General features: G+C 42.3%; 5 protein-coding genes across 15 annotated transcripts; 4 read left to right on the forward strand and 1 right to left on the reverse strand.

Annotated features, from left to right (window-relative positions):
- Positions 1-514: 514 nt before the first annotated feature.
- Positions 515-30,629, forward strand: vps37d (VPS37D subunit of ESCRT-I). Its single transcript, XM_078422092.1, has 4 exons — positions 515-613; positions 8,421-8,592; positions 18,819-18,901; positions 30,126-30,629. Exons 1-4 carry the CDS (start codon positions 515-517, stop codon positions 30,627-30,629), a joined length of 858 nt encoding a protein of 285 aa, XP_078278218.1.
- Positions 30,630-58,385: 27,756 nt separating this feature from the next.
- LOC144606208 (uncharacterized) lies at positions 58,386-60,289 on the reverse strand. The gene has a single exon (XM_078422091.1). The coding sequence runs from the start codon at positions 60,191-60,193 to the stop codon at positions 58,817-58,819; it is 1,377 nt and encodes a 458-aa protein (XP_078278217.1). The 5' UTR covers positions 60,194-60,289; the 3' UTR covers positions 58,386-58,816.
- A 2,273-nt stretch (positions 60,290-62,562) lies between these two features.
- On the forward strand, positions 62,563-78,021 carry LOC144606210 (B-cell CLL/lymphoma 7 protein family member B-like). Of its 3 annotated transcripts, none has more exons than XM_078422093.1 (7): positions 62,563-62,742; positions 68,190-68,265; positions 69,102-69,131; positions 70,354-70,468; positions 72,486-72,656; positions 73,757-73,836; positions 74,191-78,021. In XM_078422093.1, exons 1-7 carry the CDS (start codon positions 62,651-62,653, stop codon positions 74,287-74,289), a joined length of 663 nt encoding a protein of 220 aa, XP_078278219.1. In that variant the 5' UTR covers positions 62,563-62,650; the 3' UTR covers positions 74,290-78,021. The 3 variants fall into 3 exon arrangements, with proteins under 3 accessions (XP_078278219.1, XP_078278220.1, XP_078278221.1); XM_078422094.1 differs by having other exon boundaries at positions 73,778-73,836; XM_078422095.1 differs by having other exon boundaries at positions 73,781-73,836.
- A 3,173-nt stretch (positions 78,022-81,194) lies between these two features.
- On the forward strand, positions 81,195-112,113 carry mks1 (MKS transition zone complex subunit 1). Of its 5 annotated transcripts, none has more exons than XM_078422327.1 (19): positions 81,318-81,391; positions 82,603-83,427; positions 85,085-85,212; positions 85,854-85,918; positions 86,494-86,649; positions 87,465-87,562; positions 89,319-89,447; positions 89,533-89,637; positions 91,704-91,812; positions 92,934-92,990; positions 96,079-96,121; positions 99,383-99,445; positions 102,108-102,178; positions 103,315-103,384; positions 103,625-103,729; positions 107,185-107,318; positions 108,603-108,685; positions 110,073-110,170; positions 110,762-112,113. In XM_078422327.1, the coding sequence occupies exons 3-19, from the start codon at positions 85,173-85,175 to the stop codon at positions 110,863-110,865; spliced, it is 1,530 nt and encodes a 509-aa protein (XP_078278453.1). In that variant the 5' UTR covers positions 81,318-81,391; positions 82,603-83,427; positions 85,085-85,172; the 3' UTR covers positions 110,866-112,113. The 5 variants fall into 5 exon arrangements, with proteins under 5 accessions (XP_078278451.1, XP_078278453.1, XP_078278452.1 ...); XM_078422326.1 differs by lacking the exon at positions 81,318-81,391 and adding an exon at positions 81,862-82,112; XM_078422325.1 differs by lacking the exon at positions 82,603-83,427 and having other exon boundaries at positions 81,195-81,391.
- Positions 112,114-124,087: 11,974 nt separating this feature from the next.
- Positions 124,088-184,755, forward strand: baz1b (bromodomain adjacent to zinc finger domain, 1B). Of its 5 annotated transcripts, XM_078421959.1 has the most exons (19): positions 124,088-124,468; positions 130,159-130,275; positions 134,994-135,138; positions 135,742-135,943; positions 137,153-137,274; positions 142,037-142,234; positions 152,027-153,963; positions 154,490-154,614; positions 157,741-157,858; positions 158,405-158,503; positions 159,736-159,913; positions 161,352-161,528; positions 165,591-165,719; positions 168,527-168,674; positions 169,911-170,058; positions 171,448-171,575; positions 174,825-174,979; positions 180,863-180,969; positions 182,718-184,755. In XM_078421959.1, exons 1-19 carry the CDS (start codon positions 124,353-124,355, stop codon positions 183,127-183,129), a joined length of 4,761 nt encoding a protein of 1,586 aa, XP_078278085.1. In that variant the 5' UTR covers positions 124,088-124,352; the 3' UTR covers positions 183,130-184,755. The 5 variants fall into 5 exon arrangements, with proteins under 5 accessions (XP_078278085.1, XP_078278086.1, XP_078278087.1 ...); XM_078421960.1 differs by lacking the exon at positions 165,591-165,719 and having other exon boundaries at positions 124,093-124,468; XM_078421962.1 differs by lacking the exons at positions 124,088-124,468; positions 130,159-130,275; positions 134,994-135,138; ... (1 more) ...; positions 137,153-137,274; positions 142,037-142,234 and adding exons at positions 147,877-147,990; positions 148,861-148,971.
- The last annotated feature ends 37,095 nt before the right edge of the window (positions 184,756-221,850 follow it).

Below are 221,850 nucleotides of genomic sequence, written 5' to 3' on the forward strand. Positions count from 1 at the left end.
CAACATCGGGAACAATCTTCCTGCAATCTAGCCTGTCCAACAACCCCTTAAGAATTTTGTAAGTTTCTATAAGATCCCCCCTTCAATCTTCTAAATTCCAGCGAGTACAAGCCAGTCTTTCTTCATATGAAAGTCCTGCCATCCCAGGAATCAAAATCTGGTGAACCTTCTCTGTACTCCCTCTATGGCAAGGATGTCTTTTCTCAGATGAGGAGACCAAAACTGTAACTGTCCAGGTGTGGTCTCACCCGCCTGGCCATCTGCTTGATGGGTTTGTAGCTGTTGCAACTTGTAACTGAGCAACATGTTGGCCTGCTTGGCGTCTCTCTCCCTCCCTCCCTCCCTCCAGCCGACGCCTCGCAGCCCCGCCTCGCCTCGCCTCGCCCCGCCGCACACTCTCCGCCCCGCATCGCTGCCCTGTGTAACATCGCCTGCTGCCTTCTGCATCATGGCCCGGCTCCGCTGTTAACTCGGTGGCGCTCGCCTCTCCCCCCGTGGCAAACCCGGCTGCAGCATGTCCCGGGACCGCTTCGGCATCTTCAGCACCCGGCACCTGAAGGATGTGCTGGAGGACGAGGTGAAACTGGCGTCAATGGTTCAACTGAGCCCGCAGGTAGGGCGCACACACACACACACACACAGAGACAGACAGACACACACACACACACACACACACACACACACACACACACACACACACACACACAGAGACAGACACACACACACACACACACACACACACACACACACAGACACACACACACACACACACACACACACACACACACACAGACACACACACACACACACACACAGAGACAGACACCAGGCGCTTTGTAAAGAACCCAGGCTTTGAACCTTCCTCAGTTTGTCATGCACTCTCCCCAACGCAACGGCAGGCAGTGTGGGACCATGTGTAATTAACAGATACTTACAGATCAAAGCCACGGATTGTCAAACGTGAGATGCTTGAAAACCTCTTATGTGGACAGGGAGAGAGGGGATGGTGATGGGACGAGAAATGGAGAAGGGGTTGGTAGCCAGAACAATGCAGCGAGGCTGGGCATCAGAGCATGTGAACTCTGGTACGAGTTTGGAACAAAGAGCGGAGATGACTGCACTGTCTGGTGACATCTACTCTGTTGCTCGCGTTAACTCAACAACGAAGATAAAGATCCCCTACTGAAAGCAAGGGCTGGGTCCCGCGTGTGCTGATAGGGGGACCCTCTTGGCCCCGTGGACCTCTGCTAACAAGCACTGTTGTACATAGGTGCCCCCAATAAGAACGGCCTCCGGAACATTGTCACTGGAGCCAGATTTGAGCTATTCTTTTCCATGTTCTCCAGAAATGCCAATTGACCCGCCGAGTTACCCCAGCGCGTTGTGTCTTTTTGTTTTATAAACTAACATCTGCAGTTACTTGTGTCTCCAACAGTTTTCCTTGTTTGAGTAGGTGTTAAATGAACAGGTTGTTGCTGAATACAGGCTGATTATATAGAAGTCAGCCGGCTTCACGTTTCAATATGATCATGGCAGTTCTTCCACCACAATACCATTTCCATGCCCTATCCTCATACCCCTTTATTCTGCTGATGTCCAGAACCATTTCTTGTACAACCAACAACAGCGATCCATAAAACAACATTCAAAATCGTTTTGTCAACTTTCTATTATAAATTCCTAGCTTGCCTCTATAAACTGGTGATGCCTAATTGTAAACTCCTCTTGGTTGAAATAGCTTGGAAAAGGTGCCCAATGCATGCCAAGTTAACCTTGATCTTTCCTAATCAGAGTCAAAATGTTCCTTTATCATACATGAACCAGAACAATTAAATTCTTACTTACTGCAGCAATATTAGGCACCACAGCAAAAACTTCATTATTTATTACATTGTCAGTTATTTAAAGTAAACTAGACAAAGACATTTGATCCTGACTACAGGAGCTGCCTGAACAGAGTTTGCACGTTCTCCTCGTCACCATGTGGGTGTTATCCGTCTGCTCCAGTCTCCTTCCAGACTCCAAAGATATACAGGTTTGTAGATTAATTGGCTTTGGTAGAATTGTAAATTGTCCCTATTGTGTGGGATAGTGCTAGTGTATGTGAATTGCTGGTCGGCATGAACTCGGTGGGCCGAAGGGCCTGTATCTCCAAACTAAACTAAAAGTAGAGGCATCAATGAGCTTTCTCTGTGGTTGTATCAATGTGCTGGGCCCAGGACAGATTATCAGAGTTATGTAGTATAAGAAAATAACTGCAGATGCTGGTACAAATCGAAGGTATTTATTCACAAAATGCTGGAGTAACTCAGCAGGTCAGGCAGCATCTCGGGAGAGAAGGAATGGGAAGAAGAAACGTCGCCCATTCCGTCTCTCCCGAGATGCTGCCTGACCTGCTGAGTTACATAGAAACATAGAAAATAGGTGCAGGAGTACGCCATTCGGCCCTTTGAGCCTGCACCGCCATTCAATATGATCATGGCTGATCATTCAGCTCAGTAGCCTGTACCTGCCTTCTCTCCATACCCCCTGATCCCTTTAGCAAAAAGGGCCACATCTAACTCCCTCTTAAATATAGCCAATGAACTGGCCTCAACTTCCTTCTGTGGCAGAGAATTCCACAGACTCACCACTCTCTGTGTGAAGAAATGTTTTCTCATCTCGGTCCTAAAAGACTTCCCCCTTATCCTTAAGCTGTGACCCCTGGTTCTGGACTCCCCCAACATCGGGAACAATCTTCCCGCATCTAGCCTCTCCAACCCCTTAAGAATTTTATATATTTCTTTCAGATCCCCCCTCAGTCTTCTAAATTCCAGCGAGTACAAGCCCAGTCTATCCAGTCTTTCCTCATATGTAAGTCCCGCCATCCCAGGGATCAATCTGGTGAACCTTCTCTGTACTCCCTCTAAGGCAAGAACGTCTTTCCTCAGGTTAGGAGACCAAAACTGCACACAATACTCCAGGTGCCGTCTCACCAAGGCCCTGTACAACTGCAGCAGAACCTCCCTGCTCCTAAACTCAAATCCTCTTGCTATGAATGCCAACATACCATTCGCTTTCTTCACTGCCTGCTGCACCTGCATGCTTGCTTTCAATGACTGGTGCACCATGACACCCAGGTCACGTTGCATCTCCCCTTCTCCCAATCGGTCACCATTCAGGTAATACTCTGCTTTCCTGTTCTTGCCGCCAAAGTGGATAACCTCACATTTATCCACATTATATTGCATCTGCCATGCATTTGCCCACTCTGCTAATCTATCCAAGGCACTCTGCAGCCTCCTAGCATCCTCCTCGCAGCTAACACTGCCACCCAGCTTCGTGTCATCCGCAAACTTAGAGATGTTGCATTCAATTCCCTCGTCCAAATCATTAATATACACTGTAAATAACTGGGGTCCCAGCACTGAGCCTTGCGGTACCCCACTAGTCACTGCCTGCCATTCCGAAAAGGACCCGTTTATTCCTACTCTTTGCTTCCTGTCCGCCAACCAATTTTCTATCCACCTCAACACTGAACCCTCAATACCGTGTGCTTTAAGTTTGTACACCAATCTCCTATGTGGGACCTTGTCGAAGGCCTCCAGCATTTTGTGAATAAATACCTTCGATCAGAGTTATGTATGCCCGGGAACTTCACTGCCGTCTTATCAATGAAAACAATTAAAAATGTGAGTGGGATAATTTATCTTTTTTTTCAAAAAAAAGGACAGAAACTGTATCTGTAAAAGTTCCCCAGTGGAGATAAGTAATTAATAGTCAGGCAGTGCTGGAGAGGCTGGGTTGTTCACATTGCAACACAGAAGGTTGAGGAGAGATTTTAGGTTTGGATTCAAGAGAAGTGAAGAGGAACTTTGTTTACATCACGCTGCCTACGAGGTGTTAGAGAGGAAACAATCACTGAGTCAGAATTTACAGTCCTTTGGCCCCTGCAACAGGAAATATCACTAAAAGATTGTCCAGCTGAGGAAGGGCGAAAAATGTGTGAATCCTATTGAGACTGCTGGAAAATTATATACCTAATACCTATAAATGTAAGCAAAACATAATTTCCATATTGTCAGAACAGGAAAAGTACTATTAGAATAATTAAGGACCATAAGTGGACTAAATTAAGCAACTGGATAAAGAGAAACAACGGGGAAGTGTAAATATTAACTAAAATATATATTTCAATAAATATCAAAAAGGACGAGAAAAGAGTATAGAAAATGCAATACTAAAGCATTCCATTTATGTTGACACAAGAAACTGCAGATTCTCAAATCTTGAGCAAAGCATAAAGTGCTGGAGGAACACAGCGGGTCAGGCAGCATCTAGGGATGGGAATGTACAAGTGACGTTTCAGGTTGGGACCCTTCTGCAGACTTTCATTGATGTAGCACCTTCACAAAATCTTAATACAATACTTCACAGTTATAGGAAGTCAAGAAGATGCAGCAGTCGTTCTTACTGGTTGGAATATACTAGTTAATGGTCTGTATTTTGGTGACTTTTGATGGAATATAACACAAAGGCTCAAAGACACCATCCTGCTCCTCAATGTCTAATCAAACAGACTGAGGCACACAGCTGGACACCTCAATTTAAAGGCCAGTATACCTTCCAGTATAGCCTGAGTTCAATCTTACAAGCAACAAGCAACTGAGCCAGATGATAGGGAACAGCATGGAGAGAGGATGTAACAACTCTAAAATTGCAAGAAATAAAGTAGTTTAAATTATGAAGTAAATATTTTCCAGCAGCCTTCATCACAGCAAGTGCTAATTTGTTATCCAATTTCAGTTGTGTATCTGGATCCAAGAATTATACAGGCACTGCGGCAGATTTGGTTGAAGTGCTTAAGACCAATGGATCTCCTGGATGGGGTCACCAGATGGACACAGCTGGAGGACGTGTGAATCAGGCCTGTTGGGTGTGTGGGTTGGAAGGGTCATGCTGAGCTAAACCCCTATTATGAAGAGTGATGAAATTCTGCTTAAATTTAATTCCTGTACGAGCTTTCCATTTAATTTCATGCTGTGCATCTGCGGCCTCGGTTAGTTTTGATTCGATTATGCTGTCTACTTTGATCTGATTTGCTCTCATAAAAAACACATTTAAGTAAATCTCTCAGGATTGCAATGGATGAGGAAGACCATTCTACTCATTATATAATTCATCCACTCTTAACAATTGTACTTTCTCTTGCGTTACTGCATCTTCTTGCTCGTTAAATGGTCAGACCGTTTACACCTCCAAGCTGTATCTGAAACAGAAGGTTTAATGTGGAGAGCGAAACAAGTCAATATCTTTCATTGGAACGAAGAAAAGAAGGAAGACTTGGCCTGCTTTAAGTTGCAGAGAGGTGGGAGAGTGCAAATAGAACCTCCATGATAGGGAGAGACCAAAAGAGACTGAATGATACAAATGAAAGTGCTGAAGACTGGCTGGTGGCATTTGATCTGTCAGGAGGAGATGTAGATAGACAACGTTGAGTGAGGATAGGGGAGCGCAAGATGCCACCTGACTCGTTGAGTATTTGCAGCATCTCCTATATCAGATATCCAGCATCTCCAGTTTTTCATCCATCATGTTCTTATCCAGCTCTGACCTGGTGTCCTTTCCTACTGAAAATTGCACTCTGTCTGTCTGGCTGCTCAAAGTATCTTTGTGCCAACAATTATCTTTTACCGATAACCCATATTAGATAGTTACTTTAATCACTTCTAGAACCTAAAAGGAACACCAAATTTCTGTCCTAAATTGTGTTTTTACTTGAACCAATGGCCATTTGTCTATTTTCACGTTTGAAACTGTTTCCTTTGCCATTCTTTTAATATCTTCCATTGCTTTGTAAAATTCTGGCCTGGTACCCCTCCCCCATTTTATCTCATGACTCAGATCCCAGCTCTGGAGATTACTCCCCATTGCCTCTGTAGCCTGAATACTTCCATTATTTGTCAATGAGTACAACTGATCACGATGCTCAAGTATGGTTTGCTCGGAGCATTATTCTGTTTGACCGTCTGGCCGTCAACGTGCAGGCAGTAAAATCAATGAGCTATTTAATTCTAAATGCTCTAAACTGGTTTAGGATAATTTACACTTAAATTCTACGAAGACTGCTTTCTCTATCACATCTAATTTACATTGCCGTTTTTCTGCCTGTTTAATAATAACCCCCATGCCAAACAGGTGTGTTGTAACCGATGTCCCAAACTGGTTTCGGTATGTCGATATGTTTTGTGAACTTAGCCAGCCAGAGAGCTCTCTCTTCATTGGGGTGAGAAGGGTGGACGTATAGTGATGGCGCTATGTTCAAATATACTGTCGATGCTCCTTATCTTTGATCAATTGGTTTGAAAATGAATACACCCAAACAAAGGTAAGCATTCTTCTTCACAACTGAAGCTCAGCTGGAGCAGCCACTATGGTCAAAAGAGCAGGTCAGAGGCTGGGTATCCTGTGATGAAAGGTGCTCCTTCCGACACTCAAAGCTTTTTCACCATCAACAAGGACCAACATGGTCAAGAGCATGATCAAAGATACTAGAGGAACAAGATAGACCACTCGGCCCTAAAAACCCTAGAATGTCATGGCGCCATTTTAGTAGGCAGAAACTTGCCAAAAGTGTACAGATAAATGAAATATTGCTGCTCAAAATCAGGTTAGATAATGGCAGGAATTGTTGCATTCAGGCCTTCACCTGAATTTTCCTTCTCCTTGTCTAATGGGGTGCGTGGTGGTTGCAGGATTCCTTCTCAAGGGAGAAGAGAAGAGAAACAGGCAGCAGGAGATGGAAATTCCACCCTCAAGAAAAAAATGGCCTCCCTCCCTCCGTGTTTGCCATCGCGTGATGTTCATGCTTCAGTGATACAACGTTAGCCTCCTCTCTCTGCCTGTTTGTCAGTAATGAGCGGTGAGAAATGATCCATGCAGATTGACAATTAAGAGATTGATATTTTTTTCTCTGGCGGACAATTTCATTAATAATTAACCAGACAATTAATTGCAATTAACTCGCAGCAGAAGGTAAAGGAAGCCGGCGATATTATAAATGATTTTAGTAACTGCAGAGGACAGTGACCTAAGTGAACCCGTCCCTTCAAAAGATCAGTAACACTCATCTATCATCTGACCGAAGCATCAATCCCATCTCTACCAGAAACGCTTCTCTTTACCTTTAGTCTGACTAAGCTCTCTGCCTCGAACCATTTCCAGTTTAAGTTGCTTCGTATTTACGGAATCTTTTGCATCTGACCTTCCTTATTTTTAACTTGGCCGATTTTAGCAAATATTCCTTGGAAATTAGGGTATATTTGCTAATATTTCCTTGGAAATATTAGCAAATATACCCTTCACTGCAATCAAGAATGTATTAATATCAGTTTTATCAGTCTCGCTCTTGATAACATAACAAGCTTGTCACGGTTATCCAGCTGTTAATCCATGCAAAAAAACCTGCAACTGCAGGAAATCTGAAATAAAGATGAAAATGTTCCACAGGTCAGGCAGTATCGACCCTTCTTCAGGCTTGGTCTCGAAGTCAGGAAGTCAGTCACATTCTAAATGTGTATTTGTTCAAAAACTGAAGTATTTTCAGTTTTATTTGAATATATTTGAATCACGTGATCACTGACATCGATCGTTGTATTGTGAAATAATTTAGTAAACATGTCGAAAGCCTCAACTGTTGACAGTGACCATTTGAACCCTTTAACAACACAACCAATAGTCACCAACATTCATGAACGTTTTTTGTACGTGCTGATCCATCCTCCTGCATGTTGGTGTTTGATCATCTACCCTGAATGCCTCCTTGCCTTGTCGATATTTAGTTCCCATTGCTTTAGCTCAGCAGCCGAGATTGGTATTTGAACAATGTACCAAAGGTCTTTCTGTGGAATTCTTAAGCTGTGCGAATCTAGGAGACACGAAGAAACTACAGTGTTCATTTCGCTTTAGTGATTCCTCATGCTTAGCTTTGTTTTTGGCCTCTTTCTTTCTTGGAGACCGGTGAAGTTATTGCTAATAGAGCTTTGCATTCAGTAAAAACACTCAGAACCAATGAACCAGGCATGATTCCTGAAAAATACAGTCAATGGATGGTTAATAGCATTATCGCTCTTTCTGTGCTGACTGGTTAGCACGCAGCAAAAGCTTTTCACTGTACCTCGATACACGTGACAATAAACTAAACTCAAAGTCAAACTCAAAGCCAATACAGCGATGCAGTAGTGTTGAACAAAGCAATGACCTTTGAACGCAACAAATGACATTTTAAAATCCAAGATGTAGCTAAGTGTGTCACCCAAAGCATCAACGCTATAGATAACACACAGTGTCAAATGGCACAGAAAAACCATTGCTGGAAAACTACGTTCTCTGAATGACCTGTTAGTGGGTCTCTTGGGCTAATGTGTGCGTTTCTGATTCAGTTGCAGGCGCTCCAGAAGGAGGGGGAGATAATCCTGGCCAATAACCGGAGGATCGCAGAGGCTAACCTCAGCATGAAGCCCCGGCTGGACAACAGCAAGCTGCGCTTAGCTGGGAAGTACCAGGAGTTGCAAGAGATTACTGCAGTTTATGGGGAGAAGCAGAAGAAAGTGGGTAAGCACCTCTCCTTCTGTAAAATCTGGGCACAATCATTTGAGCTGCATGGTGGCGCAGCGGTAGAGTTGCTGCCTTACAGTGCCGGAGACTCGTGTTCGATCCCGGTGCTTGTCTGTACGGAGTTTGTACGTTCTCCCCATGACCTGCGTGGGTTTTCTCTGGGATCTCCGGTTTCCTCCCACACTCCAAAGACGTACAGGTTTGTAGGTTAATTGGCTTGGTATAATTGTGAATTGTCCCTACTGTGTGCAGGATAGTGTAAGTGTGCGGGGAACGCTGGTCTGCGCAGACCCAGTGGGCCGAAGGGCCTATAATGATATCTCGTGAAGAATTAAAAGTTCAGACAAGTTGATCTGTACCCCAGTCTACATGTTGGTATCTTTGTAAACCTTTTTGCTGATGTTGGCCCTTTTACAATGTGAGCTGCCAAGTGAGATGTTGAAACCAAAGTTTCAAGAGTTAGATACGGTAGTGGTGCAGCTGTTAAATTATCAGACCAGTAACCCAGAAACCTAAATTCAAAATCCACCACGCACCATTGGAAGTTAAATCAATAATCTGGAAACAAAACGACTGTTCAAAAAAAGTTCAAATTCTGAACATCTGAAACAGAAACAGAAGGAACTGGAAACACTCAGCAGGTGATCCAGCATATGTGGAGACAGAAGAAGAATAAATGTTTCAGCTCAAAGGTCCTTCGTCAGATTTGTGAAGGAGTGAAAACAAGTTAGGTTTCAGTCGTATGGAAGATGGGGGGAGGGATTCATAGAACAAATGGAATATTTCTGATGGGATGAGACCAGATAACTAAAAGTGGCGGCTAAGTAACAGTTAAATCAGATGAAGCTTCTTTGTCCATGTCATGTGTTGTCAATGGTAAATCTGTGAGGTATGCCCAGCGGGGAAAGAAAAACCCAGACAAAATAATGATAGGCAGAAATGGCCAGTTTTGATATAGACAGAAAGAAAGAGTGAATCACCAAAAGTTAGTGTGTTTAATATTAAATCCTGAAGGCTGCAATCAATCTTAACAACTGATCCCAGTAATGATAACTGCAAAGACTGTCAGATTACATTCACTCGTGTACTTTGAGGGAGAAAACCTTCATCCTCGCCTGTCTAGTCTGTGGGTGATTTCAGACTCAACCAATGTAGTTGGCTGTTAAATGTCACAGCAAACCAATCAGGAACAGTATTAGCAGTCACACGGGCAAGTGTGAAGTGATTAGAGGAAAAGTTGTCATGGATTTATTAAAGGTCGGTTGATAGAGGTTTTCATGAGGTGATGGAGAGGATTAATGAGGGAAATGCTGTGGATGTGGGAAACATATATTACCATAAAACATTTAATAAAGTGCTGAATTTTTGGTTTTCTGTTGATTGAAAGCTATGGAATGAAAGTGCAATAGCAGCATGGATTTGGAATGTTAGACAGGAGACAGAATAACCAAGGGGCATTTCTCAGACTGGAGACAGGACTCACACAGTGCTTCCCGGCTTATCCAGGTGAGCATAGGAACGATGGAGCAGGTGGATGATGACGTCCTCGATCGCCATCTTTGTTTGATAAGTGAACTGCAGGGGGTCCAGGTAGGGTTTAACCTGCTAGGGTTTAACCAGGGGTCACAGGTGAGTGAGCACCAGCCTCTCCAGAAACTCCATGATGTGTGATGTCAGTGCCACCGACCGGTCTGTAGTCAGTGGGGGAGCTGGGGCGGGTCCTCTTCGTTACAGGAACCCGGCAGGATGACTTCCACATCACAGGAACCCTCTCCAGGCTCAGGCTCAGGTTAAAGATAAGTTGGAGTAGTCCGCACAATGGTCTGGCCCACACCTCGCGTACCCTAGGGCTGACACCATCGGAACCCGTGGCTTTGCCCTGGGGAAATTCTTTCCTTGCAGTAGACTGTTAGAATAGTTGCTAATAATTAAAGTAACCGTTGGAAACTGCATAAACACCATTGCAGGCATGAATATTTAAACCGTACACACACAGCCACACTGCGACCTCCGCCTGGCTCTGCCCTGGGCTGCTATGTGGGAGGTTGATCAAAATCACAACCATGTATCATAACAAGACCTAGTGAAGGTCAGACGCTTACCACCAGTAGAGTCTCCTGTGGGACGGAGGTAATAGCCGTACTGGTAAAGCTATGCAGTAGCACCGTTCCTGCTTGACCTGATTCATTACTGCGATGCATTTGTTTAGCACCTGTATTGCACATCATCGGAGAATTTTGAAACAAAATGTCACACTACGACACATGAACATTTTGTCATGTTTTCAACTGTGTCTCAAAGAAGGAAATAGAAGGGAGAGAGGTTTAGGGAGGATGGGCAGTTTCAGAGCTTGAGACCTCAGCTTCTCAAATTCATAACCGCTAATGGCTGGAGAAATTAAAATAAGAAAGTGCAAGAGTTCAGATTTCGACCAGTGCAAGTATATTACAATATCCTGAATAGCGGCAATGAATCAATCAGTCATAGAGTGTGGAAACAGGCCCTTCGGCCCAACTTGCCCACACTGACCAACTATCTACATTAGTCCCACCTCCCTGCGTTTGCTCCATATCCCTCTAAACCTGTCCTATCCATGTACCTGTCTAAATGTTTCTTAAATGCTGCAATAGCACCAGCCTCAACTACCTCCTCCTCCGGAAGCTCGTTCCATAGACCCTCCGCCATTTGTGTGAAAACGTTACCTCTCAGTTTCCTATCAAATCTTTCCCCTCTCATCCTAAACCTTGGTCCTCTGGTTCTCGGTTCCCCTACCCTGGACAAGAGACTCTGTCTGACTACCTTATCTATTCCTTTTAAAACTATCCTTTAAACCTGCTCTGCTGTTGTGGGGACCTGGCGACTTACTCTTCTACTTCCCGCATCATTTCCAAATCCTGTTTCGTGTAGGATCCAAACTCTTTGGCTCTGTCCTTGGTATGGTTAATGGCTGAATATTCACAGCCCTCCGTGCATGAAAATTGCAATGGTTCACAAAAGGCACAAAGTGCTGGAGTAACTCAGCGGGTCAGGCAGCATCCCTGAAGAACATGGATGGGTGATGTTTCGGGTCGACACCCTGCACACAACTCTTCTTGTGTGAAGACATTTCTTCATCACGTCTCCCTTGTTCTGAAACTATAAATCCTGGTTCTAGATTCCCCATCTAGGGAAAACATTTTCCCAGCATTTATACGCCTCGACATCCGACAACTTTTACGTTAATTCGGTCACCTCTCACTCATTGTAGTCCAACATGTTCATTTTCACCTGAACAGGATAATTTCCTTATAAGTGGCACCCCTTCAGGAACATTAGCTGCTCATGTCTGCCCTGCTATTCTACAAGATCAAGGTTAATCTATTACCTCAGTGTCATTTTCCAGCAGTAATTCCATATCCCTAGATGCCCTTAATATCCAAAATCCTATCCTTCTCGTACTTGTTCATCCAGCTTTCTTTGGTAGAAAATTCTAAACATTCATTGCCTCTAAGTGAAGAGATTTCTTCTCATTTTAGTCCTGAATGGGTGCCCTTTATTTTGAGCCAGTGACCTCTGATTCTGGAGAAACATCACCCCTCTATCTATTCTGTCAAGCCCCCCAATATTTTTTTGTTTTAATGAGTTCACTTATCACTTTCCCATACCTGAAAGACGTAGGTCCTTTCTGCCTAGTATCTCCTCCTAGGACCATCGTCAGTACCAAATATCAATCTGAGAACCTTCATTGCAATCCCCTTTCATTAGTCATTCTTTCCTTTGATAGAGAGAGCAGACCTGTAATTTTTATTCCAGGCATGGTCTCGCCAGGGCACTATCGAGCCCCTGGATCTTGTTCCACTGTTCAAAAAGATAGTTCAAAATCTGATTTTGGCTTCTGCCCTACTTTCCTGCCAGTTCACCATATACTTTGACTCTTCTCTGGATTAAAAACTTCTCCATCATCTAGAAAATCAGTCTCATGAACTTTGATTAAATTACCACTGAGGCAAATGTCCCCTTCCATAGATAATGGGACCAAAATGATAGTTATTGCTTTATGTACGATCTCACTAAGGCCTCTTCTATTCCAATTCATTTTCACTAAACATTTGCCTACCTACATTTGCCAACTTGCCCAACATATCTACTGAATTTACTTTGTTAAGTCCATTTTCAGATTATTCCCAAGATCAATCTAAAATTCTATCATATTTTCATTTGCACTTCCCCAGAGGTCCTTTCACCACTATTATCAATTAATCAGATCTCATTCTACCATACGAGATATTAATGAGACTGATCCTTAGCTCATTCTCCACATACTTGAGAAAAAAAAAACACACTGAAGTATTCTGCCAACTTGTCCTCCACATTATCACTGCAGATCTGAAATGGAACAGAAACTCTGGAGGTACACACGTCACGCAGCTTCTGAGGGGGGAGGAATATGGATAATATTTCGGGTCACTGATCTTTCATTGGTACATATAATTTTACCTTCCTCTCTTTCTCCCTTCCTCTCTCCCTTCCTCTCTTTCTCCCACTCTTTCTCCCTTCCTCTCTTACTCCCTCTCTTTCTCCTTTCCTCTCTCCCTCCCTCTCTCACCCTTCCTCTTTTACCGCTCTTTCACCCTCTCTTCCTCCCTTCCTCTCTTCCTCCCTTCCTCCCTCCTTTCCTCCCTTCCTTCCTTCCCTTCCTCTCTTCCTCTCCCCCCACCCCTCTCTCCCCCCACCCCTCTCTCCCCCCACCCCTCTCTCACCCCTCTCTCCCCCCTCTCTCCCCCCCTCTCTCCCCCCCTCTCTCCCCCCCTCTCTCCCCCCTCTCTCACCCCCCTCTCTCACTCCCCCCTCTAACCCGTCTCCCTCACCCCCCTCTCCCCTCTCCCTCCCTCCCTCTCTCTCTCCCCCTCTCTACCTCTCTCTCTCCCTCTCTCTCTCCCTCCCTGCAAACCACACTGACTGCAACCTCCACACGGACAGTTCGATCATGGGAACAGTGAGGCAGCGACTCTGCTATCTACGCCATTATACCTTCCAATGGGTGTTAATATTATATCTTTGTGGATCCTCTGTGTTCTGTACAAGTGAAGCCGTTGACCATCCAACAATTAATTAAATGGGCTGGCGTAAAACCAAGAGCAACTCTCTGAACAAGGGCGAGGACTGACTAACTCCATATGGTTACGCTGGAGTCAAGGGGGAAATGCTGGCACCAAGCCCGTGCTGATTTGATTGCTTGGTGCTGTGAGACGATGCAAGCTCGTTGGCACAAGAACAGGCGGCGATCGAGGTTACGTGGGGTTTACCGAGGGTGCTGTGCAGCAGATGGGTGAGGCCGGAGAAGCAGACGGCAATCCTGGTGGAGCTGATTTCGCGGTCACTTGGTGGGATTTCCCCTGTGCATTGCAGACCAAGTGCACAAGCACATCCTCATTATCTCCCTATTACTGACTCCTGCTCCCATCGTTCCTCCCATCTGCTCTGCTCCCAGCTGCAGTCATGCGACACATCCAAATACAGTGCATCAGGCTCGCAGCCTGTGCACACAGACTGCAGTCTGAAGATAAACCAACATATTATTCTGCAATTTCTTTCCTCCGTTTTGGAATGGCTGTATTTCCGATGGGTTTAAACATTTCTTGAAACTAAATTATATTCTTTGCCGGTTGCTCTATGATAACATGTAGTAACTAAAAGGTTGCGTGTCTGCTTATTGTGGAGTGCAGGGAGCAGAGAACAAGAATAACATGATAATCACGTTTCAAGGACACGTCACGAGTAGTTATCCGACCAGAGGAGTGAAAGGAGTAGACAGTGTGAGTGTGGTGGAATAGTTGAAGAGGATTTAATATCAGACGATTGAATGGCACAGCAGCCATGTTAATTCTATTACGTGTTAAACCTTTGGGTGAATGTGTTCCTGTCCTCTGCCTCAGACTTCCTTTGTGTGAGCCTGTCTATTGGGATCTGGCCATTTGTCATTATGAATAATTTGCATAGATCAGGTTTTCAAAATCTCAAATAACAGCCGAGAAGGTTGTTGGCTGCAGCCTTCCCCCATTGACGAACTGTACACTGCAAGGGCCAGGAAGCGAGTGGGTAAGGTCATCTCTGACCTCTCTCACCCTGGCCACAAATGCTTCGAACCACTTCCCTCTGGGAAGGCGACTCCGGACTGTCAAAGCAGCCACAGCCAGACATAAAAACAGCTTTTTTTCAACGAGCTCTACTCAATAACCAAAAGTCTGTAGCCTCCTTTTGCTCTGGTATTTTTTTTCATTCTTCACATTTTTAAACTATAATGTTTTATTCTTAATGTTTTAATGTTTTATTCTTAATTGTTTACTGTATGTCGTGTTGTTACTTGCGAGCAAAGCACCAAGGCAAATTCCTTGTATGTATACATACTTGGCTAATAAAATTTATTCAATTCAATTCAATTCAATTCAGTTCAATAATCTGTTTCATATTGAGGTCTTTTCCGAAGAAAACAAACTCTGTTTCCTTCATCCCCTTGAAGCTTATTCGTGCTTTCTGAATTAATTATAATCCTTGTCAAATAACAATGACCTTCCCAGGATTGAGCACCCAGATTGTATACTCCTGCAAATAGGTTCTAACCACTGTCGAAGAACCAAAGCAGTCTTTAGACTTTAGAAATACATCGTGGAAACAGGCCCTTCGGCCCATCGAGTACACGCCGACCAGTGATCACCCCATTCACTAGCACCTACAAACTAGGGATAATTTACAATTTATAGATGCCAATTAACCTTCAAACCTCCAAGTCTTTGGAGTGTGAGAGGGCCTGTTTCCACGCTGTATAACTCTCTGACTCAATGAAACTGGAGCGTCCAGAGAAGACCCACACAGTCACAGGGAGAATGTATAAACACTGTACAGGCAGCACCCGTTGTCAGGATCGAACCCAGGTCTCTCGTGTTGTAAAGCAGCAACTCTATCGCTGCGCGCCCAACGAGCCTCTACGGACCTAGCCTCCGTTTCCCTTCATGTAACCTGCTCCCATAGAATTTGTATAATAATTAGTACGTGGGACTTTGTTTGCCCTTTGACTAAACTTTGCATATGTAATAGCTGAAGTGTCCAACAATTCAATGATTTTGTGGACTTTTTTTGTACATTTCCGGGTGTGACGAAGTGCAGTTTGGTCAGCTTCTGGTTTTCAATAGTTATCAAGAGTTTTATTAGTTAAATAATTTTCAGTGCTGTTTAATTGTTCTGATCTCTTCCTCTGTGTTAAACAATTGCCTGCTTCAATTGGTACATTGTTAATCTGCACCATCATGGAGATGAGGACAGGATGATTGAAGACAGAATGATGGGCAGTTTATTGTCCCCCCAACTGGGTTCACTGCTCTGACCTTGGCGATGACCTGATGGTTTAGTAGTTCATTTACACACAAAAGCTGGCACTAAAATGCTATCGCACATCGGACTTGTCAGTTTATTCAAACATACACCTCGTGAAAAGGCTCAAGTGTTTTAAGAGCTGCCGATTCGCAGCCATTTACTTGTTTGGAAATCTAAAAAAACTGCACACACTGGAAATCTAAACTAAAACCAGAAAATTGCAGAAAGGCTCCGCAGGCCAGTCAACATTTGTGGAGAAACAGTATTTTAAGCCACGACCCCCCTCATCAGACTGAGAAAGAGAAAAACAACACAAAATGCTGGAGTTTCTCAGTGAGTCAGACAGCATAAGGTCAGAAGAAACTTTTTCACCCAGAGAGTTGTGAATTTGTGTAATTCTCTGCCACAGAAGGCAGTGGAAGCCAATTCACTGGATGAATTTAAAAGAGAGTTAGATAGAGCTCTAGGGGCTAGTGGAATCAAGGAATATGGGGAGAAGGCAGGCACAGGTTACTGACTGTAGATGATCAGCCATGATCACAATAAATGGCGGTGCTGGCTCGAAGGCGCAAATGGCCTCCTCCTGCACCTATTTTCTATGTTTCTATGTCATAAGTGATAGGAGTAGAATTAGGCCATTCGGCCCATCGTCTACTCCGCCATTCAATCATGGCTGATCTCTCTCTCCCTCCTAACCCCATTCTCCTGCCTTCTTCCCATAACCTCTGACACCTGTACCAATCAACAATCTATCTCTGCCTTAAAAATATCCAGCGTCTATGGAGAGCATGAATAGGTGATGTTTCGGGTTGGGACCTTTCTTCAGAATGTTCTCCGGCGATGTTGCTTGACTTGCTGAGTTAGTCCAGCAATGTGTCCTTTTGTGTAAACCAGCATCTGCAGTTCCTTTTTTCTACAAAGAGAGAAACACGTTAGTTGAGTTAGCAGAGAAAGTGGGGGATGGCAATGGGTGGGAAAAAGGGGATTGCTCTGAAAAGGTGAAATAATAGTCATCAAAGGGTCGTTTACTCCCTTGTGTAATGTGTTGCTTGTTAGAAAGTCTGTGTATAAATGAAAGAGAATGGAAACTGGATGACATGAAAAATGGTCAGTCCCGATACAAACAGTCAAAAAGTGTGAGTTTTCTAAAGTTAGAAAATTTAACATTGAGTATTACAGGCTGCAAGTTGCCCAGGCAAAATATGAGGACTTTAGTTTAGTTTAGAGATACAGCGTGGAAACAGGCCCTTTGGCCCATTGTGTCTTCGCAGACCAGCGATCTCCACACATTTGCACAATCCTACACACACGAGGGACAATTTACAATTATACCAAGCCAATTAGCCTACAAACTAGTGCATCTTTGAAGTGTGGGAGGAAACCAGAGCACCCGGAGAAAACCCATGCAGGTCACGTGGAGAACGTACAGCTCTGTACCGAGCGGCACCCGTAATAAGGATCGAACCTGGCCCTCAGGAGCCGTAAAGCAGCAACTCTACCGCTGCCACCATTCCTCAAGCTTGTGTTGGGCCTCTTTATGACAGTGGCAAAGGACAGAGATAGATATGTCAGAGTGAGAGTAGGGCGGTACATTAAAGTGGCAAGCAACTAGAAGCTCAAAAACTGTCCTTTCGCCTCTGAAGAAGGGTCCTGACCCAAAACGCCACATGTCCATATTCTCCAGAGATGCTGCACGACCTGCTGAGGTACTCCAGCACTTTGTGATTTTCACCTCTTCCCGACCCAGAGACTAAACAGGTAAGGCAATAATTCACTTGCACTTCCAATCTAGTTTATGGCATAAGATGTTCACAGTGTGGTGTCTCTCCCTTGGAGAAATCAAATGCAGATTGAGGGGTCGTTTTGTGGATCACCTGCACTCAGTCTGCAGGGTGACCCTGAGCTTCCAGTTGCAGCTCTCATTCACCATCCTGCCTCCACTCTGACCTCTCTGTCTGAAGCCACCTGCTCTGTTGTGGATTGTTACCCATCTCCACTCAATGTCCCTTCGCTGAATCACACCAGCCTCAGTTTTTCCCAACAATTCCCAACAATTCCCAACAATTGTTTAATGAAAACGAATGATTAGGGGATTGGACACATTAGAGGCAGGAAACATGTTCCCAATGTTGGGGGAGTCCAGAACAAGGGGCCACAGTTTAAGAATAAGGGGTAGGCCATTTAGAACGGAGATGAGGAAGAACCTTTTCAGTCAGAGAGTGGTGAAGGTGTGGAATTCTCTGCCTCAGAAGGCAGTGGAGGCCAGTTCGTTGGATGCTTTCAAGAGAGAGCTGGATAGAGCTCTTAAGGATAGCGGAGTGAGGGGGTATGGGGAGAAGGCAGGAACGGGGTACTGATTGAGAGTGATCAGCCATGATCGCATTGAATGGCGGTGCTGGCTCGAAGGGCCGAATGGCCTACTCCTGCACCTATTGTCTATTGTCTATTGAATAAGTTTGGGGATTTTCAAATGAACATTTTTTCTTCGTCATTTTTCACATGTGATGACTCCTGGGCTTTCAAAGTGGAATAAACACCACTGTGTTAAGCTGTAATAGGAAAGTGCTGGGGTCAGGCACTCAGCGGATCAGGCAGCATCTCTGGAGAACAAAACATCCGAAACATCCCCTATCTACGTTCTCCAGAGATTCTGCCTGACCCGCTGAGTTACTCCAGCACTTTGTGTCTTTTTATGTAAACTAGCACCCGCAGTTCCTTGTGCCTACATGTTAAAATGTAATATTGTTCCCAATTCAGTAAGGCAATGGTGGTCTGGAGGATATTGCCTGGGGGTGAGTAAGTGATGCCTCTTTACATGAGCACTGTAATCCCCAGCTACGAGCCACTGATCCACCTGGTTTCTGTCTCCACAGCTGCTTACCTGGAGAGACACAGCCCCAAGTCTGCACTCAAGCTCCTAGAGAAAGACATGGTCAAAAAGGAAGAGAAATCTGAGGTGAGCTCTTAACAAAACTAAAGCCCTCACGACCCCTTTTCTGATAGACTTGTCCCCTACAACACAACCTGCAACCATAAAAATCAGAGGAGTTTTTTTTTTGTGTAGGAAAAAAAACTGCAGATGCTAGTTTAAATCGAAGGTAAACCCAAAATGCTGGAGTAACTCAGCGGGACAGGCAGCATCTCAGGAGAGAAGGAATGGGTGACGTTTCGGGTCGAGACCCTTCTTCTGTCTGAAGAAGGTTCTCGACCTGAAACGTCGCCCATTCCTTCTCTCCTGAGATGCTGCCTGACCCGCTGAGTTACTCCAGCATTTCGTGTCTCCTTGAGGAGTTTTTTTGCTGTACCGTATCATAAATATTGAAACAATCATCTTTGTCTATGCTTTGTCATTTTAATTATGATGATGCCTAAAAATTTTAAAACCCAAATATGTGCAGAAAATCTCAAATCTGACCCAACCATAATGTTAGAAAGATGTTGAAAGAGAGGGAACCAAGGTTATTATGTAGGTTATTACTATGTAAACAGACACCCTCAGATAATTGCTGGTTTAAATTACATTCTGTTTATGGTTCAATGGTTTCTAAAGTACAGTGAAATACTCTTTTTCACATTCAGCTCAGAAAGACTATCATCGTACATAAGCACAATCCCCCGGTAAGTACAGAATGTACAGGGCAGCCCACTGTCTTAACTGCAAGTGGCACCATTTTGCGGCCATTTTACAGTCCCGGCAGCAGCTGACCACAAAGGCCCATTGCAGCCGTCGCCTCCATTCCAGTCGCCCCGCGAACCATCGTCCCTCTTCTTGCACAGCCCCCTTCAGCCCTTGTTGCCCAGGGGGCACCTCCTGCAGCCGACCTTGAGGGTGCATAAGGTAAGACCCCCCATCCCGTACCACCCTTAGAGCTCTTCATCCAGCATTCACTGCCGTCTCCCTCCATCCTCCTGTTCGGGCGAGCCAAGCCTGTGGTTGGAATACAGCCCCGGCTCACCGCATTATATCAGGCCAACTGATTGTGAGCTGTCAAAAGAGCAAATCAAGCACATCGGAGATGAAAGTCCTCAGCCTGGGAATGTTTTTAATTTATTTTCATATTGCTCAACCAAATAGATTAGCATTTTGTGTCATTTTGATTTTTCTGAGACTTTGTTACTTCCTCTCTTGCGTCTGAGACAAAAGGTTGTGAGTTCAAGTTCCACCTCGGATCTGAGCACATAATTTGTGCTGCTACTTCAGTTTGCAAAGCTGCATAAGGTTTTAAACTGAGGCCCAGTTGCCTTTTCATTTATACATTAACCAGTTTTATAGCCATTCACAGCAGGATTATTTTCTGGTATCCTGGCCACTTGAGATCAATAACTAGTGACCTATCTTGTTCTCATCAGAGAAATGCTGCTTTTACCCCTGTGACAAAAGGGACTGTATTTCAAGGCTGTTATTGTCCTTGTGCTTTGATGTTCATTCATGAGGAGTAAAAAGTAGGAGGATTATCGGGTCACGTCTGTAAGGTGAGTTTGGCGATTGCAATGAATCTCCACTTCTCTAAACTTGAATACATTTAATAATTTCTGAATTTAATCACCCTCTTTGGTGCCACAAAATGCTGGAGTAAATCAGCAGGTCAGGCAGCATCTTGGAGAGAGGGAATGGGTGACGTTTCGGGTTGAGACCCTTCTTCAACCATTGAACCATAAACAGAATGCCTGACCTGATGAGTTACTCCAGCATTTTGTGATACCTTCGATTTGTACCAGCATCTGCAGTTATTTTCCTACCCTCTTTGATGCCTTAAGGGTCACAAGGGACTCTCCTCTACCATTTGATAATATCACGGTTGATCTCTTTGTAATCTAAACATATTCCCTTCTACCTGCATAACTTTTCACCTTGTTTATCAAGAACCTGCCTTCAAATGCTCAAAGTGGAAGTGACTTATGACAGCTCATGAATCTCCGGAAATAAAAATCTACCTCATCTTAAATGGGTGACCCCTTATTTTGTTAGTGATTTCCAGTTCTAGTTATTCTTGTGAGGAAGCATTCCCTGCATGTTCTCCGTGTCAAAACCTCGAACGTCTTGTATGTTTCAATCTTATCAGCCCTCACTGTTTTAACTCTGCTGGATTGAAGCCTTCATAGTCTGACCTTTCCTCATTGTCCAGTAAACCTTCTCTCAATTACTAGAGTGAAACGGTGGCGCAGCGGTAGAGTTGCTGCCTTACAACACCAGAGACCCGGGTTCGATCCTGACTACGGGTGCTGTCTGTACGGAGTTTGTGCGTTCTCCCCGTGACCTGCATGGGTATGCTCCGGGAGCTCCAGTTTCCTCCCACACTCCAAAGACGTACAGGTTTGTAGGCTAATTGGCTTGGTGTCATTGTAAATTGTCCCTAGTGTGTGTAGGATTGTGTTTGTGTGTGGGGATCGCTGGTCGGCGTGAATCTTGTGGGCCGAAGAGTCTTTTTCCGTGCTATATCTCTAAACTAAATTACTTCTTATATATTAACATCCTTCCTTAAATACAACCAATATTGTACACGTTACTCCAAATGTGGTCTCACCAATGCTCCATATAATCTCTGCCTTTGTATTCAAAAATCCCAATGCTTCATCAGTTTTTCTAATACTCACTGCACCTGCACGCTAACCTTTTGAGATCCGACTCCTTCTCGAACCTCTGCAATCGTTCATCATTTTGATAAGATTCCTTTATCAAATTTCCCCCTAGACTGGATAACTTAATGTTTTCACACATAATACTCCATTTACCAGATTCATTCATGTCTCTTTACTGCCTCTTTATGTTGTCCTCACAACTTACTTTCCCATCTATCCTTGTGTCATCTGTGAATTTGGCAACCAAATCTTTGGCGTTTTGTATAAATTGTTCAATGTTAAGACCCCAGCCCTGATCCCTGTGGCACACCACTCATTGCATCTTCCATCAAAAATAATTTATGCCTGCTGTCTGTTTCCTGTTAGCCAGCAACACTCTATCCATGCTAATACGTTACCCCCAGCACCAGGAGCTTTTGTTTTGCACCATAATCTTTGATGTGACACGTTATTAAATGCCCTCTGGAAATTCGAATATAAAAATTCTACTAGGTTCCCTTTTTTTTTCATAGCATAACTTACTTGTTCAAAGAGCATCAATAAACTGGTCAAACAGAATCTCCTCCGCCAAAACCATTTTTGGCTTTGCTTGATTACCTTGGATTGATATAATACATTTAATACTAGCTTCCAACACTTTCCCATTGACAGATGTTCAGCAAACTGTCCTTCTCTACCTCTCCCTCCTTTCTTAAATATAGGAGTAGGCAGGATGTGAATTAATGTCATGGTGAATAAGACTCGAGATTACTTGCTGTTAATATGTGGGTATTGGGAAACTAATCATGATTTGTACCTTTTAAAAGCACAAATACTCGCACTAATGGCACCAACTAGCAGCACATAAACACACACAGTGCGTTTTTGAGCATGTTTTTATCGGCAATTAAATTTCAACCCATTTATATTTTAATACATCCCTTGATCGTCAGATTATAATGGATCATTATTTCATTTATTTTTTGATGGATCATTTGTTTCTTTATTTATCGATGGATCGTATCTGCCCAGTTTGGATTCTTTTTATAAAGATTTGAATGCGCGATGTCTCCATTCATTGTTAGTTTTAACTCCACCAGCAATGGTCATCTCCTAACTCTGAGAGTATAAAAAGTTGAATAAAAGTTCTGTGCATCCATATCTACTACAGAACTCTAGATTGGGTGCCACGTTTTATACATGATTCCCTTCTGACAATAAACAGCAGAGTTGGTATCGCAACTCTGGGCAGCACGGTGGCGCAGTGGTAGAGTTGCTGCCTTACAGCGAATGCAGCGCCGGAGACTCAGGTTCGATACTGACTACGGGCGCCATCTGTATGGAGTTTGTACGTTCTCCCCGTGACCTGCGTGGGTTTTCTCCGAGATCTTCGGTTTCCTCCCACACTCCAAAGACGTACAGGTATGTTGGTTAATTGACTGGGTAAATGTAAAAATCGTCCCTAGTGTGTGTAGGATAGTGTTAATGTGCAGGGATCGCTGGGCGGCGCGGACTCGGTGGGCCGAAGGGCCTGTTTCCGCGCTGTATCTCTAAATCTAAAAAAATCTAAATGTTTCACCCTCGGCTTCCTTCATTGGCTGCTGGTAATTGTAAACTTCCATTTGGAGCCCTGTTATACAACAACCCTTGTAGGTTACATTGTGCAGGACCCCCCACAAGATTATAAGGCTGGTCTTATTGTTGATTCTTCACAACACAGCTGGAGGAGAAATCCTTATCAAAAAGAGATCAAAAATCTGGAAACCCGAACATTCCTTCTTCTGAGTGCATTAAAATTTAAAATAGAGGCAATCTGCTCAAAAGGAATATCAAAACCAGGGAGAGGTTCTCTCAGAATCCCAGGAGGGGGATTCAGAACAGCTGGTATGTGTGCTTGCAACAATTCTCACCTGCTCTGGCTGAGAGAGCATACTGAATATTTATATACAAAGTGGTACAAAGGGAATGACATCCAAATCCACCAGAAAATAATTAAATGAGTTGAAAGGATATTGGAGAGCACAATGCTGTGGTTGAAGAGGCAGGACTAACAACAACTGCTTCTGCTTCACTCAACTGATAAGGGCATAAACCGAAGCTTCACTGGGCTGAATTTGCACTGTGGAGCATCCTGTTATAGCGTGGTGCTCCGTCTATGTCACCCCCGATATATGCAAATGCAGGAGTTGTTTTCACAAACAAACAGTCCAAAAAAGTCAGTTAATTTTGTGTCATTGGTGTTGGTTGAGGTAGAAATATTGTCTAGTACTTGGGAGCAAATCTCCTTCAGACTGTGCTCTGGAATCTAGCACCTGCTTAATTTGAAGTAATAGCACTATTTTTGAACCCGACTCATTGTATTTTTGCTGCTAAGTAGGAAGGCTGTAAGTGCTGTCCTGGACTTGTGTATTAGCTAGGCTGGTACTTCCACATGATGTGGAGGGAGTTTTGTACAGTATTTTACCACCATGGATACCAAATACACTTGTATCAATTAGAGGAGCTGACTAGGGTAGGGTAGGGCATAGGTTTAAAAAAGACAATAACTGAGCATCCCATCCACTAGTCCTTGGTTCAGAGGCAGATCTATTCTATCGAGGTGACACAGCTGCTGCCTCACAGCTCCAGGTTTGATCCTGACTCCTGGTCCTATGTGTGTGTGTGTGGAGTCTGCACGTTCTGCATGGGTTTTCTCCAGGAACTTTGGTTTCCTTTCACATCCCAAAAACATGTGGGCAATAAGTTAATTGGTCACTTTAAAAAGACAAAAATGTGAGCAGCACTCCATTTTGGCCTCACAACATCTTGTACATTTAAAAAAATACTTAGACTAAAGGAACTGCAGATGCTGGATTTTTTTAAAAGACACAAAGTGCTGAATAACCCAGTGGAACAGGCAACATCACTGGAGAACATGGATAGACAATGTTTTGGGCTGGGAGCCTCCCTCAGACCCCCTCCCTCAGACCCCCTTCCTCAGACCCTCTTTCCTATTTCTTAATTCCAACCATCTTGCAAAAAGAGGTCAAAATGCCATTTGCTTTGCTAACTTCTTACTGCAACTGTCTGCTAATTTCTTGCAATTCATGCACTAGAACGCCCAGATCTCTGTATTCCACTTCATTAAGGTAACAGCTTGCCTTTAAATTTTTCCTTCCCTAAGTGCATGACCACGTATTTCCCCACATTCAACTGTAATTTCCAGGTTTTCAGCAGTTATTCAACCTATCGAAATCCTGCTGCAGAATCCAAGGATATGGCTCCAAAACTCACAATCAGTTGCAAAGAGTCACACCTCCTGAGAAGTTGAGGTAATTACGGGTTCTTTCTTTTATTACAGTCGCCTCCTTAAATCACTGTCGGTCCACCCTAAAGTCAAATATCACTCAAATAAGTCGTTTTCTTGTCACAATCCTCACTCCAAGTAGAACACCTCTCCCGTTCCGAACCCTCCAAGACCTATGTGTTGTCAGACTGGCTGACTACCCTATAATTGGTTGACCATAAATTCCACTAGCCTGTAACCCTTACAAAAAAAAACGTCAAGTCCCAAGACCCCAATACTTTAAATGTAAATGAAGCTACTTATAATTTTCTAAATCCCTTTATGGCCTTGATGCAACTGTCTCTGTTACCTACTCCAAACCTACAATCTAATCCCCTTCCTCAGTTCTCCATTCTTTGGGTATCCTACATATCTCCCCTCTTCAGTCTTCTGTTCATTATTCCACCAGGTCCCATAACCTGTGGCTCCCCTCATCAATCCGTGCAGTTCTCTAATTCTTTCTTACTTTGAGATTGTCATTCCCAGGGATTTCTCACCATTCTTTGGTTTAATGTCCCTTACCCCTCAGGAGAGCACTTGAGGTATTTTACATATCCAAGCACAAAGTAGAATGTAATATTGCTGCCAATCGCTCACACGGTGATAGAACTGTCCTCCTTTTGGAACTGCCCAGGGTTTCTCATCTCTAATCTGCTCCCAGCCATGGTCACAGGGAGGTGGTGATATCTGCATTGGTCTCTTAAATTAGGCAAGCAGAGGGTTCATTTAGAGTCCAATGGGCTGAATAATTATTTATGTATTGTGAGCGTTCAATAAGCAAACGTGAAGCTTTCTTCAAATTTGTAAGGCTCATAAATGTTTGAAAAAATTTTAAATGGCAAAAGGAGTTTTTTAAAACTCTGCAAACTCATTGGGTTGTAATATATCTTTAAGCCAGGCCTTTCTGACCTCTGTGCTTTTACACTGATCTATAATAGATAAGAGAGTTGTGTGGTGTGCCTGCTTCACGTAGTAATATCATTAGCATTCAGCGTGCCAGCCTAAAGTCTCAACATCTAAATAGATTAAGCCTGCCGCCTCACAAATAAACCATTGCCTTTTTCACGAATTTGTGCCTTAAGGAAAACGTTGCGCAGTTAAAGTCTGAGGAACCATGGCATGCAAATGTGACATTCTACTTTAGTATTTGCCTTATCAATACAGTGCATCCCAGTGTTTACAGTGTTCACAAAATAAACCTAGTCTGGCTTGCTCATTGATGACTGCCCTGTGTAGATTAACAGAAGCTTATGCTTCCTTCAGAGAGGCCTGGCTAGATGCAAGAATGCATTGCACATGGCAGCCATGTCTCATAAGGCAATCGCCCCCTGACACATACGGAAGCTTCGAAAACATTGTCTGGATCCCTATCAGCAGCAGCGAGTGGAAATTAAAGTAGATGAAGCTCAATGCTGAAGATAAAAATTGAAGTGCAATGAAGGCCAAGTACATTTCCACGGCATGTGTATTAAACAGGCTTGCTGAGCGTTCCCAATAATAAATGTTTACTAAAAGAAAACTAGTGATATTTCACTTTCATCTCAGAAACACAAGCATCTAACACCGCGAGGAGGATCAAGATAGGCAGAAAGTGCTTCATTATTTCAGGAAGCTGTGGTCCACACAAACCACTCTGTACCTGAGTAATGTTCTGCACCAGATGCCACGTTGGCTGCCTGACTGCAGAGCAGTTCTGAACAAAGGCATTTCTTGCGTCAAATTTAACACAGGAAATGTATATTCCCTCCCCCAACTAGCTTGACTGAACCATCAGTTATTGTATCAAAAGAAGTAAAAACTGAACAATTGGGTCTGCAATCCGAATTGCAATCTGCAGTGGTTTGGCACGCCATTCAACTGGACCGTACAGTCACGTGACTCACGTACAACGCATGACTTAAACTGGGCTGACCACCAATTCATGACCGACTGGCAATGACCTGCATTGGATATGAACAGCATAAAGATACAGTGTGTACGAAGGAACTGCAGATGCTGGTTTAAACCGAAGATAGACACAAAATGCTTGAATAACTCAGCGAGACAGGCAGCATCTCTGGAGAGAAGGAATGGGTGACGTTTCGGGTTGAGACCCTTCTACAAACAGCTCTGAGGAAGGGTCTCAACCCAAAACGTCACCCATTCCTTGTCTCCAGAATGCTGCCTGTCCCGCTGAGTTACTCCAGCATTTTGTGTCAATCTTCAGGATAAAGATACACCCATCGTCAACCATGCCATGTGTTCCTCATGAATGGCCAGGGGTATGTGTGTAAAGTGTGAAAACTATCTCACGTATTGTGGTAGGTTTCATGCGGAAGTACAAAGTGGTACATTGTGGCAGGAAGAATGAGAGGACGCTGTGTTGAACTAGGTGGTAAAATGTTAAAACAAAGGTGCAGGAATTGACAGACGTGTACCTGCTTAATTCATCGAATGTGTCAGAGCAGTTTCAGACAACATGTGGTTTCCTGGGCTTCACAAGCCAGGGCAGAGTGTGCAAAACAGACAGGTTTGGTTGAACCTCTATAAACATTGACTGAAGTATTGCATTGTATTGTCTGTACTTTAGCCGCATCATGTAGGCCTTAGAGAGGCTTTAGAAAAGCTTTTCCAGAATGAGGGACTTTGATTATCTGCAGATGTGGGAAATCTTGGATCATCTCCCCTGGAGCAGTGAAGATGAGAGGACATTTGATGTACAAAATCTTGACTGATTTACATGGGATAAATGGAGAAAATATATTCCCATTGGTGGAGGGATCAAGGACCAAAAGACATGGATTTAAAAGTTCCAAGACATGAGGAATATGTTTCTTTAACATAACAAGAAATTAATTGAAAACGCAGATTCATTTGTGGCTTTCAAAAGGCAATGGACAAACACTTGAAGTAAAATAAATTGCCAGGTTATGTGGAGGATAAAGGGGATTGGGTCTGTTTTAATTGCTCTTAAAAAAACCCCAGCACAGACTCAATGGGCTAAATAACCTCCCAGATTGTAATGATTAACCAAGCACAGCCTGCCACTGGCTACCCCACACGATCATACCTTTCTGCCTTCTGCCTGTGTGACGGACTTGTTTAACACAATCTTTGAGAATGTTCTGTCCCACAAGCAGAACAGACAAGCAGTAGTGTTGATCCGACAGCCACAATGAGGGGGATCTGGGAGCCTCCAGCATTAACTGACGTTTCATGGCATGTTCAGTGCAGTCAAGTAAACCTCCTGCAGGTAACCGTCTTAACATCTCCCACCTTGCTATCCTGATCAATCCGTTGAACATCACTTGGCAGCAAAGCCACATGGTAAACTTAGAGTTGGGAACTTAAGTTTCCATTGCTGGACATAGGTCAGTGGATTCACCACGAGCTAAAATATAAAAATGTTGGAAACACTGGCAGCACCTGTGGAAGAAGGAACGATTAACATCTTGAATTCCTTCTCTCCAGAGATGCCACCTGACCCGCTGAGTTACTCCAGCATTTTGTGATACCTTCGATTTGTACCAGCATCTGCAGTTATTTTCTTACACAACATCTTGAATTCAGGTCCTTTCATCAGAACTGGGAGAGAAAGAAATACAAGTTTGCTTTTTCTCACTCTATTTGAAAAATAAAGTGTACTAGACCAAGTGGACCCGTTGGGCCCAAACCTCTCCTGCATTGGTGCAGCACACTCTCCTCCCCCCCACCTCCCCCTCTCCACCCACCCTCCCTCCCTCCTCCCCCTTCCCCTCATCCTCCCTCCCTCTTCCCTCCTTCCCTTCCCCTCCCCTCCCCCACTCCATCCCCCTCAACCCCCCTTATCCTCCCTCCCTCCCCCCTTCCTCCCTATGAGATAGATTTGAACTTTAAAATGTGTAACTTTAAAAATATAACACCCATTTCAATGAAACCTTCCATTAGCACCAAAAGGACGACGGTGAGTAAGGTGGGCCTAAAATTGTCGCGCTATCGTGTACCATTTTGACTGTAGTTCAGGAACGAACAAACAAACAAACGAGAGTTTTAGTATATAGATTTTTCTCTTTTCACGGGTGTTCAACCTGAAATGTTTCCAATATTTTCAATTTTTGTCTGATTGTTTATGGATTAGCACTTTGCCTGCGCCTGGCTGATAATTAGGGTAGACCTATAATTTTTGAGCTGGGGAGGAGAAAGACAGAATCTAGATTTGCATCCATATTTCTGTCCATGCTCCATGGTTTAGATTTGAGCTTCCAGATGAGGGCTTAGTAGGAAAATCAACATGACAATCTATACATTTGCCATCAGCATTCACTGATTCACAATAACTACCTGTAGCTAGGGAACTAACACAATGTGAGTCTTGAGAAAACATGCGTTGAGAGAAAAAGTCAGTTCACAAATGTGGTTAATAGTTCCAACAACAATAATTTATAGGTCTTGGATATCACCGTGTTTATTAACATATTTGAATGATACAGACAAAGAGATACTGAGGGAAATCACTGTGTTCCTGGACGAGCAGTGCAGAGTCCCAGATTAATGAGTTGCCTAAATCTCACTATGGCAGTTGCAGAACTCAATCTCGATTAATAAATTAAAGTTGGAATAAAAAAGCTGGTAAAAAAGCATCAATAATGGTAACCTAACAGCTCATGTCATAAAACCCCATTTTGTTCACTCAGGTCTTTCAGGGAAGGACATCTGGCAATCTTGTCCATCTCAGACTACACGTGACTCCAGACCCACTAATGTCATCTGAGTTTTAGCTGTCACATGGTTCCGGGGACCAGGGATACGTGGGCTCGTTAGTGATGTGCAAATCGATTGAAGCAAAACGTATATTCACCAGGGGGTAAAACAATTGGCGGCTTTGGTCTGTTTCTAAATTCTTCCCAGCCATATGCAGCAAGGCTGCATCCTAGCTATACCCTAACAGCAGTGTGTGGAAAGCAACTTTGCTGCCAGAAACCATAACCAGTGCACTTACTGTAACTCAGGTGCCATATTTTGACCTGGAAATGGCCCATAAATTGAATTTATTAGCTTCACACTGATGATCCTGAGCTTTTATTGGCATGTGTTTAGAGGAGGCTTGCTGAGAGATCTGCCGGCTTGTATCAAGTCCAGTTATACTCGGTAGTGCTGTAAAACCCTGGTACTGTATCAGGACATGACCTCTCTCTGGGCCTCACATCTTCCACAGACTTGGGGCAGAGCTCATGGAGAACAGTTCTGCAGAGCACAGTGTGTGTGTGTGTGAGTTTGGGGCCCTCTCTTGTTCAGCTACAGGATTGAAGTGTATAACAAAGGTTGTTTTTCTTCCTAGGAAATCACTGACACATTTTTGGCTGGTCAGGTGTCACTGGAGAGCTTCCTGCAGAAGTACCACAGGACGCGAAAGCTTTGCCATGTGAGAAAAACACAAGTGGAAAAGCTGCAAGAGGTGATAAGAAAGGACAAGCAGAGTCAGCGGCAGGGGTTGCCACAGAGGCCGGAGCAGCGAGTGGCCTTGCACCATGCCCCTGCCAACCTGAGAAATGGACCAGTGCGTCACATGCTGCACCAGCGTCAGGGCCTCAGGCCCGCCATCGTCGTAACCCCGGACACCAGCAGTCCCTTCCTTGCACCATCACCATTTCCTCAGAGCAAGAACCTGCCTCCGCTTGGCCTGCGTGAGCACCAAGCTGCGTCCTCGCAGCCTAACACTCCATTTGCACCCCAGGCACTTCGCTCCGGCCTGCGCTTGCTCAGCCAGCTTCCAATATGGACTCCTCGGCCATTTAAGATTCAGCGGGAGTACCCGGTGCAGAAGCAGCCACCCTACCGATAGGAGCAGGCACGGGCCTTCCAAATCCAGCTCTGTGCAAACCACTGCAGGCGGGGAACAATAGAATGACGCGTTGTGGACAAAACCGCATCCAAAATATCTCGTCGGGAAAGGAAGGAGAGAAGAGAGTGAATGAAGGTAGACACGACCCGAAATGTCACCCATTCCTTCTTCCAGAGATGTTGCCCGTCCCGCTGAGTTACTCCAGCATTTTGTGTCTACCTTCGATTTAAACCAGCATCTGCAGTTCTTTCCAACACAAGAGAGTGAGTGATTTATGTGGCTTTCTTTGAAGGAGGGTCAATGGGGGAGAAATCGACTTTCAAGGCGGGATCTCGGATAGCACCTGAGCATGTTTGTAAAACAAGAGGTGGAAATCCTGTGCGATGCTTAGCAAGAGGTATCAAAAGGACTGGCACTGTCTGATTAAATGGTCGTCTCTTCATAACTAGTTAATTCGAGGGTTTGCCATGAAGAAATATTTCAAACTCCCGTTTTACAACAATGGATTTTCTACTTTTATTTCCAGAGGATCATTCTCTACAAATGTATCGGCTTTCCATGAGAACCACACTAACTGGCCTGGAATGTACGTCATGAACGCGTGTGCGAGACTTGATGAATGTTTCTATTATATATTTCCTGATGCAGCCAGTGAAACGAGTAGCTCTAAAATGAAGGTCTGTCTGACTTTAACCTACTTTGCTCAGAGGTATGAGTCTTTAAAGATGACGACACCTTAGAAATTGGGCTCCCTCCCTTGGATCCAATTGGATCAATATTGTTTTGTTGCAGCTCTGTTCTGAATGGGACTGGAACTGCTCTAGGTTACAGCTGGTGAGTTTGTGTAGACTCTCAAATGTTATCCTAAATGAAACAACACAGATATCTGCCTGTCAGAAAAAAAATCAAGCCCAACTTTTTCATGCAATCTCTGGCAATCGATTAGATGATGGGGAATTCCCCTGAGTGCACGACAATGGGTGGTTTCTTATCTTTGAACTAACCAACCTAATGCGAGGGGGTGGCCCTCTGTGTTTGGGAGTAAGTGGCTATCAGTAAATGTTAATTTTGTACCTGGCGCTGCGAAGGTAAATAGGTGACGAAAATGCCTCCGATGTACATTCTGCATTTACACTCATATCATGTACAAACACAACAAAATCCACCTGACCTTGCACGATTTGCCATAAATCTTCTTAAAGACCCTGCTCTTCCATCTGTTTTGGCAATTTCTGGTTCATTGTCAATCTTAGAAACAGAAAAGTTGAATACCTGCAACTTTTAAGAAACAATCAAAACTGAGAACACTGTTTCCTGATCTACAATGATCCATAATCGAATCGTTGAAGTATTCACCAAATGTAAATGGCACTCTTGGTTTCAAAACCTTCTATAAAAAATAGAAATCAAGTCACTGACATGAAATTTGGAAGCATTTACAATTCCCCTTGTGAATGACTTCAACAAATTATAAGAAGCAACCCTGACCTGTTTTGCATATTTACAACAGGCTTCACACACCAAATTGTTTTGAAAAATGCCACACAAGATCTGCTAGTTCATGCAAATCTAAATAAAATTAAGCCGCTCATTAAGTTTGCAGCCAGTTTCAGACCTGTTTTGCTTCTGTATGGAATTAATAACTTGAGCAATTACATTTATGTGGCTACTCTGCAGCTCTGTACCAGCCAGTGTCGGTTTAAAGTGTATGGACATCATGGTTCCTCCTGGTTTGGTCATGTACTCCCAAGTTATTCTCACTGGTTGTAGCAGTAAGATATCTGTCTCTGACCTCTGAGCCAATGGATTGTGTAAAGTGGTACTTCCGCAATGGCAGACACGATGTTTACATTTCATAGACAAGGTGATATCTTACTCTTTAGTAAAGGGCTGCAGGGTCCCAGGAAACAGGATTCCAATATATTAAATAACCTCATCCTTGAGTACGAAAGAGCACAGAGGCTTCTTAGAACTATGTGAATTTAGAACTACTAGGTCGTGATCCATTAATCCTCTGGAATTCTTTGAGGAAGGAATTTTCGAACTGAACTGACATGGAAATATAATAGATTTAGAATTTTAGTTGTTTGGTGGAGTGAGACTGTTCGTTGTAGATAGGCAGCATGGAACAAATAGGATATGAGCTTTGGAATAAAATGGTAAGAAATGGAAGATGCTGAGGTTTTTGAATGGAGAAGCTGCTCTGGAAATAGTAATATATACACGATGGCGTACTATGGATGCCATTTGATTGCAGTATTCTTCCTATAGGTTTCTGGCACTTGCAACTGACATCACGTTACAATTATCAGGGAGATAAATAGCCTTCAGAAAGATTGGGAGCACTTCAAACAGAGGGAACAATTGTTTTCAGTCGTCTGGGTAGTTTGCTATTTAATTCTTTTGTCTCCCATTTTTCAACATCTCCAGTTACCAAATCTTACACCAAGACTATTATATTCATTGGATGGCGCATTATTCTTGCAATCTTTATTCATTACTTCTCAGACTCTCTGTGTGTGAACTGGTTCTTACTGCCCTCAAATCCTATTTCTTTGTTTGGCGGGTGGATTTTAATACAGATTTACCACTGACTGACTACCTGTGGACCAATACTGAAAAAAAGCTAAGCAATAAAAAGCTAAGATCAGACTAACATGTGTTATACTGCCACAAAGCTGGACTTCAGATTACATTTGTGGGAATCCACAAAGGAATGTTAGTATAAAAAAAATACAGACGCAAGAGACTGCAGTTGCTGGAATCTTGAGTAAAAAGCAAATTGCTGGAGTAACTCATAAGTCCAGCAGCATCAATGGAGGGAAAGGGGCAGACTACATTTTGGAATTAAACAAAATGTTGTCTGTCCATTTACCTCCACAGATGCTGCATGACCCACTGAGTTCCTCCAGCAGTTTGCTTTTGACTTTTGGAAAAAAGCACACTTTTCCCTTAAAACGTGGATGCAATGCTTTTCTTTGTGCAATCATCTCTCTTTGAAACCCTCATATGCTCAAAAGAAAAAAGTCCCATCTTATCCAACTTCTCCCTATAAATCAACCATGCAAGTTAGGTAACATCCTGGTGAATCTCTTCTGCACCCTTTCCAACTTGATGACATCCTTTCTCCTTCCTGCATCATTTTGTTCCAACTTTTGTACTTGATACCCTTCCCTACGAAGGCTAGCATGCCAAAGGGCTTCTTCACCACACTATCCACTTGACTCCCCACTCTCAGGGAACCCAAATGATTGATATTGTGTTGTAAACTTAGATATCTTTCTTCATTGTCCAATGTACCTCCAATTTTGGTGTCAGCAAATTTACGAACAATGTTAACTACATTTGACATCCAAATCGTTAATGTCAATAACAAACAACAGTATATCCAGCACCGACCCCCCTGCAGCACTTCACTGGTTACATGCCTCCAGTCAGAAAAACAACCTTTCACAACAAGCCTTTGACTTCTTCCTCTAAGCCAATTTTGAATCCAATTGGCTAGCTCACCTTGGATCTTCTGCGATCTAACTGTCCAGACTGGCCTACCATGTGGGGTCTTCTCAAAATTGTCCATACAGCCAACGTCCACAGCCCTGCCCTCATTGATCCTCTTGGTGACCTTTATGTTGTCCCACTTTTTAAGAAAGGACGGAGACGGAAAACGGGAAATTATAGACCAGTTAGTCTGACATCAGTGGTGGGGAAGATGCTGGAGTCAATTATAAAAGACAAAATTGCGGAGAATTTGGATAGTAGTAACAGGATTGTTCCGAGTCAGCATGGATTTACGAAGGGGAAATCATGCTTGACTAATCTTCTGGAATTCTTTGAGGATGTAACCAGGAAAATTGACTGGGGAGAGCCGGTGGATGTCGTGTACCTTGACTTTCAGAAAGCCTTTGACAAGGTTCCACATAGGAGATTAGTGGGCAAAATTAAGCACATGGTATTGGAGGTAGGGTACTGACATGGATAGAAAATTGGTTGACAGACAGAAAGCAAAGAGTGGGGATAAATGGGTCCCTTTTAGAATGGCAGGCAGTAACTAGTGGGGTACCGCAAGGTTCGGTGCTGGGACCGCAGCTATTTACAATATACATTAATGACTTGGATGAAGGGATCTTATCTGACATATGCCTGCTTTTTCCCAACCAGAGCCTCAACATCTCTCATTAACCAGGATTTCCTCAACTTGACAGCCTTGTCCTTCAACCCTAACAGGAACATGTTGACCCTGTATTCTTCCTATCTCACTTCTGAAAGCCTCCCGCTTGCCAGCTTTCTCCTTACCTGTGAACTGATCTTCTAATCGATCTCTTCAAATTCCAGTCTAATGCTTCCAAATTCGGCCTTGCCCCAATTTTGGTTCCTAACTTCTCCATAAATACTTTAAAACTAATGGAATTATGATCACTGGTGCCAAAGTGCTCCCCGGTGACAATTCCGTCATTTGCCTTACCTCATTCCCTCAGAGGATATCCAGACTTCTTCCTTCTCTCGTAGGGCCCACTATATATTGACTAAGGAAGCTTTCTTGGACATATTAAACAAATTCCGCTCTTTACACTATGGAGACCGAGTCAGTATGAAGGAATGTGAAATCTTGCCACTCATAAACTGGCAGGAAATTGAAACCATCTCAGAGCCTAATGAAGACAAAGTGGGTGACTTTTATCAATGCTTTTCCCCAGTTGTAGTTGCTTCTACAACTGCAATGTGTATTTGGTAAAAACTCAATTTATGTGCAAAAACCTTTGCAGTAAGAAAAGCCCTGAGGAAATTCATGAAGCATCTATTTCCTGGAATCCCTCAGTGCCAATTGGAAAATGTTGATTTAATTAACTGCAGGGTCCCAAATGATATTGTCTTGATTTATAAATTGGTAGAAATCAGTTGTGATGGAAGTTTGGACAACCTGGGGTTATTTGTAACAGAGAGAGCGAAGGAGGAATTTTAATTGGTATCTAAAATGACATGGGCCTTGGACAAAGAAAGACAAAAGAGAGGAATAAATTTGAAGTGTTAGAAATTTTAAAAAATGGTTCCACGCTTAGGTTGGTGGACTTCTAGAAATCAACATCTGGTGGGGAGGATTTGCAGAGCTCTCATTACATGTGGAGCATTTTTGTGAAGCAGCTTCTTGAGATTGGGGACGGCTTGTTTTCTTGCTCTGCAAGTTGTGATGAGGCTCAAGTGAGATCCGGAGGTTGTGCCACAGTGGGGGCAGGAGGTGCTTGATGAAGTCAATGGGTTGATATTTTGGGACATCGAGCGCTCTGCCCATCATTTTTGCTGAGGTTCTATGTGCTTGCGATGGAGGAAATTCAAAGGTTGTCGGTGGGAGCCCAGGCGCTCCTTCGCCATTTCAGGTGGTCATTGGTCAAGGATTTCTATGAGATGGCGGAGATGCTACATTTGTTCAAGGAAGCTTTGAGAACAGCCTTCAAGTATTTTTCCCTGTCCTTCCAGCAATCTCTTGCTGTAATAGACCTTTGATGGGCTATTTAAGAAAGCTGCTGATATCGCCCCATATTCAGAGCTGGCTGAGCATTTTTGGAAGAAGCTGGAGATGTTGGCCTGGACGAGGATATTGACATTATTTATTCCGCCAATGGATTTGAATGATTTTTGCAGAAAGACATTGATAGTATCTCCCCAGTGCTTTAAGATATCGTAGGTAAACCATGTTTGTGAAGCATACCAGAGAGTGGGAATCACCAAATTTGAGGTCTGGACATTGGTGACATTGGTTGAATGGTTTCCCATTCATTCACTTCAGCAAGAAACTTGCAAAAGGGGAGGTGCAATATGTAACCATACTCTTCCATGCCCACGTTGCGTGGTTCATTTTTACTTCAACCTCTGTGTGCCATCTTGTGCAGGGGTCTAAGTGGGAATATTGCAGGGTCACTGGCAGTGGGTGCCGTCACAGCAGAAACACCAGTATTGGGGTGATTTTGTTTTCTACGAATGATGATTAAGAACATCATGTACATCACGCCATTTTGTACATCATGATTTCAATAAAAAATCTTTTTGCTAACAAAAATTCAGCCGCCATGTTTTAATTGTTAGGAATCTGAATGCCTTTTCTCACTGCATTAAAATGGTAATTTTTTGCCTGAAGGTTAGAATCTTTATTTGTCTAAAAAGGTTAGATTTCTAAAGACGGCATATCAGTTATTGATTCTATTCATAACAACCCTTGATATAACTGAATTATTACATCACCCACAATTTTAGTTAAGACCCCTGTTAAAAATGTTCAATAAATAGGGTTAATCCTTTGTGAAAAGAGCAAAGGATTGATACAGGAATGTGTGTTATGTTCAGTCAAAATGTGCTAAAGCATCAATTGGCTCTGCTTGTTCCACTAATTAGTAAGAATAAGAGGTTCCAAGAAATTCTCAATCTCATCCACTCTGGAGCCTATTCTATAATTGTAAAAGACGAGGCTGAAAGTTTGCAGCCACAAGGGCTGCAGACTTCGTCTACGTCAGTCTCCTGCTGAAGTCTCCACCATTACAATTCTGTACCAATTTAGAAGCACTGATTACAGCAAAGGCCAAGGCTCCCAACGACATTGCTGATGTAGTGCTGATGACTTGTTCCGCAAGTGGCTCTACCCCAATGGCAGATCATGTTGGGATATGAATGTCAGCTCGTCAAGGAGAGCTGGAAAACTGCTCATGTATCTGCAGCAATACCTGTCCCAAAGGTGTTTCAGTCTACCAACGATTTCTATCATGTTTCAGATTTTAAAACAAATTAGTGCTATAACCATAAGATAGTTTATCCACCTTCCAAATCAGGTAAGTGCTCATAGGTGAAGATTGTACATTCTTACTGTCAATGCTTGAACTGGTTTGTATGGGATATATGTTTAAGGAGCTAAATATTGTACAAGTGTTGCAATCTACATCAGATGGGTGTGTTGATGACACTGGCTGCTGGGAGTTCTTGACTGCTGAGCAGTTGACTTCCTGAGACTCGCCTCTTCAGGGCAGCACAATGGCGCAGCAGTAGAGTTGCTGGCTTACAGCGCCAGAGACCTGGGTTTGATCCTGACTGCAGGTGCTGTCTGTACGGTGTTTGTACATTGTCCCTGCGACCGTGTGGGTTTCCTCCGGTTTCCTCCCACATCCCAAAGACGTGCAGGTTTGTAGGTTAATTGGCTCCAGTAAAATTGTATATTGTCCTAGTGTGTAGGATAGTGTTAGTTGATCGCTGGTCAACATGGACTCAGTGGGCTGAAGGGTTTGTTTCCGCGGTGTATCTCTAAACTAACCTATATGAGCAGATTCAAATATATATTAATGTTCATGGATCTGAAACTGGAGCAACCATAGATTTAAGCCAAATTACTTAAAAATATTGAGATATATTAGCGATGTTTCCACTAGTGGGAAAATCTAGGACCAAAGGCAATTGCCTCAGAATAAAATGACGTGCTTTTTGAAAGGAAATGAGGAGGAATTTCTATAGTCAGAGGCTGGTGAATCTGTGGAATTCATTGCCATAGATGACTGTGCAGGCCAAGTCATTGGGTAGTTTTAAAGCAGAGATTGACAGATTCTTAATTAGTAAGCGTGTCAAAGGTTATGGAGAGAAGGCAGAATGGGGTTGAGAGGGACAAATAGATCAGCCATGATGGCAGAGTAGATTCGATGGGCCAAATGGCCTAATTCTGCTCCTATGATATATGCACATGAACTGATGAAATTATTCACTATCGTAAGGCAAGAGAAGACAATGGTTTATATATCGCCTCTGCTGTAATAATGCAATTTTTAAATTGATGCTTATAGAAAAATAACCGAGGGGAATGTGGTAGGAATGCCACCTGTCACTTTGAGTCTGTAGTGAAGGGAATATGATGTAGCTGGTGCTGAGTTCAATATGGGGGTATAATTGAATGACCACATGTTTATTCAGTTTATTGAAAAGTCAAGTAATACTGAACGCTGAATTATAAAGGTTACAACAGGGTCAGAACTCGCACAGTTCATAAACCTCCCACTGGATCACCCACAATGACTGACCGCCAAGCGTCCCATCTTGCTCTGCAGTTTCAGCCTCTTTGCTGCTGCCTGCATTCTCTTTACCTTTCCTAATGTTCCCAGGTGTAGGGTTGCTCCCATCATCTCTTCACTCAACACCTAAAGTTCTAGTTCTGGTTTTGGCAGAGCTCTGTACTGAACAGAGAAGCGGAGTATTTAAAATTTCATGATGATATATTGCTGAATAAATAGTAATGACTTGTAGAGTGTGAGTGTGTGAGATGGGAAGGTAATTTGTAACGAGAGAACTCGAGGTACTTGTATTGTAACTAAACATTCCAGATTAAGTTTCAGGTTTGAAAGGAGTGGCCTTATCATTTGGGTTCCTCTTAAAAACAACATGTTTCTTTAAAATATTACTAAATAAAAGCACTGATTTATGTGTCATTGACACACTGATTCGGATGATCCAGAGCGTGCTGAGTATTGTGGGAGTTGGATGTTACAGATGATCTCAGTAGTATTGGATGGTGATGGAGATGTGACTTTATGATCATTCCAGACCATTCATCAGCCTTTTCCTTGCTACCCATCGAATTCCATTCAATATCAAGAGACACAATATCAGAGGCATGCTGGCACAGTGGTAGAGTTGCTGCCTCACAACGCCTTGCTGTGCCAGAGACCCAGGTTCGATCCCGACTATGGATGCTGTCTTTACGGAGTTTGTATGTTCTCCCCGTGACCTACGTGGGTTTTCTCCGAGATCTTCGGCTTCCTCCCACACTCCAAGGATGTATAGGTTTGTACGTTAATTGCTTGGTATAAATGTAAATTGTCCCTAGAGTGTGTAGGATCGTGTTAATGTGCAGACTCGGTGGGCCGAAGAGCCTGTTTCCGCGCTGTATCTCTGAACTAAACTAAACTACTATCCAGAGACTCAAGATTGCTATTGAGAGATCAGATCACAATTCAGAGATTATAGATCATTATCAGGAAGTGGGACTCAAGATCACTATCCAGAGATAGTGAATCATGAAAATCAAGAAAACTACAGACACAATAAATCTGAAATAAAAACAGAAGATGCTGGAAGACTACGCACATCAGGCAACATTCAGCGGAAAGAGAAACGGTTAATATTTCAGATTGAAAACCATTTACTAGAACTGCAAATAAGAGAAAACGAGTTAGTTTCGGCAGCATTGGATGTGGGGGACAGAGGGTAGAACAAAGAGAATTTTGGTGATTGGGTGAAATGATAAAGCTATTAAGGAGTAGATAAGCTCCTTTGCCGATGCAATGTTTTGCTAATGTTATGAAGTCGAGGTAATGTTGTCTCATCGATCTTGGTGGCTCAAGATCACAGTATAGTCGGTTTTCGTGATTCAAGATGACTATCCAGATCCAGCAGATCTGAAGGCACATCAATACCTAGCAACACCAGGAACTGCAGATATCTGTTCCGGTGCACCAGTTCATTATCCAGAGGCCCATGATTACTGTACAGAAACACTAGATCATTACTCACATTGCTCTCCAAGTGCATCAGTTTGCAGAATTTGAGAGCTCCTCAGATCATTGACCAAAGACAGGGGTTCATGATCTAGCCTCTCCCGTTCACTAATCCGCATTCCTGATACTGACCAAGGACGCTGGACCAGTTTCTAATCAGTACCTGGAGTTTCCAAATTACGATTTAGGAAAGCTATTAGGAACTCCTGAGATAGAATTTGTTAAAAAGGCCAGAAAAAAACACAAAAGCAGAATCAGTGGGTTATTTTCAAATCACAGAATGTTGCTTATGGATTTCCACATAGAGTAGCTTTGAGCCTTCAGTTTTTCACAATCCATGCATTTTATTTTAGATTGAGGATACCTTGGATGGTAGGCAATTATCTGACGATACACAAGAGAGGAAAGTGAGTTGTGAGGAAGACAAACTCCTCCTTACAGGTTAAGGTAGTGGAGAGGGTGAAGTATAATGTGGGGAAACGTGGGAAACCTCATTTCCTCCTCCACTAATTAGTTCAGGCCTCAACCTCTTGATATCATGGAGACCTAACCTTCCAATCCTGTTTGACATCCTAACCAAACTCCTTGCCCTGATCCTGAAAAGCAACCCCTCCCCTCCAAGGCTCAACCTTCATTGCCAACCCTCTCCCCCTGATCCTCATTGCTGATGACCAGCTCCGGCTGGCGACCCTGCCTCACACCGAACCCTATTAATTTGGTCCGGGATGGTAAATTTTCTTTAGTGCTCCAGAAAATGCAGGAAGAAATACAGCAGTGGTTCAATACTAAATGTTAACATTAGCAGTGCAAGGCTCATGATTAGATTTTTTGTTGGCATGCCTAGGCCAGTAGAGTACAATTTCTAGGCTATGAGTTTCTAAGATGATGCTGGGTGTCTATTTCTTCTAGCTGGAGAGCCTTGCAGTGGAAGCAGAGGTGGGCTTGAACTAGGCTGGAGAAGAAAGATCATTCATCAGGGCTTTGTACTTCTCCAGAGATCTCTACTCTGGAGAGCTGCAATTGCCCAGACATTGTATGTTCAGCAATTGAGGGTGATACATTTTGGATCCAGGGGATCTGAGGATTCAGTTTTAAATCGTTTAGGCTGAGATCTAATTGACTGGTTGAAAGGCTCAAGGCATTTATGGATTACATCTGCTTCTATTATTAATCTTTGCATTCTCATCCCAAAAATTCCAAATTTTCATCTCAGGACTCCTGGTTGCTGCACAGTGATCTGATTAAAATCAGGGGACTGGTAAGCATCATTGAGCAACTCCAGTTCATTATTCTATGATCTGTGATCAGAATCCAGGGAGTTTTGCTGGAAGGTATATTGATGACTACAAGTAAGGTCTGGGTGGGATTTTATTTTAGTGACCCCCACATCTGTATTAGTTTGCTGACAGCAACTAGGCTACTCTTGGTTTATGCACAAAGGATGGCAAGAGATACAAATTAGTGCCTGCATTTCTTGCCTAGCAAGAGGGAAGCACTGAATTAATTGGAAAGGAAGGAGAAACATTCTGCAGTTGATGTTAACTTGGGAAGAATGAACTAATGGGGAATGTTCATAATGCAGAAAGAGGGCAATGTTAATTTTACTGTGACTGTCTGCCCTGGCAGTGAAACATTAAGGCAGTGGAGTGCCTGTGCTGCAATAGTGAGGGAATTACTAACTGCCTGCTCCATGTGCAGTTTCATATCCATGTGATATTCTGAACTCTTGTTTTGAGGTGTGGCTGGAACAGATTTCGTCAGGCAAGCTCTTGAGGTTTTGCAAGGCACAGTTTCTGTCAATGCCAGAAAGGTTGCTCCACTTGATAAAATACCAGAGAAACTGAAACTTGACACATTCAAGGATTTCCTTTTCAAAAATATCTCGAGCAGGACATGATTCACCAAACTTACAAGCACTAAGATAAACTTACATTGATGTGAAACTGAATTCATGTTTCACGCAACTTCATCACCTTCAAATAATCTGCATCTATCCGATAGTTGGACAGAGATCAGAGAATGAAGTTCATAGAAACTGATTCACTGCAGTGGCATTGAAGGGAAATACACCTCTCATTAATACACGGGCCTGTACATCTCCCTCATAGAATTACGTGGTTTAGACTTCCGGTGGCGTTATGGACTGAACAAGTCGCACGTCAACTAGCTCCGTGAACATTCCGATTTAGGAAGAGAGGAACGGGTCGGGCCCGTTGCAACTTACCGGCAATTTTCAACGAAGGGTGGGTGACATCATCAGATCGCGACTTTTAAAAGTAAATTTCGACAAGTCGCACCCCCCCGTTAAAAATCGTTAAAAAAGGAACGGTCAGAACAAGACCCGTGGAAGAAGAAGAACCAAGCCAGATGGAAGCCTCTGCTACAGCCCAAACCTCAGCATCGGGTCAGGAAGAAACTGCCAGACGAGCAACCCGGAATCCACAGCCTAAAAAAATTGGATTGGAAGAATTTCGCAGCGTTGTGGGTGAGGAGCTTTCAGATATGAAGTCTAAAGTGGTAAATATGACAGTTGAATTACAAGAGATGAAAGCTGAATTAGTTTCCCTTAAAGGAATGAAGGGGGATATACTATCCACTATTAAGGAGCAGTTGGATAAATCAAAGGCTGAAATGAATGAACACATGGAGGAAGTAACCTCCAAGTTACAAAAGTTGGACTCTGATTTTTCTGGTAAGCTGAATCACATTACCGCGTCAATAGAGCAACATGATGAGGCTATAGGTGACTTGGAAAGTTTAGCCGAGACAAGTGCTGAAACTACAAAAGTAGTATTGTCGGAGACTCAGCGTCTTTCTGATTTAGTGATGAGATTAACCGAAAAATGTACTGACTTAGAGGGTCATTCAAAACGACAAAATTTAAGAATCCTTGGTGTTAAAGAAGGCAAAGAAAAAGATAAAAACGTTCGTGATTTTACTGCTGAGTTATTACAGGAAGTTTTGAAAATGGATTCAAAGCCCTTGCTGGATCGAGCCCATAGAGCACTGAGAGCACGGCCAGGTGCTAATGCGCCTCCAAGACATTTGATTCTGAGGGTGCATAATGCTCACGTTTTAGAAGATATGCTGACAAGAATTGCTAGTAACAGAGCTTTATCATTCCGAGGCGATGAGATTCGCATCTTCAGAGATTACCCCTTTGAGGTGGTTAAGAAAAGAGCACTGTTTAATGAGACAAGATCTATTCTTAAGAAGATCCCAGCGCTCAGATTTGGTATGTTGTATCCAGCAAAACTCCGAGTGACCTACAATCAAAAAGAATCCTTTTTTACTGACTATAATAAAGCACTGGAATTTGCTCGGGAGATCGAAAGGTCGCTGAAGGCTTGATTATGATTTCATGGCTATCTTAATTGGCAGACATTTAATTGGACTTTAAAAATATGAAAATTCAAAGATTTAAGTTTAGTGTATATACTATACGTATATTAACCGTAATTAATAATTATTAATTAAAAAAACATGTATATTTTTATTAATCATCACTAATAAGAAGTATAAGTAATATTTGATTTATGTAAACCTTACTTTGAATACTTAATTAATACACTTTAGATAGAAAAATCGATTTAATATAGACTAATTAGTTTCGGGCCTGCCCCGTTTATCTCTCTTTTTAAAAAACAAAAAAAAACAAATAATAATTGTGTTAACAAACGGAGCTAGTATTAATTTTTTTTTACATCTTACGGAAGTCCTTAGATTTTTTGCCACCTTAGGGTGGCTAACACTAACTGCACTAATTGTAGTTGTAGCTTTAGTTGTCTCTTCTTTTTTCCTGCACTCTTTTAACCTTTTAGATATTGATTTTTTTTTTAGATTTAACTTTTATTATCATGTCTTTTTTCAGAAATTATATACTTTTGGGAGATATTTCCGGGAGGCACTCTACGCTGTACAAAAAATCATCCACCCCTCATTCAAGAAAAATGTTGTAGTCCGGGTGCCAGACCATTTGCTTTATTATAGACCATTCATTGGTTAAGATGCAAGATTCTATTAGGAAAACAGGGGTTAAAGGTATTACATTTTGTAGTTGGAATGTCAAGGGTGTTAATGAACCAATTAAAAGAGGTAAAGTACTTTCACATTTAAAATCTATTGATGCAGACATAATGTTCCTTCAGGAAACTCATCTAAAAAATGTAGCACATAATAGACTGAAAGGCAAATGGATTGATAAAGTATTTCACTCATCGTTTCCCTTTAAATCAAGAGGTGTTGCTATTTTAATTCGTAAGGGTATACCATTTATAAATACTTCCTCTATAGTCGACACTGAAGGTAGATATGTTATATTAGTGGGAGAACTATATTCTACAAAATTGATATTGGTGAATGTCTACGCACCAAATTTTGATAATCCGTTATTTTTAAAAAAAATATTTAATACCATTCCAGAATTTGGACAATATAATTTGATAATTGGAGGAGATTTAAATTGTACATTAGATCCTTATTTGGATAGATCTTCAACTCAAAGGAAAACAAAATCCAAGTCGTGTGAATTATTAAACTCTTATATAAATAATGCAAATATAAAAGATGTTTGGAGGATTGATAATCCTTCAGGCCGAGAGTATTCATTTTATTCACCTGTGCATAAAACTTATTCAAGAATTGATTATTTCTTGGTGGACTCCAAACTTATTCCTTATACGTATAATTCAAAATATCATAATATTATTATATCCGATCATGCCCCTTTAACATTTAGGGTAAAACTCCAAGGAGCAACGGGGAAACAGACTAATTGGAGATTTAACCCGCAAATCTTAAATGAAAAAGCATGTTATGACTATCTTAAATCGCAATTTGAGATTTTTTTTAACGCAAATGACCTTCCTGAAACACCTGCGTCCCTGCTTTGGGAAACATTTAAAGCGTTTGTGAGAGGATGTATTATTGCTTTTCAAGCGTCTCAAAACAAGAAGAACCGAGCTGAACAGAATGACCTGGAAAGTCAGATAAGACAGTTAGACATAACAAATGCCATCGCTCCCTCTATTGAAATACATAATAAAATTGCAGTTCTCAAATATAAGTTAAATTATATCCTTTCAGCTCATATTTTAAGGCTTTTTCAATATACTAAACAAAAACATTTTGAATTTGGAGATAAACCACAGAAATTGCTAGCACGTCAACTCCGTAAATTAGAAGATGATTCTACAATTCATAAAATTAGATCAGAAAATGGAGATTTGCTTAAACTACCTAAGGATATTAATCAGAGATTTTTGCAATTTTATCAGTCATTATATTCATCAAAAATAACAGATACTTCTGCGCAGATGCAAAAGTTTCTGCAGGAATGTAACCTTCCTGGGTTGAATGTGAGTGATAGAAATTTACTGGGCGCAGAAATAACTATGAAAGACGTTGAAGAGACTATTAAATCCATGAAAAATGGGAAGACTCCTGGCCCTGATGGCTTAAATAATGAATTTTATAAAAAATTCAGTGGTTTGATCTCTCCACGTTTGCAAACTGTATATAGTCACGCTTTTAAACAACAGAGATTGCCACAAACTCTGACTGAATCAACAATAATCCTCATTCCTAAAAAAGATAAGGATTCTGAAGACCCTGGTTCGTATAGGGCGATAGCTCTTTTAAATACTGATCAGAAGATATTAGCGAAAATCTTAGCTCAGAGATTAAGTCTAGTTATAGACAATTTGATACACCCCGATCAATCAGGCTTTATAGCCAAACGATATTCATTTTTCAATTTGAGACGCTTGTTTAATATAATTTATTCAAATAGACTATTAAATGAAGATTTAGCAATCATCTCGCTAGATGCTGAAAAAGCATTTGATCAAGTAGAATGGCCCTATCTTTTCTCAGTGATGGAAAAATTTCAACTAGGTGAAAATTTTTGTGCATGGGTGAAACTTTTATATACATCCCCAACAGCTAGAATATTAACTAATCAAATGCTGTCATCTAAATTTCATTTAGCTAGGGGTTGTAGACAAGGATGTCCACTATCACCACTTTTATTTGCCCTAATTATAGAACCACTTGCTGAGAGTATTAGATCAAATTCACATATTTATGGCTACAACACTAAACATACAACCAATAAAATTTCTTTATATGCGGATGATGTATTAATATATATTACAAAGCCAGAAATTAGCATTCCGAATTTATTAAATCTCATAACTCAATTTGGTTCATTTTCAGGTTATAGAATTAACTGGTATAAAAGTGAAATTATGCCAATAATGGAGCATAATCCGGCCATACTTCAACAATTTCCTTTCAAAATTGCCTATGAAAAGTTTAAATATCTTGGAATTTACGTGACTAGGAAATATACTTCTTTATTTAAATCAAATTTTCCTCCTTTACTTGCTAAATTACACAGAAATATCCAATTTTGGAAAACACTTCCTATATCATTAGTTGGTCGTAGTAATGCTATAAAGATGATCTTTCTGCCACAGCTACTATACTTATTTCAAGCAATTCCGATCTACCTTCCAAAAAAGTTTTTTAAAAAAATTGATTCAATTGTTACTAATTTTATTTGGGACTACAAGACTCATAGAATAAATAAAAGACACTTATGTAAGTCTAAAATTAATGGAGGAATTGCTTTACTTAACTTTTTATTTTATTATTGGGCGGTTAATATTAAAAATATAACCTGCTGGTTGGATGATTCTGATCAACAACCGGATTGGTTAAAGATGGAGAAAGAGGATTGTTTACCATTCGATATTGGTGCGATCCTCTTAGCTCCAATAAATTTAAATAAAAAAACATATGGAGGTAATCCCATTATACATAGTGTTATCCGTACCTGGAAACAATTAAAGCTTACGTTAAAATTGAGTAAATTATCTGTTTTCCTTCCTATTGCGAATAATCCTCCTTTTAAACCGTCTGTCTTAGATAGAGGCTTTGCTCAATGGAAAAGTTATGGAATCAAAAGGGTGGGAGATCTTTACTATAAGGGAACTTTTCTTTCGTTTCAGGAGTTACAGCAGAAGTATGGATTACATGTTAATAATTATTTTAGATATTTACAACTTAGAGATTATGTAAAATCACACATGCAAGAATATAAGTTTAGAGGTCCAGAAACACTTGATGTATGCCTGAATCGACATTATAACTCAAATAAATTAATATCTTTTATTTACAATATTCTCCTTGACATTGACATTCCGTCATCAGAATCTTATAGACGAGCATGGGAGGACGAATTGAATCAATTTATAATGCAAGATATATGGGATGAAAGTTTACAACATATACATCAATGTTCATTGAATACTAGACATTCCTTAATACAATTTAAAATAATACATAGATTACATTATTCGAAGACGAAATTAAATAGGATTTTTCCTAGTATCTCTCCTATGTGTGATAAATGTCAATTTCAAGAAGCTAATTTAACTCATATTTTCGTAACTTGTATAAAAATGCAAAACTTCTGGTTGGAGATTTTTTAAATAGTTTCTAAAGTTATTAATAAAAAATTAGATATGGACCCAAAATTAATTATATTAGGATTATCAGAACATACTACAAATTTTACAGTAAGTCAGGTACATTTTCTTGATTACAGTCTAATAACTGCGAAAAAACTAATACTTAAATTTTGGAAAAAACCAATAACCCCCACAATTAAAATGTGGACTATGGAAATGACAGAGACCCTGCATTTGGAAAAAATAAGGTTTGCCTTAATCGACAAACCTGAGTTATTTTTAAAAATATGGTCTCCATTTATTGAATTTTTAGAAAAGTAAATGGGTTTGGCACAGGACTAAAATAAAAATAAAAATTTTAATAAAAAGTTGAAACTTGAGTTGGGGGTTGGATGTACAGCTGTGGTTTTTGTCTCCCGGATCTACTCCCGTTAATTTTTATTGTTAGATCCTTTTTTCTTTTTTTTTTAACCCTCTTACTCTCTCTCCCCAAGTTTATAGTTTTATGTTTTTATTTTTACTTTCTCTCTTTAAAAATTTAAAAATTGAAGCTATGTAAGAACGTTGTAACAAATGTGTTTTTTCTTATTTCGATTTGTACATATGCTTTTCAAAAATAAAAAAAAATAAAAAAAAAAGAATTACGTGGTTTACTGAGTGAGAACAGGGAAGCTATCATTAATTGGTAGAGGTTGTGATACTAAAGCATAAAGGAGCAGTTGTTTATGCGGAAGGCTTTTACTAATTCAGGGAGTGAGATGGCATTATTTCAGCGATGAAGGGGAAGGGGTCAATAATGAGGGGAGAACTGCATCAACCACTGACAGAGGAGAATTTGTCCCTCATTGATGGATGGGAGATGCATCATTTTCTGCTAACAGTATTAACTGACTGGCATTTCTTCAATGTGCACCGGACAGTGATCATGTTGGGCACTCAGGTTGGGCACTCCCTGATGAGGAGCCTTCCTGACTGGGCTCTGCCTCGTGCCTCTCTTTGGAACAAGGAGCAGGAATCAATGGAAGTAAAGAACAAATTCATCAGGACCAATTCCACATTTTATTCAATGAAATTAACCACCAGATTGAAGCCTAACCACTCTTCACCAGGGGGTTTGTATCAATTGTATTTGTAACTACGTTGGGATACAGACAATATTGTCGACATTTGTCCTCTCTCCAACAACTAACAACCTCCAGTGGTGGTCTAACAACCTCCAGTTATTGTTGAGTTTTAGCTTGCACCGTAACTGCGTAAATTTAGTATAGTGCAGCTAAAGATATGATCATTGGCATTAGAAGTGAAATGTAAAATTTATCTTTACGACGGTGTATTTGGTGTGAAGTGGAATTCCACACAGACAGGAAGGTGACCTTTACAAAGCGTGGAGGGCAAGGAGAAAATGATAAGCTGACTGACTTGATTATGCTTATCGTCGAGATGTCGTTAAGTGAAACTCTCCAGGTATATGTACAGGTCACTGAGTCCATCTCAACAGAGAGACAGAGTTTAATGACTGTATTTGTACTAGCGTGTGACCACGCTAGGGAGTGTGGCCTTTGTTAAGCAGAGCAGGGTAAACTATTTTAGCAATGCATATCATAGCCACATACTCTTTTGATCTGAGGGTTTGTAATAATGTGGTTCACTTTAGTCTTCATAGATAGGATAGAACTACCAGAAAAAATACTTTTGTGTATATTGAATGAGAATTTTAAAACATTTCTGGATAAGGTCAATAATTTTAACACCGACTCGATAACATTGATTTCCCTGTTTCTGTTACGATTCCTCCCTCCCTTCCTGAAGGAATTAAACCCTTTCTCATATTCAGCTCCACAGCTATTGACCTCCTTCCAGAGGCCAACAGTATTTTCTGATATATACTCAGTCTGTGAGGGTACATCGATTTCTCAATTACTCACCCCATCAGAAAGATTTGCATTTATCTGGGATATTTTATTAAAGAGATCCCAGTAACATTTTTTATGTTATTTTTAAATATAGGGAATACTGCTGTTAATTTTTGGAAAATGTTTAACAAAGAACACGAAAATGAACAGATAATTAGTTGATGATTTAAGCATAACAGACAGGCAGCAGCTAGGGTAAAAAGAGCTTTTCAAAACACGAACATCCTCTCAGGAGGGGAGATGGGAGCATATATTAAAGTCTCATTCAATATATCTGGCATGAAGGCGCAGACATTCCTAAGAGGGATTATTGGATAGTGATCATCAGCAGAAATGCTGGCTGCATTATTATCCTTAATTCACCGGCACTAAGGCCAATCGCAACAAAAAGCACATAATAAAATATTAGTCAATGGTGTAGACAAAGTAGTACAGCAGTGATGATAAAATGGGTCAAACATAATCTGATGGGGTGGTACAAAGTGAGGGAAAGCTACAGTGAAACATGCTGCCCACTTTTGTTCTCCGTTTATAGACTGTTTGAATTAGGATTCGGGGATTGCAAAGTGAGTATTTGAAGATCACATTCAGGTAAACAACTTTGTCAACAGTGAGGTGAATATAAGTAGACTGGTTGGTCTTTTGATATGCAAAGATAGATGAAAATGTTTATTTAACAGGGTATACATATTAAAATAAATAAAACAGAACAGCATTAACTACTTAATGGGAAGATGTTAAAGACATCTTAAAGACAGATCGAAGGTATTTATTCACAAAATGCTGGAGTAACTCAGCAGGTCAGGCAGCATCTCAGGAGAGAAGGAATGGGCGACGTTTCAGGTCGAGACCCTTCTTCAGACTGAAGAAGGGTCTGAAGAAGGGTCTCGACCCGAAACGTCGCCCATTCCTTCTCTCCTGAGATGCTGCCTGACCTGCTGAGTTACTCCAGCATTTTGTGAATAAATACCTTCGATTTGTACCAGCATCTGCAGTTATTTTCTTATACTTCTTAAAGACAGATGAACTGTGAATCCACATGGTTTGTAAATTATTGTAGTTATGAGTGCCCTTGTTCAGAGAAAATGATAGGATATTTCAACCAGATAATCCAGGATGACACTGAAAGGAAGAAATTACAATCAGACAGAGAATTGTGAAATAATGAGATTGTTTTCACTAGAGTAGAAAAGACAGTTTGTGATTATTCAGAACCCTTTTTCTTAAGTTATATGGTTTAGATAATGGGAACAGATGCTGGAAAGGAAAATAATATTTCTTTTGTCATTCAGTCGGTTGGTGATGAAAACCTAAATGGGAGAGGAGCTGATGCTGGTGAAGGGTATCTTTCACCACAGGGAGAGATCATTACACATGTTAGATTTCCAGGGGAGATGTATATCATTGATAGAGTTATAATGTGAAAAGAATTTGGACACTGGGTTCTGGGGATGGGGGTGTGAGCGGGATGGGGAGCAGGGGGGGGATACATTCTGTTATAATCATGTCACTACATGTTCATAAATGAATGTTTACATTTTGTCTCATTGCAATATTTTTATTAATGTGTTTGTGTCTACATTTATTAATTTAATTCCAAACTGATGTAACAAAGGGCATTCAAAGCTTAATATTCAAGGCTGTTGAGTCCTTTCCTAGACTTGAAGAGATATCCGGCTCCCTGGCTTTTGTCTGAGGCAGACGAATAATTCGCAGGATGTCTGTACGTGCATGAGGAAAAGACACCGACTGTGCATGTCACCACAATTAGCTCAACCAGTTGCCTGCTGTCCTCTTTGTTGCCAAAGGCTGCAAAACATGCTGTTTTTAGGCAAGTAAATTGGTTGCAATTTCCTTTTCTTTACTTTGGGATATTGGCACTGGTTTATTATTGCTGGGTGTTTGTTGGGTATTGTGATATTTGTTTCTAGGTGAGAGCTCACCATTACTTCTCCTTGATGAAAGTGAAATGACAGAAGCAGCTGAAGTGGGGAACGGAAGGGGGGGGGGGGGTGGTGGTCCCACTTGATGCTAATCCCTCTAATCAGATGGACAAGTGGGCTCGTTGTGAAAGTACTGGGTGAGTGGAAATATGGGGGATGATTTGGCTTTGGAAAGACGATATCTGGCAGGGATAGCCTTAGTTACAGCCCCATTTCTCCAACGTTGGGAGTGACTCTTCAAGCTGCCATGTATCTTCACTGTAAGTAAAATTTGGCAGAACAAATCCCAGCCTGGCGTTAAAAAGCTCAAATAAAGTGAAACGGAAGCACTGAGACGCCTGTAAAACCAAAAGAAAATGAAAGGGAGGGACATTTTATCTAATGCCCTCAGTGAAATGGGGACGGCAAATTGGTGCACAAGGTTTTGAGGAGTGTCAAGGTTAGTTTCTTGGTTTTTTTTCCATCATGTTTCTATTCTTACTTATGTGAAGTTAGGGCAATGGCAGCAATAGGGGTTTGTACGATGTGAGCATGCATGGTCAAAGGTTAGGAGTATGACATGGTTGCAGCTGTGTAGCACAATGAGCCCAACCTGCACTGACGGGCATCCGCTCCTGCTGAATGAGGGGAGCTGAAGGAAAGAGGTAGGACCCGGTCTTCCAGCACTGGACGGGGATAATGGGGAAGGTATCACAAAATGCTGGAGTAACTCAGCGGGTCAGGCAGCATCACAGGGGAGAAGGAATGGGTGACATTTCCGGTCGAGACCCTTCTTCAGATTGATATCAGGGGAGCGGGCGGGACAAAGATAGGATGTAGTTGGAGCCAGGAAGACAATGGGAGAACTGGGAAGGGGGAGGGGAAAAAGAAATAATGGGGAAAGTCAGCTATGCTTGGCAAACTATAGTATAAAATAGACAGGGATTAAGAAATACATTATGTTATATTAATACATCGTAATGACAGGTAGCTAATAAGATGGAATAGGAGGATTGCAAGGAAACTGCATTTTAGACACTTCAGCATTTAGTCTCATCAACTCAAGTCAGTGCTGGTCAAATTATTGAGCCCAAAATGAAAACAGAAATGCTGGAAAGCAGGTAAGGTAGCATCTTTCAAAAGTGAAATGTTTCAGATCTAGGATCTTTCATTCAAATCCTTTCAGATTTCAGAATCTGCATTATTTTTATGTCTGTTTAGCTTAACGTAGTTAACTCACTTTTAAATTTGTTAATGGCCCTGGCAACATCTCACCATCCTTTTTACTCTGCAGCATGACATGGGGAGTCCCCATCTGGACTTCCTGGGTTCAAAAATTTTTAAGAAACTGAGTGGTTTCTCACTACTTTTACAGTTCAATAACTCCAGCTGAAATTTGCACAGTTATGGATGGCAAGAGAGAGCAATTGGCTTTGGAAATGATGCCCGATGTGGGTCACATGGCACCCTTTTTACTCTCAAAGGAAGAATGAGCATATCATCGAGGTTATGGATGAATGTCAACATTTAGGAAATGTTTGAGATAGAGGGAGTACCTTCATCAATCATCGCTATTAACCATGAAGAAGGCTCCAGCCACAAAACCAGGCTGTCCAACCCCCCCCCCCACACCACCAGATGCTACCTGACTTGCTGAGTTCCTCCAGCATTTTGTTCACAATTCCAGCATCTGCATTTTCTTGTGACTTTGCCATAAACCATGTTGAGGTGCCACCTGCTGGCTATTAATGAAACAACAGATACAAAGAGTATATAGAAGTGATCTCTGTTTTTTTGCTCATGCTTCCAACATCTGCAATTCCGTGCGTCTACTGAAGGATCTGAGTGGGCTGGAGGATCTGAGTGGGCTGAAGTGCCCAATGCTGAATGCCCAAGGACATTGTGATCATAAAATTGCAGTGCCAAACTGGTGCATTTACTTTAATCCTTGGAATTCCCAACAAAATAATAGCATGCCACCCCTCACCCCCCTATCCTCTGACTTGTCATCAACTGATTCTATAACCACCCCTGGCAATCCCGCCAACAATCTCTAGAAACAAGTCACTGCAGATGCTGGAGTAACTCAATGGGCCAGGCAGCATCCTTAGAGATCGATTAGAACATGCTTCCACTCTTATATCTCCTTCTGGCTTTACATTTCTCTTCTCTTCATTCCTTATCTGTTGAGTATTGAGAATATTCTGTGTTTACAAACCTGTTGTGCTGCCGCAAGAATTTCATTGTTTCGTTCCGAATTAAACACGTGACAATCTCGACACCCTTTTGTCTCCTTAAAATCTCTAACGTTTATCACATACTCCACACATCTGTCAATCACCTCCCTTCTCTATCCATCTATCACTTGACGAGGTTTGTCTCACCCCCAACCACTCTTTTCCCTACTCCATTCAGAAGAAGGATCCCGACCCGAAATGTTGTCCGTCCATTGCCTCCACAGATGCTGCCTGACCTACTGAGTTTCTCCAGCGATTTGTATTTTGGTCAATGAAGGGTGTCCTGAGTTTGTGGATTTGCAATTTATAGAATGGCTATCAATAATGAATATAGGACAAGAATATACAAAAGGGCAAATCTGGGACTGCAGAGATCTTGGAGAATTGTATGACCAGGGAAGAACATAGTAATACAGGGAAGATCAGAGATAACTTGAAACAAAGCATTGAGGGTTTTAAAATTGAGCTGGTTTTGAAACCAAATCGGGTCCACTGACAGAGGGTTTGCTTGACACTATCATCTTTCAGCAGCAAGATGAGCCTTATGGCATCATATCCCTGTAGTATGATCAACTTCATGGCATTATAACCGAACTGCATGACCAGCCACATGGTATCATGTTCCAGCAATGTGACATGCCTCTTATATCCTGCCCCCAACATGTTCATCCTCCTAGCTTCATATCCCAGAAATGTGATGAGCTTCATGCCATTATGTCATAGCAGTGTGACTGATCTCACAGTATTGCAGCTTACCAGTGTGTCCAACCACATGAATAGGAAAGGTTTTGAGGGATATATGCCAAATGTGTGTAAATGGGACTAATTTAGATGCGGCATCCTGATCGGCATGGATGAGTTAGTCCGAAGGGCATGTCCATTTTGGACTCTGTTCCAAGCTCATGCTATGAAAACCCGGTAGTGAGAACAGTCTAATGACATTGTAACCTTATACCCCAGAGACCCACCACATAAATTTGAACGGTAGAGCATGTTAAACAAATAAAATTTATTTTAGATTTTGATAACTTCAAGTAATCCTAATCAGGAATGTACAGGTGCACATAAAATAAATTAAAAATAATAACCAAGGCATTTAAACTCATATTCTTGCAAAAATTCAATAGTGCAACATCCTGTATAATTTATTATAATGTACATAGTTAAGGTCCAATTAATGCAATTGCATGAATAATATTCTGGAACAGAAATTCAGTTCTGTTCCTTTTTTCAGCTCTGTATCATAGGTGATATACTGTCACCAAGCATATCTTAATGCCTGCACATTTGGATGCTCACTTGTTTATATGACAGAACGGTTATAAAAGCCGAGAGGTAATTTTCTGAGAACTATAATTTACAGCAATGAAACTAAGTAATGCCTCTCACATAACAGATTATGTTTGTCATAAAATTTATTATAAACTATTTCTCACTGGAAAATAATGCAATTTTAGTACATATAATTTGGTGCAAAGAGATGTAAATTCTACATTCTTCTGTGGATTACGCCATCCATTTCCAACATGTGCGTTGTAAGAAAAGTTGCCAGCAATCCCCATAAGAATGCCCTTCACCTTGGATCTTACACAGCTGTGCAAATTACCTACACTTCTGGGGAAAGAATATATATATTTTCTATTAATATCTGAAGACATAAAAATGTAAACCAAAAAGATGAAAAAATAGAGATAAAGATTATACAGAAAGGGTAAATCCATGCTTCTGTTATTCTGACAGGAATCCTGACTCTGATTTAGGATTTATCCACTAATCAGGTAACCTCAGGAAATTGAAATTTTGACGAACCAGTGGCCTCCAAAATAAAAGCACATAAACCAGCAAAAAATATACAACTTATACTTCTCCAAGGCAACTGTATGTAGCAAATGACTCCCATGGTACTTAACAAGAACCCTTTTGAACAAAATATGACATTCAGTCATAAGGAATTGTTAAGACAGATGACCATAGGATTGCTCAGTTGTTTAGTGCATTAAAAGAGAAAAGATATAGAAACAGTTTAAAGGGTGAATTCTTGGCTTTAAGGATTAGTAGGTGAAGATGCAGCCACCAACTGTAGACAAATTAGAGAGTGATCCAGTGCCTGTAATTAGGAGCATGCAAGTATTTTAAAGTGGAACAGATTACAATGGCTGGGAGGGGTTAGCAATTTGAAAAGGATAAAAAATGTAAAACGTACCTTAGAACCAATGACACTAAGGTGAAAAGTGAAAAGTTTTCAACCATGTATCTTTCTTGTGTCAAACTTGATTGCTTTATGGTCTGTCTGCAAGATTTTGTAATGTTACCCTACATGTATCGAAAATTGGAACGGAAAGTGAACAAATTATGCTTCACTCAAAAGGAACCCCTCTAGAAAACTGCATTTGCTTTTGGCCCATGAAGTATGTTAGTTTTGCATACCATAAATTGGATAAAATCTGATTGATGAATCTGGGAACACTATTTGCATTACATGGGCCAAATTAAATGTAAGGTGATTTAGGTATGTTTTAAACTGTTAAAATTAATTTGCCAATTGACAAGCAGAAAAAATAGCTGTCTTGCAATAAAATCAGGCAAGGGAAAATAAATTTGTTTCAATATAACATCCCCACTGTAATTAGACACTATCGTCTCTTAATGCAATCTTAGTTTCACCATGGATGCTCATAGAAATTGACAAGCAAAGCTTCTATTGACAGCTTGTTCAATGATACCCCATTAAACAATGTGACCATGTAGCTTTTAGTGTTTTTTAACTTGAAGTAACAAAAATAAACAAAGCTATTAAAAAGACCTTTTTTTTGTAAATCCTGCAGGGAAAAACATTGTTATTGCGAGTAGAAAGTTCTCTAGCACCTAACCCCCTTTTCCCCCATTGACACAACTGTTTTACTAACGTGACTTTCTATAACACGAGATTTCTTAAACACACAATTATTGCGTTATAGCAGTACCTGTTGAAAGAAATATAAATCATGGAAAATGTTTACTTTGTTTGTACTTGGGATTCTTTTACGAGAAATTATTTCATTAAAATAGTGGGAGTACGATTTAAGCTATGCTTCAAAGAGCACAAAAATTTGATAAATAAGATACCGAGAAACTGTTTCTTCAGGTGCTGAGTTCAGAAAAGAGGGTACTACTTTAAAAATGAAACTTGGCCACTTAGGAATATTAGGAAAGCAGATGGGATGGTTAACTCTTGTTCCCTGTAAGATTGGGCTAACTGAGACAACTGAAATTCTCCAAAATTAAGATTTGCATTGTCAAGGTAATAAATTATACAGAACAAATGCAGGCAATTAGATCTCCGGCACAAAGCAGTCACGATTTACTGAATGTTAGAACATCATCAAAATACTAAATGGCTCATCCGATTGAAGGTTCAATCAGTGCGTCACATCATTAACTATGCTTATTTATCTGTTTTTATTCCTTCAGTGATGTCCATCTCCTAACATTGAAGTTTCAAATGTGACTGCACCAAGAAATATATACTTGCAACCCACCAATTAATGTTTAATAGACAACCTGCACATCAATAATATCTTTAATGTAGGAAAAGTTCCCAAGGTATCAAATAAAATTTGATATCAAATAACACTTTTGGCAGGCAACTAAAAGGTTTGTCAGTGAGGTATGTTTTAAAGATCAAAAGAGGTAGAGGAGATTTGAGGGAATCTGAGCTTAGAGCGTAGAGAACCTAAAGGCAACGGTACCAAAGTGGGGCTGCACATGGCTAGGTAAAGTGAAGTGTAGAAAATTGAGTGTAGTCAGGCATAAGTGCAAGACTGAGTTTTTAATAAAATAATGAAATATTTTCATCCATGGGATTTGAAAGGTAAAAGCTCACTGAAACGGCAACTACCTCTGTAAGGTTGTTGGACGTGATTTGACTCCTGAGACAAGTGAAAAGAGAGTAGTATAGAAGTGATAAAAGAAGGAATAGCAATACATTGACATTGTAGTTACTGTATAAAATACATGCTAAGCCTTTCCCTTTAAGCAACCAGCTGATGAAAAATAACTGTGTATGAAGGAACTGCAGATGCTGGTTTACACTGAAAATAGACACAATGCTGGAGTAACTCAGCGGGTCAGGCAGCATCTCTGGAGAAAAGGAATAGGTGCCATTTCGGGTCATATCATATCATATCATATATATACAGCCGGAAACAGGCCTTTTCGGCCCTCCAAGTCCGTGCCGCCCAGCGATCCCCGTACATTAACACTATCCTACACCCACTAGGGACAATTTTTTTATTTTATTTTTACATTTACCCAGCCAATTAACCTACATACCTGTACGTCTTTGGAGTGTGGGAGGAAACCGAAGATCTCGGAGAAAACCCACGCAGGTCACGGGGAGAACGTACAAACTCCTTACAGTGCAGCACCCGTAGTCAGGATCGAACCTGAGTCTCCGGCGCTACATTCGCTGTAAAGCAGCAACTCTACCGCTGCGCTACCGTGCCGCCCATATTCAGACTGAGAGTCAGGGGAGAAGGAAACTAGAGAGATGAAGAGATATGAAATACGAACCTCTTCATATCTCTAGTTTACCTCTCCCCTAACTCGGTCTGAAGAAGGGTCTCAACCCAAAATGTCACCTATTCCTTTTCTAGCATCCAGAGATGCTGCCTGACCCGCTGAGTTACTCCAGCATTTTGTGTCTATCTTCGATGTAAAATAACGGTTGCTTTAAAAGTCTTTTGGGATCCCATGTGATTTTCTGCTACATCACAGGCATGGTTATTTTTTTATATATGAAATGAAATATGAACATAAAAAACTAGCAATATTAAAAGAAACAAGGAAAAATGTTTATAAAGCAAAAGTCATTAGTAATACACAGGTCAGCCTGAGTCCGCAAAGAATAAAAGCTAAATTTCAGAACAATTCCTTGCTGCTTTACAAATATTACCTGACCTGCTCTATATGCCAGTTTCTTTCCAGCATTTGCGTTGTTTTACCCCCCAAAAGTTCACATGATTGCAGAAGTAAAATACCTTGCAGTATTATAAGAATTCAGTAACTACTGCAACCATGGGTGGATTTATGAGTTGCGGCTAATATGACAGCACCAGCACCTGAACAGAAACTTTACGTTCATTTATTTGCTTCTAGAACTGAACAAGATAACAAATCCTGCAATAGCCATAAGAGTCACTGTCAACTCCATTAGCTTTTGAAGATTCCATCTTCTTTCCAAGTTTTCCCTATTTTTGCGCTGCTGCTTCCTTCTCAAGCGAAGTAACTGCTCCATCTCCAGTTGTTTTCCATAATGAGCCTTGTAGAACTCATCAAAATTGAACTTTGATTTCCCATCATTTAAAGTATCTTCTGAACTTTCAGCCTGTGGTTGTTTTACTGTTGAGACTCGGGGTTTGTCTGAAAGTTTTTTATCAACATGCAAATCTGCAGGAGTCAGAATTCCTTGATCGTACTTTTTCTTTAGGCTCACAGAGCCCAACACTGAATATGCTTCGTTGATTTGAGTAAACCTCAATGCTGCCACCTCACTGCCTGCATTTCTATCTGGATGGTAAATGAATGATTGCTTGTAGTAAGCAGACTTGATCTGACTATGTGTAGCATTTGGAGACACTTTCAAAATATCATAGTATATTGTGTTGTTCCCTCGTGGAAGTGGGACAGCATTGTTTTCACCAAAATAACTCTTACCATTCTTATAATAGCCATACATTCTGCATTGCTGTAATGATTTGATGCCAGAATAGCGATATTGGCTACCGTCCAGTAGAAACGCACAAGTGTTTGAGCTGATCAACTGTTGAAACATGTGGATCGAAAGACCACTATGGCATTTGTCATTCACCCTCTGAAAAGTCAAAGCATGACAGGACCAGGGGAAACTGAGGGTATCAAGCAAAGGTCCGCAGTCAGCAGTCATGAGAAATTCCGTTCTTCCACCCATTTCACTGGGCTTCAATGAAGGGCATTCTTTGCTTCGTGTCCTAGCTGGGCAAACCGTCACAGAGTTTAACCGTGTTGGGTAGAAGGGCAACACAGCGAGGATTGGGGAGAGGAATTCCACTGCACGGCCCCCAGCTTTTGCCGGTCCCCACCTGGCACTGTCTCTGACAGGTAACAGTGGCAGCCACAGTGGCTCCAACTTTGCGGCTGTCGCCCTTCTCTGGACACACTGCCCCAGAGCAGGAGGGCAAGATGAAGGCGCGCCCCCCACACTGCGCGCACCCGGCGGTGCTCGCCGGCCGTTGGTCCCCGAACGGCCAGATGACCTTTGCCGAACATGAGCTGCCGTGGATCCCGGGTTATTCCCCGGACCCCGTCCGCACCTCAGGACGCTGCTGCCAACGATGGCTTTCTTTGTCCAGTCCCCCATGTCCCGGCCACGGTGCATCATCACACTCTGACCGGCACACACCAGCGCCATCTTGCCCGGCCCACAACAGCGGGGCGGAACCTCATCCCGACTGACACCCGCCCGCCTGAATCTACCGCCCATCCAAGACTCAGCGATACATGAACACGCAGGTACAGTACCAACAAATGCGCGTGGAAATCTTCACTCAGTTCCGCCCACATTATTCCGATTGACAGCTCATCCGACCAAAAAAACAATTGTCAAACTGCGGTAAGGCACCAAAATGTTGGAGTAACTCAGCGGGTCAGGCAGCATCCCTGGAGAAAAGGAATAGGTGACGTTTCGTGTCGAGACCTTTCTTCAGACTGAGTTCTCCGACTAGTTTACTGTCTTTCTGATTAATTTTACTGGTTGTATGCCTCCTTGTCACCTTCCCTCAGTTAACAATGAACCATTCTACATTTCCTTAACAGCGTCTGCTTTGATCTGCCGTTTTCACACCTTGCCCATTCCATCTCTCTATTTTCCCTTTCTTCTGACTCTCAGTCTGAAGAAGGGTCTCGACCTGACACGTCACTTATTCCTTCTCTCTAGAGATGCTGCCTGTCCCACTGTTACTTCAGCATTTTGTGTCTATCTTTGGTGTACACCAGCATCTGCAGTTCCTTCCCAAACAATTGTCAAACTGCAGATTGACGCAATCTGCTGGAGTAACTCAACGGGTCAGGCAGCATCTCTGGAGAAAAAGAATAGGCAATGTTTGGGGTCAAGACCCTTCTTCAGACTGAGAGGCAGGGGAAAAGGAAATGAGAGATATACAACCAATGAATGAAAGATGGGCAAAAAAGTAACGATGATCAAGGAAACAGTCCATTGTTGGCTGTGGGCTATGTGTTAACTGGCAATCTCTGCCAGTTTCCAGGGAAATAATCCCAACACCCAATTCCTCCTTATTTAGACAATATGCAATAGACAATAGGTGCAGGAGGAGGCCATTCGGCCCTTCGAGCCAGCACCGCCATTCAATGTGATCATGGCTGATCATTCTCAATCAGTACCCCGTTCCTGCCTTCTCCCCATACCCCCTGACTCCGCTATCCTTAAGAGCTCTATCCACTCTCTCTTGAATGCATTCAGAGAATTGGCCTCCACTGCCTTCTGAGGCAGAGAATTCCAGATTCACAACTCTCTGACTGAAAAAGTTTTTCCTCATCTCAGTTCTAAATGTCCTACCCGTTATTCTTAAACTGTGGCCCCTGGTTCTGGACTCCCCCAACATTGGGAACATGTTTCCTGCCTCTAACGTGTCCAACCCCTTAAGAATCTTATACGTTTCGATAAGATCTCCTCTCATCCTTCTAAATTCCAGTGTATACAAGCCTAGTCGCTCCAGTCTTTCAACATATGATAGTCCCGCCATTCCGGGAATTAACCTAGTAAACCTACGCTGCACGCCCTCAATAGCAAGAATATTGTGAATAGCAATAGCAAGAATATCTCTGCAAAATATTACTTCTTACACGGCCATCAGCTCTCCTTTATTTGTTTCTGGCATTGACATACACCAAGGGATAATTTACAGTTGCCAATTAATCTAGTACATCTTTGGGATGTCATGCCAACTCCACATAAATACACCCAAGATCAGCAGCAAACTTGGATTGCTGGAACTGTTAAGCTGCAGACCTATCTGCTGTACCACCTGTCCCATCAAGGATATTCTTAAAGTCCCACATCGACCTCACCAGTCAGAACCCAGAGTCTGGATTGAAAGCAAGTCATCTTCGATCCCGAGGGTAGACACAAAAAGCTGGAGTAACTCAGCGGGACAGGCAGCATCTCTGGAGAGAATGAATAGGTCTGAAGAAGGGTCTCGACCCGAAACATCACCCATTCCTTCTCTCCAGAGATGCTGCCTGTCCCGCTGAGTTACTCCATTTTTGTGTGTCTATCTTCAGTTTAAACCAGCATCTGCAGTTGCTTCTTACACATTCGATCCCGGAGGGAATCACATGTGAAGACTTTCTAAAACTTATTTGGCAAACTTTTCAGGTTATAAAGATGGAAAATATACATGCTGATCAATCATCTGATGATTGATTTTGAAGCATCAGTATTCCTTTGTTTTGCATTCGTAAATATTTTGTAATATGTATGTTTACGTCCCGTATTAAAACATGCAAAATAAAACCTTATTTCAGGCGGTATCAATCATGATAAACATGTTAAAATATTTGGCCAATTGTCTTGTTTATATTAACAATATTAGCATGATGCTAAGAATTGCAAGAAGTTTCCAAACAACTTTTCCTAATCTCTCCACTATCTGGTTCCCACCTATTTCCATGATTGTATAAGCCATGTATTAGCAAGCAGTTGTTGCATAAGTATAAACTCGGTGCAAATCAATCAGACATTTCTTGTACTATATAAATAACCTTGCGGGAAGGTCGTGATGACGTGGACAGCCACGTGCCAGCCCCGCGTCAGGGTGACGCCGAGCGCATGCGCAGAGCGAAGCCGGGAGCGGGACTGGACCGCGCTCGTCGGGAAAGCGAATAAAAAGTTTTTTTCGCCGAGAAGATCGCGCATGAAAAGATGTCGGGCCGGTCGGTTAGAGCGGAGACTCGAAGCCGGGCCAAAGATGACATCAAAAAGGTTATGGCCGCGATAGAGAAAGTCCGAAAATGGTGAGGAGGTTTCCGATAAATACTTTCTTCTTATTGAAGAAAAAGATGAGGTCGGGCGGGAGCGACCCGATGTGACAGCGGAAGTGACGGTAGGGCGCGGGTGATTGACGTTTCACTCTGCCAATTGTAAGGGGTGACGGGTCTCGGTTCCTCTGGCAACCGCGTCACAGCGCCGACAGGTCAGTGAGGGGGTGGGACTTCTTGTCACTCTGCAAAGGGGGGGGTGGGGGACCCTACCGTCAGCTCAGTCCGCCCGGGCCTAAGCGATCTCCCGTTTGCTAAACACTTTAACTGCCCCTCCCTTTCCCATACTTGCCTTTTCTGTCCTGGGTCTCCTCCATTGTCAGGCTGAGGCCCAACGTAAATTGGAGGAACAACACCTCATATTTCGCTTGGGCAGCTTACAACCCAGCAGTATGAATATTGATTTATCTAACTTCAAGTAACCCTTGCTTTTCCTCTCCCATCCTAGTTCTCCGACTAGATTCATTGTCCCCTGATTACATTTTTACTGATTGTATGCCTCGTTTGCATCATCCCTCAGCTAACAATGAACCATTCTACATTTCCTTGAACAGTGTCTGCTTTGCTTGGTCGTTTTCACACCTTACCCATCCATATCTCGAGTCTCCCTCTCCTCTGACTGTCCGAAGAATGATCTTGATCCGAAAAGTCACCTGTTCCTTCTCTCCAGAGATGCTGCCTGTCCCACTGAGTTACGCCAACATTTTGTGTGTATGTATGGTTTAATTGATCTGGCAAGAGACCCCCCCCCACACACACACACACACACACACACACACACACACACAGACACAGGTAGAGTTCTGATGCTTGTTTCAAGTGGAGACGGACGCACAATCGTCTCAGTTGTGGTCAGGGTGGAGCTGTCCCTGCACTCCCGCTCGAAATGCTGATCAGTCTCTTTCATACTGTTGGCATCTATGTAACAGTTGTATTCTGTACATCCATCATCCTACAGGAATGTGCTTCCTGACCATTGCATAAGAATGAGAGCGTGGTTTAGCTTCTCAAGCCTGTCCCACCCATATATAATATTTGAGTGTAAATACTGGAAATTGAAAAGTAAAGCAGTAAATAATGAAAACTCTCAACAGGTAAACCAGTGCTTCTAGAATTTCCTGTTTTTACCATTTTTCCCACATTTAGAAACATAGAAAATAGGTGCAGGAGGAGGCCATTTGGCCCTTGGAGCCAGCACTGCCATTCATTGTGATCATGGCTGATCACCCACAATCAGTAACCTGTGCCCAACGCCTCCTCATTTCCTTTGATTCCACTAGCCCCCAGAGCTCTATCTAACTTTCTCTTAAATTCATCCAGTGATTTGGTCTCCACTGCCCTCCGTGGCAGAGAATTCCACAAATTCACGATTCTGGGTGAGAAAGTTCCTTCTCACCTCAGTTTTAAATGGCCTCCCCTTTATTCAAAGACTGTGGCCCCTGGTTCTGGACTCCCCCAACATTGGGAACATTTTTCCTGCATCTTGCTTGTCCAGTCCTTTTATAATTTTATATGTCTCTATAAGATCCCCTCTCATCCTTCTAAACTCCAGTGAATACATGCCTAGTCTCAATCTTTCCTCGTATGACAGCCCCGCCATCCCAGGGATCAATCTCGTGAACCTCGTGTGAAATTTGTGTGAAACCTATGTTTTTCAGAATCTATTCAGTCTCCGAATTAAAATTAAAAATAATCATTTGCTTTTTGCAAAAGATAATTTAAAACTTGACTTGCCCTCTTCATTTCTTCCAAATACATTCTTGAATGGTCAGCATTAATTGGTAGACTGTTTTAGGATTTAACCTCTTCAACCAGGTGTAAATTTTCTCTGTTGATCAATGCTATCAATTTCCTTTAATGTCTTAAACTTAAATCAAAACATTTCCTAACTTTCTTTCCAGGGAAAACAATCCTAGTTTTTGCAATATCTTGGTATGATTTAATGGTGTCCATGCAATTTACCAAACCAAAAGAAATGGGTTCTGATTTGACAGTAATTTGGAAAGTTGCAGTTAGTATCTGCATTGTTCTTGCCTTTCCCTTGAAGATCTGTGATGATAACATCTGTTTCTGTGATCTCAATAGCTATTATTTTATTTGCTTTAATCTTGGTAAATTGCTGTCCTTTTTATCTTTATCAGGTTGATCAATACTTTTTATCTATGCTAAATATTGAAGCCAAGTTAATATTCAACTTGACTGATCAATTTTTTTTGTCATTTATAATTTCACTGTTGTCTATTTTAGATTAATCTATTGTACTCCAGGGCACCCTTTTTCACCTAAAACAGTGAAAATGCATTTTCATCATCTCCATTTAGCTTTACTATTATTTGTCGTTAGCATATCAACACTGTTCATTATGGGCTGTTACCCAAGAGTAAATCATAGTACCAATGACCCTGATTCAAGGCACAGATATTTAGTTTCTCGCTTTTTTTTCCTGAACCCTCTCCTCCAACAGCCCCCATTTCACTATGAAACTTTCATACTGCAGCATAGCCACACAAAGTGTTCTGGAATAACAATAACATTTATATATTTTTGGTCTGGAAGAGAGCCCCACAGCACACTTTTGCAACTGAGGCAATTGAAATACTCAAGGAGATGTGTGGGCATGTTGCATATCTGGTGTATGATGCTGAGTTGTTGAGGTAGATTCTGTTTCTGTTTTCTGCTGCACAACTGCCAACAGCTGGGCTATCTCATGCACGTTTCGCTCGTGTGGGTACCGGTTGCAAAAAAAGGTCATTTAGATTTTTATGTGGGCAAGTTTGGTGAGATTATTACAAGGCGAGAGATCGCAGCGCCCCCTCGAAACTTCCCTCCTCGCCGCCGCCGCTCAACCTGGGGAGAGCGAGAGAGGTGGGGGGGGGGAGAGAGTCAGGGTAGAGGGAGCAGCGGGTGAGAGCGGGAGCACGGGGAGGGGGAGGGTGTCAGCAGGTGCTGCTCCCTCTCTCTCCCAGAGCCAGAGAGATCTGCACCGCTCCTCCACTCCTGTCCCCGGTCCCGACTCCCTCGAACGCAGCAAAATATGAACAAACACAAGTGAAACTTCCCTCCTCGACGTCGCCGCTCAACCTGGGAATGCGGGGCTTCTGAACGACAACCACACTTGTGTTTGGTCTTATTTCGCTGCGTTAGAGGGAGACGGGGCCGGGAAGAGAGAGTGGAGCAGCGGCGCAGATCTCGTTGGCTCTTGGAGAGAGGGAGAGGGGAAAGTGAGAGAGAGTGCAACCCCCGCAAGTGGCGGAGCTCCTTCACCGGACCCTCTGACACCCTCCCCCTCCCTGCACTCCCGCTCTCACCCGCTGCTCCCTCTACCCCGACTCCCTCCCCCCCCACTCTTTCTCCCCCCCCCCCCCCCCCCCCATCCCCTCTCTCTCTCTCTCTCTCTCTCTCTCTCTCTCCCAGGGGTGGTCACTGTATTTTTTCTGTTTTATAAATAATTGTATACCTACAATATATATATATATATATTCCAACATTTCAAGCTGTTTTTAAAAATTGAACATTATTTATTTGTTGCCATATAAACCTAATGTAAACTAACCTAATCTAACCTAACCTAGTTTAGCCTTTCCTAATCTAATCGAACGTAACCTAGTCTAAACTTTTTTGAGTTCATTAAATTTATAAAACTCGCACTTCTTTATTTTTTCCTACGGCCCGCAAAAATGTGCCAAATATATAATGTGGCCCTCATGCTGAAAAGTTTGGAGGCCCCTGTTATAGATCATACAACAGGGAAACAGGCCCTTTAGCCCACCAAGTCCATGCTAAGCATAAAGCACCTGTTTACCATAAATCCTACACCAATCCCAGTTTTGTTCTCCCCACATTTTTTTTATTTCCGAAACTAAACTTTAGTCAGAATAAGAAATATATACAAAACTAGAACTGTGTAAAAATTCTTCCGACATTCTCAGTCTCTACATGCGTTCATTTGCATTGTGTTTGGTAGTGTTCATAGAACTATCATTACACTAGACACCCTTGCTACTCGTGGCCTCATGGGGTGATATCCCTTCCCACGTTTGAGGGGTGTTTCCACCACACCCTGCCCTCCAACGTGCAGTAGTGGAAGGATCCCGGACTGTGGTCTTCCCCCTCAGAGCTGTGGCGTTGCCTGCACCAAGGTTTAGTGCATCCCTCAGCATATACACCTGCAGTCTAGGAATGGGCCAGTTGGCAACATGCCCTGTCGGACATCTCACTACTGGGAGATCATCAAGTTTTGGGCAGACCAAAGAGCATCTTTCTCCGTTGATGACCTTCCAGCAGCACTTGATGTCCATCTCTGAAGGTGTCCCTGGGAACAGTCCCTAATTTGGACAGTCCTCTGCTGCGGAGCTTTTTTGAATAAACCATGACAAGGACCCTTGCATTATCCTCCAGATTCTCTTTACAAATCCACACTCTGCGGAGAGGTGGGCAACCGTCTCCTCTCCGTAGCAGCCATCCCAAGGGCAGCGTGCGATGGTAGTAAGATTCCGACAGCGCAAGAAGGATCTGACTTGGAAGGCCCCATTCACCGCCTGCCAAGCGAGGTCTTGGTGCTTGTTGGTGAGTTCTGGTGATGAGTTATTTCACCAGACAGGCTGGGCAGTCTGCTCTGGGAACTATGCCACAGGATCCATCAAGTCCTTTTCCTGCAGTGCCTGCAGGATGTTCTGTGTTGACCACTGCCTGGTAGACCGTTTTCAACCATTTCATTCAGGGTCTATCATCAACATGCTCGGAAAAGTTTGCAGTGGTCAATTAATCTACCAATCTGCATGTCCTTTGGGACGTGGAAGGAAACTGGAGCACCTGAGGGATATTCAAATATGTTTCTTCAAATCTTGTAGTGATTTTGAATTTTGGGTGGATTATTTTGGATGGTAATTGACTTGCAGTGCACGTGGGATTGACTGAGCTTGGGTACAAATATATTTTTTTCTTTGTGTCAGTTTGATCATGTTTGAGTTTGCAAATAGTAAGTTGGTATAACAGCTTTTTCAATTGTTTGTGTTTGGCCCTTTGGTAAAGCAACAGTGTCTTACTACTGTGAATAAGTAATGAACTGAGGTTTACAGGAGCCAGAAATTTACAAGCATTGCTGATTGCTGATCTTCCTTCGGTCATTCTGATTGATATCAGTATCAGATGGCTGAGGATTTAAAAATAAAACCATTTTACATAGCTATTTAATGTTTTTCATTACATGTGGCAAATTCTATCATTTTGTTTTGGAAATTTATATGGAGAATTTTGATTTCTTGATGTTATTTTGTATTTATTGTTGCCTAGGTTGGCTTGTTACAGCTGCTGAATGCTATTTTGATTTTTTTTCTTTGTGGATTGGACCCTCGTTTAAACTTATTGAAATCCAGCATGTGTATAAATTGATCACATTTACTATAAACTCTGAACTTCCACAGGGAGAAGAAGTGGGTGACAGTCGGTGACACATCACTGCGGATATTTAAATGGGTTCCAGTGACTAACCCCAAAGAGGTAGGTGGAGATGAAAAGTCTTCTATTTATATCTCAGTCATTCATTTAATTGTTGTAAAAATTGAAATATCAAGATTGTTTAATTGTCATACGTCCAGAAACAGAATAATGAAATTCTTACGTGCAGCAGCACAACATAGTATTCTGTAAACACCATAATAAACGGCAAAAAAGTTCAGCATGTAAAAACACAAACAATAATAGTGCAAAGATAAGAATAACGTCTCCAAGTCTATGTGGTTAGGAGCTTAGTTGGAGGTTTAGTGTTTAATGGCCTGATGGATGTTGGGAAGAATCCGCCCCTGAACCCGGACTTACAGTTTTCTAGCCCCTATACTTTCTTCCCAATGGCCAGAGTGAAATGAGAGTGTGGCCAGGGTAGTGTGGGTCTCTGATGATGAGACTTCTGTCTTTTTGAGACAGCGACTCCTGTTCCTATGATGGTCTGAGCAGTGTTCACTAATTTTTGCAATTCTTCGTTCCTGGGTGTTTTGAGTTATTGAACCAGACCGTGATCCAACCAGTCAATATGTTCTTTGTATTAAGGCCATGTAATAAACTGGTTTGGACGTATCAATTCATTTCCTGCTGGGTTAGTTCTACAACACTATTCCTCATATTTTGCTAAAAGTGCCTGGGGGCATCTTTCAGTAAAATCATCTGGAAACTTGGCATGAGAGTATCTCTGCTCTCTGACATGGCCTTTAATTTTTATTGCATTTCCTCGTGCTCTTGGCCTTAGTAATTGATCAAAGTTTGATATATTTGCTCTACAGGAATTGAGAAACATTTATCACTATCCTTGACTCCTATTTTTCCATTTCTCTTTTCTAAAGGATGTCCGAGCTCCCCGAATGACTCAGTTGGTAAGTGCACTGGTTAATGTTCGTCAGTGTTATAAATTTGTCTGTATTATTTGAATTGATATCAGCTTAGATTGCTTAATACAGTATCTTTGTTAGTATCAATAGAAGCAATCACTTGTTAATTCGAATGGGCACCTGCAGTTAAAGTAGCAGCTGTGTTCTTGAGGAACAGTGGTGTCTGATTACTGTACGGAGGCTACATAGAATAGCTTTTTTTCCAAGACCGCTTTTTTCCATTTCAATTTCCAAAGTAACTTTTAAGTAGATCTCTATTTCCTGCGATATAACCAATAAGCCCAAGTAATACAAATTGTGTTCCCTAATTCATTGAATCAAATTGCGCTTTGTGGAAATGGGCTGTTTTCAATTGATTTTTAGATTATTTCGTTTATCTGCTTCAAGTTAATTAGTCCAAGTTACCACCAGATTTTAAAAAAATACTGATAACAACACTGCATCAGCGACTACCCCTTTGTCAGCTCTGCATCCTTCCAATCTCTTCAATACTTGTCTTCCACTGCAAGTTCTACTTGTTTCATTCGGCCACTGGTGATTGTGTCTTCCACCATCCATATCTTGAGATCCTGGAATTCCTTCTCGGGTTCTTGTCTTTTGCAAAGTTTTTTCAACCATATTTTAGAAACATGTCCTGGTTTTATATCTCTGTTGAACTTGAAACAATTATTGCTAACTACGTTTTTGTCGTGTGTTTTGGGAGCTTTTTTCATATGAATGCAAACTAGAGGAGAAAGTGGTTGTAATTGCTTGAATTTCTTACAAGCTTTTATCGGGAAGGAATTCTAAAATTCTAAAAACTGTTCCTTTTGTTGAGTTAGTCCAGACACCCTTTTTTTGTGCAACTTTCTCTGCCTGTATTGCATTTCATCTGAAACAGAAATTGTATTCTCACCTCAAAATTCATTCATATGTGAAGTTAGTAGAGAGCACATTAGCAAACAATTCTGGGAACTGATGGTATGTAAAAAATTGGTGAGGTGGGTGAGGAAGTATTTGAGTTGGAATCATTTTTATCAATGTTCAAAACACCTTCTTTCCACTGAATGCAGTTTAAAAAGACCAAAATTCATTTGTTGCTAACCTTCGTGGTGAAATGATTGTGATGGGTGTCAATGGAAGGAAAAGATGAGAGGAACAATAAAGTGCTTTGCAATGCTATCCTTAGGTTTCTTTTTCCTTGTTGCATCATTTCTGCTTTATTCAGGAGAAATCAAAATCAAAGAGCAATCTTGAATCAAAAGGGACAAAGGGAGATAAAGGCTTCCAATTGCTGCCTGTATCTGACAACAGTTCCTCTCCTATTCTTCTGGAGCTAAATGGTGAGTGCATTTCAAACTTTTTTTATGGTGTTCTCAGGATTATATGGAGGTAATTTGCTCTACTTGAGGAATGCTAATATTTGAGAAATTGGACTTGTTGTCAGTTGAAGTAAAAAGATTTTTTTAAATAATAATTTGTGCAAAAACATTTTTGACAGCTTTATGTTGACTTGTGTAGTGTTAAGACCTTGTATAGATATTGGGTATCTTCACCTGAAAGAAACTATTACACCAGTTAAGAATTTTCATGCTAGTTCCCCCCACCATATAGTAGCTCAAAAATGTATATTATTAGATGTCCTTTCTTGTCATATGAGATTTGAGCTTTTAATCAGTCTTCAGATGTTATATAACTAATGCCAAATGGTGAAGAATTGTGAAACCGTGTAACCTTTGAAGCTAGATACAAAATGCTGGAGTAACTCAGCGGGTTACGCAGCATCACTGGAGGGAAGGAATGGGTGACGTTTCGGGTCGAGATCCCTCTTCAGACTGATGTCAGGGGAGGGGGCGGGATCAAGATGGGACGTAGTCAGAGACAGGAAGACTAGTGGGAGAACTGGGAAGGGGGAGGGGATAGAGAGGGAAAGCAGGGACTATCTGAAGTTAGAGAAGTCAATGTTCATATTGCTGGGGTGTAAACTACCCAAGTGAAATATGAGGTGCTGTTCCTCCAATTTGCACTGGGCCTCACTATTATTATCTGCTAATGTATTAACCTCACTAATATTAATTAATATAACACTATTATTAATACTATTTTATGTGCTTGCTACATTGGGACATTCCCGTGTTGTTCTTCCCACATATATAGTAGCTGCAAAATGCCGGAGTAACTCAGTGGGACAGGCAGCATCTCTGGGGAGAAGGGATGGGTGATGTTTTGGGTTGAGACCCTTCTTCAGCCTGGTCCGCTGAGTCACTCCAGCATTTTGTGTCTACCTTCAATTTAAACTAGCATCAGCAGTTCCTTCCTACACATATATAGTAGCTGCAGTGTTACAGGCCTTGTTAAATATGGCGGAGTACAATACGCAGGATGCTCTGGTCTCAGTTATTTGAACTTCTTGAGAGTCCATCCTCTTGGAAAGCAAGGCCATGCCATTGCAGTGAAAGATCGAAGCATGAATAACTCTTGGATTGGTAGCATGTTTGCTGCCTGTTTATGGATCAATGTGATAGAAAAGCTTGGAATTAATAGACGATTTGAATAAATAACCGGAAATGTAGGATATCTCTGAACCGGCAAGTGCAATGACCTTTTATTAATTTCTAATTAAATACTCTGTTTTGTTGCAACATTTTGGGACTCAATAAATCAGCGGAATGACATTGACCTTGGATTGAACCAAAAGGGTTTTTTGTGCCTAACAAGATAGTATAAGTGATGTCAAGGCAAACTGCTGTATTTGGTCATGTAGAAGAAACTTTGAGTGCTACAACAGACCAGATTCATCTGCACCATCCTCATTTTCATGACCAACCCCCTCCCAATTAGGAAAAAAATAACTTTGAGTATCAAATAATGTTGTCTACGTCGCATTAACTTCAGGGCTGCTTACACAGACGATCCATGTTTACGAATGCATCTCTAAATTTTAGTCCCTATAGTGGAGTACCTTCTCCCATGGTACGATTTGATAGAACAGAATTCAACAGGGCAAGGCAGGTGCTATGGGTTTTCCCAGTGTCCTGAGATTTCTGTTTTCAGGCTATGGAATGACATATAGTTTGATTGAAAGGAAATAGAATTTGTACACCCTCTTAATCCCTACAAAGTTAAATTGTTTGTATTTGCTCTCGAAATCTGTGCTGAATGGTCATTGAGATCAGTAGAGCAGCTTGGACCCATATCCAAGCAAATGTTAGTGCTCCATGGAGCAGGATGAGAAACTGGGGAATGATATCGAAGTATTTGTTGTTGATGCTAATCGGGAAACATTGTACCGTTGGATTGTTTTACTGCCTATGATCATTTCCATTTGATTTTAAATGTCTATCCTTCCTAATTTTTCAGATGAGACTAGTAATCAGAGTTCCCTGTCGGATGCTTACCAGGTAAAAGTGGACAGCAGTACAAACTCGAGCCCCAGCCCAGAGCAAAGTGAGCCTGTCAGCCCAACACTTCTGTCTGATTTTAAAGCAGATGACTCTCAGCCTCCCATGCTTGGGCAGGAAATTATGGAAGGTATGAAGAGCATTAGGAAATATTGTTCTTGTTAATTATAATAAGGATGAACTATCAAACTATTAAATGGGCATTTAGAATGACGAGACAAATTAGAACAGTTATTTGAGAGTGCCGAATTGTAAAGTACATATATTTGGATAATCCTCTGTTCTAGTACACTTGAATGTAAATAGAACATAAAGTTCTCCTGGTGTTCTGATCAATATTGTTCTCTCAGCTGACAAAGGAGTAAATGGGATGTTACTGTTCTTCATGGCATCTTGCTGTGTGAAAAGAGACTGCCACAGTTGCCTGATGACAATATTGCCTAATCAATTGTGTGATGTAGTTTAAACACTGCAACCACAAGCTGTCGATCTTGTTGTGGAAGGACTGGGTTAGATACTAATAAGATGTATGAACAAGAATGGGGCTCACTGCAGGTTTAAAAGTACCTTGCCAGAAACAAATGTGTGGATCACTTATCTCCAGGGTGACCATTTAATCCTGAAAACCATGCAGCTCAGATGAGTTTATGTTATCTTTATAAAATGGCTGGATCAATGATTGCCTCAAAAATAAAATGAATCCTATTGAAGGTAACACTAGGAATTGTACATCACTACCCAGTGTATGAACAAAGAAATACAACATTGTGGAGCTCAGTCTTGATTATTCTCAGCAGACATCACAAAGGAAGCAATGAATTGGTCTGACCAAATACACAAGCTTATGACATGCCCTTGATTCCTCTGCACAGAGCTGAGATGCACATGGTTTTGGATTGTGCATTCTGCAGACAGATTTTGAGCAAATTGTGGAATGTGCATTTTGCATGCAAAAGTAGAACTCATTGGAATTGATATCCTCTGTCAAAACATGGATACAGTAATTCTCCAGGCAAGCTTAGTTTTTATTTATTAAAATGTTTTCAATTTATTAATGAAATATTTGTTTAAAAAAAGCTACTTTGAAGGCAATTTGTAGTCCTAATTTTGTTATTTTTGCTCAAGTTGCACTGTTCCCTTGCTCCTGTTAATGGCTCTACTATTTTATTTTTCTGCAGCAAGTGGACAGTGTGGTTAAAGCAGTTATAATTTCTTAATTCTCTCTCACAGAACCTTCCCTTCCTTCCTCAGAAGTAGGAGATGATCCCCCAATGCTCACAAAAGAAGAACTGGTTCCATTGCAGCCTCAGGTAAGCTAGGAATACACTGTGTGCATGGGTACACGTGTAGGGAAGATTCAGCTTGATGCAATTAAAGTGAATATTCATTTGCATTGAGTATCTTTAATTTTGCAGAAAGGCTAAATAATAATTATGTTAATAATACAAAGTTGCTAATATCATATAGCTGAAGATGAGGTTCATCTTCAGGAACTTCCGGATTATGGGGAGGCAGTATACCCGAGGCTGTTCATGGATAAAGTGTTATTTCCATTTGTGTTTTGATATGAATTATGATTTTTATGTCATAATATTGTAATGTAAGTAAAGGATTTCCAAACCCTTTCAGATTTTTTTTTCATCAACTTCTATTTTTGGCAATAGGTTGCGGAAGAGGAGGATGATGAATATTCAGGTGCACCACCACTGAAGAGAGTTTGCACAGGACAGAATGCTGTGACTCAGCCGGTAACTGAGAGCTAACCCAGAATCAAAACAGGCGTTCCCATGGTACCCTCTGAATTACCATCACTGACTGACTTAAAAGAATGTGATATTTATTTTCTACTTTTAATGAATTGTGATGCATCTGATTTGGGTGTTTGAATTTAAAATGTTTCTGTATTGCAGGATGATGTCCCTTTTGTTATGCAACAGGAATGGCTGTGGTCTGTGGCTCCATTGGGCCTTCCTGGTTGAAGACACTTTTATATTGATAGTGTCAAAAGTAGCACTGATCTAAAGGAAGTGTCCTGTTCACCTCTTAACTGGGTCTAGCACCGGCCTTTTTCTGGGACAAGAGTACCCATTGGAAGAAATAATGGACCTCTGTATTGACCCTCAACAGGGACTCACTGCAAAGTGGTACAGTACAAAAAGATGGATTGAAGATCCCAGTCTCTGCTCTTCTGGAGTCTCAGCATCAATATGAAAGTGCCTTGACACTGAAGTGCCTCTATATCTTCACCCAATGTTTAAGTGAGCTGACTGAAGAATGATTTGTGTGCTGTCAATTCTTGATTATACATAAGTATGCTGACTTCATCCTCATTTTATCCATGATATAAAGTTAGATTCTCATCTGTATTCAATGAAGTAAAATTGAGTGCAGTTTCTAAAACAAAAGGCTATTGAAATTGTGAAAATTTATATTTCTCATGATTTTACTGAATTTGCTTATGATGCAAAAAGCATTAGGAAATCTTCAAGCAGCTATGGGTACATTTTGATGTATTAGTTTCCATGATATTGAATCAATTTTAAGTACCCATTAACCCGGACTTGCATTTTTCTTTGGGGAGAGGCTGCAGATGATTTAGAAATTTATTTTCTTGAAAAGAGAAATTGATCTATATGATCGGGTCAGTTTATGTCGCTACATATGCCATGGTGCATGAAATAATGTATGGCATACCAACGAGAGTTATAACTTTTGCATATGGATCGCTCATGTGAATTAGTATGGCAATTCAATCCCTGCATATTTGACCAGCCGTTAGTACTGATTTGCCTACGCTTGCACACCCAAGTTTAACTCAGTAAGGAGTTGCTACATTAAAGAAGGATTAGAATCTTTAACCACCCGCCAAACTTTCCTATCAATACTGATCACATCCTTCAAACCAATTTGTCAGCTCCCATTTGCAGGTGATTTTTAAACAAACTGGTTCCTGATGGAAACAAAATTAGATTGAATCCTTGTTAGGTTTTATAGCAGGCAATATTGCTACATTAACCAGTTTAGTAAAAAACATGAACAAACTAGCGGATGTGTGGAGACTTCAGAGACATAGCCATGATTCCAGTGTATTATACTGGTAAGCATATCACAGCATTTAGTATTTTTATTTTGAAGATGTCACCGTTTACCATCAGTCATTAGTTGGGTTGTTGCCAATACACAAGTATTTTGCAGAAGCACATTAGGCTCACAATGTAGATTGATAACTTCTGAAGAATATTTGCATCCATGATCTATCATTGACCCCTCAAGAGTCAGTGTCTGGAATTGAGAAAGTTGGCAAAATAAAACTTCAGACTTTATTCAATCCTATTATTTGCTTTTTTCTATATGGTTTTTCTATACAGCTTATTGATTCTTTTAACACCAGAATGCAAGAAATTTATTTCCATTAAAACAAAAATGGTTAACAATATTCAATAGGTCGGGCACCGTCTGTAGAGAAAGATACTGTTAACATTTTGGATTAATGTCCATCCTGATAAATGCCAATTTTATACCATTATCATGATTCATAGCTCATTACCTTCCTAATGGAGGCTGCTTCTTTGCATGGTGCTCTTGCCAAAACTTTACTCTTTTCTGTCCTTGGCAAATTACATAAAAATAAATGTCCTCAAGGGAATTTCCTTGGTAAACTTGTGCACCAAAACTTGTATGTGGTACATGCCGTTCACCCAGTTAGCAGTGTTTGGTTGTTTGTTTTTATTCTGGAATGCTGTTGTACTCATTTTTAATTATTTGTTTTGCATCAACTTTCAGTCAACTCATTTGCAAACATCCTCACATCATCCCAACTTGGATATGATTTATCATTTTGAGAAAAGTGAATTATTTCCATTTCTGCTGCTAAATTAAGAAAAATTGAGTGAGATTATAACTTTATTTTTGATTAGTCATTGAAAGTTTAAGTAACTCCCTAAGTATCTAGACGTCCATCTATTTTATCTTTTGTATTGGTTTAGTATCTGCTCTATTTTACTTCACAGTTGCTTTGCTTTGGTGATAAAGTTTCACCTGCCTTTGCATCTTGTTCCTAACTTCCCTATTTAAAAAAAACACTTTATGTCCTCTATTTGTAGTGTGCTTGATTGGTTCCTTTTACATTCTTATCTTTTTTTATAACGTATTAAATATTTTGTGTGAAATGAAAAATATGGATCTTTTAATGTTTTTTTTCCCCCTGATTGTCCCATTGGAATTTCAATATTACTTGCTGCTCTAAGTAGCATATATATTTAACCAATAGGTCATCTTTCAGAATCTATGAAGATGAAAGATTTCCTAATTACAATAGAGACACTCATTTTTCATGGAAATGAAGCCAGGACAATGTGATAAATGTTCATATTTTGTATTTGCTGATAAATGCATAGATATATTTTTGAATACAATGATAAAATAGACAAATCAATTTGTATGTTGAGTATTTTTCTTTAGTTTGCTTCAGAATGCATGGAAAGTTGCGCAAAGGGGCAGAAACCCGACAGTGTTCCAGAGCATTCAGATTTTGTTCATAAAAATGTTTGAAGGGCAACAATTGATAATGTGTAGAACATAATGGGTCATTCCTTGTTTGGTGACGCAAACCTCACAATTTGTAACTCAACAATATATTTTGAGTAATCTCAGATACCACATTAAAATAAATGAGGAATTCTAAATGTGTGTATGAATAGCCATGATCATTATTCAAGCAGATGAACATGTCTTTACATGTGCATAGCCATTAATTAATTCAGACTCTTCAGATTCTTCAATTGTTTAAATAGTCTTCAAACAAAAAAAGCATAACATTCTTCAATAGCTTTTCTGCAAATTGTATTTCTGATGTTTTGTACCTCCTAGGTTTCACCACACAATGAAGACTCATTTTAATAAGTTATCACACTTTTAGGTTTGTAACATTCCAAAGAAATATGATTTGAATGACATGTATTAACTCTTGGGTGGATCATGGTACCTAGACTACACTAGTACCATGGAACACATTGCACGTGTGAGACACATTTGATTCTATTGCACAGCCCAAAATCTAAACAATAGATTTGCACTTGTTTGGTTTAAGGTAATATTTTTCATTGTTTTTTAATTCCTTAAAATTTTTGAAAAGGGTGGCACCAATCTTGGCAATCAATACAGGCACATGCAGATGTAAAAAAGTATTATCGTATTGAAGCCATTTGCATTGTTCGGGAAAGCACGCATGAAAGTTCAATTCTAATATTTACATGGGCACTCCAGAATGAGTTCTGCTCTTACTGCCTTTATTGTGTAAATGATTGTAAAATAAGCCTTCTGTTCATGAATATTGGCAGAAGCAAATAACATAAATCACTGGTATGTGCTTCAGTGATGAAACGTCATTTGAAAATGCAAACTGTAATGTCAAAAAGTACTTCATACCTCAGAGGTTATGTGTTGCCTTTCAAATTGTAAAACTCAAATTATTATTTAGGGGATTGTTATTCAAAATGCTTGTGAAAATAAAGTGTTGAAATGAATTTAAAAACACATTTTATGTTGGCTTTTTTCATATTATGGAAGATCATAACTGATTTTTATTTTTTTAATTTAAATTACAACAGTGATTTTTTTTTTGTTATTTAAATTATTTAATCTAATGATTATGGTAATGTTGTGAAACTGGTTACAGCTGATTACAAAACAAAAAAATAGAGAATTTGCAGGTATTTAGACTGACAAAAAGGGAATTTATGTTCTATGGGGATAGATAATCTATTTTAATGGTTTGGTCAAGTGATAGGAGCAGAATTAGGCCATTTGGCTCATCAAGTCTACTCTGTCATTCAATCATGGCTGATCTATTTCTCCTTCCTAACCCCATTCTCCTGCCTTTTCCCCATAACCCTTGACAACCATACTAATCAAGAATCTATCTGCCTTAAAAATATCCATTAATGGCCTCCATAACCTTCTGTGGCAAAGAATTCTACAGATTCACCACTAAAAAAAATCTTCCTTATCTCCTTCCTAAAGGAATGTCCTTTAATTCTGAGGCGATGACCTCTGGTCCTACACTCTCCCACTAGTGGAAACATTCTTTCCACATCCACTCTATCCAAGCCTGCACAAAATTGGAGTAAAGTTCATAATTAATACCAAAGATTGAGGCAGTGTTCTCATTTTTCTGGGCATCACTAGTAAGGCCTGTTGAATTGTCCTTGAGAAGTGGTGGAAAAATAAGTTTTTGATCCACAACACCTTCTGGTATTGAGGATATGTGGAGTGGATTGAATAGGCAGAAGATTGCCATTTGTGATGGTGAGCATCTCAGTACGTGAAGCCAAGATGGATCAACCATTCAATTTGTGGGTTGGTATTTTTGTCAAACAATTTATCTTTATCACTCATTTGCTGCCTCCAACCAACTGTTTAGGATAGTGATGTTCATGGAGCCTTTTTTAGTTTTGGCTGTTTAATTGTCCATCAGTATTTGGCAATAAATGTTTCAGAAATGCAGAGTTTTGATCTGCATTGTTTGTGGGATCACCTAAATGTTAAGTGCTTTTAAGCATGCAATGGATATGCCCAAATTGGTCTCCAGGCTTAATTGTGTTATTGGATAAGGGGTTCAACTTATACGTGGACTTACAATTAGTGTTAGATTACAATTCTGTTCCTAATGATCCGCGTTGCCTCTATTCTGAGCTGCTGGATCTATTCTGTGTCAATAGTCAATAGTCGTTTATTTGTCACATACACATAAATGTGTAGTGAAATGAAACATTACCCGTAGTTAAACAATAAGACCAATAAGAATAATCAATAAAAATGCAATAACACATACAATCACAACTAACACCAAACAAAAGAAACATCCATCACAGTGAGTCTCCTCCAGTCCCTTCTCACTGTGATGGAAGGCCAAAAATGTATTTTTCTCTTCCCTGCCGTCTTCTCCTGCGGTCAGGCTGTTGGAGTTGCCACGTCGGGGCGGTCGGGGCTCCCGATATTGAAGCCCCCGATGGACGGTGAAAGGTCCACGGCCTATTTCAGGCCGCGCCGGACGGTGAAAGGTCCGCGGCGGGCCGACCCAAGCCCCGCGATTCGGGGCGGGCGAACACGCTGCCTCTGCCGCTGCCGGAGCTCCCGATGTCGCCCCCCTCTCCCCCCTCTCTCCCTCCCTCCCCCTCCCCCTCCCCCAATCCCAATCCCCTCCCCCAATCCCCCAATCCCCTCCCCCAACCCCCCAACCCCCTCCCCCAACCCCCCAACATAACATACAAACACTACACCATATTAAAACTACAATTCATACAAAAACAACAAAAAACACAAAAGACAGACGGACTGCAGGCAAGCCGCAGCTGCAACGGCAGCGCTGGCTCCTCCCAGAGTCTGGCCTTAAGGCAGTGTCTGGCCTTATTTAGCAAGACAGGGCATCCTTGGTGAGAAGGACTTTGTGCCATGTGGCATTCAATAGTGGGTACTTGTACTCGTGCTAACATGAACAGTTACATTGGTCATGTGCCCGTTGAGGATTCTCCCTTGTGTTTATTCACTTGTCATCTACCTAGAACCAATCTGTGATCTGTAGTCATGCCAGTGAGCCATTCTTGGTGATGAGCTTTAAAGTCACCCATCTCAAACTCTGTGCCCTTTATGATTCTGAGTATTTCATCCAATGCTGCTTAACCTGGATGAGCACCAACTCATCAACTAGTTGAAGATAGAAAGTGGTGTTCTTGCTTATGTTTGGTTTGATATAAGGCTCCATAGTGCTGGGTTTCAATTTTGAATCAACCACATTGCTCTATGTACAGTCACAATATAAATCATGCAAGGAACAATGTGGTAACTTTCTTGCTACTGATCATCATGGTAACATTTGTCTCCACTTCAAGCATTCCTGTAATGAAAAAATCAGTTGTAGATTGTGCATGTTTTATTGATTTTATCAGTCATGTCAAAACCATGTGCGGAAGCAAATTTTCCTTGTTCCGTGGAACTTCCAAGGATTGGAGAACTAATACTTAGTCTATTAGTGTAAGGCATTCCACAAATGAAGACCAGTGTTTGATATGGAATCTACTTAGTTTCATTTTTTTAAATGGTTTCGGTGTTCATGTTTGGTGATCCCCTTTTGATGAAATATTTTTAGTGTTGATGACACTAAGACAACCCAGTGCCTCCTTCAGTTTTTCAAAATATATTTTCGAAATTTTGATCAATAATGTAATGCAGAACATTCAAGTCATTATTTCCCATCAAAAGTCATATTATTCTGTTTAGTTTAGCAGCCACCTGTTGTGAGTCATTCACAATCTCAAAGCAAAAAGGTTGATTTCGTTCCAACACCGATTTCAACTGATTTTGTGCAAGAGCAAGAGGGCCCTAAACTAGCCAAAAAAATTATTGTAGCTGTTGGAAATGTAAAATTGCAAATATTTCCAGCATTTTTGTACCCATTCCGAGAGTGTGCCCCTCCTCAGACCCCCTGAAACGGCGAATTACCGAGCAAGTGCTGGAAAGGGACTGCAATTCCAATTCGTTTATCTCGGGACGGATCAGGATCAAACCTCCACAAACACTGGGCCGTTTTGTGTAACGCTGAGGAGAGGGACATCGGCCAGTGCCTGAAGCTTCCCGGACACCAGCTGCCCACGGTCCCGGGCCGGGCTGGGCAACGGGCGGAGTCGGGCCCGGTCCGTTGCCGGGGGAACCGCTGCACGGCGCCGGACCGGGCAACTGGGCCCCGCCTTCCGTTACCCCGGCAACGGAGCAGCGGGCGGAGCGACGGTCGATGGCGGCCGAATGTCGGAGCGAGGGAGGAGCAGCGATCTATCGCACTCAGGATCCCGTACAAAACCTCCGCATCCGGTAAGAGTACGAGAGGTGCGGTTAAATACTGCGATTGCGTGAGAGAAAGGAAATGGGATTAGTGCAGTGGTTGGGAGTGGAGCGGGATTAGTGCAGGGAGTGGGATTAACGCCGGCCGTGAGGAGTTAACGCAAAGGATGGGATGGGAGTGGTATTAATGCCGGGAGTGAGGAGTTAAAGCAGGGCATATGATTAATGCAAGCTGTGGGACGGAATGGTATCAACGCCGGGAGTGGGATTAATGCAAGGGGTGGGAAGGAGTGGGATTAATGCGGGAAGGGGGATTAACGAGAGGGGGATGGTCTAATGCAAGGAGGGGGATTAATGCAGGGAGAGGGATTAATGCAAGGAGGGGGATTAATGCAAGGAGGGGGATTAATGCAAGAAGAGGGATTAACACAAGGGGTGAGATTAATGCATGGAGAAGATTTAACACGGGGGGTGGGACTGGTGGGATTGATGCAAAGGGATTATCGCAGAGGATGGGACAGAGTGGGATTACACGGGTTCAGGGATGAATGCATGGGTTGGAGTGAGGTGGGATTAACCTGGCATTTAGGAATTAAAATACTTGGGGTGAGGGAGTTGGCTCAACTTCCATTGGGTTGGAGGGGTATTAGTGTCGAGAGTATGATTAATGCAGGGCTGGAGCAAAATCAAACTAATGAAGAATTGAGATTGTTCTAAACATCTTTGATAATCACAGACGTTTACAAAAACGGTGGGATTTATTTAAATAACTAGTAAACCACTTGTTTAAGTAATGTAAAATTAGATGAACGTTTTTTATTGAATCATGCCACTTCATTCAAAGAATAACACTGAAGATAAGGTGCCTTGTGTAATGTCTGTCTGACCCCCCCCCCCCCCCCCCCCCAGCTCAGTAAATTATATAATGTTCCTGCGCTCACAGGGCAAGTAGGATAGGTTCAAATGTGTCCACATCTGATTTCTTCAAAATTGCAGTGCATAGGAGTGGAAGCCTGGAACCTGCTGAAATTGCACGCTGCAGCTTGTGGGCCATCCATCCTCTGTTGGGACTGCTGAGTATCATCTACCAGTGTGATCCAGTCCATTTCATCAGGGTGACACTGACATGAAGCAATGGCATTTTCCTAAAATGTTGATTCTGTTCTCTGATTATCTCCACAGATTCTGCCTGATATCTGTCATGCCTTTTCTGCAATTTAATGTTTTATTTCTGTTTCTAGAATCCACAATATTTGTTTTTATATTGGAGAACAAAATTAATACAGTGTGACAGGGGTTGAAATCGATTACCTGGGGTGGGGGATTAATAATTGATGCAGTATCTGAGGGAGGAGCAATTTACAATAAATTTAGCTCCCATTTTACTGGAAAATGTCAGAGTTCCTTGGCAAACTGCTGGATCGTGCCCATTTGTGAATGGTGACTGATTCCAGCGTGTAAGCCTCCCAGTATGCTCCGGTGCTTTTCGAGAACATGAAATGGATGATCTGGCAGCACTGATGCTCTCTAGAGTTTGGACTGAAGAATCTGCAATCCAGCTGTAAAAGGGCATCAATAATACCGGTGCCCAAGAGTAGTAACATGACTTGCCTCAATGACTACCGACTGGTGGCACTAACATCCTTGATGATGAAGTGCCTTGAGACGTTAGTTATGGCACATATCAACTCCTGCCTCAACAAGAACCTGGACCCACTACAATTGGCCTACCGCAACAGCAGGTCAACGAAGGATGTGATCTCACTGGTTCTTCTCCATTCTGCACTGGACCACTTGGACTATAAAAACACATATATCAGGCTGTTGTTCATAGACTACAGCTTGGCGTTCAACACCATCATCCCCTCCAAATTGGTTACCAAACTCACGGACCAGATCTCTGCGCGTCCCTCTGCAACTGGATCCTCGACTTCCTCATCAACAGAACACAATCAGTATGAATTGGCAGCAACACTTCCTCCTCGATCACCATCAGCATCGGAGCATCTCAAGGCAGTGTGCTCAACTGATTGTTGATCCACAAAGCTGTCTTCATCAACGGGAAGGTGGTGGCGAGAGTGAAAAACATCAAATGTTTGGTTCTTTGTATCCTTATTTTGTCCCTACTTTGGTTGCAAAAGCCTTGGTGGGCGAGGGGAGGTATGGGATGCAGAAGTGGTGTGGTGAGTAATGTTTGAAAATGCTTTCCTTAGGATTGCAGTATCTTCTGTAATAACACCATAAATTACAAAGACCAGATCTGCAGTTTGTGACTTTGATGGGAAGGTGGGATTTCTAAAATAATGGGAACAAATATCCAAAAGACATAGAAACATAGAAAATAGGTCCAGGAGTAGGCCATTCGGCCCTTCGAGCCTGCACCGCCATTCAATATGATCATGGCTGATCATCCAACTCAGTATCCCGTACCTGCCTTCTCTCCAAACCCCCTGATCCCTTTAGCCACAAGGGCCACATCTAACTCCCTCTTAAATATAGCCAATGAACTGGCCTCAACTACCTTCTATGGCAGAGAATTCCACAGATTCACCACTCTCTGTGTGAAAAAAAACGTTCTCATCTCGGTCCTAAAAGACTTCCCCCTTATCCTTAAACTGTGACCCCTTGTTCTGGACGTCCCCAACATCGGGAACAATCTTCCTGCATCTAGCTTGTCCAACCCCTTAAGAATTTTGTAAGTTTCTATAAGATCCCCCTCAATCTTCTAAATTCCAGCGAGTACAAGCCGAGTCTATCCAGTCTTTCTTCATATGAAAGTCCTGCCATCCCAGGAATCAATCTGGTGAACCTTCTCTGTACTCCCTCTATGGCAAGAATGTCTTTCCTCAGATTAGGAGACCAAAACTGTACGCAATACTCCAGGTGTGGTCTCACCAATGCCCTGTACAACTGCAGCAGAACCTCCCTGCTCCTATACTTAAATCCCCTCGCTATGAATGTCAACATACCGTTCGCTTTCTTCACTGCCTGCTGCACCTGCATGCCTACTTTCAATGACTGGTGTACCCAGGTCTCGTTGCATCTCCCCTTCTCCTAATCGGCCACCATTCAGATAATAGTCTGCTTTCCTGTTCTTGCCACCAAAGTGGATAACCTCACATTTATCCACATTATACTGCATCTGCCATGCATTTGCCCACTCACCTAACCTATCCAAGTCACGTTGCAGCCTCCTGGCATCCTCCTCACAGCTAACACTGCCCCCCAGCTTCGTGTCATCCGCAAACTTGGAGATGTTGCATTCAATTCCCTCGTCCAAATCATTAATATATATTGTAAATAGCTGGGGTCCCAGCACTGAGCCTTGCGGTACCCCAGTAGTCACTGCCTGCCATTCTGAAAAGGACCCATTTATTCCTACTCTTTGCTTCCTGTCTGCCAGCCAGTTCTCTATCCACATCAATACTGAACCCACAATACCGTGTGCTTTAAGTTTGCATACTAATCTCTTATGTGGGACCTTGTCGAAAGCCTTCTGGAAGTCCAGATATAACACATCCACTGGTTCTCCCTTATCCACTCTAAAGACTTTCCTTCTGCCTCCATGCCTTTTCCATTTTGGTTCTCTGATGCCACCTTAGGATATGATGTTACGAGATGTATGAATGCATTTAACTTTTGTTATCAATTTGGATTATTTTGAAGATTAACTGTTTCATGCATGGAGGTTTTTAAGTGTATTTATTTTCTTCTCTTAAAAAGTGTATGGCTTCAGCGGGTCACCCCAACAGCACTCTTCACCCAACATGTTTTGCAACCTATTTCTTTCTCCAAGCAAAATGCCATCGAAATGTCTACCTTCGACTCCATGGCTGCACAAAACATCGCCGGTAAGTTTTATCCTTACAACTTCTGCCCTAAAATGAGTTTCAACATGAGATTATCAATAGGCTACGCCATCCAACATGAAATAAAAACAAAGACAAAAAATGTTGGAAAATGCTGGTTATACAGAAACTGTACAGAGAAAAAATAGAGAAAGATAATCAGATCATGAAAATGGTGTAGATGCAGATAAAGGATAAGTTTGCAGGTGGTTGGCAAGAGGGATTAAACAAAGAAAGGGCTAGTAAGAAGACAACTAAAGATATAAAAGATAGTTTAATGGACATGTAAATCGGAGTAGCAGAAGAAACTGAAATCCGTAAAGGTGTAAATTTCCAATCCAAATATTAAATTGCATTCTTTGAATCTATGTTGCTTTTTGTTGGGATGTTGAGGTCAAAATGACAGTAGGATAGAGAATTCAAATTATGGAAACTCTTGCTGAGGGTTGTGAAAAGAAGGCAGCAGAGCTGTATTTTTCTCAGTGAAAACTGCAAGTACAATAGATTTTTTAAATTCTGCTGTCACCAGAAAAGTATACATGGGATCCTTCATTCTATACATGCAAATGCTGAAAGTATTTTGGAAATATCTTCGTGTCTTAAGCAACTGTATCTTAAATTGTAGTTTCTTGTCAATTCTGCAGATGGTTATCGGACAGACGACCAAGAAGAGGTTGAAATAGGCTGGCAAGAGAAGCTATACAGCCAGGTAACCTCTGCTAAACTACCATGAGCCAGAGTGACTAATTTCTGAAGTATCTTCTTAAGGAGGAAGAATAATTAAATGCAAAATACCTTTGCTGTACAATCTAATTTTCAAAAACAAATGACCACAACTCTTTTATGGGGAGCAACCAATTCAAATCTTCAGATCACAAAAATTAGGTGACATAAACCAAATGAACTTAATAATAGTGAGGTAATTTGTTTGGATGAATTGTGTAGTCATGGGACTGCAATTTAGATTTTCCTGTCATTGGTGCCGGTGAAAAGATACTTTATCATTTGCAGAATATTTAGATTTTTGGAGGTAATTATCATGGACTTTTCTGTCCAAAACTGCTTTGTAATCTCCTTACAATGAACTATGAAAATAGAAATGGATTTGTGTCAGAACCTTTGCATTCTTAATGGCTAAAATTTGCTTCAACCCCTTTCACCACCAGCACTTTCCCGCCCCTCCCCCTAAATTTCATCATGTGGTCAGAAAGTAGGATGTCCATAGGTGTGGAATGTTGAAGATCGGAAGAAAACCTAAACTAACTACTGTACTTTTCATTGTAGTTTGAAATTGACCTGTACCAGAATGAACATTTGTGCCAAAGTCCACTGGACTATCAATACCGTAATGAGATCCTGCGCCTGGAGGAAGCTGAAGAGAAGAAGAATCGCAGAATCTTTACCTACACTGATTTTGACCGCTATACCAGCACTGAAGAGGTACTGAATCTGATTGCTCACTTTCATTTAAAAAAAAACTAAATGCTGCTCTTTTAAATGTAGTATTAAGTTAACTGGAAAAAAAAAACAGAATTGGGCTATATCAAATGTCCAAAACAAGATATCGTTTTGTACTTGCATCAGCTCTGTGCTTTTACAGGAATCTCCTCATACTAGACAATATGATCAATATAATCCAGCATTTTGTGTCTCTGTCTCTGACTACATTCTATCTCTGTCCTGCCCACTCCCCTGACATCAGTCTGAAGAAGGGTCTCAACCTGAAACGTCCCCCGTTCCTTCTCTCCAGAGATGCTGCCTGTCCCGCTGAGTTACTCCAGCATTTTGTGTCCTGTCTCTGACTACATTCTATCTCTGTCCTGCCCACTCCCCTGACATCAGTCTGAAGAAGGGTCTCGACCCAAAACGTCACCCATTCCTTCTGTCCATAGATGCTGCCTGTCCCGCTGAATTACTCCAGCATTTTATGTCTACAATATGATCAATATGCTTATTTTAGCTTTAGGGGGAGACTTTAAGTGGAGTTTTGAACTTCTTCCACTTAGCAGTCTACGATTGAATACCCACAGACATGGAGATCTTTAGAGTGAGCTATTTATCTTGTTCAATGATCTTCCTGATGACCTTGCTGCCACGTTCATTACTGGAACATGCTGTTTATTTGTCCTTGAGATTAGATCGTCCTTTCCATAAGGCTTCCATTATGGATCTGGCTAAAAACCAACTTCTCTGAATCGAAGAATAAAACTTGACAAAATACCATTACCAAATAGGTAAATGTATCCTTTTTGCAGCACTCCAAGGTAGTAACCACATCATCAATGGAGATTCCATCCTACCTGACAGAAAGAATGTCACATGTTCGACGCAGGAGGCAGGAACACAGAATGATGTAAGTGGGGTGAGAAGGGAATAAACATGTCAACAGGTGGAATCATTTGAAAATTCCACCAAAAGTGGAGTGACTTGTCTTGATTTATATTTGCACAACACGTTTCGTAAATTGTTTTGAATCTTTACTTGTGTGCTGCTTTATGTTACTGCTGAGAATGACAGCTATAGGTGTCCTTTCCATCTCGTTAGAGAAATGGGATCCCCTAGGCTGAGGCAGCACCTAGTTCTGTATAGTCAGAACTTCACCCCAAATTTAATGACTTTAAGTTAAATAAAAGTGCTTCTTAGATCTAGCTACAAAAAACATAGTAAAGTCCAGATCTAGCTAATCAATGATTAGGCTTTTCCTAGCCTGAATCAATATGCTGCTATTACTTCTGGGTGAGTACCAGAAGGAACAGCAAGAGGTGTCTTTTTTGTGATATTGAGATCCCCAATTTTGAAGAATGAGTTCTCATTCTCAGCACATAAAAGTTGAAAGGGACTCGACAGAGTAGATGTGGAGTTGATTTTTTTCCCCTGAAGGACTTGACTAGAACTGGTGATCGCAATCTCAAAACAAGGGGTCCGTATTTAGGACAATGATAGGAAAAAAATGTCTTCATGTAGAGGGCAGTGAATTTTTGAAATTGGTAGGTTTTTCGAGATTAAGAAAATTATAGGAAAGAGCCATTGGGGTAAATGATCAGGATGATCTCGTCGAATGGCAGAGTTTGCAAGAGGGTTGAATGGCCTGTTCCTGCTTCCATTCCTTGTATTATGTTCTTCCTTTACTAATGTTGGTGATTACTAATGTTGGTGATTTTGTCTTTTGTATTTACCTTTTTCTCGAGTGCTCTGGTACTCACCCACACATAATAGCAGCATATTGATTCCAGCTAGGAACAAGAACGACACCGCTGAATAGCCAGATCTGGATTTTACTATGCTTTTTATAGCAGACAAGTCCATTTTCAAGAAGCACTTTATTTAACTTAAAGTCATCAGATTTTGGGTGAAACACCTTCACTGTATGCAAACACACACTCTCAGCCCCAATCTAAGGGATATAATTTATTTAATTAACCCCCCCTCCCCACTCACCCTCAACCTATTTCATCCATATACTACAGTTCATATCCTGTAATATGAAAATGAACTTTTAAATTAGTGGCCCATATTGCACGAAAGGCTAAAGTGGAAAGCCTTCATTTAATTTCCTCCAGCATTCAGTTCAAACCTTGACCCTCCATTTTGAACTATGTCCTGCAGCTAAAGAGTCAATTGTCATTTGATTGCATTCCCTGGTTTCTTGGAGAGTGTGCCATCTATTTGGACCTCATACCCAAGGGCGGCCCAGGGGAGCAGCGGTGGAGTAGCTACCTCACAGCCTCAGAGACCCGGGTTCGATCCTAACTACGAGTGCTGTCTGTACGGAGTTTGCAAGTTCTTGCTGTGACCGCTTGGGTTTTTTCCAGGTGCTTCGGTTTCCTCCCACACTCTAAAGATGTACAGCTTTGTAGGTGGATTGGCTTCGGTAAACATTGTACATTGTCCATAGTGTGCAGGATAGTGCTAGTGTACGGGGTGATCACTGGTCGGCGCAGACTCGGTGGGCTGAACGGCCTGTTTCTGCGCTGTGATTCTAAAGTCTAAAGACCTTAAATCCTAACATAATCCTTCTCTCGTTTCCACCATTGAGATCATGTACCTCTGTGTAGGCCAGGAATTGAACTCGCATTGGATCCAAATCCATCTTCATATTAAATTTGTAGGGAAGGGAAGATTCCAAGATCACGCGTCATCACCTGGGAGCCGACTGAAGAGTTTGTGAGGAACAACCATGTCCTGAATACTCCAGTGCAAACCATGTACATCATGGGAGATCTGGGGCCCTATGGAAAGTAAGTGTGTCCACTCAGAGCTCTGTTTAAAATTGCAGTTGGTAAAATTGCTATTTCAATGATTAATTATGTTCTTTATGTTCAGGCTTGGTCACCGTGAGGATGAGTATATATTGTGTACCATTAAGATGGACAGCAATGGAGTTCTCTCTGTTAAACCAGACTTCAACGATTGTAAAGCAGTCTACAGGCAAGTACCAGATTCAGATCAATGTGTTATATCTCCGATCATCAATGTTGATTTTTTTTACTATTTGGTTTACAACCATAACTGTGATCTATTTTCAACACAATCTGTAGGCAATTTCTAGGTTCAGGCCATTTTTGTTCTGTATTTCTCTACCACAGGAAATTCAACTGTATCTATCTAGTTGAATCCTGTCAATTTATAATAGTTTTAAATCTGGTCTTTCTAAACTCATGGGTATACAAGCCATATGAAATTTGTCCTCCTAATTTACCCCTTGGTCTTGTTTCACTTATAAGGCTGATTGATTGTGATGCCTAAAACTAATACTGGAACACTGGATTGGTTCCTACAAGATTCTAAGCAGCTGAAGTATAATTCTTTCCCTTTGGCATACCAGCCCAATATATATGTTGGCCAACATTTCTTTCCTCTATTGTACTGTATTTTGTGCTTGTTCATTCACTTTAATGACTTGTTTTCTTGGGCACTGAACTCACTTCCCTCCTCCACAATCCAACATCTCTTAATAAAATATATTATCTTCTGTGATGGAATGGTATTGATCTTCGGTAAAGATCTTAACTTCAAACTATACAATGGTAATATGAAGATCATTCAGCAACTAAAAGAACTAAACTAAAGTTTGGTTAGATATCTTTCATTTCTTCGGAGGAATGTTCTTTGCACAGGACTGATTAGAAAGAAAGGCAGTGGAGATGGAAGCCAACTGTGTTAATGACTTCTCCAGACATTAGAACTATTTAACAAACAGCTTCACATATTGGAATAGTGGTGAGGTATAGAATTCTGTACAGGGACCTGTCCGTTCAATTGCTGTTGAATGTGTCATTTCGGATTACCTAAATGATTTCTCAGTGATATTTCCAACATATAATCTGTATCAGACTGTCTCCATAAGGTGTTGTTAATAATCTCTTCGTGTTTTAAAAATTAAAAGCACGAATACACCAACATATTGCTATAGCGATTTTGTTGAGGATATTTCCTTCATACTTTTTGGGAGAAGTGAGCAGATAAGAGATTAAAGAAATACAACTGTGGCAGGCTTGTTCCTTGTCCTACAGGACAATGTTGTATTTTGCAGTCAACAAACCCTATTGTTTAGCTCTTGGTAATTTCATTTTATTGATAGTCATACAACCCAGAAACGAGCCCTTTGGCCCAGCTTGCCCATGCCGACCAAGGTGCCCCATGCACGCTAATCCCACCCGCTCGCGTATGCCCCATATGCCTCTAACCTTTCATGTCCATGTACCTGTCCAAATGTCTTTCAAATGCTATAGTTTATGCCTCAAGTTCCTCCTCTGGCAGCTCATTCCATATACCCACCACCCTCTGTGAAAAAAAAGTTTCTCCTCAGATTCCTGTTCATTTTTTCCCTCTCAATGGGCCCAGCATTGAACCTTGAGGCACACCGCAAGTCACAGGACTCCAGTCCAAACTTTCCATCATCACTCTGCTTCCTTCCCTGAAGCCAATTTTCGATCCAATCGCTAACCTTGCAAAGCAGCCTACCATGCAGAACCTTGTCAAATGCAATGATCTTTGCATTTATCTGGTTACTCCTCTGTAATAGATTGCTTTTTACACTCCATAGTACATTTGTCTTAATTGATTACTAAATCCTAAATTAGCCCATCAACTGCCACAATCTGTTAGAGAGCCAGGATATACTCAACAACGGCAGGAATCAAAGTTTATATAGGGTGCACACCAATGAGTCTTGAACATAGCAGCACGATTTAATCTTTTTAATGCTAATTACTATACTATCCATTTTATGTTTTTATATCATGTTCTTGCATTCCTCTTCTCTTATTTTTTATTTCTCTCTCTGCCCATGCTCGCTCTCCTCCGTCTCCATCTTCTCTCTCTCTTCCTGTCTCTCTCTCTCTTTGTTCTCTTTCTCCCTTTCCCCCCCTAGGTTCATCACATAGACTGCATTATTTGAAAAGCCCTTTTGATGATGTTGCTCAGTTATACTGAGGATGTACTTTGTACTGCCATGAACTACCTTCTTTTGCTTTTCTACCTCCCGTGAGTAGGATTGAGACCGAGGGAGAAAAACGGGATTTATGGTTGTACACCGTTCAAAATATATCTCTTGACGTCAAGCCAGAAGAACAGAGCAGGGAGACAAATCTCTTTAAAGATGTAAGAAAAATGTAATTTTATTACTGCTGATTGTGTTTTCTTCGAACATCTCCCAGACTTTGGATTGGGATGATTTTGGATTGGGATGCTGGGGTAGAGTTGAGGGTGTTCCCAGTCAGTACAAAAATCAGCTGACCAGGTCAGCTGGAAAGCATTTTGTGAACCATAGCTTTGGCTACACCTATTCACGTTACTCCACCAACCACTTGTGTGCCTAACCTAAAGCAATGGCAGCTGTTTAGTGACAAAAAGTCAGGTATAGCCCTGACCCAGAAAATCATTCTAACAACACGTACACCGTTAACTGTTAAATATAAAGTTGAGAGACCCAAGGAACTGCAGCTGCTGATCTTGAGTAAAATACATAGTGCTGGAGTTACTCAGTGGGCCAGGTGGCATCTCTGGAGGACATGGATAGGCGACGTTTCGGGTCGTACCCTTCTTCAGATTGGTGATAATAAGGGGGAGAAAGCTGGAAGGTAGGTGGGCGGGACAATATATTTGGGGGCATCTCTGAAATGTGACCAAATGCAATGTCAAGGAAAATTATTTAAACGATCCAGTCATTCATCTTCCTTTAATCCCTTGTTAATCCAAAACACAAATATCACCAGAATACATTAGATATATGATAATGTTAAAAAGTTCATATTGTACTAGGAGCAGAATTAGGCCATTTAGCCCATCAAGTCCACTCGGCATTTAATCATGGCAGATCTATCTTTCCCTCTGAACCCCATTCTCCTACCTTCTCATAACCCCTGACATCCTTACTAATCAAGAATCTATCAATCTCAAGACATCTGTCAATGTTGTACTAATAATCACCAGCTGCGTTGAACTATTGTAGCGTTGCACAACTTAAACAGCAAGTCAGATCCCTTGACAGTGAGACAGATTCTGAGTTACTCCAACACATTGTATTCCACGCACGATTCCAGCATCTGCAGCTTCTTGTCTCGACACAATAGATGGTATCCTGATTTAACGTTTATGTACAGTGCTCTAATTCATGTCGTATTGGTCACGCAATGAGAACATGCCTATGTTATGTAGGCATTACCTTTTATTTCAATCTGTATAACTCTTGATCATATATTTCATTATCTTTTTGATGATAGCTCTACAACAGGCACAAAGAGTATCTCACTACTTTGGTTGGAGATGAATTTGCAACTGTAAGTATATATTTTTTCCCTTCCAGATCTCATTGAGAAGGGCCAATGTTATACAATGTCAAACATATGTTCAAATTGCCTTAATCCAACCAATTGGTTTTGTAAAGGATGCCCATTTTTTGCATGTAGCATAAAGTTGACCATTGGACTCGGCTGTGATATCATCATTTGATGTTGGAGTTAACTTGCATTTCCTGTGAGCATTGTCAGGTTCTTTGCTGCTGTTTCCCTCAACAGTTGAAGTCATTTTTCTTCGTAATTTATGTTTCTAGTCCTTCACGGTGGCATTTGCAAATCAGCACAAATTCTTCCAAGCTGATTCTCCCAAGACCCCTGTATTGTTTCACTTTAATAAAAACAGAAAAGACTGGAATATCAGAAAGCTCATGTGACAATTGATCTTTATTTAAAATATGTTTTTAAAAAAACCTATTCAAATGAACTTTGTTCTAGGGGGTCACAGCATGGCAATCATGGCTTGGAGCCATTTTGAGTTTAGTCTCCCTTTAGTCTCCCGAGCTGACTTTATAACTGCTGCTCCAGTTAAGATTGGCCAAATTAGCACATCTTAGTATCTATGGTTATGGGACTTCCTGGTGTCAATTAATCAGTTTCACAATGGTCACTAATTTCCCCAATGGATCCAGGAGAACTGAGCAGCTGTGGCATGATAATTAAATCATGGCAGATGGAAAAGAAGAGTACCCCTGCCTGCGGTAGAATATTTTAAATCTGGAAATTGAAGTTCCCTTTACTTTCTGAAATAATTTATTTAGTACACCAGTCATCTAAAAACATAAATTTCCATTTAATCTACTTCAAGATAAATTATTAATGATGTTCAGAAAGATGCCATTGACCCTCTGGGGGATTTATCCAATCAGAACCATCCCCCTGCTCTTTCCCTATTTTCTTCCAATTTCCCCCTTTCAAATACTTCTCCATTTCTCACTTAACAGTTATTATTAAATCTGTTTCATGTCCATAACTGGATTTTTTTCAACCTGCAACCTTTTCAATACTTGTATCCTCGAGTTACACACATAGAATCATACGGCATGTAAACAGGCCCTTCGACCTGACTTGCCCAGGCTGATCAAGATGCACTAGTCCCACCTGCCCGCGTTTGGCCCATATCCCTCTAAACCTTTCCTATACATGTACCTGCCCAAATGTATTTTAAATGTTATTTATCTGCCATTGAAAAGTTATTTATTTTACTTCGGTCTTTTTAAATACCTTTTATCGATCTTCCTTGTCCTTTTTAGCTCTTAATAGGAGCGTTGTCAATTTTTCTACTTTCTTCATATCAATTCACTTTCATCCATTGATCTTGATGTGACTTCCTTGCTTTTGTAAGTCCCTATGCAAAGCAAAGCATCTTGAATACTTTTTAAAGGTCTCCTCAACTTGTTCTGCCACATATAAAGGAGGACCTGTGTATGAAGTTGAAAGCAGGAACAGGGTACTGATTCTGGATGATCAGCCATGATCACATTGAATGGCGGTGCTGAAGTGCCGAATGGCCTACTCCTGCACCTATTTTCTATGTTTCTGTTGTTGCAACCCTTTTAACATGCAGTTTTTAATTTTTGTATCAGCTGGTAACTTATAAATGTCTTATACATAATCACAAATACAAAACACAACACTGGTCGCAAAACCACCTCATAAAGGACATTTATAAAGAACATGATTGAAGTACTGGTCACTTTATTCCTGTAAATTATCTGTACCCCGCTGCTGTCTACCTTCTTGCGCATCACCATTTCACGGGCTTCAATTTTGTCAATATTTCGAGGAAACATTCTTATTGAACAAAAGTATAAATGTCAAATTAGTGTTCCTTAGGCTTTTATTTTGTGGCATTTCCTGTGACAAAGTACATTATACCATAGCAAAGCCAAATTGAATGGGGGTTTCTGTATCGTTTCCTTGGATACTGCTGACCACACAGAAACGATGTAACTTAGCAACAAGGAGCAGAATATACTAACCAACACAGGCTCTACACAATGGACACTTTTGTTTTGTTCACCTGTGCGCGTGATGATATGCTTTGTACTGACCAGACTAGGTTTCTGCTGATATAAGGGGGTAAGTGCGGATTTAAAATGCTGCCTACAGAGCCACCATGTGGTGAACAACAATTTATGCGATCTGTGCCTCAAACAAAGAAGATTCCACTCTCACTTGAGAACAGACACTGGCCATTTATTTCCTCACTGAAATAGAAGTGTTGTTTCCGTGCCCCATCTGACAGTGAACTTCAGTAGGATGCATCTTGGCTCTCATCAGTACAGAGTGGAACTGCGAAAGGAGAAATAAAGTTTTCGAGAGGATTATGGAATGTATTGCAGAAAGAAATAGAATAACAGTTATTATTGAATCTTTATCATGCTCATAACTGGGTTTTTTTCACCCAATTTTATTTTAACTAATTTCACAGCAATTGCAACGAAACAGTGCACAATTGTTCACCTTCTATTAAGTGCTCCGGTACAACACAATTGCCTCCCAAAGAACAAAATACGTTATTCTTTTGTTGGTCCTGATTGGCTAGGAGTATCCTCTTGAATCCTCTCCACCATTATTTAGCTGTGGTTGATTTGTATAATACTTTCACCAACTTGTCAACAATCCACATGTTTTACATTCGTAACCAACACATATGTAACTCATTTGTAAAAGGTCCAATTGTCCCTGAGTTTCAGATACAGATTGTATTACCCATTGTGAGAAGCGATTTCGCAACTGAATGAATAATATTTCTTGGCTTGTTGAATTGCGAGCATTTTAAACAAAGACAGACCATCCCTCAATTTTCATTACAAGTTGCCAGTTTTGGGACTTGCACTAACTACCTCTATTCTTATGAACAACTATCTGAATTTAGGAAGCACCTTCCCATCATCTGCCTTCCCATCATCTGCCCTCTCTGGTCAATGTGGAGATCACTGACACCACACATTTTATGTTTTTGATCAAATCGACAATTGTTAATAACCATTGATGTTGGGTGACGTGATAAATGTATTTATATTGCAAGGAACAATTTTTTTTAATGCATTTCATCCTTATTTTGCAGCCTCCTCTGGGTTTTCTTCAGCTTTTTGTGAACGGTGAAGTAGGTAAGTCAGATCTGTATCAGATTTGTTTTCTATTTGGTGTTCTCTCTAGCAATAGTTTGATTCTTGAAATGGTCATCCTTGCAATGATGATTCTGGCTAGATGTATCAGCTAATTTAATGAAAATAAGCGTATTATCTGAAATTGGAGAATTCAATGTTCATGCCATTGGCTCGTAGGCTACCCACACGGAATATGAGGTTTTCATACGCCATCACTCTTGCATTGGCAGTGACCAAGGATAGAAATTCTCTAATTTCAAGGAACACTCCCCTACCCACCATACTCCCCCCCCCCCCCCCCCCCCCATGTCAGCAGTGACATGATCTATTGGAAAAGACAGAATAATTAGAGACATACAGCACACAAACAAGCCCTTCTGCCCAACTTTCCCATGCCGATCAAGATGTCTCATCTATACGAGTCCCACTTGCCTGCGATTGGCCCATATCAAACTAAACCTTTCCTATCCATGTATCTGTAGAAATGTCTTAAATGTTGTTATAGGTCCTGCCTCAACTACCTCCTCTGCAGTTTGTTTACAATGTATTAAATTAGAGAAAAGCATATCTGAAAATACCGTGGAGTTGAAAAGAATAGTTTGACTGTTATTTTGGTGACATTATTCTTCTCAGCGTGCTGTGGCCTCCTCCTGATGTGGAGCTGGACTAATTATTTTTGATATCTGAGTGAATCTGTAACATGCTGCACAACACAACAACGTGCTCCATCAGCCGCCTGGCCTTGGGGAAAGTGAAGCTTGAGCTATTACTGCTCTTGCACGAGGAGATAACTGAACCCCTATCTCTTTGAACCCGACTAATTGAGATAGTCTATTTCTGAACACAAACTAGACCTTCAGCATTTTAAAAAAAAACTAGTTTCTGACTCTTCACTTTTTCAGGTTTCACTTTTTTCTGAATTAACACACTATAAAATTATACTTTAGAAATTATTCCTGGGTTCCCCATCTGGACTGTTTCCAATGCTTCTATTTAATCTTCCTAGTAAGGTGACTGAAGGAAGACACTGTAAAGCCTACTTAACAGTTACCGAAGAACATTCTGGTGTGTTTTGTTTTACACTGATTCATCGTAACCACACAACCCCGAATTCTAATTGTTCTGGATATTATTTCAGATATTGGACATGAATGCAAAGGGAATTCTGCAAAATGATGCTGAGATCACTTTCCACAAACTTGTTTTTTAAGTCCTAAGTATATTGCATTCCATATCTTACCTTTTATCAAAAGTAACTTGGATTGTCTCTGCTACTCCCCCTTCTCAATCCCAGACACCAATGTCTAAGGAGCATCTTTATTGCACCTACCATTTTTGTGCCATCTGCAAACTTGCAATATATTCCCTGACACTTGTGTCCAGGAATTCAATGGTCTTGACCAAAGCTTTATCAGACATTGTATATTGTTTGTCTACCAAGCGATTGGTCACAGTAGGAAAACAGTTTTTTGATGAATAACACCAATTAATTAGTCTGTAAAATGCACTTCGTGCATGAAGAAAGGTTGTTGTTAATTCCAATATGATGTTATGAATTGTTGTCCAGGAGATCGAGTCAAAGGATTAGAGGACTATTAAAATGTCTGTGTATGCAACATGATTCTCAAAATAGGCTGAATGCCTTGACTATGGCTACATTTTATAAGTCAAATCAAAACAAGAGGGCAATTCTTTCCTTGCCCTGCTTTGTGGTCAGAAGAACTTGCTATCATCGTTAAGATACAAATGACAATTAATATATACCTCTTTGTTTCATGGATTTAGCACGGTACCCCAAAACAGGTTACTAAACAACATGTCAGACCGCTGATCAACATTAATAATCTAAATCTTAGTTTTACGATTTAGGAAGGTGCTCTCATGTACATATTCCACAAGTTTGACTGTTTAGAAAATTCGTCAAATTGTAATTTGTTGTAGAATGCACTTCTTCACCTCGTAAGACCCTCTGCCTCCTGTCCTGAGAGGATGGATAATTACAAGCCAGGCTATCCAGCCTACTTTTATAATCCCTATAATTAATGCATTTCTTAAAAGGTTCTTGTGTACATATCTACAAACAAACCAGATAACCACCCCGAACTGGTCTACCTACACTTTGCCATGGGTGAAGTGCAACTCTATACTTATTTTACAAACAATCACGCTGTTCCATTTGAGATGAGTATGTTGAAGTCTGACTACGATGTATGAAGCTGGAAGTAGTCACTCATTGCACTTCTAATACCAGGCAATTAGAGTTATATAACACGGAAAAAGGTTCTTGGTCCAGCTTGCTTATGCTGACCAAGAAGTCCCATATACACTAGTGCCACCTGCCTGTGTTTAGCCCATATCCCTTTAAACCTTTCCTATTCATGTACCTGTCCAAATATGTTTTAAATGTCATTATAGTTTCTGCCTCAACTATCTCTTCTGGAGGCTCATTCCATATACCCATCACACTCTATGTGAAAGAGTTGCCCTTCACATTCCCATTAAATCTTCCCCCCCTCACCTTAAACCTATGTCCACTGGTTCTTGATTCCCCTACTCGGGGCAAAAGACTCTGTGCATTTACCCTATCTATTCCTCTCATGAACTCCTATAAGATCACTCTTCATCCTCCTGTGCTCCAAGGAATAAAGTCCCAGCCTGCTCAATCTCTCCTTATACCTCAGGCCCTCGAATCCTGGCAACATCCTGGTAAATCTTCCCTGCACTCTCCAGCATAACAACATCTTTGCTATAGCAGGGTGTCCAAAATTGAACACAAAACTCCAACTGTGGCCTTGCCATCGCCTCGTGCCACTGTAACATAACATCCCAGCTTCTTTACTCAGTACCCTGACTCATGAAGGCCAATGTGCTAAAGCCGCCTTGACCACATAATCTACCTGCTTTCAAGGAAATGTCTACCTGCATTCCTGGATCCAAGTTTTTTCAGACAGAGAGTGGTTCGTGCCTGGTACACACTGCTGGAGGTGGTGGTGGAGGCAAATGCGATAATAGCACTTAAGAAACCTTTGGATAGGCACGTAAATATGCAGGGAATGGAGGGATATAGATTGTGTACGGGCAGATAAGCGTTGGTCGTGTCATCATTTTTGGCACAGACAGTGTGTGCTGTACGGTTCTATGTACTGATGAACTTTGCCCTGCATGTGCTTGGTCTATTTGAATACAGTCCATAATCTAGTTGGTCTGTTTCCAGAGATTTGCCCAATGTGTTTGACCTGATTTAACTTTTTGATTTTTCAGTGTCAGCTCATGGGTTTGAGTATGACAACCTGTATGTACATTTTCTCCTTGAACTTCCAAACAGTGAGTATGCCACTGATTGTTGATTGTGAATGTGTTAATGTAGATATTTCTAATTTTGACTCAATTATATGCACGTCTTACTGCACCTTGCTGTTTATCCTTTTTATAACTCACACCCTTTCTTCATCTCAGGTAGCATTCGTTAAAACAATGGTTCTTAAGCAGCAGCATGAGTGGAAATTGTCACGGGTCACTAATTTCATGTTGATCCATTAGCATGAGTAAAGGAAGATTCTTGTCAACTCCCCTTCTCGTGCTGGTGTACCAACAGACTTAAAGGATAGCTTTTACAGGCCTCCTTGATTCTATGGTATGTTGGCATTCATAGCAAGAGGATTTGAGTTTAGGAGCAGGGAGGTTCTGCTGCAGTTGTACAGGGCCTTGGTGAGACCGCACCTGGAGTATTGTGTGCAGTTTTGGTCTCCTAACCTGAGGAAAGACGTTCTTGCCTTAGAGGGAGTACAGAGAAGGTTCACCAGATTGATCCCTGGGATGGCGGGACTTACATATGAGGAAAGACTAGATAGACTGGGCTTGTACTCGCTGGAATTTAGAAGACTGAGGGGGGATCTTATAGAAACATATAAAATTCTTAAGGGGTTGGAGAGGCTAGATGCGGGAAGATTGTTCCCGATGTTGGGGGAGTCCAGAACCAGGGGTCACAGCTTAAGGATAAGGGGGAAGTCTTTTAGGACCGAGATGAGAAAACATTTCTTCACACAGAGAGTGGTGAGTCTGTGGAATTCTCTGCCACAGAAGGTAGTTGAGGCCAGTTCATTGGCTATATTTAAGAGGGAGTTAGATGTGGCCCTTTTTGCTAAAGGGATCAGGGGGTATGGAGAGAAGGCAGGTACAGGCTACTGAGCTGAATGATCAGCCATGATCATATTGAATGGCGGTGCAGGCTCGAAGGGCCGAATGGCCTACTCCTGCACCTATTTTCTATGTTTCTACTGCAGAAATGGGAGAGCAGTTCAGAAACTGGCAATCTAATGGTCTGAAGAAGGGTCTCAACCCGAAATGTCACCCATTCCTTCTCTCCAGAGATGCTGCCTGTTCCACTGAGTTACTCCAGCTTTTTGTGTCTATCTTCGGTTTAAACCAGCATCTGCAGTTCCTTCACACAAGCTTTATTTCAAGCCCTTTTTTTTGCTGCCTGCATTAGCCTTTTAAATTTCCATCATACTCTTAAAATTTTGCATTATCCTTTCTTAACTTTTCTTCAGAATTGTTATTCTGACACATTGTTTCACTTTACAGAATTCTGACACTATGATTGTACCAGTGCGCCATCTTGATTTATTTCTCTGCTGTCTTGTTTGATCTGTTTTTATTAGCAGATTTCCCCTGACCTTGTCCATTAAGGAGTGAGATAAGTACCAAAGTAATCTGTATTTGCTGGTCAGAACACCTTAACTGACAACTGGCACTTTGTAATAATACAGGAAGCCCTTCAGCAATGCACTGAACTTGGCCTTACATCCTGGAATGGAACAAATTTGTGATCTTTTGGCTGAGTTCCACCACTGAACTAGGGCTGATTGTTTAGAAGTGGGTTGCTAGGGTGTTTCAGCTGTTTGTAAATGTTTGACTTCTCTCCAAGATTAAAAATAAACCAAAAGAAGGTTACATTTTAAAAATGTATAACAACATATTTCGATCGAATGGAGAATTTATTTCAAAGCATGAAACAGTCTCCCATTAGTGTTAAGTATAACATCTACTTGAGGCTAGATAAACAGTTTGCATGGAAACAGGAAGCAAATGTAAGGAATGGTAAGGTTTACAAATAATGGAGTGTTGAAATTTAGGAGTAGGATGAGAAGGCATACAAAAGACGAGTGAACTTCATATCTGAGAATAATATAAGAAGTAATCAATCGGAACAGTAATCAATCGGAGCAATGATCAATCTATTGCACCCCTGTGAAGATGGTTTCCAGCAATGCTTTCTAGCAATGATTTCTCAACGCAAAGATGGGACTGATGTCTTGGTTGTTTAAAGTTTTGCGTGCTCATAACATACAGCCTGTGTTTTAAACAACAAACTGTTCCTCGCTATTTGCTGGGGAAGTCTTGGGATGGCAAGGAAGTACATGGTGGCTAAAGTGCATATTTTATTTTATCTGCATCATATATTGTACCTCCCTATAGATAGAGCATAATACAGCACAGGAACAGGCCCTTCAGTCCCCTTTGTCCATGCCGAACATTATATCAATTTAAACTAATCTCAACCTACAAGTGATCCATATCCCTTCGTTCCCTGCATAACCACATGAAATGTTTAAATTATTTGATCTGACATGTACAATATATTGCACTACCATATTGCATTTTTTGATATAAAAAAGCAAAATGCTGAAATAAATTATTAAGTTTCCTACTTGAAATGTCTATGGTGTTTCGGATTGTTTGCCACTTTGTCTGCGCCCTTTGTGTGGCGACACTTTGCATACCTTGGGTATTGCAAAACAAAGAATCTCACTGGGACATGTCACATGTGATAATAATAATAATAAAGTTTTCATTCATTCATTCGTTCGCCACCTTTTGTGGCATGTCATTTTGGGCTAATGTCGATTGAGTGATGTGCATCATCACCACACAGATGCATGCGGCTCGCAGAGTCTAAATAACATCTTCATTTGTTAATGCCTAGATTGGACTTGTCCTCCAAGCCAGCAGTTGTCTGGAGTTACACAGACGTGCGCTACCAAGGTCAATGACCAGGTAAGGAGACTTTGATAAAGAAAAAACGAAAAAGCTAGAAATACTCAGCAGGTCTTGCTGCATCTGTGGGGAGAGGAACTGAGTTAACAAGTTGTTGAGGTCTAATGGGCGAAACATTCAGTGGTATTGAAAATCTACCAAAGTTCTTAGGGTGCCAGATTATTCGATATTGTTTTTCCTGCACTGTTAAAATAAACAATGAAGATACTTGTATATATTTTATCATATATTGAAGGCAACAACTAATGTTATGCTTAATTAGATTGCACGAACAGCAATATTACTGTACAATCTAGTTTAATATAATTAAGCTCGATATATGCAGAACCTTCCTGTACTTTCAAAAGGTATTTACCATACAGCATAGTTTAATATCTCATTCAAAAGATGTTACTGGACTATCATGCAAGATTCTGAACTCGTGTCTCGAGAAGTTTTTGAATTCACAAGCCCTAGGTTTTAGAGTGGTATAATTGGTCAAAGTCAACAACTTAAATGCAGGCACAAGGAACTGCAGATTGTGGTTTACAAAAAAAGATACAAAGTGCTGGAGTAACTCAGCCGGTGAGGCAGCATCTCTGGAGAACATGAATACCCCGAAGAAGGGTAATGAACCGAAATGGTCCCTATTCATGTCCTCCAGCACTTTGTGCATGTTTTCTTATAACTTAAATACCTGGGGGGAAAAAAAGCAACTATCCCTCTACCCCGTCAGTCTGAAGGGTCCTGACCCAAAACATCATCTGTCCATTTCCCTTCCCAGATGCTGCCTGACCTGCTGAGTTCAGCCTGCAGTTAGTGTTTTGCTGAACCTCTAACATTTGCAGCTCTTGTGTTTGCAACTTAAATGTCTGGTCTGGAAAATGATTTAATGAAACAAATCAATGCCATCCTTGAAAATTAGAAAATAAGCAAAGTTTCAGATTCCTTTATACTTCATTGGTTACACTGGTACCTTGCTGAGATTGCATTCCCAGGAACAGGAATGCTAAACAGGGCCTGTTTCCACGCTGTATGACTGAGTCGTAGAAATGCTGCCTGAAACACTGCGTTAATCTACCACTTGGTATCTTTTTTTTAAAGTATGAGTCTTAGTGTTTTTGCCCAGTTGTAATTGCTGTTATTATTTTAAATAGGAGGATGTAGCCTATTTTTCTTATCCATTCAACTTTGAAATGTCTATAAGAAGTGAAGATCAGCCTGAGGGTGAGTATCCCTTTGGAAGCAACAGCACTATCTGCATTATCTGCATATTCATAAAATAAGCATATTTTTCTTGTTGCATTTTTACTTTGTGTATCTCATTGGTCACAATCTCTGGGGCAATTACCTTCTGCATTTCTGTGCTCTTCAGTCCCTTGTGAAAAGACTTTCTTTTTCTCATTGATATTATGCCAGTGACAATGAGCGTTATTCAAGCCTTGTTCTTTGCTTTGGATTTTGTAGGTTTTCTGCAATGGCCTATGCTTTATTTTGGGGTGTACTCTTGTGATTTCTGGCAGAGATATCGTATTGAGGGCTATGGTTACATCGACATTCCTGACCGTCCAGGTAAGGAAATGTATTTATCTTCCAAAATTAAAATCTATGCTGGTAAAAGATTAATCCAGAAGTAATAACTGCTAACTATAAGGATGTTAATCGTCCCCAACATTTTCTGCTTTGTTTTATTAGAAACATTTACTGTTTTTATTTACCTGCGAGTCATCCCTTCTCGAATAAACTGCTGCCAGAGTACTCCAATTCCATGAATACCCAAAGTGCTATTTTATTATAAGGCCTCACAGACATTTGTAATGTGAGTCTGAACAGTGACTTCTATGGGGCTACTTGAGGGTTTGATGAGTGTTATTGCCAAGTTGGTTTGGACTTCACATCATCCACATGCAAAGTGTGTTAAGGCCTTTTTTCTTGTTCCAATTAGGATTGCCACATTACAAATTAAATCTTGACTTGATTGAAAAATACAGCATAGAAACAGGTCCCTCAGCCCACCGAGTCCATACTGACCTGTCCACTCAAGTTTGATGTTATTATTCCCTGCACACTAGGTGCAAATTACAGAGGTCACTTAATCGACAAACCTGCACACCTTTGGGATATGGAGGAAACTGGAGCACCCGGAGGAAATCCACACAGTCATAGAGAGAATGTGCAAACTTCACACAGACAGTAGCCGAGGTCAGGATCAAACCCAGCTCTCCGGTGCTGTGATGCAGCAGCTGTGCCACTGTGCCGCTCAAATGACTTCTTCTGGTTAAAATGACTGAGTCGGCACTGGGCATGGATTTTATACCTTTGCTCTCCTCATTACATTGCACTTTCCTATTATTATCCCCACCTAGAAGATTATATTTCTGATGTCTGCCAGAAATATTTGTGGAGTTATTTCATAGGCAGGGCCCAAGGAAATCTCAAGTTTCTAAATTTCAACAATTCCATGCAGTCACTGGGTCCACATTTTGTGATTCCCACTGTTGAATACATGATCTTGGAAAGCTACAAGGTACAGTTACAAAATAATAAAGAACAAGAAACCAAGTGCTGGAGCAACTAAACGGGTCAGACAGTATCTGTGGAGGGAATGGACAAATGACGCTTTGGGTTGGGACCCTTCTTCAGACTAATGGATTAGGAGGGGGGGAGCTGGAAAGGAGGAGAAGTTGGACCACATACTGGCAAATGATAGATGGATGCAAAGCCGGGGGAAGAGGATAGGGGGGAGGAAAAGAAAGGGGATTGGAGAGGAGAAACGAGCTAGGTGACTGGGATGGTGGGAGAAATGTGGTCACACTATGTGGGGTGGGGGGGCTGGTGTAAGGGAAAAGTTGCTGGAGGGGTTATGATAGTATGATATTTCTCTTTTCATTCCCCCTTCTTTCTCCCCCTTCTTTCTCCCCCTCCTTTCTCCCCCTCCTTTCTCCCCACCCCCCCCCCAACCCTATGCCTCCCTCCGGATTTCCATTTTGCTCCTTTTATTTGACTACCATTTTGTCTCACTTACATCTCCTGCCTTTGTAATTTACTCCATGCAACTACCCATTACCCCTCCCTTACCTTCATTAACCTATCACTTGCCAGACTTTCCCACACCGCCATCTACCCCCTACCTCATCAGTTTGAAGACCCAAAACATCATGTGCCATTCCATTCACAAAATGCCCTGCCTGACCTGAGTTCCTCCAGACATTTGCTCCAGATTCCAGCATCTGCAGTTGTTGGTCTCCAATCTAATAATATACCCAATTAACCAACCTGCTTTCCCTCAAGTACCATGCAATTGAGACGTATAATTTTTCAGGCAAAACAAACCGTTGCAACTAACCCTCACACAACATTTTATAAATGTATTTGATGGCAACTTCAGTTTGTGAACACTGCCATAATTCTGGTGCGGCAATCTTGTCATTTCGAGTCATAGAGTGATACAGTGTGGAAACAGCCCCCTCGGCCCAACTCGCCCACACTGGCCAACAATGTCCCACTTTCTTGCGCTTGGTCCATATCCCTCCAAACCTGTCCTATCCATGTACCTGTCTAATTGTTTCTTGAATGATGGGATAGTCCCAGCCTCAACTACCTCCTCTGGTAGTTTGTTCTATACACCCACCACCCTTTGTGTGAAAAAGTTACCTCTCGGATTCCTATTAAATCTTTTCCCCATCACCTTGAACCTATGTCCTCTGGTCCTCGATTCCCCTACTCTGGGCAAAAGACTCTGTGCATCTACCCGATCTATTCCTCTCATGATTTTGTATACCTCTATAAGATCTCCCCTCATCCTCCTGCGCTCCATGGAATAGAGACCCAGCCTACTCAACCTCTCCCTATACTTCACACCCTCTAGTCCTGGCAACATCCTCGTAAAACTTTTCTGAACCCTTTCAAGCTTGACATATCTTTCCTATAACGATGGCCAGAACTGAACACAGTATTCTAAATATGGTCTCACCAACGTCTCATACAACTGCAACATGACCTCCCAACTTCTATACAATACTCTGACTGATGAAGGCCAAAGTGCCAAAAGCCTTTTTGACCACCTTATCTACCTGCGACTCGACCTTCAAGGAACCATGCACCTGTACTCCTGGATCTCTCTGCTCTACAACACTACCCAGAGAAAATATGCAACATTATAATGTTATTTTGTCCAACAATGCTTGTATTGGAGAAAGTTTTATTTTACTTTTTGTACCTCCATTCAGCAATCCATGTATGAATCCTGCACAGCTAGATAAAGAATTCAGTTGAACAATATGACTTATTCCCAGCACGGTAGCGCAGCGGTAGAGTTGCTGCTTTACAGCGAATGCAGCGCCGGAGACACAGGTTCGATCCTGACTACGGGTGCTGCACTGTAAGGAGTTTGTACGTTCTCCCCGTGACCTGCGTGGGTTTTCTCCGAGATCTTCGGTTTCCTCCCACACTCCAAAGACGTACAGGTATGTAGGTTAATTGGCTGGGTAAATGTAAAAATTGTCCCTAGTGGGTGTAGGATAGTGTTAATGTACGGGGATCACTGGGCGGCACGGACTTGGAGGGCCGAAAAGGCCTGTTTCCGGCTGTAGATATATGATATGATGATAATGAGAGCATGCCTTTCTGGGTTCATGTGATTCTTTTCATTTTCATTTCAACCTTTGTTGTCTTTTAATGTGAGTAAACAAGAAAAGACTTTAAGTGGATACTGCTGAGCTTTGAGTTGACATCGACTAAATATTGGATTAAAACTATCCAAAACCATTTTACACCACTGGTTTGTTAGTATCTGAAAACAAATATTGTTGCTTTGTATTTAAACCCAAGATGGACGTCGTAGTACTTTTCCAGTATTTTTGTTTTGGACTTTCAGTCTCTTGAGTCACTTGATGTTGGGTCCTCTCATTCCATTTTGCTGTGTTACAATTGAATGTAGATTCTAGGTTAGTCACCAACCTTCTTCCTTCCTGTCCATGCTGCTTTTGTCTAATATACATTTGAAGGTGCAATATTTTCATTGACAGGCAGCTATACGAAAACATGCCAAACATGGAGACCAATCCTGCCTGGAACATTAGCAGAAATGCGACGATTCTTTGTTGGTGGTGCACTTGAGCTTGAAGATACGACTTACGTCCGGATCCCAAGCACATTCAAGGTAGATGTGTAAATGACCGCAGGGAATGTGAATTTTTACAAGGCATTAAGATACTGGAAGTAGATCTGATTCCTAATTCAACAGTTCACCGATTTTCATATTGGTCTTCTATTCCCCAATGTCTAGCTGATGATTCTCAGTCTCTCGGCTCCACACTCTCATTACTTTCTTTCAAGCTGCTTTGCAGTTCACATCTGAGCTCAGTGTGAACTATCCTCGTTTCAGTTTCTGTTTTATTTTGCTTCCAAAAAGAAAATAGTCTGCACAACACTTTGATTGAAAAGAGTCAACAGAACAATGGGAAGGGAGCAGAATCTTGATGTAATGGCAAAGTTGAGAATCTTAGTGAATACAGTGTGGGAGCAGACCCTTCAGACTCCAAATCCATGCCATTGAGAGATCGCAGAGGTGATGGATTTAGATTGAGAGAAATTGTTCCAATTTGTGAAGGGGTCAAGGACCAGAGAAGACATTTAAAGTGACCTGTGGTCCCAAGGTGTTGCAGGAAGAATTGTATTATGTTTTATAATCTGGAATGTGGTGCCAGAAAGTGTTTGGTGAAAATTTAATTGTGGCATCCACATGGAATTGGGATAGTGAAGGTTTCAAAACAGAACTTAGCAGAGAAATAGGAAGTGGATCCCTCTACAAAGAGTGAGCACCAACTCAATAGCCAAATGGCTGTAACATTTCTGTGTAACCTTTCGTCCAGTGAGATCCACACCTAACACCATTTGGGATTTGTTTTAAAATTTCCTCTTATCAAATTCTTCTATCAATTAGTGTAACTCTGTGCTCTCTGGTTTCTGACCAGCTCTGCTCAGAAGTATGTACTTATTTTTTTCTGATCTGCAAGTATTAATTAGTACTTCATCCCATTCCTGAATGTTGTGAAATTCTTTCTGGACGAGGGCATGGAATGCCTCGATAATGACTGGGAGCTTGGCCTAAACAAATGTTGCCTGTGTGCTGCAGGATCTTACAGTGATGTTGATTCTGGACTAGAGATAATGGGGTTGGACAATATCCTTAATATGCTAACTAGCGTCACAATTTTTGGCATACCCTTATTTTGTTGTTTGATACATTTGAAGTGTCGTTCTCTTGCACTAAAATAACTATATTAAAAAAAAATAGCTTAAGAGGGGAAGGGGAGGAAATGGATTTTAAGCTATTGATGTATTGAGAGGATACAGAATGTGAAGGATTGATCTGATTATGGGGTAGATTGAGATTAGGACCAAAGGATGGGTGAAGTAATTCAATTATTCTCCTTGCAATCAGGGAGAGAGGCTGAGTCGCTTCGGTTTCAGAACGGAAACCATAGGAACTGTGACCTTCAGGTTTCATTGCATGCAGCAATGCAGGTGCGTAAACCCATTGTTTGACTATCAAATAAGGACAATTAAACAAGGTAAGTGGTGTTTATTGCAAGAGGAGGTAGTCACCAGATCAGAAATTACCTGCAAAGTTGCTGACCCAAGTGTAGTACACATGAGCTTGGGCAACTGAATAACCAAGGGGTCATTCAGCAGAGCATGATTCATGAGGTGAGTGGATTGGAGGCAATGGTTATTTGGTGAATGTGGTTGGGAGTGAAGTGGTTCTCCCGTGTCTAAATAAATGAACTATGCAAACTTGATAGCAAGGTGTAACCAAAACATTCACCTCAACAAAAGATTCCTTTTAAAGTTTTCTGAACATTTCAGTTACGTCAGGCACTGAACCTTGCTCATAAGTCAATACAGTGGTACAACTAGAAAAGCTGATGCCAGAAACCAAGATTCAAACCTAATCTTGGGTGCTGTCTATGTAGAGTTTGCACGCTCTCGGTGTTGACATGTAAGTTTTCTTGAGGTGCTCCGGTTTCCCCCCCATCACAAAGATGTGTGGTTTTGATTGGTTAATTGGTGACTGTAAATTGCCCTATTGTGTAGTGAATGATAGAATCTGAATAGAGTTGATGAGAATGTGGGATTAACATAGGATTGGTATAAATAGATGGTTGAAGGTCGGTGTGCTGAAGGGCCCGTTTCTGTGCTGTATACTCTGTATGTGGGGTAATCTCTGTGCTGTATACTCTCCTCGGGGGTAATCTCTGTACTGAGCTATCTCAATTCAGCTGTTACATACTTTGGGCTTCAGCATGTTTGGGTTGATAAAGGTGGAAGTGATCAACTGATGCTTGATATTGAACTGTGCAGAGGAAATCTGTAATTTAAAAAAACGCAGATGCTGGAAATCTGAAAAACCTCAACATTGGTAGAAAGAACAGTATTAATGTTTCAGATTGAAGACCTTCCCCACCCCACAAATATCTTTGACTTGCAACATTACCTCTGTTCCTCTATTGACAGATGCTGCTTACCTTGCTGAGGGTTTCCAAAACCTTTTGCAATCATCCCAGAAATCGATGTATTTTTTAAGCAATTCAAACTGGTGTGATTTAAAATAAAACAACTCTCCCACATCAGTGCAGGAGAGCTCGGCGTGACAAATGTGAAAGGGTGCATGCATATGCTAATCTTTCATTCTATTCCTGGGTTATTATCAATCGTACTTGCCTCCATAGTTTAATGCATTTTGGTAATCAGGAGGGGATAAAAAAGTAATGCAACAAAGGAATAAAGATCTGGAGATGCATGTGTATTTTATGTCTACTTGTGTAACCATTATTGAAACTAGTCTGAGGCAGCAGATAGTAAACATGAAACTTGGTTTTTACTTGCCATTTGTGCTGTGGTGTTTCTGTAGGACCTTTCTGGATTCAAGCATGGCAAAAAAGAAATCACAGAATGTTCTGGACCGTATGGGAGGACTTACTCACCAGGCTACCTTCCACTCTGTGCTGGGTAGGTAATAAATCAATTGTAATGACACTAAAAGACTGCTCATTGGCTCGGCTAGAATTGATGGTATTGTTTTATCAGTTTTACTGCCTTATACATTGCCAACAGGAGTTACTAAATTTTCCATTATCTTTGCATAGTGAGCGCATTCACTGCTTAAAATGTGGAACTTCTGCATGTTACTTATTTTCTTACAGTACGGTACATCAAATATTCCGGGGGTCAAGACATGGCAATGTGTTGGGAACTGCCTATCCTCTCCTATGTTTTATATTTAAATCCTGGCTCGATTTGATTGAAATTCCTTTCTGTCTATGGACTGTAAGGGTATCTAGGTGAACAGAGTTTGGCTATCCCAAACTCTTATCTGATAATTAATCACCCGAATGATATACTGCATTAAACTGACAATCTTACTGCAAGACTTAAGTCTTGACACTATGTCTTGACTTGGTGTGAGAAATATACTTCCTTGAGGTGGACACGTGTGGCAGTTTCCTTCCATTGAACATATGGGTGCATTATTGTTGCTCCTCAGATGAATGAAAGCCTTCTGCAGCTTTTCAGGGTATGTTTTGTCTTTTCTCTATTCAGCAGCGTTTGGGCACGCTCAACACCGCATGCATGAAGCACGAGAGAACCTACCAAAGGATCTGCTGCACACATCTGCGGTTCTGGAGTCTGTGTCAAGAACGTAGTAACCAATCAACCCTGGCTGCACTGGCTTGAGGCATCATAACCCAGAAATTCAAGTGGAGGAACTTGCTTTGGATATAATTTGAGGCTGGAACACTGTTTTGTTTGCTCCCAGTTAAGTCTGGTGGGTATATACATATGCGTTTCAGGCAATGCTAAAGTCATTGAGACAGTTTTAGAATCATGACATTGAAAGTTCTCGACTGGCCAACATCTTTACCATGAAGGGTCATACCGACAAGCTATAGCAAGTAAAGATAAACAGGCCCAGGCTTGATCTTCATTAATCCATGTAACACTGAAATATATTTTGAAGAAAATTATTTGTATGGGGCTTAGTAGTGCAGACTTGTCCTATAACAGGCATACCTGAAGATATTGGGTTGGATTCCCAAACAACGCTGGACGAACTGATGACATGAGCAGCATTAATGGCACGACTTGTTATAAAGCAAGTGGGAGAGAAATGAAGTTTGAATGGTTTTCAGCCTCTGCCTCTTGCTTCCTGATTGCAGACCCAAGAGCGCTGTATAAAGATGATCACACGTTTAAATGTTGGATAAGCACAAGATTGGTTTTGCTTTCTGCCAGTGACAACCATCACAGTTCACTCCTGAAGAACGGAAATATGAGACAGATGATGATTGGCAGCTGACACGAGAATAATTCGCAATGTCTTTTCCATGCTTCCATTCTTTCCGAAGGGCCTGTCTGTATGGAGTTTGTACGTTCTCTCCGTGACCTGCGTGGGTTTTCTCCGAGATCTTCGGTTTCCTCCCACACTCCAAAGACGTACAGGTTTGTAGGTTAATTGGCTGGGCAAATGTAAAAATTGTCCCTAGTGGGTGTTAGTGTGCGGGGATCGCTGGGCGGCACGGACCCGGTGGGCCGAAGGGCCTGTTTCTGTGCTGTATCTCTAAATCTAAAAATAAAACATTAAGATTCATTTCTTGCATTATCCTCATTTAGATTGCGGAGAGTTAGAATGGTGGTACAGAATCTTTTTCACATATATGAACTGCAAAAATATGATTGACTATGTAATTAGCAACTGACAGATATAAACAGCACAATGAAAAGTGAAATATTCAGCATAAGCTCGCATATTCTATAACCTGTACAGCGCTCAAGCACTTAATTTGCCAAATGAATCTTTGGACTTTCTGACTCTCCATAGAATAACTGAATTATAGTTTTCAGGAGAAAATAGATTGAATCAGAAATTGTAATCTGTAAAGCATCAGCATAAGTCACCCTCTTTTAAATAAAATAGAGTTTGATTTATTCACACTACATTTTAATGATCCTACTTTTTAACCTGATTGCTTTATGGATTTTCATTCAGTTTAGGTCTGGAGACAGCACTTTGAACTATATAAAAATAAGATGAAGCCACATTGATTACTTTTCCATCTAACTTTGCAGATGGAAAAGACTATACTCAAGGTACTAAAGACGGGCACTATTATTTTAGGAAGGGTACATCGGAGAAATAGGCTACTAAAATAGTTTATTTTGAGTTGTTGGTGACACAAGACATTGCAGATGATGAAATCTTGAGCAAAAAACAAAGTGCTGGAGAAACTCATTTGGTACGGTAGAATCTGTGGAGGATATGGACCTTTCAGATTGATGCAAAAAGGGGAAGAAAGCTGGAGAGAGCTGGGAGTGTGGCAACGCCTATTAAGTGATTAGGAGAAAGGTGAAGGGATGGTACGTAGATAATTGCTTGATGGGTGGATTAAGTGACAACGACTAGAGATGAAAAAGAGACAAAAAGGTATCTGATAAGCAGTGGAGTGAGGCATAAAAGGCGGAGAGATATGGATGGAAGGGGACAGAGGGAGAGAAAAGGTGGGTATAAAAGAGAAATACCATAGTCTAAAGAAGGATCCCGACCTAAAATGTTGTCTGTCTATTTCCTCTGCAATTGCTGCCTGACCCACTTCTCCCAGCACTTTGATTTTTGCCTATTTTGAGTTGTCATAACTTTTGAAAAGCAGTCACTTGTCCAGAAATGTGTAAAACTGCTATAATTAGTGATTATGCTTTTTATCCACTCTTCATCTGAAAACGTATCCATATGGTGGTGGTATTGGATGGTGAAATGATTTCTTCACTATGTTGATAATGAAGTACTCTTGAAAGCCACTTGCAGGTCCAAAATGGTAATTCGAATTTCACTGTACCTTAATTGGTACATGTGACAATAAACTGACCCTGAAACCTTGAAAAGATGATGTGTTTATAGAAAGTCAATTGAGAACTGAGAAACAAAAGCAAGTTACAGTGGAATCTAGAAATAAATGGCAGGTCAGGCACCATTAGTGAAGAGTAAACCAAAATCAAAATGTTAGTTTTAATGAAAGATAATTGATATAAAAACATCTGTTTCTCTCACCACAGAAATTGCCTGACTTGCTAAGAATTTCCAGGAATTTATCATTTTCTTCAAATTTTCAGCAACCACAATGTTTTACCCTTGTATTTCCTTTATGCAGAATTACAGATGTCATCTCTACAAAGCCTTTCAAAATGTATCTCATACTGCAACCCCCTCCAACACCATGTGCACCAATATTTAATTACTTTTTACAATTTTTGTTTTTATGCCATTTCTTATTTTATTTGACATTATTTTGTGTGATGCCTTATCAAACAACTTTTGAAAATGCAAATATCTTACACGACAGGTTCAGTTTTATCTACACTGAGTTATGTCCTCACCAAATACCACAAAACATTATTTTCCTTTCATTGACCACTTCACCTAATAGTATTTTGATTTTCTAAGTGTCCTGTTAGCATAATGGATCCCTTGTTCTCACCTTCTGTCCCATCAGCCATGTCTATTGGCTCATTTTCTATTTGGCATCATTAATGTGACATTGCACTATTCTCTTCTCAAATTTAAATGTTCTGAAGATACTGCTCCCTCTCTTCAGTTACCAGAAAATCCTTCCTACTGAACGTCACTTTACTGTGAGATATCACCTGGCCTTTATTTCTCCATTTTTCTATCTTTGTACGAAATCACATTTTCTTGCTAACAGTAAAATACTTCAATTTGTATAGTATATATTTTCCACAATTCTGTTTCTTCTAAGTTAGGATTGAACAGGAATGTAAGTAAGTGTTTTGCCGAACGTCTCCAAGAGACCTGGAGCTTCTGGTTGCCTGTGCTATAAATCTCTATTCCGCAGTGATCTCTTATCCTCGCCCTTTGACAGTGTTTCAAAGAAGGACAATTTAGAGTTGGTCAATTTACAGTTTTGACTAAGCATATTACTACTTTTCCAAAATCCAAGTTCTATGATTTCAGATTATTTTGTAGTTATTACAATTCCTGTAGACCCATTTTTCTTTACTTGTTCCATTACCAGTCTCTGGCATTGTATATCATTCCCTTTATTGCTCACTTTCCCCTTTGTTCTGTTGTTTGAATTATGCAGCTGAATAGCATGAACTCAACCACCATCCAACTGATGCTGATTGCAACTTTAAAAAATTGTTGATGTCCTCTGATGGAACAGACTGGTTGAAAATTACCAATATAAATATGAGAGGAATCTATCAGTTATGAGCCCTGGTTACTCAAAAAACATTTGTTACTGTTCTTCATCTCAGACTACCTGGATATTTAACCTGGATATTTAAACTCTGATTCAAAATCTGGAACAGCAGTGTTAAATGGAATAATCTTTTATCAATGTTGTATAAAAGCAATTTATTAGCAGCCAAAAATGCCAACGAAAGCCAAAATGCGAAAAGCCTTTTTGATCACCTTATCTACCTGAGACTCGACCTTCAAGGAACCATGCACCTGCACTCCTAGATTCCTCTGCTCTACCACGTTCCTCAGAGCCCTACCATTTGCAGTGTAGGTCCTGCCCATGTTAGACTTCCCAAAATGCAACACCTCACATTTCTCTGAATTAAATTCCATCAACCATACCTCAACCCACCAGGCCAATCGATCAAGATCGTGCTGCAATTTTTCACAACCATCTTCACTATCTGCAAAACCACCCACTTTTCTATCATCAGCAAACTTGCTAATCTTGCCATGTATGGTCTCATCCAAATCATTGATGTAGATGACAAACAGTAATGGGCCCAGCACCGAACCCTGAGTCACACCATTAATCATAGGCCCCCAGTCGGAGAAGCAACCTTCCACCATCACTCTCTGCTTCCTTTCATGAAGCCAATTTTCAATCCATTCAGCTCTCCTTGGATCCCGTTCAATCTAACCTTCCAGAGCAGCCTACCATGTGGAACCTTGTCGAATGCCTTACTGAAATCCATGTATACAACATCTACACAGGGTTCGTACACTTGGAACAGCAAAAAATTCAAGGACTTTCAAGGTCCAAAATCCCATTTTCCAGGACAAAAATCCAGCAAACGTTGATGTTTTTTTCCAGTTTTTCTCTGTATAGGTAAGAAAATACTGTTTTCAAAACTGTTAATTTGGTGTATATATGGTTAATTAGTAAAAACTACGATGATTTTGTAGGTTTTTTTGCTTTATGTGGCAAGTTCCCCTCAACATTCCCCGACTCTTTAACGTCCCAGAGCCGTGGAACCGCTGCGGGGACTGGAGGCAGAAGCTGCCGGCGAAGGTTCACCGGAGAACAGATCGCCACCGACCCAGAGCCGGGACAAGGCGAGAGATCGCAGCGACCCCTCGCAAACAACTCAAGGAAACTTCCCTCCTCGCCGCTCACCCCAGGGCTTCTGAACAACTACATTTGTGTTTGTTCTTATTTCGCTGCGCTAGAGGGAGACGGGGCCGGGGAAGATAGTGGAGGAGCGTCGCAGATCTCGCCATGCTGGGAGAGGGGGGAGAGAGGGGGGTAGAGAGAGAGAGAGGGGGGGGGAGTGAGTCTGGGTAGAGGGAGCAGCGGGTGAGAGCGGGGGGAGGGTGTCAGAGGGTCTGGTGAAGGAGTGCCGCTTGTGGAGGCTGCTCCCTTTCTCTCTCCCTGGCTCACTCTCCCAGCGCCAGCGGCATCTGCGCCGCTCCTCCACTCTCTTCCCCGGCCCCGTCTCCCTCTAGCGCAGCAAAATAAGAACAAACACAAGTGTTGTAATTGTTGTTCAGAAGCCCCGGGGAACGGTGAGGGCGAGGAGGGAAGTTTCCTTGAGTTTGTTGTTTGCGAGAGGGCGCTGCGATCTCTCACCTTGTCCCGGCTCTGGGTCATAAATGAATACCAGACAAGACACACATTCCTGCTTCTTCAATGTCTTTATTCTCAACGACAAAGCCGGTTAGAGAATATGTAAATAGGCGACAAAGACAAACATGTCAAACAATGTTTCCCGACTTTTAATAAAAATACGCATTATAAACGATGAAAAAACGCCACATTACTCTGCATGAATTTTATCATAAAAAGTGAATTTTCAAGGACTTATGATAAATCCAAGGACTTTCAAAGCCTTTAAAAATAGTTTCAAATTCCAGGACTTTCAAGGACCGTGCGAGCCCTGTCTACAGCTGCCCTCATCAACCTTTTTGGTCACGTCTTCAAAAAACAATCAGATTTGTGAGAGACGACCTCCCACGTACAAAACCATGCTGACTATCCCTAAATCAGCCTTGTCCATCCAAATGCCTGTATATCCCATCTCTCAGAATACTATCCAGTAACTTTCCGACTACAGATGTTCTCATTGGCCTATAGTTCCCAGCATTTTCCCTGCAGGCCGCCTTCTTGAATAGAGGCACATTTTCCACCCTCCAGTCTTCCGGCACCTCTCCTATATTTAAAGATGACTCGTAAATTTCAACCAGGGCTCCAGCAATTTCCTCTCTGTTTTCCCACAATGTCCTTGGAAATATCTGATCAGGCCCTGGAGATTTGTCTACCTTCATACATGATAATACCTTCAGCACTTCTTTGACAGTAAAACTGACTGCTCTCAAGACACTTCCATTGATTGCCCTAAGTTCCTCCGTCCCCTCCTGTCTTTCTCCTCAGTAAATACAGATTAGAAATAATAGGTGAGGATGGTTTAGGTCATCATATCCAGAAAGGATATATTTGTCATTCAGTAAAAAAATTCTCGATTGATTTGGGGTCTGACGGAATTATCCTATGGAGCTAGGATAATAAGACTAGCCTACACTCAATGGAATTTAAAAGAATGAGAAGCAATCACTGATACATGCATGATTTGAGAGAGGTTAATAAGGTAGATGCTGAGAAATAGTTTTCTATAGCTGGATAGTCCCATTATGATTACCCCTCCATAATGAAGATCATCCTGATGGCCCATCTTTAAAATGGCCTTCAATTAAATATATTTTCTTAAATAGGACTAAAATTGACGTGGAAATGCACTGCTGTCTTAATATGCGTCAGTAAGATGTCTCTATTTTTATACTCCAACTCCGTTCCCTCTTCAAATAAGAGCCAGTATTAGCATCCCCTATTATGTGTGCACTTTTGTGCTGGCTCTGTGTTTCAAGCCCCCTCCCCAAATCCTGTCATGCGGCAGAACTCTAAAAAAAATTATCCGTTTAAATAATGCTCTTCACTTCTGTTCTTCTTCCAAAACAAACAACTTAAAGGAGTAGTAGAGGTTGAGAGAAAGCTGCCTGAAGGTGTTAAGGGAAAATCTCTAATCACATTTTTAAAAGTAACTTATATGAGCACTTGAAGTAACTTACATGGCAATTTTGGGAAAGATTGATGAATTGAGTGCATTGGCACAGAAGTGGAATTATGACCTGAGACAGATCAGTCAAGATGATTTCGGTCTGGCTGAACTGCCTACTCCTGCTCCTATTTTCTTAAGATTTTATGTCAGCCTACAGCAGAGCTTTCCAAACTTTTCATGTTGGTGACACACTTTTTAGACATACATCATTTTGTGACACAGTAATTCAGTTTTACTAGCAAACCGGAGGTTAAACCAACCCCTTATAAGAGATACGAACACATAAATAAATTTTAATAACGAAATGTATGGCGACATAAAATATCACATGAAAACCTTTCATTTATATATTTTTAAATATATGATTTGTAAGATAATAAGATACATTAACAAGATTAATGTGATTGTTATCATTTATGAGTAGGGCTCGGAAAAAAACGCGGCAAAACAAAACGGCAAAAATTCGGCAATTTTCAAAATTACTAATCAATGAATTAAAATGCAAGAACAGACATTTTTGAAGGTTTTCTTGTGATAAACTTTTCCTATCATCAGCAAGTAAATCTTTATATACTGAAAAACTTCTCACAACACCTGCTGAAACCAATGGCACAAAAGCAAAGATTCATTCATTTTTACTACATTTTAAAATGTTAAATTTTCTAAAATAATTTAAATTTGGATTTCTGGGTAAAATTCTTAAATTTTATACTATAACCATTATTTGGAAGAATTTGACTTTCCACAGTTTCAAGAATCTTTATTTGTTCTACAGTTGAGAAATTATTATTTTCTAATCTTGAAATTGCATCAACTACCCAACGATGTGCATAGATATCGTCCAGCTTTGTATTTAATCATCTTTTTCTATTGTTTTTCATTTAAAAAAATTCTTTTGAACTTTGTTTCATAATTTTTTTTAATAATTTTTTTTTTTCAACTTTCATTTGTAAGTTTCGAAGGGTTTAATATTTTTTTTAACTTTATTTTTATGGAGTTTTTACAGCTATTTGAAAAAAAATACGGCAGCAGTATTTTTTCTGAGCCCTATTTATGAGTAACAATATGTAAATATGTGCAAGAATTAAAAAAATTGAATAACCCCAATAACTTACCATTTCACTGAGATATATGAGCTTGATGGGATGAACACACCTTTTGAATATTTGGTGGAATATTAGATAAAGACACTTGCATTTCGTCATTAAGAATTTTTAAGCTTCCACGTTTCAGTGACTTTAAGTTTGTCATTGTTGAAAAGGATACTTCACAAATGTATGTAGTAGAAAACTGCAGAAGAATGTTTAACGCTTTTTTAGCTATGTTTGGATGCATTCTTGAAACGCGAATCCAAAAGCTGTCTAAGTCATCCTCTTCATACATCATTAACAGACTCCGAAGGTATTTATTCACAAAATGCTGGAGTAACTCAGCAGGTCAGGCAGCATCTCAGGAGAGAAGGAATGGGCGACGTTTCGGGTCGAGACCCTTCTTCAAACTGATGTCAGGGGGGCGGGACAAAGGTGGAGACAGGAAGACAATGGGAGATCTGGGAAGGGGAAGAGAGGGACAGAGGAACTATCTAAAGTTGGAGAAGTCGATGTTCATACCACTGGGCTGCAAGCTGCCCAGGCGAAATATGAGGTGCTGTTCCTCCAATTTCCGGTGGGACTCTGGCACTGGAGACCCATGACAGAAAGGTCAGACTGGGAATGGGAGGGGGATTTGAAGTGCTCAGCCACCGGGAGATCTGAATGGTTAATGCGGACTGAGCGCTGGTGTTGAGCGAAGCGATCGCCGAGCCTGCGTTTGGTTTCGCCGATGTAAATAAGTTGACATCTGGAGCAGCAGATGCAATAGATGAGGTTGGAGGTGGTGCAGGTGAACCTCTGTCTCACCTGGAAAGACTGTTTGGGTCCTTGGATGGAGTTGAGGGGGGAGGTAAAGGGACAGGTGTTGCATCTCGTGCGGTTGCAGGGAAAGAAGGGACGAGTGGACCAGGGAGTTACGGAGGGAACGGTCTCTGCGGAACGCAGAAAGGGGAGGGGATGGGAAGATATGGCCAGTGGTGGCGTCCCGTTGAAGGTGACGGAAATGTTGGCGGATGATTTGTTGGATCCGCTGGCTGGTGGGGTGGAAGGTGAGAACGAGGGGGATTCTGTCCTTGTTACGAGTGGGGGGAGTGGGAGCAAGAGCGGAGCTGCGGGATGTAAAAGAGACCCTAGTGAGAGCCTCATCTATAATGGAAGCGGGGAAGCCCCGTTTCCTGAAGAATGAGGACATCTCTGATGCCCAAGTGTGAAACACCTCATCCCGGGCGCAGATGCAGCGTAGACGGAGGAATTGGGAGGAGGGGATAGACTTTTTGCAGGGAACCGGGTGGGAAGAAGTGTAGTCCAGATAGCTGTGCGAGTCAGTGGGTTTATAGTAGATGTCAGGCACTAGTCTGTCTCCTGTGATGGAGATGGTGAGGTCCAGAAACGGGAGGGAGATGTCGGAGATAGTCCAGGTATATTTAAGGGCAGGATGGAAATTGGAAGTGAAATGTATGAAGTCAGTGAGTTCTGCATGGGTACAAGAGGTAGCACCAATGCAGTCGACAATGTAGCGGAGGTAGAGTTCGGGGATGGGGACAGACTCCGATCATTTTCTATTTCAGCTAATTCTTCTTCAATAAGTGAAAAGTTAATTGTTGCAGTTGAAAGAAATGGATTTCTGATCCAATCATAGTCTTTGATTTCAACATTTGGGAAGTAATTATGAACTTTCTCTTCGAGCAATGTTAAATGGTCAACAATTAGCGAGCTGATATCACATTTTAGCTCGCACTCAGCAGTTTTGGAAAACATTTCAAAATTTCCTTTTTTCGCTTTCCTTTCCCAAATTGCTACCTTATCTCTCATCGCACAAATTTTATCTACCGCTGTTAAGATATTTTCTCCTTCTCCTTGCATACTGGTGTTTATTTTATTCAAATGTTCAAATATGTCAGCAAGATATGCCAATTTTGTGCACCAAAGTTTATTTTGAATTAGATCGCAGAATTCATTTTGCTGATTTTCCTCAAAAAGTTGAAGCATCATTTCCCTTAATTCGTATACACGACAAAGCAGTCGACTTCTTGAGAGCCACCGAACCTCTGTGTGTAGTATAAGATTTTCAAACTTTGCCCCCATTTCTTCACAAATAAGAGCAAATAATCTTGATTTAAGAGGTCTACTTTTAATGTAATTGACCATTTGAACCACTTTGTCCATAACTTTTCTTAATTCATTTCCAATGGTTTGCGCGACTAGTGCTTCGCAATGTAAAAAGCAATGAGTAGTTATATTTTCATTCTCTTTGCTAAAGCTGTAAGACCTTTTGTTGATCCAACCATTGAGGGTGCGCCATCTGTGCATATTCCTACACAATTTATCCATGGCAAATTATTTTCCTTCATGAAGCAATCTAAAGTTTTAAATATGTCTTCACCTATAGTTCTCATTGGAAGTTCTTGACAACACAAGAATTGCTCAATAATTCTGTCATTATGAATGAAACGTATAAAAAACAGTAATTGTGCTAACCCACTTACATCTGTTGATTCGTCTAATTGCAATGTAAACATCATATTATCGTCTTGAAAAATATCCTTCATTTGCAGCTTAATGTCATCAGACATGTCTTTAATACGTCTTCCAATCGTGTTATATGCCAAAGGGATTTTATTAACTTCTATCTCAAATTCGGGTCCAAACATTGTTCGAACAATAGCACAGCAAGATTCCTTTATAGTGGTTTCGGCAATAGTGTGTGGCTCCCTGTTTTGGCAATTATTTGAGCAACCAAGTAACTTGCCTCTTGAGCTTTCTCTGATGTCTTCATTCTCTTGGTGAATGTTGCAGACTGCTTCATTATAGATTTTGAAAGCTCAAAAAAGAATTCTACTGATTTTTCTGACAAATGACTGTGTTTTGAGGTAAAATTACGCTTTAATTTGTTTAGTACCATACTTTCATTTGTAAGTATATCCCCACAAACTAAACACTGGGGACAAGGATTGTTTTCATTACCAGAAAATGTGAACCCCAGTTTCATATAATCTTTATTGTATAAACGAGGCTTGGAAATTTTTCCTGTACACTTCTTACCCACTAATGCAGACCGTTCAACAGTTGATTCTTGAGTAGTTTCCTCTATAGCCGCTATATTTTGTTCATTGTCAACGTCATCTTCACCAGCTTTTCTTTTCTTAATTAGAAACTTATCCATTTTACAGGTAATTCAAATGCAATTAATGAATAAAACTGTGCAAATTTATTACGAAGTTTTAAGAGTAACTAAACATGAAATTAACAGCACCAGCACTCAAATCCCCTCGCTGTGAATGCCAACATACCATTCGCTTTCTTCACTGCCTGCTGCACCTGCATGCCTACTTTCAATGACTGGTGTACCACAACACTCAGGTCTCGTTGCATCTCCCCTTCTCCTAATCGGCCACCATTCAGGTAATATTCTGCTTTCCTGTTCTTGCCACCAAAGTGGATAACCTCACATTTATCCACATTATACTGCATCTGCCATCCCTTTGCCCACTCACCTAATGTATCCAAGTCACGTTGCAGCCTCCTAGCATCCTCCTCACAGCTAACACTGCCCCCCAACTTCGTGTCGTCCGCAAACTTGGAGATGTTGCATTCAATTCCCTCGTCCAAATCATTAATATATATTGTAAATAGCTGGGGTCCCAGCACTGAGCTTTGCGGTAGCCCACTAGTCACTGCCTGCCATTCTGAAAAGGACCCGTTTATTCCTGCTCTTTGCTTCCTGTCTGCCAGCCAGTTCTCTATCCACATCAATACTGAACCCACAATAACGTGTGCTTTAAGTTTGCATACTAATCTCTTATGTGGGACCTTGTCGAAAGCCTTCTGGAAGTCCAGATATAATACATCCACTGGTTCTCCCTTATCCACTCTACTAGTTACATCCTCGAAAAATTCTATAAGATTCGTCAGACATGATTTACCTTTCATAAATCCATGCTGACTTTGTCCAATGATTTCACCACTTTCCAAATGTGCTGCTATCCCATCTTTAATAACTGACTCTAGCATTTTCCCCACTACCGATGTTAGACTAACTGGTCTGTAATTCCCCGTTTTCTCTCTCCCTCCCTTTTTGGAAAGTGGGGTTACATCAGCTACCCTCCAATCCTCAGGAACTACTCCAGAATCCAAAGAGTTTTGAAAAATTATCACTAATGCATCCACTATTTCTGGGGCTACCTCCTTAAGCACTCTGGGATGCAGCCTATCTGGTCCTGGGGATTTATCGGCCTTTAATCCATTCTATTTACCTAACACCACTTCCCGATTAACCTGGATTTCACTCAGTTCCTCCCTCTCATTTGACCCCCGGTCCCCTGCTATTTCCGGCAGATTATTTATGTCCTCCTTAGTGAAGACAGAACCAAAGTAGTTATTCAATTGGTCTGCCATGTCCTTGTTCCCCATGATCAATTCACCTGTTTCTGACTGCAAGGGACCTACATTTGTTTTAACTAATCTTTTTCTCTTCACATATCTATAAAAGCGTTTGCAGTCAGTTTTTATGTTCCCTGCCAGTTTTCTTTCATAATCTATTTTCCCTTTCCTAATTAAGCGCTTTGTCCTTCTCTGCTGGACTCTGAATTTCTCCCAGTCCTCTGGTAGGCTGCTTTTTCTTGCTAATTTGTACACGACCCAGAAGATAAAAGGTTGGGTCCCGTTCCGAAGAGACAATTTTCCAGTTAACACCCCCCCCCCCCCACAGTACACAACCACAAAAAACACTACATTCTGAAGAAGGGTCTCAACCCGAAAACGTCACCCATTCCTTCTCTTCTGAGATGCTGCCTGACCTGCTGAGTTACTCCAGCATTTTGTGAATAAAAACCTTCGATTTGTACCAGCATCTGCAGTTATTTTCTTATACTACATTACATCTAAACACTTCAATGAAGACAAAAAAAACACAAAAGACAAACGGACTGCGACTTCACATAGTTTCCCCTTACGTTCGCGACACACCCACTCACTACAGGCAACACACTAATGTGTCGCGACACACAGTTTGGAAAGCTCGCCGCTAGACGTTGGCCGCTGGCTTCCGAGATCAAAGGAAATACAAGAATGGACCATCAAGCCCAGTTCTGGGCACTGACTGACAGACAGACGGCGGAACCAAACAGACCGCAGACTGCGGCCATGACGCTGCCGTCCAATCCATCCGCCCGTCCTTCGGAATCTCGGACGCTTCACTCTGTGCGTACATAAACAATCTTTCTTCTTAATTTAAAAAAATTAAAAATTGGCGTCCGCAGAAGCTACGACATATAATATGCAATATGATGTGATGGTCGATGCAAATCTAAATTGTTTTCTTCCTGTACGTCGCCGCTTTATCGACGGCCTTAACCTTTGACCTTTATCGGCAACCCGCGCTCGAGCCGCAGCTGAAGGTTTGATGGGCAGCGGCTCCACCCAATGAGAGGGCGGAGCGCGGTCATGGTGGGTGACGCGGGTGTGCGGGCGGCCTATGGGAGCGCGGGTGGTCGTGTACTTCCGGCGGCGGGACGGGCTGCGCGGCGGCGGGAGGCGAGCGGCTGCCGGTGTGGAGCGCGGCTGCCGTGGAATCCCGCCATTTTTGAACTCTCCAGTTGAAGCGAGCGACCAGTCTGCGCCCCCCTGGGCTGATTTCATCACCGCAGTCGGGACGGCTGTGATCGGATAGGCTCTTGATCGCCCGGCCCCGTCTTCCCCGTAGCCGGCCAGCCGGCCGGCGCCCACAGAGAACCATGGCGCCGCTGCTGGGCAGGAAGCCATTCCCGCTGGCGAAGCCGCTTACCGACATAACGTCAGAGGAGACCATCTACGTGATCGAGTACAGCGGCGAAGGGTTCAGGAGTAACGAGTATCCTTAAATCTGTTCCCGGCAACACAGGGTGTCGGCGTCGGGGGAAAGATGGCATCCACCTCCCCAGGGACTGTGTGGGCTTGGGGCAAGAACTGGCGTTGGTGTTTGTCTGCGCCGGGCAGGAGTTCCCGCAGCTGTGGCGAAGCAGCAGTGATTGAGCGTCCTGTCACACCTCCTGTCAGTGATGGTGCACCAGCCCCGATACATTCTCTGGTCCCGTTCGGTGACTCCAGGACTCTTGTGTTTTTAACTTTGCAATTTCATCATTGTATGAGAGGCTCGGTCGGGCCAAGCTGGGCCTACTCGCCGATAGCTTTCCACGGAGATCCTAGAGGAGACAGTGTGTCAGGCTTCAATCATGTCGCAAAATTAGTGTGTGGGTGGCATGGAGTTCACTATTGAACTGGTTTTAGCGCCGTTCCATGACTGGTTTTCTTGCCGTTTGCGAATGTTATCCTTGTTTTTTCTGCTAAGCCAATGATCTTGATCTTTGCAACTTTCCTGCTGCGATATTAAAGATCATTTTGAATTTGTGCTGAAGTAATATCATTAGCTCTATGCAACACGTAAAATTGCGATTCTGGAAATAAAGAAAATCAAAGCCAATTGCAAGTCATTCAAATCTGAAAACTTGAGGCTTATAATAGGTAATAAGAACAAATGTCTAGAAATATACCGATAAGGGGGTTACTATTTACGTCCCCATTGAATGCAGAGGAGAGGATTCCTGCTGAGAATTCCTAACATTGTTCTTATTTCATCTTCCCAGGATCTATTTATGACAAGGGATCCTGCCTGGAATGTTAACTGGTGTACTTTTAGGAAGTCTGTGGCCTTGTGAAGCGATTTATCTGCAGTATTTTCATATTGACAACCTTTTCATATATTAAGAGAGTTTCAAAGTAAATGTTCAAGAATGTTATTAAGCATTTCTGCAGTTTTTAACTTTGGCCGACTTTTCCTATTCTATGTGGTTGAACCCTTTGTTGTGAATTTGGTAATTTATTTAAATGTCTGCTGGATATACCAATCCCATTAGTTTCTGATGTCTTAAACTGTAGGAACATCTCTATTGTGATTGATCTGCTGGATGTTCAGTCAGCTTCTGAATCAGTTAGTGAAGGTCCTTTTTGATTGTGGACACAGGATTTTGGAAGAGTAAATAGAATAGAACTGAAATTAGTTTTTATCTTGTTACCTTACTTAATTTAGACTTTTCTTATTCTTTGTAGTTGAACCCTTTATTGTGAATTTGGTCATTAATTAATTTAAAAATTAATTTAGATGCTATTTTAGCTGGTTACTATGATTATGCCCAGTTTTGTCTTCTAAGGACCATTATAGGCTCCGTGCAATGTGCCCCAGAGAACACATTGTGATTACATAAGTTCAACCGTTTAACTTGGTGAAACAAAATCACGGTGACATCTGTTTATATAGGCTGTTGTTAAAGATTTTTTTAAGTATTTTTTTAAATTTGAATACAATTGTGCCTTCTTGAGATTAACTTAATTGTGCCTTCTTGAGATTGCTATCTATCCTTGTGTGGCACAGTGGATGGTGCAGGAGGTCTCAGGACAGGAGTGAGGAAACTTAGTTTTTTTTTTAGAAGAACAGGTTACATTGATCAATGAAGGCCCATTCTTGTATTCGTCCGAATTTGAAACTACTAAATATGCAGTTTATTTGCTTCTGGAAATGTGCACAGATAGAATGGGACCTAGTGGGCTGGATTTATATTGAATCTGTTCTGTCACCTGCACTACCTGTTCTGAATAGCCAAACTGTGCTTCTGTGCACAGGCTTCCTGCTAGAAGGAGTGACTCCATACTTTTAACAGCTTTTGTCATTGGATTCTGAATGCCTGCCCCTCATTAATGCCCTTATGGCTTTTGACACAGTCAGCCTTTAAAGTTGGTTTTAATTATCTTTTGATGTCAAAGCCACTTAGAAACATCAAATAAATTTAAATAGAGTTAATTCTGCTAATTTATTTTAAAGCTTCATAAAGTAACACGTTTTAAAACATTAAATAAAGCTAACCAGTTATTCGCATTTCCCATGTCTTCATCGCGGCTAACAGCCCCATTTAAATAAATAAGGTCCTGTCAATAGACAATAGGTGCAGGAGTAGGCGATTCGGCCCTTTGAGCCAGCACCGCCATTCAATGTGATCATGGCTGATCATTCACAATCAGTACCCCGTTCCTGCCTTCTCCCCATACCCCCTGACTCCGCTATCTTTAAGAGCTCTATCTAGCTCTCTCTTGAAAGCATCTAGAGAATTGGCCTCCACTGCCTTCTGAGGCAGAGAATTCCCCAGATTTACAACTCTCTGACTGAAAAAGTTTTTCCTCATCTCCGATTGCCATCACTGACAATACTGAAAGGCCAGTTTCAACATGGTAATGTTCCACCACCTTGCGTCCAGCAGCAAAATGGGAAGTAATTTGTGCTGGTATTTAACCTCCAGCTTATCACGGACTTGTGTTTCTGTGAAAGTCTGAGTCAAGCTGAACAGCAATCAAAAGATAGCTGGCACTTCCCTCCAGAACTAGCATGAAGAATTAAGTATACACGGACACCTTATTTTCAAAAATGAAATAAACTTGGAAATGTCCAGGCCTAAAGAATTAGTCCAAACTTTGACAACATAACATTATCTTTCAATGGTATTTGAAATAACGCCCGTGAATTTTGGAGAAAGTGACTTTGAATGTATTGCTTAATTTATTGTGTCTGGTTCTCCTTCTTGCCACCATTGGTAATGGATAGTTCTTGCAGCTTACATGTTTTTTCCCAAAATATCAAAGTGGAATCTGTAGATTCATGTGTTCAGAATTCTAAAATCAGAATAATTCAATGAAGGAAATGTTTATACCCATCTAAAAAATAGGGCATTGTAAGCTTTTTGAAGTATTAGTTGTACTTTTTTATGTTTCTGTAGTTGATGTCAATGCATCCCTTGCTTCATTGTTGAACTTTACAAAGGTTGATGAAAGTTACAGTGGCAATATCACAGAGCATATTTGGTATATTAGCGAGTTATATGCTAGTTTATTTTAAGAAAAACTATATCTAAAATCACAGCTTTCAAACTTGCATAATTGTTTCAGCATGTCAATTGTTTTGAATAGATTTTGCCCTCTTTTTATGACACTCCTAAAATTCAGTAAAAATGACCTAGATTTGCGAGTTTAAGGACTACAGTCAAATTGGGTGGTTTTCATTTGGGTGGGTTGTGCTGCCCAGGTTCAATCTCCCTTTCTTCACACCCAGGCAGATGTTGCCATCTGATGACTGCATACCTGCAGTTGCTAGGGTTCGTAATGAGCCATAGGAGGTAACAAGCTAAACTAGGGACATTATTTTTATACTTTTTTTTGAAAACAAATAACATTGTGTCATTTCAATGTTGAAGTCAATATTTAAACTTAGTTTAAAAATAAAGTTAACTATAAACTCTCAAACTCTTTGGAGCAAATAAATAAACAAAACAGAAGATAAAGTAAAGTCTTTGCTGTCACTCCCTGTGGTGTATATTTCGGGAGGAGTTCTTGTTCCCCAGCATAATGCTGGAAATCCTAGCAAGGCTGCCGGGCAATGGGCATAAGAACTTAGCAGAGCAAACTCAGATTCAGCCTCCTAAATTTTTCTGTAAGTCCAAAGTTTCCACATTTGATGTGTTATTATGTAAGTTCATGGATCACTTAGTTTGAATAGTTTGAAAGCACACAATTTGGGAAACCACCAGCCACATCATTCATTTATTGTTGACTTAAACATAATTTGTCATTTCTGTGTACTTTATTGTTGCATTTTACTAAATCTCTGATAGCCCTTCAGATTGTCAGACCATTTCCTGATTTCTAATGTGATTAAGTGGGCGTTGATAGTATTAACCTGCTTTTGTGTATCCTCTGTAAAAAAATATTGACTCGCTGCTGGTTTTAACTGGCTATTCTTGAATCAAAAAGGTTGCTGATGATGCTTATTATATTTAAGCATGTATAATGCCAACCTTGTGACGATAATGCTACAGCCAACTGTTAAAAAATGTTTTAATGGATGGTGGGGAGCATTTCAAACAACTTCTAGATGTGTGATTTCAGCACATCACAAGTTTGAGTTTGTCACCAGTTCCAGCGAATCCCCTGAAACCAGAAGGGCTTTGCTATTTTGCAAACTTCCACATTCTAGGTTTAACTTCAAATTTGGATTTGACCAGTTCCAGTTGTTGTCAGTATAATGGGTGCTACTCCTCTGGATACACTTTAATTCTTGTTACAGCACCATCCCACTTGTACTTTCATCTTTTTTGTCATTCCTGCACTGTCGCAGACTTGCTTAAAAACTGCTGCATCTTTATTTTTCCGGTTCTGATAAAAATGTTTATTACTCACTCCCAGATAGTCCAGGATATGAATATTTAATTTCAGATTTTCAACATTTACTGTATTTAACTTTTGAGCTTGTCTTGTTTCTAACTTTGTGGCTCCATATAAACTGGAACACTTTTTTTATTTAATGAGAAGTGAAAGTAACTGGTTAACCTCTAATCCCAAGAGAAGTTTGGATCTTTCATATCCTGTACAATCTTGCCAAGTGATTTGATATCTTAGCAGGAAGTAGGAGCAAGGTTAGTTGAGCTATTGGTGATTGCACAGATTAGACAAATGTGATGAAAGTGGGATATTTTGCCTTGCCAGTACAATTACTGTTTAAATTCTGCATTTTGGTGATGGTGAAATCTTTACCTGTAGGTCAATTTGCGATTGTCTCGGTAATCTGGTTTATCCAGCAAGGAAACTGCTATTTTATATGCCTAGCGGCTGTGAAATAATTTTATTAATTATATTAATAATATAAAAATTGTACATCTGAATATTTTAATTACAGCAAATTTAAGATATATTTCTTTAAATGTGGTCCTCAAAGTTCTTTGATGCATATTTTGGGAAGCCACAACCAAAAAGCTTGAATGTTCATGGCTAAGAACCTTTAAAATTATAGTAAGAAACTGGTGAGATTTGTGGTGTACAACTATCTCAGAATCCACCTACATTTGTTAATAGTTCAAATGACTGTGCAATGAGCTGTGTTGGAGGCAATGAATTCGCAGAATAATATGGTGATCGAGGTTCTTAGTTCGGCCCTGAAATCACATCGGTAGAGAACAACTTTATGTGGGATATTGCTGCAGTGTAAATAAATATGAACAGGAATTTATATAGGGGGTCATTTCTAGTTTTGACACATACAAAATGTTTACCAAATTTAATCTTTGTTTTCCCTCTGTCTCTCATTTTTGGATATTTTTAATACCCACCTTGTTGCCAAACCAAAATAAATTATAATTGTTGAAAATTATGTATTGCGTGGTGGGAAAAAATTGGTTTACACAACTGTACATCAGCATAATTAAATAGTCTGAAGATACCTATGCCCTGATCATACACAGGGTTCGTTGAGGTTCAAATATGTTTGAAGTGGTTGTTTCCTGACTGGAGTCTGTATATTCAAAAGTGTAGAAATAATTGGGAAGATCAAAAGGGGAAAAAAAAGCATGTTGAAGTGAATGAAATGGTTTGGCGATGTTACGTAAGGTACAGATTTTCAGACTGAGAAAGTGCTAACTGTTTGTCAAACCAAAATTTACCACTTAATTTTCCTGAGCTCTTAATCAGAGAATATGAAAGTCGACTGTCTAGATACGCTGAGCGAATCTGGACGTGTAAAAGCACGGGCAGCAATCAGCTCACTCACAAGGAGGCCTGGGAGGAGGAGCAAGAAGTAACTGAATTGTAAGTATATGGGAGATGCATTTACACAAAATACTATTCACATGTTGACAGAAATTTGACTCCACCTGTTGCAGCAGTGAGATCTGTTAATCATGGTTACATTAAATAGTGGTTTATCTAGTAACATCCTTCCAAGAATTGTATGTGTTCCATAGAAATAATGATAAATGGTTAGCAGGAGTCTATTTTAAATTGGATCAGTGGTCTAAATTGTCTCATGGTTTCCTACATTACCACCATGACTGCACAGGTAAAACTGTAGTTTCTAGATGTGAAGTGACTGCATATCCTGAGGTCATGAAACCCATGTAAAAGCATTCATGTCAAACCATTCATGTCAATTATGTGCACCTTTAATTCATCTTTCAGAAGCATTATGGCTAATGTGACAGAGATTCTATAAAATCAACAAAATTTGGCAATTAGGAGACATAAAATTATTGATGATTGAGCATAGGTTTTGACAGCTATTTGAACACAGTGTTGTATGGCACAACTTTTAACATCCTGTCTCCAATGCCAGGAAGGATAGATGGTTGAAAAACAGAAATTTACCTGAACATTCGACTATCATGTCACCTTTGTCATTGAAGGGTGAAAGGAAACTGTTTCTGCAGTACAGTATTACAAAGTTTACCTGGAAAAGGCACTAATTTACAATCCCCTTCACTTAACTTTAGAGTGGTGTCTAATTTTAAGCAGTTTACCCTCTGAAAAGAAGAGATATGAACTCATTCTCTACCTTGGTAATCCCAAATTTTCCAATTCTTTACTTTGTTTTACCTGCACTTTTCATGAGTTTTTTAAAACTCAAGTTTGGTGTCAGTAATTTTCAGTTCACCTTACTCCATCTGTTAATTGGTTAGAACCAACTGAATACAAATCATAACATCGTAATGTGGCGACTCCTGAGAGTTAGGCCACTCATTGGCCGAACCCTTGGCACTGAGATTAACAGGGTCTGGGACTGCCAGTCCACGGGGTTTCCCAGCAGGGGTTTTGTGGAGAGAGAGAGGAGAGTGAACATGTGCGCTGGCAGCTTGCAGTGTTAATAAAGCATCCCGACTGGACTAACCTGGCGTCTAACCTTATTTCTGGCTGAACCAATCGCTCCCGCTACATTGGTGACCCTACTGTGATGCACACCAAAGCCGGCGATCCAATGGGCACCGAGGGCTCGGGCACACGTCGCAGCAGAAGTGTCAGCCAGCGGAACAGCCGCGTGAATCGATCCACCACAGTGAGGAGGTGAGTGACGCCCCGGGATGGGGGAAGCGGGCCCACGATATCCACGGGGATGTGGTGGAAGTGACGGCGAGGCACAGCGAAATCCTGTATGGGTCGCCCGGATGTGGCGCCGAATCTTTGGCGTCTGGCACGGAATGTACGCCCGGGCCCAGTTACCGACCTGTTTGCACAACCCGTGTCACATGAACCGGGCAGCTACCAAGGTAGTTGTTGCCCGGATGGAAGGAAGAGCCAACCCATGGATGGCGTCGAACACCTGGCCGCGCCAGGCGGCGGGGACGATGGATCGCGGCTGACCAGTGAACACGTCGCACAGGATCGTGGCACCCGCAGGACCAAACAGCACGTCCTCCAGCACCAGACCAGAAATCGCAATGCGATAGGCGAGCATCCCGCTGTCCTTCGGCTGTGCTGCCGCCAAAACGGAATAGTCAATACACGGCGCCACTTCCAGGACGGCACCGATGGCGGGGCGGGCTAACATATCGGCGGCCCGGTTATTATTGCCCTCGCTGTGGCAAATGGAGGTCGTAAACACCGAGACGAGCGCCAACTGGCGCTGCTGCCGAGCGGACCGTGGGTCGGACACCTTCGCGAAGGCAAACGTGAGGGGCTTGTGGTCGGTGAAGGCGGTAAAGCGCCGTCCCTCCTGAAAGTAGCGAAAGTGTCACACCACCAGGTATAAGGTGAGGAGCTCCCGGTCGGAAGCACTGTAATTCCTCTCTGCTGAGGTGAGTTGCCGGCTGAAAAAGGCCAGAGGCCGCCAGCACCCATCGAGCAACTGCTCGAGCACGCCACACACGGCAGAGCTCGAGGCGTCCACCGTCAGGGCTGTCGGAACATCCCCTCGCGGATGGACCAGCATCGTTGCGCATGCAAGCGCCTCCTTGGCGCCATCGAAAGCGGCCAGGAGCCGAAACAACGGGCGCATGATCCGAACCGGTGGTAAAAGGACACCATCCCCACAAATTCCTGGAGTCCTCGCACCGAGGCCCGGCCGTCTCGTTCGTTCGCCGGTTCGTTTCGTGCCTCTGGTTCGGGGGGGGTGGGGGGTGTCCTGTGGCGACTCCTGAGAGTTAGGCCACTCTTTGGCCGAACCCTCAGCAGTGAGATTGACAGGGTCTGGGACTGCCAGTCCACAGGGTTTCCCAGCAGGGGTTTTGTGGAGAGGGAGAAGAGTGACCATGTGCGCTGGCAGCTTTTAGTGTTAATAAAGCATCCCGACTAGACTAACCTGGCATCTAGCCTTATTTTGGGCTGAACCGATCGCTCCCGCTACAGTAACAACATAGAAGATGACTATCAGACCACTTGAGCTGAAACCCATAGCTGCAAGAGCTTTGCTTCAAGCCCTCTCCCCTATCCTATTCCTGTAAACCTACAATTATTTTCCTCTTAGGTATTAATCCAATTCCATTTGGAGGCCACGATTGACTCTGCATCCACTGCCCAGCCTAGCAATTAATGTTATTATCCATGCTCCAATTTCTAAAATAGAATGCTATCTGCCTCCTCAAAATAGCCCCAAGCCAGTCTGTGGGAATGTTGTTATGTTGCTAGATTAACTGCAATATGAGTCTATCCTTTAATGTATTTTTTATACTAAGATGGAATTGACTTAATGAAGATTCTTACCACGGGCTGATGTTTGACTGAAAGTTCAAAGTTCAAAATAATACAATTACTTTTATGAGGAGAAGAAAATCTGGCTGAGGTACTGGTGCTGTGTCCACAGATTACAAACTTGAAAGCAGTGAGGGAGGAGTTAGCAACGGATAATGTCAGAGTTCCTGGAAGGAAGTAGTTAATTCAGAGAAGTTACTGCATTTTTAATCACCAGACACTCTTGCAGTTCAGAAAAGTATGAATTCTTGCGATCATAGAGAGTAACAAGTTAAGGTGAATAACAATTAATTTAGATAGGAGAACAATTGACCAAGTTGTTATTGTCAGTTTAGGAAAGAATGACGACTGCTTTGGAGAAATCGGATGCATGTTTTTACAGATCTTTTTTAAAAAAATAGGATGCAATGCAATAAACAAAATAGAAAATTGCATCTGCTACTTTGTCCTAGTAGTGTATAGAGTTTGTACTTTGGGAGCTGTTACCAAAGAAGCTTTGGTGAACTTCTGTGATACATTTTATATATATATTTTTTTGTCTAGGCCATAGTGAGCTGCATAGGGAAAGAGAAGTTATTTAAGATGGTTTGACATTGAAGCTAACTAGCCAGGAGTTGCAGATGTTTAGGCAAGGTGAGGCTATTCTATCATACCGGCATGCTGGAAAGGCTTGGTATGTGAGTCATTTGGTGCAGTATTCCCAGCTTCTGATCTAATTTTGTGGCTGCAATATTTGTGTGGCTCGTCCATTTCAAATTCTTGTTAAGTAAACTACCTCGTCCATGCTCTCAAACTCAGCATATTAAAAGTGGAAAATTCGATAAAGGTAATGTCTGAGTTTTAAGGGTTGGGAAATTATTAGAATCTCTTGTTAAAGATGGTCAATGCTTGGCAATTGTGTGCTAATAATGGTACTTACAATTTAATGAACAACGCCTTTAAAAATAAGCTTTGAAGTGATGTTAATTATATTATTGAATAAGTCTCACTTGAGAATGCCTTTAACGTGTTCCATCAATTTGCTGATTGAGAGTAAGCTCGTGGTAATAGGATGGAGAAGATTTATATTTACCTTGATGACATCACCGAACAGTTTTCAATTTTTGTGGGAGAGGTGTTACAGAACCTTGGAGCAGCTTAACAAATAACATTCTGGATTTCAGCAATACCTGAAATATTAACTCTCTGTTCCTCTCTGCACAGATGCTGCCCAATCTGCTGAGTGATTTTTCAGTTTTTTAAAATTTCATGATCAATCCTCTCCTTTACCCCTTTAGATGAGCGTGTTTGCAAGCACTTCGGTTGTACAGTTTGCATTGACATTGTTTGCCATTATTTGACAATTATTTCTTGCACATGTTGAACTCTGGAATTAATCCACTCCCCACTCTGCTCAAATTTCTCAAATGTATTACCTTTCTTCACAGTCAAAACTTCACAATTCTTTTACCAATGGTCTTTTAACTCTTAGTTTCATTTAGAGATATAGCGCGGAAACAGGCCCTTCGGCCCACCGAGTCCTCACCAACCAGTGATCCCCGCACATTAACATTATCCTACACACATGAGGGACAATTTACGCATACACCAAGCCAATTAACCTAACTACCTGTACGTCTTTGGAGTGTGGGAGGAAACCAAAGATCTCTGAGAAAATCCACGCGGTCATGGGGAGAACGTACAAACTGTATAGACAGCATCTGTAGTCGGGATTGAACCCAAGTCTCCAGCGCTGCAAGTGCTGTAAGGCAGCAACTCTACCGCTGCGCCACCATGGCCGCCTTAATTTGCTCTTGCCTATTATGTTTAATAGTGGCTTTTTGCCGTGTTCTGCTTTATTACTCTAGGCTAAAGGAGGAGTATCCAGTATGGTTTGAAAAACCTGTGTTGGAACTGGTTCATCATAGCACGCTGTCCTTGGACAAACTAGTTGACAAAACCTGGACAGAAATTATGACAAAATATGCTATGGGGGAGCAGTGTGAATTTCAGGTTAGTTTTGGAAAAACATTTTAGAAATGTGAAAAGTGTTCCATGAATGACTTAACGTGTTGAATTTGGATAGTTTAGATTCAATAATCCTAGCGCTTGATATTTGTGCTTTGCTCCTTTAGCTAGAAGTGAAAAATTGAAGTAGCTAGCATTCTAATTGGTTTCTGTGCACAACTGATGGGGCATTGGGTGTAATGGAGATACTTCTATATGGGAACTCATGTAGAATAGCTTGGATGTAAAGCTGTATGTTGCTAGAAATCTTTATTTTGCAGTAATAGATTTCACAAATCACTATTCAAAATTTTGAGATACGGAATAAGATTTGCTCCCATGGAATTTATGGGCCAGTGGGGAGTAAATAAATACAAAATGTTTATTTTCAACTTGCATTTATTGATGCAAACAGCAAATGCAGATAACATGGCACAGTGTTGCAGAATATTGCAATTCACATCATTCTCTAGGAATGTTAAATATCCCTCCCCCCAGTGGAATGCAGGAGTCACCTGTGGCACTCTTTTCCTTTATGCATAGATGGTATTAATGCAGTTTAAAATTGAAAAGTTTCCAAAGCTAAATTACTGACCTCTTGTCCGGTAGGTTGGGGAAAGCAAAATCCTTCCAGTGGTGGTGGTAAAGATACATCCTCTGGAGTTGAAACAAGAGTTGTCTTCTGAGAAGAAAACTGAAGGATCCTGCAATTCACCTTCCAGTGACAAAGAGAACTCCAGTCAAGTGGCACAAGATAACCTTCGTACAGAAGTTTGCGTCAAAGTTGGGAGCAAGAGGGACAACAATATCAGTATGTGCTGCATAATTCTATGGTGAATGGAAGTGGACAGGCACACAGAATTGATATGAATAATCAGTCCAGCTTTCTGTATTGATGTGGGAATTCCTAGGACATGATTCTGCCTTTCCTGCTGTTTCTTAAATGAACACTAAACATGCTGTCATTTTACGAATGATTTCATTTCTACATACGTTCAAGTTGTAAAATTTACTCACAACCTCTAATTTTTCTAATGACAGCTTAATCTTTGTACCTTATCCTTTCCCCATGCAATAAATATTCTGTTTCAGTCTTTCAAAGCCACAATTTCTCTATCTTCTTTGCAGACAAGCATATGCTGTCATAATGTAATACAAAACTGAAGGTGCTGGTGGAATTCAATGGGTCAGCATATGTGGGAGAGAACGGACATAGGACATTTCGGGTTGGCACCCTTCAATCAGTCTGAAGAAGGATCCCAACTTGAAACGTCATCTGTCCATTCCCTCCACAGCTGCTACCTGACCCATTTAGTTTGTCCAGCGCTTAGTGTTTTGCTTAAGATTCTAGCATCAACTGTCACCTTAACTGTCAACTTAATATTTGGTCATAACATCCTTTATTGTTCTAATCCCAAATCAAACTATGACATATTTTCAATTAGATGCTGGGAAACCTCTCGCGTCAGGCCATTCAATTACTGAATAGGAGCATTGCAGATCTTGAAAATAGGAAATATGTAAAGTATCTACTATCATGGTCTCTCCATTTTAATAAATAGGAGTATGAGAACTGGTGCTGAATTGCTACAAGTTGTTAATTGATCGATCGTTAGATTAAATGTCCAATTTTGGTAACTTGTGGGAATTATGTCATGAAGAGGACAGAAGATATTACTGCATCTACACAAGAGATGTTTAGTTTAGAATGCTCTGGCAGGACACATGGGGGGGGAGGGGTAAAATATATTTAAGAAAGTATGTGGATAAATATTTGTAATAGGATTAGATCAAAGTGAAACTAGAATGGTAGAGAATTATTAATATATGAAAAAATAATTGTAATTATTATTATTCCATGGTAGAATTTTACAGATAAGACTGAAACGTCTTTAATGCTTTTGGAGTGGATTTTCTCATTCTGTGTGAATTGGCTTATTGCATATAGTAATTGAAGTGTCAGTCTCCATGTTTGCATTAAGATGGCAGAATTCTAAAATAAATGTGTTTTGCTCATCAGGTGACAGAGCTCGCCGATCACCACGGAAATTACCTACAAGCCTCAAGAAGGAAGAGAGGAAATGGGTTCATCCAAAATTTCTGCCGTATAAATATGATGTAAAACTGCTGGAAGAGGACAAAGTAAGAAATAAAACAAATATTTTAATGGGATTTGTTAGTCTGATCATTCTGTTTAAAAAAAATTATATGTAGTTATGTAGATGGTCTCAGGAGATAAAATAGAACTGAACAAGTAAGTAATCACTAAGCGCAATGCATAAGGCATCTTAGAAATGTGGGGTAAGCTTGCCAATATCTGGATAATTTATATTAGTGAATGGAATGAGTTCCATTCTGACTCCTTGTAGCAACATTGAGCATCTCCTTATCAACTGCAGCAGTTTAAAAATAGCCAAATTACGTGTCTCAAAATTGGATTCTTCGCCTACATATAAAGGCTGCATTTTTTTGTCTCAGCAAATGGTACGCTATTCAGGAACTTTTCAATAAGAAATACAAGTGAACTGTTAATTTATGCCTAAACTTTATTTGAAACTGAATTCATTTTTATCTCATTGTTTTGGATTATTTTTTTAAAATTATGATTTTAAGGTTTACTAATGTCAAAATATGATTAAGACTGCATAATTGAAGGGGAGGGCATAACTGTTTCAAGAAGATATAGATGGCATATGTTGTTGCCAACAGGGACATGAGCATCAATCTGAATAATTTCTGAAAGAGACATCAATAGTTCAATAGTCCTTCAGTGTCACGTGTACCCTGAGGTACAGTGAAATTTGATTTTACCATACAGTCATCCCAAAAAAAAAAGCAACAAGATACAAAATTACATAAAAATTAAACATAAACAGCCACCACAGTGGCATGTGAGAATCCCTAGGCACACAGCAAAAGCGGAGGCCTACAGCTGTCAGTCCAATGTCCGGGCCACATTGCACATACGCTCTTCACTGTGATGTGACCAGAATTGCACCGACCTCGTGTCGCGCTCTCCCTGTTCGCCCGAACAATTGGAAAGCCGTCTGCGCTCGCACCAGACTCCAGAACGCTCCCTTGGCACGAGGTCCCCGCAACACCGAGACTACCGCACTCACGCCAAGCCCTCCAAGTCGCCACCAGCGCATGCAGTGTCCATCTTGCTTTTGGTGACCTCGCACTCCTCACTGTGATGGAAGGCGAAGAAATTTTACCTTCTTCCTCCTTTTCTCTCGCGGTCGGGGCGATCGAAACATCCGCAGTCGGGATGATCGAGGCTCCCGCGATCGGGGTGGTCGGAGCTCCTGCAGCTAGAGCTCCCGAGGCCGATCCGTAACAAAGGGACCACCAGCACCACCATGTTAGGCCACAGTGCGGACGGAGATACAACACGGAAAACATTGCATCTCCGTCGACCAAAGAGATTTTAAAACATTCCCCTCCCCCCCTCCCCACACACACATAATACAAAAACTAAAGATCAACTAAAACATACAAATAAAACAGACTAAAAACAGCAAAGAAGGAAGGGACAAGACAGGTTGTTTGCGAGGCTGCCACTTACGGCGCCACCCGGTGGTGAGACATCTTAATTAACTGAAGTTTGGTTTGGAAATTGTACTCCATCAGGATGATCCACATGATCCAATGTTAAGCTGCTCCTGGATCCAGAATGCACCATAAGCTATCATACTATTATTGGGATAGATACAATGCTGGAGTAACTCAGCGAGACAGACAGCATCTCTAGAGAGAAGGAATGAGTGACGTTGGGAAACATCACCCATTCGTTCTTTCCGGAGATGTTGTCTGTCCCGATGAGTTACTCCAGCATTTTGTGTCTATCTTCCGTTTAAACCAGCATCTACAGTTCTTTCCTACACATACTATTATTGGGTCCTACTTGGATCTTTCATTTGAACTCGGTGATATTTGGTTTATAGCCTCTGCAACTTGCGTGTTATAGCCTCTGCAACTTGCGTGTAATTTGTGAAGTTCTGTCATTATTAGTGGCCCTATTCGTATATGCTTGGTGGTTGACGGTTCATCTCATTTCGACCACAGATATTTCAGGAGTGTTTTTTTCAGCAGTGCATTTGCTTACCATTCCTAATTTCCCTTGCGCAATAGTAGTGAGCCGCTGCCTTGACGGCTGCAGTTCTAATGAAGATATTCCGCAGTGCAAATGAGGAGGTTACGGTGAAGCACTGGTGGTCTTGTGCGCCTAAGGGAGAAACCTGTAGAATGTGATGTTACTGTGTACCTGCTGCCCTTTACTCATTGATGTTAGTGATTACAGACTAGGGAAGTCCTGTCAGTTTAGCCTAGGTAAATGACAAGCTAGATATGAAATAAAAAATGTCTATTTGAGTGTTCATTAGGTGTCTTTTCTATTTTTTAATTAAATTAAATATGCCATTTTTACTCATGGATTATCTTGGATAAAAGCCAGTGGTTTGTTGCATTTCCCAGTTGACCATTATTGAGATGAGAGTTGGACACTGAGCATAGACGTTGCCATGCTAGGGACTCAATCGCTTTTTAAATTTCAGAGTTGGTGGATTGCTTTCATGAGTAAGATATTGGCCAGCTGTTATCTTCTCCAGCATATCCCAAGACCTTGAGATTCTGTATCCCACGTGTTGTTTTGACTGTGATCATGTTTGCTCAGACCCAAGACTCAAAATCCCTCATCTATATAATCTGACTGGGGTTAGTTTTCATCCCCAAATAATTTGAATTTGTCTGTCAATTCTAGCAAAGATCTACTCACTCTACTCATCTTTCTGGTGCTAACAATTTGGAAATAGCAATGTTTAAAATAATGTCCATGTATATTTCTAGCTTGTTGTGTGTCTCTAGTATTTATTTACTTGGCGTTCAGGTTTTGGGCCCCAAACACTAGAAATCCTTCTCCAACCCGCTTACATTTCCGCCACACATCTAAATTTCCCTTAAAAGATTTTGCCAAACATGTGGTTATCTATGCTAATGCTTCCTTTATGCGTGATGTTAAACTTTATTTGATGTTTTTATGAAGTGCCTTGGGATATCATTACATTAATGATGCCATATAAATGCAAAACAATGCTGTATTAAATAGTGCAATTTAATGCTTAAAATAAACGGTTGAATCTAATACTGCTGAAATGCTTTGGTAACTGAAAAAAGCCACATTCTTTATGCTTTACGAATGTGGGAGGAAAAATTGGTCATTGCCAATGGAACTAAATTTTTCTTGGAATGAATAGAGACAGTGTGCTTGCCCAGGGCTTGATGGTCTGCATCCCAGGGTACTTAAGGAGGTGGCTCTAGAAATTGTGGATGCATTGGTAATCATTTTCCAATGTTCTATAGATTCAGGATCAGTTCCTGTGGATTGGAGGGTAGCTAATGTTATCCCACTTTTTAAGAAAGGAGGGAGAGAGAAAACAGGAAATTATAGACCAGTTAGTCTGACATCAGTGGTGGGGAAGATGCTGGAGTCAATTATAAAAGACGAAATTGCGGAGCATTTGGATAGTAGTAAAAGGATTGTTCCGAGTCAGCATGGATTTACGAAGGGGAAATCATGCTTGACTAATCTTCTGGAATTCTTTGAGGATGTAACTAGGAAAACTGACAGGGGAGAGCCGGTGGATGTGGTGTACCTTGACTTTCAGAAAGCCTTTGACAAGGTTCCACATAGGAGATTAGTGGGCAAAATTAGAGCACATGGTATTGGAGGTAGGGTACTGACATGGATAGAAAATTGGTTGACAGACAGAAAGCAAAGAGTGGGAATAAATGGGTCCCTTTCAAAATGGCAGGCAGTAACTAGTGGGGTACCGCAGCTATTTACAATATACATTAATGACTTGGATGAAGGGATTAAAAGTACCATTAGCACATTTGCAGATGATACAAAGCTGGGTGGTAGTGTGAACTGTGAGGAAGATGCTATGAGGTTACAGGGTGACTTGGACAGGTTGCGTGAGTGGGCGGATGCATGGCAGATGCAGTTTAATGTGGATAAGTGTAAGGTTATCCACTTTGGTGGTAAGAATAGGAAGGTAGATTATTATCTGAATGGTGTCAAGTTAGGAAAAGGGGACGTACAACGTGATCTGGGTGTCCTAGTGCATCAGTCACTGAAAGGAAGCATGCAGGTACAGCAGGCAGTGAAGAAAGCCAATGGAATGTTGGCCTTCATAACAAGAGGAGTTGAGTATAGGAGCAAAGAGGTCCTTCTGCAGTTGTACAGGGCCCTAGTGAGACCACACCTGGAGTACTGTGTGAAGTTTTAGTCTCCAAATTTGAGGAAGTATATTCTTGCTATTGAGGGCATGCAGCGTAGGTTTACTTGGTTAATTCCCTGAATGGCGGGACTGTCATATGTTGAAAGACTGGAGCGACTAGGCTTGTATACACTGGAATTTAGAAGATGAGAGGGGATCTTATCGAAACATATAAGACTATTAAGGGGTTGGACACGTTAGAGGCAGGAAACATGTTCCCAATTTTGGGTGAGTCCAGAACCAGGGGCCACAGTTTAAGAATAAGGGGTAGGCCATTTAGAACAGAGATGATGAAAAACCTTTTCAGTCAGAGAGTTGTAAATCTGTGGCATTCTCTGCCTCAGAAGGCAGTGGAGGCCAATGCTCTGAATGCATTCAAGAGAGAGCTAGATAGAGCTCTTAAGGATAGCGGAGTCAGGGGGTATGGGAAGAAGGGAGGAACAGGGTATTGATTGAGAATGATCAGCCATGATCACATTGAATGGCGGTGCTGGCTTAAAGGGCCGAATGGCCTACTCCTGCACCTATAGTCTATGGTGACCAACAGGTGCAAATCTGCACTTTGCATTCTATAAACCCTCTTGTGTAGACTTTAATAAATCAAATGTTCTTTTTTGGCACTCTAGATAATAAGTAATGTTCCAACTGAAAGTCTCATCCGCTCGGAGCGGCCACCAAACAAGGAAATCTTGCGATATTTCATCAGGCATAACTCGATGCGAATGGGGATGGGTGAAAATGCACCCTGGGTGGTAGAAGACAAGCTTGTGGAGCAATATTCTCTGCCCAGTAAATTCAGTGACTTCCTGCTCTCTCCACACAAGGTAAGAACCTTTTATTTCTCAGAAACTTAAATGGGTGAATTTTTGCTTGGAATGCTCGTGTCTATTGTTGTGCAAAATGTTTTTTTTTGTTCGTTCCCAATTCAGACGTGCAGCAGGCAGATCGATCCAGAGTATGGCTCCTTGTTCTTTCGCAACAAAATACTTGAGCACAGCATATTTCATATCTAATCTTAATTGAAATTTAATGTCCATTTTGTGTCTGAATTGTTTTAAGACCTTTCTCCCATCAAAGAAATCAGATGTCAGAAAGTTAGCATGCAGGAAGTGTAAATGAGGGGAGTATATATGACTACTAAAATCTTGCTACAAATTTGGTATGTTCATATGGGCTCCTTGTTCTTTAACATGCATTGTTTCCCCCCCCTTGCTGTCAAAGAAGGATCTCTCATCCGTGTGCCCTCTCTGTCTTGTAGTTCTGCTATCAGCATCTGCAGTTCCTTGTAACCAGCAAAGGTTGAATACCTGGGATAAGGCTTTTGCGAAGCATTGAGCAGAATTGGTGGATTTTAGAAAAATGAAGTGATTTTGCAAGAACACTGGAAAATAGAAGCAAAATAGGTCCTTTAAACCTGCCCTGCCATTCAATATGATCTATGCTTGCCTCAAATTCTCTCGTGCCAGCTCCCCAAAACACTCATTTCCTTAAAACCTTGAAATATTGATGCATCTCCATCCTAAACGTAAGAAAATGATCCACCAACTCTGGGCAGAGAGTTCACAACCTTCTGACTGATGAAATTTCAAAGCGCCTCAGTTTAAAACGTGTATTTTAAAAATATTTAACTTGAAATGTGAGTCTTGGGAGCTTAAACGGTATATACTGGAAGAATGTTATTTCTAAAGGCCAAATCTAGAACCAAAGATCAGAATTTCGGCCTCAATTAAGACTGAAATCAGGAAGAGTTTACTTTGATGGAGGTGTGAATCTTTGGAATTCTGTATCTGAGAGAACTATAGTTGCAAATTTTTTTCTAAGTTGTCACAGCTAAGGTAGGTCATTTTTTGAAAATACAGTGCCCTCCATAATGTTTGGGACAAAGACCCATCATTTATTTATTTGCCTCCGTACTCCACAATTTAAGATTTGTAATAGAAAATATCACATCTGGTTAAAGTGCACATTGTCAGATTTTAATAAAGGCCATTTCTATACATTTTGGTTTCACCATGTAGAAATTGAACCGGCACAGATCTACTTGCACTTTATTCTGTTTAAAAACTGTTCCAATTTGTTTCATTGGGTTGTTTAAATTAATACTGACTAGCTAATTAACCATATAACCATATAACAATTACAGCACGGAAACAGGCCTGTTCGGCCCTACCAGTCCACGCCGACCACTTTCTCTGACCTAGTCTCGTCTACCTGCTCTCAGACCATAATCCTCCAATCCCCTCCCATCCATATACCTATCCAATTTACTCTTTAAATAATAAAATCGAACCTGCCTCCACCACTTCCATCGGAAGCTCATTCCACACAGCCACCACCCTCTGAGTAAAGAAGTTACCCCTCATGTTACCCCTAAACTTTTGTCCCTTAATTCTGAAGTTATGTCCCCTTGTTGGAATCTTCCCCACTCTCAAAGGGAAACGCCTACCCACGTCAACTCTGTCCGTCCCTCTTAATTAATTTATTGCATCGTATGGGAAGCGCATTCCCAATCTCGTTGTATCCCTGTACAATGACAATAAAGATATATTGTATTGTATTGTATTACAGCAGTGTTTATACATAGTCCCCCCCATTTCAGGGCACCATAATGTTTGGGACACAGCAATGTCATGTAAATGAAAGTAGTCATGTTTAGTATTTTGTTGCATATCCTTTGCATGCAATGACTGCTTGAAGTCTGCGATTCATGGACATCACCAGTTGCTGGGTGTCTTCTCTGGTGATGCTTTGCCAGGCCTGTATTGCAGCCACCTTTAGCTTATGCTTGTTTTGGGGACTAGTCCCCTTCAGTTTTTTTCTGCAGCACGTAAAAGGCATGCTCAATTGGGTTCAGATCGGTGATTGACTTGGCCACTCAAGAATTGACCATTTTTTAGCTTTGAAAAACTCCTTTGTTGCTTTAGCAGTATGTTTGGGATCATTGTCTTGCTGTAGAATGAACCGCCGGCCAATGTGTTTTGAGGCATTTGTTTGAACTTGAGCAGATAGGATGTGTCTATACACTTTAGAATTCATTATGCTACCACCATCAGCAGTTTTATCATCAATGAATATAAGTGAGCCAGTACCTTCAGCAGCCATACATGCCCAGGCCATAACACCTCCACCACTGTGTTTCACAGATGAGGTGGTATGCTTTGGATCTTGGGCAGTTCCTTCTCTCTTCCATACTTTGCTCTTGCCATCACCCTGATATGTTAATCTTCGTTTCATCTATCCACAAGACCTTTTTCCAGAACTGTGGTTGCTCTTTTAAGGAGCTCTTGGCAAACTGTAACCTGGCCATCTTATTTTTGCGGCGAACCAGTGATTTGCATCTTGCAGTGTGGCCTCTGTATTTCTGTTCATGAAGTCTTCTGCGGACAGTGGTCATTGAAAAATCCACACCTGACTCCTGAAGATTGTTTCTGATCTGTCGGGCAGGTGTTTGGGGATTTTTCTTTATTATGGAGAGAATTCTTCTGTCATCAGCTGTGGAGGTCTTCCTTGACCCTTTGCGATTCGTAAGCTCACCAGTGCTCTCTTTCTTCTTAATGATGTTCCAAACAGTTGATTTTGGTAAGCCTAAGGTTTGGCTGATGTCTCTTAACAGTTTTATTCTTGTATCTTAGTCTCATAATGGCTTCTTTAACTTTCATTGGCACAACTTTGGCCCTCATGTTGATAAACAGCAATAAATGTTTCCAAAGGTGATGGAAAGACTGGAGGAAAGACTAGGTGCTGAGAACTCTCTTTTACCTGCAGTAAGGAGGCAATTAAACACACCTGGACAATTACAAATGCCTGTGAAGTCATGTGTCCCAAACATCATGGTGCCCTGCAATGGGGGGACTATGTATAAACACAGCTGTAATTTCTACATGGTGAAACCAAAATGTATAAAAATAACCTTTAATAAAATCTGACAATGTGCACTCTAACCACATGTGATTTTTTTTTCTATTATAAATCTCAAATTGTGGAGTACAGAGGCAAATAAATAAATGATGGGTCTTTGTCCCAAACATGATGGAGGCCACTGTATTAAAGATTTTACAGGAAGGTGGGTCCAAAACACAATTTAATCTTGATGAATGCTGGAATCACCAAGATCTATTTTTTAGGTTCTCAACCATGAGGGTTCTTAATTTAAGTAGAGGACATTTACAGTCATCAGAGAGAAGTGATTTTCATCTACCTGGTCTTGTTGGCTTTCAATCCAGTTCCTGCTATTTATCAAAACCTGTATCTCTCCATTGTTGTACCTACTGCTTTGACAAATGGAAATATATTAGTTCTCTAAATTTGATCACTGCATTTTTTGAACCCTTCACATGTGCAAGATAAGTGGTTTGGTTATTACTTTATGATTGGTGCACTGATATCAGCAGGAAAGCCATGACTTGTCCAATTCCTGTATTGGGAAGTAACATTTTGAGTGTTGTCAATTGATGCTTTTTCTGATCTTGCATTATGAGAACAGAATTCTGTATGGTTAGCTAAGTGGAGAAGGGGGCTATGGCTTGCAAATGTATTCTCTTGATAAATTACTATGTAAATTCCACCCCACATAGAAACTAGATTATTTTTGGAGCAAGACTGTTAAATTATCCCTTGTGTTTGTTAGCGTATTTTCACCTGTGCTGTTAGTCAGAGATATGTGTGAAGCAAATTATGCAAAGATCTTGGTAGTCATATTAAATGTCCTAGGTCTGATGTGTCTCATTCAGCATACACTCTAATTTGTTTAGAGTATGCTAACACTCTTGTTTAATTCTCCAACATGTTTTCTACTAAAGCTTACTAAATACTGTCTACTGACAATAGAGTACTTGCCACTGCTATTTCTAACTGTATGCCTTTTTATAATTTGTCTGTAAGCAGTAGGCCAGACTTTGTTTCCTTCACCTGACCCCTACCCACATAATCATCGACCCACCCATATAATTGCACCTGGAATCCCTACATGGCCACATTGGTCTTTTGGATGAGATTAATCCTGCTAACCTCCTGAGTGGTGACACGGGGTCTGAGTAATGGCAGAGCAAGCCACTGGTAGTACATGTGGGACTCCCTTTGACAGCCAATAAAGCTAGAGAAAGAGTCTTCTGGTGGTAATGGATATTAAAATGGTTTAAAATATTTTAAAACTAAAATTTAAATAATTTAAATCCAGTTATCTTAAAGTGTGCACTTATCCAAACAATAATTAACAACCTGCTTTCCTATCATCCTTTTCGTGTCCTTTAATTCTCCTCTTGGATTTAAAAAAAAAAATGGATCTTGGACTCTTAAATACTAATTCAGTTCTAAATGGAGTGGGTAAGATGTTAAATCAGCCAGATCTCTCTGGACTATGGTGCTATTAATGATGCCAATTTGCTAATCACCGCTAACAAAATAAAGAGATATTGTGTGGTGATAAAACTTAAATTCTTTCATTATCGAAACAGTTTTTGTGGTAATTTGACTATAATCTCAGGTGAGATGATGGTGTGACAATGACAGTTAGTTAAATGGTTTGGGAATAGAGTAGTGATTGATTAATGAAACTTCCAGTTCGTATTCGCTGGCGCTGGAAAATATTGCAAGCTGTGAAGAGAAACAATATGTGTCAAATAGTAAAACAAATAGACAATAGGTGCAGGAGTAGGCCATTCGGCCCTTCGAGCCAGCACCGCCATTCAATGTGATCATGGCTGTGTCTTTTAAAATATTGCTACCGTTTTGTTGTTTGTTTTGTGAGGGAAGACCAGAGAAAAACAGTCCAGGATTTATGTTGCAAAATTAAATTAGTATGCCAGGTTAATATTTGCATAACAAAGCCCAAATGTTTGAATTTTGTGTTTAAAAACGTTAGGCTGGGAATACCTGTGGCCTCCATTGGCTTAGCTGCTTAAAGTTGTTTGCCACTGAATCATACTATGAGTTATCTTCAGTTGGATTGGCAGGAGGGCTGTTGCTATTGGAAATTTCCCCACTTGTTAAGGAGAACAAACTTGTCATGCTGAAACTTCTGCATGTTGAAATAACATGTTGAAGCAACATGCATATCAATAATACTTTTCAGCTGATCTCTACTTTCCTGATGGGTGCTCACTCAGGCGGTGGAAGAAATTTAAATAAAGAAATGAAAATTGTGGAGAAAATTAAAATTATAGATTAAATTAAAATGGATCTCAAGCATAATGCGAATTGTGTACATTTATTTAAAAAAAAGATTAAGTAGCATCCATGCTCCTTTTGCCTTAAACAATTCTGAGTAGAAGTAATAATGTTATCAGTATATATGATGGCGTCATCTTCATCTTATGTCGCTAGTTCCGCAATTCACTCCCACACACGTACTTCAGTTGCTGACCTGACAATAAAATATGCGTTTATTGATGCAATCGTGGAGTCTTTTTTTCTCCTCTCTAAGCCAGTTCCTCAGTGCCATTAAGAGAAGAGAGGTTTTGATTTTATGCTGGTGATTCAAGAGCAGGGTTGCAAAATTATAGGAAATTGAAATGCATGGTTTTAGTTAAGAGCACTTGGGAGTTAATTAAAACTCCAAGTTCCTCTGCTGAAGAGAATGTTTGTGAGTATGTCTTTCTATTCTTGAAAATATTTTGAGTTTGTAGTAGTAATAAAATCCCACATCTTTCTTCTGCTGAAAAACTGCTTTGAAATGCTATGTGTGTCTGGCTGTTTTTTTAATGTGCTTCTTCTTACTTGATTTTTCAATCTCTGCTGACATTTTACCTTCCAGAATGAGCTTAATGAGAACGCTTCTGCGTTCCTGTGTGCGTCAAGTGTTCTGTGTGGGAGGGCTATATTTATCTCCTAACCCAGTCATCTTTATCCCAGCAGTGCTTCTGCTTCATCATTAGTATGGGAGAAAAGGCATTGGAATAGATGGACAGCAAATTTTGAAAGTTAAGGATATGGCATATTTTTTAGAGTTTCTGCATACGGAGACCAAGATGGGTGTTGCAAAGGTTGAAGTAGCCTCTGCTAAATACAATACAGAGTTTGAATGGCTTGAATTTGGGGTAAAAATATTGCAAGATTCTCTATGATCAGGAATAATCTTTATGAGTGGCTTGAGTCAGTTGGTGGAAAAAATGTGGGGGGATTTCATTCCTGAATTTAAATAAAATGCTGTCATTGCTTTGGAAAAATGTGGAAATGATGGGAAATACCGTAAAAGATTAGATGCCAGAAGATGCACGACAAGGTGTTAACAAAAAAAAAATTCAGGCCAAGTATTATGGTGACAAATGGAGGAAGTGCGTGGTATTTACAAATAATTTGTAATTGTCTGTAATTTGTAGTGGAATTATACATGAGTCAGGGAATATGTTGTTGTCATGTTTATCTTGCTCTTTTAAAGTTTGAAATAAAGCAGAAAATGCTGACTTGAGCACTACCAGTATTTTCTGTCTTATTTCTCTTTTTCTCTTCTCAGCTTCATAGGCTGCTTTTACATTTTGTGAAAGGTGGAGAGCAAGGCACAAATTATAGGAAATGAAGGCCCGAATAGCTTCAGACCATCTTTGTGGTATGGATTCTAAGAAAGGTAGCCCTTAGCTCTCCTGTCTTCCCTACCTGTTATCTTTTTGCCTTACATCTGTCTACATTGCTCTTTGCCTTAGTTGTGCTGTCACCCTTAAGGAAAGATGCCAAAATCACTTGGCATAGATTCTGTTTACTATTTATTTATTGTCTAGCCTCTGTTTAATTTCCAGCCATAGAAAGCTAAGTCTAAGAAAATGTCAGATCGTTTAAAGCTACCATTCTTCTGTGGGGAAATGAGCCTATTTTTATTGGTAGATGTTGTTTTATTTTGTTCTGAGTTAATTGACCAGACACGATCCATAACAATAAAGTGATGCATGTTGTCAGTGAATATCAGAAATGTATTACTGGTTATAAGTCTCCAAGTGCATGTTGTGCACTGGAAGGCCCTTCATGACATTGTTAATCTACAAATGTAAATTTCATTTAGATGTATCAGCTTATTTTTGAACTCTCAAACTTCTGATTCGCATTTGGAAGTTAAGTTAGCCGATTGTATTTGATCAGTGGGGCTAATGATACTTTCATATCAGCTGCTAATTCCCGTGCACAGGACAATTTATTATTCCCTAACTATAAGCATTTTGTTGGATTGCAAAGACATTTCTGAAGTAGATTACATTTGGTATTACTCAATCTTGCAGAAGCAGAACATTCATGATCTTTTTAAATAGGTTCTCAAGTTCAGGAGGGCCTGACAAAATCATTGAATATTTAGTTAAGGAAGACATGACCAAATCATGGAACATTTAGAATTGAGAAGCATTCAAAAGCTATTGAAAAACTAATCAAGGAAATAAATTGACAAGATATTGAAAGCTTATTTATTTTTCACTTTTCGACTTCAAAGCGTGTAGGCTGATTTGATTTGATCTCTTTTTATAGAATAACCAGCTCATCCTGAAATCGAAATGCATCTTTCTTTTTGTTTGGAGACCAAAACAATGGTCTTTGGGGAAAATGTGGGCCAAATTTGGTAAGATGAACCCAAAAGCCACAACTGCTTGGATGGACTTAATGTGGCAAATTCTCAGCAGAACATGCAGCACTTGTGAAGAGGGAAATCATTAATGTTTTGAAGTCGATGAACTTCCATTAGAACATTTTCTGTAGTTTTTCTTAAAGTCCAAGAGGTTGTCTTGTTGAAAGCAAGGGTGGAGGGGCAGAAGAATGGGATTGAAAGAGCATGTTTAAAAAATCCTGGTTTAATGGATGGTTTTAGAGGTACTAGAGATGCCTTGTGACATAATGTGGTCCAGCCAAATCTGATGGTATTCATGCTCAACTCAGCAATTAAATGTAGAACAGTACAGCACAAGAACAAGCCCATTGACCCACAATGTAGGTGCCAATCATGATGCTGTATATAGAGGTAAAGGCTGTATATAGAGGTAAAGGCTGTATCAACAAAAATAGGATACAATGTATATTTTCTGTGATCAGCAAAATGAGAGATATCCAGGTTTTAAAAAATACAATGTTTTGGGAAAGATGACTCATTTTTTCATAATTTTTAATTGGTAGTGAGTACTAAACTGATTTGTGTACTGAACCCAGGTTCATCGGAAAATTATGCTTGACTGGTAGTGGGGATGGTACTCTTGCTTTTCAAATACTCTCACCTTTGATATCTTAAGATAAGTAAGTTTAGAGATATAGCATAGAAACAGGCCCTTTGGTCCACCAAAGCAACATCGATCACCCATTCCCACTTTCTCATCCAATCCTGACACATGAGGAGCAATTTAGATGCCCACTAATCAAATATCCTGCATTTCTTTCGGGATATGGGAGGAAATTGGAGCACCCGGAGGAGACCAACGTGGTCAAGGGGAATCATGCAAACTCCATGCAGACAGCACCTGAGGTCAGGCTTGATCCCGGTTCACTGGCACTGTGAGGCAGCAAATCTACCAGCTGTGCCACTCTACTGCCCTTGATAGAAAATTGGTGGTGTAGTAGACACTGAAAAAAGTTGTATAAGGATCTAAATTAACTGGGAAAATGGACAAACAAATGTCCGATGGAATTTAAGTCCAAGTACAAAGTGATGTATTTTGAGATATTAAATCAGGATGTACACAGTAATCTAGGGGTACAAATACACAGTTCCCTGAAAATGGTGATACAGATAGAGAGGGTTGTGAAGAAATCAAATGTCATGCTCGTCTTCATTGGTCGGCATTGAATACAAATGTTGGGATATCGTGTTACAGTTGTACAAGGCAGTAGTGAGACCACACTTCAATGTATTGTAGGAAGCTCACAATGATTAGCTAGAAAAGGTGTTGCTAGGACTGGAGGACTTGAATTATAAGTAGTGATTGGATAGGCTGAGATTGTCTTCCCATGATAAGCTGAAGGGTGACCTTAAAGATTTCGTAAGGCTTAGTTAAGGTAGATGGTCAATCTTTTCCGCAGGGTATGCAGGTTAGACTGGATAGCATAGATTTAAGTGAGAGAAGAAAGATTTAATATGGACCTGGCAGACAGGTTTCTGACGCACAGGATGGTGGGTGTATGAAATAATTTACCAGAAGTGGTAGAGACATCTAAAATTCCAACATTTTTAAAAAAGGGACAATCGCAGGCAAATGGGTGTAGCTCAGGTAAGCACCGTGGCTGGCCTTGTCAAGTTGGGCCGAAGGGCTTGTTTCTGTGCTATATGACTCTCTCAGGAAATGAAGGAATTTGTGGGATGGTGAGATTATCATGTGAAGAGAATATGCTGTCTTGTGGTGAGAAATCATGAGATATGTTCTTATTGAATGTGATGTTTTCCTTGGCTCTCAAAATTAAGAGCTAGCCATGAAGTACATTGATAAGAAGAAACCCTTTGGCAGTGAATTTTGGATCTCATGATCATATTGAATAGTGGAGGATGCACAAAGGGAAGAATGGCTGGCTGTTATTTTAACATTGCACAATTTTTCAGCAATATATAATTCCACCAATATTTAAATAGCTCACCACACTGAAGTATTTATGACATTTTGTGTACTATTTCCAGTTTTGCATCCTTGCTGAATACTAATGTACTCTTATATCTGTTTCAGTACATGATTCATAACCCTGTTGTGAATTTGGGGAAAAGAAAAAATTCTGGTTCAAATGAGGGAAAACCACCGAAAAAGGCCAGAGGAAATGGGGACCCAAACAAAGAGACAAACAAAAAACGGAAAATTAAAAATAAAGATAAGATTCCCTTAAGTCCACCTTTGAGCCCAACATTATGGGGACATGTACATGTGAAAAAGGCTATGAATGGTACTGAAATGGCATATAGTCCCAAAAGATCTCCAGAACAAGAACTGGAAGAAGTCATGAAGATAGTAACTCCAACCAAGCTGAACACCAATTTCCACATTCCCAAAAAAGGCTCCAACGCTGCCCGAAATTTTAAAAAGCTGCAAACCAAGGATAAAATTAACAAAAAGGAGAGGTCAAAAAATAAGAATAAGTTGCTTAATGGGCAGAAAACCCCAGGGAATAACAAATCTCCAAAAAAGGGTCTGAAAACACCAAAAACAAAAATGAAGCAAATGACACTTTTTGAAATGGCAAAATCAAGTACTTCCAAGTCAGGAAAGATGCAGAAAGGTGTTGGAGGGGCATCAAGATCTGTGACTAAACCTCAGAAATACTTGCCACCCTTGGCTTTACAATTCCTTCGATATTTCAAAGAAAACAAAGGAAAGGAAGAGAGAAAGGGTGCAGTATCTGCATTTATTACTCGAGTGGCTAAAGTGCTCTCTGCTGAAGATCGTGCACGTTTACCGGACGAAGTCCGAGACCTTGTGCAGAAAAGATATGAGATGTTGGAACATAAGAGAAAATGGGCATTGATGTCTCTGGAAGAGCGAGAAGATTATCACAAGAAAAAACGTGAAGAACTGAAGGTAAAGATGAAGGAAAAGGCCAAAGAACGGAGAGCAAAGGAAATGAAATTAAAATTGGAGAAACAGAAGAGATTTGAAGATCAGACTCTTACAGGGAAGGGTTTACCTGCGTTAAAGCTAGTTGATACTCCAGAAGGGCTCCCCAACACACTTTTTGGTGATGTTGCTATGGTAGTTGAGTTTCTCAGTTGTTATGCTGGTCTGCTAATGCCTGATGACCAATATCCAATCACAGCAGTTTCCTTGATGGAAGCATTGGCATCTGAAAAGGGAGGATTCCTCTATTTGAACAGAGTACTATTGATCCTCCTTCAAACTTTGCTACAGGATGAAATTGCAGAAGACTACCGAGAACTAGGGATGAAGCTGTCTGAGATCCCCCTCACTTTGCACTCTGCTTCAGAGCTTGTCCGGCTCTGCATGCGAAAGTCTGATGTACAAAATGAAAGTGAGATGTCAGAAACTAATGATGAATGTAAAGACTCTCTAGGGTTTGAAGACAATGAAGTTGCAGATGAATTTCTAGATAAGCTGGAAACTGCCGAGTTTTTCGAACTGACCCCAGAAGAGAAAGTGAAGATTTTAACAGCACTCTGCCATCGAATTTTGATGACCTATTCGGTTCAGGATCACATGGAGGATTCACAGCATAAATCTGCAGAGCTTTGGAAAGAGAGGCTAGCCATGCAAAAAGAAGAGAACGACCGGAAAAAGGCTGAAAAGTTGAAGAAAAAGGAAATGGAGGCAAAAAAGAGAGAGCCAGAAAATGTAAAAATGAGTGACAAGAAAAAAGAGAAGAGGGAATTTGATAAAAAGCTAGAGGCAGACAAAGGTGTAAATGACTTATTGGTGGATGTCAATGGCAGTGAAGACCTCATTAGTGCCATTAAAAGCAGACGGCAAATGGCTATGCAAGCAAAAAAGGAGAAAGAGGAACGGGAAAAGCAGGAGAAAGAGAGGATGGAAAAAGAGGTCGAGGGAGAGAAGATTCGCAAACAAAAAGCAGCAGCTGAAAAGGCTTTCCAGGAAGGAATTGCAAAGTCCAAACTTGTCCTACATAGATCACCAATGGGCACAGACCGCAACCATAATAGGTATGTAGTTTCATTACTGGTCAATCGTGAACAGAAATCCACACTCCAGTGCTATTTCATTGATATGGAAATATTATTATGTTGATGCAATGTGAGATTTTTCAGCTCAGCAAAATGTTAAATTGTCCATTGGTTGGATGGTCAGTCGCTAAGATATGCAACCACCTGACACATTGTATGAGGACCAATTCAACTTCTCTGGATTGCAATTTTTTTTGGACGGAAGTCAGTACTGGTGTCCTAAAAATGTTGTTCAAAAAATGATTATTTCGCAGTTAATTTGAACTTGGTGAATTAGATTGGTTTTCCTCATCGTGGACAGATACAGTTTTTCGATCAACTGGGGAAATCTCTTTTGGTTTCTTCTGTGTGTAAAACTGTGCAGGACTTTCTGGTGTAATAGTGCTTAATTGTATGTTCAGCTGTAATAAGTTAAGGACAATTACTTAAAGTTCAATTTTTGCCATAGTGCAAATGATTGGATGTGATCATGCAGTAACAAACCCTGACATTCCTTTTTCTACAGGTTTTGGCTATTTTCTGACCTTGTACCTGGACTGTATGTAGAGAAGGGCTGGGTGCATGACAGTATTGATTACAGCTTTAACCTTCCAGAAGAGTTTACACATGAAGAAGACCCAGACTCTAAAAGTAAGTCTTCAATCCATACCATTACTTAAGAATCCCACTTAGGCTTAAATACCTATTGCTTATTCAGCAGGCAAAACAATAATTGATAACATGGCAGAATACTTCATATGGGCAATTCCTGCACTATGGGAGGGTTAGGCTCCTAGATTTCCACATCCAGATTTTCTGTGAACCCACAATTTCTCTTTTGAATCCCATGTCATAAGCAGGGATTTGTTCCTGTAGATATGTTATATCTCTCATTAAGCCATTTATGACAATGACTATGTGACCCACTGCCATTATATAACAGTTGACACCAACAGTAGCCTGGGATGGACAAGGCTTATGAATTAAGAAAGGGTTTAGGAAGTACCGATATCAGAGAAAGGAATGACATTCGATGATGGGATTTCAAGGTAGAAAGATTGTAAAGGGTGGTGACCTGTGAAAGTGGATTAAAGTCTAATGGATTGGTTTAAGACCCAGTGTAAGTGTTGCCTGCCGCTGCAGTTTTCCTGCAATGCAGCTATCAGAGAATGCCTCGCACATGAAGAGCATGGCAGTACTGCCTCTGATGTGTCCATTCACGTGCTCTCGTGATGGAGAGGGTGTGACAAGGAAAGGATTCAGCTGTGACTGCAAACCCAATTGGCATGATTGGTGGTTTCATAGGCAGAGGAGGAAAGAATATTACAAAACTAGTCATTTGAAATAATAGCATTGGTGGTGTGAACCTCTGGGTGGATTTGGAGTAATGGTGCAGCCGAGCAACAGTGAAACTACAGATTTTATATAAACATAGCACAAAAAGTAAGGAAATTTGTGTTTGGTAGATTATTTCTTTGTTGTAACAATGCTTCTTGGCAATAAATCTTATACCATTGGAAAGCCTGTTTATTTCCCTTTTAAATGGTGCCACATTTGTAAGGAACATGCATTTGTGGGATGAGCAGCAGAGCTGAGTATATGGGTTGCGCCCATGAAAAATTTGCCAAATCTTCTCTGCCAATGCCAAACAGCTTATTCTGCTGTTGCTATTGACTCTTGTTTTGAGCTTCTGGTACCCCCAGGTGCTGACAATCAGGTGCCTGATTGGCACCTGATTGGCAGCATCTGTGAGCATGGGCCCTGCTACAGTGGTCAGTAGGTGTCTGCTCCAAGAATCGGCATGCCACGTTTGACTGATCTGGATAGGGCCCGTGCGACAGGGCAACTTCAAGCTGGTGTTCCACAAAACCAAGTTGCGGCATTATTTGGAGTGAGCCCTAGTACCATCTCCAAAGTGAAGGCCAAGTTCCATATAACGGGGGATGTCAGAGACAGGCCGCGAAGTGGGCGTCCCAAGAAGACGACACCCGAAGAAGACCGTTTCCTCACCCTGTCAGCACTTAGGAACCGTAGGCTGTCTTCTACAGATTTGCAGTCAAGGTTTGCAGAACGATATGGCCGACGGCTCTCTGCCCAGACAATTCGGAACAGACTGCACGCAGCCGATCTCCGGTCTCATAGGGCTGCCAGGAGGCCTGCCATGACTGCCCTTCACCGTCAGGCCCGTTTGCGCTGGTGTCGGCAACACGTGCACTGGAACCTGAACATGTGGAGGAACGTTATGTTCAGCGATGAGTCCAGATTCTGCCTACGGCAGTTGGATCATAGGGTAAAAGTGTGGAGAAGACCCGGAGAACGCTATGCTGATTGCTGCACCGATAGAGTAACATCTTTTGGTGGAGGCAGTGTGATGGTGTGGGGCGGCATCTCCCTCACTGGAAAAACGAGGTTTGTCATCATTGGAGGCAATCTCAATGCAGAGAGATATCGAGATGAGATTCTGCAACCAGTGGCAATCCCATATCTCCACAGTCTGGGACCGAACTCTATCCTCCAAGATGACAATGCTCGCCCCCACAGAGCAGGGTTTCTCAGAGACTACCTCCAGAATTTGGGAGTGGAGAGGATGGAATGGCCTGCCAGCAGTCCTGACCTCAACCCCATTGAACACTTGTGGGATCAGCTTGGGCATGCTGTTCGTGCCAGAGTGACCAACACAACCACGTTGGCTGACTTGCGACAAATGCTGGTTGAAGAATGGGATGCCATCCCACAACAGTGTGTGACCAGGCTGGTGACCAGCATGAGGAGGAGGTGCCAGGCTGTTGTGGCTGTGTATGGTTCTTCCACACGCTACTGAGGCTCCTGTTTATTAAATGAATAAATTGTTAAATTGCCTATATGTCTTGTTTCTTCAGACTTCAATCATCCAATCCACCAAACAACACCGAACAAGAGTCAATGGCAGAATAAGCTGTTTGGCATTGGCAGAGAAGATTTGACAGATTTTTCATGGGCGCAACCTACATACTCGGCTCTGCTGCTCATCCCACAAATGCATGTTCCTTACAAATGTGGCACCATTTAAAAGGGAAATAAACAGGCTTTCCAACGGTATAAGATTTATTGCCAAGAAGCATTGTTACAACAAAGAAATAATCTACCAAACACAAATTTCCTTACTTTTTGTGCTATGTTTAGAAGGTAGCAACACCTTCAGCATGTCAATATTCCTGTTGTGTTTGTCTTGTCTGACTTTATCAGCCCTGTTTATCTGCTTTAAATATTTGTGAAGATTGCTGCGATGAATAGATGGACATTTCCGGTCAAGAGACACAATATATGGCACATTTTTAAAATTGTACCTTTTTTGAATTCTCTAAATCTATATTTATAGTATTTATTTTTCAGTCTGTTCTCTTATTTCATGGAATGGAGATCAAAGTATGATCCTTGTTCTTTGCTTTGGGGGAAGAGGATGAGAGGGAATTGGGTCAAAATGGTGTGTGTGTGTGTGTGTAATGGTAATCTAATTTCGGAAGGTCATGGGATAGACAAAGAAAGAAAAGAAAAACATCACACTGTTGTGGGGGTGCTAAGACCTTTGTTTTGCATGTTCCCATGCTGAAGTACCTGACATTGAATTTGCTTATGGACAGTGGCTTCTATGATTTGTAATAATCAGGGTTTTAATTATGGATAAACGGGAAATATTTTAGGATGATGCATCTTGTAAAGAGTTAATAGTATTAATGTTCTAAAATTAAGGTAGATAACGTCACTCATCTGAAGCGCTGGAATATGTTTACCTTTCAGGCAATGATGACGACAGCATCGCTGAGAGCAGCTATAATGATGGTGGCCACCAGGGGTCCTCATACACAGCAGAAATTTGCTTTGAAACCACTGTGCCGAAACAAGGACAAAATCTATGGTACATTCAGGTTTTACATTTATTTAGGATTAACAGTAAACAGTTCCAGGAAATTGTTAAAAATCTGGTTGTTTTAATCTTAAATTCTGTGTTTTCAATTTAAATGAAATGATCACTTTGATCATTTTGAATAAACTTTCCTCTTGTACTCTCCTACACGGATTTATAATTTCTCCGTTGCTGTTTAGTTACATCTCATCAGCTGTGCATTGTTTACTTGCTTAATACATTTTAATTAGCAAACTTTAATTGTATTTTGGCATTCAGTTGCCCCTTTATTTTTCCATCACCTTCTTAAGCCACCCTATCACCTTTCATGAGGTAGGCCTGCATGTGTCAGGCTCTATGACTGATTGAGGTGTTTTAAAAAGAATATTTGTTGCAGCTTTTTGAGTGCTTTTTTGTTTGATTTTTACAATCTTGTCAGCTTTCTTCTAGGGAGTATTCGTCCATTTATTTTAAAGTATTTTTGCACTATTCTGATGTGTATATGTTTACTTTCCTCCTTTGGAAATAACAGTTAATGGGACTTTGATATATCCATAGGTTTGTGTGTGACACCCAGAAGGAGCTTGACGAACTTATGAACTGCCTTTATATGCAAGGTGCCAGAGAAAGTGCACTAAAAGAACGACTTGAGAAAAGGTAAGCTGTAGGCACATGGAGATGCTGGTTTACAAAGAAACTGTTGGAGTAACTCAGTGGGTCAGAGTCTGGCAGGATCCCGACGGGAAATGTCGCTTTTCCATGTTCTTCAGAGATGCTGCCTGACCTGCTGAGTTACTCCAACATATTGTCTTTTTTGGGGGAAATATAAGACTTCTTTAAAGTTTTCAGAAAATGATTTTGTGTTTTTGAAAGAAAGACTTAGTTTCAGCTTAATGATAGAATCAACCTATGTATTTTATATATTTTGCCAGTAAATTGGAAGGTTATTAATTTCCATAAGATGATGGTAATACAATTTTTAATATGATTAGAAGCGAAGTCATGAAATGCTACAAGTTAAAATGCAGGTGCATTTTAACTTGTAGCATTTTAAGTAACTAAAAAGTTACTTAATATGTTATCCTATTAGAAGTTGTGAACATTAAAGATGTGGCTGGACAACTGAGCAAATTATTTGGTCTCTGCCTTAAGGAAGTGGTTGCCTTGGAGGAGATGTATTATAGACTTACTAGATTGATTCCCAGAACAAGGGAGTTTGAGGAGAATAAGATTGGCTTTTATAATTGATTTGGACACAATTCCAAAAAGGATTGATGGGGTATATACGAAGAAGCTTTCCTGGCTGGTAAACATAGAGCCAGCCTAGCTTCAGACAGATACATTTCTTTACTCGGAAATCTTTGCAATTCTTTACAGTCAAGGTTATCGCCTTGGTTTTGCTGCTACGGAATTCTGAGGGAATGGGAGCCATACAAGATAGTCTAAAATTAACTAGGAATTCTGAATGGCAGAAGAGACTCGACTGGCTAGGTCTTCGGTATTCCTCATCATCTGGCAGGTCATTCTGAAACTATCTGAACGATAGCATTTCAGTTAGTTTAGTAACTCCATAGTATGGTAATGGTGTGTGAGCTTGGACTTTTGTGATCAAGCCTCTGAAAATGCATTTGTGACAGACCAGAAGGCAACAAGTGCAGGGCACAAACGGTGAGGAACTATGCCTCAGATCTGTCGCATTCTTCAAATATGACCTATTAGGTTTTATTGCTTTAATTAAAAATACACGTATATTCTGAAAGATTCTCTGGGATTTCTATGCTCCTGCTGACATCCAGACATCATATGGAGACTGTTGTGTGCTTGAAAGACATGTTATGGTTTGATGTTGTAATTGACTTATTGCAATTTTTTATTATTTTAATTTATAGATATCAGGATATTCTTCATTCACTTCACTTTGCACGGAAACCTAACCTAGGCCTAAAGTCCTGTGATGGCCATCAGGAGCTCCTCAACTATCTCCGAACAGACCTGATTGAGGTGGCAACCCGATTGCAAAAGGGAGGGCTGGGGTACATGGACAAATGTGATGAATTTGAGGAGGGGGTGAGTAACCACATAGACATACTTGTGTACTTTCATAGCGATGTTTGTAACACCAGCAGCTATTGTATATGGATGTTAGCACACTGTTAAAAATCAATCATTCAACGTCATTTGAAATGTTTCCTAGCAAATTATAACTAATAGAATTGCTGGATCCTCTCCAGTTAAATGTTGAAATAAATGTTTTCTTTGCTCTACCAAAAAGAAAGAATAAAAATGACTAGTCTCAACCCATGAATATTCAGGCCTTGAAAACCACAACTGTGTATTTTTACACGTTGTTAAAAATATTTAATCAGATTTTAAAGTAACTTATTTTTTATCTTTAAATTCAGATTAATAAACACATCAACCTTGTCAAAGTTATTTTTCTTCTCCAAGAATTGTATCTGGAAGAAGTTTCAGCTATTATTCAGGAAGATTGTTGGAATCAAAAGCAGAAAGTTGAATAATTGTTAAGACAAAGAAATCCTACAAGAAAAGAAGGGCTAGCAAAATTTAAATGACCCTAGAACAGATAAAAGTTAATCAATTGACTGGGGAAGGATAGTAGCCTCAAACACAGACAGGGGAATCAACATGAAGCCAGAAGAGTGGCCAAACAATCAATGGGGTATTTTATCGTACTGAGGATAAGGATGGGATTAACAGAAAATGTTGAAATTCTCAGCAGTTCAGGCAGCTTCTTTAAAGACCGAAACAAGTTAATGTTTCTTGTTAAAGGCATTTGGAAAGTCACAGTCCTGAACCACTAACTCTCTTTTTCTTTTTGCAGATGCTGCCTGACTTGAGTAGTTCAGCATTTGAATTTTTATTTTCCGTTTCCAGCATTTGGATTATTTTGCATTTGTTGGATAAAATGGAGCTTGGATCAAATAACCCCATATTGGAGTACTCTATAGTGGTTCCCATGAAAATGGTCAAAGGAGGTATAGGCAATGGTTAGTCAACTGCCTGTACATCTTATGATCATTTTCATAAATAGTTTTCTTTGAATGATGCTTTTTGGGTGGGTGGGCAGGGGTGAAGGTGAAGAAAGAAAATAATTGTCTTTATAATGCTTCTAATAGTAAGGAAGAGCACAGTTAATGTTTACATTTATGTCCCCATTATTTCAAAGAACAGTGCCATGTGGATCTATTTCTGAAGCCAGGCAATTGGTAATATTCCTTTGTGGTGGCATCATTTCAGGACCAATTTGTTAATCAGAACTCTTTCTGTTTAAAAAAAATCTTTATGCCAAGCTGTATGGGCAATAATTTCAAATTTGGCTTTGTTGATCTTTTTACACCTCAGTGGAGAACTACATCGCATAATGTTTGATATGATGAGGATTTGAAGTTTGTGCCATTTAAGCAATACTGCTGTTGAGCTAAATTGAGGTGGCAAAAATAATTTGCATGTTCCGATTGGTTGCTAATCTTGTATGGTTTGCTAGGTGCGCGCGATGGACGATCTGAAGGATTTGGGCGAGTGTGTGATCACACTTCAGGAGTGTGTAATAAAGAAATTTCTGCAAGGGTTTATGGCCCCCAAACAGAAGAAGAGGAAGGCAGGCGAGGAAACAAAAGTGGAAGAAGTAGATGAGGAAAAGAAAATAGCTGAAGAAGCAAAGGTAAGTTATCAAGCTCAATGATTCAATGGTCCTTTATTGTCACATGTACCATTTAAGGTAAAATGAAATTTGATTTACCATAGTCATACCAGAAAACAGCAACAAGACACACAACTACATAAAAGTTAACATAAATATGCAACACAGCAGCTCCCCCACACTCCTCACTGTGATGGAAGGCAATAAAGTCTTGTCTTCTTTCCTCCGTTTCTCCTGCGGACGGAGCAGTTGAACCATCCGCCGTCGAGGTGATTGAAGCTCCCACAATCTGGGCGGTCAACGCTCTTGCGGCTTGGAGCTCCCAAAGTCGGTCCCTAACCAAGGGACCACGAGCTCCACGATGTTAAGTCTGCAGGCTCCTGCGGTTGGAGCTCCGAGGTCGATCCCCAGCAAGAGGCCACCAGCTCTTCGATGTTCGGCCGCAGCACTGACGGAGATACAATACGGATAAAAATTGCATCTCTGTTGAGGAAAGAGATTTTTTAAAGTTTCCCCCCACCCCACACATAATACAAAACTAAAGATACACTAAAACATACATTTAACAACATACTAAAAAGAACAAAGAAAGAAAAGGACGAGACATATACGGTGCCACCGTACAAGAAAAGGTAGTTGATAGTGTTCCAGTCACGCATGCTGCTTTGTCGTGGTGGGGTTGAACTTTCTGAGAGTTGTTAGAGTTGCATTTATAGAGGTAAGCGGAGAGTATTAGATCACACTCCTGACTTCTGCCTATGTAAATGATAGAAAGGCCTTGGGACTGGGAGTTATACCATTCACCGTAGTATGTCCAGCCGATCACCTGTTCTTATAGCTGAATATTAATTTGGCTGGTCTAGTTGAGTCTGTAATACAGTAAGCCAGTCCCAATCTTGAATTGGCAGAATGAGAGGTGTGTTCAATGGAGTATTCTCATCAAACTTCTTGTATTTCTCATTTAAACTGCATCAAGAGCAATGTGCTTGATCTATCTTATCTCACATTATTTCCACTACCACTATTTTATCTTAATTTCAAAATGTTTTCACCACTTTAAGATAGTCATTGGTGAGTTGTTCAAATAAACAGTTGAAAATATCATATTCTCCACTAAATCACCAACATTCTAATGAAGCAGAGAGCAGAATGAATAGCACAAACCCATCTTGACAATTCAGCAACCTCTATTTACTGCAGTTGCACTGCAGCATACTGAAATGGCCAGCAGGGGTCAATATTTGTTTAACAAAGATAGCTATGCATATCGTGTCAGGCAGTCCTTTAGAAACACAGAAAAATAGGTGCAGGAGTAGGCCATTCGACCCTTCGAGCCAGCACTGCCATTCAATAAGATCATGGCTGATCATCTAAAATCAGTACCCCTGTTCCTGCTTTTTCCCCATGTCCCTTGATTCCTTTAGCCCCAAGAGCTAAATCTAACTCTCTTTTGAAAACATCCAGTGAATTGGCCTCCATTGCCTTCTGTGGTAGAGAATTCCACAGATTCACAATTCTGGGTGAAAAAATGTTTCCTCATCTCAGTCCTAAATGGCCTACCCCTTATTCTTAAACTGTGACCCCCCCCCCCCCCCTGGTTCTGGACTCCCCCAACATCGGGAACATTTTTCGAGCATCTAGCCTGTCCAATTCTTTAAGAATTTTATATGTTTCTATGAGATCCCCTCTCATCTTTCTAAATTCCGTTGAATACAGGCCCATTTGACCCATTCTTTCATCATGTGGATGATCCCATTCTTTAGGATCAAGTATGACTTGTTTCCACTCTAACCTCAGAATCCACAAAACCAACCTGGGAGCCACAGACACTTCCAAAGATGGGGCCTGATGTAGTGAGCGGTTATGCAGGACCTCGTCGTGCACTCTGTATGTGGACTGTAGATCGATCTCAAGATCATCCTAAAGGATACTTTTCCATTTTCAGCAGTCATAGGCCAGGTATTGCCAAGATTTTTTTTTTAGTCTTTTGCACATCCTTGAATCTCTCTTTTCCTGACACTGCTTGGTGCCTTTTCTGGGAGTCTAGTGTCAGGCATGCACGAGACATTGGCTGCTGTTTGTAGCCAACTTGGTTAATGAGGGTATCAGTACTAGGGGCAATACCCTTCTATTACATTTGGAGGATTTGGCAAATAGTACGTTGGTGGTATTTGTCCTGTGCTTGAAATGCCTGGTATAACTAAACCAAGCCTCAGGAAGTACCACTTCTCACTGACGTGTACCAGGAAGTTTCTTCCTAAATATCATTGCTAGACAGGGCTACCTTCTCCAATATAAAAATCTAATGCAAGAAAATGTACTTGTGGCAAGAGCATTGTGAACAGAGAGTAATCAATGGCTAATGTGAACAGTGATATTACGCCACTAGTTTTCAATATATCTTCCACAAATATATAGTGCAAATTACACCATTCACTGACCTGCTAATGCTGCTGCCTTGTGCATTGCATTCACACTACATGAGTGGGCTAAGCAGGTGAATTTTGAGTCAGTCAGTGTGCAAAGCACCATCTCCATTTTCAGGAGTCATGAATAATTGACAGGCAATTGCTAATTGCTTCACAATGTATTTGAGTAAGTTAGTCTGGCCTTTTCAGCTGGAAAGAACCGTTGAATTTGAGTTTCTGGTGGACAATGGTGCCTCAGACCTATTTCTCTGGTGACAATTTCATTAGCAGTTCAGTACAACAGGGAGAATGAGAAGGAGGCTTGCTGAGCGGTCAACCTGACAAATTAGAACGAGGTGCTATTCAGGAAGAATATTAGGTGAAACCTGAGAATGTAGTCATGCCACTTTTGTTTTATGCCAGTATGTAGTTTTTAAGCCATCAAGCCAAACCCAGTTTTGTGACAGGAAGACAGCTAATCTATGTGCAAGTATCCGCTAAACTCAAGCATGAGCAAATGAGTGCACAGCAAGAGCCATGTTGTGTTCTGCAATACCATTAAGCAAATTATTGGCATATTAACACTTCAGCTGCCTTGATTATTCAGATGGTAGAGGCATTTTTGGGATTGGGTGCCTGTGGCTAGAGGTGTTCCACAGGGATTGGTGCAGAGATCTTCTCTGTTTCTATTATATGTGAATGGTTTGGATGTGGACGTCGGAGGCATGATCAGCAGGTTTGCGGATGACACAAAGATTAGCGACAGCGTGGATGGTAAACTTAGGTTGCTGTGATGTTGATCACAGGCTGATGGGCTGAGAAATGGCAGGTAGAGTTTAATCCTGATAAATGTAAACTGATGCATTTTGGGAGTACTAATGCGGCTAGGACATACACCATAAATGGTAAGATCCTGGAGAATATTGAGGACAGAGACCACACCTGAAGTATTGCGTACAGTTTTGGTCTCCTAATCTGAGGAAAGACATTCTTGCCATAGAGGGAGTGCAGAGAAGGTTCACCAGATTGATTCCGGGGATGGCAGAACTTTCATATGAAGAAAGACTGGATAGACTCGGCTTGTACACGCTGGAATTTAGAAGATTGAGGGGGGGACTTATAGAAACTTACAAAATTCTTAAGGGGTTGGACAGGCTAGATGCAGGAAGATTGTTCCCAATGTTGGGGAAGTCCAGAACAAGGGGTCACAGTTTAAGGATAAGGGGGAAGTCTTTTAGGACCGAGATGAGAACGTTTTTTTTCACACAGAGTGGTGAATCTGTGGAATTCTCTGCCACAGAGGGTAGTTGAGGCCAGTTCATTGGCTATATTTAAGAGGGAGTTAGATGTGGCCCTTGTGGCTAAAGGGATCAGGGGGTATGGAGAGAAGGCAGGTATGGGATACTGAGTTGGATGATCAGCCATGATCATTTTGAATGGCGGTGCAGGCTCGAAGGGCCGAATGGCCTACTCCTGCACCTATTTTCTATGTTTCTATGACAGAGGGAACTTGGCCTTCAAGACCGCAGTATCAGTGATACTGTGCAGGAGGTAATGTGGTTAAGACGGTATACAGATGCTGGTCTTTGTTAGTTGGGCTATTGAATACAAGAGCAGAAAAGTTGTACTCCAACTTTGTAAAATCTTGGAATATCACAATTTTTGGTTGCCACAGTACAAGAAAGAAATGAAAGGATGCAAAGGAAATTCACCAAGATATTGCCATGGAAGGAACGTTTCAGTTATGAGGAGACTGGATTATTTTCCCTGGAATGGAAGAGGTTATGAGGAGGTCATGATTGAGGTATATAAAATTATCAGGTGGAGACAGAGTAAACTAAAGGAAGGGCCTGTTTCCACGTGTATCTCTAAACTAAAATAAACTGAACAGAGTAGGAGATTAAGAAGGGGTCCAAAGGGAACCTTTCTCACCCAGAAAGTGACAAGTACTTGGAATGTATTGCCAGAGAGAACGATCATAGCAGAGGTGCTGACCATTTAGGAAATGTCCAGGTGAGCACTTGAATTACTGAGGCATAGAAGGCTGTCAAAAGGGATGTAAAACTGGTTTTCTTAGATCAGGCACTTTCAACAATTTCCATTTGGCTCTTGAAGTTCCATCCATGGATTAAAATAGCTTGTTCTCTTTATCGCACGCTTTTTCTCATTTCAACTTTGATCTTTTGTCCAACCATTTGCCAATCAAACCCGTGTCTCTCCCCCCCCCCCCCTTTACCTGCATCTACCTATCACATGCCAGGCTTTGTCCTGCCCCCACCTCTCTTCCAGCTTTCGTCCCCAATTACAATCAGTTAGAAGAAGAGGCTCGACAAAATGTTACCTGTCCATGCTCTCCAGTGATGCTTCCTGACTCGCTGAGTCACTCCAGCACTTTGTGTCTTTTTTTATAAAGCAGCAGTTGCAGTTCCTTGTGTCCACTTGTTAAAGTGACTATTCTCAATGAGTGAATCTGATCACTGAAAGCAGCCTGGTTGCAAAATAATTCCCAGTAGACATGATCCTTGTCATATTCCTGGAGTCGCATAAATAATCTACACATTCTTTTTTTCATCCTACACCTTCCCAAAGCCAGGGATGTTAAAGTGATTTGTAATTACCAACTGTTATCGTTACTGAGATCAGTTAATACAAAAGAGATTCAAATTGTCCCTGGGAACTTGCAGTCTGGTGTACTTCAGTGGCTATCATTTGAATCCTTTGATGTTACCAACCTCCAATCAGTCTCCACTATGTTTTGTTTTAATGTATACCAGGCATTTCTGGATAATTATTTTATTTATGGGTAAAATGAGAAGTGATTAATCCACTTGTGTCCAGGTCATTGCACTTCAAAAAGCAAATAAAACCTGAGCGTAAAATTGATACTGTTTGCCATTACAAAGCTGTAATCTAATTCGAAGATTCTTTAAATCAGACAAATTTCAATACCTTCTGGACCCTTCAATTATTTCTCAGCCTTGTAATCACTTCCATGTCTGCAATTTTTTTTTCATGCAATCAAAGCAAAATGTGTTACCTTTACACCTAGTTGAGGTAGTGTGTGGGTGCAGTGCTGAGTAGAGTGGGTGCAGCTGTTCAGCTGCTGTTGAATGACAAAATGCCTGTTGAATGGCAGTTTGGTGTGACTGCTCACTGTAATATGAGGAAAAATAGGCTCTTAAAATGAGTTGTTGCTTTGTTCAAAATTGGCAATAACAATTTTAATTTTGCAAAGGATTACCGTAAGCCAGAGAGTGAAGATATTCCTCAGCAATTAACTTAAATTAGATTGCTATTGAATCTTTTGTCTGTTCAGGTTTTGCTTTTATGGTTAATGAGCATAGAAAACATTTGGTTCCTTAGTAACCACATGCACTGAAGTGTGCACGTTTCTGTCTGTATTTGTTAAAACCAAGAGTCTTTGCTTCCACTCTAATTCATGTTTTCATAGGCTGTCAAAACTTTGAAACTTCTGTCTTATTTGACGAGCGATAAAAAGGATTTTTAAATCATCTTCAACATCTCTTAATTAACTGATGATTATTATTTTCGCCTTTGTTCTTTTTAATCAAACTTAATTGTTTCTAATCATCTTAGATTGTCAGTCAAGGAAAATTAAGGTTCCTTAATGTTATCATGTAATTAATAATCAACTGTTCTATTGACTAACATATTGAATTATATATTTCAGTTAGTAAACTGGAATTAACTGAACATTACAGAGCAGAAGTGAGATTCAATTCTGCTAACTGACCATTTGGCCTATAGAGGCACTAAAATTGAACAGTAATTGTTTAGAATATTAGGCTCCATTGAAAGAAGAACAATCCAAACAAGATTATCTGGATTCCAGTTGACTATTGGCTAATTGAGTTTTGTAGAAACGGCTAAGAAGTGAGAGATGCTGCTTTGTAAGAGTGTGTTGGCTCTTTTCCAATTCTTTGTTTGGCTTTGTTAAAAGTGAAATAATTCCCAGAATGGATAAGTTTCAACATTGAATATGTCTTCTCTATAGTTTGTAAAAAAATATATATTTTTAGGCCCAGCACGTTATTAGCAATTCTAGAAACAAACTGATTTAGCAACAATTTTGTATAAAATGATTGCCTTTTGCTGTGCCTAAATGCTTCATTTTCTTTCAAAGTGAACAAAAAGTAATGATAAGATGATGGCAGGTGTAAACCATTTACGCTGCTTAGTTTCACTATGGGTGAACATACATAGTAACAGTTAGTACTTCATGCATTTTAACAGAGCATCCAATCTCTGTATAATGCAAAATAATGAGTGTGAAATGTTTCTTTTCATTTTAGCAAAAACTTATCTTTCAATATTTTAAATATGTTCTTGAGTGAAAGGCAAGTCAGGTGGGCGTAAGGAAGCTTGGATGACGAGTGAAAGGCTGTGGTCAAGAATAAGGAGGCATAGGGCGGGTATAGGCAGCTGGGATCAAGTGTATCCCTGAGGAGTTTCGGGAACCGAGGGGCACACTAAAAAGGGGGACAGGAGATAGCTTTGACTAATAATAAGGATGATCCCAAGAGATTTTAAGTACATTAAGGGAAAAAGGGTAAGCAAAATTGTAATCGCCATTCATTAATTTACCTACAGGTTGCTTCTGCACTGGAGCTATGGAAAAGTGCTATCAGAGAGGCTCAGACCTTCTCTCGCATGCATGTGTTACTGGGAATGCTGGATGCCTGTATTAAATGGGACATGTCAACTGAAAATGCCAGATGTAAAGTGTGCCGCAAGAAGGGTAAGCACTACAGTCATCAGCTGTCTCATTGTGGAGAAATCTTCAAGTAATGAATAGTTGTACAAAGCTAGTTTGAAGAAGGAAACTTAGCTTCATGATGCAGTTCAAGACGGCCTGCAATTTTTAGAATTTTGACTTTTACCTGTTCCTCTCAGGTGTTAATGCTGATATATAGTTTACCATCAGAATTTTATATACATGTTGCTAAGCCCCACTGTTCATGCACAGTTCAGGACTGTGATTATATTGACTCTCCCCATCCCTTCCTACAAAATATGCTTTGGTATTAAATTCTACTGCTGCTTGTTTGATCATTTTGTTGGACTATCTATATATGTCCTAATGCACAAGATTTACATTATTCTCGCGTGTCTGCCAGATCTTCAAGTTTGGTATCATGGGAATTTGACTCCTGGGAAATGGCATTACTGTTTACCATTTTCCATTCAGCATAACTTGCTGCTTTCTGTTTTTAAGCTGACACGTTTGTACCCTAGCTGACCCGAGCTCCTATTCCATGAGCCTTAATTTTGATAAATAGACATTTATTGCCACTTTAACAAAGACTTCCTTAAACAAACTTCTGATGTCTGAATTTTATCTCATTTACTCTGTCCTGGATGTACCTATTTGGTTTTTCCCTACCCGTAACTTTTATCAGTATCCCAACCCATAACCACACACATACCTTGTCCAGTCTATAACAAACTTTTACTGCTCACTGTCCCATCAGCCCCACACCACCCATCCCATACAAGCACTTGTTCACAAATGTGCTTTTCTCCATAGCTTTAAAGTTGGTCAGTTTGAAGGATGGTTATTGTGAAGTTTTAACTCTTTCCTTCTATTCATAAATGCTGTCAGCTGCTGAGTGTTTACTACCTTTTTGTATTTTTGTCTTAGATGTATAGCATCTGCAGTAGTCTGCATTTGGGAACTGGGCCATTTCTCTGCACAAAATTGACAATCTTTACTTCGTCTACTGTATTTATGTATCCCTGGCAAATATATTCTCATTGGAATTCCCAAAATTATGAAAAGTTTTGAAATAATGTTATTGAAAATCTTCCATAGTTTTGGGGGATTCCAAGGAGAGTTTATTTAATTATTCTAATGCAACCTAACAGGTTTCAGAAACCTAATTCTATTTGGTCTTTTAATTTCAAAATCAAATCTTGTTCAGATTGATCCATATCCATGACTTGCAAACATATATTTGTCATTTTATCTCCCTAGGTGAAGATGACAAGCTGATCCTGTGTGATGAATGTAATAAGGCTTTCCACTTGTTCTGTTTGAGGCCAGCCCTGTATGTAATACCAGATGGAGAGTGGCTCTGTCCGGCTTGCCAACCAGCCACAGCTAGGCGTGGAACACGAGACAGGTAAATTCTACAGCCTGCTTACTGTTGCAGTTGTCTCATGGAGTCGTGCAGCACGGAAATGGGCCCTTCGGCCCAACTCATTCATGTTGTTCCCAATGCTGCATCTAAGCTAGCCCCATTTGGCCCCTCTCCCTCTGACCTTTTCGATGCATGTACCTATCCACGTGTCTCGTATCCACCTGTAGTTTTTTTTTCATATGAAACCATACGTGAAATGGATTCTAGCAGACATAATAGTAGGCTCAGTGAACTTAATTGGCCTACTCTTTTCATTGTCTTGAATTATGTTTTTCAATAATTAGTAGTCGCGGGATGTTTTCCTAACAACGTATCACTTTCATCTAGATCTACTCAAAAGTTGTTCAGCTACAAAAAAATGATCTGATGTTCATTGTCTTTGCTCTTCCGCTCGTGCCATTTTCCTTTGTTCTGCCCACATTATAGAGCTACAAAATTGAGTTCCACAGACCCACATTCAACACAAAGTTTGGATCTTAGGCCATTTTGAAAACACAGATGCAATTGTGCCCAGAATCTATGCTTATCAGTCAACCTGAAAAATAATGGCATTGACACTGAGTGGAACTTGTGCCTTTGTCAAAGCGTTTTAAAGTTATTTTATTTTATGCCTTTTGACTGTACCTCCACACAGAGTTTAACAATTTCAGATGATATTTTTCAATATATTTTACTTTGTATTTTCAGCATTAACTGCAATTTTTCTGTATATTCAAGGAGTGATTCTATTTCTCCCATTGACACCACATACTAAATATAGTTTTCCTTTCTGAATTACACCCTAACAGGGTACCTCCTTCCCTCTATCCTCTCCACTTTATCTATATACTAAAATTCTCGTTTGTTTGTTTGTTCCTGAACTGCAGCCAAAATGGTACACGATAGCGTGACAATTTTAGGCCCACTTTACTCACCGTCGTCCCTTTGGTGCTAATGGAAGAAGTTTCATTGAAATTGATTTCATATTTTTAAAGTTATTCACATTTTAAAGTATAAATCTATCTCCTAGGGAAGGAGGGGGATGGGGGGGGGGGGAAGGGAGGATAAGGGGGGTTGAGGGGGAAGGAGTGGGGGGGGGGGGGGGAGGAGAGGGTGTTGCACCAATGCAGGAGAGGTTTGGGCCCAACGGGTCCACTTGGTCTAGTAATCTATATAATTCCAACCTTTCTTACTCCTAACGGCATGTATGGACATGAAACTTCTAATTTGTTTTACCTCCACGGATGTTGTTTGATTTGCTGAATGTTTCCAATGTTCTCCATTTTTATTCACCATTTATGAAAGTCACTATAATTTGCTTTTGCAATAAAGATTGTAAGTCAAAAATCATCCTTGCATGTGAATAAAAATCTCTGCATTACGTTCTTTTAGAAATTATGCTGAGGAGGAAGATGAAGCCAATGAGGAAGAAGAGGAGGAAGTAGAAGAGGAGGAGGAAGAGGAAGAAGAGGAGGAAGAGGATGATGACTATGAGGAGCGAGAAGGGCCTAGACTTAGATGTAAGATGTGTTTCTAGCCAATAATTTTCAACATAAACTATCTTGTATTATTTTTGATTTATAATTGTCATGTATACAATGAAAAGCATTGGGTATGCTATCCAGTCAAAGGTACTAGGCAAACTCTTGGGTCTAAAGGCTGATAGGTTTTCTGGACTGATAGCCTACATCTTAGGCTCTTCTGGGGAGAAAAGAGTGGCTGTTGATTTGGTGCAATTTAACAATGAAGCTTGATTACCACTTTGATTGGATAGAAAATACGATTGGCAGAGTTTTATGAAAGGTTACAGTTTTTGAAAAAAAATTGTGGGACTGGGGATGTAATGAGGGGACTCAATAAAGGTGATGCATTTGGATTTCCAAAAACTATTCAATAGGATGTTGCATTCAATGTCGATGCACTAACTAAGAACATACATGGTTATACATTAGCATCAATGGAGGATTGGCTAGCTAACAGAAAGCTGTGGTAAATGGATGATATTCTAACTGGCACACTGTAGCTAGTCAGGTGACATGGGGAAGTCAATAATTATAGTTCATATTAATTTGGGGCTGTGTGCACAGTAACCACATCAGCTAATCGTACAAAGCTAGATCGGTTATGAGAACAATCTGGGAAATAATGTTGATTAAGCAAGTGGATTACATTTGGTCGATTGCATGAGTATAATGTGAAGAAATGTGAGGTTATCCACTTTGGTTGGGAAAGTAGAAAAGCAGAATATTGTTTAAATAGAGAGAGAATACAGAGCAATCTGGTTATCATTAAAGCTAACCATCAAGTAATTAGGAAAGCAAATGCGATGTTCACTTTGTTACGAAAGGAATGAGCATTTCTTGCAACTTCTGAAACTTTTGTGCTTTTTATATATTATTTCTGAGCTTTATTTTTAGAAACATAGAAACATAAAAATTAGGTGCAGGAGTAGGCCATTCGGCCCTTCAAGCCAGCACCGCCATTCAATATGATCATGGCTGATGATTTAAAATCAGTACCCCATTCCTGCTTTTTCCCTTGATTCCTTTAGCCCTAAGAGTTAAATCTAACTCTCTTGAAAACATCCAGTGAATTTGCCTCCACTGCCTTCTGTGGCAGATTATTCCACAGATTCACAACTCTGAGTAAAAAAGTTTTTCCTCATCTCAGTCCTCAATGGCCTACCCCTTATTTTTAAACTGTGACCCTTGGTTCTGGACTCCCCCAACGTCGGGAACATTTTTCCTGCATCTAGCCTGTCCAATCTTTTAAGATTTTTTTTTGTTTCTATAAGATCCCCTCTTATCCGTCTAAATTCCAGTGAATACAAGCACATTCGACCCATTCTTTCATCATATGTCACTCCCGCCATCCCAGGAATTAACCTGGTGAACCTATGCTGCACTCCCTCAATAGCAATAATGTCCATCGGCAAATTAGGAGACCAAAACTGCAAACATACTCCAGGTGCGGTCTCACCAGGGCCATGTACAACTGCAGTAGGACTTCCTTGCTCCTGAACTCATCTTCTCACAATGAAGGCCAACGTGCCATTAGCTTTCTTCACTGCCTGCTGTACCTGCATGCTTACTTTCGGTGACAGATGTACAAGCACACCCAGGTTTTGTTGTACCTCCTCTTTTCCTAATCTGACACCATTCAGATAATAATCTGCCTTCCTGTTCTTGGCACCAAAGTGGATAATCTCACATTTATCCACATTATGTTGCATCTGCCAGCATCTGCCCACTCACCCAATCTATCCAAGTCGCCCTGCAGCCTCATAGCATCCTCATCGCAGTTCACACCGCCACCCAGCTTTGTGTCATCCGCAAACTTGGAGATGTCACATTTAATTCCCAAATCGTTAATGTATGTATATTTTAAATAACTGGGGTCCCAGCACTGAGCCTTGCGGCACCCCACTAGTCACTGCCTGCCATTCTGAAAAGGACCCGTTAATTCCTACTCTTTGTTTCCTGTCTGCCAACCAGTTCTCTATCCATGTCAATACCTTACCCCCAATACCATGTGCTCTAATTTTGCACACTAATCTCGTGTGGGACCTTGTCAAAGGCTTTTTGAAAGTCCAGATACACCACATCCACTGGCTCTCCCTTATCCATTCTATTTGTTACATCCCCAAAAATTCCAGAAGATTAGTCAAGCATGATTTCCCCTTCATAAATCCATGCTGTCACTGCTTTCCAAATGCGCTGCTATAACATCTTTAACAATCGACTCAAGCATCTTCCCCACTACCGATGTAAGGCTAACTGATCTATAATTCCCCGTTCTCGGTCTCCCTCCTTTCTTAAAAAGTGAAGTTACATTGGCTCCCCTCCAGTCCACAGGAACCGATCCAGTCGACAGAACATTGGAGAATGATCACCAATGCATCCATGATTTCTAGGGCCACCTCCTTGAGAACTCTGGGATGCAGACCATCAGGCCCTGAGGATTTATCTGCCTTCAGTGCCAACAGTTTACCTAACACCATTTCCTGATAAATGAGGATTCCCTTCAGTTCCTTCCTCCCACTAGATCCTCAGTCCCCTAATAGTTTTGGGAGATTGTTTGTATCTTTCTTGGTGAAGACAGAACTAAAGTACTTGTTTAACTGCTCCGCCATTTCCTTGTTTCCCATGTGCTCTATGTAAGGTGATCAGAACAGCTGGCGTGACTTCTGTTCAGAAATGTGGTAGGGGGACTTGAGTTGCACGCCATTCTGTGGGTGCCGTTGGAGCTAATCTTAAACTGTACCAAGTTTAATTTTAAATTGTTATTTTACATATCGGCAACAATGATAAATGGAATTGAATAAGAATCATGGAATTAATCAGGAAAGGTTTAAAGATAAAATTAACATTGTGGTATTGAGCTCTTCCAGAATCTTCTGGGTTTAGACTCTGTTGCACAGCTTCATTCTGAGGCTTTGGTAACTCGTGCACCAAGGAAGGGAAAGATCGATCATACTCCCATGACCTAATTATCTTGTGATCTAAGTGTCGGATTTTGTTCTGTGGAAAGTACTGATGGCTGTAGGATTTTGTAGAAGTATTAACATGAGATCTTGTCATCAAGCTGAAGGACTAATGTGGAGGGGGTGTCCTTATAAATTGAAACTTGAGGACAGAGCATAATGGGTGAGAGATGGTGGAATGCAGCTTCAAATCAAACTAAAGCTTTGCTGGAATCCACTTGAATGGTGAGCAGGAAAGGATATGTGTGCCACCAGAGTGATCACGCGTGAATCTTACTCTTTACAGCGAGACCCAAGAAAGCTGTCAAAAAAAAACCAGGCGTTCGGGGCCGCCCTCGGAAAGATGCCAAACAGCTGAGGAAGAAACGGTCCCCGCACGGTCAAGGCAGAAAGACTCGATGCAAGACATCGCCTGTCAACGGAGTGGACATTGATGAGCTGGTGAGTGCCAAGCTACCAATTTCAGAATTTCATGCCGGGCAACAAGATAGTTATAAAATGAACAGGTGTTTGTCTGAAAATGCTTTAATGTTGTATCCTGAAATCCAAACTTGAGATAACAGATATTGCATGGAGGCATACCATCGTGTTTCTAGCTTTCAAGGCAATGCATTGTAAAAAATAAAAATGTGTGAATTTCTTGCCATTTATTTTTCATGCTTTCTGCTTGCATAAAATCATGATATATGTAAATGATGCTTGTATAAATGCTACACTTAATGATGGTTTGTGTTGGTTTTGGAACAACATGACAACAAATGGGGAATGGGGAAGTCATTTGTCACGATGACTGACAAATTGTGCAAGCCCCAAACATGCCTCCATAAATTAACACTTCATGTGGTAGTAGTGATTGCCTATTATTATTCCTGGTCATGGATGTAACATTTTTAAAACCTAATGTAGGTTTTAGGGTTAGAGATGACAATGCTAAATGCAGTACCGATTTTTTTTAAAGCAATTCTTCTTTCCCGTAGCTAAGTTGTACAAGCCAGCAAAGACTCCAGCTGATTTTTACTGGGAAATGGTAGAGTTGGTCTCGGTTGGCCTGGATTTGGTAGGGATCCCATATTCAGTGTGCAGTTCTCTTTCGGAAGTCTTATGTAAACATAATGTGAGGACAGATGAGGCAGCTGTGGTGACGCTCCTAATCGGATCATGTCCAGTGTAATACAAGCTACATGTTAGCCCGAGAGACTTGCAGTGTCATCTGGGCATGGGAGTATCCTTTCTGAATACAAATTAAATGGTAAATAGCCTGATTTGAGATCAGTAATTTTTTCACGGTCATATAAACCATATTGTCTGTTAGCAGTGATGGCATTTCATATTTAAAGTTTTTAAACATAAAAATTGTTGTTGGTAATTCAATCAGAGACAACTCTGCCTTTGATGCCAAGACTTTGATGCAATGTTTATTTCTCAAGCATCAATTGCATTACTTTCTTGAGGTGCTTAAAACCAGTGAACATCAGGAAGACTGCCAAAGATCGAAGGTTCCATCAATTTACTATGAAGAGGCCAAGTAATGTGCATGAAGATCTAATGTCCTAATTTATTTGTTTGCTAACTAATGCAAAATCTGGTTGGGAGTGAAATTTTCAAGTAACATTACTGCACATCATTTACTATCCCATCAAAGTGGTAATCAAGCTTCATTATTAAATTGCAGCTTTTTATTCAATTGCCTTGACTGCCTGATGATACAGAAAATTGACTTCCTATATTTCGTAGTATTAAAAAAAAAAAATGTCAGAATCTGACCTTTTGATTGATAAGAACACTTTAATTCCTGCCATTTAAAATTCTAAATGCCAGTTTAAATCATACCTTTGCAACTGGCTACCAAGAGGACAATCAGGTCTGGGAAGTAGTTGTTGGGATCTGGAAGTAAGCTTTGGGAGATGGGAAAATGAAAGTCTAGGATTAGGCCTCAACGCCATCAAGTACAGTGGAAAGTAAAAGATGCTGTATCTTGTCTTGGCCAGACATGTGCTTAACACACATTAATTAACTTTACTGTATACTTTTGGAGCTTAATCAATATTTAAGTGTTATTCACAGATCGCTCCAATGCCAAAAGAATAACATTCAGAGACAAAGAATTTCGAAGTCTCAAGAATTCCAGTCCATATTCCCTTTGACACACTTTAAAATATATATTTCTTATGATCAGGGTCATGAAATTCGTGCTTTTGAGAAATCATTGCTGGCATTTCAACTATGTTGTCGGGTCTTTTCTTCTCCAATTTTGAGTAGGTCAAGCTGGAGATGCCAGGAAATTATTCTGGTCTCAACTAAGGGAACAAAAAAAATCAGTGGAAGATTTTTGATAAATATCTCGGCAAAGATGCTCTTGAACCCATACACTTCATGAATTATTGAGAGATGATTCATAGGTCGTTAAGAGGGTTTAAAATAGGACTAAATGTATCTGTAGGCTGGGGGGTCCAATTAGTATTAGAATCCCAACAATGTAGCCGCAATTCGGGCTGTTTGTACTGCTGACAGTTGTTTCTGGCCTGCTGGGGTTAGAGAGAGTCGAAGCGCTCTGTCAGCTGTTCTGTTGCACTCCAGCCAAACAGAAGTGGGGTCGTCTTTCACGGGCAGCAATTATCAGGAGACCAAATAAACAGTATCTACGTACCCGACCTGATAATCCATCCTCATTTGTCACAGACAGATTCAGTAGGATAAACCAATCCAGATTGTACTAGCGTACGTGATCGTGCACACTTGTAAGGGGCAGCATGAGAAAAAACATGTGGTAAGGATTGCATGAGATGTGCGAGCTACATTTTCATACTTTGTTGACTTGAACTATGGTGGAGTATCCAGTATTTTCATAAATGTTCTGTACTGTAGGTTTGGAATAGTACTAATGGTTATAATACTCTGCACTGGTGGTGTTAATGCAAAAATACTGAAGATCATATATCACTTAAAATACTTTCGTACAACATAGAATCTTTATTGGCTGAAGTATCTTTAGTCAGAGGGTGGTGAATCTGTGGAATTCGTTGCCACAGGAGGCTGTGGAGGCAAAGTCAGTGCATTTAAGGCAGAGATAGATAGATTCTTGACCAGTACGGGTGTTGGAGGTTATGGGGAGAAGGCAGGAGAATGTGGTTAGGAGTGAGAGATAGATCAGCCATGATTGAATGGCAGAGTAGACTAGATGGGCAGAATGAGCTCATTCTGGTCCCATCACTTATGATCTGTTGTAATACATTTAAGTTTGCATGCTCCAGCGTTTTGATCATTAAGGATTGCTTCACAGTCTTGCATTATTCAACCATATAATTTTAGTTATTTACTGCCAACGCTGTCAGGTAGAGGGTTGGAGGTGGGATCTGGTATGGCTTGGCAAATATAGTGAATTTGTAATTTATTTCAAGAGCAGAGGAAGTAAACAGCTTCCAGTAAAAGTGAGTTAATTAATGCAGAATGGAATAGTGTGCATTGAGTGGCAGATGGTGTGTCAAATATATTTGCAAAAAACAAATCTCAATTTTTGTAGCTATATTGCATTTGTAGCTATATATTGCATAAGTGATGTATTCCTAGCTACATGTTTTCCAATTATTGAATGTAAAAACAACGCATGGGTACAGTTGTTGGCATTTTGTGAAGTCCATGTTTCGACTTATTATTGACACACGTGTGCCAAGGTATAGTGAAAAGCTTGCTATGCACGTAATCCAATCAAATCACATAAATGCAATCAAGCCAAACTCGAGTACAATAGGTAGAGCTGGCTAAGTTGAGCCAAAAGCTGTTTAATCATCAATCACAGCTGGAAATGGCAGGAATGCAGAGCTTTGATTTGATCTATTGGTTGTTGGATCATTCAACTGGTTTGTGTGTATTACTTTCATTGTTTGGCCTGTATGCGGTTCTGAGTAGCTTCATCATGTTGGTGCCATATTCTTTGGACATCTAGTATTTTTGTTGGATATTCCTCAGAGATTCCTGCTTGTGTTGAAGTACAACTCTCTGGTTGATGTTCTTTAGCATCTTATGAATGCCAAGCTATGAGATATGTTTGTTGGTCAAATGTGAAGAGTTGATTAGCTTTCTTCTTTTGTCTAGCCAGAGAGCAATATTTTAGAGTATTATTGAAAACCACAATTTGCTACTGAAGGCTGTGGAGGTCAAGTCAATCGATATTTTTACGGCTGACATAAATAGATTCTTGATTAATACGGGTGTCGGGTTATGGGCAGGAGAATGGGGTTAGGAGGGAGAGATAGTTCAGCCATGATTGAATGGCGAAGTAGACATGATGGGCCAAATGACCTAATTCTGCTCCTATTACTTATGGTCTTATGATCAATAAGGAAGTATCTTCTTTCTGAGTTACAAATCTACCACAAACCTGTTACTGAAGCTAAATGGGTGGTAAATGTACATTGTATGATGTCTGGGAATTTCCATTGCTAGGTATGTTGTTGAGAGCATACAATTTATATGCTGCAGTCCCCATTCTTCCCCGCCTCCCAAACACACTCATCCTGAGATACATTGGTTTGAATCCTTGGCAGTTTAAATGCAGTTACCACTAACAACAACACTTCTCCTGGGGATATTATAACGTTTCAAAATGCATCCTTTTGTCAAAGAACAATTGTTTCAAATTCTGTGTTTGCCTTCATTATCTTCTCGGGTTAGTGTTAACTTACCACAAATCTGGATATTTTCGGCAGGAATTGACTTGCACTCTTTTGTGATACTTTATGATTGAAGCCATATATTTTGTATAAAGTACGGTGACCATTTAATTTAAAGGGTGAACTTTGGTTAGGTGAAATCTGACATGAATCACTAAGTTATTGTGTTTCTGTGAAATAAACATTTGGAGTAACCATAATTTATGGAGACTAATTCTAGAAGTTTATCTTATACAAGGTGTCTGACTTTTCTCTCGTATTTTATGTTCTTTGGTTACCTTGCATCCTGACTGCCTCAAAGTATACAGCTCTTTCTTCAAAGGCTTGTGTCAACTTTCAACCAATTTCAGGCATTAACAGAATTAATTTAGCATTGGCCCTGCTCAGTTTAAACAAATAGATTTTATGCAGTAGTACTGTTTGCGAATGATAACCAGAATATATTTCCCTGTCTCCTTCACGGAGTCTAAGATGCTTTTCTTGATACAGTGCACTTGATGCTTTGAGTTAAACCCTTTGAGAATAAATGATGCATTTTGTAGATGGATATACAGTGTGCTGGAGGGAATTAACTTTTAATATAGTGAATGCGATACTAATCAAGTGGGCAGCTACATCTTGGATGGATTCAAACATCTTGAGTCTTGTTGGAGCTGCATGCATCTAGGTGTGTTATGTATTCCATTGCTTCCATGACTTGTCTTTTGCAGATGGGGGATAGCTTTAGAGTGGTACTTGATTTACTGGAAGGTGGATACCTCGCCTTAAACTCTATGATGTGCTCTTGTAGCTACTGTTATTTATTTCTGCAGCACGTCCAGTTGAGTTTATGGTCAGTGGTATCCACCATCAGGGCCTTGATGGGGGATTTGGGACTGTTAATGTTGCATGTTTGGGGAACTACTTCATGTGCTGAGCTGGAGGGAATGGAATTAAATGTGTAATCATAAACAAACATTTCTGCTTCTTGAACTCAAGATGGGAGGAGGGTCATTAATGAAGAAACTGAAGATGAATGTGCCTAGAATACAAACCTGAGGAACCTTGCAGTCATATATTGGGGTTAGGATAATTTACTTCTAATAATGGTAAGAAGTTTATCGATGTGTAACTGGGGCTTGATAGCAATGTGGACGGTTTCTGCAACCACTCTGCATTTGAGAGTAGATCCATTCGGGTATACGTAGACAATAGGATTTGACCTTTTTTTTTTGCAAACGGTGTGCATGGGTGATCTTCTCACATTGTTGGATAGATGGCAGTGTTGTAATTATATTGGAACAATATGAGTAGAGATGAGGCTAGTTCTGAAGTGCAGGTTTTTCTGTAATGCAGCCAGAATGTTATCTAGTCTTATTATTTTCCCTGTATTCATTGTTCCCAGCTATTCCTCGCTGCATAGAGCAAATTTCAATTGACTGAAGTGTCCATTGGTGGGGATCTCAAGAAGGAAGTCCACTCTCTTGGTCACTACCCTGGAAGAGCGGTGTGTGGATAACATGATCTGATTTGACTGAAATTCACGCACAAACAATAAATCCTTGCCAGGAGAAAGATGAATCTTCATTTTGATTAATTTTGCTTTTTGCTTGGTAGGAGAAAACGCTATTCATACACATTTGCCTTCCTAATTACTATTTACTTGCGCTGATAGGTGTGCCAAAGAACAAAATATAGATCACGAAGACTAACCCTGGAGCTGACAAAGTGTGAAGAAATCCTGAATAAATTAATCAGATCCAGATACAGCTGGCCCTTTAGGTAAGTGAATTACACTATGCTACAAGGAAAAATGACAACCAGATCTTTGGGGAAGATTATAGAAAATCCAGACGTATTTCTACTCTGTGGTATAACAATGCTCAGAATATATTGTGAATAAGATTACTAGTGTAGTAAAAAAGTTATAATAGACAAAGTCAGCAAGGTTTTGCAAAAGAGAATTTAATCACATTTGTTGGTTTTGTACATTTTTAAGGTGAACCTAAGATGTTGTCTTTGGATTTTCAGGAGACATTTCAGGAAGCATTCAAGAGGTTATCACTGAGTATGGTTCATTATATGGGGAAGATATATTAGCATTTTCCAATCGTTTTACAGAACAGAAAAGGTGGGAATGTACAGTTAATTTTCAGAATAAGATTAGTTTGTCAAATACACAAGGGTGCAACAAAATTCCTTATTAACTTGAACTTCACTAAGTAAACAGTATACATAAAATAATGATAAATATAGCTATAAATACAATGGGGACCTATAAACCTATAAAACAAAAGATTGGTGCAAAATTGTACTGGAATCTGAAGAAGTGCATAAAAATGGAACAGTGCAATAACACAATAACCAAATGATGTAGGGTTAAGAGTACAGATCAGCACTTCTAAAAGGGGGTGTGAAAGAAGTGATTGGTTCAGAAGTCTGATAGCAATGGGGAAACAGCAGTTCTTATATCTGGATATCTAAGGTTTCAAGCTCCTGTATCTTCTCTCAGAAGGTAGATGGTAGAAAAGGGAATGGCCAGGGTGGTAGATATCCTTGGTGATGCAGCCCTCTTCATGCATCACACCCGTGACATTGGTTGAGATGAAGGAAGTTATGAACCAGTGATGGACTGGGCTGTGTTCACCCTCTCTGCATGTGCAGTTCAGCAGTTGCCATCCCATGGCAATACTTTCTGTAGCACATCTACAGACATTAGAGATAATTCTTGAGGACATGCCAAATCTTCTCAGATGCCCAAGATAGTAGATACACTGATGCACTTTCTTGATCACCAAGGGACCCAGTTAGGTTGTGGGTGATATGGATGCCAATTAACATGAAGCTGTCATCTGATGAGGGCAGACAACAAATTATTTTGTTTTGCTTAGGTTAAGGGATAGGTTGCTGTCCTGACACTATGATGAAGGTTCTTAATTTTTTTCTTGTACTTTGTCTCATAGTTGGTGTTGATTTTATGGGTGGTAGTGAGTTACTAGTGGGTGTTGCAAGTCAATTCAAGTTTATTTGTCACATACACATACACGATGTGCAGTGAAATGAAAGTGGCAATGCCTGCGGATTGTGCACAAAAAAGAATTACAGTTACAGCATATAAATAAAGTTAATATAGTGTAGACAAAATTTAGTCCCTGAAGTTATAAAAGTTGACAGTCCTGATGGCCTGTGGGAAGAAACTCCGTCTCATCCTCTCCGTTTTCACAGCGTGACAGCGGAGGCGCTTGCCTGACCGTAGCATCTGGAACAGTCCGTTGCTGGGGTGGCAGGGGTCCCTCATAATCTTGCTTGCTCTGGATCTGCACCTCCTGATGTATAGGTCCTGCAGGGGGACCTGATGTATAGGTCCTGCAAGATCTATGCCTGGCTAGGATGAGCAGGTTCAAATCACAATGTGTCAACTCCTGCAGTTTAAGAGGAGCTTAGTATGTTGTGCAAGTAAAACCACATGAAAATGAGGCAATTGTTTGTTTCTGCTTTTCTATATAAAGTTTACTGTTTTTTCTCCTTAGAGAGCCTGTGACAATTGAAGAAGCAGAAGATTATTTTGAGATAATCAATAAGCCTATGGATTTGCAGACTATGCAGAGCAAGTGTTCATGCAGCACCTACAGATCTGTAGAAGATTTTCTTGAGGATATAAAGTTGGTGTTTAACAATGCAGAATTGTATAATCAGGAAGGAACCCAGGTCCTCACCTGTGTAGAAAAATCAGAACGATGCTTTGTTGAGATGTTGCGGAAACACCTCCCTAATTACAACTACAGAAGAGGCAAACCACGAAAGAGCATCCAGAAACGGACAAGGTTGGTGCAAGTTGTGTTGGAGGATGTTGAGGAAGAGGACCTGGAAGAGGATGAGTACATCGACAGTGATGCAGAATCAAGTGAACATTCCATCCCACCACGCAAGCGTCGGAAGTGAACTGCAAACAGCCAAGATTTCTAAATGATGGATGTAGTAATTATTTTGGAAACTGCAGACATATTTGTACTTTAAATGTTTACGTTGACTGATTTAAAATACTGGATCAAAAACAAAACTTCAACCTTACTTGGACACTTTCATAGGAATATAAAAAGGTTGAAACCAAATGCTCTTATAGAATTTTGTACTCTTGTGCAGTTGGAAGAATTTGTGAGGCTGAGGGCTAGAAGGTTCCTTGTTTTATTAAAAATGGTTGTGAAATTAAGATCATTGATTATAGCTCTATAGTTTTCATTACATTGACATCATACAGAATGTTTGCATTAATATTTCTGTCCCTTGTTTCAGCTTTCAACATAGGCTCTTTCATATTTGTTCATCTTTGAGATAGAGACAGCAATACTGAGAATTAGACCTTAAACTGGTCGGTTCTTAGTTGATTCTAAAAATCGTTTATTGCTGGAGGAAATGTATACAGGAGTGGCAACTCCAGCAGATTGAGGGCCGTTCTAATAGGCTGTGCCAGGTGCCACAAACCATGTATCACCAGCATCTGTTTCATTTAGCAGAATTTTTAAGTTTGACCATATATCAAAAAATGTGTAAAATTATCCTGCATTGATCGCAGAACAGTATTGTAAATGCAAGGCTGCTTTCTATTCTAACGAGGTCCTACAACTTTAGTAGAATCCCTGCCCCTGAAAGAAATCTGAAGCGCAGAATTTGAGCTTCATCTGAACTTCCAACTATCTTTTGATTTAAGTTATGTCATTGAATGACTGGCCGAGAAATGGCTATTGCTGATGAACATGTCTGACCTGGTGAGAGATGTTTAATTTTAGGCATTTCCACATCAAGACTGGTGAGTGATAATTTCTGACCAGCATCTGTGATGATAAATTCGTATTTTAGTCATCTACCCTGAAATCTCTGGTGTAACCAAAGGGTGTTTTAATATGTTGAGTGTCTAGTTATTGACAACTAGAGATTATGCTTACCGTACATGCTACAGTTGGTGCAAGCTAACATCACCCGATGATAGAACAACAGCGTTCTATAACATCTAATGCTTGTTTGTTGCCAACAATGTTGCATTTAACAAGTAGGGTCATCTGGTCTTGTAATTGCTGACCAAGTGGTTCTCCTGGAATGCAGTGGGATTTTTAAACTGAAGAATTGTAAAATACTCCTTTGTGGAGATTTGTACAGTGCATACAGATGTGCAGACCCAACCAGATTAAGACTCTTACACTTCAAGTTGTCAGGAAAGAAAAATCGTGTGGCACAACTTGAATTTATTTTCACCTGCCCCTTTACTGTAGTTTGTATAAATAACTGATTTATTATTTGAGTATTTGTGAGCAACAAGATGTTCATCTTCCTTTCCACATCACCAGTTTTTATTTCTTGGGAGAAAAAAGCACTGACTAAAATGTTCCTTTTTTATGTGGGTTTTCCCTGCTTCCCATTTGGCGTTTATCACCTTCCCCTGTCACAGTTATGTAGGTAAGTGATGTAGAATAAAACTGTGGAATTTTGCATTGTATATTTTCCCAAGTGTCTGTGGTAGTTGTTTGAGGAGGGCTATACTTGTATTAAAAAAAACATTTTTGAAATTTTAAATAAAAGCAATTATGTTTAAAACTTTGCAAGAATGTTGCTTGTTCCTGGAACGTTATACACTTTAGTTCTTGAGCAATTAATTTAAAGCGTTACTGTTTTGAAATTCGACCTGTCTTCACTGACTGGGAGGTGTGGATATTGTTTTTATTCCCCCAACCAATTTCCTGGCAATATCTTTTTCGCTGACAATTTACCTGTCTTCAAATAAATCTCAGTGTAACTTTTCTGGGCTTAGTTTTCTAAGCTATCTGGTTCACTCTATCTTCTGCTCTGTACTCTTATCATTCACTTATTTTTCTTGCAGGGTTAGTATTTTTGTCACTATGTATGCCTGTTTCACTCTCAATTGATTGTGCTTGTGTAAGTGCCTTTCTTTTGAAAAACCACATATTACTTCACCATTTACTGTGCACTTTTCTCTTTTTGTGTCTGGCATGCACAATTAACAGATTGCACCAAGAGACCATAGTCATGGTCATAGAGCGTGAAATCGTGCCCTTCAGTCCAACTTGCCCCATCTACACTAGTCCTACCTGCTTGCGTTTGGCTCATATCTCTCCAAACCTTTTTTATCCATGTGCATGTCCAAATGTTTCTTAAATGTTGTGATATCTTCCTCAACTGCCTATTTTCGCAGCCTGTTCCATATACTTACCACCTTTGTGTATAAAAAAAAAAAAGTTCCCCCTCGGGTTCCTACTAAATCTTTCCCCCTAACCTTAAATCTATCTCCTCAAGTTCTTAATCCCCATGCATTTACCCTATCTAATCATCTCATGATCTTATACACCTCTATAAGATCACTCCTTATCCTCCTGCACTCCAAGAAATACAACTTGTGCTCATTGTAACATGACCTTGCAACTTATATACTCAATACTCTGACTGACGAAGTGCCGAAAGCCTTCATGACCACCCTATTTACCTGTGATGTAATTTTCAAGGAACTATGTACCAAACTGAGATCCTTCTGCTTTACAACACTCCCCAGAGCCCTGCCATTCACAGTGTAGGCCTTGCCCTGGTTTGACATCCCAAAATGCAACACCTCGCACTTCTCCATATTAAACTCCATCCACCGTTCCTCTGCCCAACCGATCAGATCCTGCTGAAATTTTTGACAACCATTTTCATCTATCTATAATACCAGCCACTTTAGTGTCATTTTTGGTTCTTCCCTTCTACCTGTTTTTTAACCACCCTTGTTAAATGTCATGCCATTAAATAGATAATTGTTTTCTTGAACACTAGCTTAATGGTAAATAGGATATTTATAGATAAATACTTGATGGGCAACATGGATGTGATCGATCAAGGAGCCTGTTCCTGTGCTGTATGACTACATGGATTGGAAAGTAATGGAATCTTCATGTGTATACAGTGCATTAAAAACAGAGTTTGAGAAAGGTAGCATGGATTTCAAAAATGAAGGGCAGACTTGGCCATTAGTAATGATTTTGTTGTAAAGATAATCATGGATATAACTAGATTAATATTTATATAGGCCATTAGAGTTGAGATAGCAAAATAGATACAGGGTATCTATAAGCGTTAAAGATATTCACCCTGGCAAAACATGGATATTGGTATAATATTACTGGTCTGTAAACTAGAGCAAAGGGGAAGATAGAGAGCAGAAAACAGTTCCCAGCATTGCAGTGCATTATTTCAAATATATATCCAATTCCCTTTCATGAAGTCCATATACACTGCTTTATCAGGCAGTGCATTTCAAAGCCCAGCCACTTGTTGCACAGATTTCTGTCATGTTTATGTGCCAAGTGCATCATTTCTTCTGCCTATGGAAAGGGTTTCTATTTATTTTACCTAATCCCTTCAGTCTTAAGCAACTCCATCAAATCTCTCAGGCCGTCTCTCAGGAACTTTAGGAAGCTGCTTCTGTAGCTGTAATCCCTCAAACTTGGAATGAGTCCAATAAATCTCTTCTATCTCTTATTTTACAGATGTATGTTCCTTTGAATAGGGCACAATACACCTGTTGGGATAAAAAATATATTGTTTTGTGTATATGTGGGTATAATTTGCCACCTGCATTATCCTGACTTTCTCTCTATAGATTTGTGCATATTCTCCACACCTGTTAGATGTAATTTATTATAAGGAAATAACTGCAGATGCTGGTACAAATCGATTTATTCACAAAATGCTGGAGTAACTCAGCAGGTCAGGCAGCATCTCGGGAGAGAAGATGTAATTTATTAATCTCTTCGCACATACTGTCTGACGTCGTGCTTCCTATAGAGATCTTCTACCACATGCATTTCTATATTAAATTTATTTTGTCATATATTGGCATTCCCTACCTTTTCATAACTACTTGAAGTACATAAGAAGGAATGGGCCATCTGGCCCTTTTAAATGTGCCTTGCCATTGATCAACCATGTGACCTGCTCTCCACATCAGTCCCATTTGGCAGCACTGTCCACATATCCCTGAATTTTCTTGAGGGCAGGAAATCTATCTGCCTGCCTCCGATCAGAAATAAGTTGTGCATGACTTTGATGCTATCTATTTACTTATTAGCTTAGATGAGGATCTTGGTTGAAATAAATGAGTTGGGCTGAAGGGCCTGTTGCCTTGCTCGATGACTTTATAACGTGTTTGTTTTGACCTGTAGTCTCAAGCAAAGGATTCGAGGCACAACCTTCAACTTTGACATTCAGGCGAACCAACATGGGGGTATTTCTGACTTGGGAATGAAAGCTCATTGTAATCCACCAATCATCCATTGGGAGGCTCCCTGGGGTTTTCAAGAAGTGAGGCACGAAGTGCTCTGTCCACTGACACACTGGCAGACTATGAGCTGTTGTCCATGCTCTGCCCAAAGGTAACGTGTCCTTGAAGCAAATTCCACTGAGCATGCAGTGTCCCTTTAGCTCTCATTTCCAATATTTCCCATTGAGGCCTCCATTGCAACAAAAATGTGTTTTTATCAGCAGAGAAGATTTTGAAGAATGTTTCCTCCTTCTGATGGTTTATGATGTGCCTTTCCTGTGTTTTTTGTTTTCTTAGGGAAATGTTGGTTCGGTGCTGTGTGGATGTTCCCCGTGGTCCGGGGACACCCGCAAGTTTGAGTAACACTCCTGAGCATGTTCGATAGCGAGCTGAAACAATACTTAAGGGTATATAACAAAAATAAACAGGAGCCTATTGTTACTGGCATAACAAGTGTTTGGTATTCAGAACTGAAAGCAGCAGTCTGAACCTTCTAAGGCTGTAAAATGACATGACATCATTCTAACTTCTGTACGTCGTGATAAATGGTATATTTTCGAAAAGCCTGTTTTATTAGCTTATCTCGGCCCTGGATTTGAAACCAGGCATTCACACACCTGTCGCCAGCTGTAAAGTTGTTTGTTAATTGCAGAACAACACCTTGCAGGTTAGGGGATATGTTTTTCTGCACTATAATAGTAACTGCACTTCCAAACACATTTCTCTAAGCTCTTTGGAAGATATTAAAAGAAGTGGAGTTCATGCAAGTTGTCTTTTATACCAACTTTATATGCATATGAAAGATATCGAAAATGATGTGCGGATGCACGAGAAGTTTCAAAAGTCTATAAACAACTATAACTGGGGGGGGGGGGGAAACTATATAAAAAATAATTGTAACAAGCTTGTGGCGGCATGGTGGCGCAGCGGTAGAGTTGCTGCCTTACAACGAATGCAGTGCCGGAGACTCGGGTTCGATCCTGACTACGGGCGCCGTCTGTACGGAGTTTGTACGTTCTCCCCGTGACCTGTGTGGGTTTTCTCCGAGATCTTTGGTTTCCTCCCATACTCCAAAGACGTACAGCTATGTAGGTTAATTGACTGGGTAATATGTAAAAAAGAAATTGTCCCTAGTGTGTGTAGGATAGTGTTAATGTGTGGGGATCGCTGGGCGGTGTGGACTCGGTGGGCCGAAGGGCCTGTTTCCGCGCTGTATCTCTAATCTAATCTAACCACATGATAGAATGCACCTTAATCATGATTCCATTGTTCAATGTAGATCCAAGATAGGGATGGAGAATTTATAGATATAACGATAAGCTTGGAAAAGTGTTTACGACTAAAGAAGGTTAAAAGGATCTAAAGAAATTGTTGAAAGCCTTCAGAGAGTCTCAGTTTACAGATGATAAAGGATTATGCTTGTTTATACTGAATCAATAATAAAAAGCATAAACCAGTTTAGTGCTAAAAGCTGAAAATGAGGTCAGAAGAATTTTTTCATGCATATTTCATAGATCGCATGGTGTCAGTTCAAGGTAACTTATTTTTGCATGAATTAGATAAAGGCTTGAAGGGAATATTATGAAATGTTGACAGCAAATGGGATTACTATGGCCTGCTCAGATGCCGAGCCTCACTAAATGATTTAGCACTGTGCTGGGATTCCAACAACACGGTCGCTACTTGTTTGAATCAATTCTACATGATATAAACGTGCTGCAAATTGGTTGTGCTTTCAGGCGCATTACCAATTTGCATGAAGGTATGTGCCTACAGCCTTGCTCTTCTGTTGTTTTCCTCTTGCTCGCAGCGACTCGGTTCTTCCACAGCAAGCTGAGACGTATATCTTGATGGACTCTGTCCTTGTCCCAGGACCCCTACCACAGAATATTTTCTGAATTGTTGTTTCTGGTCCGGTTTAGACTGCAGATTAATTTGTTTACCATTTTGACCTTGGCCCACCATACCTTATGATTTTCCATCCAATTTCAATTGACGTTACGAGACTGTCAGCCAAACCCAGTCCCAGCTGTGAAATCGGGACAAGTCCTTGAGTCTAAAAAACATTTATCTTCACACTTTATTTTTCCTGTTTTCATGCTTGGCAGGGGGGTGACAGCTTGAGGTGACATAGTCTGCCATTAGCTTAGGGCATTCATGTTCCCCATATGCATTGACTTGGTTCTCGCAGTACCACCCTCTTCCTCTTTGAGAGTTCATGGGCCAGAGATTCCCAGGAATAAGTAGAGATGTTGCCTTAAAGGAGGCCTTGGGTACATCTTGAATCTTTTCCTCTCTCTCCCTGGAAGTCTCTTCCCATGATGGAATAGCAAATCTGTTTGGATAGTCCGCTGCCAGGTATGTTCATGAAGAGATATGAATGACATGACCTTCTGATGTAGCCAACTGAATGTAATTAATTCCTCAATGCTGGGATTGCTGACCTGCAAACGGGCATTGATGGTGGTTTGATTTTTCCTGCTTTGAATTTGGGCACATTACAGTTTTCTTCATCCACTGTTTGTGGTTTTTCCTTCAGATGCCAAGCCCAAAAATTCCGGAATACCTTTCTTAAAACTTTCTCAATGTCTCTCTTCTCAGTACCTGTAACCCAGCTTTTGGTGATTAGTGCTAATGCTCTGTCTGAATTCCACACATGGAATGGTTTGGGGTCTATTCCTGTATTAAAGGTGCTATATAAATGCAAGCGTTAGTTGTCACCTTACACCTGCCTTCACTGCTCTAAGGAGCTGTTCAAACATTCTGCAAGGCATTTTCACTAAAGTGATCTTAACTCCAGCCAGCTCCAGAAGTTGTGGTTTGGTGGATGCCAACTTGAGTGGCTGAAATAAAAAGTCCTCTGTGTACAAAAGAAGGTTTGCATGATGTAGATTGGAAAATCATTTCCACAAAGAGCACATCTGTAGGTCACATCTGTCTTGTGTAATTGGCACCAGATTAACATTTTCCTAATTTCTGTGGGATAGACTTTACTGAAAACACCCATTCAGAAGCTCAAAGAATTGCCAAATCAGGACCCCAGAGCTGTGCAGGGCGGTCACAGTTCCCAGTACTCGCCTATGTTGGGTTCTCTCAGGACTGGCATTTTGATTACCGGATGGCCTTACCTCACTCTCCACAGTGTACAGGAAGGCCAGCTGGACGATGAAATGTTGAAGGAGTCTAAATCATCAGACACACCCCTATCTGAGCATCCCAGCTTCCACAATACCCCAGCCCAGGGGATGATGAGCAACCATGTGTAGAAACATGAGTGGATGAACCAGAGCTCTCCCCACAATAACAGAAAGTCCAAACAAAATCGGAAGACAACCAAAAGTGACCGACAGAACACTGCAGCAGAAGTGCTGAGGACTGGCCTCACCAACCCCCACAGGAGTTACGGGGAGGAGGGGGGGGGGTGGGGGAGTGGTGGTGATGGGGTGATGATGAAGGCACACATCAATGTGACCAAACACACCCACATTACTGTTCATGGCAGGTCATGATAGAGCAGTACGTTTGGGATCGGAAGAACAGGTGCCACCTCAGAAGACCATGGAAAAAGTTGACTGTCACTGTGGAGATACCACAGTATGGAACACTGCCTCTGCAGAGTGAGAACAACACAAGTCGACAACAAGCCTTGGGAGGGCTGCAGTCAGTTAGAAGCAGATCAACAATGTCTGTCTTTGTACTCAATTATCTCAACCACATTATAATAATAATAATAATGCATTTTATTTATATAGCGCTTTTCTTATACTCAAAGACGCTTTACAGAGATTTTGAGAACATAGGGAAATGAATAAATAGATAAATAAATAAATGAACAGAGAAAGGAGACAGAAGGTGAGGTGACCTTCAGTGGTTGAAGGCAGTGCTGAACAGGTGAGACTTCAGCGATGTTTTGAATGTGGTGAGTGTGGGGGAGTCTCTAACGGTTTGGGGTAGTGAGTTCCATAGGGTGGGAGCAGCGATGGAGAAAGCCCTGTCCCCCCAGGATCTGAGTTTGGTCCGGATGTGGGGGGATAGGAGATTTGCAGCGGCAGAGCGGAGGGTGCAGGTGGGAGTGTGCCTGTGGAGGAGGTCGGTCAGGTAGGATGGGGCCAGGTTATGGAGGGCTTTGTAGGTTATGAGGAGGATTTTGTACTGGATTCTCTGGGGGATGGGGAGCCAGTGGAGTTTATAAAGTACGGGGGTGATATGGTCACGGACCGAGGTGTGTGTGAGTAGACGGGCAGCGGAGTTTTGAATGTATTGAAGTTTATTGATGATTTTTGAGGGTGCGCCATAGAGAAGGCTATTGCAGTAGTCCAGACGGGAGGTGATGAAGGCGTGGATGAGGGTTTCTGCAGCTGTGGAGGAGAGGGCTGGACGGAGACGGGCAATGTTTTTGAGGTGGAAGAAGGCTGTCTTTGTGATGTGTTTGATGTGTTTGTCGAAGGAGAGGGTTTGATCAAGGATGATTCCAAGATTCCGGATGTGAGGTGAGGTGGATACTGGGAGACCATCAATGTTGAGGATGAAGTTTTGGGTGGATTTGGTGAGCGTTTTTGGACCAATGATGATGATTTCAGATTTGTTGCAATTGAGTTTGAGGAAGTTTGATTGAAGCCAAGATTTTATTTCAGTGATGCAGTTTGTCAGTGTAGAGTGTGTGGTGGGGGAGATTGACTTGGTGGAGATGAGGAGCTGGATATCATCGGCGAAGCAGTGGAAGTGCCAAAGTAAAGCACACAGAGATGGCCAGTAATTTAAATCTTCTGTTTTTCTTTTGCCTTCCATTATTCAAGGAGCGATGTAACATATATGTCAAATGTAATGTCTGTGATGGACAGATTATTAATCTTTTGACAGATGCACTGTCTGAAGAAGGGTCTCGACCCGAAACATCACCCATTCCTTCTCTCCAGAGATGCTGCCTGACCCGCTGAGTTACTCCAGCATGTTGTGTCTATCTTTGGTTTAAACCAGCATCTGCAGTTCCTTCCTACACATTATTCCTTTGATGCTGTCACCACTTTAAGGAATGTTTCATATGACTAAATAAGAAATAGGCCGAGCAAGTCCGCAAACTGTATTATGAACAAAGTCCTGTGTTGATAGTTTAAAATGCCAACTAGCTCCAGTGTGTTGGAGGTGGTGACTCCACTTTCACTGACAGTAGACACAAAATGCTGGAGTAACTCAGCAGGACAGGCAGCATCTCCCCCTCCCCCTGGCCCACACTGGTGCAGTGCCTGTACCTGACCCAGGATCTCCGGGTCTTCTCAATGCTTCACTCAGTGAGGGACTACACCCGTCGCCTAATGAACTCCATGTGAGGCAGCATGTGTTCAGCATTACATGGCAACTGTAATTCCGGAACATTCCCACCAGATCCTCCAGGTGAAGCCAACATTGTCATAAATCCCGGTTCTGCTCCCTGCCCTGCAGCCCATCCCCCGCCCGCACTCTCGCTGTTAATGGCTCTACGAGCCCAGTCTGTGTGATTTATTTCTTCAGCTCACTGGCCTCTGGTCAGCTCCTCTAATCATTTCAACACACTGCAGATTTCAAATGATCTGAACAATGGTGTTTTTCCTAGATACTTGGCACAGGTGATGTTGGTCTGTAAATCCTGGATGCTGTGTGTGTGTGTGTGTGTGTATGTATGACTCACTCTGGCTTGCCAGTGGTCAACTAATGAGTGCGGATTAAAATGACTCTCCCTTTCTTTAATGTTCTGTAGATTGGGGACCCCTCTGTATCTTTTGTCTCCAAGGCACCATCTCACAGAGTCCTGAGCCAAACAGACATCAACAGCCAGTCTCTCATGGTCAGGGGCACAGAGGCAGGTTCTCCCACTGTGGTCGGGCAAGGGCTGAGGATGGGCAGTTTCAAGCGTGGCATTGATAGAAAATAGATTTATTTTTAGTCAGTGTTTTTTAATTAGTGAGGAAAGGTTGAGGAATGGTATCTCTCTAAAATAGGACAGTTTAAAATAAAAAGTGCTTGGGCCAATGCCCTCTTAGGGTGGCAGAGTGGAGCAATGGTAGAGCAGCTGCCTTACACGCCAGAGACCCAGGTTCAATCCTGACTAAGGATGCTGTCTGTATGGAGTTTGTACGTTCTCCCTGTGACCCCATGACCCCGGGTGCCCCAGGTTCCTCTCACATTCCAAAGACGTACAGGTTTGTAGGTTAATCGGCTTTGGTGAAATTGTAAATTGTCCCTAATGTGTAGGATAGTGCTAGTGTACGTAGTGATCACTGATCAGCATGGACTCGGTGGGCCGAAGGGCCTGTTTCCGCTCCGTATACCCTAAAATCTAAAGCCAATGCTTGTGCTTCAAGACAATTGATATTGAAAATGCTGCTCTGGGGTGAATTGCTCAGAAGGGTTTCCCGGGATCGCCAGGTGTCCTTGCCCCTCCATTACCCCTGCAGTAACACACTCCCACTGATGGGACCAAAGTCTGGCTCTTTTTGCCCAACTCAGTCCTCTGCACATTCCACTGACAAAATCTTTTAAATCATTGCAGCGGTAGAGTTGCTGCCTTACAGCCCCAGAGACCTGGGTTCGATCGTGACTATGGGTACTGTCTGTACGGAGTTTGTACGTTCTCTCTTTGACCTGTGTGGGTTTTCTCCGAGATCTCCTGTTCCCTCCCACACTCCAAAGGCGTGCAGGTTCCTAGGATAATTGGCCTGGTAAAATTGTAAATTGTCGCCCATGTGTGTAGGATAGTGTTAGCATGTGGGGATCGCCGGCTGGCGTGGATTTAGTGGGCAGAAGGGCCTGTTTCTGCGCTGTATCTCTAAACTAAAGTAAACATAAATATGTAAAACCAGACGGGCTGGGAGTGAGTTCATTGATCTGAGGCAAGATTTCCCAGTGGCAGTTTCCTCAATGGATTTGTTCTGATGTAGCCCAGGTATCAGGAGTGCATTCAGATGTCCGCTGTTTGTTTTGCACAGGGAGCCAATTGCATTTCAGTTAATGAGCACTAAAGTAACTTAAAGCTGGAAAGTTAAACACGAGCACAGATCAACTTCCAGTCAGAGGCTTTAGCACAAAACCTCCGTCAGGGAATGCTGCCGACTGGCCTGCCCGTGTACGTGCTGATGGACGTACTGAAGCTTGGTGCAACCATCGCAAAGACTCTGTGGGGGAGGACCACAGTCTAGGGTCCTTCCGCTGCTGGACATTGGGGGGGGGGGGGGGGGGGGCAGTGGAGATGCCCCTCAAATAGGGGAAGGGATTTCCCTCCTCGGGGGCCACATGACTGGCAAGGGTGTGGGGTAAAATTTGTAAACACTATGGTAGGACGAAATGAATGTATGTATGTATGTACAGCCTCTGAGAATGCCGGAAGAATCTTTTTGCTCAGTTCCTGTATTGTATGTATTTTTTACTCGGAGTAAAGTTTATTTTGAATTTTAAAAAAGTGATGAGACTCCAGTCAGTACCAAGGGAGTGTGATATTGCCAGGTGCAATCGTCAGGTCTGGTTTTTCACAGTCTTTTTATTTTTACTGTCATGTAGAATTTATGTTTTGTGTGTAGTCTGAGCCTGTGTGCATTTTCATTGTACCTGCACTTCATCATATTTGTGCATACAGCAATAAATTGCACTTGATTTGAAATTGAGAAGATAAACTAAGACTTCTCCTGAGCTTGCTGGTGAGGATTTCAATTGTGCTATTTGAGAACGAGCAGGAGTTTTCTTCCTTGCGATGGATAATATTTATACCAAGTTGTACAAATTGCTGGAACAGCTGATCTGTTCATTATAACTTACTGGGGGTGCGGTGTATAAATGGGCTCTTGAGTTTTCTGTGTTTCACTACTGCCTACACCTAAAGGACATCATTGAATCATAGAGTCATACAGCACAGAAACAGGCTTTTCGGCCCAACTTGCCCTAAGTGCCCCATCTACATTATTCACATGTCTTTGGCATCATCACCTCTTTGCGGTGTTCTGAAGTTGTGAAAGGTGCTATATACACCGATCAGCCAAAACATTAAGACCACTGACAGGCAAAGTGAATAACATTGATTATCTTGTTACAATGGCACCTGTCAAGGGGTGGAATATATTAGGCTACAAGTGAAGAGTCAGTTCTTGAAGTTGATGTGTTGGATGCAGGAGAAATGGGCAGGAGTAAAGACTTGAGCGACTTTGATAAGGGCCAAATTGTTGTGGCCAGATGACTGGGTCAGAGCATCTCTGAAACGGCAAGGCTAGTGGGGTGCTCCCGGTCAGCAGTGGTGAGTACCTACCGACAGTGGTCCGAGGAGGGACAAACCACAAACCGGCGACAGGGTGTTGGGCGCCCAAGGCTCATCGATGCTCGATGGCAACGAAGGCTATCCCATCTGATCCGAATTGACAGACGGTCTACTGTGGCACAAGTCACAGAAAATGTTAATGGTGATCACGGGAGGAATGTGTCACAATACAGAGTGCATTTCACCCTGCTGCGTATGGGACTGCACACGGAGGACCAACAACATATTAGGCAGGTGGTCATAATGTTTTGGCTCATCAGATCAATGTTTCGGCTGATCGGTGTAAATGCAGATCATGTTTTCTTTTAATACTCGAAGGAGACAGAATTGTAAACTGACCCATAAACAATGGAAACTAACCTGAGGGGAAGAAAATTGTCCGCTCCACAAGACGGTAGCAAACCAGGAGGAAACGGAAGCGATGAATTTAATGGGAAAAGATAACATAAACTAAATATGAATGGCAGAGCAAAATAAAATGGCAGCCACTGAACGATTAGTTGAGGAGGTTGAAAGTCTGACTTTTTGATGGATTCCCAGCTGTGGAGTTCCAGGTTGAGACTTTGCTGGGTGTTGTGTTGTTGCTGAATCCGGCAGACTCCTCACTTGTCCATAATAACTGTGGCCCTTTTCACACCAGGGTACCAGGCCTGCGCTGTTTTAGCTGCTTGAGGTGGGGCGCAAACAGCAATGTGAAACCTCCAAACCACAGTGTTAGACATGGGGCAATGGCGTCACTGTCGCTGGACTTGATCCCTGGCCTGTGATCTCTGCTGAAACGTGTGAGAATCTACAAGGTCAGATTTGCTTGTGAATCTCACTGCAGTTGTACATCAATCCCTCTAATACCAAATGTGTCGGTTGGCTTGTGAAGGCAGGGTCACCTGCCGGAGCACAAGAGAGAGCCAGGGGAAGAGGAAGGTTTAGTAGAGAACGTTAACAGTGTCCGCCACGAAGAATGTCTGCTCGTTCTCCATTATCTACTTATCCTCCAGCGAAAATAATGAGCGTTGCTTCCAGGTTGTTATTTAAATTGAAGTCTGATCGCTGGTCATCAGCGAATCTGTCAGGGTGGGTGGTCTCAAATGCCATGGACTGGTGCCCGGTATCAACTGCACTGGGAAATCTCCAACCTCCTCTCCCTCTGAATCTCTTTCAGCTGCAAGCTGAGAGGATTTGCTACATGGGGGTGGGGGAGCGACAGAAGATGTCAATCAATCCAGGTCCCAGGTGACTTCTGATAAACTAGTTCCTGGCTGGAAATAGCAATGTCAATTCCTCTGTACATTGTCTGGCTTCTGCCACCTGCAGATCGCCCACTGCTGAAATACATCCGCCTCTCAGCATCTTCAAAGCCTTGCAAAGATCTCATGCTGTGAGCCCACAGATCGCTGTCACTCGTTGACCTCAGGGGAAAGCAAGGGAAAACTACAGCAGTCTCTCTTTAGATGGTTTCCCCCCCACCCCTCGCCTCCCTCCCCAACCTCCATCCCTACACCACCTTCCCCCCACATACTCTTTAAACACAAAAGCAGAACAAACCAAGCTGGGTCCTCAGTAATTGATGGGGAAAAAAAAGCTTTTGCAAATCCCCCTCCAATTCTCTGAGGCAATTAAGCAAGCTCCAAGATGCAAGGCATCCCTCCACCATTGTAAACTAATCCCCCAGGGTATAACCGGATGCCTTTAACTGAACATTACCATCCCCTGGGGCCCTTGAGAATATCAGGAACAGATGGTTATCTGATCTGCTGGAAACACTTTTTAGTTATCCCATTAGATTAGTTACAAAAATATTAGATTTAGGGAGGATTTACACCCCAGCATCCACTTTGCACTTATGTTAAACTTGTAACTCCAGAGTTTAGCTTAAACTGACCACGGGGCAAAGCCGGTTGAGAATGCATTCAATACATTCATCTCCAGTGGCTGATTCTTGCCTGAGCTTGCATGGTAATAAATAGTCTCTGATCAAAATGTCATTGCCAGCAATATCAAATGCAACCCAGCTTATTTATCTCCTTTCAATGTCGAAGGAGGCCACTCAGCTCATTGAATCTATGCTGGCTCACAGAGCATTCCCTTTGAAAGATGCAGCAGGTAAACAGATCCTTCGGCCCACCGTGTTCATGCCAACCCATTCATACTAGTTCTATGTTATCCCAATTTATCATTCACTTCCTACACACTAGGCTAATTAACCTTCAAACCCGCGTGTCTTTGGGATGTGGGAGGAAACAGGAGCATCTGGAGAAAACTCACACAGTCACTGGGAGAACATGCAAACTCCACAATGTAGCACCTGAGGTCAGGATTGAACCATTGAACCCATATCATTGGCTCTGTGAGGCAGCCGCTCTACCAGCTGTGCCATTGTGCTGCTCTCAGTCGAGGGAGGTATTTTCTCCAGAACAGGAAAGGAGACAGTTCTCACTTCCACCGGTCTCAGTGCTGAGTCTCCTGCTTTACATGGCACAGGTCAACAATTTCGACTAAGTGCTGGAAACATGACCAAGAGGTTTGATGATAATATCCAAACGATATGTACGCTTGGCAGAGAGGAAGAAACCAACAGACTGCAGGGAGATATCATCAAGTAGGCAGATACGTAAGTGGCCAAAGGAATTCAATCTGGAAAAACCTGGGGCAATGTCTCTGGGATGGGTCAATAACGTGGTCAGTAACGTGAGAAATGCAGAACAAGAGAGGGATCCTGGAGACCATCTCCACAAACCACTGACACTGGCAGGGCTGGGAAAGAGGCGACCTGCTCTTATTGACAAAGAGCGCAGGGAAGGGAGTCTCCCTGGAACTGTATAAAACACAGAAGATAGATACAAAGTGCTGGAGTAACTCAGCGGGACAGGCGGCATCTCTGGAGAGAAGGAATGGGTGACGTTTTAGAAACATAGAAACATAGAAACATAGAAAATAGGTGCAGGAGTAGGCCATTCGGCCCTGCGAGCCTGCACCACCATTCAATATGATCATGGCTGATCATCCAGCTCAGTAGCCTGTACCTGCCTTCTCTCCATACCCCCTGATCCCTTTAGCAAAAAGGGCCACATCTAACTCCCTCTTAAATATAGCCAATGAACTGGCCTCAACTACCTTCTGTGGCAGAGAATTCCTGGGTTTTGGGTCGAGACCCTTCTTCAGCATCGGCAGTTCCTTCCTCCACCGCATTAAACACTGGTTGTGTACAGCTCTGGTCACTACTGCACTGCAGGTAAAATGTGATGGTCAGAGATTTACACAGATCTTGCCCGGGTCAGAAAATGTTATGAACATAAGAGCGTGAAAGGGGATTTCATCCAATAGCACTGAGGATCTTCAGTGAATGCAATCAGGGAACAGAGCATCTGACTCATGGTCAGCCACGGAGGGAGCATTTCCAAAGACGGGGTTGTGTGGACGGCTGTGGTGTGTAAACTGTTTGCAGACTGCCCACCTCTACGGAAGTCCTGTTTCACAATGTGCAGCAGTTTCCTTTGGGATGTCAGGCAGAAAAAAAGGATGGGACTGGCTAGGTCCTCCTCTCTGTACACAGCCTGGATGGGGGTGGAGGGTGGCTTGTGGTCATAGGCAGTGACTTTGTTGGAGAATTTGTAATTGGTGGGTCATAGGAGCCTGACAGGTAGGACAGAGTGGAGACAGAGGAGGCACTTTGCATGCGGAGGGGGTGGGGTTTGTAGCTGCGCCAAGCTGTGGTGAGAATTAGCCATGGATGAGGGCCTGTAGCATTGTGGTGATCATGTCTGTGCTCAATGGTGGATCTGTGAAGATACAACTGCCCGAGATGTGAATTGATTGTGCATAGGGGAATGATGAATTGTTCAGTGTGACTCCACTGGCGATCTGCATTACTGACCTGGGGACGTACTCGGGAAGGGCTGGCGGGTCCTGGGGACCACCGAGTGCACGAGCAGGGAGAGGAATGACCGTGGCCAACGACCTGAGACGCCCGATACTGATGGGGAAGTCTGGTAACACAGCCTTGGCTGGGCTGAGATCCAGTGTTGGCAGGGAATCTGAGGACTTGCTCAATGCACCTGACTGGCTCAGTGACATTGCTGGCTGTATGGTCCACATCCTCCTTTGTTCAGGGGCCAAGCACATATATCTTCGGCTGAGCGCGGTTCCCTGTGCCTTTAAACTGCAGGTGGAGGAAGCAGATTGAAGATGGACCCCCCCAGGCAGATGAAACTGTGTGGTATGTGTGGACTACAAAGTTACCCTGAACAGGACTGTTAATATTGTGGTGTTTCAACCTTGCAAGATTTATGTGTTGAGTTGGAGGGATCCTGACCTGTGCAGAACCGAATGGCGATCCAGGGGGTTAGAGATATACTAGACCAAGTGGTCCCGTTGGGCCCAAACCTCTCCTGCATTGGTGCAGCACCCTCTCCTTCCCCCTTCCCCTCCCCTCTCCCCACCTCCCCCCTCCCCCTCCCTCCACCCCCATCCCCCACCCCTTCCCTCCGCCTCCTTCCCTTCCCCTCCCCCCACTCCATCCCCCTCAACCCCCCTTATCCTCCCTCCTCCCCCCCCCCCACCCCCCTCCTTCCCAAGGAGATAGATTTAAACTTTAAAATGTGAATAACTTTAAAAATATAACACCGATTTCAATGAAACTTCTTTCATTAGCACCAAAGGAACGTTAGGTAGACACAAAATGCTGGAGTAACTCGACTTATGATTTTTCGACTTTACGATGGCACAAAAGCTGGGCAATGGCAGTGGTGTGCCGCAGCTCGCTTCTGGTCACGTGATCACGTGTATTAAATGCATTTTTGACTTACAATATTTTCGGTTTACGATGGGTTTATCGGAACGTTACCTCATTGTAAGTCGAGGAGCACCTGTACAGAATGACCCAGTTCCAGGTGTTTGATTTTATGGTTACAGCTGTGGAAATTGCCTGGGCCACTTGTAATGACGTTCTCTTGAGGGGGCTGCATGGGTATATCTTTGTCAGGGTGCAATGAATCAGAGGGTAGGGAGATCAGTCTCTTCGGGAGAAGTGTATGAAGGAACTGCATTGGCTATGTAGGTTGCATGGGCTATTGGTGAGCCAAACTTGCCCACACATGCTCAGGATATCGGAGTTGTTGATAGGAAGGCAGAGGCCAGAGGGTGTGTGGACTGCCTGGGATTGATCAAGACCCTCAATGTCTGGATATCCTGGCGAGCGAGAGCCCAGAGTGTGCACAGCCATGTGTAAACAGATGTGTTGCCGTACAGAATGGACCCAGATACTCTGCTTAAGTCAGTTTACTAGATCCACAATTCGCAACTATATTTCTGTCTTGAGCTCGTACCCATCTCTAGCCAACAGTCAACTTGTCAGGGAACCTCCTTGCCTGCAGTCATCAGTTGCCGGCCCAAATTTGTCCTGTTTTTCCTTTGCTTCCAGTTTTTTCCCCCATTCTCCGCCCTACAATCAGTCTGAAGAAGGGCCCCAGTTGGAAATGTCACCGATCCATTTTCTCCAGAGATGCTGCCTGACCTGCTGAGTTACTCCAGCGTTTCGGATGTCAATCTCAGATACTCTGAAGTCAGTTTCTGAGATACACGTGCGCCCTAGAAACTTAACAGCTGATGACGGTTCACATTTCAGGTTGCCATGGTCTGTCATATTCATAGTGTTTTACAGCACGGAAACAGGCCCGTCAGACCACCTCATCTGTGCCAAGATGTGCATCTGTACTAGGCCCAGGTACTTGTCCAAATGGCTTTTAAATATTGTAATTGTACCCACCCCCACAGCTTCTTCTAGCAACCTTTTTGCATATATCCACTGCTTAAAAATGCCTCTCATATCTGCTTAAAAAAAATGCCTCTCATGTCCCATTTAAATCTTTTCCCTCTTACCTTAAATCTATGCCCTCTGGTGTCAGACTCCCTTACTGCAAGAAAAAGACTTTAATCATTCATCTTGTCTGCGCGCCCCCCCCCCCCAGGTCACCCATCAGCCTCCCACATTCCAGGGGGAAAAGTCCCCAGCTGACCAAGCCTTTCTTTATACCTCAATCCACCCAGTATTGGAAACATTCTTGTGTATCTTTTCAGTATCCTTACCAAATTAATGACATCCTTCCCATAGCTATGTAATCAGAACAGCACACAATACTTCAAGTGTGGTCTCGCAAATGACCTGTGCAGTTGTAACATGACATCCCATGTCCTGTACTCAATACCCTGACCGATGAAGACAAGTATATCAAACGCCTTTTTCACCAGACTGTCTGCCTGCGTTGCTTCATTCAGGGAATTATGTACCTGTACTGCCAAGTCTCTATGTTCTACAACAATCTCTGGAGCCCTATCATTCACGGTGTAAGTTCTGCACAGATTGAACTTACCAAAATGTAACACCTTGCACTTTTCTGACTTACACTACAGCTATTGCAGCCATTCCTTGGCCCACTCTCCCAATTCATTTAAATTCTGTTGTAATCTGAGATAATATTCTTCACTGTCAACTTCACCACCAATTTTGGTATCAACTACAAAGTTACAAATCATGTTAACAACATTGGCACCCAGGTCATTAGTTCAGATGACAAACAACAGTGGAGTGAGCATTGATCCCTGTGGCACACCACTGATTCTTCACTCCCAATAGGATCTGACGGAGCTTAACATCCTCATACACTTCATACATCATCTGGATGTTTTGAATCTATGTTGGCCACAGGTGAGGTGACAGGTGGTTGGAGGACAACTAATAACGGTACAGTTAATTACAGACCTGTGAGTCAAATGACCAAAATTAAGAATGAAACAAGTTTTAATTGACAGAAAGGTAAAGGTTGGTGCACAATGCCACAACCAATAAAGCCGCAGCCTCACGTTTCCAGTGGCTCGGTGTCAACTCTGACCTCAGGCGCTGTCTGTGTGGAGTTAGTACGTTTTCCCTAGGATCACATGGATTTCCTCTCGATGCTCTGGTCTCTTCCCAAATCCCCAAGGAGATACAAGTTGATAGTTTAATTGACCACAGAATAAATGGCCCCTAGTGAGAACACACTAGAAGAAATTGTACCAAAGCCGAGAGGAGATGATGGGAATGTAGGGAAAATAAAATGTGATTAGCACGGGATTAGTGTAAATGGGGGTTTGATGTGGTGTGGTGTCGGTGTGGTGTCAGTGGTTGAAGGGCCTCTTTCCATACTGTAACCCTCTGTGAATCAATGAAGACAAAAACGCAGGTCAGTGATAGAATAAAGACCAAGAGTGATGGATTGACACAAGCGGTCATGCCATCTGAACCCTGTTTAAGCGTGAGCCACCTGGTACCAGAGACAGAGTGACACACAGTTTTTCTCGTTTATTATAAGAAAATAACTGCAGATGCTGGTGCAAATCGAAGGTATTTATTCACAAAATGCTGGAGTAACTCAGCAGGTCAGGCAGCATCTCGGGAGAGAAGGAATGGGTGACGTTTCGGTTCTGAAGAAGGGTCTGAAGAAAGGTCTGAAGATCAGTCTGAAGAAGGGTCTCGACCCAAAACGTCATCCATTCCTTCTGTCCCGAGATGCTGCCTGACCTGCTGAGTTTCTCGTTTATTATATTGTTTAATATAATGTACTAATGTACTATGTTTACATATTATGTTGTGCTGCTGCAATTAAGAATTTCATTGTTCTATATGGGACCTATGACAATAAAATACTCTTGACTCTTGACACTTGAGTTCCATTAACAACAGAAAACTCACAGGTTAGATACATTTGTGGAAAGAGAAATCTTCGGTAGATATTCCAGGTCAGGAGAGCACAATTGAGCTAAGACCATCACATCGATGGCCACAGTGGTGCAGCGATAGAGTTGCTGCCTTCGGCATGGGTTTGATCCTGACTACGGGTGCTGTCTGTATGGAGTTTGTACGTTCTTCCAGTGACCACGTGGGTCTTCTCCGGTGCTCTGGTTTCCTCCCACACTCCAAAGACGTGCAGGTTTGTAGGTTACCTGCCTTCTGTAAATGGTCAATTTCCCTTGTGTGTAGGACACTGCTAGTTTATGGGGTGATCGCTGATTGGCTTGGACCCTTGGGGGCCCCAAAAGGGCCTGTTTCCACACTGCATCTCTAAAATCTAAATCAATGCACCACGAAGCATTGGCCAAAAAGCAGATCCTGGCACCTTTCCCCTTGCCTGAAGATTCCGTACAGTCCACACCATCAATGGAGAAACTCTCAGGTTGTTTAGTAGGATCAGAAACTTGACCTGAAACATCAAGTCTGCTTCACTTTCCAGATGCTGCTGGATCTGCTGAGTGTTTCCAACATTTTCTACTTTCAATGCAGATTTCCAGCATCTGCAGCTCTTATTGATTTTTTCTTCTATTTCCATTTATTTACAACTTTCCAATCTATAGTTCACACTGCTCAGGACTCACATGCAACCAAAATCACCTGGACAATTCTTCAGCTAGGCCCAGGATTGAGGGCCGCACCCCGGCCACTCCTCCTTCTCCCCTCCCCCATCAGGCAAAAGGTGCAAAAGTGTAAAGACACACACCTCCAGATTCAGGGACAGTTTCTTCCCAGCTGTTATCAGGCAACTGAACCATCCTAACAACAACTAGAGAGCAGTCATGAACTACTATCTATCTCATTTGGAGACCCTTGGACTATCTTTGACTGGCTTTATCTTGCAGTAAATGTCATTCATATTATTCTCTTCATCATGTACCTGCACACTGTGGATTGCTCGATTGTAATCATGCATTGTCACTCAGTTGAATGGTTAGCACACAACAAAAGCTTTTCACTGTACCTCGGTACATGTGACGATAGACTAAACTAAACTCAGCTCAGGTATTATCATTGCTAAATGTCAGCTCTCTTTTTCTGAGCAGCTGCTCCACATCTTAAGAAGGCCGTGCTGCTGACAATGGGTGCGTCACAATCACTGTTTATAACGTTCAGAATGGTGTGGGAATGTAAGGGAGTCCTCTTTAAAACATTAAGATGGAGGTTTGCTGCTTTGGAGTAAACACCCGCCAGACTCGAGAGATTAGCAGAGATTTACGGATCTGAATGTTTGTTGCCGGAGTTGAGTTGTTGATTTAACATGTCCTACCGACTGAGACTGACGACGGAAAACATCTGCTCAACACCCCAATTATCACAGAGGTGAGGACACTTCCCCTGTCACCTGGCCACAACCTTACAGCCTCAGCAAATGACCCTGTTGAAGTTTACAACCATACTGCTGCTGCTGGAGTGGGGAGGAGGGGAGAGGGATAGGTATGTCTGAGATTGATCAGGCAGTCTGCATTTTATAACAAAACAAATTATACATGGCTTGGAAACAAAGTTGTTTATAACAGAATGGCTAGATTTTTTTTCTGGTTTCTATAGCTACAAAGACAATGTGCATTTTAGGTCAAGCTTCGATGAATAAAAATGTCCCGTGACATTTCACAGAGGAAAGTGCAAAGAATGGGGGCGTGAAGAGAGGTGTCTGATTCCCGGCAGAGTCCTGGTACTTTAGAGAGAAGGCTGACAAAGGGGGGGGGGGCAAAGGATTGGACTCTGCTTGTTCCAGGCAGTGAGTTGCAGGGTACTCTACACAGCAGGAGGGGGCAGATGTACCTGGAGTTGTTTCCAGCTGTACTGAGTACATTTTGAGGGGAAACCCTCTGTACAGTCTGTACAGTTTAGGGGGAATTGCAGGCTTCAGTAAGGTGAATGCAGTGCTGCCTTGAAGGGCCGAATGGCCTTCTCCTGCACCTATTGTCTATTGTCTAATGTACAGTGGAACATTGATTGGCATATTTCTTCTATGTCCAACACAAAGATATCTTAAAAATGATCTCACAAAGAGATCTAAGCCATATTAAATACATCTTCAGATGTCCAAAGGTATTTTTTAAAACAACTGTGTACCATAACCTGCATTTACAGAGCAAGTATTATAAAGAAACATGCTGCAATACGTCAGAAATGGATACAAGGACATCCATGATAACTTTCACTAACTGGGAAGTTAAGGGAAGGGGCCAAAAGGTTGATGAAAGTGCTAGATTGTAAGGACGATTCCTGTGATGGAAGGGAGGTCGAAGTTTGCAGGAAAGGATTGAGGAATTTGATGGTCTGTCATCTAAGCGACCCAAGCCAAGTTGAAGGTGCCTATTGCTAAGCTGCTAGGCAATAATCATGCCTTATAGTCAGAAGGTTGCAGGTTCAAATCCCACTGAATGTTGAGTGTCATTCTGTCAGAGGTATTGTCTCTTCAATCAGATATTAAACCGAGGCCGCTCTGCCCTGTCAGCAATTCAGTCCAATGATAACGCTTGCAATAAATAATTGGGCCAATATTAACCCTCATCTAACATAACTAACAGATTTTAGACACAAAAAGCTGGAGTAACTCAGCGGGACAGGCAGCATCTCTGGAGAGAAGGAATGGGTGACGTTTCGGGTCGAGACTGTTCTTCAGACTGGTTAGGGATAAGGGAAATGAGAGATATAGACAGTGATGTGGAGAGATAAAGAACAATGAATGAAAGATGTGCAAAAAAGTAACGATGATAAAGGAAACATGCTGTTTGTAGGGTGAAAATGAGAAGCTAGTACGATTTGGGTGGGGGAGGGATAGTGAGAGAGGGAATGCCGGGGCTACCTGAAGTGAGAGAAATCAATATTCATACCATTGGGCTGTAAGCTGCCCAGTTTACTAACTGATTGTGTGAATTCCGCTCTTCATGAATACTGAACTTATGCCTTAATAAAAAGTAGTTGATTGGCTGTGATCATTGATCCCCGCTTTCCCAGATCTACCCCAGGTACATCTTTGTTCAGTTCACTGGACCGCCATGCTTAGTCACTTCATCATAATCCTTGTTCCATTTCCCCGTACACCCTCTTTGCTCTGACCTGCCACAAGCAGGGACAAGGGGAGAAAGGTTTTGCGAAAACAGACGACAAAGCAGAGAAAGTAGGCCTGGCAGAGGAACGCAAACGTGGAACAGGGCAGGTTTCAGCTGGAGAATTAAATGGCCAACTCAAGCAATGCCCTTTCCCACAGCATAATCTGCCTTAAATGAGAAAATGTGATATCGGCCTGGAGCTAGTTGTGTTGCAGGAGGTACATTTAAATTTATCCTTGGCAGCTACTGTATGCTGTTCACTTGGCAATGCATAACAATGAAACTGCCCTCCAGGCCAGAGTCACTTCCTTGCTTTTCATGCAGCTCCACCAACAGCACAACAGCAGCACTGTCAGCACACAGCTCCAGGGTACCGAGCCCTTCACTCATCCAGAGCTACTTGGCCAGCAGCCCAGGACCGCATGACATGACGCTGATCGCCACAGGGAACTTTAAACAAACAGCTTACCAACAGCTTACAAACAATCATATCCTCCCTCAATTCTTGATCCAAATGTATCGAATCCCTACCTTGGGCCAATTAACATTCCCGTCATCTTCCAGGCAGGTTTCCCAATAGGCAAGGTTGCCTTTCCCAAATGGATCGGACTTGAAGAGCCGATTCTGAAATGATTGTGAGTCGGGAGGAGAGGAGAGGAGAGGGAAGCCAACTGGTTGTCAGCATCGAACAACACAACGTAACGCAAGGTCACAGTTCCAGATAAACCACTGCGACCAAAGGAAATCCTGCATTAGTTTAGTTTAGTTTGGTTTAGAGAAACAACGGAGAAACAGGCCTTTCAGCCCACTGAGACCGCACCGAACAGCGGTACACTAACACTATCCTCCATACTAGGGACAATTTTACAGTTTACCAAAGGCAATTAGCCTACAAATCTGTACGGTGCCTTTGGAGTGTGGGAAGAAAACCGGAGCACCCAGAGAAAACCCACGCGGTCACAGGGGAAATATACAAACTCCGTACAGACAGCACCCGTGGTCAGGGTCAAACCTGGGTCTCTGGCTCTGTAAAGCAGCAACTCCACCGCTGCAGCACCGTGTTACCTCAAAAGGCAAAGAATGGATGATATGGTGGCATATATCTGGAGTGGTGCAGGCATGGGTTGTGTGGTCTGATTCGAAGTGGGTGTGGACATGGATGATATGGTCAATGTGGAGTGGGTTTGAGTGCTGAAAATACTCGGCCAATCTGACTGTCTCTGGAGAGGAATAAACAGACATATCTTGGGAGCTGGTTGTGAGGTGTTATTTCCTCTGTGTGCTGTTGTAGTGATTAACGATCACTTTGATCTGAAGCTGCTGACAATACCAGGCAGCAGATGAAAGCATTAGCAGCCCGCCACCCTCCTCCGGCGGAGGGGAACTGGCCCAGGCTTGTGTCTCCGTGTTGGAGCACAGAGACAGCCTCACCCCAGGCAGGCTCAGGCTCCTGCTGTTCCACCCTCAATTTGGCAGGTTTCACCAAAGGGGCAATGCTTCCCAACGAAAGAATTTGCAAACTAATTGACTTTCTTCAGGAAGTGTTGTTCTTTTTTCATGACAACAATGCAATTCGGCAAAATTGACACGATTGCAAAGGGTGCTGTGAAGCAAATTATCAGAAAGTTCAGCAAGTTCTCCCAGGTTTCCCGAGCTGAATGTTTGGTATTTAAATCATTGGAAAACCGAAGATTAAAATCTATATATGAATGAATGTAGGAAGGAACTGCAGATTATGGTTTGAACCGAAGATAAACATAAAAAGCTGAGGTAAATCAGCGGGACAGGCAGCATCTCTGGAGAAGGAATGGGTGACGTTTCAGGTCGAGACCCTTCATCTCGACCCAAAACGTCACGCATTCCTTCTCTCCAGAGATGTTGCCTGTCCCGCCGAGTTACTCCAGCTTTTTGTGTATATATATGAATGATAAAGGACTGCGAGATCCTCTTGCCCAGATTATGTTATATAAACAACTGAGATGGGTTTCAACCCAAAATGTCACCTATCCATGTTCTCCAGAGTTGCTGCCTGACCTGCTGAGTTACTCCAGCACTTTGTGTCCTTTTGAGATACTCTCTAGCCCAGAACTAGTGGGCAAGTAAGTAACAGACTGGGAGGGTTTAATTAATGAACTGGGCCTGTACTCGCTGGAGTTTAGAAGGATGAGGGGAGACTTCATTGAAACTTACCGAACAGTGAAAAACCTGGATAGAGTGAATGTGGAGAGGATGTTTCCACTAGTGGGAGAGTCTAGGACCAGAGACCATAGCCTCAGAATAAAAGGTGTTCCTTTAGAAAGGAGATAAGGTGGAATTTCTTCAGAGTGAGGGTGGTGAATCTGTGGAACTCTTTTCCACAGAAGGCTGTGGAGGCCATCAATGGATCTTTTTAGGTGGAAATTGACATAGTCTTGAAGAGTAAAGATGTCAGGGGTAATGGGGAGAGGCAGGAGAATGGGGTTGAAAGGAAAAGATAGATCAGCCATGATTGAATGGCGTTGGCTTGATGGGCCGAATGGCCTAATTCTGCTCCTTGAATTTATGAACATTAATCCAGGCCTGAGAGAAGGGGATCTAACAGACCAAGAGACCCTCGAGCCCAGACAATGTGGGTTGATGGACAGAGAGACCCTCTAGCCAAGATCCGGGGGTATAATGGAATGAGAGGCCCTCTAGGCCAGACCCTGGGGGCTGTTAGGGACTGAGAGACTAGGCCATACTGGGGGGTGGGGAGGTCTTAAGGTCATAAGGAATAGGAGTAGAATTAGGCCATTCGGCCCATCAAGTCTACTCCGCCGTTCAATCATGGCTGATCTATCTCTCCCTCCTAACCCCATTCTCCTGCCTTCTCCCCATAACCTCTGACACCTGCACTAATCAAGAATCTATCTATCTATCTATCTATCTATCTCTGCCTTAAAAATACCCACTGAGGGCCTCTACATCCAAAGAATTCCACAAGTTTGGATAGTCCTGAGTACTTATCATTTGGAAAAATGGGAGGTTGGGGAATATTTTTCTCCCCATCACCTCTGACACTGGTACTAATCAAGAATCTATATATCTCTGCCTTAATTATATCCACTGAGACTGGGAGACCATCTAGCTGAGATGCACATGTGATGTAATGAACTGAGACAACCTCTAGCCCAGATCTGGTGCTGGGGATGGGGAAGGTGGAATGGACTGAAAAACCCTCTAGCCCAGACGTGTCTGGCTGGAGCAGGTTTTCCGGAGGCAGGTAAGTGCTGACCACAGATGGATTTGAACACCACAGGAATTTTAAATGAAATAATTGAAGAGTATGAAGATTAATATTTTCCTTAGGAATATGTACAATATCTCTCATTTTGTTGTTGAACAGTATATATAACTATTTATATATATAAAATATATCTGCTTCAACACAATCGATGTACATACTCGATCCAATATCCAGCCTAAACTATGTATTATATATATATAGTTTAGCCTGGATATTGGATCGAGTATGTTCATCGATTGTGTTGAAGCAGATACTGAGTTCACAAAAGACAAAACTAAGAACAAATTGTTATCCTCACTGTTGAACAAAAATGCATGTCCACATCCTACTTTTACTCCCTAGGTCCCTGGAGTATTACACAGCCTTGAATACACTGAAGAGATTATTTTCAAAACCTGCCCAAAAGCCTTTCCTCCAATATTAAATTAGGCCATGGTCTTGTGTTCACACGAACAACAAATGGCCATCTGCTTTGCTCATTCATTCTCCAACACTCTTAAGTATTGCATTGCTTTTTCAGTCCAGATTCTCCCATGTTAAGCCCAAGACAAATTTAAATTTGCCCCCCGTCAGGTAGACATTAGATTTGGGCAGAGCGTGTTACTGGTTCTGTGGCTGCCCCTCTGTCCCAGCCTGACCTCCCCAAGCATGACTACTGAGGCAAGATTAGTCCTCTAGCACGAATCATGTGTTCAGCTCATTCCATTCTGGACAGGGACTGCTGTAAATGATTAAATGTTCCCACACCAGGTTGAACGTTGGCCACTTTTCTCGACGGGGACACAAGGAACTGCAGATGCTGAAGTCTGAAGAAGGGGCCCGACCTGAAACTTCTCCTATCTAGGTCCTTTCTAGGTGTGGTTTGCTTTGGCCACATGCTGCAGGAAGCACTGTTGCTGTGCCGCAATTGATGAAGCCAATGCCAGCCTGTAAGTCCTGGAATTCTGGACCGTCCTGTGCTGAAGATCATGTAACAGAAGGGTAGTATAAGACAATAACTGCAGATGCTGGTACAAATCGAAGGTATTTATTCACACAATGCTGGAGTAACTCAGCAGGTCAGGCAGCATCTCAGGAGAGAAGGAATGGGTGACGTTTCGGGTCGAGACCCTTCTTCAGACTGAAGGGAGTCAACAACAGAAGGGAGTTATTTTGCACATTGTGTCCCATTGGTGCCCCTGCCCTTTTCTTTCTTACCCTATATCCCTGCAACCTATTCTCTCTAATATGTTCATAAAGTCCTTTTTAGATTCAATTTGCCATTCACCTACACTAAGGGTCAATTTACAATAGGCAATCTGGGCGGCAAGGTAGCACAGTGGTAGAGTCGCTACCTTACAGCGCCAGAGACCCGGGTTCGATCCTGACTTCGGGTGCTGTCTGTACGGAGTTTGTACGTGACCATGACCTGGATGGGTTTTCCCCAGGGTCTCCGGTTTTCCTCCCACACTCCAAAGACGTACAGGTTTGTAGGCTATTGGCTTGGTATCATTGTAAATTGTCCCTATTGTGCGTAGGATAGTATTAGTGAGCAGGGATTGCTGGTCGGTGCGGACTCGGTGGGCTGAAGGGCCTGTTTCCGCACTGTATCTCTAAACTAAATTAAACAATCTGTCACTCCCTTGCCTAGTTGCCCAGTTGATCTAGATCCTGTTGCAACCTTAGGCAACCTTCTTCATTGAACACCATACCATCAATTTTGAAGTTGTTATAATGAGCGTCAAGGCAAACACAGAGATCAAACATATACATTGATTTGGGCCAGGAGGATAACATCAGCTGCATCCGCACTCAACGTGTTTCTGCAGCAGAGCAGACATAGGGTGAAGTGTGGTAGCCTAGGTGTGATATCCTCTCTGGAACGGCCATGTGAAGCACACAGTGCAAATGGAAAATAGATACAAGTGACTGTTGACTGAAAAACATTCAGAGCTCGAGAGAACATTCAGAGAGCGAGAGAGAAAACTGGGAATTAAATCCAGATAGAACCACGAGAAAATGCTCAGAATGAGGCATCTACCACAGACGGAGTCTTTGTGCCAGAGGGCTCTTTAAAAGCCCCCATTAATTGGGACCGTGAAAGTTGAGCCACCTAATGGCACATCAGTGGAGGAAATGAGCACTTATGGGATAGCGATATAAAGGTTTTGTCTTTATTTAAGGGACAATCAACAGAGCAGCCCCCTAATAAAGTAGAGAAAGGCAGTTTTACAAGGGTTACGAAAGATCTTTGTGTTGTTGGCTTACACGTGCATGCCTGTAAAAGAAGAGTATTCGAAAAGGTCCTCTCCGCAGTCTGAGACAGTGATCATTGCTGACAATGATCACCGAATATATATATACTAGCACAAGTGTGCCCGTTGGGCCCGTCCTCGTAGGGTTTCCATTGTAAACGGGAGGGGAGTGGGGGGGGAGGGAAGGGGGAGGGAGGGAAGGGGGAGGGAGGGGGGAGAGAAGGGGGAGGGAGGGGGGAGGGAAGGGGGAGGGAGGGGGGAGGGGAGGGGGAGGGAGGGGGGAGGGGAGGGGAGGGGGAGGGGAGGGGGAGGGAGGGGATGGGGAGGGAGAGGGGAGGGAGGGGGTAGGGAGGAGGGAGGAGGGAGGGGGGAGGGGGGGAGGGGAGGGGGGAGGGAGGGGGTAGGGGGGGAGGGAGGGGGAGGGGAGGGGAGGGGGGGAGGGAGGGGAGGGGGGGGAGGAAGGGGGACCTCCCCTTTTCCCAGTACCCCTCTTTCCCCATTGGGCCCGTCCTCGTAGGGTTTCCATTGTAACCGGGAGGAGGGGAGGGAGGGAAGGGGGAGGGAGGGAGGTGTGGAGGGAGGTGTGGAGGGAGGAGGGGAGGGGGAGGGAGGGGGGAGGGGAGGGGGAGGGGAGGGGAGGGGGAGGGAGGGGGGAGGGGAGGGTGGGAGGGAGAGGGGGGTGAGGGGGAGGGAGGGGGGAGGGAGGGGGAGGGAGGGGGGAGGGAGGGGGAGGGAGGGGGGAGGGAGGGGGAGGGAGGGGGGAGGGGAGGGGGAAGGGGGGAGGGAGGGGGACCTCCCCTTTTCCCAGTACCCCTCTTTCCCCGTTGGGCCCGTCCTCGTAGGGTTTCCATTGTAACCGGGAGGAGGGGAGGGAGGGAAGGGGGAGGGAGGGAGGAGGGAGGTGTGGATGGAGGAGGGGAGGGGAAGGGGGGAGGGGAGGGGGGAAGGGAGGGGAGGGAGAGGGGTAGGGGGGGAAGGGAGGGGTAGGGGGGGAAGGGAGGGGAGGGGGGAGGGAGAGGGGTAGGGGGGGAGGGGGAGGGAGGGGGGAGGGAGGGGGAAGGGGGGAGGGAGGGGGACCTCCCCTTTTCCCAGTACCCCTCTTTCCCCGTTGGGCCCGTCCTCGTAGGGTTTCCATTGTAACCGGGAGGAGGGGAGGGAGGGAAGGGGGAGGGAGGTGTGGAGGGAGGAGGGGAGGGGGAGGGAGGGGAGGGGTGGGGAAGGGGAGGGAGAGGGGAGGGAGGGGGTTAGGGGGGGAGGGAGGGGGTTAGGGGGGGAGGGGGAGGGAGAGGGGAGGGGTGGGGGAGGGGGGAAGGGGGGAGGGGGAGGGAGAGGGGTAGGGGGGGAGGGGGGAAGGGGGGAGGGAGGGGTACCTCCACTTTTCCCAGTACCCCTCTTTCCCCGTTGGGCCCGTCCTCGTAAGGTTTCCATTGTAACCGGGAGGAGGGGAGGGAGGGAAGGGAGGTGTGGAGGGAGGAGGGAGGTGTGGAGGGAGGAGGGGAGGGGGAGGGGGAGGGGAGGGGGGAGGGGGGATGGGGGGAGGGAGAGGGGAGGGAGGGGGGTAGGGGGGGAGGGAGGGGGGAAGGGGGAGGGAGGGGGACCTCCCCTTTTCCCAGTACCCCTCTTTCCCCGTTGGGCCCGTCCCCGTAGGGTTTCCATTGTAACTGGGAGGCGGAGAGGGAGGGGGAGGGAGGGAGGAGGGGAGGGGGATGGAGGGGGGGGGGGGAGGGGAGGGGGGAAGGGGTGGGAGGGGAGGGGTGGGAGGGGAGGGGGGAAGGGGTGGGAGGGGAGGGGGGAAGAGGGGAGTTGGAGGGAGGGGGGAGGGAGGGGGGGAAGGGGAGGGGGGAAGGGGGGAGGGAGGGGTTGAGGGGGGAAGGGGGACCTCCCCTTTCTTTTTTCGAAACACTTGCCCCGGTGGCCCACGAGCATAGGGGCCCCATGCTGATCTGTGTATGTTAAATGACTTGCAATAAAAAACACAACTTTAAAAAACAATCAGTTGCCTTTCGCTACAATGTTGCAACCATCTCACACAAGCATTGTGACGTCACAAGCTGAAGACCTTGAAAAAAAAGGTTAAAAAAAAAGATGTAAATTTGTAAAGAGCAGACACCCAATAGCAGCTGCTTGTCCATTGTGACATCACACGCTGAAGACTAAATCCGCACCGCAGCGCCCCCTATAGAAACTTCAATAAGGGGGGGGGGGGGGGCAGCGCTTTAAAACCTCTGTAACTTAAAAAACATACGAACAAATTAAATGAAAATATCGCGGCCGGTCAGCCGGGAGGTTGGTGATCAAGGCGGTGCAAAAACCGTGGCGCCACGGTTTACCGTTTTGCCGGAATCACTGATATATACACAAATCCTGATACAAACCTACAAGATCTGAGTTTTAATAGTATACTAGCACAAGTGTGCCCGTTGGGCCCGTCCTCGTAGGGTTTCCATTGTAACCGGGAGGAGAGTGGGGGGGAGGGAAGGGGGAGGGTGGGGGCGAGGGAAGGGGGAGGGAGGGAGGAGGGGAGGGGGAGGGGGGAGGGGAGGGGGGAAGGGGGGAGGGGGAGCGAGAGGGGAGGGAGGGGGGGAGGGGGGGGAGGGGGGAGGGGGGACCTCCCCTTTTCCCAGTACCCCTCTTTCCCTGTTGGGCCCGTCCTCGTAGGGTTTCCATTGTAACCGGGAGGAGGGGAGGGAGGGAAGGGGAGGGAGGAGGGAGGTGTGGAGGGAGGAGGGGAGGGAAAGGGGGGGAGGGGAGGGGGGAAGGGGGGGAGGTGGAGGGAGGGGAGGGAGGGGGACCTTCCCTTTTCCCAGTACCCCTCTTTCCCCATTGGGCCCGTCCTCGTAGGGTTTCCATTGTAACCGGGAGGAGGGGAGGGAGGGAAGGGGGAGGGAGGGAGGAGGGTGGTGTGGAGGGAGGAGGGGAGGGGGAGGGAGGGGAGGGGGGAGGGGGAGGGAGGGGAGGGGGGAGGGGGGGAGAGGGTGGGGGGAGGGAGAGGGGAGGGAGGGGGTAGGGGGGAGGGGGAGGGAGGGGGACCACCCATTTTCCCAGTACCCCTCTTTCCCCGTTGGGCCCGTCCTCGTAGGGTTTCCATTGTAACCGGGAGGCGGGGAGGGAGGGGGGAGGGAGGGAGGTGTGGAGGGAGGAGGGGAGGGAAAGGGGGGGAGGGGAGGGGGGAAGGGGGGGAGGTGGAGGGAGGGGAGGGAGGGGGACCTCCCCTTTTCCCAATACCCCTCTTTCCCCGTTGGGCCCATCCCCGTAGGGTTTCCATTGTAACCGGAAGGGGGGGAGGGAGGGTGGAAGGGTGGAGGGAGGGGGGGGGGGGGGGGAGTGGGGAGGGAGTTGGGGAGGGGGGGAGGGAGTGGGGATGAAGGAAGGGGGAGGAAGGGGTTGAGGGGGGAAGGGGGATGGGGTCCCAAACCACCAAGCCCCCTCTGCAACAACCCCTGTTGTCCCCCTCCCCACTTGCCCCGGTGGCCCACGAGCATAGGGGCCCCATGCTGATCTGTGTATGTTAAGTGACTTGCAATAAAAAACACAACTTTAAAAAACAATCAGCTGCTTTTCGCAACAATGTTGCAACCATCTCACACAAGCATTGTGACATCACAAGCTGAAGACCTTGAAAAAAAAGGTTAAAAATAAAAAGATGTAAATTTGTAAAGAGTAGACACCCAATAGCAGCTGCTTGTCCATTGTGACATCACACGCTGAAGGGGGGGGGGGGGGGAAGGGGGGGTCAGCTCGAGCTCATCTCACAGGGGCATTGTGACATCACACGCTGAAGACCAAATCCGCACCGCAGCGCCCCCCTTAAAAGGGGGGGTGCAGCGCTTTAAAACCTCTGTAACTTAAAAAATACGCGACCAAATTAAGTGAAAATATCACGGCCGAGCGAGCGCGAGATTGGCGATTGAGGCGGTGCGAAAACCGTGGCGCTACGGTTCGCCATTTTTCCGCAATCGATGTTACGTACGGTTCAGGTCATTCCTAAAAATTTACACAAGATCTGAGTTTTAATAGTATACTAGACCGAGTGGGCCCGTTGGGCCCGTCCTCGTAGGGTTTCCATTGTAACCGGGATGGGAGGAAAGGGGGAGGGTTGGGGGAGGGAAGGGGGAGGGAGGAGGGGAGGGAGGGGGGGAGGGGAGGGGGGGAGGGGGGAGGGAGAGGGGAGGGAGGGGGGTAGGGGGGAGGGAGGGGGGAGAGGGGGGGATGGGAGGGGGGAGGGGGGAAGGGAGGAGGGTAGGGGGGGAGGGAGAGGGGAGGGAGGTGGGTAGGGGGGAGGGAGGGAGGGGGACCTCCCCTTTTCCCAGTACCCCTCTTTCCCCGTTGGGCCCGTCCTCGTAGGGTTTCCATTGTAACCGGGAGGAGGGGAGGGCGGGAAGGGGGAGGGAGGGAGGAGGGAGGTGTGGAGGGAGGGGGAGAGGAGGAGGGGGAGAGGAGGAGGGGGGGAGAGGAGGAGGGGGGAGGAGGGGGGAGAGGAGGGGGGAGAGGAGGGGGGAGAGGAGAGGGGGGAGAGGAGAGGGGGGGAGGGGAGAGGAGAGGGGAGAGGAAAGAGTGGAGGGGGAGAGGAGAGGGGGGAGAGGAGAGGGGAGAGGGGGAGAGGAGAGGGGGGGAGAGGAGAGGAGAGGGGGGGGAGAGAGGAGAGGAGAGGGGGGGGAGAGAGGAGAGGTGTCTATTTTACTTTAAAATAAACAGCATTGTTGAAAAAGAAATGAATCTTATCTATAGAGCAGAAGCGGGAGAGGCGACGGCGACTACACTTCCCGGCGGTCAGCGCTGCGGGGAAGGGAGGGAGGGAGGGATGTTGAAAAAGAAATTAATCTTATCTATAGAGCAGAAGCGGGAGAGGCGACGGCGACTACACTTCCTGGCGGTCAGCGCTGCGGGGAAGGGAGGGAGGGATGAGGTAGGGAGGAGAGGAGAGTGGGGAGGGAGGGAGGGGGAGAGGGGAGGAGAGGGGGAGGGAGGGTGTAAGGGAGGGGGGAAGGGGGGGACCTCCCCTTTTCCCAGTACCCCTCTTTCCCCCCACCACCAAGCCCCCTCCGCAACGACCCCTGTTGTCCCCAGTCCCCCATTCACAGACCCCCCCCCCCCCATTCTCTCTCTCCCCATACACACTCTCAGTGCTTTTTTCGAAACACTTGCCCCGGTGGCCCACGAGCATATGGGCCCAATGCTGATCTGTGTATGTTAAGTAACTTGCAATAAAAAAAAATACTTTAAAAAGAGATAAGTGCTTTTTAAGTGCTTGTTTTGAAACATTCGTGGTCACATAGTGCTTCTCACTGTAGCACCCATCTCAAGTGTGCCCGTTGGGCCCGTCCTCGTAGGGTTTCCATTGTAACCGGGAGGGGAGTGCGGGGGAGGGAAGGGGGAGGGAGGGAGGAGGGCAGGGGAGGGGGAGGGAGGAGGAGGGGAGAAGGGGGGGAGGGAGAGGGGAGGGAGTGGGGTAGGGGAGGGGGAGGGAGGGGGAGGGGAGGGGAGGGGGGAGGGGGGGGGGGAGGGAGGGGGGAGGGGGAAGGGGGGAGGGAGGGGTACCTCCACTTTTCCCAGTACCCCTCTTTCCCCGTTGGGCCAGTCCTCGTAAGGTTTCCATTGTAACCGGGAGGAGGGGAGGGAGGGAAGGGGGAGGGAGGGAGGAGGGAGGTGTGGAGGGAGGAGGGGAGGGTGAGGGGTGGCGGGAGGGTGGATGGGGGGAGGGAGGGGGATAGGGGGAGGGAGGGGGACCTCCCCTTTTCCCAGTACCCCTCTTTCCCCGTTGGGCCCCGTCCCCGTAAGGTTTCCATTGTAACTGGGAGGCGGGGGAGGGAGGGGGGAGGGGGATGGAGGGGGGGGAGGGGAGGGGGAAGGGGTGGGAGGGGAGGGGGAAGGGGGAGGGGGAAGGGGAGAGGGAAGGGGGGGAGGGAGGAGGACCTCCCCTTTTCCCAGTACCCCTCTTTCCCCGTTGTGCCCGTCCTTGTAGGGTTTCCATTGTAACCGGGAGGAGGGGAGGGAGGGGAGGGAGGGAGGAGGGGTGAGGGAGGGCGGAAAGGGGGAGGGGGGGAGGGGGGAGGGAGAGAGGGGGAGGGTCCAGGCTCAAAACCTATTTCTACTCCCTAGCTTTTGAGGCTAATTGAGGAGGTACTGTGAACTGTTTGGGAGGGGAGGGGAGGGGGAAGGGGGGAAGGAGGGGGACCTCCCTTTTCCCAGTTCCCCTCTTTCCCCGTTGGGCCTGTCCTCGTAGGGTTTCCATTGTAACCGGGAGGACGGGAGGGAGGGAAGGGTGAGGGAGGGAGGAGGGAGGTGTGGAGGGAGGAGGGAGGTGTGGAGGGAGATGGGGAAGGAGGGGGGAGGGGAGGGGGTAGGGGGAGGGAGAGGGGAGGGAGGGAGGGGGGTAGGGGGAGGGAGGGGGAGGGGAAGGGGGAGGAGGGGGACCTCCCCTTTACCCAGTACCCCTCTTTCCCCGTTGGGCCCGTCCTCGTAGGGTTTCCATTGTAACCGGGAGGAGGGGAGGGAGGGAAGGGGGAGGGAGGGAGGAGGGGGGAGGGAGGGGGGGAGGGGAGGGGGGAAGGGGGGAGTGAGGGGGTAGGGGGAGGGAGGGGGGGGAGGGGGAGAGGGGAGGGGGGGTAGGGGGGAGGGGGAAGGGAGGGGGCTCTCCCCTTTTCCCAGTACCCCTCTTTCCCCGTTGGGCCCGTCCTCGTAGGGATTCCATTGTAACCGGGAGGAGGGGAGGAGGGAAGGGGGAGGGAGGGAGGAGGGAGGAGGGGAGGGAGGGGGGGAAGGGGAGGGCGGAAAGGGGGGGGAGGGGGGAAAGGGGGGAGGGGGGAGGGAGAGAGGGGGAGGGTGGAAAGAGCATCCCTCTCCCCATCAGAACTGCCCCCTCCATCGACTCCTTTAAGTCCATGCTCAAAACCTATTTCTACTCCCTAGCGTTTGAGGCTCATTGAGGAGGCGCTGTGAACTGTTTGCGTGCTACTGTATGTTTCATTTTTTTCCTTAGTACCTAATCAGATGTACAGCACTTTGGTCAACGTGGGTTGTTTTTAAATGTGCTGTACAAATAAAATGGACTTGACTTGACAGCTCTTCGCAACAATGTAGCACAGGGGCATTGTGACGTCACACGCTGAATACCGCTGGGGTGGGGGGGAAGGGGGGTCAGCTCGAGTCCATCTCACAGGGGCATTGTGACATCACAATCCGCACCGCAGCGCCCCCCTTCTGTCAAAACTTCGATAAATCAGGGGGGGGCAGCACTTTTAAACCTCTGTAACTTAAAAATATGCGTCCGAATTAAATAAAAATATCATTTTCCAGCAGCGAACCGCATGCTGATTAAGGCGGTACAAGGTGGAGGGAGGGGGGAGGGAGGGGGAAGGGGGGGAGGGAGGGGGACCTCTCCTTTTCCCAGTACCCCTCTTTCCCCGTTGGGCCCGTCCCCGAGGGGTGAGGGAGGTGGGGAGGGATGGGGAGGGAGTTGGGGACGAGGGGGAGGGAGTGGGGATGGAGGTGGGGAAGGAGTGGGGAGGAAGGGGTTGAGGGGGAAGGGGGACCTCCCCTTTCTTTTTTCGTAACACTTGCCCTGGTGGCCCACGAGCATAGGGCCCCCATGCTGATCTGTGTATGTTAAGTGACTTGCAATTAAAAACACAACTTTAAAAAACAACCATTTGCGGCGGAGAGGGAGGGAGGAGGGAGGGAGGAGGGAGGAGGGAGGTGTGGAGGGAGGATGGGAGGGAAGGGGGAGGGGAGTGGGGAAGGGGAGGGGGGAAGAGGGGGAGGTGGAGGGAGAGGGGAGGGAGGGTGGAAGGGAGGAGGGAGGGGGACCTCCCCTTTTCCCAGTACCCCTCTTTCCCCGTTGGGCCCCGTCCTCGTAGGGTTTCCATTGTAACCGGGAGGTGGGGAGGGAGGGGGGAGGGATGGAGGAGGGGAGGGGGATGGAGGGGGATGGGAGGGGGGAAGGGGTGGGAGGGGAAGGGGGGGAGGGGGGGAAGGGGGGGAGGTGGAGGGAGTGGGGAGGGAGGGGGAAGGGGGGAGGGAGGGGGACCTCTCCTTTTCCCAGTACCCCTCTTTCCCCGTTGGGCCCGTCCCCGAGGGGTGAGGGAGGTGGGGAGGGATGGGGAGGGAGTTGGGGAGGAGGGGGGGAGGGAGTGGGGATGGAGGTGGGAAGGAGTGGGGAGGAAGGGGTTGAGGGGGGAAGGGGGACCTCCCCTTTCTTTTTTCGTAACACTTGCCCCGGTGGCCCACGAGCATAGGGGCCCCATGCTGATCTGTGTATGTTAAGTGACTTGCAATTAAAAACACAACTTTAAAAAACAACCATTTGCTTTTCGCAACAATGTAGCACAAGCATTGTGACGTCACAAGCTGAAGACCTTGGAAAAAAAGGTTAAAAATCAAAAAATGTAAATTTGTAAAGAGCAGACACCCAATAGCAGCTGCTTGGCACAGGGGCATTGTGACATCACAATGAAGATTAATCCGCACCGCAGCGCCCCCCTTCTGTCAAAACTTCGATCAATCAGGGGGGGCAGCGCTTTAAAACCTCTGTAACTTAAAAAATATACGACCAAATTAAATGAAAATATCGCGGCCGGTCAGACGGGAGCTTGGTGATCAAGGCGGTGCAAAAACCGTGACGCGACAGTTTACAGTTTTGCCGCAATCACTGATATATACACAAACCCAGGATACAAACATATTTATAAACAAGAAGTGAGTTTTAATAGTATACTAGCACAAGTGTGCCCGTTGGGCCCGTCCTCGTAGGGTTTCCATTGTAAACGGGAGGGGAGTGGGGGGGGAGGGAAGGGGGAGGGTGGGGGGAGGGAAGAGGGAGGGTGGGGGGAGGGAAGGGGGAGGGAGGGAGGAGGGGAGGGGGACGGAGGGAGGAGGGATGGGGGAGGGAGGGAGGGGAGGGGGGAGGGAGGGGGGTAGGGGAGGGAGGGAGGGAGGGGGAGGGGAGGGGGGAGGAAGGGGGACCTCCCCTTTTCCCAGTACCCCTCTTTCCCCGTTGGGCCCGTCCTCGTAGGGTTTCCATTGTAACCGGGAGGAGGGGAGGGAGGGAAGGGGGAGGGAGGGAGGAGGGAGGTGTGGATGGAGGAGGGGAGGGGGAGGGAGGGGGAGGGGAGGGGGAAGGGAGGGGAGGGGTAAGGGAGGGGAGGGGGAGGGAGAGGGGTAGTGGGGAGGGGGAGGGAGGGGAGGGGGAAGGGGGGAGGGGGAAGGGGGGAGGGAGGGGGACCTCCCTTTTCCCAATACTCCTCTTTCCTCGTTGGGCCCGTCCTCGTAGGGGTTTCCATTGTAACCGGGAGGAGGGGAGGGGAGGGAAGGGGGAGGGAGGTAGGAGGGAGGTGTGGAGGGAGGAGGGGAGGGGGAGGGAGGGGAGGGGTGGGGAAGGGGAGGGAGAGAGGAGGGAGGGGGTAGGGGGGGGAGGGGGAGGGAGGGGGAGGGGAGGGGAGTGGGGGAGGGGGAGGGGGGAGGGAGAGGGGTAGGGGGGAGGGGGAGGGAGGGGAGGGGGGAAGGGGGGAGTGTGGGGGACCTCCACTTTTCCCAGTACCCCTCTTTCCCCGTTGGGACCGTCCTCGTAGGGTTTCCATTGTAACCGGGAGGAGGGGAGGGAGGGAAGGGGGAGGGAGGTGTGGAGGGAGGAGGGGAGGGGAGGGGAGGGGGGAGGGGGGAAGGGGGGAGGGAGAGGGGAGGGAGGGGGGTAGGGGGGAGGGAG

The sequence above is a fragment of the Rhinoraja longicauda genome, chromosome 26 (assembly GCF_053455715.1).
Source record: "Rhinoraja longicauda isolate Sanriku21f chromosome 26, sRhiLon1.1, whole genome shotgun sequence".
NCBI lineage: Eukaryota > Metazoa > Chordata > Chondrichthyes > Rajiformes > Arhynchobatidae > Rhinoraja > Rhinoraja longicauda.

What these genes read in the sequence shown, in the direction of transcription:
- vps37d (XM_078422092.1), top strand. Translation starts at nt 515, where the DNA reads ATGTCCCGGGACCGCTTCGGCATCTTCAGCACCCGGCACCTGAAGGAT. An exon ending in TGGTTCAACTGAGCCCGCAG is followed by an intron (nt 614 to 8,420) that starts GTAGGGCGCACA and finishes TTTCTGATTCAG; the next exon opens with TTGCAGGCGCTCCAGAAGGA. An exon ending in AAAAGGAAGAGAAATCTGAG is followed by an intron (nt 18,902 to 30,125) that starts GTGAGCTCTTAA and finishes TTTTCTTCCTAG; the next exon opens with GAAATCACTGACACATTTTT.
- LOC144606208 (XM_078422091.1), bottom strand. Translation starts at nt 60,193, where the DNA reads ATGGGCGGTAGATTCAGGCGGGCGGGTGTCAGTCGGGATGAGGTTCCG.
- LOC144606210 (XM_078422093.1), top strand. Translation starts at nt 62,651, where the DNA reads ATGTCGGGCCGGTCGGTTAGAGCGGAGACTCGAAGCCGGGCCAAAGAT. An exon ending in ATAGAGAAAGTCCGAAAATG is followed by an intron (nt 62,743 to 68,189) that starts GTGAGGAGGTTT and finishes GAACTTCCACAG; the next exon opens with GGAGAAGAAGTGGGTGACAG. An exon ending in CAGTGACTAACCCCAAAGAG is followed by an intron (nt 68,266 to 69,101) that starts GTAGGTGGAGAT and finishes TCTTTTCTAAAG; the next exon opens with GATGTCCGAGCTCCCCGAAT.
- mks1 (XM_078422325.1), top strand. Translation starts at nt 81,315, where the DNA reads ATGGCGGCCGAATGTCGGAGCGAGGGAGGAGCAGCGATCTATCGCACT. An exon ending in GGCTGCACAAAACATCGCCG is followed by an intron (nt 85,213 to 85,853) that starts GTAAGTTTTATC and finishes TCAATTCTGCAG; the next exon opens with ATGGTTATCGGACAGACGAC. An exon ending in AAGTGAAGATCAGCCTGAGG is followed by an intron (nt 103,385 to 103,624) that starts GTGAGTATCCCT and finishes TGGATTTTGTAG; the next exon opens with GTTTTCTGCAATGGCCTATG.
- baz1b (XM_078421959.1), top strand. Translation starts at nt 124,353, where the DNA reads ATGGCGCCGCTGCTGGGCAGGAAGCCATTCCCGCTGGCGAAGCCGCTT. An exon ending in GAGCAAGAAGTAACTGAATT is followed by an intron (nt 130,276 to 134,993) that starts GTAAGTATATGG and finishes TTATTACTCTAG; the next exon opens with GCTAAAGGAGGAGTATCCAG. An exon ending in AACTGCTGGAAGAGGACAAA is followed by an intron (nt 137,275 to 142,036) that starts GTAAGAAATAAA and finishes TTGGCACTCTAG; the next exon opens with ATAATAAGTAATGTTCCAAC.